This window comes from Giraffa tippelskirchi, chromosome 4, assembly GCF_054371585.1.
Source record: "Giraffa tippelskirchi isolate mGirTip1 chromosome 4, T2T-mGirTip1v1.2.pri, whole genome shotgun sequence".
NCBI lineage: Eukaryota > Metazoa > Chordata > Mammalia > Artiodactyla > Giraffidae > Giraffa > Giraffa tippelskirchi.
In genome coordinates, this window is record NC_137278.1 from 103,891,501 (window position 1) to 104,179,858 (window position 288,358).

At 39.0% G+C, this 288,358-nt stretch overlaps 4 protein-coding genes and 1 non-coding gene across 16 annotated transcripts; 4 read left to right on the forward strand and 1 right to left on the reverse strand.

Annotated features, from left to right (window-relative positions):
* Positions 1 to 40,544: 40,544 nt before the first annotated feature.
* Positions 40,545 to 169,675, forward strand: LGR5 (leucine rich repeat containing G protein-coupled receptor 5). Of its 6 annotated transcripts, XM_081593132.1 has the most exons (18): positions 40,545 to 41,070; positions 100,798 to 100,869; positions 116,189 to 116,260; positions 124,811 to 124,882; positions 141,513 to 141,728; positions 143,469 to 143,540; positions 146,562 to 146,630; positions 148,009 to 148,080; positions 151,143 to 151,214; positions 151,362 to 151,430; positions 151,572 to 151,643; positions 155,123 to 155,188; positions 156,375 to 156,446; positions 161,750 to 161,821; positions 162,735 to 162,860; positions 163,902 to 164,047; positions 165,746 to 165,829; positions 167,060 to 169,675. In XM_081593132.1, exons 1-18 carry the CDS (start codon positions 40,859 to 40,861, stop codon positions 168,139 to 168,141), a joined length of 2,718 nt encoding a protein of 905 aa, XP_081449258.1. In that variant the 5' UTR covers positions 40,545 to 40,858; the 3' UTR covers positions 168,142 to 169,675. The 6 variants fall into 6 exon arrangements, with proteins under 6 accessions (XP_081449258.1, XP_081449261.1, XP_081449260.1 ...); XM_081593135.1 differs by lacking the exon at positions 156,375 to 156,446; XM_081593134.1 differs by lacking the exon at positions 151,572 to 151,643.
* Positions 124,489 to 124,595, forward strand: LOC145504049 (U6 spliceosomal RNA). Its single transcript, XR_014052040.1, has one exon. It is a non-coding gene; the product is annotated as a U6 spliceosomal RNA (small nuclear RNA).
* A 21,697-nt stretch (positions 169,676 to 191,372) lies between the features above and the next one.
* Positions 191,373 to 245,522, reverse strand: ZFC3H1 (zinc finger C3H1-type containing). Of its 2 annotated transcripts, none has more exons than XM_081593139.1 (35): positions 244,705 to 245,522; positions 239,649 to 240,065; positions 230,362 to 230,426; positions 227,698 to 227,893; positions 227,248 to 227,471; positions 225,762 to 225,885; positions 223,845 to 223,942; positions 222,380 to 222,589; positions 222,025 to 222,189; positions 220,796 to 220,933; positions 220,080 to 220,201; positions 219,518 to 219,667; positions 217,973 to 218,147; positions 217,599 to 217,730; positions 216,699 to 217,241; positions 216,504 to 216,613; positions 215,481 to 215,612; positions 215,253 to 215,374; positions 214,028 to 214,129; positions 211,902 to 212,021; positions 210,588 to 210,771; positions 209,106 to 209,292; positions 207,639 to 207,827; positions 206,761 to 206,998; positions 203,720 to 203,825; positions 203,440 to 203,638; positions 202,806 to 202,900; positions 196,861 to 196,971; positions 196,495 to 196,599; positions 196,213 to 196,378; positions 195,007 to 195,107; positions 193,285 to 193,386; positions 192,704 to 192,743; positions 192,382 to 192,444; positions 191,373 to 192,252 (listed from the first exon to the last, which is right to left on the reverse strand). In XM_081593139.1, exons 1-35 carry the CDS (start codon positions 245,297 to 245,299, stop codon positions 192,115 to 192,117), a joined length of 5,964 nt encoding a protein of 1,987 aa, XP_081449265.1. In that variant the 5' UTR covers positions 245,300 to 245,522; the 3' UTR covers positions 191,373 to 192,114. The 2 variants fall into 2 exon arrangements, with proteins under 2 accessions (XP_081449265.1, XP_081449264.1); XM_081593138.1 differs by having other exon boundaries at positions 227,698 to 227,896.
* Positions 245,523 to 245,634: 112 nt separating this feature from the next.
* THAP2 (THAP domain containing 2) lies at positions 245,635 to 258,977 on the forward strand. Of its 5 annotated transcripts, none has more exons than XM_081593144.1 (4): positions 245,635 to 245,749; positions 246,119 to 246,279; positions 253,143 to 253,338; positions 258,462 to 258,977. In XM_081593144.1, the coding sequence occupies exons 2-4, from the start codon at positions 246,209 to 246,211 to the stop codon at positions 258,849 to 258,851; spliced, it is 657 nt and encodes a 218-aa protein (XP_081449270.1). In that variant the 5' UTR covers positions 245,635 to 245,749; positions 246,119 to 246,208; the 3' UTR covers positions 258,852 to 258,977. The 5 variants fall into 5 exon arrangements, with proteins under 5 accessions (XP_081449270.1, XP_081449269.1, XP_081449268.1 ...); XM_081593143.1 differs by having other exon boundaries at positions 245,635 to 245,711; positions 246,099 to 246,279; XM_081593142.1 differs by having other exon boundaries at positions 245,635 to 245,711.
* An 8,146-nt stretch (positions 258,978 to 267,123) lies between these two features.
* TMEM19 (transmembrane protein 19) lies at positions 267,124 to 286,522 on the forward strand. 2 transcript variants are annotated; one of them, XR_014082884.1, is made up of 7 exons: positions 267,124 to 267,788; positions 269,652 to 269,765; positions 280,406 to 280,543; positions 280,938 to 281,192; positions 282,354 to 282,563; positions 283,741 to 283,905; positions 284,482 to 286,522. XR_014082884.1 is itself a non-coding variant. In XM_081593140.1 (6 exons), the coding sequence occupies exons 1-6, from the start codon at positions 267,659 to 267,661 to the stop codon at positions 284,643 to 284,645; spliced, it is 1,011 nt and encodes a 336-aa protein (XP_081449266.1). In that variant the 5' UTR covers positions 267,124 to 267,658; the 3' UTR covers positions 284,646 to 286,522. The 2 variants fall into 2 exon arrangements, 1 of the variants encoding a protein (XP_081449266.1); XM_081593140.1 differs by lacking the exon at positions 283,741 to 283,905.
* The last annotated feature ends 1,836 nt before the right edge of the window (positions 286,523 to 288,358 follow it).

Consider the following 288,358-nt stretch of genomic DNA (forward strand, 5'->3'; position numbering starts at 1 on the left):
CGCTCAGTCGTGTAGGACTCTGCGACCCCATGGACTATACAGTCCATGGAATTCTCCAGGCAAGAACACTGGAGTGGGTAGCCTTTCCCTTCTCCAGGGGATATTCCCAACCCAGGGATTGAACCCAGGTCTCCCACCTTTCAGGCAGATTCTTTACCAGCTGAGCAACAAGGGAAGCCCAAGAATTGGAGTGGGTAGCCTATCCCTTCTCCAGGGGATCTTCCCAACCCAGGAATGGAACTGGGATCTCCTGCATTGCAGGCAGATTCTTTACCAGCTGAGCAACCTGGGAATCCAAAAGGAATGTTTTAATAGTCCTGTTGACACCTTGATTTTAGCCCAGTGGGACTTCTTACAGAACTGTAAGACAATCAGTTCACATTGTTTTAAGCTAGTAAGTTTGTGCTCATTTCTTACAGCACCAGTAGAAAACCAATATACCCACCTACAGTTTATTTTCAATCTAACAGCCAGAGGAATCCTATTAAAACAGAAATCAGATCATACCATTTTCTTAAAACCCTCCAGTCCAGTAGCTGCTTTCCTTCTCATACAGAACAAAAGGCCGAAGACCATATGATCTATCCCTCACAATACCCTCTGTCTCCTCTCTCCCCTTCCTCACTACACACTCACCTTGTACTTACAGCTCCTTCTCCCCTCCAGGCCTATCAGGGCACATTTGTTTAAAACGTCTTTCCCCCAGATTTTCCATGTCTTTCTTTCTCAGCTCTTCAGGTCTTTGCTCAAGTGTCACCTGCTAAGTAAAACTTTTCCTTGCTATCTTATTTAGAACTAGACCCTCCCTCCCCACAGCCACTAGCGCTATCTACTCTCTTTTTCCAGCATTACTTTTCTTCTTTATCATGCTAATCACCTCCAAACATACTATATTTTACTCATTTTGCTCATTGTCTCTCTTCTCCCACAAGATTTAAAGTTCCCTCGGAACCAAATACCACCCTGCATATAGAACTCAAAAAATTATTGTGACATACATGAAGTCAGTATACTATCTTTAGCATTTATGACATGGGACTTCTACAGGAACTTTCTGAGACCCTTGTGGGCAAAAGACAAGTCTTGTATTGCTTATGGAAATATCTCTTCCCCCAGCTCAAGACTAGGTATCAAGTGTGTACTTACAGTGATTTCTATGTTTTTATTGTGATAAAATATATATAACATAAAATACCATCTTAGCCATTTTTAAGTGTACAGTTCCACGGCATTAGTACATCCACATTATTGTGCAACGGTCACCACTGTCCAGGCTCACAATTTTTTATCTCCACCAGCTGAAACTTTGTCCCCATTAAACACTAACTCCTCTTGTTCACCCCAGCAGTTTATGGTAATCATCATTTTACTGTTTACCTCTATGAATTTAACTATTCTAGATGCCTCATATAAGTGGAGCCATACAAAGTCTGTCCTTCTGTAACTAGCCTATTTCACTTAGCATAATGTCCTCGAGTTTCAGCTATGGTGCACATGTATCAGAACTTCCCTCCTTTTTAAGACTGAATAATGTTCCACCTTACGTGTTATGTTTTGTTTCTCCGTTTACCCATCAGGGGACTCGTAGGTTTCTGCCACTTTTTGGCTATTGTGAATAATGCTGCTATGAACATGGGTGTACAAACATTGTTACAGTCCCTGCTTTCATTTGTTTCACGTGTATACCCAGAAGTGGAATTCTAGATAATATAGAAATGTTTAATTTTTTGAGAAACTGCATACTGTTTTCTACAGCAACTGTACCACTTTATATTCCCACCTCTAATGCACAAAGGTTCTAATTTTTCCACAGCCTTGTCAACACTTATTATTTCTGTATGATTGGGGTTTTTTGGGTGATAGTCATCTTAATGTGTGTAAAATAGCATTTCATTGGAGTTTTGATTTGCACTTCCCTACTGATTAGTTGAACATCTTTTCATGTATTTATTGGCCATTTGTATATCTTTCTCGGAGAAATGTCTATATAAGTCTTTTGACCGCTTTTTAATTGGGTTGTTCTATTGTTGAAGTGTAGAAAGATCTTCACAAATTCAAGATATTAACCTCTTATCATATATATGTTTTGCAAATACTTCTCCCATCCAATGGATTACCTTTTCACTTTGTTGATAATTTCTTTGGATGCACAAAAGTTTTTAATTTTGATGAAGTCCAACTTATTACTTTTTATTTTGTTTCCAACGGCTTTGATGTTACATCCAAGAAATCATTGCCAAACCCAAAGTCATGCAAATCCAATAGCAGATGGCTTGTGCTTCCTTCTAAGTGATTAAAGTTTTAGCTCTTAAATTTAGGTCTTTGATCCATTTCAAGTTATTTTTATATATGGTGTAAGGTAAGGGTTCAACTTCATTATTTCCCATGTGAATATCCATTTTTCCCAACATATTTTTGTTGAAAAGACTGTCCTTTTACCTTTGGATAGTCTCAGCATGCTGTTTATGTCATCTCAATTAATCCACTTTATAATAAATTCTACTGTAAGTATTGAATAATAAAACTACAGACTGGTATAATAAATTTATTTTTACTTTTGAATGGATACAAGCAGCAACTTGCATGAACAGAGTCGAAAGTCACTCTACTATGCTGCTTCATGGACTAACTTCTATAGTTATTTGACTTTAAAAAGTGTAGCACATTTTATTACATATCACCTATACCTAATTAATACAGAAAACTTTTGAAGATTATAATAAAATAGAACAAATACTTAAAGAAATGTCCTTAAATTTAATACAGGAGAAATAAAATCTACCTAACATAGGGAGAATAAAAAAGTAATTCAGTCAGTTGTCTGAATTCTTTTATTTCCTCAAAGTCAGCCTGAGAGTTTTCCTGATTTTGTGTTTTCCTTCTTAAATTTCTCTTGTTCTACCACTTACCCCATACTTAACCTTTCCTATCCTCAGAGATCTCATTAAACTTATCAATCATAATTCAATGCATTCGTCACTAAGTTATCTAAAGAGAAGTAGAGGGCCTTATTGTGCTCATAAAAATAAAGCTACAATGATAAACCTAAACCGCTGTTACTTGTAATTTTTCATTTCTGCTCAATATTTATATATGATTTGATCAAAAATACAGATAAAAGTAATGGTGATAATAGAAATACTAGTATTAAGTGTTCACAAAAACTTCAGCAAGTTATTTGGCTGTAGTGTCTCATGTCTGTCGCTCTGTCGTTTCTGACCCTTTGTGACCCCATGGACTGTAGCCCACCAGGTTTCTCTGTCCGTGGAATTCTCCAGGCAAGAATACTGGAGTGGGTAGCCATTCTCTTCTCCAGGGGATCTTCATGACCCAGGGATCAAACCTGGGTCTCCTGCATTGCAGACAGACTCTTTATCATCTGAGCCACGAGGGAAGCCTCAGTACTATAAGTAGAGGAAGCTAACATTCATTGAATGCTTATAATGTGCTAAGAGCTTAATACTAAATGTTATTTAATCCTCAAAATAACTGTATCAGACAATGAATATAGTAAAGTTGCAGGATATAAAATTAACACACAGAAATCCCTTGCATTCCTATACTCCAAGAATGAGAAAACAGAAAGAGAAATTAAGGAAACAATACCATTCACCATTGCAACAAAAAGAATAAAATACTTAGGAATATATCTACCGAAAGAAACAAAAGACTTATATATAGAAAACTATAAAACACTGATGAAAGAAATCAAAGAGGACACAAACAGATGGAGAAATATACCGTGTTCATGGATTGGAAGAATTAATATAGTGAAAATGAGTATACTACCCAAAGCAATCTATAGATTCAATGCAATCCCTATCAAGCTACCAATGGTATTTTTCACAGAACTAGAACAAATCATCTCACAATTTGTATGGAAATATAAGAAACCTCGAATAGCCGAAGCAATCTTGAGGAAGAAGAATGGAACTGGAGGAATCAACCTGCCTGACTTCAGGCTCTACTACAAAGCCACAGTCATCAAGACAGTATGGTACTGGCACAAAGATAGAAATATAGATCAATGGAACAAAATAGAAAGCCCAGAGATAAACCCACTCACATATGGACATCTTATCTTCGACAAAGGAGGCAAGAATATACAATGGAGAAAAGACAATCTCTTTAACAAGTGGTGCTGGGAAAACTGGTCAACCACTTGTAAAAGAATGAAACTAGAACACTTCCTAACACCGTACACAAAAATAAACTCAAAATGGATTAAAGATCTAAACGTAAGACCAGAAACTATAAAACTCCTAGAGGAAAACATAGGCAAAACACTCTCCGACATAAATCACAGCAGGATCCTCCATGACCCACCTCCCAGAATATTGGAAATAAAAGCAAAAATAAACAAATGGGACCTAATTAAAATTAAAAGCTTTTGCACAACAAAGGAAACTATAAGCAAGGTGAAAAGACAGCCTTCAGAATGGGAGAAAATAATAGCAAATGAAGCAACAGACAAACAATTAATCTCAAAAATATACAAGCAACTTCTGCAGCTCAATTCCAGAAAAATAAACGACCCAATCAAAAAATGGGCCAAAGAACTAAACAGACATTTCTCCAAAGAAGACATACAGATGGCTAACAAACACATGAAAAGATGCTCAACATCACTCATTATTAGAGAAATGCAAATCAAAACCTCAATGAGGTATCATTTCACACCAGTCAGAATGGCTGCTATCCAAAAGTCTACAAGCAATAAATGCTGGAGAGGGTGTGGAGAAAAGGGAACCCTCTTACACTGTTGGTGGGAATGCAAACTAGTGCAGCCACTATGGAGAACAGTGTGGAGATTCCTTAAAAAACTGGGAATAGAACTGCCATATGACCCAGCAATCCCACTGCTGGGCATATACACCAAGGAAACCAGAATTGAAAGAGACGCGTGTACCCCAATGTTCATCGCAGCACTGTTTACAATAGCCAGGACATGGAAGCAACCTAGATGTCCATCAGCAGACGAATGGATAAGGAAGCTGTGGTACATATACACAATGGAATATTACTCAGCCATTAAAAAAAATACATTTGAATCGGTTCTACTGAGATGGATGAAACTGGAGCCCATTATACAGAGTGAAGTTAAGCCAGAAAGAAAAACAACAATACAGTGTACTAATGCATATATATGGAATTTGAAAGATGGTAACGATAACCCTATATGCGAGTCAGAATAAGAGACACAGATGCATGGAACAATTTTATGGACTCTGAGGGAGAAGGTGAGGGTGGGACGTTCTGGGAGAATAGCATTGAAACATGTATATTATCGTATGTGAAACAGAACACCATTCCATGTTCGATGCATGAGACAAGGGCTCAGGGCCGGGGCAATGGGATGACCCAGAGGGATGGGATGGGGAGGGAGGTGGGTGGGGGGTCCAGGAAGGGGAACAAATGTAAACCCATGGCTGATTCATGTCAATGTATGGCAAAAACTATTACAATATTGTAAAGTAATTAGCCCCCAACTAAAATAAATAAATTTATTAAAAATAAATAAATAAATAAAAAATTAAAAAAAAAAAAAAACTGTATCAGATAAGTAAAATTATCAACCCATTCTATAGTTGAGGAGACTGAGTTTTAGAGAGAATTTCATGCCCACATACCTTATAGACTAAATAGAAGAGACAGTCTTCAAGTCCAAAGCCTGTGCCCTTACCAATTACATCAATATTTCACAAGCTTTAATCAGTCAGGTATAACTTTCACATGTTTAAAATATGTATGCATTCTGTATTTCTATATTATTATTTACTTATATTTTCATGTAAAAATCAACTCTTTTTTGAAAAAAATTCTCTTTAAAGATTTAAAAAAGAACAAGAAAAAAGTCTTTAATGCTACATAAATACCTGCAAAGCTTAGTATGAGAATTTCTCCCCCTTTTTAAATGAGAGATTCAAAGTGTTAGGTGTTATAAGTATAATTAATGCTAAACTAAGTTTTTCTTTTGAACTAATCAGAAGAATCAAAAGAAAATTCAAAAAGAATGATTTGCTATTGTTTTAAAGTTCTTTAAAGCTTACGATCATATCAAACAGACAGAGGAGTCCTGCAGGAGAACCTCCTGACGGTACCTGCCGCTCACCTCGAGAGACAATTCATTACACTTGGTTGTATCTCGTATGCTGTGATATCAACAGCACATTCACTTGGCTACCAAGCAGCTACATAAGCGAGGTCTCTGCAACAGGAAGCTTCTCCAAACCCCGGTGTCTGCTAGAGACAACAATAGTTAAGGAAAGAGTCTGATGGAGGGAAGAGACAAGCTGACTTCCAAAGTCACGTACTAAGGGGTGGTAAACTAGTCTAATACAAGACCCAAGCCTCTTTAAAAACAAAAGGAATTAAGAATTAAGGTAGAGAATTCCCTGGTGGTTCAGTGAAGAATCCGCCTTGCGATGCAAGGGACAGGGTTTGATCTCTGGACGGGGAACTAAGATCCCACAGGCCACAGGGAAACTAAGTTCACGTGCTGTAACGAAAGACACAGGGAAGACCTGACACAGCCTAAATAAATAAATATTGTTTTTAAAAAAGCATTAAGGTATAATAAGGTCCCACTTAATGCCAGAATTTAGAAGAAAAATTTGTGAACTCTATCGCAATAGGTTCCTACAGATTTCATAAATTATAAATATATTTAAAAATCTATATTTTTATCTTCATAAAAGTTCCAGTTAATAATTTCATAGACACCGTATCTTCAAGTACCCTAGGTATAAAGCTATGCTACAATTTTTTTTTTTTTTTTTTATAAATTTATTTATTTTAGTTGGGGGCCAATCACTTCACAACATTGCAATAGTTTTTGCCATACATTGACATGAATCAGCCATGGGTTTACATGTGTTCCCCCTCCTGGACCCCCCACCTACCTCCCTCCCCATCCCATCCTTCTGGATCATCCCATTGCCCCGGCCCTGAGCCCTTGTCTCATGCATCGAACATGGAATGGTGTTCTGTTTCACATATGATAATATACATGTTTCAATGCTATTCTCCCAGAACGTCCCACCCTCACCTTCTCCCTCAGAGTCCATACACTGGAGCCCATTATACAGAGTGAAGTAAGCCAGAAAGAAAAACAACAATACAGTATACTAATGCATATATATGGAATTTGAAAGATGGTAACGATAACCCTATATGCGAGACAGAATAAGAGACACAGATGCATGGAACAATTTTATGCTACAATTTTTAACAAAAGGAAGGTCTGATTCATTTAAAAACCTGGGTCAGTACTGGCATCAATAGTTGAGAATTTCTTTCCTGCAGGCTGACCTAGCTGCAAGCTTAGAAAAGCATGGCTGTTCTCCATCCTGCCTCCATCCTCACACCAGTACCCACTGAAGAACGTGTGTGCCAAGACACTTCAGGAGTGTCCAACTCTCTGTGACCCTGTGGACTGTAGCCCACCAGGCTCCTCTGTCCATGGGATTCTCCAGGCAAGAATACTGGAGTGGGTTGCCATGCCCTCCTTCAGGTGATCTTCCTGACCCAGGGATTGAACCCATGTCTCCTGCAGCTCCTGCATTGCAGGCAGATTCTTTACCACTGAGCCACCTGGGAAGCCCTGCCCACTGAAGTAACACAGCAAGATTTCTACTGTCACTCTGCCTTTCTCTGCCCTATGACTGTGGCCAGTATATCTAAGAACCTGTCAACTGAATTGACTGTTATCCAGAAAAAAAACTTCATATTTCTTGTTCATAATTTGTCTTGTTGAATTTTAACTATGAATATTAGTCAACTTCATCACTTAGTGGCATTTGTAGCATCCATATGTGTTGAAGACTTTGTTTAAAGACTTTTTAGAAATTGTACTAATTAATATCAATAGGAACAAACCCAGACTTACTCATTAAAAAATAAATAAATAAAACAAGCACTAGCCAATGCTAGGATTTCTTTTCCTAACAGTTAAATTATTATAATTACTCAAGAACAGAGGAATAAGTGAAAACTGTAATTCAATTTAAGTAAATGTAGAACACAGGCAGTTACCTGAAAACAAATGTGCCAGTGGGGAGATGGGTACATTTAGCCTAACTAGAAAGTATAAGCCTCACCTACAGAATAGGTATCTTGGGTGAAAAGGGGCAAGTCCTAAAGTGCCGAGGGAGGCTGTGCTGAGGTCCGGAAGACCACACCGACATGGTGGTGGCCCTGAGGCAAAGATGGGAGCCCAGCGTGGCCTCTAGGAGTTTATGACACAGAACTGGAGCACTGAATGTGAAAGTTGCTCAGTTGTGTCCAACTGTTTGCAACCCCATGGACTGTAGTCCCTGGAATTCTCCAGGCCAGAATACTGGAGTGGGTAGCCGTTCTGTTCTCCAGGGGACCTTCCCAGCCCAGGGATCGAACCCAGGTCTCCCGCATTGCAGGCAGATTCTTTCCCAGCTGAGCCACCAGAACTGGAGCAGTGGCCAAATGTAAAGTGAAAAGTGAAAGTGAAGTCGCTCAGTCGTGTCCCACTCTTTGCAACCCCATGAACTGTAGCCTACCAGGCTCCTCCTCTGTTCATGGGATTTTCCAGTCAAGAGTACTGGAGTGGGTAAAAGGAGCCTCTTTTCTGAGTCCACAAAACATGGAGCTACCTGAAGACTTAATCACAGTGAAGGCAGTTGCTGTCCTAGGAATGCACACAGTCTGCAGAGTGTCCTCTAGCGTCCAAAAGCCATCACTGTATGTCAAACAGAGATCTTTCTCCAGTCACAACAACCAGATCAGCAATCCCTGCCCACAGCCTGATACTTGGTAGTCCACCTGGTGACTAGTTTTCAAGCTTCCACATGGTTTTCCACTCAATCTTGATATCAGTAGACAAATCAAACAATGGAATTGAAAGCATCCCGATTTAGTGACCAAAAGGAGGCAACAGAGCAACCACGAGTATTGTCTGGAGACTGACAGCCTGGGAGGGTAAACCTTGCAGGTAAAGCTTGCTGACTTTGCAATCATGCATGAATGAAATCGCCTTCTTGCTTCTCAGCGGACACATCTACAAAGTAGGGATAAAAACTTTATCACCTTATAGAATAATAATCCTGCATTCATGCTAAGTTGCTTCAGTTGTGTCCAACTCTCTGCTACCCTAGGGACGGCAGCCCACCAGGCTCCTCTGACCATGGGATTCTCCAGGCAAGAATACTGGAGTGGGCTGCCATGCTCTCCTCCAGGGGATCTTCCCTGGAGATCAAACCTGCATCTCTTCTGTCCCCTACATGGACGGATGGCTTCTTTACCACTAGCGCCACTGGGAAACCCATAATAATCCTAGGAAGCAATAAATGTTATTAATCAAACCTGAGCCACTCTACTCTTTTTCTTATATTATTTTTTCTATTCTTAAAGCCACTTTCAGCATGTGCTTGCCACTATTATTTGCAGCCATTTACATCCTTCTGATAACACTATTATCAGTTCAGTTCAGTTCAGTCGCTCAGTCGTGTCCGACTCTTTGTGACCCCATGAATTGCAGCACACCAGGCCTCTCTGTCCATCGCCAACTCCCGGAGTCTACCCAAACCCATGTCCATCGAGTCAGTGATGCCATCCAACCATCTCATCCTCTGTCGTCCCCTTCTCCTCCCGCCCCCAATCCTACCCAGCATTAGGGTCCCTTCCAATGAGTCAACCCTTCGCATGAGGTGGCCAAAGTATTGGAGTTTCAGCTTCAACAACAGTATGAAAAAGCAAAAAGATAGGACACTGAAAGATGAACTCCCCAGGTCAGTAGGTGCCCAATATGCTAATGGAGATAAGTGGAGAAATAACTCCAGAAAGAATGATGGGATGGAGCCAAAGCAAAAACGATACCCAACTGTGGATGTGACTGGTGATAGACGCAAAGTCCGATGCTGTAAAGAGCAATATTGCATAGGAACCTGGAATGTTAGGTCCATGAATCAAGGCAAATTGGAAGTGGTCAAACAGGAGATGGCAAGAGTGAACGTCGACATTCTAGGAATCAGCGAACTAAGATGGACTGGAATGGGTGAATTTAACTCAGATGACCATTATATCTACTACTGTGGGCGAGAATCCCTTGGAAGAAATGGAGTAGCCATCATGGTCAACAAAAGAGTCCAAAATGCAGTACTTGGATGCAATCTCAATAACGACAGAATGATCTCTGTTCGTTTCCAAGGCAAACCATTCAATATCACGGTAATCCAAGTCTATGCCCCGACCAGTAACGCCGAAGAAGCTGAAGTTGAACGGTTCTATGAAGACCTACAAGACCTTCTAGAACTAACACCCAAAAAAGATGTCCTTTTCATTATAGGGGACTGGAATGCAAAAGTAGGAAGTCAAGAAACACGTGGCATAACAGGCAAGTTTGGCCTTGGAGTACAGAATGAAGCAGGGCAAAGGCTAATAGAGTTTTGCCACAAGAACGTACTGTAATAATAGCAAACACCCTATTCCAACAACACAAGAGAAGACTCTACACGTGGACATAACCAGATGGTCAACACCGAAATCAGATTGATTACATTCTTTGCAGCCAAAGATGAAGAAGCTCTATACAGTCAGCAAAAACAAGACCAGGAGCAGACTGTGGCTCAGATCATGAACTGCTTATTGCCAAATTCAGACTTAAATTGAAGAAAGTAGGGAAAACCACTAGTCCATTCAGGTATGACCTAGATCAAATCCCTTATGAGTATACAGTGGAAGTGACAAATAGATTTAAGGGACTAGACCTGATAGACAGAGTGCCTGATGAACTATAGACGGAGGTTCATGACATTGTACAGGAGACAGGGATCAAGAAAATCCCCATGGAAAAGAAATGCAAAAAAACACTATTATAAAGGAGTATTTAAATTATAATCCATAGTCTTCCAATGGGCTAGATTTTAGCATGCTACAGACTGTTCGGTTACATAAATCATCCAACTCACTAGTTATACAAAGGAGAAAATCAAGGCCCAAAGAGATTAAGTGTCTTATCCCAGGTCACATGGCTGGCAGAGCTGGAACTGTCTAAAACTCAATGTGCCTGGCTCCCAGTCCAGTGCCCTTTTTATCACAGAATTCATCTCATTCTTACTCTCCATCCATAAAAGTCAGCACAAATCACAGTCCAAATCAGACAGAGCAGAGATACCAACTATTTCTGCAACACATCTTCCAGATATGACAATAACTAACTACTTTTTTAAAGGCAGATAGTGGATTAACCACAAGGTTACAAAGAAAAGATATTGGAAGAACTACTGTGAAAGCAAAAGGACAGTCAGCTCATGGACAGCTATACAATCCATGGGATTCTCCAGGCAAGAATACTGAAAGGGGTAGCCTTTCCCTTCTCCTGAGGATCTTCCCAACCCAGAGATCAAACCCAAGTCTCCCACATTGCAGGCAGATTCTTTACCAACTGTGCCACAAGGTAAGCCCAAGAATACTGGAGTGAGTAGCCTATCCCTTCTCTGGCGGATCTTCCCAACCCAGGAATCAAACCGGGGTCTCCTGCTTTGCAGGCGGATTCTTTACCAATTGAGCTATCAGGAAAGCCCCAGCTCAATAATGTCCGAAATTCACTGATACACAGAAAAATATAAAATATAAAAATATAAATATAAAATGGAGGAACTATTTTAATGTGCTTACTTACTAACCAGCCCACGATGCTTCCTCTACCTGCTTCCCTGTCCTCAGTCCAGCCGTGTGGTTTAACGCCCTAGCCCTACTAACACTAGTTCTTTCATTAGAACCAGGCTATCATCCTGCCTTCCCTCCAATTTACATCCTACTCTCTCTTCTTCCTGAGTCCAGAGAGTGAGGAATAGAAAGATGATATTTACATATAGTATTGCTCTGGAACTATCTTTACATAGACCTTCAGGTAGAAAATTCATTGTCACTCAAGTCTCAATTGGATGTCACCTCTTCCTCAAATGAGTCTTTTCTCATGATAATCTAAAGCAGCCCATTATCATCTTATCACATTATCTAATTTTATTTTATTCCAGTACTAGTTAGTACCTTCTGGGATCTTTTTCATTAATTTTTGTATTTACTTCTTTCCATTTCCTCCAGCTAAAATGCATACTGTTAGATACCTTGACTGTCAGCATATAAAGGATGTAAAGCAGTGCCTGAGAATAAGTATTCAGTACATGTTAGATGAGCGTTGCCTAAGTTTACATGGTTAATTACAAAGCCAAGATTAAAATTCAGGTGTCTATCCACCAATTCTTTTCACTGCATTATGACTTCTAAATGACTTTATCTTGGAATGTAATAAATTTGAAAATGTGCTACTTACTTTACCTCTTCCTTTAAATTAAAATTATACTTATCTTTTAAGGCTTGTTTTATTTTCACCATGGTGCTTTTTTAAAATCACACAATCAAATTTAATCAATCCTTTCTCAGTAATACGATCACATCTTCATTACATTTCACTTTTGAAACTTAACTTATCTTGTTTTTTATCTGATTCTACTGACTCTTAGCTTCTTTTTTTATCTAGACTATAAATTGTCTGAAGACAGTGATGATGTCTAAGTTTTTTCCATTTCTCCCTATGCCTATCAGACTGCCTTGAATATAGAAAGCGAAAGTGAAAGTCACTCAGTCGTGTCTGACTCTTTGCAACCCCATGGACTACACAATCCATCGTATTCTCCAGGCCAAAATATTGGAATGGGTAGCCTTTCCCTTCTCCAGGGGATCTTCCCAACCCAGGGATCAAACTGGGGTCTCCTACACTGCAGACGGATTCTTTACCAACTGAGCTATCAGGAAAACTATTCAATAAATTCTTGCTGAATTAAATTATTTTTTCTCCATACAAAGATCTTGTTGATTTCCAGAGATATAGAGTGGTCACAAAACCATAAAAATCACTCAAGGAGGCAAAACAACTTGTTTACTGACACTAAATAAATAAACACAAAAAAATTCCCTGATATTTCCAGGGAATATATTGGAACAACTAAGGTCCAAGGCAATATTCCACATATTCTAGAGTGAATTCCATGGAGGAATAAACTGTATCTCACTGACTCAGAACCTATAAATATTTTTCAAGTAATATCTACACAGGATGCTGCATTCCGAACAACTTTTGGAAACCACTAATCATTCACATTCTTCTCCAAATGTCACACAGTGTAAAACTGATGGATCTTTTGTGACCTGATGACATTTGTCTCCATTTCTGAAGGTATTATAATGGAAATGCAGTCTTCTATCATCCTGCTACAGTTGGTATAAATCCACTAGATACTTTTTTAAAGTATTTTGGGAATACACAGTAATGCAAACCAATGTCTGCCTGTCACAGCAGGAGATAGTAAAAGACTTTACAAAGACCAGATGGGATTTAACAGCTTTAGTAAAACACAAAATGCTCCAAGAGTGCTAAGTCACTTCACCAACAACTCAAAATAAATATATTTGATTTCCATTATACATATTTTTCTTCCTTAAGAAATTCTAAAATTTTCCAATAAAAGTTTTATCATAATCCTCTGACATTTAATTTCTCTTAAATTTAAATTAAAATTACTTACCCTTTGTATACTTTGTATACAGATTATTATTTGTGGATATATCAACAACTTTCTAATGTTAGCACAAGTCTAGAACACATGGAGTTCAAAATAAGCATTTTCTTGATTTCAGTATTGAATGCTTGCTTCACCAGAAATCCAACAGTCTAATGTGGCTTTTTATTTTTGTTATATCCAACCTTGTAACTATGCAGGAGTTGATATTTTGACAAATATTTTTAAAAGTAGTAATTGTCAATCATTTAATAAAATATGACCTAGAAAGACATTACTACCTAATTTTATTTTAAAAGATGATTTTCTTGGATTTTCAAGGAATATAAGATTGTGATCATAAAATGGAGTCCATTTTCTATTCACGGCAAGCAGAAGCACAGATAACCCCCCCACTCCAAAAACAGTCACTTATGCAATTGGATTTTATTGTGTGTTTCACTCAAATAACAAGCACCCAGGTTGAGGGTAAGAAGAGACAGGATGTCAACAAATGTTCTCTACTATTGTTTTACTTAGATTAACATTAGAAAATTAATTGCTCTGCCCAACCACCTCTTAGAAATGGTTGCAGTCTGGAAGGAAGCTGAATGTCAACCTGAGATGAAAGTTTAGCTGTATATAATGTAGTGAGTACATAAACCACAAATAAACCATAAGGTAACTCAAGAAAAAAATGTATTCAGGTGGCCTACCCCATGGACCACGCCTCATCCAAGAGCAGAGATGCTGCTTTCCACCCTCTGAACCACCCCACTCATCTCAGATAAGGAAACAATTCAAAGCAACAGGAGGCTATAACAGAAATCAGAGCAGCAGGAGTCAAACACCTGTTAGCTTACTTGATGACAGTTCCCAAACCAAGGAGGTCAAAGATATGAACTTGCTCAAACATGGGGTCAAGAAAGGGGTCTCTGTTCACAGAGAGTATCTTTAATCTTGAAGAGAATGAATGTCACCAAAAAACAAATCTAATTATGTCATTCTCCTACTTAAAACTCTTCACTGGCTACCCTCTGACCTCAGGAGAAAATTCAAACTCTCTAGAATGCCATCCAAAACCCTCCAGGACTTGGGTGAACTTACTTCTCTGGCTAGTCTCTCAACCTTCCCCCTTCCCCTGTCAAGGCTGCTCAACAACAGGCAGTTCCTCATGAACACGCTAACTCTTCAACCTAGCACACCCTTCCCTCACCTTATCCTGACATTTCTGTCCATAACCCAGGGCTCCACTTAGAGGACAGCTCCTCCAGAAGTCCTGCATCCCCGAGTCTTGGGAGAGCAGAAAACCCTCCACCAGCTGCTCCCAGTGCTCTGGTCCACATCCCACGGATCTCACTGTATTTAAATTGTAGGGCAGTCTGTCTGTCATCACTGCTGCCCTGCATTATTTAATCCTTCTGAAAATTAATTAGGTAGGCCTTATGGTGTCATTTTACAGATAAAGAAATCAAGACTCAGAGATAACTTACTCAAGGTCACTTAACTCATGATGGGAGAAGAACTAAAACCCTATGTGAATTGTTACTTGTTCAGTCATGTGCGACTCTTTGCAACCCCATGGACTGTAGCCCACCAGGCTCCTCTGTCCATGGAATTCTCCAGGCAAGAATACTGGAGTGGGTAGCCACTCTCTTCTCCAGGGGATCTTTCCAACCCAGGGATTGAACCCAGGTTTCTTGCATTGCAGGCAGATTCTTTACCATCTGAGCCACCAGGGAAGCCCCAAACACTGTAGCTTTCCTTAACTATCATACTATCCATTCATCCAGAATAGACTGTTAATCTAAACATTATGAATTGTTATTATATTAACTGAGATCATAGAGAGAGAAAATGCTTGGACCTGTGATGCATAGTATTTTCTCAATAAATATTAGCACATCATCATTATTATTAGCTTTAGCATTAGCATTATTACCACTTGGTCAAAGTTCATCTCTTTCAAGGCAAAACTCCAGAAATCCTGCCAAACTCAGAATCTTTCTGAACAATGGAATCAATCATTAAGTGACAGTTTTCTCAAACTACTTCCCCTCCTTTCTTTCCTTAGAAATCTTCAAAACCAACCTGTAAAAAAAGACAAAATGAGGTTGCTCTAAATGAAATCTCTTTTTCACTTCCTTCCACCAGCAATCATTCCTTGGTTATTGAGGGCTACATTAAAAAGTCTTAAAAAGTATGTGTTTCACATCTTCGGTGTCATTGTTCTGTTGTTGTTTTAGTGTGATAGCCATCTTGATCCTTTTGGCTATATGTGAGGCCCAGGTAGAGTGAATTTTTACAAAACTCTTTATTTCTTTAGGGATGTGAAACTGAACCTTGTCCCAGTGGCAGCAGCATCTATTTAAAGACAATCTGATTTTGTAGGAACTTAGAGGGAAAACAATGAAAACAGGAACTGTCGCTATTAAATATGTTTCCTGTAACCCAAGCTCGGTAAATTGAGTTCTCTTGGTGTTGCTGTTGTTCCACTTCTGGGAGTCCTGTTTAAATCAACAGGGTTTTGTGAGTACAGATCAATGGCAGGATTTTCAGTTTCACAGAAAAACAAAGCTTTCCAGGACAAAGAATTGGCCAATACACAGCAAGCACGGTGTCTTAATTGCAAATGCTCTTTAGAGCTCTGAAAACTTGTGTTAGTTCATTGACTCTCGGATTCATTCCTCTGCATTGAAAACTAACTGCACAATTTAACATACTTGGCATTTTCTTTTTGAGGGTGATCCAAACTTTGAAATGTCTCTTGCATTACAGGTCCAAAGAGCCCTCATGAAAAATAAAATAACACCTTTGGTTATCATCTTATTCACAGTAGCAGATTGGAGTTGTAGTTTATAGCTTTCAATTTCCTGAGAGTAAATGTAATGTATTTAGCCATAAAAAATTCCAGTTTATAAATTATCATACAACTTTTTCTATGAGCTCCCATATATTCAAGATTTAGCTTCTTGATTTAGAATTCAGAGTTTTAGCTTAGATTTATGGGTAACACTGAAGAGCTAAACTTTGGCCACATCGCTGAAGACTAGACATTAGACATTGGCCCCAGTGAGAGCTCCTGGGTGTAGCAAGGGTAAATCTTACATGGTGCAAGCAGGGCTGGGAATTGGACAGGAGAAAAGCAAGCAAAGAACTGAGGAAGTAATAGAATGGTAGTTTAAGAAGAGGGTTGAACACAGGAAAAATATTGAGGTAACATCTTCCTCTATTAGTATCTATATAAAGATGAAAAAAGTATCTCATTCCATGTCTAATCTCAACCCTATACTGCAAGTTCTAGAGATGAAGTGGGAACTCCTCAGCCATCAAGGAATGAACCCCAAAGCATTGCTGCTGCTGCTGCTAAGTCGCTTCAGTCGTGTCCGACTCTGTGCGACCCCATAGAAGGCAGCCCACCAGGCTCCCCCGTCCCTGGGATTCTCCAGGCAAGAACACTGGAGTGGGTTGCCATTTCCTTCTCCAATGCATGAAAGTGAAAAGTGAAAGGGAAGTCGCTCAGTCGTGTCCGACTCTTAGCGACCCCATGGACTGCAGCCTACCAGGCTCCTCTGTCCATGGGATTTTCCAGGCAAGAGTACTGGAGTGGGGTGCCATTGCCTTCTCCGTAAACATGGTAGATGGCCCCCAAAAACAAGTTTTATTAATAAGAAGTGCAAATTTTTGTTTCATACTATATTTCAGCCCTTCAATGCCACAAAATATTTGCCATGGTTGAGCACTTTGCCTCTCAAGATAAAGACACAGATTGAAGATTCTGCTGATGTAGATATTGATACAATAATAGCCATCTTGATTGTTTACCCTATACTCTTCCTGCTTTCTAAAGGAGCCCCTGTGTAATGAAGTGCCCATTTCAGGAGCAATCTCTACACCTACAGACCTACTTGTAGTTCCAGTACCAGATTCAAGGAATAATGTAGACTCAACAATAGCCAGTATTTACTGAGAGATCCTGATGTATGTACTGGGCACCCTGCGAAGGATTTTCTTCTCACTTGGTCTCCATAACAATCCCGTTAGACTTCTATTGTTAGTATCCCCATTTCATATGTGAGAGTTAGAAAAGTATTAGTAAATCTTTTCCCAAGATTATGCAATGAGAAAGTGGTAAGACCAAATCTAAACCTTGGAGACTTCCCTGGTGACTCGGCGGTAAAGAACCTGCCCACCAATGCAGGAGACACACGAATTCGATCCCTAATCTGAGAGGATACCACACACAACAGGGCGACCAAGCCCATGTGCCGCAACTATGGAAGCCTGTGAGGCCCATAACCTGCGCTCTGCAGAGAAAGAGCCCACCACAATGAGAAGGCCAAGCCCCACAGCCACAGAGGTGCCCTCACTCGCTGAAACTAGAGAAACGCCGTGCAGCAGCAAAGACACAGCACAACCATACATAAATAAAGTTATATTTCAAAAGAAATCTAAACCCAGATGACCTGACTCCAGAGTTAACACTCTAAACCACGGTGATATGCTTCTCCAGAAGTTTTACAGTAATTTCATTGAGGAAGCTAGCAGTCAAGATGGTACTTGGGTTTTTCATCTTGACCTAATATTTCTGAACTGAGCAAGAACTTTGACATTATCTCACTCATCTTTGCAGGGGGAAAATCTACAGACCCTTCACAGCAGTAACGGAGAAGAAGAAATAGATGGAGCAACAATAAAAAGCAAATGGGGACAATGTAAAAGTACATAAGTACAATAGAAGAGTATGTAACTGATAAAGGGCACTTATTAAACTTTTAAAATCTATCCAAAAGCACATGTATGTGAGAAAGTAAAATGGTACATCCATTTTGGGAAACAATTTGACAATTCCTCAAAATGTTAAACAGATATGACCCAGGATTCTACTCTCAAGTATATAGCCAAGAGAATTGAAAGTACATGTCCACATAAAGATGTGTACACTAATATTTAATGTTCGTAGCAGCACTGTTCATATGCCCAAAAGCAGAAATAACAATCCAAATGTCCATCAAATAATGAATAGGTAAATGAAGTGTGGTATGTCTGTAAAATGGAATACTATTTTCCAATAAAAAGCAATGAAATATTGGTATGTGCCACAATGTGGGTGAACCTCAAAAACACTATGCTAAGTAAAATAATGCCAAAATGGAGAAGCTCTATACAGTCAGCAAAAATAAGACCGGGAGCTGACTGTGGCTCAGATCATGAACTCCTTATTGCCAAATTCAGACTTAAATTGAAGAAAGTAGGGAAAACCACTAAACCATTCAAGTATGACCTAAATCAAATCCCTTATGATTATATAGTGGAAGTGTGAAATAGATTTAAGGGACTAGATCTTATAGACAGAGTGCCTGATGAACTATGGACAAAGGTTCGTGACGTTGTACAGGAGACAGGGATCAAGACCATCCCCATGGAAAAGAAATGCAAAAAAGCAAAATGGCTGTCTGAGGAGGCCTTACAAATAGCTGGGAAAAGAAGAGAAGTGAAAAGCAAAGGAAAAAAGGAAAGATATTCCCATCTGAATGCAGAGTTCCAAAGGATAGCAAGGAGAGATAAGAAAGCCTTCCTCAGTGATCAATGCAAAAAAATAGAGGAAAACAATAGATTGCGAAAGACTAGAGATCTCTTCAAGAAAATTAGAGATACCAAGGGAACATTTCATGCAAAGATGGGCTCAATAAAGGACAGAAATGGTATGGACCTAACAGAAGCAGAAGATATTAAGAAGAGGTGGCAAGAATACACAAAACTGTACAAAAAAGATCTTCATGACCCAGATAATCATGATGGTGTGATCACTCACCTAGAGCCAGACATCCTGGAATGTGAAGTCAAGTGGGCCTTAGAAAGCATCACTACTAACAAAGCTAGTGGAGGTGATGGAATTCCAGTTGAGCTATTTCAAATCCTGAAAGCTGATGCTGTGAAAGTGCTGCACTCAATATGCCAGCAAATCTGGAAAACTCAGCAGTGGCCACAGGACTGGAAAGGGTTAGTTTTCATTCCAATCCCAAAAAAAGGCAATGCCAAAGAATGCTCAAACTACCGCACAATTGCACTCATCTCACACGCTAGTAAAGTAATGCTCAAAATTCTCCAAGCCAGGCTTCAGCAATATGTGAACCGTGAACTTCCAGATGTTCAAGCTGGGTTTAGAAAAGGCAGAAGAACCAGAGATCAAATTAACATCCACTGGATCATCGAAAAAGCAAGAGAGTTCCAGGAAAACGTCTATTTCTGCTTTATTGACTATGCCAAAGCCTTTGACTGTGTGGATCACAACAAACTGTGGAAAATTCTGAAAGAGATGGGAATACCAGACCATCTGACCTGTCTCTTGAGAAACCTGTATGCAGGTCAGGAAGCAACAGTTAGAACTGGACATGGAACAACAGACTGGTTCCAAATAGGCAAACGAATATGTCAAGGCTGTAAATTGTCACCCTGCTTATTTAACTTATATGCAGAGTACATCATGAGAAACGCTGGGCTGGAAGAAACAGAAGCTGGAATCAAGATTGCCAGGAGAAATATCAATAACCTCGGATATGCAGATGACACCACCCTTATGGGAGAAAGTGAAGAACTAAAAAGCCTCTTGATGAAAGTGAAAGAGGAGAGTGAAAAAGTTGGCTTAAAGCTCAACATTCAGAAAACTAAGATCGTGGCATCTGGTCCCATCACTTTATGGGAAATAGATGGGGAAACAGTGTCAGACTTTATTTTTTGGGGCTCCAAAATCACTGCAAATGGTGATTGCAGCCATGAAATTAAAAGACGCTTACTCCTTGGAAGGAAGGTTATGACCAATCTAGATAGCATATTAAAAAGCAGAGACATTACTTTGCCAACAAAGGTCCGTCTAGTCAAGGCTATGGTTTTTCCAGTAGTCATGTATGGATGTGAGAGTTGGACTGTGAAGAAAGCTGAGCGCCGCAGAATTGATGCTTTTGAACTGTGGTGTTGGAGAAGACTCTTGAGCGTCCCTTGGACTGCAAGCAGATCCAACCAGTCCATCCTAACGGAGATCAGTCCTGGGTGTTCATTGGAAGGACTGACGTTGAAGCTGAAAGTCCAATATTTTGGCCACCTCATGCGAAGAGTTGACTCATTGGAAAAGACCCTGATGCTGAGAAGGATTGAGGGCAGGAGAAGGGGACGACAGAGGATGAGATGGTTGGATCGCATCACCGACTCGGTGGACATGGGTTTGGGTGGACTCCGGGAGTTGGTGATGGACAGGGAGGCCTGGTGTGCTGGGATTCATGGGGTCACAAAGAGTCGGACATGACTGAGTGACTGAACTGAAGTGAAATAAGGCAGTCACCAAAGACTACATATTGTATGATCCCATCCATAAAAAAAAATGCCCAAAATTGTTGACAGAGACAGAAAGATTAGTTCGTGGTTGTCGGGTGCTAAAGGCAAGGGAGAGTTGAGTGAGGAATAAGGAATAATAGCTAATGGGCAGAAGTTTTATTTGGAGGCTAATGAAAATGTTCTATAATTAGATTATGGTGATGGGTGTGCAGCTCTGTAAATATACTAAAAACTATTGAACTATACATTTTAAGCAAGTGAACTTTAAGGCATATAAACCTCAACATTTGTGCTTCCTATCTTTACCACGGGGAGTGTAGCGGCCCTGGTAAAGGTATTCCATCCTCAGTTTTCAGCAATACTGCTTGCACTCTCTTACTCTTGTGTGTTAGTCACTCAGTCGTGTCCGACTCTTTGTGACCCCATGGACTGTAGCTCTCCAGGCTCCTCTGTCCATGGGATTTTCCAGGCAAGGATACTGGAGTGGGTAGCCTATCCCTTCTCCAGGGGATCTTCTCGACCCACGGACTGAACCCGAGTTTCCTGCGTTGCAGGCAGATGCTTTACCGTCTGAGCCACTAGGGACTCCTCCCACTGTCTTCTGCTAAAGACACCACTCACCACCAGCAGGGGGAGCTCAAACGATAGATTTACCTAGTCTCTGCTCCCACTCACAAATCACTGTGAGGACAGAATATTTTCAAATTTAGACAAAATAAAAGATAGTTGAGTTTGATCCCTATTTATCCCCACCAAAAGGAGTGAAAAGTTGAACATTCACCTCTTTAAAACAACCCCACATTGATCCTTGTACACATCTCAGCTTTTCAATTACATAGTTTTCTTCATAACACAAGAATATCTAGATTATAATAGGAGAGAATGTGATGTTTGATTCAATACATCTGTTTTCTTTCCCTGTAATTTGCTTTCGAGGCAGTCAATGAAATCCAACAGAAGAACAAAGAGTTAGCATCATATCCATAAAATCTCTTTATCATCATACATTACTTAGATGCACATTTTGTCTTTGTTCCAGACCTGGAGTCTAGTCATCTGTAACATTATCACAGTGCTTAGAGTTTTAGTGCAAATTAGACGTTAGCTATTTTTGTTGTATTCTAGGCTACAAAAGCAGCTTTTGAAAGGGCATTTATTTATTCAAGAAACTTTATTGAATATCTATTATTAGCCAGGCAGTGATGGGGAAAAAGCAGGTATAGAAACTGTCCTCATGGCTTATGTTCAGGTGGGGGTAAAGGTAATATTAAACAAACATATAAGTAATATTTTGCCAACAAAAGTCTGCATAGTCAAAGCTATGGTTTTTCTAGTAGTCAGTGAGAGTTGTACCATAAAGAAGGCTGAGTGCCAAAGAATTGGTGCTTTTGAACTGTGGTGCCGGATAAGACTCTTAAGAGTTCCTTAGACTGCAAGGAGATCAAACCAGTCCTTTAGTATTCTAAAGGAAATCAATCCTGAATATTCATTGGAAGGACTGATGCTAAAGCTGAAGCTCCAGTACTTTGTCCACCTGATGCAAAGAGCAGACTCATTGGAAAAGACCCTGATGCTGGGAAAGATTGAAGGCAGGAGAAGGGACAAGGTGGTTGGATGGCATCACCAACTCAATGAACAGAAGTTTGAGCAAGCTCCAGGAGATGATGAAGGACAGGGAAGCCTGGCGTGCTGCAGTCAATGGAGTCGCAAAGAGTTGGACACAACTGAGCAACTAAATAACAAAAGTAATATTTTGTTTGTTTGTTTTGAAATGGATGATGTTTATTGGAAACAAAAGAATATAACAGTTGCAAGTATTAATCCAAAATTATAATAAGTATTTTGAAGAAAAAGCACAAGGTAATTAGAAAAAATGATACCAGGAGTGTCTAATTTAGATTGGTGGTCAGAGGTCTCTGAGGAGCTAGTACTTCTACTGATGATGAAAGAATGTTCTAGACAGAGGAAATAGTACCATGTTCATCTTGAGTCAGGAAAAGACTTGGAGAAACTTCAAGGAGGCCTGGACTGGAGCCTAATGAGCAAAGGGAACATGGTGCTAGAAGAGGTTTGAGAGAGGACAGGGGCCAGGCCATGTAAGAGGCTGTGGGCTATAGGAAGGAGGTTGTATTTTACTTTAAATATAATGGGAGCCATTGAAGCATTGTAACCACACAAGTGGGTTATCAGAGTTGTATTTTTATTAGACTATTCTGGTCATAAAATACAAACTTGATTAAAGAGTCTCAAAAGTAGAAGCAGGCGATGCATGCTAGTTGAAAGAAGCCACCCATTTTGTTGTGAATGGAATGTGACATTCAGGGCTGGTGGGAAGTTGTAAGAGGCATTCTAGGAAAACAATGGCAGACCCTCAGGCCCATTTCATGGCAAGCTCCAGAACCCATGGCATAATCTCTGTACCCTAGTTCTCTGCCAACACCAATCCTAGCCACACCTTCAGTGAGAATCAGCAACCATAAAAAGCACACCCAAGCAAACAGCAATGCTGCTTTTCCCTCTCTGAAATTGATGTAGAGCCAATCTTAATAAAGGAGAAGAATCGATGTACTCACGTTTCCCAGAGAAAACACGTCTAATTTAAACATGTATACGTGCTTCCTAAAATCGCAAGCCCTTGTTGCACCAGCTGTTAGAATTACAATGGTACATCAAATGAGGGTAATCAATTTTACACAGATGAGGAAAGATATAATATTTCAAGTCAAGCTTTGGAATTAACTAAATTTACATGCATGTTGTAGTGGAAAGAGCATGGAATGTAATTTCAGAGGATGTGGGGTCAATCCTAACTCCACCACTTACAAGTTGTTTCTTTGAGCAATTTACTCAACTTCCCCAAACCTCTGGTTCCCTGAGTATAAAATGTAGATAATAATGATATCCATCTCACAGAGAGGTCATGAACATGAAATGAGCAAATTCAATGCTCAGTTACTTTCCATATCATTACTTTAAGAATATATAAACTGCTAGGTATATGATAAGCTACAAGGAAATATTGTACAGCACAGGGAATATAGTAAATATTTGATAATAACTATAAGCTGAATATAACCTTTAGAATATGAATCACTATATTGTATAACCATAACTTATATAATATTGTATATAGCTATCCTTCAATTTTAAAAAAGAGTGTATTTCCAAATATTTAATCAAGTTCCTCGAAATAAATTTTTGTAGAAAAAATGGGTATCATTCTAGAAAATTAAATTCTCTTCAGTAACATTTTTGGGTTTATTTTATTTTTAATTTTTATGGGAATATAGTTGATTTACAATGTTGTGTGTTTCATATGTACAGTAAAGTAAATCAATTATACATATATCCATTCTTTTATGGACTATTTTCCCATATAGGCTTTCAATAATATTTTAACATGATTGACCATGTCAATCAAATTCAATAAACAGAAATGTTTTGGTTAATTCTCTGCATCAAGAAAAAAAATCAAACAATTATCAAAGCAACTGGTTATAAATTTTCAGTATTGCAGAAGTGCTAGATATTGGAAAAATAAAGACATGAAATAAATGGAATAAACAAAATGAAAAAAAATAGTTTGTAAAGAATGAGGCTATTAATTTCCAGAAGCAATAGATACAACTTAGAAACAAAGTCATTGGTCAGTTTAAGGGCATTATGAAAATACTTCCAACACCTGAGCTCTATAACTTACTTGTTACATGACTTTAGGAAAGTCCCTTAAACCTGGCAAACTTGAATTTCCTCACTCATGAAATGGAAATAATAGCATCTAATTCATAGATTCATTGTGAAAGTCAGATAAAATCATTCCTCCAAAGCACTTTGGCACAGTACCTGGCACAAGTAGGTGCTGAATAAATGTCAGTTGTTATTTTTTGTCTCCATATCTGAAAGCCTGTTTTAGGTCTTTTGCACAAAGAATATTTTTGAGTGTTTTATCTCAGATATTCTTGCATAGATAAGATAACTTCTTTTTCTGCTTCAAATAGGATAAATGAATGCAGCCCAAGTAGACTGTTCCCATTTACTCCATCAAAACTGCTCTTGCTAAAATTTGCAAATGATCTGAGCAATGGCAAACCCAATAGACAAATTCTCCCTCTTCATCTTAAATCTATTAGGAGCATATTCACTGTTGATCACTCATTCCCACTTGAGACATCCTCTTCCTGTGACCTCCAGAACACTGTTTTCCCCTGATTTTTCTCCTCCCATTCTGGCCATTCTTTTTCCTAACCTTTGCTGGTAATGCTTCAGTACCCCAACCTCTATAGCAGAGCTTTTATAAGGTTGTTTCAGAGTATGTTAAGCTCAGTCTTTGGATCTCTTCCCTGTTCTATCTGCACTCACTCCCTTAATGATCTATCTCAAAACATCCTGTGGCTTTTAATGCCTCCTACGGTCTGACAAGTATCAGCTTTAAATGTCCAGTCTAGAATTCTTCTCTGAATGCCAGACATATATATTCAACTACAAACTCAATGTTCATTTAGACATACAATATGCTCTCAAAAGGAACATGTCCAATTCCAACCTTCTTTTCTTTCCCCAGACCTTTTCTTTCCTATAGCATTCCCCACCTCAATTAATGGCAACTTCAATCCTTCCAGTTGTTCAGGTCAAAAACCTTGAATTCACAAACCCCATATCTAATCTATCAGCAGATCCTGTCAGCTCTATTTTCAGAACATCTCCAGCATCCAGCCCCTAATCCAGCCACTTGTCATCACTTCCACTGCTAATATCCTGGCCCAAACCATCAATCAGATTACAGTAGTCTTGCTTCTGCCTCAGGGCACTTGAGCCACGCTGGGCTTCTCTCTGTCCCTCAGACATAGCAGGCCTGCCCCTGCCCACTCGGAGGCCTGGCATATGCTGTTTCTTCTTCCCAGAGAGGTCCTCATTCCCAGAAAGTACCGACGCCTGCATGACCCACTCTCCTAATCCCTTCAGCTCTTCTCCAGACGGCCCCTCTCAATGAGCCCTCCCCTGGCCATTCTACTTAAAACTGCGATTCACCTTCCCTTCCTTTACGCTCCCTACTTCCCTCTTCCTGCCTTATTTTTGAAAATTGCCACCTGACATTCTATATATCTTTTTGCTTCTCTGGTGGCTCAGCTGGTAAAGAATCCGGCCAATGCAGGAGACACAAGAGAAACAGGTTCGACCCCTGGGTCAGGAAAATCCCCTAGAGAAGGAAATAGCAACCCACTCCAGTATTCTTGCCTGGAAAATTCCATGGACAGAGGAGCCTGGAGGGCTACAGCCCATGTGGTCACAAAGAGTCAGACACGACTGAGCATGCATGCACACACAGTCTATATATATTGATTCTCTATATGTCTATTTGCTCATTGTCTGCTTCTCCAGAATGTAAACTCTGGGATGTAAGTTGCAAGACTCTGTGTCTATTTTGTTTGTTTGTTGTGCCTCCAGAACCAAGAACACCATCTTCCCATAGCAAGCACTCAATAACTATTCATTGAATACATGAAAATGATGAAGGGATAGTTTTCCAAGGCCAAGGATAGAATGTACAAATTAGCTTCCTAAATATAATTGAAGTCTTAAGGCTTTTGGCATTTAAGTTGATCGATTTTAAATTTTAAAAGCTTGTTTATGAAACGAAATCTATGATGTAGCACATGTAATAGTTGGCCCCTTAACATCCTCTATTTGTGTATACTCTGTGTATAAATTTATATATATATACATGTATATACATACTCATATATGTATATTCATACATAGATAAATATAATCCACCAGGCAAACACATTCTTTTTACAGCATCTTACTAAGTTCAGTTTACACATCGTACCAGTACTTAAATCTTGGTAATATGCTGCTCTTTTTCTTTTAACAATTTCCGTCCCTGTTTCTCTTTGGCATAACAACATAATATGTGTTTTGCCAAACAGCCCTTGTGGGGAATTATAGTTAATGTACACAAGAATTTACATTAGAAGTCAGAGAGCAGTTCCCCCTTTTCCTAAGAGTTTTTAATAAAATGAAAACAATCCATTTCTTCATCTTAGAATCCAGAACCTAAATGAAATAGCCAACAGAAGAAGAAATCACAGGACGTGTGAAATTCCTTCACAGTTTTTTTGTTAACCACACTATAGGGGTTTTTTTACTGTCTGGTTTGTTTTTTTTTTTACTACCCTTTAGAATGTCAAGAAATCCTGATTCTTATAAAAATTCATCTTAGAGCACTAGCCAGTCAATTGACAAAAGGACTGATGGTCTACCAGTCAGTGACAGTAACTAAATGTTATTACTACAATAAATGTTTTCCTTTACTATTCTAAATTTACCACTTAAAGAACTACTCTTTTTGATACTTTTCCACCATAGACTTCTTATAACTTTTTAAAAATTTCCTTTGTCTTACCCACATTATGTAAAATAAAGAAAAGTTTACATTTTAAATGACTTTTAGTGAAAAAAGTTGCCTATCTTGATAGTTTCTAAGGAAAGACAAGTTAATTTTAGAAATCGTATTATATTTTCCATTTATACCTCAGAATAAGCTAGGTTCTTTTTTTTTCTTTTCAAAATGATCTCTTCTTTTAGTTTTTCTCCATTTCCAAAGTCTATGATATTCACTTTTTCTTTCTTTGTAACTAAGACACCTCTTCCTCTGAAAAAGATTTGCCAGATTTTTACCACATGTTCTGTTCTGGGCTATGAACACAAGCTCAGTGTGAAGGTTGAAAAGCATTTGGAAATAAAATGAAAAGCACATTCTCAAAGGTTTGAGTTTCATGGAAAAGCACAACCTCTTCTGATGTTTCTTATATAGACAAATAAAGAGCACCAGCCAACATTAGAAGTCAACATTAATGTCGATCAACAATTGACTGTCCACGGGGACTTGGCAATGAAGCAGTCACTCAAGACATTTTTTAACACTGTAGAAAATGTTGGTCTTGCTTCTAAAGGACTTCAACTGAAGTCTTCATCAGTAAGTATCTGAGGAAGTTCAGCTACTTAGTATAGCCACCTGTCTCCATGACACACACAGTTTTACAACATTCAAAGCACCCCCGAAATTGAGGTGCTAAAACCCTTATTAATATTATCCCCTCCTCCACTGTTTTTGTTTGTCATTAGCATGAATGAACCTGCAGCCAACAAGCCACCACAATTATACAGCTTTACAAGCAAAGGAAAAATAAAGAGAGATAAAAAATGCCTAAAGGAAAAAGGTGAATGAAAGTAAAACTATCCTCCTAAATGAGAAGGATAATAATGTTATTAACGTTTGGAATAGTGTTTACTTCATCTGTCTATGAAAAGAGAGATTACTAAATAAATTAATAGCATAAAAATCATTCTAGACAAGGTTGCTCATTTTCGCTTGTCATTTTATTTTATTCTCTCATTGGTAAATCCTGTTTCCCAAAAAGATCATTCATGGCTCTCAGGTCAGTTTGTAAACAAATTTTTATTTGTGGTGTGTCTGTGTTTAATCAATGTCTGTCATTCCACTAGACCATAAGCTCCAGGAGGTCAGGGATCTTTTCCACTTTACTCACCATTCTAACCTCAGCACCAAATAGAGTGCCAGACTCAGTAACTTCTCAGTAAATATTTATTCAATAAATAAGTAAATATCCCTTTTATAGCACTCTTGGTGCCTGGCACAGCTTAAATCTGTAATAGTAGTCAATAAATTCTTATTGAATTAGATTAAGAGGATAGCCTTAGGGAAGGTGGTTTTGGAATTGCAAATTTACTCATAAAACCACTGAAATAATAATTATAAGTCATTTGTAACCTTTCTTCAGGCATGTGCTTAATTCAATGCAATTTTGTTAAACCCAGTTCCAGTTGTAGCTTTCTTTTTTGTCCATACTCTAAATTAGCAAACATATTTCTTTTCAACAAAAAGCATATGAGTCATATTTTTCTCTCCTGCAAATGAGTTATTCCCCGAGCTATTCAAAAGTATTAGACAGTGAGGTTATGTCAAATTCCCATTGATAAGTGATTAGCCTTAATGTTGAAAACTAAGTATATGTAAATGTAGACATAGACCATGATTAACCAACCAGGTAGCAATTGCTCAATAACCATATTTCTCCTGAATATTCTTTCTGGCTAAGCCACTGAACCAAACAATGCTTCCAGTCACAGAGATGCAGCCTCAGTGTTTCCCTGACATCTGCTTCATACCCACAATGATGTCAACACATGTGCCTACAGTGTTTGATGCTGTGCTCACCCAGTCTCCTGGTAGCAGCCTCTCTGGGCTTTCTTTCAATGCCCTTTTTTTTCTTCTTTTTTAAGACGTATTTCTTTTTGGACGCCCTGAGTCTTCGTTGCTGTGTGCAGGCTTTCTCCAGTTGCAGCAAATGGAGGCTACTCTCCAGCTGTGGTGTGCGGGCTTCTTGTTGAGACGGCTTCTCTTGTTGCAGAGCACAGGCTCTGGGACATGCGGGCTTCACTAGTTGTGGTGCTTAGTTGCTCCACAACACGTGGAATCTTCCCAGGCCAGGGGTGAAGGAGAGCCTGACTATGTAGGCTTAGGGTCAGCTTGCTAGAGGTCAATCCCAGATCGAACATTCGCCAGCTGTGTGATCTCGAGACCCAGCCTCCCCATCTACACAGGTATATCTTGTTTTATTACACTTTGCAGATACTGCTTTTCTTTTTTTTTTTTTTTTTACAACTGATGGTTTGTGGCAACACTATGTCAAGCCAGTCTATCAGCACTGTTTTTCCTACAGCATTTGCTCACTTCATGTCTCTGTGTCACATTTTGGTAATTCTTGCAATATTTCAAACTTTTTCATTATTGTTCTGTTTGTTATGGTGATCTTTAATTAGAGATCTTTGATGTTACTGTTGTAATTGTTTTGGGTGTATCAACCATGCCCATTTGAGAAGGTGAACTTGATTGTTAAACAACATAGGATTTAGAATATTACATAAATCTAGTTGGCAAAGTAGCAGCAGGATCTGAGAGGATTTATTCCGGTTTTTGAAAGAAGTTTTACTTGTGGGTAAATGCTATAAGCAAACAACAATACATGCTACAGAGAAATTGTTCGTGAAAGGAGGAGACGATGCTTCAAACTTCACTGTTGTCTTATTTTAAGAAATTTCCACAGACACGCCAAACTTCAGCAAAACCATCCTGATCAGTCAGAAGCCATCAACACTGAGACAAGATCCTCCACCAGCAAAAAGATAATGAATCACCGAAGATTCAGATGACGGTTACCATCTTTTAGTAATAAAATATTTTTTAATTAAGGTATGTACATCAGCTTTTTAGACATAATGTCATTGCATACTTCATAGTCTACAGTATGGTATAAACATAATTTTTATATACTGGGAAACCAAAAACTTTGTGTGACTTGCTTTATTGTAGTCATCTGGAACTTAACCCACATCTCCAAGTAATATGAGATATCTACAAAGTGGAGAAGCAAACAGCATCTATCTCAGAGGGTTGTTTTGAGGATTAAATGAGATAAAGCTTGTAAAATGCTTAGAACATTGCCTGATGGATAGTCAGTAAATTTAAGATATTTATCTACCTTTACTTCCTCCACAATTTCACCAATTACCGTACTGACACCCATCACCTCTCAATATCAGTACCAACCATGACCATCCCATCAACTAGAATTCTCAAATATAAGGACATCCAGCCCTCCCCTCTCTGAAGTGCCAACCTGAATACCCAGTTAAGTCCTGGGCCACCCAAACTGAAAAACCACAAATCTGGACTCTTCTTTCCCAAATCTGCTCATTTTTCTAATAGCACCACCTTTCTACCAACTAATCAGCTTGTATACTTTGTCTGTTGTATTCTAGCCGATATACCCAGCATGTAATAGAACCCAGTAAGTATACATTGAATTGGTAGTCTTTCTGCCACCTTCTCCCTTCAATTGGCCCCAGGCCCTGAAGCCAAAGTTAGCTTTCTAAGGCATCCTTAGGCATCCTTTCCTACCCATCCATCTACAAAGGATCTGAACTTCAGTCTTTTTCTAACTTTCAGTTTTATAGCTTTGCACAAAGAACTTTATAAAGCCCAAAAGTAAAACGAATTAATCACAATTTCCCAAATAGGTGCTAAGATTTTCTGCCACCAACCCTTTGTTTATACTGTTCCCTGCTTTAGAATGTCTTTCTCCAATGTCAAATTACTACCCTTGCTCTAAGACCCATCTCAGATGCAGTCTGCTCCATAAAGCCTTCCCTGATTCTATCAATAGCAGGACATATTCCTCCTGCCTCCAAACTCCTATCACCTCTGAACTTCTAACAAACTTCCCATACACTGCATTCTATTATGGTTCTTTGTCTAAACCTTGAATTCTCCTTGCCAAATTGAGAGGTCACAAAGTGTATATAGAACAGGGTCATACTTAGGGAAGTTTTTCAAGTTATTCAAGTATCAATTTCCTCACCTGTGGGACGGAGAGAATTAACTATCATGAAGACAAAAAAAATCTAGTGTTAACAAATAGTATTAATGGAGGATAATATTTTCCCATTATAAGTGGAAAACTACCACCATTTGGTAAAAAGTACATATGCAGTTAGAACATTGAAATGAAATAGATAAAATGTTAACAGCTCTTGTCTTCAGGTGGCAGGTTTTAATTCTGTTCTATAATTGTTTATTTTCAATATTTCTACAACTATTTTGTATTCCTCTTGTAACTGACCCAGCAGAGAAACATTTATAGAATGTCTTGTTCTTGCTCAGTTGCTTCAGTTGTGTCTGACTTTGCAATCTTATGGACTATAGCCCACCAAGCTCCTCTGTCCACAGGATTTTCCCAGCAAGAATACTGGAGTAGGTTGCCATTCTCTCCTCCAGGTGATCCTCCTGACCCAGGGATTGAACCCGTGTCTCCTGTGTCTCCTGCATTGCAGGCAGATTCTCTACCACTGAGCCACCAAGGGAGCCCATAGAATGCTTTAGGATAATACATTACGGCCTGATGATACAAAGAGGATCAAGAAAAATGACAGCTTACGAAAGGAAATTTTTAAAAATTACGTGGATAATATCATTCACAGAAGGGGGAAAAGGCATCTATGTCTTCAAAATGCATCAAATTTCAGCCATAATGCGACTGGGAAAGGTTCAAGTAGAATAGAGAATCTTTGAAATCACTTGGCAAAAATATTTGCCATCACAATTGATTAGGATATTATCACAGCTCCTAAGTCTGGGGTTTTTGAGCCTTACATCTAATCTGTCAATGAAAGAGAGCAACACAAACACAGAGGCATTGCATTAAGCCTGTGGTCAAGAATGGATTTATGTCCGGCTCAAATCAAAGGCTCCACATCAAGAAAGATTTGAAGCTGCAAAACTTCGTTATAGTCAACACCCTTCTGAAAATTTTTCTCAACTACAAACCTGACATGCCCCAAAATTAAATTTACTATCTTCTTTTCAAAACTTGATACTCGTCCAGGGCTTAAAAGTGTAGTTTTAGAGTCCAATAGGCCACAGATACAATGTCAACTTTGTCACCTACTTGCAAAGAGATTTTGGAAAATTATTTAATTTCTCTGAACCTCACTTTCCTTATTTGTTTAAAAGAGGATACTTATATTTACCTTATTAGTTGTTGAAAGGAATAAATTTTATGAGATGCATTGAAGTCACTTAGCACAGCACTTGGCACAAATAAAGACTCAAAACAGTAAAAATATTTTTCGGTAAATAATTATCTTCTATCTAGTCTCCGAGGCTAAAGGCAACAAAGACATTACAAACATTCCATTCTCTCTAGGTACCACAGACACCAAGTTCTGCCAATTCTGCCCCTGAAATATCTCAAGAATCTAACACCTACTACTTTGCCATAGCCAGTGCTACGCTGACTGTGGTGTTTCTCACCTCTTGCTCAAATCTGTATGTACTCAAATGAGTTGTAACTTCTGAATCCTGCTCCCACAGTGCCCTGTGCTGACTTTAAAGTTCCTCTCTTTCCAAAGATAAAATGTGACAGCATCATTCCCCTGCTTAAAGATGCCCTGGTCCCCTGTTGTACCCAGGATCAAAGGTGGCACATCACACCTTTTCCACAATCTCTCTGTCTTAGTGTGTCTTCCCAGCTTCTCTTTCTGCCAGTTTCCCAAGCCTACACATCTTCACCCTAAACTAGAACCAGGCTAATCATCATCTAAGAATTACCTTTTGTCCTCATCAAACTCCCAGGGATGGCCTTTCACTCTTCTTCCTTAACAAACTCCTGCTGAACCTTCAAGAACTTGCTTCAAATATCACCTTTTCTGTGAAAACTTTCTGTGATGCAGAGTTAGTTCCTCCCTCCTTATACCCTAACAACATTTTTTTTATCCCTGTTATTATCCTGCATTTTACTTATCTGTTTTCCAAGTCTGTCTTCTCAACTCAGTGGTGAATTACTTGAAAGCAGGCACCATATGCATTTATCCCCATGTTTCCAGTGCTTGGCATCTATTGAATGTGCAGTAGATGTCTGCAGATAAATACATTCTAATTAAAACTAATAATTTTTCAGTAGTCATGTACTGATGTGGGAGTTGCACCATAAGGAAGGCCAAGTGCTGAAGAATTGATGCTTTCGAACTGTGGTGCTGGAGAAGACTCTTGAGAGTTCCTTGGACTACAAGGAGATCAAACCAGTCAATACTAAAGAAAATTAACCCTGAATATTCATTGGAAGGACTGATACTGAAGCTGAAGCTCCAATACTTTGGCCACGGGATGAGAAGGGCCACCTCATTGGAAAGTACCCTGATTCTGGGAAAGACTGAGGGCAAGAGGAGAAGGGGGCGACAGAGGATGAGATTGTTAGATAGCAACACCAACTCAATGGACATGAGTTTGAGCAAACCGTGGGAGATAGTGAAGGACAGGGAAGCCTGGTGTGCTGCAGTTCATGGGGTCCCAAAGAGTTGGGCACTACTTAGCAACTGAACAACAGCTACAATTAAAACTGGGAACTGAGGATTTATTAAAACTAGAAACTGAGGCCTAATAAATGTAACTCAGACTGTTTCACTAGCAAATGTCCCTAACCAAGGTAATCTCAAAATTTTGTGAAACTGTCTGCTTTCCTGTGAAACCACAGTAAATATTCAAAGTACCATGTCATTAGCAAAAGAAAAAAGTGAAAAGTCTATTTGCCTGTTTCAATCCTCCTAGTTCCATAGAGTTGAAAAAATTTTCTCAAGGAAAACTTCAGGAAAGGAAAGCTCCTTATTATTACCATATATTAAGTGTTTACTGCATGGAAGGCCCTGCAATACCTTAGGTCCCATTTGCTAGCAAGCTCTGCAGACATGGTACAACTGTCCTCATCTTGCAGATGAAGAAACTAGGCCTCCCAGGTGAAGTTACTCCAAATCCCACAACTTGTAGATGACAGAGCAGAGATCTGAACCCTGGAATGTGAGAACTCAAAACCTGTGCTGTGCTGCTATGTCATGCTGCCCTTCTCCTTGGTGACCAAGCCGATGACCTTCACACCATTCCACCCACTCCCACCGATCCTGATGCCAAGTTAGAGAAGATGGGAGTAGGAGAAAACAGAAAGAATGTGAACAAAGGAGAGTGAGGGATGGTAAGAAAAGGACAGGGATCACCTCTTAGAAAATGTATTTAGTATATTAATATATTTTTAAAGCTGCAATGAGATTTTTTTCTGCCAAGTACAATCTAAAATCTATGCAAAAGGAGAAAAATCAATGAGACTTACAATCAAAATCTTAGTCCTTGTTAAAGAAAAATTAAAATAAACAGGCTCTTTTATTAATCCACAAACCTAACAACACTCAACAGAAAGTTTCTGTAAATTTTAATTGCAGCAATCTGGGCAATGTTTTATTATGACTCATTGACTTGAGCCACAAAGTTTGTGCAATATATTTTGCCCTGCTTTATGAGACTGTAACTGCAGTGAAATGCTACTATGTGTACTCAATTAAAATGCACTAGACTTATCAAAATAAAGCATTTGGGGAAATAGCGTGCTCTGTATTTGTTTGCTTTCCCTTATAAATTCTGCACGTCCATGAAATAAAACCCATTAATTTGTTCTTCTAAGTGAGCTGAACAATTCCTTCTTACTTTTACTATTACTATCTGTTCAACACCTCTGGTTTTTCTTTCCCAAAATGTGTTTACCAATCGTTCTTAATTCTCGAATGCTTGAGAGAGAGAGAGCCCCTAATACATAGAATGGTCTCTACTAGCTACTCTGCAGATTGATGTGCACCCAGAGGAAGAGACAGGAATCTGTGCCCTGTACTCTGCAAAGGGGATGTGTCCAGTGACAAGTGCTCACCTACCTGAGCCGACCAGTTCGCTTTGGGTTTTACTTGCAATGGAACTTCCTACCCTTGCCTCATCCAATGCTCCTTTTTTCTGTCTTTCTTCTAAAAATCACTTATGAGATGACTATTGCAAAGTTTATTGATGATTTATAGGTGCATAATCCCTTTGCCAAAAATCTCAAGGTCACAGATGCTGTAAATGCACAATATGGGGTGATTTTAAAATTGAGAATAATAGCCCATACATTGTATAAAATATTTAGAACAATAGCCCCATGTTTTATATAAAACTGCCACTCGAGTCTGAGGAAGCAGCCTGCAATCAACCACATCAACATTTCTGCAGCAAACTGAGCAAATAATAACATGAAACGGGGAAAAAAAAACTATAAACAAATTCCTGTCCGTTCCATTCACACTGTGCTACCAAATTTGTTTCAGAAAACCTTCCCTTTTTCAGAGCTCATTGGGTTTCAGAATTGCAGTTGAGAGACCAGAGATCTGAATATATTCTAGCAAGAGGCCTTGGGAGAGGCATCTCTGCCAATGGGAAACTGCCAGGCTCTCATCATTTGGAAGCAAGGTGTGTGCTCTGTCTGAGCATGTGGACATGACAGATGGTTAAAAATTCTAAAAGTGTAGTTCTAAAGAAATCATAAAAAGAGTCATCACAATGGGTATAAGGAAGAGTTTGTCTGTATAGTAAAGGGATATTCGGCAGAATTTGAAAAGCATAGGAATAAACAAGAAAATCATTTAATTGTGTTTTATTATTTTTTCCTCATTAATCTTATTCTTAGTTTGAAAAGAAAACTTCCTCCTGGTTTACATGTAAGTTTGGACACATGTTCTCAGGAAGGAGGTGGCCCACCAGCAGACTATGTTCACTGTCACACTCGAAATAAAACAAGGAAATCAAAATGAGCTACAGAATTACAATATCATGTACCACTGTCCTTTCTTTGAGTATGTTGTGAACATGTGGATATATTTCAAGGTTTCCTTTATGTTGGATAATATCAAAGACAGATCCAATTGATATTATATAATAGGCTGCTTCAAAGTAATGAATTAGCTGAATGAATGCTTTCTTGCTAAATAAATAATTCTGAAAGAAAATAGATCTTTATTCTTAAATCCCCCTCCTTTCTCAATTAATTAGACTTTGTTGGTAAAAGGAAGTGAAGAAATTCAGCATAGGCCTGATTATATCATGAATGTAAAATGAGCAGGACAAATAATGGGCTCTATACTCTTTCAAACAAGTTAAATAAGTCCATAATAGCCCACCAGTTGTGTAAACACGATTTCACTATACTTGTAAAATAAATATTGACTTACCTGTTAACTTAAATTATCCTGGCATGCTTCAACTAAGCTTACTAGTAATTCATGTGGTGTACACGAATGTTTTTAGTTGTGGACTTTTATCAAAGATTAAAGAATTAGGAAATCATCCGTTTAGCAAGCCCAGAAACACGTACCAGACTGTACTTTACCGGAACTGACTTTAGGAACTTAGTCAAAGAAGTACAACGGGATTACAGTCCTGGCTTGAAATATTCCCATTACACACCAACTCAGTAACAGTCAGATACCTTCCAAAATCATGAATAATACAAACATCTCACCCAGACAAAACACCAAATGGATCTACTTTACCCTAACATTATTACATGTAAGGGGTGGAGTTGTTTTCCTCTGATGTACCACCAGTATGTATGCGTGTAACTGGTTGTTGAGAGAAACTAGAAATATATATACATTTTAAGGCGGAAAAGTTGAATACATACTTGTTCCTACTGTTCACATACATACACACCATTCTCTGCTCCAACTGGTTCCAGTGACAGTCCAAAAAGACTATAGTTGTTTTCTTTACCAAAATATGTGCATTTTTTTCTCAACAAAACAATAATAAGTCTAAGATTCTATGCAGCTTAAGTCTCTGTATGTTTAGCATTTCCAAGGGATTTGGGAAAGGGTACAGGAGCTTCCCAGGTGGAGCTAGTGGTAAAGAATCCACCTGCCACTGCAGGAGATGTAAGAGACACAAGTTTGAGTTTGATCCCTGCGTAGGGAAGAGCCCCTGGAGAAGGGCATGGCATTCCGGTATTCCTGTATTCCATTCCAGTATTCCTGCCCACTACTAGAAACTATGACTCAGAGGCCTTACTTTCTTTTTTCTTTTTAAAAGAACTTTCTTTTTTCTTTGTAGTACACAGGAATCTGCTTTGCTGTATTTTCATTTTATTAGCTAAGGTAAAGTAATTAACATATGTGCATTCAGACAACAAAATTACTATTTAAAGAACTATTCTTGTTTTCAACTCATATGTTTTAAGGTCTGCTAGACCTTGAATTTCATCAGGTCACACTCAAGTATTCATGCTTCCTGGACTTTTACATTTTTACTAAGCATCTCTGATTGCAAGTGATCACAGATAAATCCTTACTCACTACCTTAACCAACAAGACAAAACAAAATTGACTGGTTCACCCAACTAGGAGGTGATGGTGGAGTAACAGCTTTAAAATCAGACATTTAAAAGAGGACCTTAGGATTGTGCTTCTCTCCTCGCTAAAGCTGATGTTCACTTTATGGTGACCTCTCTCCACAAGGCAGAATGACGGCTCCCTTGAGCTCTAGGCTTCCTTGTCCTTAGAACTCATGAAGCCAAAAAAGAGCCTCTCACCTTAGGGTTCGGACAAGCCCTCAGATGGATTCAGACTGCTCTGCTGGGCTCATATACTTACCCCAGGAGCAGGAAACTGGGACACATGATCGACAGTTCTACCGGAGTCACCTAAGGTTTGGGAAGTGTTTCCCGAAGGAAAAGTGTGTCATGTATTAACCAAAAAGAAAGAGGAGAAATGTAGGGTATGTGGAAAAAAAGAAAAAAACGTTCATTACACCTGGCTTCATCCAGCATAGCTGTCTTTCCCCCTTGTAACTGAGTCAGAAATCCCTCTGCTTTACATAAATTTGTTAACACGTTCAATCCCTGAACAGAAAGGGAAAGGCACAAACCACAGGTGGGAAATTTAATCTGCTCTAGGCCGAGTTTCAGACATTTCCATGTTTAGAACTATGTAGGTGAATAACAATTCTTCTTTACAGAGATTTATACAGACTCATTCTGTGCTTCCAGTCATACACCTAAAACTGTCAGAATCTAGATTCAAATCTAGTTCTACCTGATTCATTCGACGACCAAAGTGCTATACTCTTTTTGGAACTCTGAAGTCATAGAAACTATTGACAAAATCCCTTAGTAAGATGGTGGACACGATCATATTTGGATGCCTGTGTTGATAAATCAGTCAGTCAATAAAAATCAGTTAAGTTTCCACTAACGTGAGTCCATTGTAGGAGTCCTCCACGTAAAGACAAGTGGTCTAGTCCCTGTCACCAAAGCTATCACAATAAAGTTGGGAAAGCAAAACACAGATGCGTTCAAGAAAATTTTAGGGCTCAGTTGTGTGATATTTAGAACATACACTTTCAATGAGATTCCTAGAATTTCTGTGCAGAGTCTGTGATCTTCCTTAGACTGCAAGCTCCATGGAAGAGAGGTAACTGGGCCATTGTTGTACCACAACTGTAGCTGTTCTACAAAGATTTGTTGCTTGATGACTAATATAGACTATGGTTACAGAAGGTTTTACAAAAAGAGTAAGACTTGAATTGCTTTCTTACAAAATAAGTAATCTGGGGCTAAGTTTTTTAAAGGGAAAGAAAATGGGTAATTAGTAGGCATTCTATAAAAGTGGAAGGAATGGCTAAGAGAAGCAAGAATAAAAAAAAATTAGCAAAGGCAGAATGGATAAAGATCTATCACAGCATTGTTAATCAGCTATACTCCAATATAAAATAAAAAAATTTAAAAAAATAAGCAGAGGTACAGTAGTGGGCATGATGTGCAAAGAGACAAGTGAAGGACCAGGAAAGAAGTAGGCCCTGCACTGATATCCAGAAACCAGGGTTCACTCACAGTTTTCAGCAGCCACTGTCAAATGTTCCCAAACCTCTGGGCTGCAATATCTTTATTTGCAAAATGAAGAGGATGGGGTATATATAAAGCTTAGCCACTCTCTCCTTCCATCCAATCCAGAGACTCAAGAACTTGCTAATGATGGGATTCATGCTAGAAAAGAGCATGTTCAGAATACTGATTTAGGTCCAGGAATCTATATATTTTTTAAAGTTCCACAGGAGGTCAGCCAGGTTTGCGGACCACTTCTTAAACAAAGGAGAGTAAATACACACAACGAAAAAAATCTTTCCAGCTGTAAAATTCAGAAGTTTATATGGGAAACTCAGCAGGATGGACTAAGTGGAAGAAGGTTGAGAGGCCTTAAAAGCCATAAGCGTTCTCCACCTTCCTGAAACAAGCAGGCATTGTGCCCAGAGTGAAAACTGTACATTTTTGTGAGTTGAAGTGGCAGGCTTGGGCTGTAACTTTTTTCAGCCACTCACTGGGGTCTCCAGACGTCGACCGGCTCTGCACCGAGGCCTTCTCCCAGCAAAGCGCTGCGTCCTTGTCCTCCTTTCTCCTGCAGGTTCACTGCAGGTCGCGTTTGAAGAGTGTGAGAGCTCGCAATTTGCACTGACAATGGTTCTCACACCTGGGTGGGACTGTACTTGCTTAGAAAACCCTAGGACTCTTTTAGGATGAAAAGGCAGCCGAACAAAAGCAAACATCTGTCCCGCATTGCTTCACTAAAGGTGACTTCCAGAGGATCCTAAATCACTTTTTTAAAAAGTCACTTGGACATCTAACCCTATGGGTTAGACAACATTGGAGTGCTTGCTCACGAGCTGTATTTATTTAGCGATTAGTCCAGCGTTTCGATTTTAGGGCAAAAAGCGAGCCAGATCGGGCGGCTTGAGGTAAGGATCAAAAAGGTCATCCATCTTTTGCCTGGGAACGCTTGCCTCCTTACCCTGTTAGTGTGACTATTTTTCTGGATTGGATTTTTTTTTTCTTCTTTTTCCCCCTGAAGTACTCCATGTAGCCCCTCCATTCTGGGAAGTGGGCTCTGGGGAGGCGTGCAGCATCCTTCGGCCCCTAAGTGTCTGTCTGTACCGGTCTGAAGCAGGTCTCTCGGTTCTTGGCTCCGGGCGGCCCGGATGAGGGAGAGAATGGAAGCAGCAGGGGCGGCGGGGAGCGGGGTCCCGTGCCCCTCACGCGGTGCGGAGCGCCGCGATCCGCGCCGGGGAGGCAGAGCCGAAGCGCTGAGAACTCGCCTGCACCTCGCGCCGCCTGCCGCCTCCCGGCAGCGGAGCCGGGGACGGCGGGAGGGGTCGGAGGAGGGACGCGGGGCCGGGCGGGGGCCGCCGGGCGGCCGGGCTGCGCTGACGTCACCGGGCGCGCGATTCGGGCTGGAGCGCTTTAAAACAGGAGCGTGCGAGCGGAGATGCTGCTGCACACCGAGCAGGCCGCCGGCGGTAGCAGCGCTCACGGCCCCTACAGCGGCTGCAGCCAGGGCCGCTCCCGGACCCACCGCGGCGGCAGGGACCCAGTCGGGCCCCGCGCCGCTTCTTCTCGGCGGCCCCGCGCTGCGCGCGCCCGCGGAGCCGGAGAAGCCCGCCGAGCTGCGCCTGGCGCGCCGCTGTCTGCAGCCCGGCCGACCCTCCCCTCTCTCCGCCGCGGTCTCCCTGCCCGGGCACCATGGACACCTCCTCGGTCGGCGTTCTCCTGTCCTTGCTGGTCCTACTGCAGCTGGCAGCCGGGGGCGGCTCGCCCATGCCCGGCACGCTGCTGCGGGGGTGCCCCGCGCACTGTCAGTGCGAGCCGGACGGCAGGATGCTGCTCCGGGTGGACTGCTCCGACCTGGGGCTTTCGGAGCTGCCCTCCAACCTCAGTGTCTTCACCTCCTACCTGTAAGTGCGCCCCGGCTCTGCTTCGGGAAGGGGGCAGAGGGAGGGAGGCAGGCTGGCCCTCTACCCGTCTTGGGGGCGCTTCGGCTCCCGCGCTCTGGAGGAGGCGGACGAGGTTGCCACGGGCGCCTTGGTCAGGTGTGTTTGGGCCCCTGGGAAACGCACGTGTCTTGGGGTAGCGCGCCGACGCTTTCAGGGCCCCGCAGAGAAACGGCGGCTCCAAATGCAACCCCGGGGAAAGCGCTGGTGCGCTGCAGCTTTGCGGTCCATCTCTAGGCAGGTCGCCGCGCGAATTCCTCCGAGTGCAGGCATTTGTCTGCAGTGTGGACATCTGTGCTCCTGAACCTGGAACCCAAGGGCAGGCTGCCCAGTTGGTCCCTGCCCCAACCTCCGCCTCCTTGTCCCGTCACGTTCCGCGAAGAGATGGGCTGGAAGTTTCCCCAAAGGAGAACTCCGACTTGTCCAGCTCTAAAGGAACTTCCTCTTCATCCCTTGCTCGGTCGCGTGATGTAACCTTTTTCTGTTCTGTTCTTTCTCTACCCCCCCTCTTTTTTAATGAAGTGATTAAAATGTGGCAACCATAAACCCCGATTAGGGCTGCCAGAACGTTATCTTTACCTTTGGCTGCCCGAGCCGCCCTTTGAAGGGCCCGCGGCCACTGTGTAATCTTTAACCATCTCCTCCTCCCAGGGAGGAAAGGGAAGTGGGCTTAAGGCGGCGGAGCGGGTAAACAGCGGCGCCGACACCCAAGTGGAGACTTGAAGCTCTCTGTCATCCCAACACCCCGTCTTCCCCCATCACAGCCTCCAAAGCCCCAGTTGCGGACACGAGGCAGCGGCTCGGTTCTTAATTTTGTCTCCGGAAAATCCAGGCCTGGAGGGTAACAGGTGGTTGGGTGGATGAGGTGACCCAAGGGGAACCCGATTCTTGGGAACTGAGGCGACAACTGTCTTCCCATCTGAGGCTCGCTTCCTTCGGGCAGAGAGACCAGGGGTCGGGACCACTCGGGAAAGGAGGCACTCGTGACTGCAAAGTTACACGTCTGGGTTTTAACTTCAGGCACGCCGGTGAACCCACCCCAAACCCTGGAAGTCCCAGTTTCGGCTTCTCTGATGTGCCTTGGCAGGAGTAAACTGAAATGTTTGTAAACTCAGTCTTTCCTCTGTTTAGTTGTTTTCTGGAGGGAAGAAACATGAAGAGGCTTGCACAACGCTTTACACTAGATAGTGATTCTTTTTCTAGAGACAGAGTGAGGAAGAAAAAAAAATCTTTACTTGCTTTGATTTTGTGTTGAAAGGGAGGGATTATCCTGCTAGATTTTAGTATTAGTAGATGGCAGTTCCCCTACTCACCTACCATAAAACTATTTTGGCTGCTTTCCTTATCTGAAAAGATTGTAGAATTAATCTGTTTCCCCACAAGGTTTCCCTTCAGTGGCACTTATTGCATGATGCAGTGATATTTTTACAGCAATGGAAATCCACTCCAAGTGATCATTCTCTTAAGAACTCACATTTCCTCCTCCTAAACAGCTCTCTGTACCAAAGCTGTCTGTACTACTTACCTCCAGTCTCTGGATTTAACTGCTAAGTTTAGTGTTTCAGGAATCATGTATTCTTCTGCATGGTGAATTTCTGCTAGTGGTTGGCAATTGCATTCAAGAGCCTAGAACCGCTCTTGCCCATCACCCTGAAGAAACTGGTTTTATACAAGGGAGGTGTGCAGTCCCCCCAAACACTTAACTATTAAAATCATACAGTTGTTAGAAAACTCTTGAAGCATACAGAAAATAAACATCAGGATTTTTTTTCCTCTCACTCATTTGTTCGGCTTCTGTTACTAAAAGTTGGCATAAAGTACTGCTTCCAGTCATTTCCCACATACCTCAAATGCATTTACCTGCTTCCTCCGTGTGCTGGGGTGATCTGACTGCCACTGTTTCCTATCTGGCTATCATTATAGATAACCCCTCAGAGTTAAGGTACCATTAGGAAGTTAATTCGGAGAAGGCAATGGCACCCCACTCCAGTACTCTTGCCTGGAAAATCCCATGGACGGAGGAGCATGGTAGGCTGCAGTCCACGGGGTCGCACAGAGTCGGCCACGACTGAAGCAGCAGCAGCAGGAAGTTAATTGTCAGCTTTTTCTTGTGCTGTTTGATGACAGCCTATACCTGGCCTAAAGTGAAATTTCTCAGTGTTCTATATAATATTAAATCCCAGTGTGTCTGCGAAAAGTGTCACAGTGAATGTCAAATACTTGCATCTAATGGTTAACTTTTCAGGGAATGTGAGTGCTAAATGTAGAAATCAGTCCTGAAGTAAATAACCAGACTGATGTTGTCCATAATGAGCAATTTTAGAATCTGGTCTCCTTATCTAATACAAAATGCCAGAAGCCCCTGGATGCTCTGCCTTAGTAGCTAGAGGAGTCTGAGGTTGGGGGCTGTTTTGACAGCTTCGGGGGCTCTGCAGGCGTTAAGAGCAGACGGCGCCCTCTTTTGGTCACACCTGGAATCAAGTGACCGCTTCTCCTGCGCTTGTGCACTCACACCCTGAAAGAGAAATCTTCATTTATTCATATCCGAATAAATAAGCTTGTGTTTTACTGGTTATATTATTTTAAGAGATAACTTCTTTTTACTCTTGAAAAGGAACATGAAGTTATAGCCCGGCTCCACGGGGGGCCCAGTGGTAATTAAGCTTTGATGAGAAAGTTGCTGTGTGCAAAGACTAATGTGACTGAGAGGCCATACTATCTTTTACTGTTTGTACTAAGTTATCATCATTTCTTTGAGTCAAAATGTTATCTCTTAATCTTCCTCCCCTCCCGGGAAGAGAACAAGCATTCCATTTTCTTCAAACAGCTTGATGATGGCAAGTTGCAGCTGTACACATTTGGCAAATAGATTTGCCACAATTTGATAACTGGCTAGTCCAACTCGTAGGTAAGGAAAGTTTCCTAAACCTCTTCATAGGAGGTTAGAGTTATTTTTGTACAGTTTTATAATCTTTCTTCCCCAGAAAAGCTAAACGTTAAGCCAGTCCAAACATTAATATTAACTCTCTTTTCTTACTGAACTGCATTCTCCAGTGGATCTGTAATTGGACCACTGAACATGCGTGGTAGAAGCACTGGAAATTTTCAACCTTAACTTCTCTCTCTTATTCTCTCTTCCACTAATTATGTTCACCCAGCAGAAAATAAAGAACACACCAAGATTAAGACATAAAAACAGACAATGACTGTCTCCAGTGTTTAATACATCTCAACCTACCAGTAGTGATCTGTCAGAAATGAAGTAGTTCTAGCATCTAATCTTATAGATAAGTTGTTTTAGTGCGTCAAATTGGACATTTTTGTTAAGGGTCTTAGAAGTAAGCTCTGTGTACTACTTTGATGTATCTTTCATCCAGTTAGTGTAGTATCCAAACAGAAAATTAACTCCTAATGAATATCCTAATATAGTAAATATACTTTTCTTTATTCATCTAAAATGGTTGTTTTATTTTTAAATGAAAACTGAGTTTTTTCCTGCAATTGCTTAAAAACATGAACATTTCAGCCACAGGCAAATTCATGTCACATGAAACAAAGTTATCAGGAGAAAGAATTTTTTTTTAATTTTATCAATTTGGTTACTTATCTATATGTAACTTTCTAACAAAATTTAATTTTACACACAATTGGTAAAACTAGTTTTAATAAAAACCAATCAAAAACCTCAGTTATAACTAGTTAGTGGTGGCCCTGGTGTCATACATGTATTCAAAGCATTTAAGATACACTTTCAAATTTAAAGAACCTTTTCAGAATTGTCCCTGAAAATTGTTTAATATGTTTTTACTTCCCTTCAAGCAAAGAAAACTATTTTAAATGAAGGAAAATTTTGTACTTTAGAGATGGTTACAAAAGCCTTAATTGTTACAACAGTCTTAAAATTTAGGTCAGTTGCAAACTATAGTTTGCTCTACAACCTACTTGCAAAATTCATTTAAAATATAATGATATCAGTGACTTTTCTGCATTTTAATGTTCTTTCTTTTTCTCCAGGATGTCTGAGTTTTCCTAGTAGTGTTTTTGTTATGGGAGATAATTATTGAAACTAATTGACTGAGTTAGTCTGAATGATTTTTTTTTTTTAAGATAGTGTTTCTAATTCAAGCAATCTTAATGGTTTTACAAAAAATATTTTACTGAATATGTTCAACACATACATGGCAAAGTTTGTGTGACAATAATGAATTTTTACATATAATTAGCATAATCTTCAATCAGATCTTCAATCGTTTGTCTCTTTACATGTTTTCTTCAAAGTAAAGGTGGAGTTCTGATCAGCAACAAAAGTGGCAATCACAAATGAGTTATTAATGGAAGACTGGAATCAAAAACTAACCTTTGTAATTAAATAAAAGTATATTTTAATAATGAAACTGTTCCTACTTGGATGTGTTTGAAAAAGCTTATAAACACAAAACTAGTTTGTAATTTCTTAAAGTCAAATTTTGAACTGAACTGCTTAATAGTTTTTAATTTCCAAAGCATGTAACTGTCAAAGGTATAGACATAATATCCAAGTAAACAATTAACTGTCATAAATTAAAGACATTGCAGAATATTTGCAGTTTTACAACTGGCACTTAATATTTACTTACTTTAATAAAACATTTTTATATTTCTTCTGTTGAATTTATACATGTAAGTCATTTTAGCTGTAAATCTAAGTATGTTTCCCATTAAATCAAATCATATACCATAAGTTAGAAATGAAAAACAGTAGTGAGCACTGCATTGAGCAATTTTGTGAAGTAATTCTTTTGGTTTTATTCACTTATTTATATAAATTTAGAATAATGCTAAATGGAACATTTCCTTGTGAACACCCCGCAAGTGGATATTTCTGGTAAATTGAGTTCTTCATGAGAAGGCAAATTCCTTCCTGTGAGATTCAACCTCCTCACTCCTGTTGCAATGTTTCCCTTTATACAGTCTCATTTTGTAGTAGAAAGATGAATCAGACTGGCATTAGAGTCACTGCTGATAGATTACTTATCAAAAATAACAAGCTGGTAATTTAGTCCTATTGCTATTTTTTATGTATCTTAGAATTTCATTTGTTAAACTACCCATGAATTCCAACCTACTACAACTCTTTGATTCCTAGATTCTATCAGCTTCAGTCCACAGTTTTATTCAGTCATAGACACCAACTACATGTCAGTTTCACCCATGGAATCCCTTAGCTATGGGAAAAGGAGACACTGTCTTCATAATACAAAATTATTTTGTTTCTCCATAGATGACATAGTAGGAAGCAGGTTCATTCTTGAAATCTCTGGCATTTTTTCCCACTTCTTCAAGTTAATTTTTTTTTTTTTTTGCACTGAGTCCAGTGGAAATGTCTTATTTGAAAGTAGTAGGTAGAAGAATGTTAATCATTTGATTTCAAAAAAATGGAATAATGTTATCTAGTAGTAATACTAAAAGATGTTTAACAGGGTGTTTGAATTAGAAGGTTAAATTTTTTAATTAAAAATCTTTAATTTTAATTGAGATATAATTGATCTATAACATTAGTGTCAGGTGTACAACATAATGATTCAATATTTGTATCAAATCATGATATGATAGCCATAATAAGTCTAGCTGCTGCTGCTGCTAAGTCGCTTCAGACCTGTCCAACTCTGTGCGACCCCATAGACAGCAGCCCACCAGGCTCCGCCATCCCTGGGATTCTCCAGGCAAGAAGACTGGAGTGGGTTGCCATTTCCTTCTCCAATGCATGAAAGTGAAAGTGAAGTCGCTCAGTCGTGTCTGACTCTTCGCGACCCCATGGACTGCAGCCTACCAGGCTCCTCCGTCCATGGGATTTTCCAGGCAAGAGTACTGGAGTGGGTTGCCATTGCCTTCTCCAAGTAAATCTAGCTAGCATCCATTAACCACACACTGGGTTAACTAAATATTTTTAAGATGCTTTGGAAGCAGGAGTCCTTTCTCATATCCTCATTCTCAATATTTAAGATGAATTGACACATCATTTATTTGATAAGATGAATTGACACATCCTTTATTTGATTCAGAATAGAGAATTATTTCAAGGTTTTATCTATTCAATATTTAAATCTCAATATTTAGTATGGGTCAGGGAAACTGGAATTTACTTTGAATGTATGCAAAAGAGCCATCCATTGTCTATGAAACCATCTGCCTTAAAATCAAATGGACTAATTCTCCAGGAGGTAATGATGGGCTCTCTTTCCTTCAGGGTTTATCTTCCTCCCTAGACTGTGAGCTCCTCCAGGCTAGGAAGTTTTTCACTTTATTTCCCAAGTGCTCAGACCAGTGCCTGGCAATTAAGGGATGTTCAGTAAATACTTGTAATGTTGAATTGAATAGAATTGGCTGAACCAGCTGCTGAAATCCTATGGCTAAAAGGGCTCAGAGAAAGATAACACTTGTCTGCAAGTAACAGAACAACACAAATCTGCTGGTATCCCACAATTATAGCTCAGCCTCGGTGGAAATATAGCTAAATCGTACTTATCTTAAATGATGCTACAAGCTGTTTAACAGACAGACCAGAATTTACATGTCTAAATTACTTTATTACTGTAATAACAATAATTATAACAGCTGGCATTTATATTATTCTTTCCGAGTGCCTGGCATTATGCTGCTACTTTACTCAATCCTATGCCCCACAACAACCTTATGACATACGTACTATTCTCATACCTGTCTCGAGGGGCCTGTTAGCTTATTGCAAGAATATTTCCAAGGCTCAAAATGTTTTGGGGCCTCTTTGAAATTTTCTTTCGGGCTAGTTTACCAAAACAAGGAAACCAGCCTTCTAATGTTTAGTTATGCCTCACAGTAATTATAATTAGTGCTGAAATACTCCAGCACATTTTTCTTCTTAGGAACATAACTTATGAAGCCCTCATATGAGAAATATTTCTTCAAGGAATCCTAGGAAATGTAGTCTTTTGTTTTTGATAAGATGAGAATAATATTATATAGCTTAGGGCCAATATAGTTTAGTAGCTATCTTTTCCTATATCCACAGAAACTATTTCTCTGGTCTCCAAGTCAAAGATAAATTGTGGTGGTGCCCAAGTATTATAAAGAGTGATCAACTGACTAATAACTTCCAAGCTGAAAATGAAACTCTTTTTTCCTGTGACTAGATCTATGCATCAAATAAAGTAGCTAACTTCTTTGAAACTATGTCTCAATTCTGAGAGATATGAGAGAGGTGTATCCATATAGCTGATTCACTTTGCTGTACAGTAGCAACTAACACAATATTGCAAAGCAACTGTACTCCAAAAAAAATTAATTTTTAAAAAAGAGACATGAGCTTTTTTAATAGGCCAATTTTATTTAAGTTTGTGTTTACCTTTAAAACTGGTGAGATAAGATGAATTGACACATCGTTTATTTGATTCAGAATAGAGAATTATTTCAAGGTTTTATCTATCACTTATCGATCACTATGTAAGCTCTGCATGGTTTAACAATTAAGCCAGTGAGACAGACTTCTGTGTAAATTAGAAATCTGGATAAGACAGAGAAAAGTCCCTTCCTTCAAACAAAGAAAAACTGAACTATCCATTTAGTTTCTTCAGTCCTTCAATTCATTTGCTGCTATAAACCTATGTGTTAATCATTTATTATATTACAAAGTTGACATGAAAAACCAATAGTTGACCAATTAATTGTAAAGCATATTCAGCATAAAGAACACCTCCTCAAGTAAGAACTGATGTTTGGAAAATTTAGGTTACATTGGGATACAGTCTCTAAAATCTCTTACAACAGTATGTGCAACTTCAGTTTTCTATGAACATTAATAATTTTAAAACTATAGCAGATACAAACTACTATATATAAGACAGGTAAGCAACAAGGTCCTACTGTATAGCATGGGAGCTATATTCAGTATCTTGTAATAAACCATAATGGAAAAGAATATGAAAAAGAATGTATATGTAAAAATTTACTCAGCAATCTCTAATTGTCAAGTTTTAACATATGCACATTTTTCCCATGTTCATTTTGTCCTTCTTTGCTACAGGAATTTGACTTCATCTTCTAACAGAGACTGTGATGGTCAAGGAGAAAGAAAGCCATCTCACGTGCATGTTACACACACACACACACACACACGCACACACACACAGCAACACTCAATAAGAAACAGTTTCCTTTGTGCCACTTGCTCGGTGGAATGGGTGGAAATGATACACATTGACATGGCACGGCAGTAGAGGGCCAGCCCTTTTCAAGGGAGAGGATGAGGGGCTGCCTGTGAAGGCACCTTCAGTTTGCTTCAGAAGCTGAAATGCAGAAGACAATTGTCCTGGCAATGGGAGCCCAGCTCCTGCTGAGGACGCGTGCACCGAGCTGACCTTGCTCATCAGCCTGCCAGCTGAGATTAAGCTTTCCTCAAGTGGCCCCTTGCTAGTCCAGCCTTTTCCCCAGTGTTGCTCATCTTTCACTACTGGAAGCCAAGTGTTTCAAACTGTTACTCAATTTTGCAGCCAAATTCCTTTATTTTCTCCTCCACCTCCTCTTCTGCCTTCTCTCTGTCTGTCTCTCTCTCTCTCACACATACACACCAAATCATGACTAACCTTACATGCATGCTTTCCTTTCCAAAGTCCACATTAAGAAGAGAATCTAAGAATTTTTATGTTTCACTAAAAAAAAAACTAGTAAATATTCTTGTGCTCCTTTTTTTTTTTGAAACCTTGATTAAGTAGAACAGGGACCTCTACAAAAGATGTCTCTTTGCAAAAATAACCTTCCTTTGATCAAAAAAGCCACAAAAGTGTACTTCTCAGGAAAGTACAAAACCACACATGACCTCAAGTGGAAAAAATATAAAGAATTTGCTGAATTTTTAACCTTAGCACATAACAAAGATATTATTTTAAAGTTGGTTGGTTAATGTGGGCTGTGTTAGAACTTTCATTGTGTTGTGTTTGGGTTTACTCAATGTTATTTTAATGAGTTTATTGGTTCGACACACAAAACCCCACATGGCGCTTAAAGGTTTTAGGTTATAAATTTTCTTCTGAGGCACTTACTTGAAGGAACTCTGTTACATAATCCATTGGTCTTTAAATCTATCAGCATAAAAGTAACCTTTCACTTTTTACATACATAAAAGATTATTTAGCTATAAAAACCAAATAAAAATTTCCATGGAAGGAGCTATATTCCTTAATCATCTGTTATGTGTATAAATTAAGGTTTTCACAATAAGCATTTATTTCTCTCTGAGTGTTGAATGACTCTACAGAATGAGTTTGGAGTCTTCTAGTAAAGACTGAAAGAAGAAATCTCCATCTGTATTTTCTCTTCTTATTTCCTGTCCTGAAGGAACCCTTAGACATGCCTGCATTTGGCCATAGATGTACTCTATAATTAGTGGTGTTAACTTCCCAATAGAGTAAAACCTAGAAAAAAAAATAGCAAGAGAGATGGAAAGAATAAGTGGGGCAATCAGCCACTCAAAGACATAACACAGAACAGAGAGAGACAGCAAGACCTAGATAGCTATTCAGCCTCGGGTGGTGCCCTTCTCTTGTGTTCTCCTGATGCTTCTCCATCCCTCTCTATCAGACAGTACCAGAGGAGGACTAAAGGACACATCTCCTGTAACGCAGACCCTCTCCCCGGCCAGGACTGCAATCTACAAGATGAAGGGAAGTTTAGAAAGAGGAATCTTGGGGATTCAAGTTATCAACCCTAAGCACACCAAAATTGGGGTCTTTGATTTTAAATTGAGGAAGCCACATTACTATCCCTTTGGTGGGAGACCTGAACTCACTAAAGCCCCCATTCCCCAGCAGCTGTTGTTCTCTGGGGCTCTGTGCAGTGGAGTCCAGGAAGAAGTTCAAGATCTTTTTTTCATTGAGTCTTCAAGCTCAAGTAGCAAAAGGAAATCCCAGTTAAACCAGATTCTCCCAGGGTGTAAGCCAATCTCATTTGAAGATCTCAGAAGTTTTAGCAACATGATTAACTGACAGTGAGGATCCACCTTCCACCTTATAGCTACTGGCCTTGAGCATAAAGTCCACTGCCCCAGGGTCTTGTAACAGTGAGAAGTGTTCAATGGATACAGTCTGGTCCCAAATAACTATTATGTAGTAATTTGAAGCCCCCTTTGCCTTAGCAGTAGGAACGCCTCAGAACACAGTTAATTGTATAGAGGGAAAAGAAAGGCTGATTTTGGTAGATTTATGTTAAGTACAGTAAAATTAATTCAGAAGTTGAGCGAATAGCTAACTACATTTAGAGTAAGTTCTACTGTAGAGAACTAAAAGGATTAATCTTTTATCCACAAATTACCAGAATTACTAAGCTGTATACCTAAGGTCACATTACATAGTGCAAAATTGAAATTTAATCATGATTGCTAGAGCATTACCCTAATTGCCCAAATAAACAGAATTAAAATCACTTAGATGGATTGCAGAGGTTTTTGAGGAGTCAAAAGCTATGTCTAACCATAGGCTTTAGAATAGAAAAGACCTTAGAGTTGCCCTAATCCAACACCTTTATTTTCACAGATGATGACATTCATGTTCATAAGAGGTAAACAACATGCCCCAAATCACATAGCTGGTAAAGATGGAATTGGAACCCAAGTCTCCCCAAAACTCCAGTTGAATGATTCTTTTTTTCACATTTTTGCTCCAACGCCAGATACCCAGGTGAATTCTAAATACTCCATTACTTCTCTAGATGTTACCAAGTATCCTGTTGTTTATGCATGATATATGTTCATTTCTAGATGTGTGCTTGAATCTTAACCCAATAAGATTTTGTTCCATTGCAGATAGATAAAGTTGCCGCTCTCTCACCTAAAACTCTGTATAGTAGAGAGAAACAATCAGGTTTAGTTTGAGGAATAAATAATGTCCCAAGTTTCAGTTCATGGTCGGTAAACATGTCTTTATTGTAATTTAAATTTCACTTAGGATTTTAATTTGACCAAATTCAGGTTGCCTTCATATCTGTTGTGCCTGTTCCCTTTTGCTTCTAGCCCTGAAATTCAGGTTCTCCTCATTTTTTGTGTGGATAACTGTTGCAGTCTCCTGTCTTGGTTTGCATAGAGCCCCACAACACACAGGCACTCTCTGCCACCCATGAGTTTGTCCAGGAGGCAAGTCTGTTCATGTCCCCCTTACATGCAGTCCTTTGGTTTCCTGTGACTTTCACAGTAAAGTTTAACTCCTTAGTTTAGCCCACAGAATCACCTTGCCGTGCCTCATCCCCCACTGACAGATTCTGTTGCCAGTCCCCCCCTCCTCAGCCCCCGTGTTCTCCGGTCTCCAGCCATATCCAACTACATCCTGTGGTTTCCATGTCTCAGGCCTCCATGTTCTCACATGCATTCATCTCTGCTTGGAATGCCTTTCTTCTTTTTCATCTTTACAGCTTCTGTGAGTCTTCCCATATTCAGTTCAAGCAGCACCTCCTCCAGAAGTTTTCTGTGACCCACCAGTCTCTGGTGCTTCTGCATCATGCTGAGCCTAGCTCTGCCCCAGTGTATCACTCGTGATCACCGTGCTCCATCTGCTTGTCTGTTCTCACTCCTGGACTCCGTATACCCCTTGAATTGTAGATTCTCTTAGAACAAAGAAGAGTCTCCCTGGATTAGAACACAGAATCTCTGTGTACCAACCATGGTTTTCATTTTCTGTATTTTATGATGCTTTGTTATCTTGGGTTCTTGCATACCCAGGAGGGACCAAAGGGCTATCTAATCCTGGAGATAGCAGCAGCAATTCCTCAGTAAGTGTGCCTTTCATGTGCAAGCCCACACCCCACACCTTCTTTATCAGGCTCTTGCAGGGATTTTACCCTCTAGGTCAATATTTCCCGCCCGAATCCCCCCTGGGCCAGGTACCAGATAACTCAACAACAGCTACACCTTGAGCCTGACAATATTATTCAAACTAGATTTCAAGTCTGCTTATCCTGCTCATTCTTCCCATGGGAACCACACCAAAGGCTCTAGCCCCTGCTTTCTTCCCTCTCCTTCTATCACCCGTGTGGTCCTGCGTGACCAGATATGTCCGCCTGCTCTTGGCAAGGTGCATGCTAAGTTGCTTCCGTCGTGTCTGACTCTTTACGATGCTATGGACTGTAGCCTGCCAGGCTCCTCTGTCTATGGGATTCTCCAGGCAAGAGTACTGGAGTGGGTTGCCATGTCCTCCTCCAGGGAATCTTCCTGACCCAGGGATCGAACACACATCTCCTGTGTCTCCTACACTGCAGGCAGATTCTTTGCCTCTGAGCCACGGTGGGAAGCCTGGCAACCGTGAATGACAAGCTGTCATTTTGCTAGCAGTCATCTTGAGTTCTATTGGCAACACCATACCTAAATAACATGAAAACCTGCATCTTCAACCCCCTCTGCCCCTGCACGCCTGTGCCTGGTCAGCTTCAGAAGCAGCTGCAGCTGCAGCTGGGGCGCACTTGAGGGAGAGTCAGCCCCGTTTTCTCTCTGTAGGGGACCCGCCCTATTCTCTTAAACACTACATAAGGCTGGCCTGTCATCCACGCCTAAGATGTAAGGTGCTGCCAAATGTGTAACAGGGAGATGAGCTGATAGAATCTCCAGTATAATCTTATAATGTGGTGACTAAGAAATCCTTCCTCTAAACTTGGCAGACTGCATTGTTTGTAAATTCCCAAGACACACACACAAAAAAATCAGAACGTGCTCTTTAGGGGAGACTTCCCTGGTGACCCAGTGGCTGGGACTCCAAGTTCCCAAGACAGGGAGCCTGGATTTGATCCCTGGTCAGGGAACTGGATCCCACATGTCTCAGCTAAAGAGTCTGCATGCCACAGTGAGGATGGAGGATCTCAAGTGCTGCAACTAAGACCTGGCACAGCCAAATAAATAAAATATTTTTTATAGTGCTTTTTAACACTCTTACCTCCAATGTTTTCATATGAGTCTCATAAAAGTTATGAATATCCCTATTTTAGAAATGAGAACATCTTTTGACAAAGCTCACAGCCTCATCTTGAATAACTTTAGCAGCTTACTCCAGATCTCAGTTTTCTCATCTGTAAAATAGCAACAATAATGACATTTACCTCACTGGATTGTTGTGACAGCTGGTAAACTAACGCATGTAAAAAATTTTGCATATACCTCACATGTTGCGCATGCATAAAATATTAAGTGCTGTTGGTTTTGTTGGTCATGGTGGTACAGTTGTTATAACACTAAACCCATGTTTTTCAAATATGCAGTATCTCTTATTGTTATCCACCCCCAAAAAATAGCTGTCCATGGGCCTAAAATGTTACAAGTGTAACTTCAATTTTCATTAAACAATATTTTTTAATGTTAAAAACAAAGAGAAGAACAAGGTGCCTACTAGGTACAAGAGTAGGGGAAGCTTGAAATGAGTAAGACATCACCCACTAGCTATTCAGGTAAAAAGATTTCTATGTATGCATGTATTTATGTATTTTGGCTATGCCAAGTCTTAGTTGCAGTATTTGGGATCTTTAGTTGGCAGCATGTGAGATCTAGTTCCCCGACCATGGATTGAACCCAGCCCCGGCATTGAGAGCTTTGAGTCTTAGCCACTGGACCACCAGGACAGTCCCCAAGTAAAAAGATATTAACTTTCAGCTCTGATTTTTTGTATCAAATAGATAAAAGAGTCCGTGTATTGAATGGCATTCTGTATTTTCATGTGTGTGTATAGTGTTGTAGACACTGCACAAACCTCCAGGTTGGCCATTGACTCACTGCAGGCTCCGTCACAGATTGAGAGCAGGTGACCCAGTGTTAGGAGCGCACTCCTCCAACACGATTTCGTGGATGGCCCACAATTTGTGGTCCTGGGTGTGAGTTGCTTTTATCCTCTCTTTCTTCTTGTCACCCATCCTCACAATTTTCCCTGAGTATGTGGGGAAAATTGAGTTTGATAACTTCTTGGACATTTAGAAGCTCACATCCCAGCAGTGGTCTTGCTGTGGCAGAAGGGGAGAGATGATGGATGCAGGAGACTTGGAGGGGAGAGGGAACCCAGCCTTTCCTCAGAGCCAAAGACGCACTTAGGGAAAAAACACATTGTCAACACAACAAACATGGAGGTTTTTAATATTAACAACTGAAAAAATAATTCTACTCTAAGGAGATAAAAGCTGATTTAAAGAATATGCTTATATCTGCCTGAAATTATCTTCAAAGAGTTGAACTTTCATGAGGAATTTCTGTATCTGTCTTTGCTGAAGAAGCAATTGGTTCAGTGCAATTACTTGCAAAGAAGGATCTTTGCAGTCAGTGATGACAATGAGACTTAAAATTATTTCCTGGGGAATCTTGGATACCAGTGACATGAATCTGGGAGTGGGGGAGGGACTCAAGGTTAAATAGGGGGTCAGAGCACCACCAAGCTTGTATTTAAGCAGGAAGCCTCTGGAATTAGGCCCAGTGATCCCTAGCAGAGAGGGGAGATGGGCGATGGGTGGGAGGTTACTGGACCAGAGAGTCTTTTAACTCTGCTGGATGAGCCCATGTCACCATCTCTCCAGATGCTCGGCACCCCTCTGCAGAAGGAGCAAGCTGCTTTACCCCTGACCAGTGAAATCAAGAGAGCAGGTCTGAAAAAAAAAAAGGGAAATCTCCCCTGTAGGAATACTTTTCTCTCTTACAATATGTGAAAAGATGATTCTGGAATTCTCAAGTGTGTACTGAATCACTGAAGTAAGAAACTGATGTATTTTGCAGCCCCAAAGCCAAAACAAGAGGAAATTTCAGACAGACATTATGTGTTATCCAGCAGCACAGATTGAAGAAGTGGGATCCATCAGCCCAGCTTCATTAAGCAGTTTAAATAATCACTAAACCAAGGGGGATTAGAAGGCAGCAAAAGTCAAACAATTTGAAATGAAATGTCAGAAGGGTCTATCTCTTAGGTAAGGCAAAGTTCTTTAGGTGGAGGGGGAATAAGAAGAAAGTGACAGTCTAGAGGAAACTGTGGCAAATAAGAGTTTTTAAAGTGGTGAGGTTCCCAAGTGGTTCAGCAGTAAAGAATCTGCCTGCCAATGCAGGAGCCACAAGAGACACAGGTTTGATCCCTGGGTCAGGAAGATCCCCTGGAGAAGGAAATGGCAACCCACTCCAGTATTCTTGCCAGGAAAATCTCATGGACAAAGCAGCCTGGTGGGCTACAGTCCATGGGGTCACAAAGAGTCAGACACAACTGAACTCCTGAACATGCACATGCAAGAGAGACTCAAAGGTGAGGTGAATTGCAGGATCAGAAGGAGAGTGAGACCAGAGGACAAGCTGCACAATGTTGCAGAGACCCTGGCTACTGTCTCTGCTGTGAGGTTGACTCAGCCACAGGGTAGCATTCAGTCCTTCAAGGGTCTACACACACACAGATACACAGGCATATCTCATGGGCATTTACAAATGGACACTCATTTTGAAAACAACCTCCAAATCTCAAAATACATGCATCTACTCTGTCTATAAGGCAACTGACACACTGCTAGGAGCTAGGAAATCATTAACATCACAGTGCAGCAAAACCAAAGAAAGCCAACCATAATTGGAGAAGACGCGTGACCCCAGTGTTCATTGCAGCACTATTTAAAATAGCTAGGACATGGAAGCAGCCCAGATAGCCATCAACACATGAGTGGATAAAGAGGCCATGGTACACATATACAGAGGAATATTACTCAGCCATAAAGAGGAACTCATTGGAGTCTGCTAATGAGGTAGATGAACCTAAAGCCTATTATATGGAGTGAAGTAAGTCAGAAACAGGAAAACAAATATCACATTTTAATGCATACAGATGGACTCTAGAAAGATGGCACTGATGAACCTATTTGCAGGGCAGCAGTGACGACACAGACAGGGAACCGACTTACGGACATGGGGTGGGGAGGAGAGGGTAGGACGAATGGAGAGAGTAGCATAGAAACATACACACTAATATATGTAAAATAGATAGCCAATGGGAATTTGCTATATGACTCAGGGAACTCAAACCGGGCTCTGTGACAACCTAGAGGGGTGGGATGGATTGGGAGGTGGGAGGGAGGCTCTAGAGGGAGGGGAAATATGTACATCTATGGCTTATCCATGATGACATATGGCAGAAACCAACACAATATTGTTATTATCCTTTAATTAAAAATAAATTAAGGAAAAAAAACCTGAAACATGCAGAGGAGCAGTGCTCTAGATTAGAAGTCTAGATCCATGGTTCTCAAGCTTGTCAACAGCTCAGCTTCACATGAGACCTCATGGGAACTATCTCCAGGCCCAGATCACACACCAAGCTAAACTAAATCAGAATCTCTGAGGGAAGAAGCTTGGCATCGGAATGATTTTTCACTCCCCAAGGCAAATGGGAGGTTTCTACACACCCACAGTCAAAGCCATTTTGTGCAGCAAATCTGCGCTTCCCTCATAGCTCAGTCTGTAAAGAATCTGCCTGCAATGCAGGAGACTAGGTTAGGGTTCGATTCCTGGGTCGGGAAGATCCCCTGGAGAAGGAAATGGCAACCCACTCCAGTATTCTTGCCTGGAGAATTCCAGGGACAGGGGAGCCTGTACAGTTCAGTCCATGTACAGTACAGTCCATGAGGTTGGTCGAAAGAGTTGGACACAGCTGAGTTACTTTCACTCACTCAAGGCAAATGCAAAGGGCAGTCAATTTTGAGGACCCCTGGTCTAGGTCTAGCTACCCCACTCATGAGCCATCGAATCTCCATAAGAGGCAGAAGCTCCCTGCCTTAGTTTTCTCATCTGTAAAGTAAGAGAAATGCACACATGCTCGGAGCTTGCTCCTAGTTCAATCATTCTATGAATCCATCAGCTTGACATGTGAGGGTATTGTCCTAGGGCAGGTGTACCAGTCTTGTAGAAAATGGGAGGTTTCTACACACCCACAGTCAAGCCCATTTTGTGCAGCAAATCTGGGAACATTGTTTACTCTCCCGCAGTGAGCGTTACTTAAAATGACTTTATTTGTTTTACAGTTTAGAGGGCCTCTGTAGGTAGCCTCAGGAGCCTATTCATTTCATTAACATTAAATCAACAAGCAGACCTTCTTTCTGCCTCTCTCAAGCAGGATTAATGGATTTTGGCATGATTTGTGCATCTAGCAGCAAAACCTCGTGCTGAGAGAGCTAGCAGGCTTGACTAATTCCCAGCAGTGCTAACTTCATAAACTTACTTTAAGCTTTTAACTTTGACTGAAGATTAAAGGTAATGACTTCACACTGTTACATGTGAATGCATGATATTCAGGATGCATAGAAAAACTATACAAAATGACAAACTACTTGATGAACTAACATTACATGTGTTTGCATGCATATGTATGTGTATAGCTATATGCTTTATATGCTTATGAAAATACTGAATTCTGTGATGTAAAAAAAGATCTTCTAAAACATTGAGGTTCACCTAATCATTACACTAAACAGGGTATTGATAGATGCACATGTACAGTGTGAGTATGAGAACCTGTAATCAGAATATCATAGAATCTCACTAATAGAAGGCCCAGTGTTGTGAGAAGCTGTAACATGATGGACTGTGGACTATGAATAATTTTCTAAGAAGCAAAATGATTCTACTCTCTGAGACCAGTTATCACCTATAAAGAATCCTCCATACAACCACGCTTATCCTTTTTTTCTTCCAGACAGTCTTAAATTCAAAATTCAGAGAGGTCTGCATGAAGAAAAGAGAGAAAAGGGAAAAATACAATATTTCCAGCCCATCTGACAAGACTACATAAAAAGCTTTTGATCAAAGAGTCTTAAGTACACTATACTGGTGTGACAAACAACATTTTTATCCCTTTATTAGATTTATTTTCTTCTGAAAACTGCAGTGACCAGGGTATGGTTTGTGAAAGAAAGCTGGCAGGGTTGTGTTCTTTGATTCCTAATTAACACCTTCAGTCTCAAAGGAGAACCAACAGAAATACCATAAAATGTTGCAGCTGCATTGTGATTCCGCTTGGTTGGTTTGCTAAAAGTCGGCTGGGCATTGGCAGCTGCAATAAAGAGAAAGCTCAATGGATGTTTTGTATTGTGCCCACTGAAGTGAAAGAAGGCAACCATTTTAATTTTCAAATGGGCAGCTGCTGAGGGAGGTTTAAATGGAGCTAAATACAAGATTAACTGTTAATGTATAGTAAATAAACAAAGAATAAAATCCAACTTTCAAGTTTTTATGATCATATAGGAATTTTAGTGAGAAATTACAAAGGATGATAATCTTGGCGCTTTTTAGCTACTGACTGGAGGAATTTGGCAACAAGGAATCACATTCATTATGAAAAATCAAAATCGGTTTTTGGAAAGAGCCAAACTTTTAGAAATTGACATCTCCACTTTGAGAGGTAAAAGTTTCCCTTTCCTGTCTTTGGTCATGTAACTCCTTCATCCTACTTCATGGAAACCCTAAAATTGATTCACATCAGAATTGAGTAAGATTCCCTATGCACACACCCCCACCTCACTTTTCTTTAAGAGTGTGGAGTTGAATTTTGGCTTGAGTAGGAAGGGGAATAAAGGAGGCATTTAACTCTGGTCAGATAAATCTCACTCACATTCAAAACTGCAATTAAGGAAATATGTAAATCTAGATGTTTCATCAAATGCTAGCTAAGGGGTGACTAGTTCTTTTCAAACACAATGACTGAACTAAAGAACTTTAGTGTCTGTGTAAGAACCATTGTCCAAGCTGCAGTCCCTGTTGGTAACAGAGTCCGGCCTGGCCGTGGGAAATACCTACATATTTGACACAGGCCCTATTTCTGAGAGAAAGGGGATGGAAGAGAAAGTATGGCGATTTTACTGTTGCATTCTAATCAGCCATGATCTGCCTAATTTGCTTTGACCAGGAAGATAAACTAATTTTTCTATGGGCTGGATAAAAGTAATTAGCAAGCCAAAGCTTTCATGTTATTTCAAAAGAGCTAAAGTAAAGAGGATCAGAAATTGTAATGGTGGGAGCTAAATACATCTTTTCGGTTCATCTGAGAGCATTGTTAGTTCAAAATAGAATACTGACACAGAAGAGGAACTCGGGCTAAAGACAGTTTCATGGACTGCACAGCCATTGTAAATCCTGGGGCCTACAGTGCTACGTGACTAAACAGAATTACAAAGGGTGATTTACAATTGGTATCTGTCATATAGCCCTGTCCTTAGGTGAAGAGACTTTACCTTCATGTGAAAAGGTAGGATTATTGCCTCATCCTGAAAACACTGTTGATTTTTTCCAAAAGCTCTGTATTGAAGTTGTTTAAGTGGTTGGAGTAGTTGGATGTATTTATTTGAACTGTAAAACTCTGCTCCTCTAAAGCATGCAGATACAACCTACTTGGGATCCTACAATCCTGGATATACTAGAGTGAGATCTGAGATCAAACTGAAAAAGCTGCTCGGGAACCTGACTCCCCAGATGCTTAAATTTCACAGGCTGGTTCACTGGTTTTTGTGCCAGTTACCAGCTTCAGTAATGCCGCGTCCTCCTCTCCTGTTTTTTTTTCTAAACACCCAAACACGTGTAGTTATTAGATGAGAAGGAAAGATTTTGGAATATAGGATTTAGTTTCTTTTTAAAAATCCACTATTCAGTGTTACTTTTTCTCTTGTTGATGTGACCTTTGCGTTACTTCCTTTTCCAAGCTGTTGTACTAGATACGGTATCAGTAACCTTATTGTAAACGTAATTGCTTTTTTGGTTACTAATCTTCTTTGCTAGGGTTCTTAGATACCACAGTATGCATTTCATGTCAGGCTCACTGTGTCTTATAAAATAAGTAGATCTTTTTCAAAGGATCTCTAGGCAAGGTTGGAGCTCACGGAGTTTCAAAGTTACATAGAAACGATTGTTACAGAACAATTCCAAAGGAGACTAGAAAACAATAGCACACTATTCTAAATTACTCAAAAGCATCTGATTTACTTTTTCATGTCTTCCCCTTAGTTTGGACAGCTACAGTCAACAAACATTTTAATTCTTTATCACTGTCATAAAAGTTCTTAATAATAGCATTGTTTAAAAATGCAAACAAGTCTGTTTTTACTTTGTGACTAAATATCATAAGATCTAGAAAAGAGGGATTGTTAGGACTAAGAAGTCAATCTGTGGTGTGGAGGAGATCTTAATAGTGTCAGTCTCATGTTCCCTCCATGGAGCTTCTCAGGTGGCGCTAGTGGTAAAGAACCAGCTCCCAGGGCAGGAAGATCCCCTGGAGGAGAGGGTGGCAGCCCACTCTGGTATTCTTGCCTGGAGAACCCCATGGACAGGGGCGCCAGGCGGGCTGCGGTCCATCAGGCTGCAAAGAGCTGGACTCGACTTAAGCAATTTAGCATGCACACATGTTCCTCCATATTCACTCATTCACTCACAAAATAATGTTTATCAATTGCTTATTCTGTGCTAAAATGAGTATCACAGTGCCCAAGATGAACACAATCTCTGCCTTTACAGAAGAGACAGACATTAGGAAAATGCTTATTTAAATGTATCTTATTAAGATTATGAAAGTGCTCTGGTAGAGTGCATGAAATGAAGACCTTCTAGAACTAACATTCTAGAAATAAAGCACAGGCCAGAGTCAAGATTGCCAGGAGAAATGTCAATAACCTCGGATATGCAGATGATACCACCCTAATGACAGAAAGCGAAGAGGAACTTAGCCTCTTGATGAAGATGAAAGAGGAGAGTGAAGAAGCTGGCTTAAAACTCAACATTCAAAAAATGAAGATCATGGCATCTGGCCCCATCACTTCATGGCAAATAGATGAAAAACAATAGAAACAGTGGCTGACTTTATTTTCTTGGGCCCCAGAATCACTGCGGATGGTGACTGCAGCCATGAAATTAAAAGATGCTTGCTCCTTAGAAGGAAAGCTATGATAAAACTAGGCAAGGTATTAAAAAGCAGAGACATCATTTTGCTGACAAAGGTCCATATAGTCAAAGCTATGGTTTTTTCAGTAGTCATGTATAATTGTGAGAGTTGGACCATAAAAAAGGTTGAGCACTGAAGAATTGATGCTTTTGAACTGTGGTGTTGGAGAAGACTCTTGAGAGTCCCTTGGACTGCAAGGAGATCAAACCAGTTAGTCCTAAAGGAAATCAACCCTGAATGTTCATTGGAAGGACTGATGCTGAAGCTGAAGCTCTAATACTTTGGCCACCTGATGTGAAGAGCCAACTCACTGGAAAAATCCCTGAGGCTGAGAAAGATTGAGGGCAGGAGGAGAAGAGGAAAACATTGGATGGCATCATTGATGCAATGGACATGAGTTTCAGCAAACTCCAGGAGATAGTGAAGAACAGGGAAGCCTGGTGTGCTGTATTCCTGGGGTCAAAAAGAGTCGGACACGACTGAGCAACCGAACGACAACAAATGAGAGAATCCATTCAATGTCCATTTTGGTGCAGATATCATCCTGGGTTAACTTCATGTACAGCACGGAATGCTTGACTTGCAAATTAATGCCCAACCATGGTCAATGCTTAGGCATTGAAGGTGCACAAACCTGTGGAAAAGTAGAAGTGGAATTAGATGGGGGGGAGGCGGGGGGGCACTTTCTCCATATCAGCTTCTTTTCTGAGGAGTCATCTGGCTGCACATCCTCCTCCTCTCTTACATAGTGGATTTGGTGCCAATCTGCCTTAGACTCCACTTCCATTTTCAGTTGTTAAACAGGGATAATTTTCTTCTCCACATTTTTTCCCACTCTCCAAAATAAGAATAAATGAATGAATGGTTTCTCAATGGTACTCCCAACTCTGCTGTGTCTTGAAACTTAACCCCACCCTCTTCTGAGTCCACTGTTGGCTCTGCTGAAAACAGGATGATGACAGTCTGCCGCCAGGAGCTGCTCCTTATCAGTTCTCATTTGGGGGCCATAATCACAACCCATACACCTTTTGTGGCCATGAACGCTGCCACTGCAATCCACAGTTTAGCTTTATCTAGACCTCCAGACTTCTGGTGACCTATGAGTCCCCCACTCCACCTCCCCCTCCTTCAGGTCTCAGAAGGGATATGTCCTGCCTCTCTTCCAAAGCTACCCCCATCTTGGATTTCCCTCTTATCTCCTGGAACCCATGCATGGGTTGTTTATCGAGCAGGCATTTATTGAGAGTGTGCCATGCAAGGTGCTTTGGAAGAACACAAAGATAAAGACAATATCAGGTCATTTTCTTCTGGAAGTTTGAAATCAAAAAGGTTGGTTTTCTTCCATACTATATTAAATTTGGTAACCGGGCACGTTACCTGATGAAAGGATTTCCACTTAAAGGTAGTTGTTATGAGAATATCCTCAATTTCTCCCTATTCAGTCTGTTTATCGTCATGTTCCCTGCCACCTAGCACAGTACCTGGCACCTATACATGTTTTATAATATGTATTTTCTATGGGTGGAATGAGGGGTTCCTCCCTTTGTTCTGCTATTTCCTCAAACTGTTTTTGCTTCTTTCTGCTTCCTCTCACTGCCAGAATTCTTGCATGAGGAGGCTATATTCACTGCCACCATTTCATTACCAGCCACTCACTCTTTGATTCCTTTTGAAATCAGCCTGCCACTCCCACCGTTCAACTGAAATCACCTTCTGAGACACCACCACAGACCTCCTCCTGCCAAATCCAGCTGATCTTCCCTCAGCCCTCAGTCTTCCTGTCTGCTCTGCTGGAGTGGACTCTGTCAGCCACCCCCCAGCAGGGTAAGTGCTCCACAGTTCCAACCTCCAAATGCATGCATCTTGGAATCTGCCAGGCCTGGGCTTGGCCACAGTCCAAAGCTCAGTTTCCTTATCTGTAAAATGGGGCTAATAAACCCTATTATCTCTGTCTGGCCTACACACAGACAGCTTCCTAATTGTTCTCCTTACTTTCCTCTCATCTCACACATGAGCTACTGCCAAATTTGTCTTCCTAAACTTCCCTGTTCAGAAAGCTCCAGCAACATCCAGAGACTGGAAAGCTCTGATTCCATCACCTTGCACACGATGTCTCCACAGGCAGCTCGATCAGGCCCATTTGTGCTCCAACAACGGCAGGAACCCACAGGAACCCTTCAGGACCAAACAGAGGGAGATGGTCCCCTGGGTTCAGACTGGCCTCCTTCTAGCTATCATTTAATATCTTTTTATCTCTAATGTCTTCATTAGCAAACTGACAGATTAATGTAAAGCTGAAGCTCCTCTTAGTTCTAAATTCTCTGATTTTACCTTTAATAAGTGTGGCTTTATTTTTCCATACTTCCCCGTTGTTTCTTGTTCCTCAGACAAGCTGGACCGGACCCCATTTTTTGCTACTTGCTCCTTGTTTTCCTGCCTCCATACCTCTGCTCTCACCAGTCTTTCTGGCTGGATTGGCTGTTTTTTCATCTCCACTATGAAAACCCTTCCTCCAGGCCCTTAAGTGCCATCTCCAATTCCACGGCCAGGAGTAATTGTCCCACGTGACAGATGCCAGTCATTCTCTTTTATGATACATTTTTAACACATTCAGGCTTCCCTCATAGCTCAGCTGGTAAAGAATCTGCCTGCAGTGCAGGAGATCCAGTTCAGTTCAATTCCTGGGTCAGAAAGATCCCCTGGAGGAGGGATAGGCTACCCACTCCAGTATTCATGGGCTTCCCTGGTGGCTCACACGGTAAAGAATCTGCCTGCAATGCAGGAGACCTGGGTTCAATTCCTGGATTGGGAAGATCCCCTGGAGGGGGGCATGGCAACCCACTCCAATATTCTTGCTCTGACACTGGGGTAGGAGGCCCTTCAGAAGTGTCCCTTCATACCTCACACCAACCAGTTATTAGATGTAGGTTTCTTCCTTCCAACCCTTCCTCATCCCCTGGACTGTGACCTTGGGCAAGGAGGGTCACTTTAATTGTTCAGCACGGTGACTCACTGGGAGCTCTAGCTGTCTGGAGGAGCAACTCAGTCCAGAAGGGGGGCATCTGAGCTGCACACCATAATATCCCCTACAACTGGTCAAGAAGGATTTAGTCTGGAAGAGGAAGGGAATAGGTCAGGCTGCCATGTTTCTTAGCAAAGTAATCAGAGTTGACTTACCACAATGAGGCAGTGCTACTCTGAGAACGGCCAGCCCTCAATAGGATCTTGGAAATTATTTTAGGCTTTAATTCTCCTTCTCTTCCATCTTTATTTTCTTTCTCTTCTCTTGCATTGACTCCTTTAACTTTCTAGACAGTTTCTTTCCTGTCTCAATCACACATATATATATATCACTTATATATATATGCTTCCCTCATAGCTCAGTTGGTAAACAATCCACCTGCAGTGCAGGAGACCCTGGTTTGATCCCTGGGTTGGGAAGATCCCCTGGAGAAGGGAAAGGCTACCCACTCCAGTATTCTGGCCTGGAGAATTCCATGGACTAAGTCCATGGGGTTGCAAAGAGTCGGACACAACTGAGCGACTTTCACTTTATATATATGCAGGGTCTCCAATTCTTTACCAGCTGAGCTACACAGGAAGCCCATATATGTATGTGTGTGTGTGTGTGTGTGTGTGTGTGTGTACACACATTTCTACTGTGTGTGTGTGTGTGTGTGTGTGTGTGTATACACACATTTCTACTGTCCCAAATAATGATTATGCTCTTTGGCTTTTCTCTGTCTTTTAAACAAAACTCTGTCTCCTAGGATTCCTCAGAGAGTTTTATATATATTTGTGTTGTATGTTAGTCACTCAGTTGTGTCTGACTCTCTGCAACCCAATGGTCTGTAGCTCGCCAGGCTTCTCTGTCCATGGATTTCTCCAGGCAAGAATACTGGAGTGTGTAGCCATTCCCTTCTCCAGGGGATCTTCCTGATCCAGGGATTTAACCCGCCTCTCCTGCACTGGCAGGCAGATTTTTTACCATCTGAGCCACCAGGGAAGCCCAAGAATACTGGAGTGGGTAACCTATCGTTTCTCCAGTGGAACTTCCTGACCCAGGAATCAAACAACAGTCTCCTGCATTGCAGGCAGATTGTTTACCAGCCGAGCTAGCCGGGAAGCCTATATATATATGCATTTCTATGGTCCCAAATAATGTTTATACTCTCTGGCTTTTCTCTGTCTTTTAAACAAAACTCTGTCTCCTAGGATTCCTCAGACAGTTACAAAAGAGCCTCAAAATAAGAAGACTAGCCCAGCTTCATCTCCCAACCAGCTTCATAAACTTCCTCTCTTCCTACATTTATATTCTCCTGGTCTACTGGGTAAGCCTCCTGCCAGTTAACACTAAGCAAAAGTATGTTTCTCAGTTCCTCCATTAGAAACTTACCTCAGAACCCTCTTTTCAGGTAATATAAACTGATTAACTGAAAATGAGAAAACAAGCAATCTCTGTAATCCACGGTATAAAGTGAAAGTGAAGTTGCTCAGTCGTGTCCGACTCTTTGCAGCCCCATGGACTGCAGTCCACCAGGCTCCTCCGCCCATGGGCTTTTCCAGGCAAGAATACTGGAGTGGGTTGCTATTGCCTTCTCCAGGAGATCTTCCCGACCCAGGGATTGAACCCGGGTCTCCCACATTGTAGGCAGATGCTTTACCGTCTGAGCCTCCAGGGAAGTAATCCACAGTATAGAGGTTATCAAATGGCAACTTCTTAACCACTCAGAAAAAAATCTAAAAATAATTCAGTGAAACACCATCAGCAAAGACGTTTTGTTGGTCTTCAACTATGAACCCTTGAAAGGCAATAATTGCACCTGTTCTGGGCTCCTTCCCATGGCACAATGTCTAGCACACTGTTAGAACTCAATAGAATGAGATAATCTTTTATCCAGCACTGCACCTGGGAAGACTGGCAGGCTGCCACCAACTAGATGGCCAGTGTACGCGAGTGATGCCTGTGACTTTATGCAGAAGTAGGAAGTCATGGACAGACTGCTATGAGGATTATCGGTTGAATAGAACCATTTTTTGTTTGTATTTTTTAATGAAGACAAAATATACTGGTATAATCCTTTATGAATCAAAGGGACAGAATTGAAGGAGCAAGGAGGATTATGAATTCATGTTACTTCTGTATCATCAACTCCGAAAGGGCTTAACATTCCTTCATTTCATTCTAGCAATGTTTTTCTTTTATTAAATGGAATTTTTTAAATTGTAGGTGTTCTTACTAAGCTTGCAGTAATTCAGGACATCTTGCTTGGTAAAATATTAGGTGGTGTGGAACTGAGGGTATCATGCAGAGAAAAATCATTTTGTGTTGACACCTTTAAAAGGGAAGACAATGAAGAAATGGAAAGTAAATGTAGCAGATTAAGCTTTTAAATCATTTGTTTGGTTTTGGGGATAAAAATGAAGTAATACAAAGGATGTTCTGCATCTATGATTCTTCACAATGATACTATTTTTGCATTTGGGTTACCTGCCAAAAAAAAAAAGGAATAGATTCTACATGTGATTAACAGTTTCCTCTGTCTGCCCTGGCCTTTTGTGGGTAGTATGTAAGGAAGATCTGGGAAGTTATAAGGAATTGAAAAGTTAAAAGACTTTCTTGGTTATCTAAGGTCTGGTTGTCATTTTCTGATTTTCCAAATTTAAGCTATAACTAAGGTTCTTTGGGGAGCTATTATTTAGTGAAGCTAGAAATATTTCCTACTTGGAAATACAGAGAATACAACTAATTTTAACATTGCAGTGAATCTTGAGTGATAATAAGAGTTACCAAAATAGTTATTTGAGGCAGGGTCTGAATCAAATCAGGGTTGGAGGATGAGGAAAGCATAAAGAAAAATAATGTAGACCAGATTTTTTTTTAACAAAAATAGTCACCATTTATGATGTGCCAGACTGCCCATATGTTATCTTATTTACTCCTAATATTAAGCCAGGGAGCTTTGCTATTTCTATTCCATAAGTAAATGAATCAAAATAGTCAAAGAATTTTCTGAAGTCACAAGCCTAATAAATAGTGGAGAGAGAAATTGAAAATAGGCCTGATTCCAAAGCCTATGCTTTCCCCAGGACTCCAAGAATTTTCAAATATGAATTTTGTCTTAATGATATCAGCTGTGATGACAATCTTCAGTTGCTTTCAGAAGGCTAAAGTTTTAGTTAACAAAAAAATTACTGTAAAAGGTGGTGAAGGTAACTATATTTGAGAGAGGATTGTTCAAGATCTCACTGGTGTGGCTTGTCTTTGGAGTGAATTTGCCTGAAGAAGTGGGGGCACCATACATCCCAGGGGACTCAGTACCAAAGGTACTGTACATTTCCCACTTGCCGTCAGCTCAACATCTGCATTAGGAATGGCTGGTTGTCATCTCAATTGTGGCTCTGATTATCATGATATTTCCTGGGGTAATCAAAGTGGTTTTGTTTGTTTGACAGTTAATGGTGCTGCTTCCTAAGTAGAGTGTTATCTGCAAGTGACGTCAGTATAATAAGTAACATCAAAATTTATGTGGAATGATGATAGAAATCAAAGCTGATATTTTCCACTGGACCTGAAAAAATAGAATAACTGACACCAGTTTGGCAGGTTACGTGAAAATGATGTGCACATAAATTTTAGTCGCCATACTTCTGAATACTTGTGCCTATAAACTATTCTGTTCATGTCATTTTCATGACAATACTGTAAGTTCTAGAGATGAACCTCAAGTGAAATCCCTAATTAGGTGTACTTTGCATGCTAAGTCGCTTCAGTTGTAGCTGACTCTTTGCAACCCTATGGACTCTAGCCTGCCAGGCTCCTCTGTCCATGAGATGTCCCGAGCAAGAATACAGGAGTGGGCTGCCATCACTCCTCTAGGGGATCTTCTCGACCCAGGGATCGAACCTGCATCTCTTTCATCTTCTGCATTGGCAGAAAGGTTCTCTAACAGTAGTGCCACCTGGGAAGCCCCAGGTGTACTTTAACCTCATAAAAATCCAATGAAGTATTTTTTTCAAACGTGTATAGCACCACTGCATCCAAAGATCTCACAGAGCCTTATCTGAATTCTTCTTAATTCTCACTGTATTTCTTTAAAATTGAGATACTTTTTAAAATATTATATAAACCAAGGAACATTATGTAATAGTAATATGTGGTAAGCAGATTATTTTTTACTAGGTGTTATTCATTTTTAAAAATGATAATCAAATATCGTTCATGCTTTAGCCTTCATTTATTTTGTTTCTATGTTTGCCCGCCGGAAGCTGTGCTGTAAATGATGAACTGGTAAGTGAGGCAGTACCCAAGACAGGTACACACAATTTCAGCAAGACCACCAGTGCACATGGAAAAAGAATTGTCTGTTTTAAATAGTAACCGTTGTAAAGTTGTCAATCTAAGGCTCCTATTTGAACTGATTGCACTAGATAAAAAAATAACATGCTGTGACAAATAGAAAGGCAAAATTTCAGTATTCACTAAAGAATGTCTCTACTCAAAGCTTTGTGGCAAAAAGTGTCTTGTTTGGAGCACAATTGCAGAGTTGAAATAACAGCGCATGAATACCCTGGAGAAATGACTATGTACCCAAGGTGAATGCTGAAGCCTCCTGTCTTGAATGAGCCTTTTAATCAAGGCATTATGTAGGCTCTGAAAAAGTTTTCAGTGCTCCTACCTAAGATTAAGGGGAAAACCCAAAACTGAGTTGGCCTATTTGCAGAAACAATTTTAAAGATTTACTGATGGTTGACAAACGCCATTTAAGCTTTCAAAGTCAGCCATATGCTTTTGGAAAGGATTTAAAGGAAATCCTCCCATTATAGGAGGATCTCTTTGGTAGCCTCTGGTTTTTAGGTGTGTGGATGTGTTGAGTTTTCTCTTTCCTGCCTTTTTTCCCCCACATCTTTGCTGAATTGCTACAACATGTGGCCCAGAAAAAGAAGACGTAAGCCTTCTGCTAACATATTCCTCTGTCAGTAAGTACCTATATTTCTTTTGTCAGTGAGAATTAGACAAACTCTTACCAGGCAGTTGTGCACATAGAGTATCTTTCTCAGTTACCTTTTTATTAATATAGGGCTGTGCATAGCACCCTAGTAGTGAAAGTTTAATGCAACATTGCCCATATACACAATTAAAGGTTTTGAAAGATGTTTAGATTTTTTTTTCGTTTTTATGTTAATACATAGATTGTTTTCGACTTCTGAAATGTCACAGACACATACACGTTATCAATCAGACTTTCATGAATAGGCTTATCATTGTTTTTCCACATTCATTTTTCTATGCTTCTTGCCATTGTATTCAGCCTGAAAAGTTACACATTTCCAAAAGGATTATATTCAAAATGTTCCCCTAACAGGGTAAAAATCTGCATACAATTTTAAAATATTGCCCAGTCAGGGTGTGGATGAGAAGTGTCCCCACTTTGTACTCACTTCAGTGAGGTCCGAGGGCAGTTGCACAGTCCTCTTGTCTTGCCCATGGATCCCCAGTGATACGAATGAGGCGCTCCGTGCTGGCCGCGCCTGGCGGGCCCGGTGCCCTGTCCTGCCCCGGGCACCCGAGGGTTAGAGGCAGCATTCTCTGGTCTTGTTTGCCCATTTCCCCGAGTCGCTGACAGTGATCTGACAGAAAGCGACACTGACACAAAGAAATCGAAAGGGACAGGAGATGGGGGTGAGGTCCAGGAAGGGGAACACATGTAAACCCATGGCTGATTCATGTCAATGTATGGCAAAAACTATTACAATATTGTAAAGTAATTAGCCCCCAACTAAAATAAATAAATTTATAAAAAAATAAAAAAAAAAAAAAAGCAGAGAAACTGAGAAAACCCAGGGAAGCGGAAGCTGGAAGGATAAACACACGAGGCTTAGGGCTGGCTTCCGGCTCCCTTCAGTGGGCCACACCCACCTCCCGAGCCCAGGAGGAAATGCTGCTACCTGACCACCTGGGCAACAGGTAAAGCCCAGGGCCCTGAAGGACGAGTTCGGACACATGAGCCTCCGGTTCCTCCCTGTGATAGCTCCAAAGTCTAGCCATTGACTTCCTGATATTTCTTTTAAGAGTTAGAACCTAATAAAGATCTGGCCTTCCCTGGTGGCTCAGCAGTAAAGAATCTGCCTGCCAATGCAGGAGGTGCGAGTTTGATCCCTGGGTCAGGAAGATCCCCTGGAGAAGGAAATGGCAACCCATTCCAGTGTTCTTGCCTGGGAAATCTCATGCATAGAGGAACCTGGTGGGCTACAGTCCCTGCAGTCAAAAAGAGTCGGACACAGCTTAGTGACTAAACAACAACAATAACAATAACGACCCTCCAAACGAGAGTAGCATCACGGGACACACATACCAGCAAAAACGGCCCGCTTTCATCCCTCTTGTCTTGCCTGGACTTTGAGCTGACCATCTTCCAATTCATTCTGCCGGCCACCACCAGGGTGATCTTTCTAGAAATGTCATCTTAATACCATACGTGTTTCTGCCAAAAATCCTTCAGTGACTTCCCAGGATATCCACACCACCAGCAGTGGTACTTGGTCACAGAGTCTAAAACATCTCACCATATAGTGAGAAAGTTACACCCTTTTCATTTCCTTTCAACCTTTCTGGCCTCATCATCAAACAAGCCTCAATGAGAGCTAATGAGGGCTAGTTTTTCTTCAATGCTTCTCTTACACCCTCTAAACCCACTTCTTATCAAAGGGAGGACAGGCTTCAGGCTGTTTGACTTGGCAAACCTAAGAGGGGCTTCCCAAGTGGTGCTAGTGGTAAAGAATCCCCCTGCCAATGCAGGAGACTTAAGAAACGGATTCCATCTCCAGGGTCGGGAAGATCCCCTAGAGGAGGGCATGGCAACCCGCTCCAGTATTTTTGCTTGGAAACTCCCATGGACAGAGGAGCCTGGGGTTGCAAAGAGTCAGACATGACTGAAGTGACTTAGCACGCCCGCACACATGCTCTAAAAATGTTCTTTTATTTCTGACAGGTGATAGATTTTCAACTTCCAGACAATAATAGAAATTTTTCATTTTTATTAAATTTACTTAGGTAATTTGAGTCAATATATATCTATACATCTATAGGTATATCTGCATTTATATATATACATATATATATACAATATAAATATTTAGTTCAGTTCAGTTCAGTCACACAGCCAAGTCCGACTATTTGTGACCCCATGGACTGCAGCACGCCAGGCCTCCCTGTCCATCACTAACTCCTGGAGTTTACTCAAACTCAAGTCCATTGAGTCAGTGATGCAATCCAACCACCTCATCCTCTGTTAACCCCTTCTCCTCCTGCCTTCAATCTTTCCCAGCATCAGGGTCTTTTCCAATGAGTCAGCTCTTCGCATCAGGTGGTCAAAGTATTGGAGTTTCAGCTTCAGCATCAATCCTTCCAGTGAATGTTCAGAACTGATTTCCTTTAGGATGGACTGGTTGGATCTCCTTGCACTCCAAGGGACTCTCAAGAGTCTTCTCCAACACCACAGTTCAAAAGCATCACTTCTTCAGTGCTCAGCTTTCTTTGTAGACCAACTCTCACATCCATACATGACTGCTGGAAAAACCATAGCCTTGACTAGATGGACTTTTGTTTGCAAAGTAATGTCTCTGCTTTTTAATATGCTGTCTAGGTTGGTCATAACCTTCCTTCCAAGGAGTAAGCATCTTTTAATTTCATGGCTGCAATCACCATCTTCAGTGATTTTCGAGTCCAAAAAAATAAAGTCAGGCACTGTTTCCACTGTTTCCCCATCTATCTGCCATGAAGTGATGGGACCGGATGCCATGATCTTTGTTTTCTGAATGTTGAGTTTTAAGCCAACTTTTTCACTCTCCTCTTTCACTTTCATCAAGAGGCTCTTTAGTTCCTCTTCACTTTCTGCCATTAAGGTGGTGTCATCTGCATATCTGAGGTTATTGATATTTCTCCTGGCAATCTTGATTCCAGCTTGTGCTTCATCCAGCCCAGCGTTTCTGCATATAAGTTAAACAAGCAGAGTGACAATATAAAGCCTTGACATACTCCTTTCCCAATTTGAAACCAGTCTGTTGTTCCATGTCCAGTTCTAACTGTTGCTTCTTGACCTGTATACAGATTTCTCAGGAGGCAGGTCAGGTGGTCTGGTATCCCCATCTCTTTAAGAATTTTCCACAGTTTCTTGTGATCCACACAGTCAAAGGCTTTGGCATAGTCAATAAAGTGGATGCTTTCCTGGAACTCTCTTGCTTTTTTGATGATCCAACAGATGCTGGCAATTTGATCTCTGGTTCCTCTGCCATTTCTAAATCCAGCTTGAACATCTGGAAGTTCATGGTTCATGTACTGTTGAAACCTGGCTGAGAGGATTTTGAGCATTACTTTGCTAGTGTGTGAGATGAGTGCAATTGTGCGGTAGTTTGAGCATTCTTTGACATTGCCTTTCTTTGGGATTGGAATGAAAATGGCCCTTTTCCAGTTAATTAATAATATACATAAAATATAATAATAATATACATAAAATGTATATTTATGCAGATTATAAAAGAATGTTACAAAAATAAAATATTAGTTCAGTTACTGCCCTTATATGGCAAAATAGTGCATGAGTACTTTGGGAAACTATGGTTGGATGGCATCACCGACTCGATGGACATGAATTTGAGCAAGCTCGGGGAGTTGGTAATGGACAGGGAAGATTCATGTGCTTCAGTCTGTGGGGCTGCAAAGAGCTGGACACGACTGAGGAGCTGAACTGAACCGAACTTTGGGAAACACATGGCTACAATATAAAGCTCCAAATCCTTTTATGGCCTGTAAGTCCCAGAATAATCTTACTGTTAATGTCCATCAACAGATGGATGGATAAATACAACATGGTATATCCACACAATGGAACATTATTCAGCAATAAACAGGAATGAAGTAGTGATAGATGATACAGCATGAGTAAACCTTGTGTATGATTCCATTTGTATGAAATGTCCAGAATAGGCAGGCCTATAGAGACAGAAAATAGAATGGTTAGTGACTGCTAATGGGTATAGAATCTATTTTCTGGGTGAGGAAAATGTTCTAAAGTTAGATTTTGTTGATGATTGAACAATTCTAGATACACTAAAACTGAATTGTGTATTTTAGATGGGAGAATTGTATGGTATGTGAATTATGTCTCAACAAAGTCATGTGTTTGTTTTTTTTCAAGTGAGGATTCTCACTCAGATTGCCTAGCTTTGGGTCCTCTATAATTTATCAGCTCTTGATCATGGGCAAGGTATTTAAATTTCCCTGTGGCTCAGTCTCTCTTCTGTCAACAGAAGTTATAACAGTTCCCACCTCTAAAGAACACTGTGAAGACTGTATATGCCTACCCAGTGCCTACAATTTAGTAACAGTCAATAAATATTAGTTAGCATTATTGCTAAAGGATTTCATAGTGGGCTCTGAATCAGCAGGGGAAATATTTTAACATACTTATAATATTAGTTCTCTTAGTTCTTTCAGAAATGGTTATATCCTTATAATGTATATAATATTCTTGGTTAATAAACCATCCTGTATATATTATGGATAATTCATAATAAAATGCATGCATATACACACATTATGTTGCAGTTTAATTCATAGAACAACCCTGTGAAATAACTATTATTATACCCATTTTATAGACAATGAAAGAGATACACAGAGAGGGTCACTTGCTGGGTTTTTTTGAATTTTTATTGGAGCATAGTTGATTTACAATGTTGTGTTAGTTTCAGGTGTACAGAAAAGTGAATCAGTTACACATATACATATACTCACTCTTTTTTCAGATTCTTTTCCTATTTGGGCCATTACAGAGTATTGAGTAGAGTTCCCTGTGCTATACAGTAGGTCCTTATTAGTTATCTCTTTTATATATAGTAGTATGTATTTGTCAATACCAAGCTTCCAATTTATCCCTCCCCACCTTACCCCCGAGTAACCATAGTTTGTTTTTTACAGCTGTAACTCTATTTCTGTTTTGTAGACAAGTTCATTTGTACCCTTTTTTTAGATTCCATATATAAGTGCTATCATATGATATTTATCTTTCTCTGACTTACTTCACTCAGTATGACAATCTCTAGGTCCTTCCATATTGCTGCAGTGACATTATTTCATTCTTTTTTATGGCTGAGGGTAACTTGCTTGTAAGGGGCAGAGTGGAAGGCATCTGACCTCCAGGTCACCAGGCTCTCCCATGTACAAGTGTGCCCACATATAGATACATCACAAGTAGGGTAATTGTCTACAGACAGAACTGCCTGAATGGATATGACGGGTTCCACAATGCTTTCCTTATTTAAACACATCTCCCACATTAAACTGCCACAACAAGCCTTCCTGTCTTGTCTGAGATTTTACAATAAGAAATATTCTTTTGAAATGGTAAATAGGCAGAGCTTTTGTCTCAAGAATGCTGCTAAACAAATATAACCTGAGAAAGGATAGGCCTGGGGGGTCTGTACCACACAGGCGAGACGCTTGTCTCTCAACACTAGCATTATGACACTATTAAGAATACTGGCTAAACCGGTGCTTATAACATCTGATTTCAATCATCGTAGTCAGTAGCAAAAAAAGTGTTACACATGGCATATGCATACCACAGCATGAACTGATTGTATGAAGCACATCCTATGATCAAAAAGGATGATGCAAAACTAATCCTAAGTGGATCGCAGAATTCACTTGGAACATCTGGGCGCAAACTTTATGACTTCAGGTCAAATTCCCTCTCTTGTTGAGTATTCAGTGAATCCATTGGTCGAGACTTCAGATGAAGTATACTATATTCTAAATAATTCATACGTGAGCATTTTAGCTTTCTCACTGAATCTCTGCTTTCAAAGAGATTAACAATCTAGGCAGAAAGATTTTAACAGTGTCTATGTCTTAATGCATTCCCACACTTTTCATGGGCCTGGCATATAAAAGGTTCTCAATAAATGTTGGTTGAGTCAATAAATGAATGCATGAGTGAATGAATTATAACTTGGGGAGAAATTATACCAAAGTGTTTATAAAATAACATTTATTCAATACTTTTTAAAACGTTCATTATCAATTTGTTGATTGATATATGAATGAAGTTTGAATGAATTAATGTGACAAGCTCAGTTTTTAGAAAGAGCCTGAAAAGTCAGTAAGTTTGCCTCTAATTTCCACTGTTTTTATTTTAAGAAATATTTAAAATTCATTTTAAGCTGTTTTTAAGATTTTATTTAAAAAGAAGAGTAAATCGGGGATGATAATGGAAGTCACCCTTGACTTTCAAAGTATAATTACTCAGTTTTTCAAATTACTGGTGTTACTGTGTGAAACAAAGTATAAAATAGTCATGTAACTTCAGACCCTGAAATGATGCAGTTTGTGTTCATCGCTAAGAGTCAGTGTCACACCAACTTGATGAATAAGGTCCCACTTCAGCCACTTATAACAGAGCCAAGAAATGTAATATGACTCTTGAGTGTCAAATGTTACTGTACAAATCCCATACACTAAAGCCTCTTTTAAAAAGGCGCCTTTGACTCTCTTTCATATCCTATTTGTTGTTTGTACATATAAACTTGATAAGCTTGATTATTTAGCTTCTGAATCCATGTTAAGTATAAATTGCAATTATGTAAAAGCTAAACACCAAGATGTCTTTCGCTTTTCATTGGTAACTACAAGATTTATCAACTGATAGTCCAATCAATATCAGCAAGTAGACTCCCAAATTAGACCCCCAGGGACTTCCCTGGCAGTCCAGTGGTTAAGACATTTCCTTCCAATCAGGTACAAACCCTGGTTGGGGAGCTAAATTCCCACATGCCTCAAGGCCAAAAAGTGAAAACATAAAACAGAAGCAATATTGTAACAAATTCAATAAAGACTTTAAAATGCAACCCCCCACCCACACACACAAACTTTAAAAACTATTAGATCCCCTAAATAAAGCAAATCTATCTTCTATCATTTGGTGTACAGACAAGGAATCCTACAGACATCACTCAATAGTCAAAAGATATTCCAGCACAAGGACTGCCATTATGATGGCAACCATAAATATCAAGAAAAAATTTAATTCTTCTTAAGAATGCTTTATAGAATTTTTAAAAATTTAAGATTTATACCTGAAATTTCAACATTTTAAAAAGCTAGGCAATTCAAAGGATGAGATTCAATTTATGTGGGAAACCCATATCTAAAGAGAATATATATTCTAAAATGGATCCAAACTGGGGAGAAATTGCTCATTTTTCATTTAAGGATTGTAAATGAGTGGTTTCCTTCCAAGATCTTTTAAAACAGTGGATTAATAAAAATACTACAAAGCAACATATGTTAATGCACTCTAGATTATGTCCTTGCCTATGTTCAGTTCCACGTGACAATGTGTGGAAAAATCAATTTACTTAACTTTAAACTTTCAAATTTCTCTTTAGATGATGTTTAAACTGGAAACAATGTGGCAACTGAGCATCTACAAGAATGAGGCTGATAAAAAGTGAATTATATAATGCTTGAATTTGAAAAAGGAGGAAAAATACATCATAGCATAGAGTTACTTTAAAGCTTTAATGTTGGCCGAGGGAGATTAAATTGTCTTTGGGGTGTACAGATGCAGAAGGTTCCGTTGGTGTGATTTTCAAAGCAAAGACAGATGATATTAGGAAATAAAGCATGAGGACTTCTGCTTTAATCTATCTACATTAATGTTTTAATCTATGACTAATTGGAATTGCAAGTAAGTTCAGGAAGATTCTTACAGCCTGTCTGAAGCTAGGAGACATGTAAGGCTTTTAAAAATGCATCTAGAAAGATTGCTTGACCACAAAAGCAAGAACGTGTTGTGAAGAATTGTTCTAATGAAGCTTGTTAGTGTGTCTAATTTGAAATTAATATGAAATATGCACCAAAAAATAACACAATAATGTGCGCTATCAAGAAATAGAGAAAATAAACTAAAATATACTACACGATCTCCAAAAACAAAACATCACTCCCTTTTAAAGTCTTTAAATAAAGGAAAAAGAAATACCACCCAAGAGAATTACTAAATCCAAAGATGATGTCATTTCTCTGCTTAAAATCCTGCAGTGGCTCTCAGAGCCTCCAGAATACTCTGAGCCTCTCCACATGACATATGAGGCTGGCTTGGTCTGGTCCTGGCCCTTGAAGCTTTATAGGTCTTGTGTTGGGTCGTGTTGCAGTCAAGCACTCCACTCCACTATGCCAGCCTATTTGTAGTTTCTGGAGAGCAGCGTGCTCTCTTGTGCCCAGATGCTTTTGTGCATGCTGTCCTCCCCTAGAAAGTTCTTCACCCCTCCATTCATCTCAGCCAACACATCTCCCTAAGACTCAGTTTAAACATTGGATGCCTCTGAGAACTGTGATAATAAAAACATGATTAACTGTTCAATGGAAGTAACAAGAAAGTTCTTACAGAGTTTGGTGAAAGAAGAGATTAATTCCCAACCAGCTAAGGTCTGGGAGAGATTTTATGGGGAGATTTATATTGCTTATGTTAGATTCATAGGCCTATGAAGCTTTTAACATTTTAATTTTACTTAAAAAACAAAAGCTTTTATTCTGTATATCTCACGTCCTCCTTGGTCATGTTATTCCTACCTTGGGACCTTGAGAGTTAGCTTGGAAGTGCTAATAGGATGGAAAAATCACCAATATGTCAATGATTAAAACATAAGATTGCTCCATGTAGGAAGGTTGTTCTCTTTGAGCAGATGGTCAGATGGGGCTCACTTATTAATGAGAGAAGAATAGGACACTGTCCAGCCACCCAGATCAGTGGGTAGACAATGGAGATACACAAACCCACCTGTTGGAACTCCAGCCACTCCCTCTGAATGCCCACTTTACCTTACTATCTTTCTTTTGACACTAAAAAAAAGCTACTGAAACCTCATCTTCCTCAAGAAGCCCTCCCAACTAATTGAAAATGTGTTGACAGCTTTATGGACATGTAAAAATAAAAGACTTGTTCTTTGGAGGCATACAGACTTGTAAGTAAGATCACTCTGGGTAAGTTACTTAACTTGCACCCAAGGGATTCAAGCATAACTGAGGAAGAGCTTATTTACAGGGAGGACCCAAGACCCTTGAAGGATGAACGTAAAAGGAATTGTGCCCACCTGCACAAGTTTGGGTCAAGAGCAGTGGCACTGTCAATGGTGGTGGCATGAGTGACAGTGGTACCAATAGAGCCCTGGATCCTTCTTAGTCTCAGGTGGAAAATATCTGGGTTGAGCATCGAGGGCACAGTTGAGTGATCACTGATACCATTTTCACATATCACCATGGCAAGTCAGGGCAGAAGAAGGGGTAAACAATAGAGACCACACTATGGTCAAAAGAACTAGTTCCTGGCATACAGAGGAGTGATCCCAGCCAAGGCTGGAACTTCTAGAATGACTTGGGAAGACAATCTGTTGGGGACCAAAGTCCCTTCTTATGACTAGGAGAAGAGTCATGAAAATAATACATCAGGACTGTTTTTAAAATCAGGCTGTTATGGATTGTAAGAGTGAAACATTATACCTGAAACAAGTAATATTTGAATAATTGGTATGTGGCTTTAGCTTAAGGAAAAAAACAATATCAAAAACACAAAGCGGATTAAATCCATGTTTATTTCAAGTGGCAGACAAGTAATTTAAAAAGCATAAACCTACAAAAATAAAGAGAACAGGAGAGAAAATTATAATGGGAAGGATATGTTAACAAATGTGTGAAGTAAATTAAAAGAGAAATGGCATGGACTAAGTCAAGAAGCAAGTCAATTCTTGTGTAAAATCCTAGAAAAGGTTTTTTTTTGTTTTTTTGGCTGCGCTGGGTCTTTGTTGCTATGAGCTGGAGCTGCTCTCCGCCTGTGGTGCATGGGCTTTTCGAAGTGGTGCTTCTCTTGTTGCAGAGCACAGGCCCTAGACGCGTGGGCTTCCTAGTTGCAGCATATGCACTCAGTACTCGCAGCTCACCCCTTCGTCACTCCACAGCATGGGGCATCTTCCTGGGTGAGGGAGTGAACCTGTGTCCCCTGCATTGGCAGGTGGATTTTTAACCACTGGACCCTAGAAGAGGGCTCCTTTTAAGGTCCAGGATTATTGAAAATAGGGAGATTCGCTGAAAATTTTAATAATAAGCTGTTCAACGTCTTCTTAGCTCAGACAGTCGGACAACTGCAACATCACCATGCAAACTCCCGCCACAAGGAGGAAGTCTGGTAGAAGACTGGAAAGCTGCAGTTTGAAGAGAGTGACTCTTGAGAGACTCTAGACTCTGAGGTGCAAATGGTTGCTTCTGAGAAATGGTAATCAGAAACAGAAAGGGCCATAGGGGCCTAAGGTCTTAAGTTTTGTGTTTGTATTTGTTTTTTTCTTTATAAGGCTTGTAGTTGTTTCATATATGTGTGTCTGTGTGTATATATACATATATATATAGGCACAAACATATATATGTGTGTGTAATCATTTTGATTTAAAATAATATTTAAATGTAATTATAATTCAAAGTAAAATAAGAATAAGAAGTTTAATATTCATGAGCACACATTTAAAACTACACACTATTGTATTAATTAATAAAATCCTTCTCGTGTTACTGATGGTAACTGGGTAAGTGGTGCTGGGGATTTTTCTTTTTAATAACGGCCTCCTTTCATAACAATGAACTTCCAGGGACCTAGTAAGTAGGCCTGCCATCCACAGTCACATAGACTGCATATGCCCCAACTCCAGGGCAACTGACATTGGCAGTGTGACAACTAATGGTAAGTTTCCATGAGTATCAAAGCTCTACTTCTCACTGTTTCATTTGCAGTAAGATTTGTAAATTCCATTGCTCGCAGTTGGTACAATTTCTTACCTGTGTTGCTCTTTCAGCTTCATCACCAATGTGCGCTCACCGTGTTCCCATATCTGACTCAGTTCCCTTCACAAGATGTATTGTAAAGATACAAGCATGAATTTACCTTTTTAAGATTTCCCCATTCTTTTCTCTTCCATTTTTTCAGTTAATAATTGTACATTTGATAGGGCTTACATTAACATTTTGAATTTCTGATTGTATATGTAGTCAGACTTGATCTAAAAGACTCTGTTACACTTATTTTTACATTTTCCCAAGCTTTGCAACTTATTAACCAATAACAATGAATGATTACAGCTTTGGTTGTTTTTAAAAGTTCATCAGTGACTTATTGGCTCTTGAGACGCTTGGAAGCATATCAATGAATGTTCTGTAGCAGTTGTTAAGGAAAGGCAGACAATTGCTTTTATGACAGCAATACTTTAGAAAGTAAATGGATAAGCCAAGTTATTGGTAGGTAAAATTAGGTCTTATGTATTTCTCAGGTTAATTCAGTCCTTGGTCTTTTCCCTGTTGAATGAATGTCTGAGTTTTAAGTCTCTCTTCTCTAATTGTTGACTTTGCTCCCTCTACTGGAATCTTGCTTAAACTGAATGGAAAAAGTTTATCTGAAATTGAATAGTTTCTCTTTAGAGTTGGTGTATCAGCCTCAGATTGAAATGAAGACTAGGAAATTATTCCCAAAGCATAATTGAAAAGTGCCACTGTGACATGGAGAAATTTTTGTCTCTCATCTTTCAAATGCAAGCCAGTGTTTAGGATTATTTTGGTTTAAAGAAAAGGAATGTTTAAATCAAACTCTTGGGTAGTTTAATTCAGTTCAAACCTTGCAGCATTCTGGCTTTTTGGAGAATTACATTTCTGTTTTTACTACTTTGTCATGAGTTTTAAATGCTTTAAAGCATTGCAAAAATGACAGGAGTTGATTAAGTATACGGTAGGCACTTCAAAGGATCTCAGAATACATTTTATAAACATTGCATTCTCATTCTCCATATAGCTGAGGTAAGAACAGTAAAGATTGTTTCATTTAATGGAATAAAAACTTCAATTTAGAGAGAAGGGGATGTGTCTATGCAGGCTCACAGACTATTCAATAGCAAAATAGTAGAATGTATGACAAATTCAGACTTAAACTGAAGAAAGTAGGGAAAACCATTAGACCATTCAAGTATGACCTAAATCAAATCCCTTACGATTATACAGTGGAAGGGGGAAATAGATTTAAGGGACTAGATCTGATAGACAGAGTGCCTGATGAACTATGGACAAAGGTTTGTGACATTGTATGGGAGATGGAGATCAAGACCATCCCCCAGAAAAAGAAATGCAAAAGGGAAAAATGGCTGTCTGAGGAGGCCTTACAAATAGCTGTGAAAAGAAGAGAAGCGAAAAGCAAAGGAAAAAAGGAAAGATATACCCATTTGAATGCAGAGTTCCAAAGAATAGCAAGGAGAGATAAGAAAGCCTTTCTCAGCAATTAATGCAAAGAAACAGAGGGAAACGATAGAAAGGGAAAGACTAGAGATCTCTTCAAGAAAATTAGAGATACCAAGGGGACATTTCATGCAAAGATGGGCTCAATAAAGGACAGAAACAGCATGGACCTAACAGAAGCAGAAGATATTAAGAAGAGGTGGCATGCTCCAGCTGGTCCAGGGGTTCTCTCAGGAAGGACGGTGTCGGCGATGCGAAATGAGAAGACACAGCGAATCTTGGCATTTCCAAGTGTCTCCCGACTTTATTGTTTTTAAGACAGCTTTTATATTTTAGTGGTACATAGGAACAAATGTAAAGTATAGAGTCATACCAAATCAGTTTAATGGGTCAGCAATTTTGACCTTTATCGAAACCAGGATACTATTTGCATATCTTAATTACCAAAGTTTTAAGTTATCTACATCATCTTCTGGCCTGGAGGCCTGCTAACATCTTGTGACTCTTTATTGATAAGGATTGATCAGCCAGAACACTTTTGTATCAGGCACAGCAGGAAAGAATTCATCAACAGAAAGTTTCAAGGTAAAACCTGTTTTCGGTAATCTATCCTATGCCTTGAGCTTAACAGAAAAGAATGTGGTTCCATAAAGTCATAGAACAGCAAGCTGAAGGTCAGCTCTAGGTAATAATCATCAGTTAAATCAACAATTGTCTTATTATTTGTATTAAAGCTAAACTTTTATTTATATAAATTTTTAACTATTATGCTTTCATTATATAGGCTAAATACGTTAAGAGTAAAAACATAGTGAGTAAATACAGACTAAGTAACAGTTTCATAAAGCAATATTTTTTATATTTCCTAACAAGCCTTTTTTCCTGCAAAGGGTTTTGTGCCCATAGGGGCTTTCTGTGCGGAGGCTCTCAATGCTGTTTTATTATTAAGGAGCAGTCATGCACATTAGCTCCAAAGGCACAGGCTTATTTATTAAACAAACTAATATGCTAGCAAGAGGAGTTTAGATTAAAATACCTATATCCTAGACAATCTTATAGGGTGCCACCGTCTGAGGGCCCTGTCGATTGAGTTTTCAGATTGATCTATTTTAGAAGAGAATCAAGAAAAGCCTTTTGTCTAAGTCACAGAAAATAAGAAGAGGTTTATTGTAGCAAACATCAGAAAGAAAGATATCATCTTTAAGGTGAGTGCTGAGGCCAGCCTTCCGAGAATCCCTGAGGCCTGAGAAGCCGTGCTTGATCAGTCCTTCTCCTCGTGACCTTGCCATGGGTGGGATCTCGTGAGCTGGCTCCCGGCAGTGGCAAGAATACACAGAAGAACTATACAAAAAAGATCTTCATGACCCAGTTAATCATAATGGTGTGATCACTCACCTAGAGACAGACATCCTGGAATGTGAAGTCAAGTGGGCCTTAGAAAGCATCACTACGAACAAAGCTAGTGGAGGTGATGGAATTCCAGTTGAGCTATTTCAAATCCTCAAAGATGATGCTGTGAAAGTGCTGCACCCAATATGCCAGCAAATCTGGAAAACTCATCAGTGGCCACAGGACTGGAAAAGGTCAGTTTTCATCCCAATCCCAAAGAAAGGCAATGCCAAAGAAGCTGAAACTACCACACAATTGCACTCACTTCACATGCTAGTAAAGTAATGCTCAAAATTCTCCAAGCTAGGCTTCAGCAATGCATGAACCATGAACTTCCAGATGTTCAAGCTGGATTTAGAAAAGGAAGGGGAACCAGAGATCGAATTGCCAACATCCATTGGATCACTGAAAAAGCAAGAGAGTTCCAGAAACACATCTATTTCTGCTTTATTGACTATACCAAAGCCTTTGACTGTGTGGATCACAAGAAACTGTGGAAAATTCTAAAAGAGATGGGAATACCAGACCACCTGACCTGCCCCTTCAGAAACCTGTATGCAGGTCAGGAAGCAACAGTTAGAACTGGACATGGAACAACAGGTGGTTCCAAATCGGGAAAGGAGTACGTCAAGGCTGTATATTGTCACCCTGCTTATTTAACTTCTATGCAGAGTACATCATGAGAAATTCTGGGCTGTAAGATACACAAGCTGGAATCAAGATTGCCGGGAGAAATATCAATAACCTCAGACATGCAGATGACACCAGCCTTATGGCAGAAAGTGAAGAAGAACTAAAGAGCCTCTTGATGAAAGTGAAAGAGGAGAGTGCAAAAGTTGGCTTAAAGCTCAACATTCAGAAAACAAAGATCATGGCATCCAGTCCCTTCAGTTCATGGCAAATAGATGGGGAAACAGTGGAAACAGTGAGAGACTTTATTTTGGGGGCTCCAAAATCACTGCAGATGGTGACTGCAGCCATGAAATTAAAAGATGCTTACTCCTTGGAAGGAAAATTATGACCAACCTAGACAGCATATTTAAAAGCAGAGACATTACTTTGCCAACAAAAGTCCGTCTAGTCAAGGCTATGGTTTTTCCAGTGGTCGTGTATGAATTAGAGAGTTGGACTATGAAGAAAGCTGAGCGCCAAAGAATTGATGCTTTTGAACTGTGGTGTTGGAGAAGACTCTTGAGAGTCCCTTGGACTGCAAGGAAATCCAACCAGTCCATCCTAAAGGAGATCAGTCCTGAATATTCATTGGCAGAACTGATGTTGAAGCTGAAACTCCAATACTTTGGCCACCTGATGCGAAGAGCTGACTCACTGCAAAAGACCCTGATGCTGGGAAAGATTGAAGGCGGGAGGAGAAGGGGACAACAGAGGATGAGATGGGTGGATGGCGTCACTGACTTAATGAACATGAGTCCGAGTAAGCTCCAAGAGTTGATGATGGACAGGGAGGCCTAGCGTGTTGCAGTCCATGGCATCACAAAGAATCCGACATGACTGAGCAACTGAACTAAACTGATGCCCTCTTTATTTGATTCTGAAATACAATCATGTTTCTACATCTTCCATATTTAACCAGAAATTAACTCAAAAATTAGATTTTTTTTCTTTTTTTTAAGAAGGGTCCCTTTTTCTTTTTTTTTTTTAATCCACTGTTTATCAATACCTTTTAAATAAACAGATTAGCATTTATAGTAGAACTGCTTTTTGAGGTACATTTTAGCCAACCTGTTTAAAAGAAATACAAGATAGACACAGTATTCTTTAACCTGTTTGCTATGGTTACTGAGACCTACAAAAACAACCTTAGTAAAAATAATCTTCCTAGAAATAAGAAAGGAAGGGAATAACTCCAGAGATTGAGACACTCATTTAGCTCATCAGTCACTCAACAAAAGTGTTTATTGATTGTCAGCCGTGTGTCAGACACTGTGTGCAAGCTGGAGATTTAGCAGCCCCTGCCCCCATGGCATTCAAGAAAGGAGGAGAGGGAAATAAAGGCATGACCGCAAACTATTCTTCAGTGAGAAGAATTGTTGTGGGAGGTGGCCCAGGGGCCAGTGGTTCTGGAGGGAGGGGAGTAGAAGGAGGCAGGAAAAAGAACAAGCAGAGACAGGAAAGGACCAATTCTAGATTGGAAGTTCAAGAAGACTTATCTGAAGTGATGCTTCAAAATGAAGAGGAGCAGCCTTTGGAAGGGAGGGTGAGGTGCAAATGAGTGTCATGGGCCTGAACACACGGAAAAGACGTGTGTAGGGGGAGTACTTGGGGTCTAGGAGGAGCCGCCCCGTGACAGGCATAAGCTAGGTGGGTGAATGAGGTGAGTCAGGATGAGCATGGATGGGGAGGCAGGAGCAGTCACCCGGGACCTTTCAGCCAGGCTAAGGGGTTTGGGTTTAACTAAGAGCAAACTGGAATCCACTGGGGAAACGGCAGACTGCCCCAGGGAATTATCTATTTCTGTTTTGAAAAGCTCCATTTTGCCACTGTGTGGAGTGTCTATAGCGGGGCTGGGAGTAGAAGCAGGAAGTGGAGGAGCAGTTAGGAGCAAAGGATGAGTAGGATACGGGCAGGCCCACGTGGCTCAGAGCAGGTGATGGCAGCTCCCTCTGGACAGGGCCTTGTGCCCAGCGCTTGACTTGCAGTTTCTTTGGTCTTCATGACTCCTGCAAAGCCTGGGCATAGGGAATCACAGGACAAGTTTCCTCCAAATCCCTTCCGTTGAACAGAAAGTTCACTGGAGATATATCTTGTGTCAATCTAGAGAGCAAAACTTCAGCATCTTGGGAGAATAAAAGGCAATCTGGTGTGACTGGAATATAGACTGTTTGAAGGATTTAGAGGGACTCTGCAGCCCCATGTACTGTAGCCCGCCAGCCCACTGTCCATGAAATTTTCCAGGCAAAAATACTGGAATGGGTTGCCATTTCCTCCTCCAGGGGGTCTTCCTAACTTAGGATCGAACCTCAGTCTCCTGCATCTCTTGCATTGGCAGGCAGATTCCTTACCCCTTTGCCACCTTGGAAGCCCCTACACAGCACACAAACCTAATCCAGTGGGTCAGGACTGAACCACGGAGACTGAAGCTGCGACAGCCAAGAACGGAAACTAAAACTTGGATTCTGGTGCCCACAGTAGCTGCACAGGGCTGATCCCACATGCTTTGCAGTCAGGCAGACCAGGTTCAGTTCCCAGCTCTGCCACTTACCGCCAGTGTTAGAAAAGTGGGAAAACAGTGGGGAAAAGCTTGGGAAAGCTAAAGATAAGAAAATACAATGGGAAAAGCTAGTTTGGGAAAAAGAGAAAACAAGGAGTCAATACGTTGAGTTTTAGGTGACTGACCAATTAACCACATGGAGAAGTTCAAATATAAACCTGTTAGAAGCAAAGATCTGTAGTGCAGGTACAACGTCAAGACTAGAATCGTTCACAGAGAATAGAGAGAAGTAGAAGAGATAGAACTTCATGTATTCCTAGATTCTTAAACTTTTCTGATAATTTTGTACCATCCTTTAGAACATATAAATCTCTTCACTAGCTTAAGGGGAAAATTTGGTTCCAAATTGGTTGAAAGCTTTTGGAATATCTAGAACTATTACATTAAATGAACAAAGATCAATGTGATTGATGATGATGATAATGATGATGTAATTTTAGCTCTTAAATCTGCTTTTCCATATCATTGCCAGCCTCATAGAGTCTGCTTCCCCCAGGTAATTTGCTACTATGGATTTCAAAATCAAACCGAACCAACAAACAAAAACCAAGACTGTCCAAATAAAGAACATTTTCTTTCTGATTGGTACCTTTTCCTTTGAGAAAAGTATATAAACATTCACTGGCTATGTGGGCTTCTGATTCTGATTGTTAAAAAGGTTTGATTTGCTGTTGGCAATTTTTTCTTTGTTCATTTGTTTTTATTTTGTTCTGTGTTTGTTTAGTTCTCTATTTGGAGGCATGTTCTGAGTTCATGAGGTTTTTAGGTAAGTGATCTACCCAAAAAACTGTATCTCTTCTCTTACTATTGACAGAGCTCTGAGGCTCCATCTTTTCAAAGTTTCTATTACAAATTAGTGCTAATAAAGCAAAGAGACCAGTAGAATATAAGCTTACTGTCTCTAAACAGTAACTTTAAAGAGATTTTTTTTCAAGATAATCATAAATACCAATAAGCTAACATTTCTCAACTCATAATACATCTGGATAGGTAAGAGTTTTCATCTGTAAAAACATAAAAGGGATTCTATGTTATAATAATAGCAAATATGTAGTGCTTGTAGCATGTCAGGTATTGTTCTAAGTACTTTACACATATTAGCTAAATGATTTCTCACAGAAATTCCATAAAGCAGATACTTTTATTAGGTCCACTTCACAGATTAGGTAACTGAGGCACAGAGATATTAGATAACTTGCTCAGGGTTACTCAGTTCAAAAACAACAAAGCCAGATCTAAGGCAGAATAGCTCCAAAATAGATACTCCTGAAATAGATGCTCCATCAACTATCTCAAAGAATGACTTTGAGACCTCAGAAGAATAATACTATTAGCAGAGGAGTAAGGATATTATTAGCTTTTTTCCTTACGTATCAATGCATAGTTTCACTTGTTACAACAGGTAAGTTTTAATTTTAGTTTGAATGTCATCAAAAAAGATATTTTTCTGGTACTTCACAAAAAAAGAGTATCTTGATGGTCAGGAGTCACAGGAAAAGATACTCAACTCTCTTAAACATGAAGGAAATGATAATTAAAACCACAATGAAATATCATCGTATATACATTTAGCCAAAATGACTAAGATTTAAAGCAAAATAATACCAATTTTGGCAATAACAAATGGAAACAATTGGATATGAAACAACTGGAATTCTCATATACTACTGGAGGAGTATGAATCAAGATAGCCAATTTAGGAAACAATTTGGCAGGATTTATTAAAGCTGAACATACATATACACCAAGACCCACATATTCCACTCCTAGATATATACTGAACAGATACTCACTTGCATATATGTTCAACTAAAGGCATATTTAAGAATTCTTATAGCAACATCATTCATAATAGCCACAAGCTGAAAAGAGCCCAAGTGTTTGTCAATAGTTCAGCAGATAAATTGTAGTATAACAATAAAATGAGACACGATATTGCATTGAGAAGGAGTTTACTATTGCTACATGCAACACATGAATAAATTTCATAAGTGAGTAAAAGATGCTAGGAAAAAAAATGCAAAAAAACTATGTTCTGTAAAACTTAGTGAAAAGAAGCCAATCTGAAAAGGCTACATACCCATGACTATGACATTCTGGAAAATGCAAACCTTATTAAGACAGTAAGAAGATCTGTAGTTGTTGGAGCATGGAGGGATGAAAAGACAGAGCACATAGGATTTTTAGGACAGTGAAAACACTCTGCATGATATTATAATGGTGGCTACGTGTCCAAACCCATAGAATGTAAAGCACCGAGAGTGAGCCCTAATGTAAACTACAGACTTTGGGTGATTGTGGTGTATCACTAGGTCCATCAGTTGTAACAAATGTACCACTTTGGTGGGGGATATTGATGATGGTGGAGGCTATGCATCTGTCGGCAGAAGAGGGTATACAGGGAATCCCTATACTTTCAATTGTGCTGTGAACCTAAAAATGCTGTAAAACATGAAGTATTTAAAAAAATTCCATGCACTCTGTGATTCCATTTGTAGAAACATAAAAATCAAAAAAAGCAATATAAAGTGTTAGAAGTTAGCAGATTGGTTACTTTGGGGGGGGAGTAGTGAGTGGAAGGAAACATGAGCCTCTGAGGTGGTGGCAGTGTATTAGTTCTTGATTTGTGCTGGTTTATAAGGGTGTGTTCACATTGTGAAAATTCAGTGGGCTGGACAATTAGGATTTATTCCTTTCCTCATGGAAAATCCCATGGACGGAGGAGACTGGTAGGCTGCAGTCCATGGGGTCACGAAGAGTCAGACATGACTGAGCGACTTCACTTTCACTTTTCACTTTCATGCATTGGAGAAGGAAATGGCAACCCACTCCAGTATTCTTGCCTGGAGAATCCCAGGGACGGGGGAGCCTGGTGGGCTGCCATCTATGGGGTCGCACAGAGTCGGACACAACTGAAGTGACTTAGCAGCAGCAACAGAAGCATATATGTTAAAATTCAGTAAAAAGTATTTTTTGAAGATACATTGTTCTCAAGTTAAGGATAATAATATGAGAAAAGTATCTGGACATAACATTACTCATACCATCATAAAATGCCACTCAAGCCTGTGCCTTTCTCTTTGAGGTTCACAGGAGGGCTTATCTCTAGAAACCTATTTAAAAAGTGATCAATTAAAAAATGCCAAAATGGTTCCAGCCTGGATCCTTCGTTCACAAAGGTGTCTGTCAAAAAGCTAAATGTTATTTGATCTCCCAAAACAAATTTAATATGATTGTCATTAGAAGAAATTGGTTCTGTGTGGTTCTGCTAAAGAAGAAAAGATTTGTCTTCAAGTGTGGCAGAGATTAAAGAACCATGTGTTGTAATTTTCTTCTTTGTTTAATAGTCACACTATAAGGAATGACCTCTCTGTTCACTGGTTCATGTATCAGGTCTCAAATAGAGACAGTATGGCTGGATTTTAAGATGGTGGACTAGGTACCTGCTGCAGTAATGCATCCCACAATGAATTCATAGAAATAATAAGAAAGATATTTTTCAGGAGAAAAGGAAAAGTTGAAGGAAGAAGAAGAGGGGAAGAGGAAGGAAGAGGAAAGAAAATGTGGAGGGGCCAGGTAGAAGGATAGAAGGAGAGAAAGAGGAGGGGAAGAGAGGCATCAGCATAAAGGTACGTGAGCGTGAGAGTAGAAGGGGATCTTCAGTGGGTGAGCATCTCTGAGGAATGCCTAGCACAGAAAACAAAGAGGATCAACTGAAAAGAGAAACCATAACCCTAATTATGAGCAAAAATCATTGTGGAAGATGGGCACAACACAAAGTGGGTTTTGTTTCCAAAAGTGTTTTATACCAGAAGGATTACATAGCTCACACTTAGGAGATCTGTAGTCATTTGATGAGAAACTTGATTTTAATAGATAGGGAAGATCATCTGCTCACTCATAGGATAGATGCACTAGAAGAGGGTTCAATTCAACATTCACTGAGTGCTTTCTACATGGAAAGACTGGGCTAGACATTAGAAGTACTGTAATAAAAATAATGGCCGCTGATCATGAGGAATACAGCCTACTGCAGAAGATCGACACGTAATCATAGCATTTCACTATGATGTCGTGAAATGTGTGAGGATGATCTAGGAGGACAGAGAGCAGATCACTTATACTAATCTCAGAGCTGAGGTAGATCTGCTGGAGGATATGACATCTACTCAACCTGGGTCTTGAAGGATAAATTATAATCAATATGTCCAAGTAACAAAGGGTAGATGGGCTACAAAAGTGGATATCATTTGGAAGGTGAGAGGGGAATTGAAAAGTTTTAAGAAGGGTGGCTAATTCTGCATTCTTGGAGAGCTCACTCTAGTTATCATTTGGAGGATGGGTCTCAAGGGATAAGAAATAGGAATCTTCTAGAAGCAGGCTCCCATGGAGTTAGGAGACAGTTTCAGATGACTGGGTCTGAGATACTGAGGGCAGAGTTAGAAGAGAGAAAAAGGAATAGGCAGAGAAGATTAAGAAAATGGCAAGGCTTGAATAGTATCTAATGTTTGGACTTTTTGTCAGGAATATGGTGATGGTATTAACTAGAAACTGGCCCCACAGGGGGAAAAATGAGTTTGGAATAGAAAATAGTTATTTCCATTTTAGACATGGTGCATTCCTGCAAGATTGCTAAATGGACATATCCAGAAGGAAATTAGATATATGCTTCTGAAGAAGAGAGATGAAGAGGAAGAATATGGCTTTGGAGGGTTGTGGGCATATAAGTAATACTTAAACTCATGAAAGTAAGTTCAGTTCAGTTCAGTCGCTCAGTCGTGTCTGACTCTTTGCAACCCCATGGAATGCAGCACGCCAGGCTTCCCTGTCCATCACCAACTCCCAGAGTTTACCCAAACTCATGTCCATTGAGTCGGTGATGCCATCCAACCATCTCATCCTCTGTCTTCCCCTTCTCCTCCCACCTTCAATCATTCCCGGCATCAGGGTCTTTTCAAATGAGTCAGCTCTTTGCATCAGGTGGCCAAAGTATTGGAGTTTCAGCTTCAGCATCAGTCCTTCCAATGAATATTCAGGACTGATGAGAGTAAATATCAGTCACCAAGAAGAAAGGGTAGGGATTGTAGAAAACTAGGCCAAGTGTAGAGCTCCAGGGAACCCTGCCACTTAAGGGGTAAATAGAAGACAATCTCACAAAGAGTCTATGAAGCAGGAAGCTGGGAAAGTATGGAAAGAATCCTGAGAGAAGGATGCCTTGGAAGCTATAGAGTATAGAGCTTCCAGAAAGAGAGTCTGGTGCAGGGGAGAGGTCCAGGCAGTCATGCGCTCATTAGATTTGACAACATGGAGGTCGTTGTTTCTATGGTGGGAGCAGTTTCACTGGAGTGCAAGGATGGAAGCCTGTGTGTGGTGAGTTGGAAAGGGAATAGGAGGCAGAGGCTACAATTAGAGACAAGAAACAGCCCTAAAGAAATGAGAAAGATTGAGTAGCAGGTAGAGGAAGACAGGAGAGCCAAAGATCTGGATTTGCTTGTTTGTTTTAGTCATAGAAAGGACTTGATTATGTTTATACATTGAAAGGGAAGAGAAAGAAGCTGAAAATGCAGGAAATAGAAAGAACTGTTCATGAAATAATGTGCTGTAGCGTTCTGAGGGTGGAAGGTGGCATCCATGAGTGAGAGAAAGGTGTGGCTGTCATAAGCAGGGGACACAAGAGAACAAAAAATTTTCATGTTGGGTCTAAAGAATCCCAGTTATTTCCACAAAGTCAGAGGGACAGTGCCCGTGATGGGAGAGGCTGTTGATTAAGAGGTTTGAGGCCAGCGGGGAAGGCTGGCAGCAGTCCCCACAGGAATAAATTGAGCCATAACAAGTAGCAGGATTGTGCAGCAGAGTTGAGAGCCCACAAAGACCATGAATTTATAGTAACTAATCTGCACGTTTGTGAGTTTTCCTCTTCTAGTAGCACTCAGTGCACTGAGATAGTAGCAGAGAGGATGAATTATGGTGTTCTCCCAGAGCTGGAGTTTTGCCAGCAGCGTGAAACAAAAGACAGTGGAGAGTGATGGTGAGATAGTGATCCAGGAGATCGATGTGTGATCTTAGGCTAAGACAAGGCTTTGATCTTGGAAGTATCAAAGGACTAGAGGTTGAAGTAGAGAACAACTAAGCTGGAAAGAGAAGAGGTTATGTCTAAAACCAGGTGTCTGTTAAGACAAGAGTAGTTATTTGGAAATAGAATAATGCATTTGAAGGAAAGAGAATCACATGTGTAAAGACAGAGGCAAAGAGGAACAGAAAGAATTTCAGTATAACTGGAACACATGTTACATAAAGTAGCATGAGATCAAGGTAGAAATGCACTTTAGGCCTAAGAACGTTGGGACACCAGCTCCTCTAAGAAGCCTGGAGTCAGTCCAAGTTCTCAGACAGGGCTGTCTAAGCTGGCTGTGGTTGTGCAGGTCATGCCCAGCACAGGGACTGTCCAAGGGAGGCTACACTCCAAGCCAAGCTCTCTTTGCCAAGCCACCCAGCCTGCTCTGTGGCTGCTGAAGCAGGAGGGAAATGATCTTTTCTTTACTTTACCACCCTCCCCTCCTGGAGGGGAAACACTTCTCCAAATCATCCCAGGGGATGCCTTTCTCATTGGCTAGCAGTGGCTGAATGGAGTGACATGATCGGATGGACTTTTCAGGCTGACCTCTCTGGCCCTGGTGTAGATGACCTAGAATAAGGAGATACAGGACACAGGAGAACAGAACAGTTATCACCAGAACAGAGACCTGACCAAATATAGAGCTGAGAAAGAAGTGAGGCTAGATCCAGAAGCAAGCTTCACAGCAGAATTAACATTGAGTACCTTAGATATCTTACCTCAGATATGCAGATGATACCATTTTAATGGCAGAGAGTGAAGAAGAACTAAAAAGCCCCTTGATGAAGGTGAAAGAGGAGAGTGAAAAAAACTGGCTTAAAACACAACATTCAGAAAACGAAGATCATGGCATCTGGTCCCAACACTTCATGGCAAATAGATGGGGAAAAAGTGGAAACAGTGACAGATTTTTTCTTGGGCTCCAAAATCACTGTGGATGGTGACTGCAGCCATGAAATTAAAAGACATTTGCTCCTTGGAAGAAAAGATGTGATAAACCTAGATAGCGTATTAAAAAGCAGAAACATCATTTTATCAAGAAAGGTCCATATAGTCAAAGCTATGGTTTTTCCAGTGGTCATATACGGATGTGAAAGTTGGACCATAAAGAAGACTGAGTGCTGAAGAATTGATGCTTTTGAATTGTGGTATTGGAGAAGACTCTTGAGAGTCCCTTAGACTGCGAGGAGATCAAACCAGTCCATCCTAAAGGAAATCAACCATGAATATTCATTGGAAGGACTGAAGCTGAAGCTCTAATACTTTGGTCACCTGATGCAAAGAGCCTACTCACTGGAAAAGACCCTGATGCTGGGTGAGGGCAAGTGAAGGGGATGACAGAGGATAAGATGGCTGGATGGCATTACTGACTCAGTGGAAATGAGTTTGCGCAAACTCAGGGAGAGAGTGAAGGACAAGAAAGCCTGGCATGCTGCAGTTCATGGGGTCACAGAGAGTTGGACACAATCTGGCTACTGAACAACAACAAACTTAGAGATAGCAGAAAAGGGGAAAGACTCGAATTTATTCTCCACTGTGTTCCTAGACCTGACCACAATGAATGCTCAATTGTGTGTGCATGCTTAGTCACTCAGTCGTGTCTGACTCTTTGCGACCCCATGGACTGTAGCCCACCAGGTTCCTCTGTCCATGGAATTTTCAAGGCAAGAATACTGGAGTAGATTGCCATTTCCTACTCCAGGGGGTCTTCTTGACCCAGGGATCAAATCTGTCTCTTGCATCTCCTGCATCAGCAGGCAAATTCTTTACCACTGTGCTACCTGGGAAGCCCCAATGCTCAATTAATATTTTGTCAAATGAAGGAAAAACAATAAAGTTGCAAGCAACAAGGACATTTTCAAGAGAAAGATACTATCTGCTTAGGTGAAACTCTCTACCCAGAGGAAACATTACCTTCAGTAAGCCTACTAAATTTTGAGTAAGTTGTAGAACTGAGAACACCCATCTAGAAATTTAGAAAGAGTTACTCCTAAGCAATGTTCACAGCCTTGACTGAATATTCAAATAACCTGAGAAGCTTTTTAAAATCCCAATGCCCATACTGGACCAGCTGACTCAGAAACTCAGGGTATGGGATCCAGGCATCCATATTTTTTTAAGCTCCTGTGATGATTCCAATATATAGTCAGCTACCTTGTGGCTCAGAAGGTAACTGCTGCTGCTGCTAAGTCGCTTCAGTCGTGTCCGACTCTGTGCGACCCCACAGACACCAGCCCACCAGGCTCCGCCATCCCTGGGATTCTCCAGGCAAGAACACTGGAGTGGGTTGCCATTGCCTTCTCCAATGCATGAGAGTGAAAAGTGAAAGTGAAGTCGCTCAGTCGTGTCCGACTCTTAGCGACCCCATGGACTGCAGCCTACCAGGCTTCTCCATCCATGGGATTGTCCAGGTGAGAGTACTGGAGTGGGGTGCCATTGCCTTCTCTCAGATGGTAAAGCATCTGCCTATAATGCGGGAGACCCGGGTTCGATCCCTGGGTCGGGAAGATCCTCTGGAGAAGGAAATGGCAACCCACTCCAGTACTCTTGCCTGGAAAATCGCATGGACAGAGGAGCCCGGTAGGCTGCAGTCTATGTAGAAGTTGATTTAATGATGAGGCACCATTTCCATGTTCACAAGACAGCGAGAGATGTGATACCCTTTTCTTTAATGAGATGATTAATAATTTTCCCTGTTTCTGTCTCTGTTAAGCCCAATTAACAAATAGTTATTCCATGTAGAATAATGAAGAAGGGAAACTGTACATTTATAATTATTAATTGGGATGAATTTTATTCAATGAAGCTCTTGACACCAATTTGCATATGGCAAGAATGTTTTTATATTTCACTTTTAGTCTTTGTCATTTTACGTAATATAAATTACATGGTGTAGCAAAAGCACCTTTTATAGTGCTTTATAGGTGTGAAAAGTCCTGACAGTGGCAGGAAGAAAAAGATTTTACTTCAAGCAGTCCATTTCTTTAGATCTCCATGATAGCACTATATGTTATATATGTTTGATTCCCTCAATTATGAAACTTGCAATATATCCTGAGTTAAACTTTGAACTAAAACAAACATATAAATGTATCCAGTTATATTCATATTCATTTAGTCCAGTTTCTAATTTCCCACATTTAACAAAGCAAGCAGTGCTAAAATATGCATGTCTTGAGTACTATAATTTGCATTTGAATCTCTGCAGAAGTCCATGGGGTCGCAAAGAGTTGGACACGACTGAGCGACTTCACTTCACTTCTTCATTTTCATGGAACTCTGCAAATCCTGTTCTGGATTTCTAGATATGGTCATTAACACAGCATAGACAAGACCTGGGTCAGAGACAGGGCAGAATAGTTTAACATATTTGACCATCTTGTGGCAATGAATCCTCCATTTCTGATGAAATCTTTTTGCCTAGTGATCAGTTCTTCAAAATTCATTCCAACATCTTGGCAAAAAGATGAAAAGACGAAACTAAACTGTGGGCCAAATGTGCTATAAAATAGGGGCTTTTTTAATGATAGTTTTAAAAAGGAGACAGATATGGACACAGATATAAACTTTTTTAAGAACTCTTCATTCTGCTACGGTTGTATGTATTTCATGTGAGTCAGAAAAACTAAATACTATAGAAAAATAAAAGGAAGAGTTTGAAAATAATTTAAGAGTAAGAGAGAGGATACTTCTGAATAGAGTGGAAAGTTTGTAGGAAGAAAGGAAAACCAAAAATCCTAGGGCAAGTATCAATCTAATCTTCAACCCAAGGGCTTTCCCACTGAATTTAGCACTGTGACTTGGAGACCTGTCACCTCTGTGAACTTCATTTTCTTCCCTTACAAACAGGTGTCCACGCCCTGGTGAGTGCCAGCCCTCTCTAGCAGCCAAACATTCTCATTCTATTATGTTTTACTCTAACTTGAACAGGCTAAAAGTCATTTAAGCCTTGCCCTTCTTGACATGAGGGAAAGCACAGCATTGTTCACCAAAAGGAGAGGTCTAAGAACCTAACCCAGAACAGGGTTATTTTTTACCAATCCGCAACAGATAAGGATTTGAGAGTAGAGGTTAGAAATGTTCACAGTAATTGAATAATCTCTGTCAAGTCACATAACAAAATATTGAGGCTTGTATTTTGTGTATCTTTGTGTTTTTATTTGACTTCTCTGGTAATTAATTTTATAATATTTTCTAAAGATATAAGTCCACAGTAAACTAGAATTTTTTTAAGTTGGTCTTTTACCATGAATAGCTTGGGAAGCACTCAGTTAGACCAGTATTACATTTAAACATCAAGGCAAAAGGTACACACAGAAAAGGTGAATGCTGACAAGTTCCTTTTTACCCTACCTACTTTGAATGTATATTTTAAAGATCTATTTCATTTTACTCTGAATCGTTATTATTAAGTTATTTTTTCTACTGTAGGTTTATCTGCATTGTTAGCGGCTCTTTAAAAGAAAACAACCTGTATTGGAAAACACGCGGTAAAGAGTTGTTTTAGCAATACAGTGGTTGCTTAGTATGCACAGAGGCATGGTCCTAGGAGCCCCTGCAGATACCAAAATCTGAGGATGCTTGAGTCTCTTAAAGGGTTTGGTCCAATGAAAACTGTCAGCCCTCCGAATTTGCCCCTGTGAAACCCACAGATATGGAGGGCCAACTGTTATGAGCTCATTTTCTGAACCACAATGTCAGGTAACAGGGAGAAGTGATTAGCTCCTGTTGGGACGGCGGGGGCGGGGGGGGTACCCGCCTTTCCAAAAAGCAAATTAAGTCACTCTCCCTCCTGACTGGAAACAGCTACCCTTGGGTATGAAACCATTAATGTAGGGATGTGAATGCGTGCTCACTCGTGTCTGTCTCTTTTACGACTTCATGGACCTCAGCCCGCCAGGCTCCTCTTGTCTGTGGAATTTTCCAGGCAAGAAAACTGGAGTGGGTTTCCATTCCTCTTTCAGGGGATCGAACCCACATCTCCTGCATTGGCAGGGGTATTCTTTACCACTGAGACACCTGGGAAGCAATGTCGGGGCACCCTGGTTTAAATACAAGGAAGCCTACTCAGGGAGGTTCATTTCCTCAAGACCATGCAGCTAATGCACAGGGAAGGCAGGATGCAAACCCGAGACACTGTACTGTAACTACGCCTGCACTCTGCCGCTCCACCATAAAAAATGCTCCGGGAGGAACTCTGAGAATGAACACTGATATAAGTTTCACTTTCAGGCACCTGAAATAGGGTAATAAATAGTAAAATAATATGGAGTGCTTATGAATCTCCTTAATGTGTTAATTTCCTTGTTCTAGTTAGAGCTTTCTGCACATAGACAAGCTCGACGTTTGTCCCTAACCGATTTGCACATCACACAAGGAAATACGAAAGGAGAGGAATGTCACTGCCATCCACACCAGCTTCTGGAGACTGGTTGGATCTAAGTTACTAATAAACATGCTCGGAAAGCAAATCACCCAACCCTTTTAGGAAATAAGTGGGATGTCAGTTAAAAGTAAGTGAATATCCCTGAGAACTAGCAAGTCTTTGCAGAGATTATAGAGTCATTGTAAGGAATTCAGAAACTGTATTGGTTAGGTTAGTACATGCCTGTTCAGTGAACTCAACAACCTTGCTACTTCAGAGAAATATCTGCACTGGGAACTAAAATTGCTAATCAGTTATTTGCCTCTCTTATCTAAACAATGTCAGGAAAAATATTCAGATTCTGAATATAGGGGCAACATAAATTTTTAGTCTATATTTTTAGCGTTGTTCAGTTTTGCTTGAGAGTATACCATCTTACTCGGCTACTGCATTGTTATTAACATATTAAAATTAATAATTCTGGGGGTTTTGCCATATTCTGAAGCATTTAGCAAAATATTTTCTATTCCCCTTACATGCTCATGATTTTTTAAAGGCACAGAGTGAATGATCCTTTAATTCTTGACATCCCTGATTAAAAGTTAATATTTGATAAAGTCATCAAGCTATCAATACTGAAACCTGCTGGTTAGGTACAGTGGGTGTGGTCTCTTCGATAACAAAAATAATTCAGATTTTTTTAAAAGGTCCTGGGTGAAATTGGCATAGGTGGTCAAAAGATACAAATTTCCTGTTATGAGAGAAATAAGTCCTGGGGATAGAATGTACAGCATAGTGGCTGCAGTTATAATACTTGCATAACAAATATACTTGTATATTTGAAAGTTGCTAAGAGAATAAATCTGAAAAATTCTCACCACAAGAAAAAAATTTTTGTAACTGTGGTGATGAATGTCCACAAACTTATGGTGGTAATCATTTCACAATATATGCATATATCATGATGTTGTGTACTAAAATGAATACAATGTTATATGTCAATTAAACAATTTTTAAAATAATAAAAAGAAGCTCTTTATTTTATCTCAAGATAAACTTTATGTCTGTAGACCTGCTCTGAGACAATAACGACGCTAGTTCTGAGTCTTCAGGTTTGAATGAGTCATTTTCTTTTTTTTTTTTTTAACTTTAATAACATATTTTATTAAATTTTCTTAAATTAAATTTATTTATTTATTTTTAATTGGAGGATAATCACTCTACCATATTGTGATGGTTTTTGCCATTCATCAATATGAATTGGCCGTAGGTATATATGTGTCCCCTCCATCCTGAATGCCCCCCATCTCTCTCCCCACCCCATCCCCCAGGTTGTCATAGAGCACCAGCTTTGGGTACCCTGCCTCCTCCATCAAACTCCCACTGGCTATCTATTTTATATATGGTAATGTATATGTTTCAACGATACTCTCTCAAATCATCCCACCCTCACCTTCTCTCACTGAGTCCAAACGTCTGTTCTTTAGAGCAAGTCATTGTTTAAGTCCACCTTCAGCTGGCTGTTTTGTGGTCTTAGCTGGTCTTGAGTAGACTCTGTCTAGCAGTTGATCTTTTGGCCTCTGAGATGCAGATGGCATATGCCAGCGATGCTATAGGATTATGTGAAAGATAGTAAAGAAATAGAAAAGTAAAAATGGAATAAAATCTAATTACACGGAGTTTCACTTAAAACAAAAATTGATTGAGTTCTGCCCAAAGTGGCTTCTTGTTTCCTGTGCCAGGAACTACTGTGCAGACCCAGCAGGAAGTGTGCTACAGAGCAGGATCACATTACACCCTTGTTTTATGGTTCATTTCACTTATTTAATGCAATCCGAGAACCTGCAAAAGGAACATGTTCGAAGGAGGGAATAGGCTTTTTGTCTTGTTTTGTTTTGTTTTAAGTTTCTTTAAATCAAAACATTTGTTTTTAAAAGGTGCTTATAGTCCCAGAGAAACAGGACTTTCAGAGTTGCATGGTGAAGACGTTTTTCTTTGTCACAAAATTTAAAGCAGGACCCGACATTGAGTTACATCTAGGGTTGAGTTATGTCTGTTCCCTATTCTGTGCTCCTCAGGTCATTTTAAATGTGAAGAATTACAACCATGCCCACGAATGGTCTAAATCATGTTGAATTCCATACAAGCTCCTCCTAGGGTCGCTCTGATTTGAGGGCCCATGGTGTTGAGGGGATGTGGGAGGAAAGGAATATATTTAAGATGCAAAAGAGCAATTCATTTGTCAAGCAGAAGAATGAGTTCCTTTGGCTGTCTTGCTTGAAAATGTGTGAATTGAACAGCTGGATTTCCTTGTGGTGGCAAATGCCACTCCTCACATGCTGCCTCTTTTCCCCTCAGGGACCTCAGTATGAACAACATCAGTCAGCTGCCCCTGAGTCCTCTCCACAGTCTCCGCTTTCTGGAGGAGTTGTAAGTATCACTAGAGTCATGGTGCATCCAGTCAATGCTGGACACATTCTCATATTTGTCTCTCATATTTACTCTGGGAACCAGATAAAACAAAGCAAGAAAGCTGTCAGCACCAACGATTTTGGCCCATGAGGAAACACTTAGTTGGGAGGGGAAAAGAAAGAATCGCTTAGGATTCTGGAAATCAACTTATAAAAGAGTTTACCATAAGGCTACAACTTTCTAAGGTGAGACTGAGCCAAACAAATTAAAATTTTAAAACAAAGGCTGTTTAAAAGAGCTGGATGGCTCTTTGGAAATAGTTAAGCAGCAGGATATTAAAAGTTTGAATACTGGTTCATGTTTATTAAAATAGCAAGTGAAGCTATAATCAAAACCAAAAACTGCCTCTTGGTTCAGCTTATGACAGGGAGAATTGAGTCCTCATCTCATAGCACTAAAACTTCTTGTTCTAATCACTTTTAATTACTATTTTCTACTTTTAAATTTAGCTTCCCTGAAGGCTTGAACAGAAAAACATGAAATTCACAGAGGACTTAAAAGTGGTCTTTCCCAAACTCTTTGTAAAAAAAAAAAAAATTCTTTCTTTTAAAAAAAAAAAAGACGAGAAAGCTAAAATTAGCTAATGATACACAGAAGAATCTTGATTAAGTCTGGCAATCACTTTACAGAAGATGAAAAAGAACTCTGTAAATCAAAATCTGCATTTAAAAATTCTTTTGATCGTCTTACCCTTTTGAGGGGCGGGAACTAGGGGGGAAGTACCATTGCAGTCTTCATGAAGAAAGTTTGGCACCATCAGCTAAATAAATCCTCTGACTGTTGATTAAAGGAATTGTTTAGGCAATGACCTCTTTTGAAAATACTTCCTTTATAATCCTAGTCAGGGTCCACTTTGAGGAGTAATTTAAATTGTTGATGCACCACACCATCCACTTTGGGAGGTTGAAGAACCATCCATCACAACTAGATTACAGTACATCGATCATATTTTTCCAAGAGGATAGTATTCTCAGATTGCTCCCCTTTAGAGCTAGATATATATTTATTTTTGATGGCATTACCTTTTTCACAAATGCTATTGTTTTACTAATGAAATCAGCTGAGTGTGCCCTGATCGTTATCGAGGGGTATGTGGGGAAGCTTAGATTATTATACGAAAGTTTTCATTATTCAGAAAATGGATTTTCACTATGGGTTGTCCAAGCTCTTCTTTTTCCTCTTCTATTTTCTCTCTGGCCATTTCCTCTCTTTCTGTTACTAAAAAATTAACCCTCATCAGGACTGGGACCATATCTGTCCTACTCTTTGTTTGCTGGTATGTAACGAATAATCCATACATTTTTGATGAATGAATGAACTAACAAGAAAGCAAAACATATAAAAGGAGCTGCTTGTTCACCACCTTAGGAAAAAGTAACAGATTTAGTTGACATTAGCCAATATTTTTAGATATTTTTAGTAAATTTCAAACATCAGCGTTTTTTTCTTATTTACATTCTTTTCATCTGCTCTCCATCACCATAATTTACATGCAATACTTAGTCTTGTTTATCCCCATATTTCTAAAATATGCATTCCCAGTGCTTTTCTCTTTAATTTCCTTATAATATGCAATGGCAAAAGGCTTCAATTCTCCCTCAACACACACCTCAACTTTAGACCACAAGCCAAATCAGTAAATAATCCACTTCCCCGAGGATTTAATAGAGTTCTTCCCTTGATGCCCCAACTCATTCAGAATAACTCCTCTTTCTTCATGCATGCTGCATTCTCAGTTGCTTCTGTTATGTCTGACTCTTTGCGACCCTATGGACTTAGCCCGCAAGGCTCCTCTGTCCATGGGATTCTCCAGGCAAGAATACTGGAGTGGGTTGCCGTGTCCTCCTCCAGGGGGTCTTCCTGACTTGGGGATCCAATCCACGTCTCCTGCATTGCAGGCAGATTCTTTACTGCTGAGCCACCAGGGAAGCCCCCTTTCTTAATGTAGTAAATGTTATTTCTCGTCTAAGACCAGTTCTTCAAAAGATAGTTGAGAAAAAAAATGAGGGGGTGTGGTAAAAGGGAGAAGGAACTACAATTTGAAAAGGCTGTTTTTCTGAATTGTCTTTTTTTATGTCTCTGGAAACTCCATCAAATATCTTGATTATGGAATCATAGAATTTCAGAAGTAGAGGAGCTCCTTCAAAGACTATTCATTCCATTTTCTCCTGTTCTGAAATTCCCTTTGCTGAGCGGGCCAACTTGCTGAATTTAAAAGCAAGATCAGTTTCCCATATATAATTCCATGCTCCAGTTAAATGGTGTTTTGAAGATATCATTATTCATTTAGTAGCAAAAGGGAATAATCTTTACAGAACCTGGAAAAATGATCAACTCTGCTTGGTTTATTCCTTTCTTCCCAAGGCTAAATTGAGGGTGCTGTGCGTTTACACACACACACACACACACACACACACACACACCCATGGAGCAGAGCATTTTGATTATGCTTTTGTATTATGCTGATTGTTTCTATTAGACTTAGCTGTGGTTAAGTCTGTATTCTCTTGTGGCGTGTAAAATCTTTTATATAATAATATAATGACAACAATAATAGCTTACTCTGTGACAGGCACTGATCAAAATGTTTTACACATGTCATCCCACTGAGTCCTTTTAACAACCCTGTAAAAGTAGATATCATTATTGTTCTCAGTTCAAGATTTTTTTTAAAAGTACAGAGAAAACAGGAACTTACCCAAGATAATGGAGTACGTAAGTATCAGAACTAAGATTCAAACTCACTTTCAAACCCATACTAGGAAAGCAGAAGGAGGCTTTGGAATTGTGTGTGATTCATCTGTGTGTTTCTTTTTCCTGATTAGTACTTAGTACAGTGGTTTAAATAGCTGAATACTTTAAACTGTTGTTAAACTGAGTTTCATAATGATAGGTGTGTTTATCTGTTTGTGTCTGGGTATATGTGAGGGAATGAAAAAGAAAGAATGAGACAGAAAGCAAGTAAGATCTGTCTTTCCAGCAGGAAGAGATTGGATATTCAGGTTATTCATTCAATATCCTCAAATACTGGCTTTGAAAAAAGTATTTCAGGAGCAGAATTTCACCAATTTCATATTACTCAACAGGAACAAAACCTTAGTTATTGTTTTTACATATGCATACATATATTTAAGCAGCATGTTTTATATAGTATTCTGCTTGAACTAATAAATTACCACCCACACAGCTAGACATAGACATTTAGGTATCTGTCATTGTGGTTGTGTGCGTGTGTATCTTTTCTTGTGACAAACTGTTAAAATGTTAAACTGTTCTTAAAGTACTCTTTCATTCAGTTTACTCAGTTCATCTCTATGCTTTATTCTTTATCCATTCATTTAAAAACTGCTACTGATATTCTAAATTAATAATTGAGAATATTATATTAGTAACATAATGAAAGTGTCAGTCACTCAGCTGTATCTGAGTTTTTGTGACCCCATGGACTGTCACCCACCAGGCTCCTCTGTCCATGGAATTTTCAGGCAAGGAGACTGGAGTGGGTTGCTATTTCCTTCTCCAGGGGATCTTCCCAACCCAGGGATCAAACCCAGGTCTCCTGCATTGCAGGTAGACTCTTTACCATCTGAGCCATCAGGGAAGCCCCAATAATATAATAAATAAATAAAATAATAATATATGAATAAAATTCCCACCACAAAACTCAAATTATTTTAAAAAATCACTATTGATAGCCAAGTTATTACCCTTGCCCTTAGCTCTAACCACCTAATTATTATCTCCCTGATATAATCCATCTAACTATGTTATAAACTGTGTAGACAGTCATGATTTATCTCTCATCTGCCACTGGTGCCATATTTTAAAATCCTCTAAGAATCAATAAAACCCCAGAGGTATCACTAACATATTTTTAAAGTATGGTAACTCTGGAGAAAGTGAGTATGTGGAGCAAATATTTAAGAGGAATTAAAGTCATCACTACTAATGGTCTCCTTCTCTTCCTCCTGACATTCTGGAACACTTACTACCTGTGTCACAGGCTCATGTGTTGGTACATTCAAGTCTTGTTTATTATTCATTATTTATGTTTTATGAATCTGCAAGGTCACTAGACATGCCAGCCCAAACGCCCTGCTATTGCAACATGATAGCACAAGGAAGAGAGAGAGCCTTTTTCTTAAAAAAAAAAAAAAACAACTCTGTATGTGGCTAGCCTATGCTGTGTTGAGAGGAGGATACAGTACGTAGAGGCAGAAGCAAGCCCCGGACTCCTATCCTGACTTTGCCACTTACTAGCTAACAACCCACCTCCCTGGACCTCAGGAGAGGACAGTAAGAGCAGCCTTTGCCTGTATTTTGAGATTCTGAGGAACAAATGAAATGATGATGACGGAACTTTGCTAAACTATAAATTACATATTGAGTTATGCTCCTGAAATGAAAACACTTTTACGAAAATTCTCCCTTCCTTCTTTCAATAGGAAAGAAGCTCATGAAATAGTCATGAGCTTGATTTTGCAGTGATCCCAGGGATTCAGGATTTGTGAAGGAAACGCTTTCTAACTATGAGGTTTAATGGATGTAGGCAATCAAAACAGATAGTTTTTTGCCAAATTTGAACATCCTGAGCAATAATTGCATTTCTCTCCAATGTCTCCTCCCAATTCTATTTCTTCAGTTCTGCTAAGGACTTCATGTTAATGTTTGCTCTTTGGCCAAATAATAGATCCTGCATTTGGTCCATCAGAGTGTGGTTCAGATTTTAGAAACTAACAGATTGTGCCTAATGCTGAACATGAACACGTTCCTTTAAACTTAGGTCCGTAGCTTGATTAAACCAATGAATTGTTACCATTTTAAACAGTCTAAGTTAAAGGCCTTTGTTTCCACGTGCTATTTAAAATCTTCCCAGATTTGAATGCTATTGGAATCAAATACTCAATTTAGGAAAGAAACCTGAGATACTCTAGGGATGTTTGTTTTTAAGTTACTGTTGTTCCTTGGAACTGTTTGCTCGTATTATGGTTGGCCTTGAAGAATCTCCATATAAATAGTAGATATTCATTATTTCAGATAAAGTTAGTAATGAGAAATACCACCAAACTTCCTGAAAGCACAATCTATGCTTGTTATTTCTACTTGTTATCATCACATTGCTGAAAATAGTGAGAGCTGTCCTGCCTGCCTTTTGAGATATTTGTCTGAGGATCAAATGAATGGTTGATGAGAGAATTGGGGTAAACTCTAATTTACCTGTGGAATTGTGTTAGTAAAGTGAAAACACCACCTTGCCCATAAATAATCTTCCTGACCCTTAGCCTTATCACAGTGTTCCATTTCTCCTCTTCATAGAAACTGATTACAAATGCTGCCTTTTTACCTTTATCTTTAACAATTATATTAAAAAATTTTAAGATTTTAAAGTATAACTAATGAAAGAAAAAACAAGTGCTGCTTCTTTCAATCTCTTTTTTTGTCTAGCATTATTTTATTCTCTTCCAAATGTCTATTCATATAGATGGGTATAGACATTTAGATATCTGTCCGTGTGTAAATATATATGTGTGTGTATGTACATAGACCATTGTTATGGCAATTAGGACACTGTTCCTTTCCCATATTAGGGAAATTTTCACGGTAAAGTGTCTGCCTGCAATGCGGGAGGCCCGGATTTGATCCCTGGGTCGGGAAGATCCCTGGAGAAGGAAATGGCAACCCACTCCAGTACTCTTGCCTGGAGAATCCTGTGGACAGAGGAGCCATGGACTTTGCAAGTCCATGGGGTTGCAAAGAGCCAGACACAGCTGAGCGACTTCACTTTCTTTTCCTTTCACCTATAATAATCCCTTCAAATATTTTTTTTTTGGACTCTTTCTGTTCTTCTGGGATCCCTATAATTTGAAGATTAGTGCATCTAATGTTGTCTCAGAGGCCTCTGAGACTGTCCTCGATTCTTTTCATTCTTTTGTTTTTATTCTACTTCTTGGCAGTTATTTCCACCATTCTATCTTCCAGCTCACTCATTTGATCTTCTGCCTCAGTTATTCTGCTATTATTGATTCCTTCTAGTATATTTTTAACTTCAATTATTGTATTGTTCATCACTGTGTGTTCTTTAGTTCTAGGGCACTGTTCTTAAAGTACCCTATCTCTCTGCTTCCTTTTCTTTTTTTCCTTAGCTTTCTTTTCTCCTCCACCCACAATGCCTGTGAAATATAGACATTCCCTAGATTTCTGCACTTATTTTTATTGCCTCCTTTCTCAGTTTTCTTCATTCATTCAACATGTATTTATTGAGCCAATGGGAACCTAAGAATGGATATGATTTGCTACATTTCATGTAGTCAACAAGTCCTCGCCCAGGGGAGCTTACAATCTAGAGGGGGAGATAGATGATAAGCAAGGAAACAAGCACATATGACACTTGCTGATTGTGACAGGAGAGATGAAGAACACAAACGTGGTTAATTAAGCAGAGAATAAATAACAAGGGATGATAAAGAAGGAAAGTGTCTCAAAGAAAGTGACATCTGAACTGAGATCAGGATTCAGGTGAGTTGGTGGTCTGAGGACCTGGGATAGAATGTTTGTAGTAGGAGAATAGCGTGAACAGAGGCTCTGAGGTAGGAAAGACTGTGATGTGTTTGTGGATCTGAAAGATCAGTGTGGCCAGAACAGAATGAGATGGAGGGGAGGTGACAGGGGATGAGGTTGAAAAGGAAGACAGAGCCCAGATCATGCAGGACCAATCAGGCTGTATATAGAATTCAAATAAGAGCAATGGGAAGCCTGTGGAGGATTGTATGCAGATAGGATTTAATATTAATAACAATTAATGACAATTTCTCTGATTTCTGTATGCAAAATACATTGAGGAATTACAGAAACAGAGAAACCTGTTAGAAGGCTGCAAACGCATTTGGAGATAGCTGCAGTTGTCTGAGAAAGAAACCCAAGATTTGGACTACCTCCATTATATAGATGATGCCCAAATCCATGTTTCTAATTTAGATCTCTTTTGTCTTTGAGTGGTTCTCAAAGTGTGGTCCCTATACCAGCAGCACTGGCACCACATGTGAGCCTGTGAGAAATGCAAACCCCAACCTGTGTGCCCCACCCCACCCTAATGAGCCAGAAGCTCTGAACTCAGGACCTTGCCTTTAACACACTCACTGGGTGATTCTGAAGCATGATGAAGTTTAAGGACTGCTGCTCTAGGCCAGGGGTGACATCAGAATTGCCTCCAGTGCTGGTGAGAACACACATTGCTGGGCCCCACCAGAGTTTCTTCAGCAGGCTGAACACAGAAGGGGAAGATGTCAAGAATTTGCATTTATAACAAATTCCCAGGTGATACTGATGCTGTGAATCTAGAGACCACACTTTGAGAATCCTCCATTTCCCAAGTGACACCTCCGCCTACCCCACCAATACCTTAAAACTCAGCAAGTGTAGAACCAGGTTCATTCAGGCACACACACACACCACCCGCCACAACCAGCTTTCTTCTGCCTTTCCTTCTCGCCATCAGCATTCTTACTGTCCAAGTTGTGATCAGTGTGTCTATCGCTGCTTTTGCACCTGTCATTCTTTCTCACCTCCTATATCAGTCAGTTTCCAAGTCCTAAAGCTCACAATTCCATGTTGTCTTTCTCATTTGTTCACTCTGTGTCATCGCCACCTACTTTAGGTTCTTACTGTCTCCCCTGGATTATTGTTCAAATTTGTTAACTAATCACCCCTCCTGGCTCTCCCAATAATTAACAAATGAATCATGTCTCCCAGGATGGAGACCATGAAAGTCTCTAGGTGATCTTATCAATATAAAACTGTGAGGACTATTTCAGGGTTTCTCACCTTGCATAGACATTAGAAACACCCACAGCATTTTTAAAACTACTAATTACCAGGGCATATTCCCAGAGATTAGTGGGTCTCAGTGGAAACACTGACATCATTTTTTTAAAGCTGTCTTGGGAGCTAAGACCCACTGGGATATGCAGAAACTTCACAACAGAGGAAGAGTCAGGCACTCATCACTGACTGGATGTAGGGACTGAAAGGAGGTCTGAAGGTGAGAAATGACTCTGAGTAAGGTTATAACATTAGGTGCTAGGAGACTGGTGAGGCACTGTCAATGGAACAGGGCATTCAAGGGGAACAACTGATATTTTGGAGGCAAGAGGTTGCCTGGGTCTGAGTATATAAGTGCAAGGTACTAGCAGAGCATCCATAGGAAACGTCACTAACGAAGTTAGAGTGTGAGTCTGGAGAATGCTGAGTCTGTTCCAAAGATGACTGGAGAGTTGTTTATAAAGAAGTGATCATGGAAGGTGCTGAGGCAGATGAGGACCTTGAGAGAGAGGGTAGAGGCTTTGTTTCCCAGTGTGGGTCTCCACCCATATTAAAATAACCCGGGCTGCTTCTTAAAATGCAGATTTCTGAGTCATTTTCCTCCAGAAACTCTGATTCGCTAAACCTGAGTTAGGTCCTGGGGATCTGAATATTTGATGACTCCTAAGGCAATGGCAAAGTTTGAGGGCCACCTTTGTTGTTGTTATTCAGTCACTAAGTGGTGTCCAACTCTTTGCAATCCCATGTAATGCAGCAAGAAAAAAGACAAGGTGCAAGGACAGAACTTCTACGTTTGGAGGATGAGCATTAAAAGAGCAGCTAACAGAGAGAAAGACAAATATAATATTGTATCATTTATATATGTTATCTTAAAAAGGTGATACAAATGGACTTATATGCAAAACAGAAATAGACTCATAGACGTAAAAAGCAAATTTATGGTCACCAAAAGGGAAGGAGGGGAGAAAGGGATAAAAATTAGGAATCTGGGATTATAACAGATACATACCATATATAAAATAGATAAACAACAAGGTCTTACTGTATAGCACAGGGAACTATATTCCATATTTTGTAATAATCTATAAGGGAAAAAATCTGAAAAGACTACATATATATACACATATGCATGCGTGCTAAGTTGCTTCAGTCATGTTTGACTCTTTGTGACCCTATGAACCATAGCCTGCCAAGTTCCTCTGTCCATAGGATTCTCCAGGGAAGAATACTAGAGTGGGTTGCCATGTCCTTCTCCAGGGGATCTTCCAGACCCAGAGACTGAACCCAGGTCTCTTATACCTCGTGCATCGGCAGGCAGGTTCTTTACCCTTAGTGCCATCTGGGAAGCCTAAATATACATATATATATATATATATATATATATATATATATATATATATATATATACACACACACACACACACACATTGGAGAAGGAAATGGCAACCCACCTCAATATTCTTGCCTGGAGAATCCCATGGACAGAGGAGCCTGGCGGGCTATAGTCCATGGGGTTGCAAGAGTCGAACACGACTTAGCAACTAAACCACCACAAATATATATATAGATATACACACACATGTATAACTGAATCACTTTGCTGGACACCTGAAATTAACACAACACTGTAAATCAACTATACTTCAATTTAAAAGAAAGAGGGGTTTGCAAGAAGAGAGGGAAACCACCAGCCACAGTCATGAGAGCAGAGAGAGTGTAGATTGGGACCCAGAAGGCAGTGAGAGAACTTTGAATGAGAAACAGTGAGCATCGGTTTTCCACGACCAGTGCCTTAAGTGATGCACCCATTCGTGTCCTTGTGCTTCTCTTGTTTTAGACTGGTTGCTCCTGGTCAACCCAAGCTCCAGACCAACCTAACCAAAGTCATGTTTAAAACCTCAAATGTCAGAGCCAAAATGCAATGATTGAACCAAGTTGTGTGAACTTTTCTATGTAAGAATGAGCAAATAACCTCTCATAGCCTCAGTTGCCTTGTAAAAGGGGAATAATCTTATCACCTGTTTAATGTGATTTTTAATAATTAGCACAATGTATATAACACTCTTTACATTGTGCCTAGAACTCATAAATAGTTTTACAAAAGGCCTGTACTGTTTGTGTGCCCTAAAGGACTGTATGTGGCATATGAAAGTGCTCAAATAAACTGCTGAGTCCAAATTTGATGCATGATGAAGAAGGAATATTCTTCAGCTATTTCTGATCTGGTTATATAATGGCTAGTCATCCATCTTGCAATAGGTATGCCAGACCTGAAGCAACTCTAGCACTGTAGCCAACTGCCTTTGGAAACAAGATCAAATGATCGATTCATCAGTAAATTATTGATTCAGCTCCCTGCTCTGGACAGGCGATAAGATTCTTGACCTTACGAGTCAAGTCAGGTAGACTACATAAATGAATCTTTATAGACAGTGTTGTGCAGAATATAACCTACAGTAAAGTTGACTGAGGTAATTAAGGAATACTTCACAAAGAGTTGAAAATTGAACTTCATTGGACAGAGGAGCCTGGCAGGCTACAGTCCATGGGGTCACGAAGAGTCAGAGCACACACACACACACACACACACACACACACATACACACACACACTCTGGCTGGGGGCTTGCCAGATGGTGCTAGTGGTAAAGTATCTGCCTGCCAATGCAGGAGACACAAAAGATGCAGTTTCAATCCCTGGATTGGGAAGATCCCCTGGAGAAGGAAGTGGCAACCCACTCCAGTATTCTTGCCTGGGGAATTCCATGGACCGAGGAGCCTGGTGGGCTACAGTCCATGGGGTTGCAAAGAGTTGGACACGACTGAGCACACACCATGCTCTGGTTAAAGAAACTGTAGGGCCATATGACTACAAACAGATATCCCGTTGACCTGGAGAGTTCATGCATCAGGCCAGTGGTCTCAGCCCCTATACCTTGACATCTGATTTTTTTTATCTCATGTAATAATGAAAACTGGAGCTTCCCAGGTGGTACAGTGGTAAAGAATCTGCCTGCCATGCACAAGACATAGCAGACACAGGATCGATCCCTGGGTCTAGAAGATCCCCTAGAGGAAAAAATGGAAACCCATTCCAGCATCCTTACCTGGAAAATCCCAAGCAGAAAGGAGCCTGGTGGGCTACAGTCCATAGGGTCACAAAGAGTCAGATGCAACTGAGCACACACACAATAATGAAAACAAAATGGACAGTTCATAAATACATTGTTAACGAAGGGATGATTTGTGCCTGGATTTGACCAATTAGATATGCTTAATTTATTGGAGGAGAGAAGGCTTTTTAAGTGGCGATTTCTTGAGGCATATTAAGATACTTTTTTTTCCAATGGGAAGAAAAACAGTTGGTAGATTGTCATAATCCTTGTATTCAAGGTTGCTGAGTAGGCTTCAGCAAATGTTACCACAGATGAATGCCAGAGTGTTAAATTCTAAGTATCTAGGCCCTTCCAACTAGCACAGGCATCTTATAAAAGAAAACTTACCATGGTGGACTTAGTCACAGTGATGATGCATTTGTGCCAGCAGAGGCAAGATTATGAGATTACACTGGACTGGATTTCATCCTATTTGTGTCTAACTCTTCAGTGACCCAGACTCTTGGCTCCTATATACAGGAACTCAAAATCATTAACTTTGTTTTAGGATATTTTTTTTCAAGTGGGAATATTTTGACACTTCAGAAATTTTATGTGTAAGTGATAGCTGAACTATAATTATTCAGGTAAATTATAACTCAGAAGAGTGAAAAGAAATTCAGAAATAAGAACAGAGCCACTGAAATTCATATTGGAAATCACAAACAAGGAAAATAGTACTAGAAAACTGGAAATAGGCAGATCTTAAGAATGGGGAAGTGGGGGGTGGGGGGCATGGATGGGGAACTGTTACCATTAAGCCTGATGTTAGCCCTCACCAAATTTCTGAAACAGATTAATTTAGCATGTATAGAATGTATGCCTTCTAGATCTCATGTACTTTGTAAAAGTTGGAAAATGAAGCAGTAATTCCTAAAAGCCAAAATGAAATTGCTAAGTAGTCTGAAATGTCTTCTTTTAAATCATAAGGATTGTTATATTCACTTACCTCTGAAAATACTACCCAGCCAAGGGGCCCTGTGTTGGACCGTGGTTCCCTGCACAGTCATTTTCCTGAGCGTTTAGTCAGAGAATGGGGTCAGACAGCCCTTCCCCTCTCGGTGCCCCCTCCATTTTGTACACACACCTCTTTCTTTCCAGACCAGCATCCAGAGAGAAGAAATCACAGCCCACATCTGATTGCATTGCTCTCATCCCACCATTTTACAAAATGAAGCTACCAAAAACAAACAGACTTAGATTCCTTTACAAACTCAAATTGCTATATAGGATCAAAGAAACATACATTCTCAAAACTAGTTTAGTTGGTTGTTAGAGCACCCAAGCATCTGCTTCAAAACATCTACTTTAAATAAACATTTGAAGAGGAATCTGTCTACTGTAATGTATTGATTTTTTTTTTCCTTTTTTATGGCAGTTAAGTCAGTGAAACTAGCAGTGACAGGATAAAGTGAATCTTCTTTATGGAGAAGTATCTTTAAGGACAAAAACATTTTTGTATCATATAGAACAATATAAAGGTTTTTTCCTATTAAGTTGTATCCTATTATAGAAACAGAGATGAAAGAGACATTTCTATGAAATAATTTTAGAAACAGAGGGAAAAATAAAACCTTCCAACCAAATGGTATATGGGTCTCTATGATTGGAACATAGTTGCCCAAAAATACGTCAGTTCAAATCTTCACAGGAAAGATTTGGTGCAGTTCTCTCTATTTGTGTATTCATTTATATTTAAAAAAACTCCTATAGTTTATATATATTTCATTTTTAAATTGCTAAAACCATCCCACATGGTAAAGAAATGGGAGGAAGAATGCAATGATTTCTTAAGTTGTAGTTTTTGACAATGAGATATGTCTCCTACCAGCACAGCAATTAGCTAATAGCCTGTCATAAATTCCTTTGTTTTAAGACAGACTCCCCTGATAACAGAGGTCAGTGGTTCCACAGATTAGTTCAGAATACAGTCTGAGGTTCTGAAAGTCCTTGCCTAGAAAAGAAAAACAATTCATGTGTACTGAGCTATATTTCAGGAAATGTAACAGAAAGGTATTTACCCTAACAATAATTTAAACTAATGAAACACATAAATAGAACAATTTTACTTTCTCCTTTTCATTTCCAAAGTCAAATGACTCAGAAACCATCAAGCTGGGAACTTGGTCACAGAGCAGCAGTGAGAGTTGATAAGCCCCAGCTTCAGGCTCTGTTCCAGAACTCAAAAATGTGCTATTCAAGTCATGACCACGGACAGGATAGTTAAGGACATTTTGGCTGAAATAACAGTTGCTGGCTAGTTTTCGTCTGATCAGTTAAGCCACCTGTGAGCGTCAACCAATCTGAGTCAGTTAATTCAATAAGCAGCTCTTTTACAGCACATGCATGCATGCTTAATAGCTTCAGTCACGTCCAGCTCTTTACAACGCTATGGACTGTAGCCCACCAGGCTCCTCAGTCCACAGGATTCTCCAGGCAAGAATACTGGAGTGGGTTGCCTTGTGGGATTCCCCTCCTCCTAGGGATCTTCCTGACCCAGGAATCAAACCCAAGTCTCAAGTCTCTTGCATTGACTGATGGGTTCTTTACCACAAGAGCCCCCTGGGAAGCTCTGTCTTAGATAAATCATGTCCTTCAGTATTACGTATAGAACTTTGGATAACTAATCAAATGCATGCGCGTTGTATAGAATATAACTATAAATATGAAATATTGGCTACCTACATTTCACCTTGATACTAATGGTTTGTCAGGTGAGTTTTTTCTTGATTTTCTCCACCATATCCACCCACTTACCACCTCCACACCACCTCCGCATGGCTGTATCACACCAGCCGCTCCTGTGTGAACTGCTCTAGTAGCCTCCTCTGTTTCTACTTTTGTCCCCTTGGACAAAGGGGACAAAGTCTATTTCCCCTTGGAAAGGGTCCCATTAGAAGGACCCTTTTAAAACACAAAGCTGATCACATCTATTCCCTGCTCAGAGTCCCTATTGTGGCCTCCAGAGCCCTGCATGGAGGGGCCCTGGACTGCCCTCCGACCTCTCCTGCTGTCTCCCTTCCCTTGGTCGTTCCACTCCAGTCACACCAGTCTTCTTGCAGGTTCTGGACCACACCAGGCACACTCTCCCCTCGGGTGCTCTGTACTCCTGTTCCCTTCACATAGGTCCCTGCATGGCTCAGCCCTCCGCTGAAATGCCCTCTCTGCTGCTGCTGCTGCTGCTAAGTCGGGTCAGTCGTGTCCGACTCTGTGCGACCCCATAGACACCAGCCCACCAGATCCCCCGTCCCTGGGATTCTCCAGGCAAGAACACTGGAGTGGGTTGCCATTTCCTTCTCTAATGCATGAAAGTGAAAAGTGAAAGTGAAGTCACTCAGTCGTGTCCGACTCTTAGTGACCCCACGGACTGCAGCCCACCAGGCTCCTCCATCCATGGGAGTTTCCAGGCGAGAGTACTGGAGTGGGGTGCCATTGCCTTCTCTGGAAATGCCCTCTCAGCAGAGAGGTTTCCCCAACCATTGACTGTCAGACCTGTAATAACAGCCCAACCCCCTCACAACCACTGCCCATGGTTCCCTCTCTATTCCCTTGCCTTGATTTTGTATTAAAAAATTTTTAAGGTGAGTTTTTTTTTCAATTTTCATTTTATTTTGGGGTATAGTTGATTGACAATGTTGTGTAAGTGTCAGGTGTACAGCACAGTGATTAAGTTATGCATATACATATATTTATTCTTCTTCAGATTCTTTTCTCATATAGGTTATTATAGAATAGTGATAGAGTTCCCTGTGGTACACAGTAGATTCTTGTTGATTATTTATTTTATATGTAGTAGTACTAATGTATCCCTCCCCCCCACCTTTACCTTTTGGTAACCATATTTGTTTTCTATGTCTGTGAGCCTGTTTCTGTTTTGAATAGTATGGAAGTTCCTTAAAAAACTAAACATAGAACTACCATATGATCCTGCAATTCCGCTTCTGGGCATATATCCCAAGAAAACCATAATTCAAAAAGGTATGTGCATCCCTGTGTTCACAGCAGCAGTATTTACAATAGCCAAGACATAGAAGCAACCTGAATGTCCATTGACAGATGAATGGATAGAGAGGTTTATATACATAGTATAAGCTATTAGATGATTTATTGTAAAATAGGTCATTTATTATATTTCTTCTTTTGCCTGCTTTTTGATGAGACATTTACATGACAAAACAAGGTTCTCTAGAGTTGCTTTTGGCATTTATGGTCTGAACATAATTGTATTGCATTTTTAACAGCTTAATGAACTCCATAAGAAGAGAGCCATACTTATTCTCTACCCTCTCTCCTTGAAACCCACAGACGTCTTGCTGGAAACGCTTTGACATACATTCCCAAGGGAGCATTTGCTGGCCTTTACAGTCTTAAAGTTCTGTAAGTAAACCGAGTATTGTTTGTTGTAGTTCTGACTTTAGAGTCAAGTGGATGCTAATTAATTTTTAAAGACTGAGTTCCTCTAATAAACCATTTAGAGCCATGGGATAATTTATCTAGTCTGTCTTCATTGGTATCATAGAACCATGCTGTATCTGGCTGGGTTCATGTGTGAAAAAACCTCATCTCTCCTTTTCTTACCTTAATATCAAAAATGTGTTTGCCCCTAAGTAACCAGCATATCAACTCCAACTTGTGAAAGAGTATTTCCCTTTCTTTTTTGTGCTATGAAGTTGGGGAGAGTTTCTTGAGTCATTCTGATTCAAGTGAATAAATTAGTATTATGCTGACATAATGAGATTACAGCCTCAAACCATTTGCAGAATTTGTTTCCTTATAATCGCTGAATAAAGATCAGCTAAAAAAATCAAGTTTATGTTCCACTTGTGAATAGATGTAGAAAAATCTAGTGCATAGTAGTAATGTATAGTAAATGCATAGTAAAAATGAGTAGCTTTTTAATTGAAAAATGTTAATTCATTGAGACTTGTAAGAAATGGGCTTTCTTACTATCTAATGTCCAACTTCCTAATTTTCTATCATAAAACTCTTTATTATTGGTATCTTCTTCTTCTAGTACCCATTATTTAATTTTTCAGTTTATTCTGTGTAGGAAAAATGGGAACATTTTAGAGGAAATAGATAACACAAGTTGAAAGCTCTACCAAGAAAGTTTTATTTCAGAGAAAGTAACCTGATTTTATTTCCTTTCTTTTAGATAAATGTTATGAATGCTAAAAAAGCATTTGATATATTTCTGCTTAATGAAAACTGCATTTCACTGACCTGAGGGATACACAGGCTATTTTAAAAAGCAATGTAGTTTACATTTAATATTTTGTTAAAAGTTAAATTTAAAAGCAGAACTGTTATTTAGTCTTGGTCTACTTAGGTGATTGGGTTTGGTCTCCCTATCCTTGAATTATTTTTACTATTAAGCAGGAAGATTTTTAAGTTGTCATACAGCCAAATCCTAATGTTAACTCATCATATGGTAAAATTTAGGGCTGTAGCACTGATTCTAATGTGCCTATATTTCCATGAATCCACCAAAATATTTGGAATCATTCAAAATGCATTAGATACATCAAGTTTAGATGAAACAACTAAGATGTTTTTCCTGTATTGAGCTAGGTACCACTAAGTATTTTGATGACTTGTTAAATTATATTGGAATCAATTATTTTAATCACTTAACAGAATATATGTTGGATACACTGAACTCGAGTGTGTGTGTGTGTGTACATGCTCACACGCGTATCACTCAAAGTGTCATTGAACAAATTATTGCTGGAAATACAAAGATCAATAAGTATGGCCATGCCCTCAAAGAGCTTATAATCTAGTGGTAGACTGTGGGATCAAGATAGTGTGACCAAGACAGACAAACAGATTGCTCTGATTCTATGGAACTGCGAGGAAAGGACTCTATCTAGTTTGATAGTTCAGATTCGACTTCCTCAAAGAGATGTTCCTCCAAAGAGAAGACCTGGGACCCAGACCTTGAAGCACAACTAAGGACTAACCAACCACATTAGGTGGCTGATTTGGGGGGTAATATGCACAGAGACAGAGGCAGGAGGAACCGAGAACAGACAGCCCTAAGCATGTGGTACTTGAGCATTCAGGAGAAAGTGGAGAGGAAATGAAGAAGAGAAAGGGTCCTGCTCACAGGGATCCTGTATGTCATGTCAGAAAAGCTTGGACAGTTTTATGTTCTGAGCAACAGAAGTCAAAAAAGAGATGTAAGCAAAGGACTGACACTTCACACTTTGCACTACAGCTAGATCACTGTCAATGTGAGGGTGATTCAAAAGGAGCAAGACCCGTACCAGGAATTGTATTCACTCTTCCCTTTATTTTACTAACTTACAGACAACAAGCAAATTAAGTTGTTAAATATTTGGAAAGTATTGGATTGGCCAAAAAGTTCATTTGGATTTTCCCATACGATGTAATGAAGAAACCCAAACAAACATTTTGGCCAACCCAATATTTATTGTTAGAGCAATGGTTCTCAACCATGGTCATCACACCTGCCACAGAATGTTTTCGAAATTTGAGGAGGCATCTTTAGTTTTCCAGATGACTCGCTTGTAGTCAATTGTCCTGTGATGTGCCGCTCAGCCCAGCATGAAGAATCCCTCTGCGTTCCTCTTGACTTCTGACCATCCCTCCACACTTTCATGGGCTTCCTGGTGGCTCAGTGGTAAAGAATCTGCCTGCCAATGGAGGAGACATGGGTTCAATCCCTGATCTGGGAAGATCCCACGTGTGTGGAGCAGCTAAGCCTGTGTGCCAGAACTGTTGAGTCTGTGCCCTACAGCCTGGGAGCTACAACTGCTGAGCCCACATGCAGCAGCCGGAGAGCACCCCCACTCCACAGCTAGAGAAAGGCCCTCGAGGCCGAAATAAATAAATAATAGCGATAGAAAAAACTTTCATATGTAATAATACTGAAAGGTTTTACAAAAAGTTCTGCATAAGTGTAATAATCTGTACTTGAAAAATTAAATGCAATAAATATAGTCTTTCAAAAATCACTGAATAATTAACACAGTTTGTACATTCTGTGATTCCTACCCACATATGTGTTTGAAAATGATATTAGTGCAATAGAATTACCTCAGAAATCACAAAACAAATTAAAGATATATAACTGTGAAGTTGTAAAACATCTTAAAAATATCATTAAATTTGCAGAGAAATGTGAAACACAGGGTTCTCATTGAATTTCATTAACAAAGTTTGCTTTATAAATATTTCACATTATGGCCTTTTAAAATGTTTGGAGCACAAGCATACAAAATGTATGCTTGATGACTATATAATGATTTATTTCAGGGTGGCCTGTTGCATTTTTAATCTTACTCTTCCACTATCCAGGAAGGTCTACCACCCAGCTTCTATGAAGGCAGTATCATGACTGTTTCTTTTTTCCAATTTAGCCTCAATTCCCTGTTGTCTGCGGTGGGATTTGCCCTCCAGGGCCTCTTGAAGTACTAAAGAACAGATACTCCCCTCAGCATGTGATGGAACTTTGAGATATGGTGGATGTTCTTTGTGGTATTTCAATCCTATCTCGTAAAAGAGAGAGGATTATTTTGATATCACTCTTGTCAATAAGCGGAGAAGGCAATGACAACCCACTCCAGTACTCTTGCCTGGAAAATCCCATGGATGGAGGGGCCTGGTAGGCTGCAGTCCATGGGGTGGCAAAGAGTCAGACACAACTAAGCGACTTCACTTTCACTTTTCACTTTCATGCATTGGAGAAGGAAACAGCAACCCACTCCAGTGTTCTTGCCTGGAGAATCCCAGGGATGGTGGAGCCTGGTGGGCTGGTGTCTATGGGGTCGCACAGAGTCGGACACGACTGAAGCGACTTAGCAGCAGCAGCAGCAGCAGCTTGTCAGTAAGAAGCATTCATTTGTGAGAGTCTGCATGCTCATTTGTGAGAATGTAACATGTCTTGGCATGTTATCTTTATTTTAATAAAAGTTATTTCTTTCTTTCCCATAAAATAGAAAGTAAGCATATTCTGTTATGTCTTAACTGTAGATTTTAGTCTAGTATCCATTTAGACCTCTACTCTCATTTCCCTGTTCTTGTATGAAATAACTTCTGATCATGTATTTTTCTCATATCCAACCATCTTCATTAAAAACAGAGGCAAGCATCTGACTCTTTCATAGAAAGACCTCCTAGGCATCTGAGCATCACATATATAATGATACATATATCCCCTTATTATAAATTACTTTTATTTCTCCTTTATAATACAGTTAAAGCAGTACATTATGTTGATTTTTTTCCTTTAAAATGATGTGTGTATATAGCTCTATTTTTATGAACTTTATCTTAACATAACAGATGAAGCATTACAAAATATTTGGTTTTAAAGGGAAAATTGGGTCCAATAAGTTTGAGAACTACGGTGCTAGAGGTAAAATGCTGAACAAAGCAGGCCTGGTCCTACCATTATGGAAACTGACTCAAATGTTTTATAAAGTCCAAAAGTCATTGGAAGAAAGAAATAATTAATTATACTATAGCATGGTGAGAAAGGTAATATACAAGTAATATTCATCTGGGGCCCTGACCAATATAAGGAAGGTGAAAAGAAGGGCAGCTGGTAAAAGGAGGAGAAAGATCATAGTAATCCAGTCCTAGAAGATGGGAAATGAAGACCCCAATAACCCTCCTTGGTGAGAGCTGTTTTATATCAAAAATCTTGTTATTGTGAACTCTGGAAGATCATTAAAATTTAAGATGATTATCCCTGTAAATATAGGCCTTCATAAAAATTAATTATTGGTTTGGTATTGCAAAATACCCAGTCCCATGGAATTCTAAACCAGACTTCCCTCAACAAAGGTTCATTTTGTTGTGTAAGCCATTCAGTCAAGCAATGGCTTGTCCTCTTTTGCCACCAGCACCAGAACCAAAGCCACGTGGAGGGAATGGATAAAACTGACCATAGAAGGGTCACAGTTGGCCAGAATTCTCTCATTACAAGAAAAGAGCCTGGAGACTACTTGACATCTAAACACAGGGCAAGTAGACAGAGAGAATACCTAAGGATCAAGCCAGTGCTGCAAAGCCGCTTTCAACATATAATCTCATCTCCCCACTTCACGGCACCTGTACCCGACCTTACTTAGTGCTGTTGGCAAAAAAAAAAAAAAGATAAACAATTTATTGTTAAAGTAGTTTGGGGATGCTATAATGTAATTGTGAATATTTTAAAACTCCTAGGGGAAAGAAATTAAGAAAATATGAAGTCATCCTTTGTCTCTAGAGAAAGTGTTTCATTTTCTTTTCTTACCCATATGTGAATGATAAAAATGAAGTTGTAAGTACCTAAACCCTTACTCAGTTCATGGTAAATTCTGCTTATATTGACTGCACTGAATAAAGGATTATTTATAAAAGATATCAGCAGCTGTGTTGTGAATGCACTCTGTTTTAATTGCACTCCATAGTGCTATAAACCCTTTGTTTTGTCTCCCTCTGGAATATCTTAAACAAAAACAGAATTTTCTAATTAGCTCACTGGAGACTTGTAAGTCTATAATGGAGATAATTTATTTTTGTTTTGTCATTTGAAAGTAATTAAACAAAAGTTCTTTATTTAGGGAGAGATCAGGACTTAAGTGATTTTTTTTTTAACTGTATTTTTGGTGTTTTACTGATAGATATGGTAAAAAATTAAATTGCAGGGAGGTAGCTCAGGGTAGCTTTAAAAGTCATCATTAGTAAAGTTTGTTTAAGTTCCATTTTCTGAAGTCAAATATATAAAACTACCGAGAAAGTTTTCAACTCTTCAGTGAAGAAAAGCCATTTAAATATCTCTTATCCTCTACTCCAATTTTCCAATATTTTAGAAAGACAACATTATAAAAGTTTCACTTTGGTTAGCAAAGCATAGGAGGACAGTTCAATACATACTTTGAGCCAGGAACATCTTACCTACAAAGCTTAGACATCATTTAATTCCATTATCTGTATCTTATCATTTAAATTTAGCACACAATGACGAATTTAGAAAACATTTTTGTCAAGTTAAAATTATATCATATATTAAAACTGCTTGGAAAGGTATAAAATAACATAGAAATGTAAACTTTTAATATTTAAGTAAATTATGCAAGAATTTGAGCTACAGTTTTCCCAATTCTCTAACCAGTAATTAAAGTGTGAGGTTTCTCTAAATCTTGACCTTGTTCTTAAGGAACCAATATATTTTGAGACTTTTGATTTATGAAATGTTAATTGAATCCAAGATTAAAATGATGAAATTACTTGTTTAAAACTACTGGATTACAAGGGACAGAATTATATTTCTTAGAAAACTGAATCTCTGTCCCAGTGAGACAAGCATAAATTTTATGATCTCCAAGTGGCTCAGATGGTAAAGAATCCACCTGCAATGCAGGAGACCTGGGTTCAATCCCTGGGTCAGGAAGATCCCCTGGAGGAGGGCATGGCAACCCACTCCAGTATTCTTGCCTGGAGAATTCCCACGGACAGAGGAGCCTGGCAGGCTACAGTCCATGGGGTCTCAAAGAATCGGACACGACTGAGCAACTAAGCACAGCAAATGTTTTTCACCTCTTATTCGAAATGAGCTTACATTTGCATATATGAAAAAGTGAGTTTTAGTTGCTCAGTTGTGTCTGACTCTGCGATCTCATGAACTGTAGCCCACCAAGCTCCTCTGTCCATGGAATTTTCCAGGTAAGTTTACTGGAGTGGGTTGCCATTCCCTTCTCCAGGGGATATTCCTGACCCAGGAATCAAACCCGGCTCTCCTGCACTGCAGGCAAATTCTTTACCGTGCAAGCCACGAGGGAAGCCCTAGCATATATGAAAGTATAATAAATGCCTTCATATTTTAACCTTCAAACACCTTATCAATCAGATGATATCATTCTATTCCCATTGTACAGATTAAAAAAAAAAACAACACCATGGGTCAAGAAGGTTAAATGGTTTGTTTGCCAAACTCAGACCTTAGACCTCATCTCCAAGCTCAAGATAGCCTCAAGTTCAGGTGAACATATTCTTAGAAATACTTAGCAGAGTATAGGGTGGTTCTTTGTGTGTGGTGCCTTGCCTCGCAGTTTGTTGGAAATGAAAATTCCCTGGCGCCTACCCAAACCTACTGAACCAGGAACTTTGAGGGTGGGGCCCACCAAACTGTTCTAACAAGTCTTCTGATGAATTCAGATGACCCCTAAATTTGAGAACCACAGGCATAGAAATTTTTTTATTGGTCGATTTTATTTTCTCATTAATTAAAACGTCACATCTAGTACAGCCTCACTATATCATTAGTTTGGAGAAGAGGTTTAACAACTCACAAAAAGCGCCAACCTTTATTGAATGCTTACCAGGCAGCAGGTATTGTTCTATGTACTTTCACTCATTAGGTCATCACAATAAGCCCGGGGGAGTGGGTATTATTACTGATCACTGAGATGTGGAGAAACTGAATGAGTTCCCTGAGGCCATGGAGCTACTGGCAGGGAAGAAGTAGTCAGATCCAACAACCCAGGCTCTTAATCATATAAGGTGTACAACCTGAGAATGTGTACATTTATTCCTCAAGAGAATGCTGCAAGAGGCAGTGGAAAGTATATCAGGCTTTGGAGTCAGAGTGCCTGCAAAATTAGTGTTATAAACATTTATGAATAAGGTAGCAGAGTATGACATCTAATGAAAATTTTTTCCGTACTGTTTCCCACTAGCAATGATATATTTTACTTCATTGTTGCCAGGTGTTTCCATTCTGTAATCTCCATGTTCTGAAAAGAACTATTGCAATAGTTCAGAAGTGTGATAGTTCACAAAAGCATTTAATTTATATCAAAATATGACATGTAAGAAGAGGGAATATCTTTAATAGTCTCCTACTGTTATCCTTCCCTGATAGCTCAGCTGGTAAAGAATCCGCCTGCAATGCAGGAGAACCAGTTTGATTCCTCGGTTGGGAAGTTCCCCTGAAGAAGGGATAGGCTACCCACTCCAGTATTCTTGGGCTTCCCTGGTGACTCAGATGGTAAAGAATCTGCCTGCAATGAGAGAGACCTAAGTTCAATCCCTAGGTTGGGAAGATCCCCTGGAGGAGGGCATAGCAACCCACTCCAGTATTCTTGCCTGGAGTATCCCCATGGACCGAGGAGCCTGGCAGGCTACAGTCCATGTGGTCGCAGTCAGACACGACTGAGCGACAAAGCACACTATTATCCTTACTTCTATCTTGGCTAATCTATTTGTCACCATGGTGACCCATTAAAACCATGAATAAGATCACATCATTTCCGCTGATGTAAACCCTTCAAGGAGAGTTTCTCACCACCTTAAAATAAACCCTGCGAGTCCTTCATGAGATGGCCTTAGGTTGGCCCCCAGTCTCTTGCTCTCCCTTATTCCTCCTGGTCACACTGATCCTTTCTGCTCCTTTAACAAGTCAAGCAAGCTCAGGCCTCAGGGCCTTTGCACTTGCTCTTCTCTCTTCCTCAGTAACTTCCCAGATGTTCAAATGTTTTGCTCCCTGAAACCATTCTGGTACCTCCTGAAAAATCGCCTCCTCAGAGAGATCTTCTTTGCCACCTTTCAAATTAAATTCTCACCCCCTTGTTACCATCTATGCCAAATCCATGGTGCTCGCTTTGGCAGCACATATACTAAAATTGGCCCAATACAGGGAAGATTAGCATGGCCTGTGCACGAGGATGATACCCAAATCCATGTTTTGTTCTCTATGCGTGGTACTTGTCACTTGCCTCAAATTATATACTAGTTTGTTAATTTTTAATTATCTGTCTCTCCACATAGGAATTTAAGCTCCCCACAGGCCAAGGTTTTGTCTGATGCTCTGCTGTTTCCCTGACACCTAGAACAGTACCTGACATTGTTATGCCAGATATTGTTAATTATTGCTAACGATCATTAATGTTTTTCTCCATTTGTTTTGATGTGCAGTATGCTACAGAACAATCACCTAAGACAGGTACCCACAGAGGCACTACAGAACCTGCGAAGCCTTCAGTCCCTGTAAGTATAGTTGAAATTCCAACATGTTCTCTGGATCAGTTTGGGAAGGAGCACTGAAATGTCCAATTGACCATTTTAGTAAATTCCTTGGCTAGGGGCTGTGCTTAAATAAGCTGCAAGTGAGGGTTTCCATTAGAGCAACAGTGAAATTGTTGTTTGCATCCTCATTAAACAATATATACGGAAAACACCCGTGTTGGAGTTTGAGGTTTCAGGGCAGAGACTTAATCAGAAGACCTGGAATGAAAAGCCTCTTGTATATGTTGGTATCAGGGCTTCCCAGGTGTCTCAGTGGTAAAGAATCGCCTGCAAATGCAGGAGACATTGGAGATGCAGGTTTGATCTCTGGGTCAGGAAGACCTCTTAGAGGAAGAAATGTCAACCCACTCCAGTATTCTTGCCTAGAAAACCCCATGGACAGAGGAGCCTGGTGGGCTCAATCCGTAGGATGGCAAAGAGTCAGACACAACTGAGTGACTGAACACACACATATGTTGGTATCACAGGACAAAAATATCCAGGACTATACTCCCTCTATATAATATTTTAGTTTCTGAATTCAAATCAGGAATGATACTTTCTCCTTTTATTTAGAAAAATGAGAGTCAAAATCTAGACCTCTTGGCATCATCGGTTTATTCTGTGTTTAGATTATCAGAGCTGTCCTGTAATGCAGTTTTGCTGAGTCAAATAAAGGCTTAATTTTTTTAAGTTTATTTTTAATTTATTGATTGCTTTACATTGGTTTCATTTCTGTCACACAGCAACATGAATTAACCATAGGTGTACTTTTGTCCCCTCACTCTTGAATCTCCCTCCTTAATTTTTTAAGTTCTGTATGTACATCAGGGGACCTCAATTCAGGAAGCTAAGATCTAATGGTATATCTTAAGGTCATACTGGGCCGGTCTACAAACCAGAGCATCCTCACCACCGCACACAGGGAGACAGACTAGTTCAGAGAGTCCCGCAGATAACCACACACACCCCAGATTCACACACCACACACAGGCACACTAACCCACACCGCAGTGGTGCTGGCATTCCTTACTCTGAATCCACAACTTTTCCCTCAGGAGTTTCCACTCTCCTCTGATTTAAAGCCTCTGAATGAACAAAAATTGGTTATTCCGCACAGATAGAACTTTCTTACCAGCTAGATGTTTTGGAGCTTGAGTTATAAGCAGTTTTTTACAGTGACTGTTTGACAACACTGTACCATGAGTACTTGATCAGTCAGTCTCCATCTCATCAGAATGTATGTGTTTACAACATATTGCATGATTTCCAATAGCCACATGTGTAATATATGCCTTCATCTTACTTACACTGAAGGTCCTCATCTGTCAAACAGAATACTGATTTCTGGTCTAGAAGGATGAGGGAAATAAATGTCTAAAAAAAGACAAATAAATATTGCAGACTTGAGTTGAACATCATAGTAAAGGATCCATCGGTTAATAATTACACATAGTTTGCTTAATGCCTTTTACCAAGGTGACTCAAGAGAAGGAGGAACATGAGATGACACTTTGCTCCTTTGATCTTCTCTTTTTTTTAATGAAAGTAAATCTGTACTGGAGACCATTTTAAGCTTTTGATTTCAGTCGAACAAAATGACTTTCTAGGTTTTCACTAGCCTAGAGATAAACAAGCCCACAAGAGCCCAGGAATGGGTTGGCTGCGTTTGTCAGGAGCTCTGTAATGACATCACTGTATCACTCCCTCTCTTGCACAAGCCTCTTCCTGGAGGAAAGAAGCCACCAGAGCAGCAGAGTGCTGGAGCTGGGTTGTCTGTGTCAGGGCACAGGGTCTAGTGGCTGAATTGAAAAGCGAGATCATAGCAGAGGCCAATAGGAACATTAAACAGCTGTGAGGCAGGCAGAAGATGGAAGGATAAGGGTGTGTAACCAAAAGCCACTCTCAGCTGAAAGAAGATCACAAACAGAACACACACCGAAGTGAACTCTTTGAGAAAGTGAGAACCATGGCTCTTTGTCCCCCGGAGCTGTGCGGTGCCTCTCTGATCAGGGTGTTCAGATCTCATTTCTTACCATCTAGCTGTTTACTGTTCACCAGGTGACTCTTGCACTTGGTGTCCAGTTCACAAAAACAATGGCGTTTGAAACCTTGTAAGTGTGTGTTCCCTGTGAGAAAGCCAAGGGTTAACTTTCAGGTGGGATGCTCTTACATCCAAACTGAGGCATGGAGATGGATGGCTGGTCCCCAGTGCACACTGGATGGTATCGCTGGTTATGTGGTGTTTGTCCCGGGTCCCTTTGCCCAGCACACGACAGACCATGGAAGTGTTGGATGTTGGCAGTGTGTGCCGCTATGACACTTTGTCTCATAGTTCTTGTAATACTTTGATACAAGCATTAAGATTGGACAGAAGAGCATTATAAACTTTAACCACCAGCCACACAGATACAATATTGAACCAACCAAAGGCATCCCTGTGAGCTGTTTTAAAGTTTTACTATTATCCCAGATTCAAGATGTTCGTTAGTTGTTGTTGTTTTTAAAATTTATTTATTTTTTAATTGAAGGATAATTGCTTTACAGAATTTTGTTGGTGTTTTAATAGTATTTCTCCTGCTTCTTTCAAGCAGGAGAAAATAAAACAGTTTTGCATCAAATGGTCATTACAAACATGCATTCCTTATCCATTGGCCATTCATCTACCATGCATACTTCAGCCTCCATGCTACATTCATAGCAATACAAGTAACAAAAGAGGTGACACCTGTCTCATCCAGGACACCTGGCAGGCTTCTGTTCAGCTACCTCTCTAGCTTTTCTTGGTCTACCATCAACCCTTAGACCTCCACTTACACTTTTTAAAAACTACTAATTTATTTGGCCCTGTGAGATCTTTGTTGTGGCAGTTGAACTCTTTGTTGCAGCATGTGGGATCTAGTTCCCTGACCAGAGATTGAACCCAGTGCCTCTGCACTGGAGCGTGGAGTCTTAGCCACTGGACCACCAGGGAAGTCCTACTCACCCTTTTTCTAATAGTTCCTTTTTCCTCTCTCTTGAATTCACTCTATTTTTCTCCACTTTATTATTTTCCTTGTTATTCATTCACTCTCGAAGAAGCACCCTGCACTTCCCAGGGGCTGGGAATGCATCACCCCTGTGCATTCCTGGCTTTGAAACTTCTGAAGTGAATTGTTAATTTTAGTTGCAGTGAAGAATTATCTGGAGAGTCTGAGAGCCTAGGCTGCACCCCAGACCAATTAAAATCAGAAACTCGGTAGGAGGCCCAAACATCAGTGATTTCTAACCGGTTTAATGATATAGTTAAGTGCTTCTTAAATGAATATTGGGGAAAACAAGTGTCCTGAGATGGTTTGCAAATATCCTCCTGAACTCTTTTCAAATCTGAAATAATAACAAAGCCCATATTTTACATTCCAGTAAAGAACCCGCCTGCCAATTCAAGTAGACATAAGAGACATAGGTTCAATCCTTGGGTCGGGAAGATCCCATGGAGGAGAATATGGCAACCCACTCCAGTATTCTTGCCTGGAGAATCTCATGGACAGAGGAGTCTGGCGAGCTGCAGTCCATAGGTTTGCACAGAGTCGGACGTGACTGAAGTGACTCAGCACTCGCACACACACAGTTACACACATAGCACACAGGAACTAATATGGGACTTCCCAGGTGGCGCTAGTGGAAAAGAACCCGCTGGCCAATGCAGGAGACACAGGAGGCTCGGGTTCAATCTTCAGGTCAGGAAGATCCCCTGGAGGAGGGCATGGCAACCCACTTCAGTATTCTTGCCTGGAGAATCCCACAGACAGAGGAGCCTGGAGGGCTACAGTCCATTGGGTCACAAGGAGTCGGACATGACTGAAGTGACTTAGCATGCACGCCCACATGAACTAATGTGAAATGAAAGTTAAGAGCCTTTTATTCACAAAGTTGGCTTGTTTGTGCTTAGTTGAAATAGCTCACATCTGCCTGTTTAGTTCTACTGACAGTCTGGGGTAGATAAAGTGAGGAGGCCACATGTGTTATTATCCTGCTATTCAAATGTATCCATAGAACAGCAGCATCAGCACCTCTCATATAGACTTGGCTTCATTGAATAAACTTAAGAAACTTGATATGCATGGAAACTGGTAACCTTACTGCAAGGAAGAAACAAATTGTACTCATGTTTCAAGGGGTGTGATTTTCACTGATTTCATGAAAACAACAAATAGTTTGCCTTGTTCACAATGAAAACACATAGGTACATTTGTATTCTTTGAACTCTCTCCTGATGCTTACAAACTGTTCAGCTAAAGAATAAGAGGGCAAGTCCATGTACCCGAGCCTAGTAGTCCAGAGCCTGCCTGTGTACAATATGTACCTTGTACACTAGGTTTCTGGCATGGCAGTGACCGCCCAGACACCATTGGACTTCTTTGTAATGTAATCAAATATAACTTAATTTCCTTTCTGTTTTTGGAAAGGAATAGGAAATGTAATCAGAATTCACAATGAACTGGATTTCACCAAGAAATTATAGTTACTGGAGGACTAGGATCAGATTACAGTGATTTGATGGAATCTCAAAACTTAACCCTCCCACATCCTTACATATATTGTTAAGAAATAGATCATTGAAAAAAAATAAAATCATTGCTTCATTGGCTGACAGTCATTAATGATATTCAAGCATCTCACCGTCATTAGTGGAAGTTCAGGGTGATCAAAGAGAATGACATGTCTGTCTGGCTAATATTGAATAATATTAAATACTGTACTATTTAATATATGTTGATTTTCATGCCAACTCTGCAATAGTGAAACTAATTGTGGAAAATACACAATCGTAAAAATCATGAGCTGGTAAATAGAAAATGAAAGGAAAATTAGACATGTCTTTAGCATTGTCTCTACTCTCCAATTAGCTGATAATCATCTTTAGAGTACAGACATTATTTTAAGACCTGACAAGAATATCTAACTCTTGCTGGAATATGAGCTGCCTGAGCATTTCACTGTGACAGCAGCTTAAGGACTATAGACACCCTCCTCAGCCCTGTGAAACGTCAGTAACTTCCCCTTGACTCTTCAGAGTAATAATCCAAAAAGAGAGTCAGCAGGAAGAGGAGGAGGTGAGGAAGAAGAGGCAGGGCTCACAGTGCTGAGCAGAAAGGCAGGCAAGCCTAGAACCAGCAGCAGTTCCCCCATCAACAGCCAGGAGCCTATTGGGTTTCAGCCTGAGGATAAAGGAAGTAAGAGAAGACAGGGAGGTGTAAACAGATGAAAAGAAAGCCAAGGGAGGTAACCAAGAGGATAAGATTAAAAGATCTAAAGAGTTAAAAAAAAAAAAAACGATTTTAGTATTAGTAACATTATTCCTTCCACTAAAATAGTGTCCACAAAGAGAAATTTTAAGCTTACATAATTAAAATCCACCATGGTCTTGGTTTCGTTTTTCACGAAAAGGCCAATACATTAGATCTATCTTGGGATGGAGGAGCACTGAGAAGCTCTAGAGACTAAGACCTTTGTCTGTTGAGCTATTTGGAGATCATTTCACACGCCACATGCAAACCAGCACCCAGTAAATTGTTCTGAGGAGAAAGGGTTTTGCCTTGTCCCCCTCCTCCCATTTAAACATTAGGAGAGGGGACTGCCCTGGTGGTCCAGTGATTAAGACCTCACGCTTTCAAGGCAAGAGTGCAGGTTCAAGCCCTGGTTGGGGGAACTAGGATACCACATGCCACGAGGTCAAGAAAAAAAAACATTAGGAGAAAATTATTTTCAAAAGCAAAGCCTTTTTCCACAGAAAGAGAGAGCTCAAATTGGAGCCTCAGAATAGATGAAATAGGCCTCAGAATCAGATGAAAAACAAAAACAAAATGTGAGTATGTTAAGCAGGATGCGAGGTGTGAAATACTATGATAACTGCTATTACAGGTTATCTACCAGTTCTATAAGTCACAGATTTGATGATCATATCAGATAGGTAAATAACTAAAGGAGAACATAGATGTTATGTAATGAGAAGTAAAATCAGCTCTTTCATCTCATGGGGTAACATAAACTTTAGCTTTGAAAAGTAGGTTGGACTAGCGAGAAGCTAAAAGGATGCTGACTCTGGGAAGGCACGTTGTGAACGGGGCAAAGTGTCCCCCTTTTCTGGAATCATGGGGGCTGGATGAACTGTGAAAAGGCACATAAGGAAGCAATCAAGTTTAGGAACAAGACAAGGATAGAATTAGAAATGCCCAAAAGCCATTCATATTTATCCAAATTCTTACCTGCATCATCTCACTTCATCCTAAAATCAACCTCATGAGGTGGGAGCTGAGGTTACCCTTCCTTAGCGATGAGGGAGGAAAAAGCTCAGAGGTGTTAATGAACCTCCTGAAGGTCATTTATCTTTCAATGGAGTCAGGCTAGAGGGGAGTCTGGCGTAAGGACTCTGGCCTTTCTGGCTCCAAAGTCTTTCTATTTTATCACTGTTCTGTCATGCCTTCCTGAGAGCATCCACTGCAGAGGCAGGCACACGACAAAATGTGCTAACAGGAGGGAAAGGAGCCTGATGGAAACACATAGTTGCTCTAGGCATGTGGTTGTGGAGGTTCAGGACAGAAATCAATAAATTGATGAAGGGAAGAGAGCAATATTGATTTATGTGTGGGCCAGTCAGAACTTTTTTAGTATTTTCCTGTGCATTTGGTTGTCCGTTCCCTCATTACCTGGGAGGTGGAACTTGTCTCCACTTTCCTGATTAAGGAAACCATAGATGAGAAATAGAAATGTGCCCTTACTGCAAAGGGAAAAGTTGATTAGACAAAGACAAGAGGGAAGAACTTTCCAGACAAAGGGACCCACATGTGCAAAACTTTGTAGTGAGGGTGTGCGGAGAGGGGAACTGGTACATTGAGGATCAGAGACAAGATTAGAGACAAATTAGCATGGCTGAAGCTGAAAGAGCAAGGCAGAAGTGCAAGAGGAGCCTGGTGAGGCAGGTGGGGTCCAGACCCCTTGAAAGCACATTGGGACATGTTGTGGACTTTAGACTTTATTACAAAAGCAATGAGAATCCACTGGAAGATTCTGAGCCAGAAAGGGCATGATTGGATCTGTGTTAATGAAATAGTCTAAGAGAGAAAGAGAGAGAACTTTGTCAGGATGGGGGCAGTAAAGAGAAAGGGAAATGGATTTGAGAAATACTTAGATAACATTACCAATATTTGGTAATGAATTGACTATGAGGAATGAAAGAGAAAGAGGTGTGGAAGATGTTTCCTAACTTTCTGATTTCTATAATCATGTGCTTAATGAAGCTTATCACTGAGATAAGAAATGCTAGTAGAGGACTACAGTTGAGGAGATGAGTTTGGTCTTGAACATTTTCAAGACCAGATGTCTTATCTGAAAAGGAACAACTCAGTAGAGATGACACATAGGCAGTTTGAAATCCAGACCTGGATCTCAAAGAAAAGTGAAATTTAAGTTAGGTCTTTCTACCATGCATTTCCTGTTATCTAATGCTTTGTTGTAGTGATTTGATTGACTACTCTTCAGAAAATGTGCTCCGTAAAGATTGTAACATGTCTGCCTGGATTATTGCTAGATCTCCAGCACCACATACTGTACCTGCAAAGGAAGTACCCATGGGATACTTGTTGAACTGAGCCAACACCTCAAACTCTAAGTGATGTTCTAAACAGCTGCTCAGGCTCAGCTCACTGCCCCGCTTTGACTGTGGCCTGCATTCACTGACCCCTGGCTCTCAATCCATATCTCTATACTCTGGTTTTCCTACTGCCCTTCCTGAGCTGTACATCCCAGTGTTTCCTTGAAGCGTTTAGAAGTTGATCTACAAGATTTAGCTCTACAAGATTTAGCTTTCCCATTGTTTTAACCCCACTGCAAGAACTCCCCACTTCAAGAGTAGGGCTCAGAGAAGAATAATAAAATTCAGTCTCAGGTTGGTGAGATTTGGATAGCCTTGTTCCTGAAGTCAAGGCTCAGAAGCACTGTGGGGGCTTCCCTGGTGGCTCAGTGGTGAAGAATCCACCTGCCAAGGCAGGAGACATGAGTTCAGTCCCTGGTCTGGGAAGATCCCACATGCCGCAGAGCAGCTAAGCCCGTGCTCCACACCTACTGAGCCTGTGCTCTTGAGCCCAGTAGCTGCAAGCATTGAGCCCACATGCTGAAACTCCTGAAGCCCACATGCTCTAGAGCCCCTGCTCCACAACAGGAGAGGCACCGCAACTAGAGAGTAGCCCCACCCTCCTCAACCAGAGAGAAGCCCACACAGCGATGAAGACCCAGCACAGCCAAAAATAAATAAGGACGGAACTGAGAAAGGGACTTGAATGGGACACAGAAATAAGAGAAAAGTTGGGCTAGATAAGGTGGATAAACTTTGACTATCAGAATGAGAAACTGGGATTTGAAAGGAATGGCAACGTGGAAGAACTGTGGATCCCTAAAGGGCATGACATAGAGTCCAGTTTTAGGGAGACTCATCTGGCAGCAGCCTTCAGGATTAATTAAAGAGATAAGAGATCAAAGGCAAAAGGACCAGCTAGAGGCTATTGCAGTAATGCAGGTATGAAGAGATAAGACACTTTACTAGGCAGTGGAAGTGGACAATCTTGGAGATGAAGATGAATGGAGAAACCTTGGAGAATGATTGTCTGGAAAGCAATGGGAGATATAAAGATGGCCCCAGATTTCAAACTCTGGTGATGGCTGGGAGACTAACGGTACCCCTGACAAAAAGGAGGTCTTTGTTTTCTATGGAGGAAAATGAAACTAAACAAGTTAATGCTCGTGGTACTTTCGTTCTGGGTCATCTTCCTGTTAAAAAATTCACAGCAGTGGTAACTTCTGAGAAACTGAGCAGCTTCATGTAAATTGACTTTAAAATATGTTTCTCATTGGAATCTGGTACTTCCCAATGATACCAGAGAGACAGAAGTTTGATTCTGTTAGACACTTCATCCGGTGTGAAATCACTTGTCTCATTCACTTTAGAGACAAGTCAGCTGACTAGTCTCTAAATTATTATACCTCCATAAACCTGTACACCTTCTCTCTCCCCAAGTTGCAGAGATGGAAAAAACCTGTTTACCTTTTCAGAGGTAAGTCTAGGGCAATAATTTTTCTTCCTGGTTTACATTAAGTTTATCAGTAAATAAGATGGAGAATAGAAAGATAGAAGCAGAAATTCTCGTGTAAGCAATCATGGTGTTCATATGAGTTCATATGCTTAGTATCTTCCTAGAGGAGGCAATGGCACCCCACTCCAGTACTCTTGCCTGGAAAATCCCATGGATGGAGGAGCCTGGTAGGCTATAGTCCATGGGGTCACAAAGAGTCGGACACAACTGAGCGACTTCACTTTCACTTTTCACTTTCATGCATTGGAGAAGGAAATGGCAACCCACTCCAGTGTTCTTGCCTGGAGAATCCCAGGGACAGGGGAGCCTGGTGGGCTGCCATGTATGGGGTCGCACGGAGTCGGACATGACTGAAGTGACTTAGCAGCAGCAGCAGCACTCTCTTCCTAGGTTATAGATGGTAAATTTCATTAGAAAGTTGAATTCCACATTGTCATCACTTCATAAATATTAAAAGATAATAACAAAAAGTGACTCATTTGATTATGAAGAATTCATATAAATCAACACAATCTATAAGAGTTCATGTGGATAAAATTTTATCTTGATAGTATTATTATCAAAATGATCTGGCAAATTCAATTCCAATGACTGACTTGTTCCAATGCAATAAAATTTCTTTTTTTTTTTAATTAGTTTATTTTTTATTTTTTAACTTTACAATATTGTATTTGTTTTGCCATACATTGACATGAATCCATCATGGGTGTACATGTTTTCCCCTTCCAGAACCCCCCTTCCACCTCCCTCCCCATCCCATCCCTCCGGGTCATCCCGGTGCACCAGCCCTGAGCACCCTGTATCATGCATTGAACCTGGATTGGCGATTCATTTCACATATGATAATTTACATGCTTCCATGCCATTCTCCCATATCATCCTGCCCTCGCCCTCTCCCATAGAGTCCATAATACTGTTCTATTTATCTGTGTCTCCTTTGATGTCTCGCATACAGGGTTATCTTTACTGACTGACTAAATACCATATATATGCGTTAGTATACTGTATTGGTGTTTTTCTTTCTGGCTTACTTCACTCCGTATAATAGGCTCCAGTTTCATTCACCTCATTAGAATTGATTTGAAAGTATTCTTTTTAATGGCTGAGTAATATTCCATTGTGTATATATACCACAGCTTCCTTATCCATTCATCTGCTGATGGGCATCTAGGCTGCTGCAATAAAGTTTCTAAGCAGTAAAATTTCACCATAACAAAGACTTGAGGGACTTAGTCAAATTGTATCATATACAAGCTTAGAACTACATGCTTTTCATTTAGTAGCAAAAGTAAGATAATCATTGAAACTGCTCTCATTTCTTACAATATTATAAATGAACTAAATCACTGTGCTGGTTTGACTCCCAGGAATTGTTCAAAGTGGTCTCCTCACAAAATGTACAAGAGAGTTGATCATTTCTTTAAAAGAAGAGAAGTGCTTGTCCAACTATAAAACAGCTATGTCAAATGCTGTGCTTCATAGGTCCATTTATTGGAAGAGTCCCCATAAGCTGTATTAAACCTGCAGCTGCAACATTCTTCACACCTTTGCCTTTTTTTCCCTCGAGTCATCCATGTTAATAATTGACAATATTACAGTCATTTCAGATGAGAATTAGCCAAGATCAATGGCTTATCTTTTGACTAACGCTTTCTTCCTTGTAGTTAATGGCTTATCAAAGATATTCTCAAACAAAGATATAAGTTTGTGTTATACACTGAACAAGGTAGCATATACAAGATACATGTAAAGATCTATTTTCTAGAGAAACAATAGCTGGAGTGACCTCATCGATTCACTAATCCCTACCATAATGCCATCTATAAAGCAAAAATTCCTTTCAAGAATGTGGAACAGATTAACATAATGTTCCTTTTAAGAGAGAAAAATTGCAAAATTAAGCTTTTTTGTATGGAAACAATAGGGAAGAACTTCAGAGAGAAGGTAAGAAAATAACTTTTTTTTTTTTGCTTTTTCCTGACATTAAAAATTGATCTTTTTTTTTTTTTTTGCCCATTACCTTTCAGTTCTTCCTCACATAGGATACATTGATATTGCAGAAATGTATTCACAATGAACATGCAGATGTGTTTTATCTTTCATTTATATAATACTGGCTAACGTTCATCCCTGCACAGTTCCATCTGCCCAGCTGCCTAAAACACTGAGCCACCATAGCTTCCTTGTCTTCCTTTCTGGTCCCATCTACCAAGTCAGCCTGTTGGGTCAGGTTACTCATTTAATCAATGTCCTTCACCCCAGGCCTTCCTCCACCTTTCCCACTCCTTTCTGGCACGCATCCTTTCTCAGCCCGTTGGCTACAACCACCTTGGTCACTTCCTGTCCCCCAGCCCCTCCTGCTCTCAGCTGTCAGAGTGACCTCCCCCAGCACAGCCATTACTAGGGCGTCTAGTCTGGCAGCACGACATACCCGCCCCAGAGGAATGTTTTTACTCAGATCTTAAAGAATGCTTGGGGGGGGGGGTGTGGGCAAGACATTTCTCACAGGGAAGTAACTCAGAAACTTTCTGGGATCAAGTTATCCAGACTCCAAATGCTTGCCTTGGATATTCAAAGTTATTGAAGCCCATCGGGCTGAAGTGGATGGTCCTGAGCAGGTGCCAGTGATGAGAAGACGTGACCCAGGGCCCTGAGGAACAGCCGCCTCCAGGGCCCAGCAGTTTGTCCAATGACATTCCTTTAGGCAGTTGTGGAGCCCTCGCCCTCCAGTCCTCCCCCCAGGAAGAAGCCGTTTCAACATACACCCAAAAGTCATAACAAATCCGTTTCTCTTTAGGTGTGGTCCTCTAAGTAACACTGCAAAGGCTCATACTTATTAAACATTGTGTTCTTGCATCAGATGATATCTTCTTTTTCCTCAGCCATTTTAGCCTGTGAGGCCTTTTTGGACCTTTGCTAGAGTAACACAAAAGATGTGTGCATCTCCTTTTCTCTGTGAGGGAAGCCTTCCCATAACACCAATCAAAACATGCGCTTTCAGGATGCACAGTGAGTAGAAACTCAGTCGTCCTGCCAGTTCACATGACAAGAGAAGGCAATCTATGATAGAGATATTTGATGTTACAGATGATTAAGGCCTTCAGAAAAAGCATAAAAGAAACTCTGGGAGAGAGGGGAATGACACCACTTCCTAAATGTGAAACTTTTTCTCACATAAAAAGCCTATCATTTGTAAAGTGCTTTGCCACTTACAAAATCCTTTCACATATGTTTTTCTCATTTAATTCCCATAGTAATTTTGTGACCTGTTGTGATCCTGCTTTACAGATATGGAAATTGACCCTCAGAGAAATTAATCAGGATGCTCCCTGATCTTGGAATTAATAAGTGACAATCTTGACTTAAATCTGTGTCTTATTTCTCCAGTGCACATTCCAGTTTCCCATACATTCATTATGTAGATAGTTCCATGTGACATAAGAAGTAGAGTAAAACGTTATTTTATCTATCATTTTCTGTAAGTTATAAGGAACAAATGGCGCGTACAATGAGTGTCATTTCCCATATAGTCATTACTTTTCTTTTTTGTTTATTTATTTTTTAATTGAAGGATAATTGCTTTACAGAATTTTGCTGTTTTCTGTCAAACGTCAACATGAATCAGCAACAGGTATACATATATTCCCTCCCTCTTGAACCTCCTTCCCACCCCCCTCCCCGTTCCACCCCGCTAGGTTGATACAGAGCCCCTGTTTGAGTTTCCTGAGACATACGGCAAATTCCTGTTGGCTATCTATTTACATATGGAAGTGTAAGTTTCCATGTTGCTCTGTCCGTGCATCTCATACTGCATTTCAAGATCATAATTAAGAGGTTTGTTTGTCAGAAAGAAGGTGGGGCCATGTTAAAGTGTTTTATTTTGCAACACCTAACTGCTTGAGGGCTTTATGCTGCTTCTGCCACATTATCAATGGATATTTCAATGCCAAGATCATTGCTAGAAACTTTCTCTGGCAATGTGCCATCTACCACATGTCATCACTTCTGCTTTGCCTTCAGAGTGAAGATGTACTATTCAGTAATGTAACAGGAACAAAACATATTGCCCTTTGTGATACTGATACACACACACACACACACACACGTAATGATAATACTGAAGGCTGAAAAGTAAGGGTGACTTCTGTTAAGTCTGTTTGCAGACACCACTTCATTATTTCTGTTACAAGGGATGAAAGAGTAGTCTGCATGTCTCAGAACTGAAATTTACTGACAGGCGGTGCTCATTTTAACCAATTTTTTTTTTTTTTCATTTTAACCAATTTTTGACTAAGGGAAAATTTACTTCATTTTTTCTGACTGGTTTCTATGTCAAAACACAAAAACACAAACTGTTGACCCACTTCAAGCAATAATAATGTAAAATCATTAAGGGGCTTCATAGTTTACAAAGTCTTGTTGTATTATTTTCTTTAATCACAAAGCCACTATTAGGTAGGGGGTTACCCTCAGTTTATAGATGTGAAAGCTGAGGTCTGTTGACTTCGTCATGGTCATATAGCTGTTATTTGGCTTGGACTCGAAATTTCTCACCCCAAATCTCTTCACTTTTCCACAGATTCTGAGATGACTGAACACACACACACACACATTCCTTGTGACATGCAGGAAATAGGAATGATGACAAAGAAACCCTTAAAAGGTGGAGTTATACGCATAGTTATTTTCGTTGCTCCTGACATTCCTACATGTGTTTCCATGTCCTGTGTAGTGGTGTCTTCCTTAAACTCTAGCACTTCAATATTGCATTTTTCAAGCATGTGAATGGACAATGTCCAGCTGTCCCTAAAGACCAGGGTGACACAGCATGAGCTCTTTGTTTACTCACTGAATAGGCACAGCTTGTGCCCTGCCAGCTGCTTTGTCCACAGTCTTAACCTTGTTCTGTAAGAACCACCTGTGCAAGTGGCTGAAGAATGAATTCCACACTCCAGTTTTTCTTGAGATCTTCTGTTAAGATTAAATCGGACAATACCTCTGAGCATGAATAATATACCACTCTCTGAAATAGATTTGGACCACTGCAGCCAGGTGGACATGGACTTCAAAACACTACAATGAGAAGGAGTATATTTATGGGGAGCTTCTTAGATGAAGTAACTGCTAAGACAGAGAAACATTTAGTCCCGCACTCAGGATGTCAAGTAACGGGTCTGGGTGTGTTAGAATTTGGAATGTGAGCAATTACCTGGTCCTACTCATTTCATTTCAGATAGTTCATAAGCTCTAAGATTATGGGGTAAAAACCCAATTACATCCTTTTTACTGGGGGGAGAAATGATTCATAAAAGACATCTATCCAGAGAAATGGGCTTTTTAACTTCGGGAACTTATGCCAGAATCACTTGAGATCCTGCAGAAACTTTGGTAGTAACTTAAATATCAAAAAAGACAAGCCCGTGACTCAATGCAGAGAGAGCCTTTTCTGTACATGCTCCCCCTTTGCACTGAACTTGAAGATCAGTCCTTTTCAGGACTTAGAAGCCACTTGCAGTTTCACCACATAAGCCACTGGCAATCATCAGACAATATGTCAACAAAAACTCGGAAATTCATAGTATTTAAATAAAGTCTCCTGCTTTAATCAGTGCAGTCATTAAGGAGAGTTTACATATGTGCTTTACTCCTAGTCAAACAAAAACAAGCACCTCCTCATGCCCTGATGAAACTGTACCTTATTTGAACATGAGCCGAGCATGTTGTTGCTGGATTGAGGGAAAGGGACCATGTTGGGTTTGCCTGAACGTTTCCTGTTCTGCTTGTAAACAGAACCTTGAGATATCTGGAAGCTGCAAGTCTGCTGCCTACAGTGATAGTTATTCTCCTGGAAATTTGATTGTGAGTGGACTGTGGCATCGGACTCCTTTGTTCCAAGTGACCTTATCTCAGCATCAAAACTTGACCTAGAGAGGTGGGTGGGGGGAGGGGAGGGAGGCTCAGGAAGGAGGTACTATGGGTATAATTATGGCTGATTTGCATTGTTGTATGGCAGAAACCAACACAACATTGGAAAGCAATTTTCCTCCAATTAAAAACTTAAATTAAATTTAAAAGCTTGGCTCAGTGCCTTGAGGGCATGCCTCCCCATTCAGTCGGGAGAAGCAGGGGCCAGAGCATGACTAGAATGACATGTGTGACCGAAAGTGGGGAAGCCACTTTTCATGGAGATGTGCTCCCTACCACAGAGAATGCTGCTTCTAAGCTGTTTAAATTTGGCCTGCAGGGGATTATTTCGTGATCCTGGAGTGCTTCCTGCATCTGTTTAGTCTTAAATGCTTCCTAAAACATTTTTCAAAATCCACTCGTGATGTTCTAATCCTTCCTAATACATGCACTGCTTAAAATGCAACTCTTCTTTTTTAAATCCTAGCTTTGAAAATTCAAATAAGTGTGTGAGTCTTAAGAACAGATTGAAAAAAAAAAAAAAGAGTGAGGGCTGGTGGATGCTTAACTGAATGTCGAGGGTTCTATGGTTCATGCACCTTACAGAAAATTTCAATTTGTGTCTGTCTGGTCACTTCAATAAGAAAAGTTAAGGCATTGCTGTTACAGCCACTTCTAGGCTGGATTAGAGTAAAATAAATGTATTGCACTCCCTCTACTGGCTCTGAAGCTGCAGCAGCTTATTAACTAGACCTATTTCCCCATTTAAAAAAAAAAAGTGATGTGTAGAAAAAGCAAGCAAAAACTGGGAAAGCTATTAATTTTACTATTCATTTAAAATGTCAAGGAAAGCAAACATCTGCTCAGTGCCATTGGTTAGGATAAACAAGAAAGCCTGCTTGTTTTAGGCTTTTCAGCACAGTACTAAGGGGCGAGGGGCGCCTCCCCCTCATGCATACGAGCTAAGTCACTTCAGTCATACGCGACTCTTTGCGACCTCATGGATTGTATCCCACCAGATTCCTCTGTCCATGGGATTCTCCAGGCAAGAGTACTGGAGTGGGTTGCCATGCCCTCCTCCAGGGAATCTCCCCGACCTTGCCTTGTAAAAATTACTCAGTCCTTTTCAAACGCTGAAATAATCTTTTCCCACAGCTCAATGAACAAAAATAAGTATGTTTTGTGTGTTGAAAACGGTCCAGGAAGGCAACAGCATTTGTCTGACCTGGCTGATGTGGGAAGGAAGAGAGCGGGTGTCTTTCTCCTGGTGTCAGAAAGGAAAGCTAAAAGATCATCAGCTGAAACACTACACCCCAGGGGAGGCCACTTCCTTGCCGGAAAGCATGGTCCGCCCAAGCCTGGAAGAGAGTCACAGCCTTGTGGGATCTCACAGCTGAGGTCCTGCTCACCAGCCGAAGCAGAGGCTACCAGGAGGGCAAAATGCTCCAGATGTCAGTGGTCCTGCGGCCCCACACCCCGTCTCACTCTTGTTAATCGGCATGTTGAGGTTCTCCTGCAGAGCCTGTCTTCTGCCTGGGCTCTGCTCTCTGTTTTCCACTCTTTCTCACTTTCTTCCCCAGGCGTCTGGATGCCAACCGCATCAGCTCCGTGCCCCCTAGCTGTTTCAGCGGTCTGCACTCCCTGAGGCACCTGTGGTTGGACGACAACGCGCTGACTGAGATCCCCGTGGAGGCTTTCAGAAGCTTATCAGCACTGCAGGCCATGACCTTGGCCCTGAACAAGATACACCACATACCAGACTATGCCTTTGGAAACCTCTCCAGCTTGGTGGTTCTGTAAGTTTTATTGATTTTTTCCCTCCTCTCTAACAGTTTCTAAATTCACTAAGACCTTGTAATTCTCTGTAGGACTTTGACCTTAAAATGATAGCCCTTCAGACTTTGAAGAGGGACAATTTAAGGGAGGAAAACCCCCCAAAATGACTCATAAATGTTCTAATCGTGTAAAAGAATTAAACAACATTTATCGAGCACCTGGTAAGTGCTAAGCACTGCTAGGCATTCAGAAATAACAAAATATGACCTCTATCTCAGGGAAACCATTGTACATTACACAGGTAATCACCACACTATATAGTTAGTCCCATGGCCAAAGTTAATAAAAATCCCTATTCCAGATACTAATTTGTAATGCAGGTCAAATTGAAATATGCCCCTCTTATTATTTAATAAGTACCTCTTGAACCCCTTCCAAGGTAACAGAAGCAAGGGACAAACCCTTGACAACAAGTTATGTATTTGTAAGGCTTTTTTCCTTTGAGGTCTAGATTTCATTATTTTAAGTAAACTAAAATGATTCTCAAGTAATAGTTGGAAAAATAAACAGTTCAAGAGTGCAGCAATATGCCCCACATGTAGAATACAGCAGCCAATCAATGCTGACAGAGGACAACAGGAGCTACTTGAAAGGCTGAAGATTAGCTTGGATCAAGGAAAGCACCTTCTGCACTGTTTCTGCCCTTGCTCTGTTCCTGCCCCCCACCCACCATGGGCTTCAGTCATTCCACTTTCCTTGATGATGGGTCCGTCTCTTGCACTGCAGTGTGTACTCCTTTGAGGGCTGGCCAGCATCTCATCCATCGTTTTAGGTTCCCCTCAACCCCCTTTCCTCATGTGTCGCCTGGAAAAGATCCTCAATAAGTGTTGCATAGATCTCACATGATACCAGCATATATTTATTAGAATAGCAATCTTTGTCTGAAAGGATCGTACATGTGGGGTGATATTAACAAATTTCTATACTGAAGTTCATATACAAAGATGATGCTTCTGTTCCACCAGAAGCTGGGTAGGTGCTTTAACTTTTCCCTCCACTAGAGGGAATTCAGCTCTTCTCTTTCCCCCTGACCTCCTTAAGCCCATTTTCCAAAAACCTCTTTGGGACTTGGTCCAGTTTTCAGTTATGCACACAGCTGTTCTCACTGGCCCTGACCTAACCGACTTATCATTGAGCCAAAGATGATAATTAGACACATTTATACTATGACAAGATAACTAATCTCCTTGGGCAGTCAAAAAATCTGATCCCCTTTCTCTGTGGCTGAAAGTGTTGTTTCCTATTAACCTGTGGCCCCACTCTGGCAATGCAGCCACAATAAGCCATCAGCTTTGCTAGAAAATTCGCTGCATACACCTAGGACCTCCTCCTCTCCATCCTCCATTCATCAATGTTGGTCAGAATTTCTGTTTAACATTCTATATCCCAAAGCCATACTGAGCAACGTGAATTTACTTTTACCAGTCTTGTTGATAATCCCACAATTATTATTCATTCCATGATATCTCAAACCCAAAAGGTAAAACTGTGACTGTTAAACTCTGTGGTATAGAGTCATCTCTGGTAAGAGGGAATGGGGCATAAAGCCTTTAAAGCAAGCAAACAAATGTTAAACAAAGCATTTCTTACATATAATTAGTGCATTCTTTAGAGTGTTTTGGATTTCAGCAATCAAAACGTTTTGCCTAAGTTTCCATGTGCAATGTGCCTTCCTGACTGACTGTAATGTTCTCCTGCAGACATCTCCATAACAATAGAATCCACTCCCTGGGAAAGAAATGCTTTGATGGGCTCCACAGCCTAGAGACTTTGTGAGTTGACCTTTTATTTGTTGCCCTTTTTTCAGTGTTTTCATGACTATTTGGAAGGAATCAAAATAGCCTTAAAGTCAAAATTGCTATTTGGTTTGGTTAATTGCCTGAGCTTTAAACAGATATTTACAGTGGCTTTATCTTACGCCCCAGAGCCAAACAATAAACCTGAGATTTTATTTTAATCTAACAAGAGTGATAAATTAGTTGGAATCATTAGAAGCTAAATGAGATGTCCTCTATTGAGCAGGGCTGTTTGCTCAAGAATGTGTACTCTCTGTCAGGGATCAGCTCAGTATTGTCTCTCAGGCTCACCATTCATGAGTTAGGCCCTCCCCACTGAATGGGAGGATGCAGACCAGCAAGGGCCAGACTCTGTCCAATCAGAGAGGAGCAGGTATCTCATCAGCAAAAGGCGGAGGTTCCTGCAGGAGCAACTGAAAAGTCTAAAACGTAATAACAGCTACCCTTTATTGAATGTATCTCTAACCAAATATTGTACCGAGCACTCACCATACATGGTTTCAAATCACTCCTACAACCATCCTATGAGAACAGGTACTATGACCCCTTTTTAGGCTCCAAGACTTCCCTAAGGGTCCAGTGGTTAAGACTCCACACTTCCATTGCTGGGGGGCTCAGGTTCAATCCCTGGTCAGGGAAGTTCCTCATTCTGAGTGGTGCAGCCAAAAAGAGAGAGAGAGAAAACACGATAACCATTTTGAGGCTCCAGTAAAGTTATTTCATCAACATGACATAGTCAGTCAGCAGCAAGACTGAGGCTTGCTTCCTTCTCTAATTTGACTCCAAAATCCATGCTTGGGGCTTCCCAGGTGGCTCAGTGATAAAGAAATTGCCCGCTGATGCAGGAGACGAGAGTTCGATCCCTGGGTTGGGAACATCTCCTGGAGAAGGAAATGGCGACACACTCCAGCATTCTTGCCTGGGAAATCCTATGGGCAGAGGAGGCTGGTGGGCTACAGTCTATAGGGTCACAGAGAGTCAGACATGATTGTAGCAGCTTAGCATGCACACAAAATAAGCCACACAGAATCACTGAATCTCTAACACTGGCTCTCACCTGGACAGCAGAAGGCCATGACCAGAGAACGCCTGTCCTGTGGCCTTGGAGCCCACTGCTCACTTGCATACAGAATTTAGCAGTAGGTACCGGGTCAGTGTGGCGTCTAACCGGCCCTGGGTTCACTCACTTCCTGAGGGACCTAACGGCTGTCCTCCCAGGGTCACTTAAGTTACTCTGTGTTTCCTCTCAGAACGGGGGAAACATTCTCATGTGGAGGTACCGGAGGTGAACGTGTCCAGGCAGGACTTTGAGGTCAACTTAATGGCACAGGCAAGCTGTTCCCATCAGCTGCTTGGAAAAATTAGAAATTCTCCCTTAATTACACAAGGGCTGGGCTGGGGTTCTTAGCAATGGAAAGCACCTTCCAGTCCTTTTCATCTCAATAGGAACAGAAAACAAGATGGGCTTTGATAGGTAATTTCCATAAATAGTCTTTTTTTTTTCCCCCATGTTTGACATGAGGACTCAGGATTGCAAATTCAGGCAATTCATGCATTCAGGGCAAATTCATATAAGTCTCAATGTCCCCTCTTCCCTCACTTTGCCCAGGGCTCCAGAGAATAGGTAAAAAACCAATTTATTCCCTACATCTTCCTTTCCCTCACTAGAAATCTGAGTAATTTATAAGGATCCAATCCTCATTTAATCAAAACAGAGCATCTGGAGAGACTTACAAACAGGAAGAAAATTTATGTCCACAAAAGACACGAGTTTCCTGCCTGCTGTATAGCTTAAGGATGGTATGTGCCAGACAAGTAGGAATCTTGATTCATGTTTAACTCGGTCAAATTATCTCTCTCTTAAAATTAAATAGCAGTTCTTCCCCACAGAGGAAGATCTAACCACATCTGATTGCCTGACCAAAAGGTTTTTCTGCGTCATCTGGGAAATCTGCCATTCCCAGAGATCAGGAGGCAAATTACTTTTTCATATGGAGATGTAGATCAGAGGTGGAGTAAGTCTATAAAGCGCTTGTGAGTAATGGAATTGAAAAGCCATTTGTGTCATAACAGAGAGACAAATGACTTGAGATTGACTGTCTGGTCATTCCCTCTCTGTGCATGACAGATGATAGAGCCTTGCCTCACAGACCAGGAAAACGAATCCTTATTTGTGACCATGTGGAAATTCTAGACCTGATGTCCTTCTTCAGAATACCCTGTACCACATCAGCGTCTGCAGAAGCAGGTCGTCACCCTGGACTTCAGGCGGGGAGAAAGGCTGGAACTGTACCTGAGTCAGGAATAAAGCCTCCTCCTTTCTGAAAAGTGACGGGACCAAGTCAGAGGGTGAAGGTGGGAGCAGGAAAGCACGGTGGTCGAGGAGGGCACAGACTCGTTGGCAGCTTGCTGAGCCAGGCTCAGGTGAAGAAGTGCATCAGCCAGCCACAAACACTGGCCAAGTGTTCTAGACACTTGGACATTCACAATGATTTACGTGTCCTTTAAAAAAAAAGTCTTTATTTTGTATTAGGGCATAGCTAGTTAACAAACAACGTGTGGTAGTTTCAGGTGAACAGAGAAGGGACTCAGCCACACGTGTACATGTTTCCACTCTCCCCTAAACTCTCCCCTCCCATCCAGGCTGCCACATAACATTCAGCAGAGTTCCACGTGCTATACACAGTAGGTCCTTGTTGGTCATCCATTTTAAATAGAGCAGTGTGTACATGTCCATCCCAAACTCCCTCCCTTTTTTTAATGCCCAGTGCCATTGAGCTTTGACTCTTTGAAATTTCTCACAATCAGTCTAATGATCATTTTAATGCAGATACTTGTGGAATAATGGTGGTCAGCAAGCCAACAAGGTCTCCTTAAAGGGAAGGAATTGTTATCAGTGATACTGGTCCATTGGGAGATCATGTTAATGTTCCTTGTAAATGTCGTGTACGTGAATTTTTAAATGAAAACCTGAACATGCTATTTACTTATTTTCAGAGATTTAAATTATAATAATCTTGATGAATTCCCCACTGCAGTCAGGACACTCTACAACCTTAAAGAACTGTAAGTAGGACAAATTTAGTGGGAGAACTATTCTTTGTGAATTTATTTTAAAATGTGTTTGACTGCTGTATATAATATGATTAAGAAGAATTTGAAAGGTCATATAAATAATGGTTAACTACATCCAAAATGTATTTTAATTTGATTCTGTCACCAAAAATAGCAGATAATCTTTTAAAATTTATGATGGATTTCTCTAATATATGTTTATTAGGAAAAAAATATGTATTTCTCTAAGCCATTCTCTTTTCCTAAGTCATATTTTCCAACACTTATATATGCTCTACAGGTATATAGAGAACTCTATTGGGATTCACTACTTTGCTGAGCATATCCAGCAGCAAACTTCTCTAGGTTGCATGAGTCTAGGACTAGATGAATACAGTGTACAGGCTTAGTACAATGTTAGATGCCTTCCTATATATTATTCCATATTCCTTTAATGCTTCATAAATATTATTTAATTTTTAAAAAACCCCACCATTTTACTATGATAAAGCTAACTCTCAGCTATTAGGTTGCATGTATTATCTTTTTATATTTATGATTTAATTACTTTTCTTTATACCTAAACATATGGATAACCTTTGTAATGTTCTAACACTTGGCAAGGGAAACAAACACAGAGCCTCTTCTCTTGGCAGCAGAAATAAGACACACAGCAACAGGAGGCAGACAGCACAGCTCATTTACAAGAAAAAGCCTTTGTGGGGTTCTGCTGCAGGAGACCCATGTGGGGCTTACCCAAGAAGTCATCACTGTCTGGGTCAGGCAGCCTCAAGAATGCCACTCACCTCATTCAGCCACAGACCTGCATAGGCCAAAGACCACTGACTCTGCCCCTCTGCCAGTCAGATAACATTACACCGATAGATGAGAATCAATTTGTTATTACAGACTCACTGAGCTGGGGCACCTTTATTCAGCTCAGGAAATTTTGTCCTCATAAGGAGATTACCTAAATCTCCACTTAACTGCAGCTTAAGTCAATTTTCTCTTCTCCTGGCTGCAAATGGGGTCAGGAGGAGTGGTCATAATCCTTTCTCCAAAGATGGTTTCCTCTGTCTCAAGTCATTAGACCATGATGCTCTATTGGATAGTAATAGGTGGATTTCCTTTTTATGACATTAGGCTATAAGTTTCCATAAAGCAAGGTTATTATTTTCAGATTCTTTATTCCTCATTCAAGATGACAGATTGTGATTTCCTTTTCTCCTGGAGAGTGAGGGCGTGAAAGTTTCAAAATGCGTGGAGGAATTTAACCTTATCCTCTGGTTACTAAAAATGCTGATTATTGCCACAGGTTTGGGAAAGGGACTATGAAATGAGTTTACCCCACAGGTTATTTTCTATAAACTGTCTTTTCCTCTCTTTCTAGAGGATTTCATAGCAACAATATCAAGTCGATACCGGAGAAAGCCTTTGTAGGCAACCCTTCTCTTATTACAATGTAAGTGGTCATAGTTCTTTTTGATTTTTCTATCCTGCAATATAGCATGCATTGCACTTTTAAGCATAATACAATAAATTTTCTATATTTGCCCAAGTTTTGTCTCAGTCACTGTAAAAATCCATACAGAGAAGTATATATGGAGATGTTTTGCTAGATTTTAGCTGAATGCTGAAGTTATATTAAAGATTCTTTTTCTAGGACCTAAAATGTGCATTGCCCTATGTTTGGTATCTTCAAATGCCTCATCTCACTTCACAATCATCTTATGAAATGCTTTTTTGCTTATCTCTATTGTCTAAGTAATAAAACTGATTTTTAAAATGTCAATGTCAAGGTCACCTAGTCATTCAGAACTTAAACCCAAGTATACTAGAAAAATAGATTATCATATTAAATGTTCTCACCAAAAAAGACAAATAAGTGATAAATAACTACCTGGGGGGAATTCATTCACAATGTATGTGTGTATACATGCTCAGTCGTGTCTGACTCTTTGGGACCCTTGGACTGTAGCCCACCAGGCTCCTCTACCCATGGAATTTTCCAGTCAAGAATACTGGAGTGGGTTGCCGTTTCCTACTCCAGGGGGTCTTCCTGAGCCAGGGATTGAACCTGCATCTTCTGCCTTGGCAGGCAGATTCTTTACCACTATGCCACCTGGGAAACCCTCACAATATATACATACATCCAGTCACCACCATGTAAATTTTAAAGATACAATCTTATGTTTCAGTTAGGGCTTCTCAGGTGGCTCAGTGGTAAAAAAAAAAATCCACCTGCCAGTGCAGGAGATGCAGGAGACTTGGGTTCGACCTCTGGGTTGGGAACATCCCCTGGAAAAGGAAGTGGCAACCCACTCCAGCACTCTTGCCTGAAAAATCCCATGGACAGAGGAGCCTGGTGGGCTACAGTCCATGGGGTCGCAAAGAGTAAACCACAACTGAACATGCACAATAATACATGCGTGTGTCAATTATACCTCAATAAGCTAAAATATAAATACATATATATATATATTATTACATACAATAGAGGTCCCTTACTACAAGAAGGAGGGGGAGATGAGGGAACTACTGTTTTATCTAAGTCTCTATACTCATTCATGTTTAAGTCCAAACACTGAGTTACTTTTATACAAACTAGGGTGTAATTCTAGAAAGGTGCCTATGTTCTAGAAATGTGTATATGAGGATTTATATGACATAATGGCATAAGATAGAGTTACAGCTTCAAAGGATGATTAATTTTGTGTTTCATATTTAGCACAAACAAAATTAATCATGTGTAGGTATATATAGGAAGGTGAAAACATGTAAGTATTAGTCTGGCTCTTAATTAAAAGATAACTGGCAGGTTTGGGGCATAGTACTGGCCTGAGGTCATGGGGGAGAGGTCTGAAATATGGAGGAGGGGGAGTAAGGATAACTTCTGAACAGGACTTTAGGGGCATTTCTTGGCAGATAATCGTTGCCCTGTGCCAACTTGATGGAGAGGCTTTCTGGAACCGGGTAGCATTTGTCACACATGAGCTGCAATCCCAATTAGCCCTGACAACTGAGAAAAAAACATACCATTCATCATTTCTGAAATGTTCTGACAGTCTGTTGGCAAACTAAGGGGGTTAAAGTTTATTGCCAATAAACATTAGTTCTCTTTAGAGAGTATTTACATACTGGAAGTTGGCAGATTGTATTGCCTTTCTTTGCCCCTTTGGTTTCTTGAAGCCACGGGACTGATTTTCTTAATCACTCTTTTGATATGGTAATGACCCGTGAAGAGGACTAACAGTCCCCAATATTGATTAGCTCTCCTATCCACTACATGATGGCCTTGAATGTTTTCTCCACGAAACACTTTTCTCCTTGCTTCTGCCTCTGTTTCTAGCCCTTGCCACTGCCACTCCCGCCCACACTCCCCACTCTGACTCGATTTCTTTGTTTTTCTTGTCGCACTGGCTACCCAGGCTAATTTCTACCTCTGTAGACCCCATCCTATCCATAACTTCTTTCCATCCCCTCTGCCACTTCATTTCCCCCCTCTAAATCCTCTAGATTTTGACCAGTCTAAGAGGCAGTCACCTCCCTGCCTCTACCACTAGCAGAGTGACCCCCTGGAAGCACAGCACCCGTGTTGTCATTCTCTTGCTATGAAACACAGTCAGGGTTGTCTGTTTAACTTAGACACCTACTCCTTTCGCTGATATGCTCAGCTTTCCTCATGGCTCAAGCCAACCCTCCTGACCATCCCCCCAAGTTCTCTTCAATTACCCTACAATTACCAAGCAGTTCAAATATCACTACATTGAAAACATCCATAAAACAAAATATTTTTTCAGTTCTAATAATGTGTTACCTTTTAGAGCAATAATTAAATTTTAAAAATCTAATGTTACAAAACCCAGAGTAGCAAATTTCCTCTCAAATATATTTGAAGAATCCTTTGTGTATGTTGTAAGATTTGACCAGAGGATATTGGCCCTCATGTAAATATAGAGAATTTCATCTTTCTTTAGCTAATGATATAACTGCCAGCATCTTGAATAACATTTTGCCACTCGATGGATATTCTAGATGCTGGAGGTAGAGGAAGAGTCTTAAGTGTAACTACAGTCAGTTCAGGCTTCCCAAGTGGCTCATGGTAAGGATTTCACCTGCAATACAGGAGACCTGGGTTCATCCCCTGGGTCAGGAAAATCCCCTTGGAGGAAGCATGGCAACCCACTCCATATTCTTGCCTAGAGAATCCCATGACAGAGGTGACTGGGGGGCTATAGTCCATGGGGTGGCAACAGACTCAGACACGACTTAGTGACTAAAAAACAGCCAGTTCACTTGCTTTTCTCCATAGTAGCTAACATTCATATCTGCCTTGTCAGAAATTTTCAATAGTATGGATTTCCTACCAAAAGCCTCATAACGTGAGTGAAATAGTTTTGAAGTTTACCTGAAGTCAAATAATCAAATTAACATAAATAATGTAATTTTATTCGTTGAAATTTGGAAGGAATGTTCATTTGTCATTCAAGTTTTAATAAGACATTGGTGTTTGGATTTTTTCAGACATTTCTATGACAACCCCATCCAGCTTGTTGGGAGATCTGCTTTTCAACATTTACCTGAACTAAGAACACTGTAAGAATTTATTTCTCTTACCGATTATTTTCCCTTTGCAAGGTGCTGTGAAGACCAAATGAACATTTCAAGTGTTTTGAAATGGCCATAAAAACAACCCCTTCCTAGAATTTTCTCCCAGTAATACTCATGTACTCCTCCTTCTAGGACTTTGAATGGTGCCTCGCAAATAACTGAATTTCCTGATTTAACTGGAACTGCGAGCCTGGAGAGTCTGTAAGTACTTGAGCAGGCTCTTGACTTTGCCCAGAATCTGCACTGCCTTTCAAGTCTGACCAGTCTTAACATCAATGAATCAAAATATGTCCCTGTATGATGTCTGAATACAAGAATGATGTCTGGTTTGTGTTTTAACAGGACTTTAACTGGAGCACAGATCTCATCTCTTCCTCAAACTGTCTGTGATCAGTTACCTAATCTCCAAGTGCTGTGCGTATCAGTAAGGCAATAATGTTATGTAAACAGGGCTGAAATGACAGGCATTATTTCAGTAATCCTTTAAAAGAGGAGAAAGTTCTTTCCTTGCAGGTCTTCAGGAGGTCAGGCCTCCTTTGCCTGCCTTGGTCCAGGGAAGTGGCTCTTGGATATGACCCTAGTAATAATGGCAGTGGAGCGTTCCAGGTGGCTCAGTGGTTAAAAGAAAAAAAGCCAATGCAGGAGACACAGATTCGATCCCTGTGTCAAGAGGATCCCCTGGAGAAGGAAATGGCAACCCACTCCAGTATTCTTGCCTGGGAAATCCCATGGACAGAGGAGTCTGGCGGGCTACAGTCCATGGGGTCGCAAAGTGTCAGATACAACTTAGCAACTAAACAACAACAACAATAATGGCAGTGGACCCCTTGTTTCCAAGTCGCAAACAATCTCCCATTAGAGTTTCAACTGGCACACGTTTCCTTTCAGAAAATGGATATGAACAAGCCAGTGTAACTTCATTCCCACCTCCCTCTAAATCCTCTGCAAAGCAGGAAAAAAAAAATTGTGGATCAGAAACCCAATATGGATGCCAAAATAAAATTATCAGACCCACACAAACCTTGATAAAGGCAACCAAACATTCTTCCAGTATAGTTGTGGGTGCCATGATCTAATGTTTCATCTAACGGGTAAACAACTTGCGTGTGTTATTTCTGTTGCCTTGGGACTTTTGTTCTCTGCCCTCCCCACATTTTAGAAAAAGTAGTGTATAGGAATTGGGAGAGCCTGGTTTTGACCTTCCATTTTTCAGCCTCCTCCTTCCATGCGCTGTCATCACCTCCTCCAGCACTGCTGGGATGTCATGAAAGCACCCTGGGTCCCTCGCAGAGCTCTGTTCTCACAAAGGAAACTTCTGTGGCCGCTGTGATTCTAGCACAAGCTGTGTCCAGTAGCAAATAACAAGCAGCTCTACAATGTTAAGTGGAAGAATGGAAACATTCTTCCAGGGATGGAATAACCGGGAGAAAGCGTCTAGACACCAGTAGGTGGACATCTCAGCAGCCATCTTAGAATTCTGCCCGCCATACCTAAGTCAGGCTAGATACACGCTCATTTTTGAAGAAGCTGGCTGAGTAACAGGACCAGGATTTCACACATTATAACTGATAAGTAGGGAGGCAGTATTTAAATTGCATCTGTCTCCACAATGTCACACAGAATGGTAAAGCACCTGAGTCTAGAGCTGCCTACGCTGAGGCAAGCTGATTAAGAACAAAGGCTCTGGGGTCTATTTTTCTGGTTCAAATCTGGCCTCTCTGTCTGCTATCACAGTATCTTGAGTGAGTTATTTATTCCTTCCAGGGCTCCATTTCCCAATCTATAAAAGAGGGGTGTAGCTACTTCCTTCAGGGGATCATCATGAGGATTCAGTAAGTTATTGGAGAAGGAAATGGCAACCCACTCCAGTATTCTTGCCTGGAGAATACTACAAGAATTACTACAAGTCAAACACTTATACCAGCACCTGGAGCATTGTCAGCTTGCCCATGTGTTAGCACTTAACGTCATCTTTCTCACTTCCTTTACAGCATTATTCTTTCCTAAAGTGGAAACCTTGACAGGCCTGAAAGAATGCAATTGTATGAATGGCGGTATCTTGCTATTTTCTTTTTTGTTTTTTGGGTTGGAGGTTTTTTGTTTGTTTGCTCTTTTCATTTTTTGTTTTTTTGGCCATGTGGCATGTGGGATTTCCTGGCCAAGGATAGAACTCAAGCCCCCTTTATTGGAAGTGTGGAGTCTTAACCACTGAACAACCAAGGAAGTCCCTATCTTACTATTTTCAAAATATGTCAATCTATAGTATTAATTTGTTCTTTATAACAACCCATATCTTCTCATTTAAAGAGAGAATTGAAAAAGACATTAATACTGCATTCAGCACATCAACCAAGTAGAATTAAAGTTGAGAGCACAACCACAGGTCTTGACCTTTACTCCAGTCTGCTTTATGTTCTGGAAGTATAGGTCTGAGTGCTTCCTTCCTGTGGCTGGATCATCCACCGAGTACCTGCTAAATGAGGCAGCGTCGCTGCACACGAGTGATTTTGCCTCCACGTTGCTCTCTTCCATGGGAATGACTTGGCTGTGTGTGGCTTTCCCCACTTACCAGCTGGTGATCTTAGTCAAGTCATATTGCGTTGTATGGGGATCAACACAATGTTTCCCTCATAAGGTGACCACTAGGATTAAACAAAATAATTCAGGTCAAGCTATAAACATGGTGCCTATATATAAGAAGTGCTTGATCAGTGTTTGCCATGAAAATCATTAGGTAGAAGGTAGGTAGGAGGTGACACTGTGTCTTTATGTAGAAGAAGGTTTCATATACCTCTGCTAAGAGCTACACAGGAAGGATTGGTCCCTGTGCGGTCTGTGGAGATGAGCGAACCAAATTATTATCAGCTTTTATGTGTGTCCACTTTATCACATTCACTACTTTTCAAAAATACACACGATATTATTAATCAAGTGTTATTTGTGTATGGATGTGGAGTATTTTTTTCACTAGTTTGGTTTGGTCTTTTAAATCTCTGGTGTAAACTACAAATTTGTGTTTCCACACAGCTTTATCTGAATTATTCATGTGTAGTAAGTTGAACTGTACTTCTATTTAAATTCCATGTATTCAATAAATATAAGATAAAGAAATCAATTACAAGAATAAAATAATTTAAAATACTCTCAGATAACAGTATGGATTTTTTAAGTTGTATAGTGGTGATCTGGTTTTAAGATTTAGAATCAGGCATGAAAATAATTTAGCTGATTAGCAGATAACTTTTAAAACATGAGACAAGATTTTTTTAATATCCATCTGTTACTTTATCTACTAGCTTTCTTTTTTTAAGCTTTCTGCAAATTACCATGGCTTGTTTTAGATTAGCTATATTATACTATAAATATGTCCAGATGTTTTTGTTATTCTGTAATTCGTTGAGTTTTGGCTGAAGACTTTCTTAGATTTTTCCCCCCTTGTAATGATTGATTTCAAAGTTAGTGCTGTGTTTTGAATTGTTGATGGGATTTTTTTTTTTTCCGTTGATTAGAAAAGAACCAACAGTGATTCTCTTAGCTGTAGAGATATAGCAGCTCTTAAAAACAGAGGCACAATTATTTAACTTAATTTGTACTCGTTTCTGTAAGATAATAGCTAGAACATTGTATATCATCACCAACAAAATATAAATAAATTCATTAAGTAAATTATTTAAATCAATTAAAGAAGTATAACAGTTACATTTCGGTTGACATCTGAATCTACTGCTTAATCCAATAATGACTATGACTACCTGCTCCATGTCAGGGCTGGGGAAACATTCAGAGTCTGCCTTTGGGAGCTGGATCATCACGAAGGGAAAGGGAGAGAAAAGACTATTTCCTGATGATTAATATGTAACAGATTTTTCCCTTTTGTACCTTCTGTTTTTCAGAGACCTTTCTTACAACCTGCTAGAAGATTTACCCAGTTTTTCAGCCTGCCAAAAGCTTCAGAAAATGTATGTCTGTAAGAGTCTCTAAGTCACCAAGTGAAAACCAAGAGCCAAAACTCACATTTGCAGGGGTCATTGGTTTGCTTACCCTGTGGTTCACTGGGGAGGCACGTGAAGCTTGCCCTTCTTACACACATGAGCTGTGACTGCATAGGATGGCTGTAAAGTTGGGAAACATAGATAATATTATTTTATCATACATTACACTCTAAGTAAAGCATTTATTATGGTTTCTTCTCCCTAACCTGGTATAGTAATGAACTAGGTTTGTTTAAGCTATGGATTTTTTCTAAACTTATACCTTCAATGAGTGGCATTAATATCTTTTTTTTCCTGAACACAAGTGAAACTCATATGTATGGCATTAATCTTGAAAACTGGGGAACTTGAGTTTATTGGTATGTTTGCTTCACGATAATCACCTTCAGAGGAGATTCCATATTTGTCTTATTTCAGGTGCTACTGATGCTACTTCTGCATAAAATATTTTACAATTCCTCTCTTAAAATTGCCTCCTGCATTACACATCAGCCTTTTTGAGTCATGCTTTGGTTTTAATCAAAACAATATTAACCATCTATCCTTTGCCACTTAATTTTTCTTTGAATGCCTTTGAGCAATTAAGGGAGGGGGAAAATCCATCTTTGGAAGATAAACATTTGACACTCCTGAAGACCCTCAAAGAATATAAGAAAGGCCTGTAAGGCAGAACCTGGAGAGGCATCCTTACAGTGGTTGAATGATGCTGCATTTGGCATGTAGCTCTAGGCTCAGCAGTAAAGAATCCACCTGCAATACAGGACACTCAAGTTTGATCCCTTGGTCTGCAAGATCCCCTGGAGGAGGACATGGCAAGCCACTCTAGTACTCTTGCCTGGAGAATCCCATGGACAGAGGAGCCTGGTGGGCTACAGTCCATAGAGTCTCACAGAGTCAGACACAACTGAAGCAACTGAGCACGCTCACCCAAAGGAATAATAAGTATTTGTTTGAAAGAGAGGCAAACTTATTTAAGTGTATAAATTGTCATGTTCTTTTTAAAACAAAAAGAAATTTTTTTTCAGTGGTCTCTTGGCAGTCATAGTTCATGTGTTCCTTGATTGAGGGAAGGTAATCCCTTGTAAAATTTCTCTGAAGACTTATCTTTGAAACCAATGACTCTGAAGTCAATCTCTGGAACCTGTCATTTCAGAGACCTGCGACATAATGAAATCTATGAAATTCAAGCTGACACTTTCCAGCAGTTGTTCAGCCTCCGATCTCTGTGAGTACTGCCTCTCAGCACTTTCCCCATCATAGAGCAGTTTTTATCTCTTTTGGGTCTTCCTCTAACAGTTTCTTTTCAATGTATGCATGTACATTGTACATGCCTTTGTATGTGTATCTGCCATAAGAAAGCAAATATTTTGCTCATGATCATTTCCAGGAACAAATTCAAAAGTAGTAAATTTTCAGTCTGCTCTTTTCCGGTCAACAGACATGAGACTTAGATAAAGACAAAGGAGGCCAAACTATTAAATAGCCTGCAAAATGTGATTCTATTCTCATCCAGGAATTGGCAGAGATCGTTTGGCATGCAAAAACGGGGTGACCACACAGTTCTTCCTGCCTGTTTTTCTTTCCTGGTCAAACAGTTTTTCAATGCACGTCTGAGTACATAAGAATCACCTGGAGGTGACTGTAACAAAATTCAGAATCCAGGTTCTCACCTGCCTCATGAGTTAGACCCTCTGGAGTGGTGCCTGGGAATCTACATTTTTACAAGTACACAAAGGTTTGATCACAACTGTCCTAGAAAGTGCTTCTGTTGCTCAGATGACTAAGATTTGTAAATATTAAATTCCATTCTATAATTGAAAATACCACATATTAACTATAGGTTAAAAAAAAAAAAAACAGTAATAGATTTTTTATGTGTGTGAGACAGTTTAAAAAAGTTTAAACTTTTCCATCCAGAAACTGGATTTCAATGTCATTTTGATGAATGATGGCAGTATGTAATGTTTAAACTGCAGGACATAAACCTTTTCATTCCTAAAGTTTTTCTTAACATTTAAGAGACCATCTAGGTGATCACTTACCTAGAGCCAGACATCTGGGAATGGAAAGTCAAGTGGGCCTTAGGAAGCATCACTACAAACAAAGCTAGTGGAGGTGATTGAATTTCAGTTTAGCTATTTTCAAATCCTAAAAGATGATGCTGTGAAAGTGCTGCACCCAATATGTCAGCAAATTTGGAAAACTCAGCAGTGGCCACAGGATTGGAAAAGGTCTGTTTTCATTCCAATCCCAAAGAAAGGCAATGCCAAAGAATGTTCAAACTACCGCACAATTGCACTCATCTCACATACTAGCAAAGTAATGCTCAAAATTCTCCAAGCCATGCTTCAACAGTATGGGAACTGTGAACTTCCATATGTTCAAGCTGGATTTAGAAAAGACAGAGGAACCAGAGATCAAATTGCCAACATCCACTGGATCATCGAAAAAGCAAGAGAGTTCCAGAAAAACATCTACTTCTGCTTTATTGAATATGCCAAAGCCTTTGACTGTGTGAATCACAGCAAATTGTGGAAAATTCTTCAAGAGATGGGAGTACCAGACCCCCTAACCTGTCTCCTGAGAAATCTGTATGCAGGTCAAGAAGCAACAGTTACAACTGGACATGGAACAACAGACTGGTTCCAAACTGGGAAAGGAGTACATCAAGGCTATACATTGTCACCCTGCTTATTTAACTTATATGCAGAGTACACCATGAGAAATGCTGGGCTGGATGAAGCACAAGCTGGAATCAAGATTGCTGGGAGAAATATCAATAACCTCAGATACGCAGATGACACCACCCTTATTGTAGAAAGCGAAAAAGAACTAAAGAGCCTCTTGATGAAAGTGAAAGGGGAGAATGGAGAAGTTGGCTTAAAACTCAGCATTCAAAAACTAAGATAATGGCATCTGGTCCCATGACTTCATGGCAAATAGATGGAGAAACAATGGAAACAGTGGCCTACTTTATTTTTGGGGGCTCCAAAATCACTGCAGATAGTGACTGCAACCATGAAATTAAAAGACACTTGCTCCTTGGAAGAAAAGTTATGACCAACCTAGACAGCATATTAAAAAGCAGAGACATTACTTTGCCAATAAAGGTCCTTCTAGTCAAAGCTATGGTTTTTCCAGTAGTCATGTATGGATGTAAGAGTTGGACTATGAAGAAAGCTGAGTGCCAAAGAATTGATGTTTTTGAACTGTGGTGTTGGAGAAGACTCCTGAGTCCCTTGGACTGCAAGGAGATCCAACCAGTCCATCCTAAAGGAGCTCAGTCCTGAATATTCCTTGAAGGACTGATGCTGAAGCTGAAACTCCAGTACTTTGGCCACCTGATGCATAGAACTGACTCATTAGAAAAGACCCTGATGCTGGGCAAGATTGAAGGCTGGAGGAGAAGGGGACAACAGAGGATGAGATGGTTGGATGGCATCACCGACTCTATGGACATGAGTTTGAGTAAACTCTGGGAGTTAGTGATGGACAGGGAGGCCTGGTGTGCTATGGTTCATGGAGTCTCAAAAAGTCAGACACGACTGAGTGACTGAACTGAACTGAGCATATAAATGCTTCCATGCAGTCAAATAACTATGGAACCCCAGCGCAGAATTTGATCTACATTCCTGATACTCTGCTCTGTGAAGCACATCAGGGCACTCATGTTGTACCCAGAGTTGCCAAGGAGGCTGACAGATGGCAGGGCTTGCATCCCTTCACTGGGTACATGCTTGATGAGCAGCTGAATAGAAGGCACTCTCCTACTCAAATCCTATTTGTCGCTTTCCCACTCCTTCCATGCCATTCCTTCCCCTCGTTAGGCTGGAATTTTCTTTTATTTTTCGATAAATGTCAGGAACAAACTAAAGAATGGCCATCATCCAAAAATCTACAAACAATAAATGCTGGAGAGGTTGTGGCGAAAAGGGAAACCTCTTGCACAGTTGGTGGGAATGCAAAATGATACAGCCTCTATGGAGAACAGTATGGGGATTCCTTTAAAAACTAGGAATAAAACTAACATATGACCCAACAATGCCACTACTAGGCATGTATCCTGAAGAAACCACAACTGAAAAAGACACATGTACCCCAGTGTTCATTGCAGCACTATTTACAATAGCTAGGACATGAAAGCAACCTAGATGTCCATGAGTAGATGAATGGATAAAGAAGTTATGGTACATATATACAATGGAATATTACTCAGCCATAAAAAGGAATGCATTTGAGTCCGTTCTCATGAGGTGGAAATCGGGAAAGGAGTACGTCAAGGCTGTATGTTGTCATCCTGCTTATTTAACTTATATGCAGAGTACATCATGCAAAATGTCGGGCTGGATGAAGTACAAGCTGGAATCAAGATTTCCAGGAGAAATAGCAATAACCTCAGATACGCAGATGACAACACCCTTATGGCAGAAAGCAAAGAAGAACTAAAGAGCCTCTTGATGAAAGTGAAAGGGGAGAGTGAAAAAGTTGGCTTAAAACTCAACATTCAAAAACTAAGATCATGGCATCCAGTCCCATCACTTCATGGCAAATAGATGGGGAAACAATGCAAACAGTGAGAGACTTTATTTTGGGGGCTCCAAAATCACTGCAGATGGTGACTGCAGCCATGAAATTAAAAAATGTTTGCTCCTTGGAAGAAAAGCTATGACCCACCTAGATAGCATTTTAAAAAGCAGAGACATTACTTGGCCAATAAAGGTCTGTCTAGTCAAAGCTATGGTTTTTCCAGTGGTCATGTATGGATGTGAGAATTGGACTATAAAGAAAGCTGAGAATAGAAGAATTGATGCTTTTGAACTGTGGTGTTGGAGAAGACTCTTGAAAGTCCCTTGGACTGCAAGGAGATCCAACCTGTGCATCCTAAAGGAAATCAGTCCTGAATATTCATTGGAAGGACTGAAGCTGAAGTTGAAGCTCTGATACTTTGGCCACCTGGTTCGAAGAGCTGACTCATTGCAAAAGACCCTGATGCTGGGAAAGATTGAAGGTGGGAGGAGAAGGGGACAACAGAGGATGAGATGGTTGGATGGCATCACCGACTCGATGGACATCAGTTTGAGCAAGGTCAGAGAGTTGGTGATGGACAGGGAAGCTTGGCGTGCTGCAGTCCATGGGGTCACAAAGAGTCAGACACGACTGAGCAACTGAACTGAACTGAATGAGGTGGATGAACCTGGAGCCTATTATGTGGAGTGAAGTAAGTCAGAAAGAAAAGCAAATATTGTATATTGATTCACATATATGGACTCTAGAAAGACGGGTCTGATGTACCTCTCTGCAAGGCAGCAATGGAGATGCAGACATAGAGGACAGACTTATGGACACAGTGGGGGAAGAAGATGAGGGACAATTTGAAAGAGTAACATTGAAACATATACATTACCATATGTAAAATAGATAGCCAGTGGGATTTACTGTATGATGTAGGGAGTGTAAACCAGGGCTCTGTGACACCCTAGAGGTGTGGGATAGGGTGGGACTGGGGAGGAGGGTTCAAGAGAAAGGGAACATATGTTTACCTGTGGCTGATTCATGTTGGTGTATGGCAGAAGCTAACACAATATTGTAAACCAATTATCCTCCAATTAAAAAAAAAAGTTTTCCAGTTTCCCCCAGCTTTGGGGGGACTTTCAAACAAGAAGGTAAATGTTCTGTGAATACCATTTATCCTAGGTAACTTAGGGGCCCAACACCATGAATAAATTACTTGCATTAGAGAAAAGTTGACAGTTGTCATTTTCAGTTTCCTCAAATGTCTATGCTTTAGCTCCCCTTTTGAGTCATGAATTTTAAAAATACAAATTTTAAGACCCTTGCTCTTTTTTAAAAATGTGGACATTCTTTTTCTTGTAAATTACCTACATGTCCTTACACATAGGTCTGTGGAGGAGAGGGGCCAGTGAATTTCTCAATAAATTATAGACTTTGTTATCAAAGAATTTTACTTCTTACATATACTAGCCCTTTTTTCTTCATTTCCCAGTTAAGAATTTAAATGTCCATTCTCTTTACTGGGAATGTTTTTGAAAGTATCTCTGTGTTTCTCTTAAGGTCTGACATGCATGGACAATATACACAAATTATTTTGGGGTTTCATTACGTATCTGGGGACATTTTATAACTTAAAATTTACTTGCCCATCAGAAGAAGAGCTTTAGAAGTTTCTGTCTCTCCTAACTCCCCAAGCCCTACTCATCTTAGAAATGCCTTAATAAAATTTTACAACCATGTTAAAGTCAACTTTTTAGCAAGAAGAGAATAAAAACTAAAATATCTACCTGAGTGATTTTCCTGGATTGATTTAATAAACAAGATTGCTTTAAAATTCTCTCTTTAATCATTTTGTACTATCCATACCTGCATCTTAAGGATGATTTGATAAAGTTAATTGTCCATGTCCTGAATGGAAGTTAAATTTTGTTAAAAGAATGAATATATATGGTAAAACTTTACAAGGTCTTCTTTTATATAATCTTCTCACTTGCCTTTTTTTTTTTTTTTTAATAGGAATTTAGCTTGGAACAAAATTGCCATTATTCACCCCAATGCATTTTCCACTTTGCCATCTCTAAGAAAGCTGTGAGTATTTTATGACTTGTTTATGGCATGTCTTTTAATAACTGGGCACTATCTGATTAATCAAAAATGAATGTTGGTTTTGCTGAAAAAGCCTGGGCACAGAATGCTGAGTCCTCAGGGTCCTCCACACTAGAGTTGGACCAAACCAGAAAGGAGCAACCTTGCCTCCTGTCCCTCCAAGGCCATGTGGATCTGTATAATTGAAGATCTGAGTGACAGATTCTGGTTATTGAGGTGAAATTTTCCATTTTTGCAAGCTATCAGGTGCAATGGAATAACACATCAGTTCATTTCTAAATGGCTTTCATTTTACCGTTTGTCGTATTGACTAAAAGAAAATCTTCCTGTCCATTTTTATCCTCCCTTTCCATCCCTGCTTCTTCCTCTCCTCCACTCTCCTGTCTCAGAGAGAAAGAAGGAATTGGGTCAGACAGAAGTTAAAGAGAGAAGGAAGAAAATAAAATCCGAACAATGTTTTGAAATTAGATGTAGCACCTTCCACTGGATTTTAGATGTCCCCCCTCGACCCCCCAGCAAAATTGAGGCATGGCAACCCACTCCAGTATTCTTGCCTGGAGAATCCCATGGACAGAGGAGCCTGGCGGGCTGCAGTCCATAGCATCGCAAAAGTGTCGGACATGACTTAGCACACAGCACATCGCATCTGGCAAAATCAAGCTGAATGTAGAAATTACAATTGGATATGATTAAAACATTTTTCTTTCTGCAATTCTGATTGCAAATAGAAAATTTGTCAGGAGCTAAAACCAAAATGGTTCCTTTTACCATTAAGAGTAAGGACCCTGCTTAGAGGTTTTCATGGAGCAGTTTAATAATCTTGAGATTGCTTTTCTAATGTAATCGTTTAATGCTAACACAGACTAAAAGCCAATTGTTGTTTGATGTTTTGCAGGGACCTCTCGTCCAACCGCCTGTCATCTATTCCTGTAACTGGGTTATATGGTTTAACTCACTTAAAATTAACAGGAAATCATGCTTTACAGAGCTTGATATCATCTGAAAACTTTCCAGAACTCAAGTGAGTTTGTCATTAAAGCTAATAAGATACATTTGTGGTCATGTGAAATAATAGACGTGTTATAGTGGTTTTCAAAATTTATGGGACTCTTGAATTGCATTTCATGCCTTCATGTCCCCCACCCCTGGGGCATTGTTAGGACAAACCCTGGAGTAGGAGAATGTGTCTTCCTGACCACATTTCCTTTGTTTCTCAAAGATGCCTCCTGGAACATAGTGTTCATAGAAAGAGTTTGAAAACCACTGATCCATGAGATAGAAACTAGAACATGTAATTAAATAACATTATAACATAATTGTACTCCTGTTGACATTTTAAAATTCATCTTGCTTATGTATATGTTCTCATAAAATGTATTAAATTAATATTTGTTTGAGGAAGTAATGCTCTTTAAAACCTGTCACACTTATTATCAATAAAGAAGTCCCTTGAAAAATTTTATATTCTTTACCACTGAGCCACCAAGGGAACATATATAATATATATATAATATATATGTATATTTTATATATATTGAACCACAGTACTTTTCATATAATTTTAAAACCCCAAAAGAGAGCTTAGAAAATAAAAGAAAGGAAAAAGGTCTATAAATACCTCTAAAAACATTTTGCTATTTCCTTCCAGATCTGGTTTCCAATGTATTTTTAATTGTTAGACCACAGTACGTATACAAACTTATATCACATTTTTGTCACTTAACACTATATGATACTATGAATACTACTTAACAGTGCTACAATTTCCCCAGCAATCCTTTTTTTTAAATGTTTTTATTATGGAAATTTTCAAGCACAAAAGTAGAGAAAATAATATATCCATTGAACCTCAGTAACTATCAACATTTCATGACAATAATTTCTAACTCCATTGTTATTATGAATAGCACTGTAACCAACATCTTTATGCACATAGTTAATAATTTAGATTATTTATTAAGGCTAAAATCCACAGGCAGAAGTACTAAGTGAAAGAAGAACAGTATACTTAGCAATCTGTTTCCTTAAGTGTGTGTTTTTGTTTGATTTTGTTCATTCAAAGGGTTATAGAAATGCCTTATGCATATCAGTGCTGTGCATTTGGAGTGTGTGAGAATGTCTATAAAATTTCTAATCAGTGGAATAAAGGTGACAACAGCAGTGCAGAAGACCTTCATAAAAAAGATGCTGGAATATTTCAAGTTCAAGGTAAGATCTGCTATGTCACTGACAAAACTGTGTCAGAAAGGGGCTTGCAAAGTCATCAAACAGATCATCTGAACTCTAGACAAGCCTCTGTATAACCACCCCAGCAAGCTGAGAATCAATCCTACTTTTTTAAAGAGTCTCAGAGAAAGAGAAAATTCCTTTAGGACTCAGTCTGAAATGTCATCTTTTCTGTAAGTGAATTCTTCTTACTTATCATTAGATACCTTTTAGCATATAGTGTCCTCTGGGGTAAATATTAACACTGATTATCAGTACTTTCATAAACTTTTAAGACGGTCTAATCCCTGTGGATACCTTTTTCAAACATGCTTCTGAGCTTTTTACTCCAGAAGATAAAAGCTATTTTTATTCTTAAACTCGAGTGGAGTGGAGGATATAGACATTTTAGGTGCCTCCATATTTCATCAGAAGAGCTTAAGAATCCAACTTCTTACCCAATTAATCCTAAAACATTCTGCCCTCCTACCCCCCACAGGGCTATCTGTCAGGAAAGTGAAATGAGATAATGTCTGTAAAGCACTTGGCTTTCCTTGAAGTAAGACCTGACTTAAATAGACAGCAATGCACCTCAAACCACACCTGTGGTAACAAACGGGTGCTTTCCTTTTCTTGCCAACCTTGCAAGTTTGCACAGAGTCTAAACAGACTGGCTTTTCTTCCTCTGGGTGTTAATGATTTGTTGATTCCCAAGCAAGTATGCTTTGTTCTGTCTGCACATTTTGTTGACTTGGTTTCCTGCACACGTATCCGATTAAGGAGCAGGTATTACAGCCCTTGGCTTTTTTGTTTCAGGCTATAGCATGTGTCTTGTTCTTGTTCTTGCTTTCATTTTTGCTTTTCCTGCCTCGTTCACCCTAATTTCTAGTATATTTATTCACCAACTCCTCCTCCCCCTCAAAAAAAACCCAAACAATTAGAATGTCTAAAATGTGCCTGGCACTGTTCTAGGTCCTAGAGGCACACAATGAACAAGAAAGAGGAAGTTCTTCATGGAGTTTATTTTCAGAGACTGTGATTCCCAATCCTGGGCTGTCTGTTGGAATCACACAAAAGTTTTTTAAAAACACTGATGCCCAAACCCCACACCAGACCAATTAAATCAGTGTCTTGGGGAAAGCGTGTTAGATTAAAAAAACTCCTGTTTCATGGGTAGCTAACCCAAGCACCCAGCAGTTATGTGATTTGTCCTCTGTTTAGCAGAATACCCCAGAAAGATGGAAACTTACTAATTCTTCCTCTTGTGTTCAGAGAACACAGTCCAGAACATCTGCACTATAGCCATCTAAGCGTTAGAAAATTGGATAAAGTGGTTCTTCCACTGGATGGAGAGACCCACGCTCTCTAATTTAGGTCAGAGCAATTTGGGGCCGTAGTGAGCTCCAGGGAATAAGAACAGAATGAGAGAGCGTCAATATTATAACAAGGAACCCAGGGTTGGTTACCACCCCTCGTCCCCAGTTCTACCGGGATAGTTGTCAAACAGTAGCTTGAGTGGAACATCCCAAAGCAACTACATAATAGACTTGAGAGAAAGCCCAGGGAGAAGTGGGATGTTTGCCCTTCAGTTTCCTGTGTGACATTTCATGTCTCCAGGGCAATCCAGGACTCTCCTCCCTGGGAGTTGGTCCCTCTAAAGAGAGACAGAACTAATCGTTCCAGAATTTCTCATTCCTGCAGATGAGCGTGATCTTGAAGATTTCCTACTTGACTTTGAGGAAGACCTGAAAGCCCTTCATCCAGTGCAATGCTCACCTTCCCCAGGTGAGAAAGGCATCACAGCTGCCTCAGGAGTGGTACCCACCCTTAACTCTGAAGCCGTCAGTGACATTCAGCTACACTTCAAGACAAAATCTGTGCCATCTTAGCAGCTCATCAATATCCCACCCAATGCAGACATTTAAAATATAAACGTTCATTCCCTGGAGTTGGTCTCCAATCATAAACAGGATTTTTATAGGAGACTTTTGATTCAGATTAATGGAAATTAAAGAACCAATCATGTAGTTAGAGGTATATGTAATTTTTAAAATAGTATTAGCGCTTTAGCCTGAACTGGTATGCAACAGTCTTGCTTCATGTAGTCACTGATTTTTGACAGTGATTTCTTTGGTTGTCTGTAAAGAGAATCTATTTGGTTAAAGCAAATAATAGTTTTAGAGATAATTAAAAATATATATGTATGTTAATTACTTAATTGTTAGTCCCTTTCTCTGAAATAGGATAGTCCAGTACCGGGGAGAGGGAAGACAGTGGGAGAGGGTTGATATTTTACTTTCAACAGTTTGACGGTTCCTTGCTCCTGAACAGCAAATGTCAACCTAAACCTAAGATGACATTCTCTTGAAATGCATACGACTCACACTTCCTCTTCTAACATCACAGAGTATTTCCCTAGGATACTGCTTCCCTGTTTACAGAACTTTTTTGAAGCATTCTGGAAAGATATATTAATAATAAAAAGTCCAGGAGATCTGGCTTGTTACCTGGCCCCTACACCGCTATATTTGTGGAGCCAGCATCCAGTAATGTAAAAACTCTCTGGCTCCATTTCTCTGGGTATAGCTTGAAAACCTGGGCACCTGGTATACTCATCTTTACATTAAATAGTGGTTTAATGAAGGGGATTCCCTGGTGGCTCAGAAGGTAAAGAATCTGCCTGCAATGCAGGAGACCCTGGTTCCATCCCTGGGTCGGAAAGATCCCCTGGAAGGGAATGACTACCCAGTCCAGTATTCTTGCCTGAAGAATTCCAGACAGGAGCCTAGTCGGCTACAGTCTATGGGGTCAGACTCAACTCAGCCACTAACACTTTCACTTTTTTTTTTTTTTTCACTTAATAAAGTGGAGTGTGCCACAAGAGAACAGTGTGTTCCCAGGGCTGTTACTGGCCTCTATCTTTTGTTGTCGCAATAAGAGAAACAAAAAGGGGAATGTGGCAAAAGCTGTGAACCCTCATTTGATACCCAGTCTTTTTCTTCTTTGGACTTCTAGGTCCTTTCAAACTCTGTGAATACCTGTTCGGTAGCTGGCTGATCCGAATTGGAGTGTGGACCATAGCGGTTTTGGCACTAACGTGTAACGCCTTGGTGACCTTCACAGTGTTCAGAGCCACAGTGTACATATCCTCCATAAAACTGTTAATCGGGTTAATAGCCGCAGTCAACATGCTCATGGGGGTGTCCAGTGCAGTGCTGGCTGGCGTGGACGCCTTCACTTTCGGCAGCTTTGCGCAACACGGTGCCTGGTGGGAGCAGGCGGTCGGCTGCCAGGTCGTCGGCTTTCTGTCCATTTTTGCTTCGGAATCTTCCGTTTTCCTGCTCACCCTGGCAGCCCTGGAGCGTGGGTGGTCGGTGAAATGCTCAGCGAAATTCGAAACGCAAACTCCCTTCCCCAGTCTGAGAGTGACCCTCGCGCTGTGCGCGCTGCTGGCGGGGACCGTGGCCGCGGTGCCCCTGCTGGGGGGCAGCGAGTACAGCGCCTCCCCGCTCTGCCTGCCGCTGCCCTTCGGGGAGCCCCATGCTACTGGCTACATGGTGGCCCTCGTCTTGCTGAATTCACTCTGCTTCCTCGTGATGACCGTCGCCTACACCAGGCTCTACTGTCGCTTGGAGAAGGGAGACCTGGAGAGCATGTGGGACTGCTCCATGGTGAAACACGTGGCTCTGCTGCTCTTCACCAACTGCATCCTCCACTGTCCCCTGGCTTTCTTGTCCTTCTCCTCTTTACTGAACCTCGCCTTCATCAGCCCAGAAGTCATTAAGTTTATCCTCCTGGTGATCGTCCCCCTTCCTGCCTGCCTCAATCCCCTTCTCTACATCCTCTTCAATCCCCATTTTAAGGAGGATCTGGGGAGCCTGGGAAAGCAAACCCACTTCTGGACAAGATCAAAACACCCAAGCCTGATGTCTATTAACTCGGACGATGTAGAGAAACAGTCCTGTGATTCAACCCAAGCCTTGGTGACCTTCACCAGCAGAGCCTACGACCTGCCTTCAGGTTCCGGGTCACCACCAGCTTATCCGATGACCGAAAGCTGTCATCTTTCATCTGTGGCTTTTGTCCCATGTCTCTAATTAATATGTGAGAGAAAACGTTGTCAAAAATTGAAAACCCAAAAATATGAGGTTGAGTACATCAGAGCAGGAACCAAAAAGAACTGGGTTGAAATTCAATTTTTTAAACAATCTGTGTCAAAAAGCTGATAATTGTTGATACTAGAGAGTGAAAAATGAGTATAAATGCTGCTTATATAATTTGTTCAGCTATGGTAGATTGTCATACTTTTCTGGTAAGCCTAAAATACGTACATATTTAAAAAGCAGATTGAAATGTCCAAAAAATTCTCCATGATTTCAATTGAATTCTTTTTCAACTCGCTGGCTTACAAAAGAGGTTTTAAACCAGAAAATCCCTTAAAATATGCTTAGAGATATTAGGAAAATAAGAATTTTGAATAGCCTACATTACTAAGTAATGGTTGTGACCAATAGGATTTCATCTTAATGACCACGTGGAGATGTTTTAGAACTGCTTCACTTTTCCCAGAAAGGATCCTTCCAGGTCACTGATTCCCCCATGAATGGATAACGTAAGGTACTACTCATTCATTCATGTTCACATCATTTTTAGAGATGCTAGATTTTATGAATCAGCACTAGATGATTCTACCCTCAGTGGAATAAAATTGCTTACAAATATTTTGCAAGGAAAATGAACTTAAATTCTTAAATTGCCATGAAAGCAATCAGGTACAGACAAGGTTTGATTTCTGTAATTCATTTTAACTCCTTGGTGCCCAGAGATGAGAAGAAAAGTCCATTGCCGACAATGGATATATTTAGAAAAGATGGAAAGCAACCTGGGATTTTTTTACCTTGGTTGAGTGCACATTTTTCACAGGAAGTTTTATCACTTGATTCAAACTGATGTGTATCATAAGGTAGTAATCAAATGCAGACACAACATAAATTTAATCCACTGACATAGCTTCTCACATGTATCTCTAGTAGCTTTGGCAACAGTGTCTAAAACCAGTTTTGACTCACCAGAAACTTGGTAACATACTCTCCTGTTTATTTAACTTGGTTTTAGCTATGTTGTCTTTGGATCAACCCACTTGATGTCAAGAACATGACTTCTCTGCTTATTCCATGTTTAATATGTGTTAGGTATTATAAGAGGCAAAATTATTAAATACTAAAGGTCAAAGGATTAATTCATAACTTCTGTTATACTACATTAGTTCAATAAATCCAAACCAAAAGACTATTAGGTAGATTTATTTTTATATAAGCATGTTTATTTTGATCAGATGTTTTAACTTGGAATTGAAAAAAAATACATTTATGAGATGTTTTATAAGATGTGTAAATATAGAACTGTATTTATTACTACAATAAAGATTCAGTAACACTAAGGACCACGATAGTACACCATGTACAGTGGCATATTCTTCTATATATATTGTGTTTCTCTGTGCATTTTTCTTTAAATTCATTAACTGTATGTAATATATGTAAATGTATATAGTTCTTGTAAATAGATTTCAAGCTTGCTTTTCTATTGGGTACAAAATAAATTTGTAATAAAAAGTGTGACTATAAAACAGAATATTTTCAAGTGTTTTATTGAGTCCATACATGGACTCCTAAATACATGATCTCCTAAATGTTTTTGACTTTTGATGTGTAAGAATACATTTGCTATCTGAGTATTTTAAGTATTTTGGACTTGTTTTAAGAAGTAAATCTTTCACAAGAACAAGTCAAAATATCTTTACCAACTCCTGGATTGCTTTAACTGTGACTAATAAGCTGTTTTGTCATGACAAATGACTTGGTGAATTTCATTGTCCCCAGTGATAGTTTGGACTTTATAGCCAGAATCTACTTCTTTTGCAATGTAAAAACAAAAACAAAAACACAATTAGAAAGAAATGTATATAAAACAAATCAATCCTAAAATCGTTCAACATGAACATGACTTTTCTATAAATTCTTCCCTTAAAGAAAACGTATTTTATGACCATGTCAAGGCTAAAAGAAAACATGTGGTTCTCAGGGCACAAAGAAATACAATATTCCCCTTTTGTTCCTATCCCCCAAAACATAAGAAATGAAATTATTTTTCTAAACGCCTAGTACCAGACCCTCCAGCTTCAATGATAAGTCCTGCTCTGCTTGTACAAGTTGCAAAATGAAACCATCAAGTAGTAGCTGGAGCCTCAGCAGTATCGCTGAGTCCATATCAATAAATTATGTGTGAAAGTGTTTAAAAAAAGAAAATGAGCCCATATCGACTGAGCACCTCCAGCGTACCTGGCACTGAGTTTCCCACCCATCTGTCAGACATGGGTGACAGATGCTTCAACCTAACCTTACGGTCTACACTTAATTTCTCTTCAACTGAGTGTAGTAGTGTTAGTTGCTCAGTCATGTTTGACTCTGCAACTCTATGGACTTTAGCCTGCAGGTTCCTCTGTCCATGGAACTCTCCAGGCAAAAGAAGACTGGGGTCGGTTGCCATTTCTTTCTCCAGGGGATTTTCCCGACCCAGGGTCTCCTGTATTGCATGCAGATTCTTTACCATCTGAGCCACCAGGGAAGCCCAGTTGAAACAAGGGCCATAACATAATCTCACTCCTCCTAGTCCAGGCAGCAGATACCAAAGTCTAGAGCAATGGATCACAGTCTATCTTCTCAACATAACTTTTGGGTGCCCAGGGTTAGAAGCATCCTGGAAGTCCACCCCTTTCTCTTTCACTCAGAAAACACAAGTCAGTAGTGTGGTTTATTTTAAAGGGGAAAAAAACCCCACTCTGATTTATTTCTTCAAAAATCCAAGAGCTCTATTATTTTATTAGCAAAACCTAGTTATAATACGGAGAAGACAATGGCACCCCACTCCAGTACTCTTGCCTGGAAAATCCCATGGATGGAGGAGCCTGGTAGGCTACAGTCCATGGGGTCGCTAAGAGTCGGACACGACTGAGCAACTTCACTTTCACTTTTCCCTTTCATGCACTGGAGAAGGAAATGGCAACCCACTCCAGTATTCTTGCCTGGAGAATCCCAGGGATGGCGGAGCCTGGTGGGCTGCCGTCTATGGGGTCGCACAGAGTCGGACATGACTGAAGCGACTTAGCAGCAGCAGTTATAATACACCTCACACCAAACACTGCTCTGTTAAGTGTCTGAAACATGCTCTCCACTACAATCCAGTAAATCAGAACGACTGGAATCACATCCACAAATAAATAAGTCTACTTCCCTGTTGGTTCAGACGGTAAAGAAGCTGCGTACAATACTGGAGACGCGGGTTTGGTCACTTGGTCAGTAAGATCCCCAGGAGAAGGGAATCCAGCCCACTCCAGTATTCTTGCCTGGAGAATCCCATGGACAGAGGAGTCTGGCTGGCTACAGTCCATGGGGCTGCAAAAAAGAGTTGGACATGACTGATCAACTAACACTACAGTGAGGAGAAAACATATAATAAACTATTGACAGACTGAATAACAATAAAAACAGAAGAACACAAATTGGTGGGCTAGCCTAGAGTAAGTGGTTAACATTTTTATGTTTTCGAAATGGATTCATTCATTCAACAAGTATCATGTGCTTACTATGTGCAGTGTTCTAGGCACAGAGGTAATAAAACATGGTCTAGAGTTTGTATTTCAGTGGAGGAGAGATAGGAAATAAGCAAATATAAACAAGGAAATATATGATAGGAATATGAATGAAAGGAATGAAGCTAAATAGCATGACTAGAGTGGCAAGTTACTCTAGATGCGGAGCTCAAGGAAAATCTCTTCGGAAAGGCATATTTTAACTAAAATCTTGGAACTTCCCTGGGGGCCCAGCAGTTAAGACTGTATGCTTCCCACTGCAGGGGATAAGGGTTCAATAGCTGGTCTGGGACCACACGCAGTGCAGTGTAGCCAAAAAAAAAAAAAATTAAGCCAAGATCTTAGAGAGAAGTTACTTTTGCTTTAGTGTTCCACCACTTATGTCAATAAAGCTTATTCAGTTCCTCTATTCTTATATCACTTCTTACAAACTGTTTTGAATGACATTTTAATATAAAAATATATTAGGTGGCTGTTATTGCACATAATTTTTTCTCACAGCTGTTACTGGAGAAAATCATTCTTACATAAAATAGGAAACATCTTTTTGTTTTGGCCAAAAGAGAAAAGGCCAGGTAGTAAAAGGTAATAAAATTCATTACCCCTTGTTCATTTAGAACCACAAAATCTCTAACATCTGAAAAAATACAATTTCTTTCTGTTGTTGTTTCATTACATTTAGCTCAGGGGCCCACTGACCGACAAGAGAGTAAGCCCTAGATCACTAAGGGGGCTCCTTGTGACGACACAAACTCCACTCTTGCGCTTCAGCGTTTGGAAATCTTATTTTACAGTTTAACTATGTAGGTACATTATCAGCACCTAAGGGTTCCCTTTTGTCCACATCCTCCCCAACACTTATTTCTTGTTTATTGTAAAGATATGAGGTGCGGGACTTACTTGGTGGTCCAACAGCTTAGACTCTGAGCTCCCAAAGCAGGGGCCCCGGTCCGACCCCTGGTCAGGGAACTAGATCTTACATGCCACAGTGAAAGCACCCACATGCCACGGCTAAGAACTGGCACAGCCAAATAAATAAATAATTGTTTTTAAAAGGTGTGAGGGGATATCTTATTGTGGTCTTAATTTGTATCTCCCTGACGATTGGTGATGTTGAGCATCTTTTTATGTGCCTGTGGGCCACCTGTGTGCCTTCTTTGTAAACTGTCTATTCAGAGCCTCTATCCATTTTAAAAAATCAGATTTCTTGTGGGGGGGGGTTGTTGTTGTTTTTGCTATTAGTAGTATATTTTGGATATTAACACCTTAGCGGATATGTACTTTGCAAATATTTTCTCCCATTCAGTAGGTTGCCTTTTCATTTTATTGATAATTTTCTTTGCTGTCTAGAAGCATCTTAGATATCATCCCGACTGTTTATTTTTGCTTTTATTGCTTTTGCTTTTGGAGTCAGGCCCAAAACCTCATCGCCAAGATTGATGTCAAGGAGTTCACCACCTGTGTTTTCCTCTAGGAATTTTATGGTTTCAGGTAATATATTCAAGTGTTTAATCCACTTTGAGTTAATTTTTGTATAATAGTGTAAGATAGTCTAGTTTCTTTTTTCTAAATTTATTTTTAATTGACGGATAATTGCTTTACAGTATTCTGTTCATTTCTGCTAAACATTTGCACATGGATGTCCCAACATCACTTACTGAAGAGATGGCTCTTTCCCCACTGTTTACTCTTGGCTCCTTTATCATAAATTAGCTGTTTATATATGCAGGGTTTTATTTCTGGGCTCTCTGTTATTTTGTCTATGTGTCTATTTCCATGCTAATATCACACTCTTTTGATTACAATAGCCGTGTAATACAGTGTGAAACCAGGGAGTGTAATGCTTCCAGCTTTGTTCTTCATTTTCAAGATTGCTTTGGTTATTTTGGGGCCTTTTGTGGTTTTCTATAAATTTTAGGATTATGTTCTATTTTAGTGAAAAATGCTATTGAAACTCTGATATGGTATGATAATATGTACATTTTAACAATATTAATTTTTCCAATTTGTAAGCATGGACTATCTTTCCATTATCTGTGTGTTCTTCAATTTCTCTCATTAGTGTCTCACAGTTTTCAGTATGCGGGTCTTTCATCTCCCTGGTTAAATTTATTTCTAGGTATTTTATTATTTTTGATGTCACTGTAAGTAGGCTTGTTATTAGTTTTTCTTTGTGATAATTCATTGTAGAGTGTATAGAAATGCAACAGATTTTGTATATTGGTTTTGTACTCTGCAACTTTACCAAAATCAATTATTAGTTCTAACAGGTTTTTTTGTTTGGTTGGTTGATTTTTTTGGCGAAGTCTTTAGAATTTTCTATATATGAAACCATGTCCTCCACAAATAATGACTTCTTCCCTTACAATTTGGATGTCTTTTCTTTCTTTTTGTTGTCTAATTGCTCTGGCTAGGACTTCTACTGCTATGTTAAAGTGGTGAATGCAGATGTCTTTGTTCCTAATCCTAGAGGAAAAGCTTTCAGGCTTTCACTGCTAAGTGAGATATATATGTATATAATGTACAATATAATTGTTTTACCTACAATTTGAGACTACATTTTTAACTCCCTTTTTCTCTCAAATAGGAAATTTGTGCAAAGAGAATGGCAGGGTTCTAGGTCAGACTGTCCTACGCTTGAGTGCCAGTGCCACCATCTACCAGCTGGGTTAGCATATTACTTAATTCTGGGTGGGTGTATTTTTAATGCAGCACAGGCATATCACTGAGTTCCTTTAAACAGACATTTGCTCATCTATAAAATGAATAAAATAATGGCATCCATTTCATAACTTACCCTGAGAAATTATTAATGTGTAACTGAGGGGTTTTAGTGTGCAAAGTGCTTAATACTTCATAAGTGCTCAATAAGTGTTTAACTATTGTTTGGGAAAGCCCAGTAAATAGAATCTCCTTTCCTAGCCTTCATTCTGAATTTGTTGAAAAACCGGGATGAACAGTAAGGCAGCTGGAAGTCAAACATCCCCCTTATTACTGAGAAGCTGATAAAAGACAACAGAACATTCATCTGCAGGCAAGTAAGCTTCCTAATGTTTAACCGGAGAATTAAGCACACTCATTCACTGAGTCACAGAGAACACTGAACTACCATGGAGCACCACATGCAGGAGTGTGTTTCTGTGAAATAACAGCACAGCAGAACAGAACTAGATGTTTCTTAAGGGCACTACCAGAGGGAAGAAAGAGACTGAGCTCTTCTACATTCTAATAAACAACATCACCTTATTCTCCCTACAGGCCAAGTCAGTGATAGAGTGCAACACTGCCAGGACTGTGACTCTAGAGAGCTCCTTCCACATGGAAGGGTGCATCAGGAAGGGACTATAACACCCCTCAACCTCACTGTGCTGTATTCTTTTAACTTAATCTGCTAGGCTTAACCAGTAGGGCTGTGGTCACTTGGAAGGGTTGCTGTCCCTTTAGAGGAGGCTCTCAGCTGTGTCGTTGGGCAATTTTAATCCCACCTTCACAAAGTTACTCCCCTAAAGCATCAACAGCTCCTAGAGGTATCTTTCTGGATTCACTTGGGGCAAGAGATTTGATCTCCAAAAGGATCTCTGATGCCATATTCTTCGAAGACCCAGTCTTTTCTCAGCTTTCAAACGCCCCAGACTTGATTAAGACCAGTGCGGAGTGAGTAAAAACATACGCTCATCTGTGGATACAAACCTCTGTCAACCTTAGTAATCTGCCAAAGTCAAAATACTACATAGCTGAAAGCTCTACCTCATATTGGATTTGAAATATTTCAATAAATAGCATCCTTTCTCTCGGCCTGAGTTCTAAAGTAGTGACAAGAAAAAAATAAGGTAGATACGGATCAATCTGTCACATTTTCTAATAATAAACTCAATGGTGCATAATGTAGCTTGAATATCTTGGCAAATGAGTTTTCCAAAATTAGCTATATTTTCTTTCCCAGACAAGGGCTACATTGGATGACCGCAGTCTTTCCACATGAAGGCCAGGCTTTCTATAGTTACCCTGTGGAGTAGTAGAACTGATGGTTTCCGTGGACAGCCTAGGTCCAAATTTTAAAAAAGAATGTATGGCAAAAACTATTACAATATTGTAAAGTAATTAGCCCCCAACTAAAATAAATAAATTTATTAAAAAAATAAAAATAAAAAATAAATAAATAAAATAAAAAATAAAAAAGAGAGGAAGAGGGGTCACTCAAACAGACCAGATGTCTCTACCAAACTCATCAATAGTCTCTATCACCCTTACTCCCCTGGGAGAAGTGAGTGAGTGGGCAGAGAAGCCAGAATAGCAACAGTAATGGAGCTCTCTCTGCTGAGAAGAAAGTATGAAGACTGATGAATATGTTTGTATTGCTAATAGCTATTACTCTGCTGTTAAATACATTAAGTGGTTGCATGTCTGGAAAAGCCAGCTCATAATAATAACCTTTATTGGAGGCTTGATCATGCCTGGCAGTATTAGGTGCTTTTCTGTTCAATACTTGATTTAATTAGGAGACAAGTTTATGAGGTCGATCCTCTTATCATCTCTGTTTTGTATATGAGGAAGCTGTAGGTTTGACCACTTGCCTGATGAATAGTGAAGCTGGGTCTCAGGGACATTTCTTTGTAATTTTCAAAGTGTGGTCCCTAGGAACTTGTGTGTGTGTGCTCAGTCATGTCCGACTCTTTGTGACCCTTTGGACTGTAGCCTGCCAGGCTCTTCTGTCCATGGGAATTTTCAGATAAGTATACTGGAGTAGGCTACCGTTTCCTTCTCCAGGGGATCTTCCCATCCCAGCGATCAAACCCACCTCTCTGGTGTTCTTGCATTGCAGGCGGATTCTTTACTGACTGCGTCAGACCTCCTTTCAGATCTACTGAATGAGAAACTGGGGTGTCACCCAGCAACGTGTTTTAACTGGCCTTGCAGGTGACTCTTTTGCAGGCTCAAGCTTAGAACAAGTGCACTGTACTGTCCATTGGAGCTAGGTCTTAAGGGGGAATTGAGCTGTCACTCCTAGAGCAAAGGACACCAGGAAACAGCAGATAAAGTAGCTATCCTGATTGTAAAGAAAAGAGGAGTTGTGGAGGAGAATATTTATTTCAAACTAAAGAAAAACAAATTTCATTTTCCAATTAAATGTAAAAATCAAGAGTAAAGGGGCATGGAGGTATACGAGTTACAGGAAAGGTTTTATTTTTGTTGGAGGGATTTGCAGTTCATGTATAACTGATACTTATATGACTAGCTCCTCAAATTTTAAATCTTCATTCCACAGTAGAAAAAAAACATCTTACTTGACATTTTGTTCAAAATTTGCTGACCACTGAGAGGTTTAGACGGAGAAGGCAATGGCACCCCACTCCAGTACTCTTGCCTAGAAAATCCCATGGACAGAGGAGCCTGGTAGGCTACACAGTCCATGGGGTCGCTAAGAGTCATCCCTTGGACTGCAAGAAGATCCAACCAGTCTATCCTAAAGGAGATCAGTCCTGGGTGTTCATTGGAAGGACTAATGTTGAAGCTGAAACTCCAATACTCTGGCCAATGAGTTGACTCATTGGAAAAGACCCTAATGCTGGGAAGGATTGGGGGCAGGAGGAGAAGGGGCTGACAGAGGATGAGATGGTTGGATGGCATCACCGACTCGATGGACATGGGTTTGGGTAAACTCTGGGAGTTGGTGATGGATAGGGAGGCCTGGCGTGCTGCGATTCATGGGGTCGCAAAGAGTCGGACATGACTGAGTGACTGAACTGAACCGAGAGGTTTATTGGAAACAATGACAGAAAACTGGTCTGAAAGAAGTAAAAGAAAAAAAAAAAAACCCTTATACTTTCTACCCAAGTCTTTTGTCTTAACAGCAGATTCGGCCCTCTGGGGTATAGAGGAATCTTTGATCAAAAGTAGACTAAATGTCATTGTTTCTGATTAACATAACTTTATTTTCAAATGCAAAAATGAGAATTCTTGATATGTTACTTTGTTGCAGAAATTAGAAAAAGATTGTGTAGTTGACTCTGCCAGCTGCAATCTCTGGAATATTCAGAGGTTTTCCTCTGAATACATTTGTAATGAGGAAGAAATTAAAAAAACTTGACACTGCATGGCATGTAGGATCTTAGATCCCCGGATGAACCCATGGCCCCTGTTGTGAAACCTCTGACACTTAACCGCTGGACCACAAGGGAAGTCCCTAACTATTTGTTATGTATGAACTGGAGGTATCTGTCCCAGTCAAAATTCCATGTAGATGGACAACAATAAAACTTCTATACATTTTTTTTTCAATTTTAATAGTTTATATAGACAACAGGATGTAAAATGGGTTGGATTCATCATATGCCTGGTTCAGAGCTAGAGATTGTATAAAGATGCATAGAGCTGAAGCACATGGTGTCACATGAAAGAGAAGGATGAAGTCTCATTTCAAAGGGAAGTGGTACCAAAGTGACAGAAGCTTTTTTCACTATCTGAAGGTCTGTTTATAAGCGGAGTTGCAAAATGTCCCCAACATTTGGTTGTATTCATCATTCATTGTGGCCAACCTTTGATGAAGGAAGGTTAGTAGACTGGCAAGTATGGCCTATTTAAAGGAGTCAGTTGACTATTTTCAAGTAAAACACCCTTCCCTACTTTTTTAAAAATTTTTTATTTTTCTATTGAAGGATAATTGCTTTACAGAATTTTGCTGTTTTCTGTCAAACCTCAACATGGATCAGCCATAGGTATACATATATCCCCTCCCTTTTGAACCTCGCTCCCGTCTCCCTCCCCATCCCACCCCGCTAAGTTGATACAGAGCCCCTGTTTGAGTTTCCTGAGACATACAGCAATTCCCGTTGGCTATCTATTTTACATGTGGTAATGTAAGTTTCCATGTTACTCTCTCCATACATCTCACCCTCTCCTCCCATCTCCACATGTCCATAAGTCTATTCTCTGTCTGTTTCTCCCTTGCTGCCCTGTAAATAAGTTCTTCAGTACCATTCGTCTAGATTACATTTATGTGTGTTAGAATACAATATTTATCTTTCTCTTTCTGACTCACTTCACTCTGTGTAATAGGTTCTAGGTTCATCCACCTCATCAGAACTGACTCAAATGTGTTCCTTTTTATGGCTGAGTAATATTCCGTTGTGTATATGTACCAAACTTCTTTATCCATTCATCTGTTGATGGACATCTAGGTTGCTTCCATGTTCTAGCTATTGTAAATAGTGCTGCAATGAACAATGGGATACATGTGTCTCTTTAAATTTTGGTTTCCTCAGGATATATGCCTAGGAGTGGGATTGCTGGGTCATATGGTGGTCTTATTCCTAATTTTTTAAGGAAATCTTCATACCATCTTCCATAGTGGCTGTATCAGTTTACTTTCCCACCAGCAGTGCAAGAGGGTTCCCTTTTCTCCACACCCTCTCCAGCAGTTATTGTTTGTAGACTTTTTGATGAGGGCCATTCTGACCAGTGTGAGGTGATATCTCATTGTAGTTTTGGTTTGCATTTCTCTAATAATGAGCGATGTTGAGCATCTTATCATGTGTTTGTTAGCCATCTGTATGCCTTCTTTGGAGAAATGTCTGTTTAGGGCTTTTTTCCACTTTTTGATTGGGTTGTTTGTTTTTCTGGTATTGAGTTGTATGAGCTGCTTGTATATTTTGGAAATTAATCCTTTGTCATTTGTTTCATTTGCTATTATTTTCTCCCATTCTGAGGGTTGTCTTTTCACCTTTCTTATAGTTTCATTTGCTGTGCAAAAGCTTTTAAGTTTAATCAGGTCCCACTTCTTTACTTTTGCTTTTATTTCCATTATTCTAGGAGGTGGGTCATAGAGCATCTTGCTTTGATTTATGTCATCGAGTGTTCTGCCTGTTTTCCTCTAAGAGTTTTACAGTTTCTGGTTTTACATTTAGGTCTTTAATCCATTTTGAGTTTATCTTTGTGTATGGTGTTAGGAAGTGTTCTAATTTCATTCTTTTACATGTACCTGTCCAGTTTTCCAAGCACCATTTATTGAAGAGGCTGTCTTTGCCCCATTGTATATTCTTGCCTCCTTTGTCAAAAATAAGGTTACCATAGGTACATGGGTTTATTTCTGGGCTTTCTATCTTGTTCCATTGGTCTGTATTTCTGTTTTTGTGCCAGTACCATACTGTCTTAATGACTGTAGCTTTGTAGTATAATCTGAAGTCAGGAAGGTTGATTCCTCCAGCTCCATTCTCCTTTCTCAAGACTGCTTTGACTATTCAGGGTCTTTTGTGTTTCCATGTGAATTGTGAAATTTTTTGTTCTAGTTCTGTGAAAAATGCCATTGGTAATTTGATAGGGATCACAATGAATCTGTAGATTGCATTTGGTAGTAGTCATTTTCACAATATTGATTCTTCCTACCCAGGAACATGGTATCTCTCTCCATCTGTATATGTCATCTTTGATTTCTTTCATTAGTGTCTTATAATTTTCTGTGTACAGTTCTTTTGTCTCTTTAGATAAGTTTATTCCTAGATATTTAATTCTTTTTGTTGCAGTGGTGAAATGTGTTGATTCCTTAATTTCTCTTTCTGATTTTTCATTGTTGGTATATAGAAATGCCAGCGATTTTTTGTGTATTGATTTTGTATCCTGCAACTTTGCTAAATTCACTGATTAGCTCTAGTAATTTTCTGATACTATCATTCGGGTTTTCTATGTACAGTATCATGTCATCTGCAAACAGTGAAAGTTTTACTTCTTTTCGGATCTGGATTCCTTTTATTTCTTTTTCTTCTCTGATTGCTGCAGCTAGGACTTCTAAAACTATGTTGAATAATTGCAGTGAAAGTGGACACTCTTATTCCTGATGTCTTGTTCCTGATCTTAGGGGGAATGCTTTCAGTTTTTCACCATTGAGAATAATGTTTGCTGTAGGCTTACCATATATGGTCTCTGCTATGTTGAAGTAGGTTCCTTCTATGCTCATTTTTTGAAGAGTTTTAATCATAAATAGGTGCTGAATTTTGTCAAAGGCTTTTCCTGCATCTATTGAGATGATCATATGATTTTTATCTTTCAATTTGTGAATATGGTGTATCACATTGATTGATTTGCATATATTGAAGAATCCTTGCATCCCTGGAATAAACCCAACTTGATCATGGTGTATGAGCTTTTTGATGTGTTGCTGAATTCTGTTTGCTAAAATTTTGTTGAGGATTTTTGCATCTATGTTCATCAGTGATATTGGCCTGCAGTTTTCTTTTTGTGTGTTGCCTTTGTCTGGTTTTCATATCAGGGTGATGGTGGCCTCGTAGAATGAGTTTGAAAGTGTTCCTTCCTCTGCACTTTTTTGAAAGAGTTTTAGAAGGATAGGCATTAGCTCTTCTCTCAACGTTTGATAGCATTCTCCTGTGAAGCCATTTGGTCCTGAGCTTTTGTTTTTTGGGAGATTTTTGATCACAGCTTCAATTTCAGTGCTTGTAATTGGGTTGTTCATAATTTCTATTTCTTCTTGGTTCAGTCTTGGAAGATTGAACTTTTCTAAGGATCTGTCCATTTCTTCCAGGTTATCCATTTTATTGCCACATAGTTGTTCATAATAGTCTATTATAAGCTTTTGTATTTCTGCATTGTCTGTTGTAACCTCTCCTTTGTCATTTTTGTTGATTTGGTTCTTCTGTTTTTCTTGATGAATCTGGTTAAGGGTTTGTAAGTTTTGTTCTTTTTTTCTTTCTTCCCTACTTTTGATGCAGTTATAAATTAAAGAATGGCTGAGAGTGTTCTGCATCCAATTTTTTGGAATATAAAGGCAATTCAACTGGATGGACTTTCCAGGTGGTGCTAGTGGTAAAGAACTCACCTGCCAATGCAGGAAAAATAAGAGACCTGGGTCAGGAAAATCTCCTGGAGAAAGGCATGGCAACCCATTCCAGTTTTCTTGCCTGGAGAATCCCATGGGCAGAAGATCCTGGTGGGCTATGGTCCACAGGATCACAAAGAGTCAGACAGGACTGGGCAACTACACATGCACACGCATGAGATCTGCAAGTCATTGGTTGTTTCAGTTCCCTTCTTGCTACAGAGACCAAAGACACTCCCAGCTCTACAAGATACACCAGAGTAGCCAGGCTCTAAGATGGTCTATCAGTGATCTCCACCTGCTGATAGTCACACCCTTGTGTCATATTGTATCAAGGTTGGTCTGTGTGACCAACATAAGGCAGAAGTGATGGTATGTCATTTCTATTGTTAGGTTATAAAAGACTGCAACTTCCATCGTTAGTGCTCCCTCTCTGTCTCTTTCCCCCTCTCATTCACTCTGGTAAAGCCAACTGCCACTCCATGAAGCCACTCATGCAGTCCATGGTGAGAAACTGAGGCCTGCAAACAACTATGTGAGCAAGCTTGAATGTAGACTCTTCAGTCCTAATTAAGCCTCAGATGACTGACTGCAGCCCCAGTCAATAGCTTGATACTGGGACTTCCCTGGTGGTCCAGTGGTTAAGAATCCACCTTCCAATGCAGGGGACTTGGGTTCCATCCCTACTCTGGGAACTAAGATCCCATGTGCCATGAGGGCAACTGAGCTCACATGCTCTGCAGCTCATGAGCACCACAGCTAGAGAGACATTCACGTGCCAGTGAGAGACCTCACATGCCTCAGCTAAGACCCTAAGTAGCCAAAAAATAAAAATAAACAAATAATATATTTTTTAAAATTTAGCTTGATACAATCTCATAAGACATTTTGAAAATACCTAGTTAAGCCACTCCTGGATTCCTGACCCACAGAGACTGTGATAGAATAGCTTGTGGCTTTAGGTTGCTTAGTTTGGGGGTAATGTGTTATACAACAATACATAACTAACCCAATTCGCCTGTGAATAAACAAGGAGTTAGCACTTAAATTTCACAACCACTTGAAGATTTAAAACTTGGAGAGCCAGACTCCTTAGCATCAGTTGTAGTGCAAAGAACACTGATGAGGATATAGATCAATGGTTAGTGCTACATTTCTGAAACCTGGTAGGCATAAACCTCATCATGAGACAGAACCTGGAGAAAACTATGTGGCATGTAGCACTGTATTCCCAACGTTTAAATAGATGTTCCAGTGATTTGGGACCACATTCTTGCACTCTTTTGTATTTCAGACAATGAGATCCATGCATTTTTCTCTAGCCTTAAGACTACTGCTTTCCAAATGTTAATGTGCATAAAATAATTCAGGGATCTGATTAAAACGCAGATTCCAGTTCAGTAGGTCTGAAGTGGGGCCTGAGAATCTGAGGGTCTAAGAAGCTTCCAGATGTTCCTGATGTGGTAGATCTAGAGTCACACTGAGGAGAAAGGCCTAGGTCACCATAGTCTCTTTAGTATGTTCCCCACAGTAGGGAATTTCCAGCTTTTTAAAAAGCCATAGTTTCCTTTCATCTCTTTGCAAGTGCTATTCTCATCCATCAGCACCGTTTCCAAACCTTCACTGGAATTTTATTTTGCCAAATAAACATAGGTCTAAACTAGCTTGATATATATATCGTAACTAACTTACTTGATTACTCCACTCTTTGTCCCAACTTGTTCTTCGGGTGTTATTTACTCTTGGGAATTTTATCAAGTAATTAGAACCCCCCACCACAGCAACCACAGGCCTTCTCTTGTTACACTGAAATGCTGCCCTAACCCACATTTCTGTGGCTTCTTCCCTCAAACTGCTTCTATAATCTCACGTCTGCTGTAGGCGGCTAATGTTATTGAGTATTTAGTGTTTCCGGAGAAAGCAATGGCACCCCACTCCAGTACTCTTGCCTGGAAAATCCCATGGACGGAGGGGCCTGGTGGGCTGCAGTCCAGGGGGTCACTAAGAGTCGGACACAATTGAGCAACTTCACTTTCACTTTTCACTTTCATGCATTGGAGAAGGAAATGGCAACCCACTCCAGTGTTCTTGCCTGCAGAATCCCAGGGATGGGGGAGCCTGGTGGGCTGCCGTCTATGGGATCACACAGAGTCTGACACAACTGAAGCGACTTAGCAGCAGCAGCAGCAGCAGCAGCAGCATTTAGTGTTCCAGGCACTGGTCTAGGCCCTTAAACTGTATGACAATATTAGCCTCACAACCCCAAGCAAGATAAATAAATGCTAGTTTTAATCTCCTCTTACGAAAGAAATGTTGACTTAGAGGAGTGAACTTTCCCAAGGTTATGTAACCAGATCTTGAAGTCAAATTAGAGGCGTTATTGCTATGGTTGTCTCTGAAGTTTGTCTTTTTTCAGCTCCCCCACCCACCCCACCCCACCACCACATATCTAAATGTGCAACTCTCTCTCCGTCCTTTCTCCTATACCTCTCAAGTTCAACATAAAGTTACTACTTAAGTCTTTCAATTAGGTAGTTCCAAGGACCTACTCCATTTTCAGTCTTTAGTGTCTTAATCAGTGTTGCAATTTATGTTCTTCAGGCATAGATCCACAAGTGTTTAACTGAATGTGGTTAACCTATTGTGCTGTCAGAAGACAACTCTACTGAATCTCAGAAGCTCGAATTAAAAAAAAAAAAAGTGTATGGGGCAGGTAGAGGTAGTTTATGAGAATAAAAAATTTTAAATACCCGAAAAATCCAGGGATTTCAGACACAGTGAATTGTACGAGCACCAGGACGCATCTCTTTCCCCATCTGAGCTCCGATCTCCTCCTGGGCCTCACTCCCAGCAGGCTTTCACAGCACTGTGGTGAGGTAGTTCCAGGCTTACATTCTACTAGTTTAGTGACAACAGCAATAAAGCGCCTCCTTCTCAACAATTCCCTCAAAGGCCCCAGGATTGCCTCTGGGCAAACCAACTCAAGTCACTTTAAAGGTTCTAGGTTTCCAATTAAGGGCATCACTCAGAAGTCAACTTCTGGGTTTGTCATTTACTACCTTTGTGTCTCAGTAGTTACTTAACCTCTTGTGACTCAGTTTATCATCTATAAAATGGGAATTTTAACAATATCTCATAGGGCTGATGTAAGAATTTAATAAACCTCAAGTACTGAGAACAGTGTCTGATACAGACTAGACCTGGGAAATGTGCTTTCTGTTTTCCTATTTCCAACTAAAGATTTATAGAGTAGGATTATAAAACTGGAAGGGCTTTCAGTGGTTCACCATTAAAGAGTTTTAGAGATCAGAACTAAGTTAAAGCCACAAAACTTATCCTAGTCTGTTTACTTTATTTGGTTGTGGTGTGGCAGAGATGTTTAGCTGTCCCCAAATATGTATTGTCCTTCATCCTTGAATTTTTGCTATCCACATAGCCACCTAAATAAAGACTACACACCCTAGCCTCCCTTACAGTGGCCTAATGTCTGAAGAATGGAACAAAAGCAGATATGGTTTTATTTAGCTTCTAGGAAGTACTCTTGAGAGAGCAGGTTTCGGGGGAAGGAGAGTGGGATGAATAAAGCAGGATCGACATAAATACACTACCATGTGTAGAACAGATAGCTTGTGAAAAGCTGTTATATAACACAGGGAGCCCAGCCTGGTGCTCTGTGATGACCTATGGGGTGGGGGTGGGGGAGGCTCAGGAGGGAGGCAATACATATATAATTATATCTGAGTTACACTGTTGTATGGCAGAAACTAACAACATTGTAAAGCAACTTTCCTCCAATTAAAAAATAATTTTTTTTAAAGAGAGGAAATTTGTCTTTCTCCTTGTTCTTTCCTGCTAATTTGAATGTGAACAGAAGACCTGGGACTGGAAAAGCCATCTTGAATCAACAGGACCACCACACTGTGTGCGATTCAGAGAAAGGCCCCTTCTCCCTACAGAACTAGGGGTCCAAGGGGTCCTTGTGTGTGAATTAGAAAAAGGCCCTTCTTCCTCCAGACCAACTCAACCAGTGCCCTAGGATGCTCGATAAGCTAGCTGATCATTGGCTTAATTTCAGCCCCTATTTCAGGCTTTCCACCAGGTACAGGACATGACCAGCAGAACCACATGTGGCAACTCTCTTGGGGATGGAGATAACAGAGGACAAAGTAACAAGACATGGAGTGCCACATCGGTCAGCCCCAATCCACCTACCAGGGTCTTTACTTAAGAAACTTCTAAAAACAAAAAGAAAAAAAAAAAAAGAAACTTCTATCTTGTTTAAGCCACTGCTATTTTCTTTCTTCTCCTTTTTAAAATTTATAGCCAATTTTTAACTTTTTAAAATTTATGTAATTTTTTAATAGTTGATATACAATGTTATATTAGTTTCAGGTGTATAGCAATGATTCAATTAAATATGTACACATAAACATTCTTTTTCAGATTCTTTTAAGTTACTACAAAATATTTAGTTCTCTAAGCTATACAGTAGGTCCTTGTTAGTCACCTAAGCCAATCATATTTTCATCTGCCAGCTCTATCATAGGCATCTCGTTTACAACACACTGCAAGTCCTGGATTTTATTCTTGGCTAGTTGTACTCAGACTCCTTCCTCTGCCCCACAATAGATCACATTGCTTTTATTCACTGCTGCATCAATCACCAAAAGTGAATGTTACCAATTACCTCCTGTCTGTGCTGTGATTTTTATCTTTCCACCACTGAGACCTGAGCTCCCACCAGATTTGGCCTCATTACAGTAAAAAGTAAAATAATAGTTAAAAAGAAAACAAGGCAATTCTCTTAAAAGCATGTTCCTGGAGTGTTGTCTTCAGGTTGGGGATCATGAAAACTTTAGGCAAGTTCTCTTGCCTGATTAGGTCATTTTACTACTCCTGCCTGGAAGCACAAATTGGTCAATATTGCCACACCCTTCATAAGCCATTCCAATAAAAGTGTGGAAAGTGGTTTGGATTACTGACTACTCTTTGCACTGAAAAACTAGCAATGATTGTTCGGTCTAGACACATCAAGTGAACAAGTACTAAGTTAAGGAGTGGTCTTTATCCTCGATTACATCAAAGAACAAACCCACCCAATGTGCTGAGAATCCTCAGAATTGAAAACAGAATCTTCATGTTTACCCCTCTGACTTATTTGCTCATGGGTTCTTATCTGTTATTTTAGGCCATAATGAGCCACTTAATTTAGATGGCAATGATCTCTTGTGCTTTTCAATTAAAGTCAACGATTAACTCGTTAGGGTCATGCACTTCAACTGATGGTAGTAAAATTCTGTCCAAAAAAACCAAACTCTTATAGCATCCCTTTGCCCTCAAAATTTTAGAAAATATTTTTTTAAGATAATTTCTATTATATGATCTCTCAACACCTGTGAGGTAAGTACGCGTATTTCCGTATGTTGTGTATGTAGGAATGTGTAGGAACAGACAAGGAGCAGTGAAATGGCCTGTCCTGACTGCATAGCTACTTAGTGGTGGAGCTAAATCTAATATCCAGATCTTTTAGATATGTCCTTTTTTTCATTACATTGGTTCACACTCCTCTATTTCCTAAAACTATCTTTCTGTAGCTCCATTTCAATCAGCATAAAGTGCCAAATACATCCACAGGCAGTCTCCTAATTTGGACTGTATGATGTGCCAAGCTGAGTGTTTGTTTTGGCCTTGGCTGTGGATGTCCTGATTATCTCCATTAATGCAGACAGCTCACCAACTCTTCTATCACCCTTCCTAATTGGTTCAGCTCCCTTAGGCTATTGGCTATCATTCCATTTCATAAGGCTTACATCACTAGGTAAGAACATTTGCAAGATTTAATTTGCTTGGTAGACCAAACAATATTGTAAACCCACCTTTGATTTTGGCTGAAATGATAATCAATCTTGAAGCTTTCAAATTACCAAGTAAAGGGCAAATGCAGTACGTTCTCTTTTAGAACAGCTGTGCAAAAAGCCTTCATGTTTGGATTTAGCCTTTTACTTTATTGAAGACGGCCTTTAAGGGTCATATTTGTTTCTACCTTTGGGTGGGCTCCAAAATTTACTAAAGAGCCTCACATAGAAGCACAATACTCATTATTCTACATGGTATTTGTGATACAGTTGACTCACATTAACATTCTATTCCGTCTCCTGTGCATAAGCTGTGTGTTTAACTGGAGGAAAGCACAGAGACCCACCAGCACTCACTGTAGTCACATCACTCAGGACCAGTTGAACTGGCTTCAAAGATTTCATATCTTCTTTCTTGTTGAAACCAAGAAGCACCTATTCCTTTTAAGATCACGCAAAATTTTCTGCTCCCCAACTATATTAATTTTCTCCTGGCATTACTGAGTTCCTATCAATTGAATTATTTCTGGTATTGGGTTAAAGTATGTCATTTAGAAAAACCGGTTTAAAGCATTGAAGGCTGGGCCATCTCCAGGTAGTTTCTCTATACAAATGATTCACAGCAGAGTCACAAAATATATCTTATAGCCTTGAGTAGGAATGAAACAGGGCTCTACAAGTTGTAATACTAATAAATGTTCAATGTAGCATTTTTTTTTTCATGCATTACCCAAAATTAGGGGAAAAAAAAACTAGCAGAAGCAGCTGCAATGCCAATCTATGTCAAGGCCGTTTCAATTGAGCTTGATAAGGCTGACTCCCACTCAATCTTGCTCATATGGATTTAGCAGCACAGTACGTCTCAAGAGGTCTCTCTTCTAGATCGACATGGCTGTTAAGGAGTTTCACGTCTTACCTGCCGTCGTGTCTAACAAATTGTCAGCTGTGCATGAAATCAGCACAAAGCCAGAGAGGTTTTTTAGGAAGTTTTAAAAACAGCTTTCTAAACACTGCAAATTGTCTTATAGTACTCAGATAAAAGTAGTATATACTTTTTGAAAATATTATTACTAGCCTCAACTTTTCCTCCTCCTGTTTTGTGACTTAGCCAATAATCCACTTCCATCTGGGAAGACTTTCCCAATCTCCTTCCCCAGATTTGGAGGCTTTTTGGAAATGCTTTCTTGGCATACACTCTTCTGCTAAGACTCAGGGACCGTTTTATCTCTCCTTGTATTACAAGTGTCTAGTACAGTGCTGAAACTGATTGTGGAATGAAACAATGCCCGACTCTTCTTCACTGTGGGTCCTCTGAAACTATGCTGTTGGGCCCCTCTTGTGAAGATCACTGAAGGAGAAGTGGAGACAAATTCAGTAGCCACTGTACCATCTACGAAAGACAGACACCGCTATTATCTACCTCAAATATGTCAGAGAAAAAAATGAAAAACTCTTTTCACATTTATTGCATGTATCTCAATCAAGCAGTACTCAAGAAGTATCACATTACTGTGTTACTGAGGAAGGCTATGTGAGTGTTGGTAGAAGACAGGAATGAAAAATAGAATGGGGCCACACATCCTTAGATGGCTGTTCACTGGCCCCTGAAATAGCGAACACACATTTGAAGAATACCTCAGAAAGCGAAGGGATTTTTTTTGGTGGTATATGGAATACAGTCCTAAAATTTTTTCAAAAATTAACAAGTCCTCCCTTTTCAGCTCAGCTATACCACCTGCATTAAGAAGTACCACAGTTTGGAAAGACAGAGACCCAATTGTTAAACTGTGAAGGACAAAAAAGAATACAAAAAATGTCCCTTAGAAGTCTACCTTCTCTTGAAAAGCTCTTGTTCCAAAATGCTCTGTATAATTACTGTTAATTTGTACTAAGGGGCAATGATATATTGGCAGGCAATATCCTCCAATTGCAAGGTCACTTAAATTGTATTTTCCCATTCTTCCCTCACACTAATGTTAACAGAGATATGAAAGCAAGTGACTTAAGGAAATTATGACTTATCTGTGAATACATGACAGCTTTAAGCAAGAATACTGGCCCGTTTTGTATTACAGCCACATGTTCCTACTTTTTCAACAACCTTGAAAAATAAATATTTGAACTACACTCTTCAATAAAGTCCCTCTACATTTGTTGTCAGTCTTAATCACCTTCTGCTTGTCTGCTTAGGGCCTTTAGCTCTCAGATGTTGCACCTGGAGATTCCTGCCTGCTTTATGATGTAGGTTTATATGCCCTTTAATTGAAAGCAAACCGCCTTAGATAATCCAGTGACAACAATGTTACAAGGTCCACTTTCCGTTAAAAGGTAAATAGAAATATTAGGCTGTTCTCTAAAATGAAGAAAAACACATAAAAATACACCGCAATCTGCCACACCACTTCCTTTATCAGAGATAAAACCCCGCAGCCTAAAAAATCGCTCTTTTGTGTTTTTCCGCCATGACAGGAGTGGGAGAGTGTAAGGAACTGCAGTTCTCAATGACTAATCTCTTCACCCTGTATAACATTCTTTGTCCAAAAAAAGACTTCAGTCATACAGTATGTTAAATATTATATTCGTGTTACTACAATAACTCTATCAACTTTAACCCTAAGTTTTGTCTAATATTCTAATTATTACTTGTTGAAAACACTTCATCAAACAACAAATGAATACGGAAGGATGACAGGAACATACACTACACTCGTAAGCAATGTTTACTATTTTTTTGGGAAGGTTAAAGTGAGTTTATAAAACGGTAGGGAAAAAACGTGGTATTATCTTTAAGGTAGTATAATTTCTATAAAATAGCTTCATGATTTTAAGTAGCCATATGACAACTGATCAACAATTAAACAGCTGCTTAACATATGCTAAGACCTCATGCTAAGTCACAGCCTGCATGACTGTGAACATGTGAACTGGGACCTCTGGAGTTGGTACAATGTACAGTCTGCATGGCTGGATGTTACAGTTGGACACACCAATGCCAAGTATTCTTTTTTAAGAAAAAAAAAAAAAGAGGTAAAAGTCATTGCCGATGGAATTGTTAATGTTGTTAATGCAACAAAAGCACGGTCTCTAAAAACTATTGAGATATTCAATTAATACCAAAAATATTACACTATGCGGGAACAAACCAATATTTTTCCAAGCACCTAACAGTGCTTTTCAAATAATCAGAGCAGGAAAAACTTTCAAGGTTAAACAGTTAAGTGCATACATTGGAGGAACACCTGTCAGAGATACTATCTTCCACTCAAGTTTTTTTATTTTTAGATGAAAACTATATAGCCTCTTTTTGGTTTAATGAAACATACTGGCCAAATGGCTTCTGTTCCTGACCTCACCAAACAGCACTTACTAGTGAAATCTGCACATTAGTAGAGCCTCAAACATGGCTTTAGCTAAGCATTATAAAAATGTACAGATGTATAAATTTCCCTAGTATTTCATGGGGCTGCTGCTCTGCCTTCAATAATTAGATTGCACTTGTAGCTGTAAGACCACATTTGTGGCAGTGTGTGTGTCATTAACAATTTTTCAAAAATCCACTATAGACCGATAACAAAACAAAAAGTCTCCTTTGCATGGAATCATATTGATATTCAACATAAGATAGCAGTCATTAAGTAATTCATTCACACTATAGTTGGGAAAACTTTCTAAATACTATGGGCTTAAGAACAAGGAATGTAACAGCAGTGCAAGCCAGTATGTTCACTGTCCTCAAAACAGAAAAGGACCCACCCTTCTCATGAATTTGAAAAGACACTGGAATGTCTTTATGGGAAAGCATGCTCAGGATAAGAAAGTACTGATAAAGTCACGGTGAATATCCGTATCTCCTACTTCAACCCTTTCCCACCAGAATGTGAAAAGTGAATAAAGACAGCAACATTTTTCAAAAAGTTAACTTATATTAAAAATATTTTATAAACAATTTTAATACTACAAAGTAGTATTGCCATACAAAGCAGTTCAAATATTAACTGTTCTTTAAACTGTTAAACTTTATTATAAATTAAAATTTCTTTACAAAAAAATTGCACATAATATTTGACCACTCTTAGGTTCTGATGCACTGGCATTTGCAATAGTTTCTTTAATCTTCAAGTTAAACAGTCTCGGCAAGGAGTCCAGGACGTAGAAAGGGCAATAAACAACCCTGTTAGAGCATTCAAGTGCAACTAGCAGACTTGTGGCCATGGCAGTTACACTTTCCTTAAGATGGACTGCTTAAGTTTTAAATCCTGAAATGAAGAATCTCAAAAGGTTTAAAGAGGAAAAACTAAAAGGGACTGCCAGCTTTTTACTGTAAACACAGCCCTGGAAATTAAATCCCAAACAAGAATCTCTCAGGCATCAGAGAGTGTCAAGTGAATCAGGAATAGCACAACATAAAGGAAGGGGGAAAAGTAAAAAATAAAAACAAAAACAAAGCAAAATGAAAATAAATGTCAGTCACTTTGAGGAACTATACTTACGTACATGATGTTATGAGAATCTGGCAGGGCCTAGAAGCAGGCCAAACAGGAAGTTCATTTATCCAACCGAAGAGGGTCATGTTCATTGCTTCCGGTTTTGAGGACAGGATATTGTAGGGGATTTGATATGATCAGTAATGCTTGTCTGCCTTACACAGACCTTAGCCAGGGATCAGCCTAATCTTGAAGGATCATTCAAAAAATTTTGGCAATTATTATAAGGACTTAGAACTGACTGCACCCAGTGTTCAGTGATTCTTGCTTTCTGTTTTGTAACTGTTTAAATTTAAGAGCTCATTTAGGCTGACTCCAATCTCTTGGCACTTGGAAACTAGTTTTCTCAGGTTATCAGTTTTACCTCCTTCTGAAGCTTCAAACAAGAGTTGCTGTAAAAGACAGGGAAGCATAGAAGTAAGACTTAGCTAGATTTTGAGCATTACCACATCAATGGATATGGCACATGCAGAAAATTTATAGGAAAACTTCAAGATGAAATAAAAGATAAAAAGCATTACATCTTTCCACAGTGATGCACAAAGAGGTAACTTCTGTAAGGCTCTCTGATATAAACGGTGGACCTATAAGATAGATATATATACAATTGCATCAGGAAATGTGGTGAAAAGCCCCTTCATAATCCTAACCATCTGAATGGTACTTCATAATATAATAACATTCAAGACAAAATGGTTATATTGGGTTTTGGAGTTTCCAAACATGTAGAGTTCTTAGGATATTAACCTCTATACTTTAGTCCTTTAAAGTTGAGAAGTCAACAAAAAGGGAAGAGTAACTACTTAAAAAAAAAAAGCAACCCATCTGATAATCATGGCTTACCTCTCTTTGTCCCTTTAGAACAATCTCAGCAGCAATGGCTCTAAGAAAAAAAAAAGGGATATAGAAAAAGGAAAAAAAAAATTATATATATTTGAACAAAATGAAATACTACCACTCGTAGAATACTGACTGTGGGAATCTGAGAACAAAACTTCCTGAAAGTAACAGGCTAAACTTCCAAGGAGGGTAACCTATAGTGAAAAGAAAAATTCAACAATTTTTATCAACTTTACAATAACAAAGCAGACCAGTGTTCTGAACATAAATTAAGGTTCATGAAAAATACTCATAATTGCTAGTAAAAAACAAATACTTAGCACTAACAGCTATAAAAGAAAGAAGACATCAGATTGTAACAGGGGGAAAACCCTGCATTTCAAAAGAGACACTCTTAAAATGTGTATAACAGATCTGTTTGATAACAGTATTGTTATCCACATGTTCTCCTTCAAGGAAAATTAATTTAAATTAGAGATCTCTCTGGGTGCAGAAACAGATGTCATTTCAGATTTACCTGTCTGGAGCAAACCTTATAAATAAAAGCAATTTCTATAAGAACATGTACAAGATTGTTGCATTACATTTTCCAGGTGGCCAGGCATGTTGGGATATTATATGTAAACATCTTGGCTTGAAGTTTCAGAATCTGAACATTGCTTTCTTCCCATTCATGTTGAAGTAGTCTGTAAAATACATTCAGGGAAATGAACAAAAGCAATGCAAGTATGAGGAACCTCAAATGTGCTCTATGAGCAGAATGTTTGATTAGTTATAATTTTTGATCCATTAATTCCATCAAGGCTATTCAGCAAGTATTTGTAGAAAGCCTCTTATTAAAATTACCCTGGGAAAGAAACATGCAAACCAGCAAAAGGTCCAGTCAAGGTCCATACCATCTTCAACAAACTAATACATATTCCTACAGGATACCAAAGCACCTCTTCAAATTAACACTCCATATGCCCCTCCTTTAAGGCCCAAGTCTTCTAAAATAATGAATTGATATATTAATACGATTTCTTGATATTTTTCTTTCTTTACTAAACAGGGTATACTTAATTTTCTTGAGCTAAAATGTAATAAGTACACTGACTAATTATTAAGTTCTCTATTCTGGAAAAAAAAAACAGGAATGACTATAAGGAAATAAGAATGATCAAAAGTGGAGCTTTACCAACAAAACCAACAATTAAACTACCTATATTCCAAAATACCCACCATTACAGAAACTAGTCAAATACCACTACATTTTCTATTTCACGTTTTACCAAAAATGATGATTTATAATACAAATTTCTGTAATTAACTTTGGTAGATTAGCATGCTTACTGAAGATTTTTATTACAAAACACTGCAGTGTTATTTTGTTATTTTTGTCATAGTCTTAGGCTTTTGAATTTTTTTGTCTCTTATACCATTTTCCCACATACATGCTAAGTGGAATGTAAACATAAAGGAATATTTGATAACTACTTTAGGCACCTTGTGTGAGTGAGTGTTCAGTCGCTAAGTCGTGCCCAACTCTTTGTGACCCTGTGGACTGCACCCCTGCCAGGCTCCTCTATCTGCGGGATTTTCCAGGCAAGAATACTGGAGTGAGTTGCCATTTCCTCCTCCAGGGGATCTTCCCAACCCAGGGACAGAACCCGCTTCTCCAGAGTCTCCTGCATCGGCAGACAGATTCCTTACCACTGAGCCACCTGAGAAGTCCTTAGGCACCTTATGATTCGTAAAACAAGCTTAGAAGTGTAAGACACAACTAATGCAGTGGAAATGAGGGCACAAACAGAGGCCAGAGCAGTGGTACGCAGGGTACCTTTCTGAATCAAAAAGCACAATTCTTCACGGTTAAAATGGATTTTATTCTATCAGAGCTGAAAAACTACAAACAAATGCTCAAAAAAAAAAAATCTAACTGAATGTAAGAAATTCCTGGATGAGTGTTTCTCCAATGTCATTAGAGGGCTCTAACTCAGGAAACTGCATTTTAAATGAGTATCCCAGGAGATTCTGATGCATGCTAATATTTGAGAATGACTGACCTAAATGAAGTCATAGTAACTAAAATGTATATGGATGGCTGCTTTTCTCCTTCACACTTGTCTCCTTATAATCTGCAGTTTTCTGAACTGACCAGATTTTTACAATCACTTTTACGTGAATAACTACATATTGCTTAACAGCTCTGAAATTAAAGTGGAATGAGGAAATAGTGAAAGAACAGACTATTCTTAGGAAGTTCTCAAGAATCATGTTATATGAAGAGCTGATACAACTGAACTGGGAATTTTATTTTTCCTTACCTCAGTGCCAGTCCAGAATTAGTTGGCATAATTGAGCAAAACCGTTCCAACATTTTGGAATGCTGGGTCTTCGGAACACAGCTCAAGTAAAAGAAAATAACCTGTAAAGGTTGAGGGGGGAAAGGAAGGCAACAAAATGTGAAATCCAATTACCTATGTGTTTTAATGAGAAAACTAAAATAGTCTTTAAGACATGAATGTATAAATTATAATAATGTATGATGCTGTGAGTTATAGTTCCTATCATTAATTATATTAGTGACTTTCCAAGTATGAATTAGGAAATATGATCTAGTGATGACAGCCATGGACTGAGAACACTGACAAGAAACCAGGAGTCCGGGTTTTTATTCCTGAGTCCACTTTTACTTGCTGTATAGCTGGGCAAGTCATAGGGCTAATAATACCTGCCGCACCTTGCTCATGGAATGCCCGTGTATAAAAATGACTTAATGTCCATAAAGTGGTTTGAGATCCTGGGATAAAGAATGGTACAGAAGTACAAAGCATAGTAATTGGTTACCCTGATTAGCAACAAAACCAACCCACCAAAAAAATAAATAAAACACAGAGATGTTTTAGTCTACACTGAGCTTTAGGTGGGAGCTTTTAGCTTACATTGCACTGAATGATAGGGGTCTCTGAAAATAAAACAATTTTAAAAGAACACTTTGCTTCACTGCCTATAAAAATATACCAATACTCAGACTCTATTTTTAAAATTCCAAATGTCATCTGATTTCAGCTTTCTTATGTCTCATGTATGCATGCCTATATTTGCTTGACAAAATACTGATAAAAAGGGCAGCTACAACATGTAAGGACATTATTATTTATTTTAAAGTTATGGAATTTTTCATTCAGTAAAATTTCCAATTACTCACGAAAAACATTACTGATATTATTACTTCTTTTGATCTCTCTTCTTTAATATGTATTACATCTTAATATCGCTTCACTTGTGCTTCAGTGTTAAATTTGCTTAAGTAGAACATAATTAATATGCACATTTATCTTAACTGAACTTTAAAGGGCTCTGTTTTGAGACTTTGAAGAGACAAATAGAAAACAAGGTCAAGAATAATAGTAAATGCTAGCAAAGTGGTCCTAAGAAAAGCTCTCCTGATATTAAACAGGAATTTTGCTATCATTTAAGTTCCCTTCTTTTGTACAAATATCTAAAGAAAAAAAGTTTTAAGCTCTTACCCTATTATGAAATTCATAGTTGGACCAGTAATCAGCACTGCTAAAAGGAATAGGGTATCGGGCAGGGACTGTAACCAAACATCTATTCACTAAATCAGTAAAAAATTTGAATTCTTGGACTTTGTTTCTGGATCCAGCAGCTCTATTATTGGCAAAGACAAGATAACTGCCAAAAGAAAAATATTATAATTTAGAATAATTAAGCTAGTAATTCTCTAACAAGAAACCCAACCAATTTCCCTTATTTCAAATCCCATTCTTATTAAGAGGAACTAAACTTACTCCATCCAAATCTTCTGCACTATATCAGATCTCATGGCCACCCCTAATGCTGCCTCATATGCCTCCACTGTCTCTTTAATACTTGATTGAAGAGGATGACAAAGGCTGTTTAAAAAATGAAGGAAAACATTGTATGTCTACAACTCAATTCAATCAGATAAAGGAATGACAAAGTATAAACACTACAGATATTATTACAATGGAATCCTTCTTTTGATCTTCTTTAATAATGAATAAACCTTAGCATCCCTTCAATTCTGCTTCAATGACTTTAACAATAGGTTAATTTTAATATAGTGTAATTCAGTAGTAAATAACAAATGCAAGCCTAGTATGCAACATTTCTCTCCACAGTAGATGTCTCACCAGTATATCAGCCACAAATAAGGAACTTGGTGGTTAAACATTTCATCATCAAAATTCCCTTTACATAAACAGGCTGGAATGTCAAGAGGTCCTGGGATATTCAGGAGATACCTGAGGGAAAAATATCATACTCATTAAAATTATGCCTATGTACATATAGGTTATTAATACTTTAAAAAAAGTTCTCAGTTTCAACTAAAATTTCCTTGAAATATTTTTATAAGGTAATGAGACTTTATTTTGGTGTGTATACCATATCATTTTGGTCACATCCCTAGCATCATATATTTATTACCTTCTACCTACTTAAATGGGATTCCCTTGTAGCTCACTCAGTAAAGAATCTCCTTGCAATGCAGGAGATCCAAGTTCAATTCCTGGGTCAGGAAGAAGCTCTCTGGAGAAGGAAATGGCAACCCGCTCTAGTATTCTTGCCTGGGAAATCCCATGGACAGAGGAGTCTGGTGGGCTACAGTCCATGGGGTCGTAAGAGTCGGACACGACTCAGCGACTAAACCACCACCACCACCACCACCTACTTAAATAACTCTTCTAAAACAAATTTTTAAAATTTTTTAGCTCAAATTAAACAAACCACCATAATCATCTAATGAAATCTAATTAAAAACAGAGAACAAATGAGACTACCAAGTATCTACAATTTTCCCACAAAATCTGTACATTCTTGTAAAGAAAACACTCACTGAGTTACAAAACTTGATATCTGAAAACTGTTTCTCCCTCACATATAACATACATACAGACAAATACAGCTATACTTAACTTTAGACATATCAAAGTATATTCTATAACATATTGGCCCATAAGGCACTTGTCAAAAAGAGGTCTATGATCAATAAGACTGAGAAATACTGCAAAGTAAAGTCTGCTCTTAAAAAGCCATAATACTAAAGGATACTAAAAACTATATTTTTGACTTTGCTAATTCAGGTTTCCCCCAATATATTTGAATCTGTGTGTATAACACTACCAGCATCTTCAGGAACAATGTTTTTAAAGAAACTACACTGATTTCAACAAGGACAACCAACTGGATTTAAAAAATTATTCCAAGGGACTACATTTTAATGTATTAGGTTGTATGGGGTCTGTGGTGGGGAAGATTGAGTGGGGAGCAATAAGACAGGGAAGAAATAGTAAATCTAGAAGTTATCATCCCAGCTTGGCCATTACTAGCTGTATCACCATAAGCTAATCACCTAACTTCTAAGAGTATTAGTTCAGTTCAGTCACTCAGTCGTGTGCGACTCTTTGCGACCCCATGAATCACAGCACGCCAGTCCTCCCTGTCCATCACCAACTCCCAGAGTTTACCCAAACCCATGTCCATCGAGTCAATGATGCCATCCAACCATCTCATCCTCTGTCGTACCTTTCTCCTCCTGCCCCCAATCCTACCCAGCATTAGGGTCTTTTCCAATGAGTCAACTCTTCGCATGAGGTGGCTAAAGTATTGGAGTTTCAGCTTCAACATCAGTCCTTCCAATGAACACCCAGGACTGATCTCCTTTAGGATGGATTGATTGGATCTCCTTGCTGTCCAAGGGATTTTCAAGAGTGTTCTCCAACACCACAGTTCAAAAGCATCAATTCTGCGGTGCTCAGCTTTCTTCATCGTCCAACTCTCACATCCATACATGACCACTGGAAAAACCATAGCCTTGACTAGACGGACTTTTGTTGGCAAAGTAATGTCTCTGCTTTTAAATATGCTATCTAGGTTGGCCATAACTTTCCTTCCAAGGAGTAAGTGTCTTTTAATTTCATGGCTGCAATCACCATCAGCAGTGATTTTGGAGCCCAAAAAAATAAAGTCTGACACTGTTTCCACTGTTTCCCCATCTATTTCCCATGAAGTGATGGGATCAGATGCCATGATCTTAGTTTTCTGAACGTTGAGCTTTAAGCCAACTTTTTCACTCTCCTCTTTCACTTTCATCAAGAGGCTCTTTAGTTCTTCTTCACTTTCTGCCATAAGGGTGGTGTCATCTGCATATCTGAGGTTATTGATATTTCTCCTGGCAATCTTGATTCCAGCTTGTGTTTCTTCCAGCCCAGCGTTTCTCATGATGTACTCTGCATAGACGTTAAATAAGCAGGGTGACAATATACAGCCTTGACGTACTCCTTTTCCTATTTGGAACCAGTCTGTTGTTCCATGTCCAATTCGAACTGTTGCTTCCTGACCTGCATACAGGTTTCTCAAGAGACAGGTCAGATGGTCTGGTATTCCCATCTCTTTCAGAATTTTCCACAGTTTATTGTGATCCACACAGTCAAAGGCTTTGGCATAGTCAATAAAGCAGAAATAGATGTTTTTCTGGAACTCTCTTGCTTTTTCGATGATCCAGTGGATATTGGCAATTTGATCTCTGGTTCCTCTGCCTTTTCTGAAACCAGCTTGAACATTTGGAAGTTCACGGTTCACGTATTGCTGAAGCCTGGCTTGGAGAATTTTGAGCATTACTTTACTAGTGTGTGAGATGAGTGCAATTGTGCGGTAGTTTCTAAGAGTATCAGCTTTCCTCAATTAAAAACTGAGGTAAGTAAGAGGAGATAACTTCAATCTCATTTATGGAAGATTATCCCTACTAACTTCAGTAAGGTGAATGTTTCATTCAAGTTAATTTTTATGGTTATCTACTAATCTTCAAATTGATTTGAAACACATGAAAATTACTCCTTCTAGCTCTGCTTTTATACTAAATTTGACACACAAAATTCTACAGTATAAAATTTATACTAAATGTTACATAGAAAGAGAAATGAGAGTCCAATTCTGAGTACTTTACAATTTCTACTCATGAAATAAAAATATTTTGAACCTATTAAATTGAGCACTGACAACTATTAATGAGCTTTGGCTCTTTTATAAATTAAAAATATTTGTATCAGGGACTACCCTGGTGGTCCAGTGGTTAAGACTCTGAGCTTCCAATGCAGAGAGCATCGGTTCAATCCCTGGGGCAGGGACTAAGTTCCCACATACCGAGTGGTGTGCCCAGGAAAATTTTTTCTATCAATACTAGTAAGTATGGCAATACTGAACACTCTCTAACTTACTGCCATTCTCTTAATATTTGACTCAAAAACGATTTCCTCAGTTAACAGAAATGCATTCTGTAAAGAAGGACTTCAAATTGTCTACATAAACTAAGCACAGGATATTTTTCCTTATAATTCTTGGTGAACTGTGAATTATGCCTTTACAGTAACAAATTAAGCAAAATAACTAAGTAAACAATGAGAAGATTATCTGGAGGTAGCCCACTTTCAAATTTTTATTGACCCAGAATAAATTTCTGTTTTATTAAGCTGACATCAAGAAGATCTCAAGATTTTTGACCATGGCACAAACTGGCAGCATTTTCTTCAAAGCTAAAATAACCTTCATGCCAAAAGGAAAATCAGAATTGTCAAGTTTTAAAAAGTCTTGTTCAGCCTTGAATTTAACCTGTGCTCTGAGATGTTAAAGCAAGCTAATTTAAATAGAGAAAAAGTCAGCATGGGGAAGCCAAACAATCTCTAAATTTCTCATAGAATAGTTTAATTTTTCTCTTTAACTTGCATTTCAAATTATTCTTTTGTAATTAATTGTAAGATGTTAGTCTAGGTGTAGCAAAGCAGAAAGACTTTTAGGAAGAGTACTAAAATCACGATGTCAATAAGCTGGCAACCATCAGAGGACAGAAGAAAAGACTCAAATCTGGTAAAGAATCGTGACCCCAAACTTTGCCAAATTTAAAAATCTACAGCAGATAAACCACTGACTTAACAAAATGTGAGTTATTTTTGAAAATATATTTTTATATAACATTACGATATTGAGACTGTGTAGATCACAATAAACTGTGGAAAATTCTTGAAGAGATGGGAATACCAGACCACCTGACCTGCCTCCTAAGAAATCTGTATGCAGGTTAGGAAGCAACAGTCAGAACTGGACATGGAACAACAGACTGGTTCCAAATAGGAAAAGGAGTACGTCATGGCTGTATGTTGTCACCCTGCTTATTTAACTTCTATGCAGAGTACATCATGAGAAATGCTGGACCGAGGAAGCACAAGCTGGAATCAAGATTGCCGGGAGAAATATCAATAACCTCAGATATGCAGGTGACACCACACTTGTGGCAGGAAGTGAAGAAGAACTAAAAAGCCTCTTGATGAAAGTGAGAGGAGAGTGAAAAAGTTGGCTTAAAGCTCAACATTCAGAAAACTAAGATCATGGCATCCAGTCCCATCACTTCATGGGAAATAGATGGGGAAACAGTGGCTGACTTTATTTTTTTGGGCTCCAAAATCACTGCTGATGGTGATTGCAGCCATGAAATTAAAAGACGCTTTCTCCTTGGAAGGAAAGTTATGACCAACCTAGACAGCACATTAAAAAGTAGAGACATTACTTTGTTAACAAAGGTCCGTCTAGTCAAGGCTATGGTTTTTCCAGTGGTCATGTATGGATGTGAGAGTTGGACGGTGAAGAAAGCTGAGCACCGAAGAATTGGTGCTTTTGAACTTTGGTGTTTGAGAAGACTCTTGAGAGTCCCTTGGACTGCAAGGAGATCCAACCAGTCCATCCTAAAGGAGATCAGTCCTGGGTGTTCATTGGTAAGACTGATGTTGAAGCTGAAACTACAATACTTTGGCCACCTGATGCGAAGAGCTGACTCACTGGAAAAGACCCTGATGCTGGGAAAGATTGAGGGCAGGAGGAGAAGGGGACGACAGAAGATAAGATGGTTGGATGGCATCACCGACTCAATGGACATGGGTTTGAGTGGACTCAGGGAGTTGGTGATGGACAGAGAGGCCTGGCGTGCTGCAGTTCATGGGGTCGCGAAGAGTCAGACACAACTGAGCAGCTGAACTGAAAAACTGAAACGATACTGAGTGTGTAGGGGGTACCTAAAAAAAGAAAACTGCATGCAAGCATTAGACTTGCACATATAAATCCAAGATTTTACCTTTGCTCACTATTTTCTATAAGAATACTTTTTAGGAGATATTCAGCTTAGACCTTCCTTCTCTCAGCTCTTCCTAACGTAAAATAATAAAGTTGTATCATGATAAATATTTTCCTTTCAATGCTATTTTACTTAGGATCAGCAAACTACATCCATTTTCATAAATAAACTTTTACTGGAACATAGCCATGCCCATTCATTTATATACTGTCTATGGCTGCTTTCCTGTTATAAAAGCAAGGTTGACTAGTAGCGACAGGCCATATGGCTTGCAAATCTAAAATATTTACTATCTGGCCCTTAAGGAAAAAAGTCTGCTGATCCCTACCGAGAGATGAGGAGGAAGAATAAAAGGGAACTTTTTAAATGCCTCCAAAAAACCCACACATGATGTGCTGTGGCCTCTTATTGTTGTTAGAACAAGAACTCACAGGGAAGCAAATAAAGGCAGTAAATACAGAATTCTCGATAAGCTACTGAGAGAGTGATGGTTGAAAAGAAAATTCGCTAAAGGTTCTGACTCAACAACCCTTCAGAAATTAAAGTAGTTCTCTTCAGAATTTTTTTTTCAAAAAGGCATATTATTTAGATTCACTTTAAGTCACCAATCCAATAATTTGAAATTTATTTTTCCATAAATCACTGAGATTATCTCAGGATAGTTTGTTGATATAGTATTAAGTGCTAAAGTTAACAATGACAATATTTAAAAGCAGAATGGATCACCATAGTGTTAATACAAAACTTCCTTTATAAGTGTTCTTAATATAGAGTATAAAGCATTTTACATTTTGTGTCCATTTTTACTAAATTTTACTGCTCTTGTAACAGATCTGTAAGAGGGTATTCAAGTATCTTAAAAAAAAAAAAAATCAAGTCTAAAATATAATCAATCCACCAAAAAACTGGCAGTCTTTCCACCAAGCTACACCATTTCTCAGTCTTCTACAAACTTACCGAAACAGATCCAAGTTACTATACTTCTCAAACCCAGGTTTAAAGAAGGATGCAATAAACTTCCGCAAAAATGGAAGAAGATTATCTCCTCGATTCTATTTTTAAAAGAGGGAGGAGAGATATACATTAGGCTTACAATGTCTACTTAAAATCTTTCAAGCGAGGAAAAGTCCCACCATCAACATTACCCCCAAAATAATAAGTAGATTAGGTTTTTTGAGTAGATGGAGGTAGAGATGACTTTTGTATTTTGATCTCCAAACTGAACTAACCAACAAACAGCTTAACATCCAATATACCACAAGCAAATTTCATTCACCAATTTCACCAATTAGCCATTAAGCTCTATTACATGTTTGGCTCTGTGCTAGGTGAGGAGTAGGGGAGTTCCCTTCCCTCTAGGAGTTCTTAGTATAGTATATAAAGTAGCCATAAGCAAATTTACAATGTGATACAATGGCTGAACTATGGATGGGATATTGTGGCAGAAAGAGAAGGAATACCTAACACAGTTGCAAAGGGCAGACATCCTGGAGAGACTGATGCCTGAAACATCTTAAAGGACGAATGAATGTGAAACAAAAAAATCATATTTAAGAATTATGAAAAACAAAAAATTTCTTTTTTTTTTTACCTGTAAGATGAAGAATTTGCATGTATGATAAAAAACCTCTGCATTCTGAGGATTTTTTTCAAATGCAGTAAGCCACAGTGCCCTGGCTTTGTCATGCTGATTCGTTTTCAAATATAAAGCAGCAAGGGACTCCAACAACTGGCAGTTCATGGGACATGACTCCAATAAACATTTACAAAGTTCCACTGCAGCCTCATACCTTCACAAGAAAAACACACATCTTAACACATGAAAAACTGATTTTTAATACGAGGTTAACTGCTTGTCAACTAAGTTTTACCTCTCAAGAAGCTGGTGCAGAACAATCATGTTTGTGTAAAGTGGGACACAGGTCTCTACTCTTTCCTCAACAGTAAGGCTCTCATCTGTGCAAGCTTTCACCGCATCTACCCAAAAACATCACAAAAACATGAATCAAATACAAAATGAATTTTTCTTCTTTTGTTTGACCATGTCTTATTCACCTTTATTAAGCTCCTGGCTTTCACCTAAAGGAGATATTTCAGATTATCTCCAAACTCCTAAAACTGATCTCTTATCCTCACTTTCCTGTTAAGAATAAAACATCCATTATGAGCTCTTGCATCTACATATATATCTTTGCATTTATACTAGATTCCTCAAAAATTATACCAAGAAAATTAAAGAATGAATTACCTTTTCATCTTTCTCTCACCTGCTTCAAGAGGTCTTGCTCTGCTAATCTACAGTCATTTAAATATATCCCCCTAAACTTCATTTTTTTTTTTTCCCAGTTTTCTGTCATGGTTAACACTTTCTCTGTTTTTTTTAACTGTTTTTATTTTTTTTAATTATGAAAATATGATAACACACTTACAGGACAATTGGAAAATACAGAACAGAGTTACATACAGTTCTATACATTACAATTTTTTAAATAGATTAAGATTTTTAGTAGGAGCTTCAATATCAAACTCTCAAAAATTAATAGAATGAATATAAAGGCAAATAGAAGGATACAGTAGACCTGTAAAGCACTATGAACCAATTCAGCATAATTAAGATTTATACAATTCTTCTTTACTCTTTCAGAACACTTTTCCCTTTACTTGATCTGCTTCTTAGAGAATAGTCCTCTATTGTTTCACTTTGCACCACTGTCACTATTTCCTTCTTGCCCAACAATGATATGACTTCTCAGATTTGCTAAGTTAAACTTAGCAGATTTGCCAAGCTAAACTTCTCAGATTTGCTAACTGAAAGCCACTGTGAAATAGCACTTGTGAAGTCAGCTTTTAAGTACCCTATCTATAAACAAATCTATCTTTAATTAGCATTTGATAATGTTATTCTTCTTAATTTCTGCTTGCTTCTGCTTCCAAGAGATTATTTGTATTTTCTCTTGGTCTCATTCAGTGACTTAATTCTCTCTTTTACCCCTTACTGCTACATTTTTAAATCTCCATTTCCTTGAAGAAAGTATCTCATAGCTTTAACTATTGAATAACTTATTGTGGGAGCACATTAAAAATTGCAAAATACTATTGTATTATGTAATACAATAATTTCTATGTTGATAACTTTCAACTCCATTTCTCGCCATAACTGTCCATTTAAGGTACACTTCTTTGTCTCCTTCTGTCAACAAGCATTTCCACTTGGGTGATCAATTATCATTCACACTCTTACTAGCAGTCTTTCCAATTTACCAGTTTTCTATTAGCATACTTTCCTTTTCCTGGTCTCAAAACCCTGAAATCATCTTTGACTATTTTTTCTCATCTTCCCTGATATTTAATCTGTCTCTTAGATATCTCCAATAAATACTCTTTCCCAGGTTACTTTCTTTAATGTCTCAGTTATGGTCGTTGGCTTCTGGTTGGTTATCCTACCTTTGGAGAGAAATGATTCTCTCCAGCACATTCTTTCTTTCTTAAAGAAACCTATCACATCAAACCTACCACACAAAGTTCTTGAAAATCTAATATCATTCCACTTATCTAGTTTAATTCCTACTATTCTTTATCACAAAAGTCTCCCTTTGATTGGAAAAGGAAATGGCAAGCCACTCCAGTATTCTTGCCTGGGAAATACCATGGACAGAGGGACCTTGGCAGGCTGATGTCCATGGGACTGCAAGAGTCAGACAGGACTTAGCAACTAAACATCACAACTCATTTTGATAAGGACTCTTCCTTCTTCTAATTTCCCTTTAAATACATTGCACCAATTCTTATCTACTTGTTGCATTTTGTTTACTTACTTCCCCTAATAGGAATGTCCTTCTTTTACATTTTTCTTCCCTAGTTTAGTCAATGAACTAAAGCACTCAGTATGCTGCCAGACATTACAGGCCCTTGAGAAACAGAAATAAAGAGTCCCAGCTTTGAGAATCAGGTTCACTATGTCAGTCACATCATAATCAAGCTTCAAAGTGCAGCTCCAAGTCCTAAGTGTTCTACAAAGACATACTTGATCATGCCAACCTGCAATAACCTCTTCCCTTTAGGTTTATGGCCTGTACCATATAATTCTCTAAATCACAGATCCCAGTCTCTTCTCTAAGCACAGAATTTAGACTATATGCTAAGACAGTTATACTTCTCATATGTTTATTGATGTTGTATGTATAGATTTTATCTTCTAACTAGGCTATATACTTTTTATTAGAAGGGAACAGGCTTTATATCTTATTATTTCAAAGCAGATACCTTGGCTAGTACAGAGAGGAATCAAACTGAACTGATTGAGGGAGAAAATACTAACTACTTGAAAAAATAAGGTATTATCTTATAACTTTCACATTGATAGACTGCTTTATAAACTTTACCTGGTTCTGTGACTCAATCAACTCATTAAACCTATGTAAACATGCTGTATTATTTACATGCTTAGCTGAAACCCTTTGCCGTAATCAGAAAACCTATGTAATGTAGTACGGTTCCTGGTTTTCACACATGACAGTGCCCACCTTATCTGATTTCATCTTTAAAGCATTTATATAACAAAACTACAGGGGCTTCCCTGGTGGTCCAGTGGTTAAGAATCTGCCTTGCAATGCAAGGGACACCAGTTTGATCCCTGGTTCAGGAAGATCCCACATGTAGCAGGAGCAACTAAGCCCATGAGCCACAACTACTGTGTCCAGACACCTCAAGAAAGAACAGCCCCACTCACTGCAGAGAACAGCCTGCATGCAGCAACAAAGACCCCCCACAGCCAAAAACAAACAGAAATAAATCTTTTAAAAAATAAATGAAACTACAATTTGCAACACATAGATCTGCTTCACTTTATTATGAAGAATCATAATAAGCAATAAGCTGATGTTCTAAATAATTTATAAACGCTTATACTTACCTTCAAATACTGCTAACAACATGTCAGGATTAGTCTTTACATCTTGAACTGCTTGCCATGGCATTACAAATGGTTCTATGTTAACAATTCTTGAAGGATTGGCATTAGATGGATCATAAAATTTTGAAGGGAGAACGTTGAATTCAATAAGATGTATGTAGGCTAGCCATGCCAAACATCGATCGCTTGTTTTAAGGTATTCAGCTACTATTCCATCATTAGCCAATTTCAATGCATTCTAGGTAAAATGGAAAAATAATCTGAAGGTGTTTTTAAAAATATTCCTAATAAGATTCAACTGTAAAGGCAAAGAAGATTAGAAGTGTTTTATTTCTTTGGCATGATTCTTTAACAGCTAAGTCCAACTTCTGATAGTCACCAATTTTTTAAGTGAAAAAACTCTTTGGAGAGATCAGTAACAGATTAACATAATTTTCACTATACTAAGGTTTATGACATAATTAATGAAAAGGTTAAATTTATTTGTATATTTAAAGTGTATTAATATTGAAAATCTAGTAAGAATAAAAATGACAAACAAAAACCCCCATCACACCCATACAGAAAATTTTCACTATGGACCAATCCCCTTAATGGTGTGAATCCCCAGAATATTGAAGTTTATTCTGGTGGGTACTCAACAAGTATTATTTTCATTTAAACCTCATAAACATTCTAAAGAGTGTTCTAAAGATTTTATCCCTACTAAATAGGCAAAGGAGGAAACAGTCATAAACTTGCCCAAATTCACACAACTTACTAGAAAGTGGCAAAGATTCAAATCTAAAGCCTTATCATTAAGCAATGCTAGCTCTACTGTTTTAAACCTTTAAAAAATTCTCTACAGAATGTCATTAAATGCTATAATAAATGCTTACCTGTAAAATTGCAAGTGCACTTTGGCATCTTCCAGTAAATATGTGCAGCTGAACTCTAAACAAAAGAGCCTCTAAAAGTTGAAAGGACAGAGTATCTGATGTTTCCCTCTTGGCTGCTCCCATGAGAAACTCCACCATTCTCTCACATACATAATCTTTTTCTTCAAAGGTGCTTTCCAGGTGCAGAAACTGTCCAAAGGGATTTCATGATTACTCCTGCTTCACAAGAATAATCTAATACTACAAATTTTTCACATTTCACTAAGAAATTGTCATATATTAAAAATTAAATTTCTGCAAAAAGGATAGTTACAAATACGTATAAACCCATCTTTCAGTACTAAGTTGGAAAGTGGAATCAGATGACAACTAAAACAACAGAGATATACTGTTAGAATCATCATTGAAGCCATTTCACCTTTGATTGAATCAACAGATAAATGGCAGCAAGACCACAATGGATCTTCAAAAGCTCATGTGTTTATGACCACATACAATTTGCACTGCTCAGGTGTGTGACTGTATAAAAATTTTGAGAATAACATTCATATAAGAAATATGTGACAAAATAACTGCAAGAATTAAGAAGTCCTTTAAAGACCAAACAACTTCAGGAAAAACATTACACACTATAACTTGAGTTAATCAACAGCATTAATTTTGATATAAAGCTTCAGGTTAAAAATCAAGCATTTTTCACTGTCTAAATCTATTCAGTGAGTTAGGAGAATAAGAAAGTGGCATGTTCATTCATTAAGGGATATCATGTTATCCAAATTTATCTGTTCTGAATTTCAGTTAGCAAGTAAATGATAGATCTGACAGCAGTAGGTTTATATGAAAGTTTATCTGAATCTAATAATTCCTGAGTTCAGCTAGTAAAACTTAACATATCAATGAATACTTAGAAGTGGATTAATTATAATTTTAAGCATAGGTAGGCAACATCCCATTTTCACAGAGAGTGAGGAAAAATTTTTTCACCAAATCTTTTTAATTTGGTAAGGTTCAATATTAGTATGATTTACAGATTATTTTCATAAGTAATGAGAACATAATAAAAATACCAAAATGTTTTCTGGCCTTCATGAAAATGTTACATAAGCATAGAAAGGTTTTTTTAATTATTTTCAGGTACTTACCAAAAATTCACTTAATTTGCCCAAAATAAAATTGCTTATGAATAGGTAAGTGTGCAATGCTTTAAAATGTTTATGTTTTTTCATTACCAATAAAGTCAACAACAACAAAACACCTCCTCACTAAATACTGTCTTCTTTTTTAGTTTAAATTAATCTAGACCCAGAGAAGTGGTTTTAAGGTTACTGGACAGTGAAAGTAAGCTTATTATTACATCTGTATGCAGACAAAACATATAATCTATGAAGCTACACATCAGTATTTAAGATGGCCTGAAGAATTATTCAATAATGCACACACACACACAACTTTATTGTTTCTACTCACAGTCCAAAAACTTTGATAATCAGGAGCATATTCAACAGCTGTTTCACACATTTCCTGCACCTCCTCCTTGGTTCCTCTTTTTGAGAACAATCTGAGATAATGACACCAAATTTCTGGATTGTCTTTATTGTTTTCCAAAGCTCGAGCCAGAACATTTAAAGCAGAATCCAAGGACTCTGAACACAGCCTACATATTTGAAAGAAAAAGCAGGAGCATTTTAATGCTTGAAAATACTTTTTAAAATCAGTCTAGTCTAATAAGTCAACTTTTAAATTCCATTTTCTTTTAGAACCTACCAAGAAGCTAGAATCACCTTTGATAAAGAGAAGTAGATTAAAATTTCACATCACATTTGTCCAAAAAATGTCCTAATTTTCCCATAAACCCAACAATTCCTTTTTAAGTGCATGTTCAATGTGCATTTACCAGATAAAAATATGGTGGTGTAAAACCACTAGATCATCAACTTCAAATGTGCTTTGTGTCCATATTCAGCATTATCTCATGATTTACAGTGGTCTGGGAATGGGAAAAGTTAAACAGTTCTCAAGGCCAGCTACTTCCGGCACAAAATCATCAAGGCTTTCAACATAATAGTTCTTTTCAAAAGTCAAGCGCTTGCTGTCTCTTGGAGAAGAAAATTGTCTCTCATGATCCTATTCATAAAATACTGTACAGTTTTAGGGCCTTCATTCAGTAAATGAGTCCGAAAAAAAAACACTTCAACTTATCCCATTAACATGAAAATGACACACAAAGCAAGTTAAAAAGCACCATATTCAGGTATGTGTGATGTACTAGCATTTTGTAGTGTTACCTTAAAAAAGTTTTTATACCAAGTTTTTAGATAAAGCAGCCTTTAAAAAAAAAACATAATTCCAAAATTATAGCAATAAATATTACTCCTGGTCATAAAAGATTATTTCTGCAATCCTATCAGTAGGAGTCAGAAAACATAATTATGTAATAGGAGTTGTCATTTTTGAGATAAATTAATATTTATCTTATGTGAATATACATAATGTAACACTAACACAGAAAAGTCAGTCCACCAGAATTTAGAGGTTCTTAGACAATCTTTAAATCTCTAAATGAAAATTAACATAAAATTTAACCTGTTATGCTGTGACTTTATTAAAATTTTATCAAGAGACCATGACTGCCTGACATTAAAAAATGCAATGATTAATTCTTTGACCACTCAGAATTTACTGTTTTAACTGATACTACTTTGAAGTAGCATACTTAAGTTAAAGATTGTAGCTAAATTATTACCCATACACTGAGCCATGCACATAACTCAAGATGTAATCTTAAATTTTTTCTAACAGCTTTTGAACAATTAAGTACTTTTCGCTTTGTCAAAAAACAAAGGCTCCATTGATACTAGGAGGGAAACCTGATTACCAGAGATGAAATAAACCTCAAACATAAAAACATAAATGTGCAACAGCTTACACAAACATTAGAAGGAGACCTACCCCTCATTTTGGTTCAAGTACTTGTATGCAAGCTTGAGCCAAAGTTGTACATGAGAAGGATTTTCAAGCACACTTGCTTCTAAATTAGCAATGTCATCAGTCTCATTTGTAAAGTATCTGACATCATCCGGAGTAACAACTGTATCCAGAGCTGGAACATTTATTCGGTTCTCTGGCTGGAAGGCTATAAGGAAAAGTAGTTAGCCTCACAATTTCTCTAATCCACAGACCTAAGGAAAAAAACTAGCCTCATCTCTCAAATAATCTTACCAATAAAAATCAAAAGCTTATAGCTTTAAACCAGACCAGTCATACAGTTTATTGTCCAAATCAGGACACTTCTAAGAGTAAAAAGGGGTGTTATTGTAAAAATGACACCAGGACAACAGGTATAAAGTAGGACTATGCTAGGCAAACCAGAAGTATGACCTCCCTACTCTAAGGGTAAATGATACCAACTGATAATTCACATTCAGTAAGTTTTAAGAGAAAGTTATAATTTATGAAGATGATATATTCCACTACATTTCAATTAGAGAAAAAGTGTTAATGTAAGTAAGTACATGAGAGTACATCTTCTAATCCATAAATAGGAAATAATTATGAAAACCTGAGATTGTAATGTAAGATGTAATTGATAGTAAAGTACTCATTCATACATTACTTTGTTCACTCATTTAATTAATTCATTCTGTGAGCCTACTGTATGTCAGAAAACACAGACTCAAAGACTAAATAAAACAGAATGCCTGTTCTCAAGAAGGACATAGGCCAGGCAGTAGTTCTCAAATGGGAGCAGTCTCCCCACTCAAATAGGTTTAGCAATATTTAAAGCCTTCACATTTACCAAAGGGTGATCCTTGCATTTACTGAACATAGGTCATGGAAAAACATTCCTGCAATATAAGGGGTAGTCTTGCATAAGGAAGAACTAATTGCCTTAAACAGCAAGCAGCATCACTGCTTTTTAAAACTGAAAAATTTTAAAAGGCTAGTAGATTATACCAAGGGGTTTCCCAGGTGGAGCTAGTGGTAAAGAACCCGCCTGCCAATGCAGGAGATGCAGGAAACACAGGTTCGATTCCTGGGTCAGAAAGATCCCCTGGAGGAGGAAATGGCATCCCACTCCAGGATTCTTGCCTGCAGAATTCCATGGACAGAAGAGCTTCACAAGCTATAGTCCATGGGGTCGCAAAGAGCCAGACACAACTGAATAATTGAGCGTGCATCCACAGATTATATCAAAAGATTAGCAAAATGTTAGACAAAGAAATGACACAATTTAATGATTCTGGATCTTAAATTACTTCTTACCATACTTAATTGGTCCTGTAGACTGTTCCTCATCACTACTGAAATTGTTCTCTGAAATAGGTTTTCTCCAAAACTTTGGCTTCCACTTTCTTTTGTCTTTGTAGGTTGTGAATGGAGGTGCTAAAGTAGATAAGAGAAGACTGTTAGTTAACAGAACTAGTCTTTTACAGTTCTGAAAGATAACTAAACAGTGCTCAAAAAGAGCTAAATTTATTCTATCATGTTACTCAGAAATGATAAATATATTTTTTATATAATGCCAAAAATTTGTTCTCATAAACTATAAGGATCTTTGTGTGAGAGAAAGATATATATACATCAGTTCAGTTCAGTTCAGTTGCTCAGTTGTATCCGACTCTTTGCGACCCGATGAATCGCAGCACACCAGGCCTCCCTGTCCATCACCAAATCCCTGAGTCCACCCAAACCCATGTCCATTGAGTCGATGATGCAATCCGATGCATCCTCTGTCGTCCCCTTCTCCTCCTGCCCTCAATCTTCCCTAGCAACAGAGTCCTTTCAAATGAGCCAGCTCTTCGCATCAGGTGGCCGAAGTATTGGAGTTTCAGCTTCAACATCAGTCCTACCAATGAACACCAAGGACTGATCTCCTCTAGGATGGACCGGTTGAATCTCTTTGCGGTCCAAGGGACTCTCAAGTCTTCTCCAACACCACAGCTCAAAAGCATCAATTCTTCGGCGCTCAGCTTTCTTTACAGTCCAACTCTCACATCCATACATGACCACTGGAAAAACCATAGCCTTGACTAGCGGACCTTTTGTTAACAAAGTAATGTCTCTGCTTTTCAATATGCTGTCTAGATTGGTCGTAACTTTCCTTCCAAGGAGCAAGCATCTTTTAATTTCATTGCTGCAATCACCATCTGCAGTGATTTTGGAGCCCCCAAAAATAAAGTCAGCCACTGTTTCCACTGTTTCCCCATCTATTTGCCATGAAGTGATGGGACCGGATGCCATGATCTTAGTTTTCTGAATGTTGAGCTTTAAGCCAACTTTTTCACTCTCCTCTTTTACTTTCATCAAGAGGCTCTTTAGTTCTTCTTCACTTTCTGCCATAAGGGTGGTGTCATCTGCATATCTGAGGTTATTGATATTTCTCTTGGCAATCTTGATTCCAGCTTGTGCTTCATCCAGCCCAGCATTTCTCATGATGTACTCTGCATGTAAGTTAAATAAGCATGGTGACAATATACAGCCTTGAAGTACTCCTTTTCCTATTTGGAACCAGTCTGTTGTTCCATGTTCAGTTCTAACTGTTGCTTCCTGACCTGCATACAGGTTTCTCAAGAGGCAGGACAGGTGGTCTGGTATTTCCACCTCTTTCAGAATTTTCCACAGTTTAGTGTGGGTGCCCAATATGCTACTGGAGATCAGTGGAGAAATAAATCCAGACAGAATGAAGGGATGAAGCCAAAGCAAAAACAACACCCAGTTGTGGATGGGACTGGTGATAGAAGCAAGGTTCGATGCTGTAAAGAGCAATATTGCATAGGCACATGGAATGTTAGGTCCATGAATCAAGGCAAATTGGAAGTGGCCAAACAGGAACATGAACATTCTAGGAATCAGCGAACTAAGATGGACTGGAGTGGGTGAATTTAACTCAGATGACCATTATATCTACTACTGTGGGCAAGAATCCCTTAGAAGAAATGGAGTAGCCATCATAGTCAACAAAAGAGTCCAAAATGCAGTACTTGGACGCAATCTCAAAAATGACAGAATGACCTCTGTTTGTTTCCAAGGCAAACCATTCAATACCACAGTAATCCAAGCCTATGCCCCAACCAGTAACACTGAAGAAGGTGAAGTTGAACAGTTCTGTGAAGACCTACAAGACCTTCTAGAACTAACACCCAAAAAAAGATGTCCTTTTCATTATAGGGGACTGGAATGCAAAACGAGGAAGTCAAGAAACACCTGGAGCAACAGGCAAATTTGGCCTTGGAGTACAAAACGAAGCAGGGCAAAGGCTAATAGAGTTCTGCCAAGAGAACGCACTGGTCATAGCCAACAACCTCTTCCAACAACACAAGAGAAGAGTCTACACATGTACATCACCAGATGGTCAACACCGAAATCAGACTGATTATATATATACTTACTATGGCCTTTACTTTCATTGATATTGCTCACAAGGAGAACAGCCATCTGGTCCATTGACATTCGATCTTTGTTTACTCCAAAAAGTTTCTCAACGTATTTTTCTGAAATTAGAGCAATGTTATCTTCATGAAAAGTATAAAAAACACAGATTACAGAGATGAGGCTAATTAAAGAGTATGAAGAAAAGAATAGTTTAAAAATTAAAGGTACTAGTCAAAAACATCTATTGGTTCTAAAGGGCAAGGCCTACATTATCTCAACTAATACAGCAAACTCTACCATATCACGCACCCAAATAGATTGTTTTGTTACAATCACTAAGAATTGTGATTATACTGAATTTGCTGCTGCCGCTGCTAAGTAGCTTCAGTCGTGTCCAACTCTGTGCAACCCCATAGACAGCAGCCCACCAGGCTCCTCTGTCCCTGGGACTCTCCAGGCAAGAACACTGGAGTGGGTTGCCATTTCCTTCTCCAATGCATGAGAGTGAAAAGTGAAAGTCAAGTCGCTCAGTCATGTCCGACTCTTCGCGACCCCATGGACTACAGCCTACCAGACTTCTCCGTCCATGGGAGTTTCCAGGCACAGGTACTGGAGTGGGTTGCCATTGCCTTCTCTGATACTGAATTTAACGAACATTAATTTCCTTACTTCCAAAAGACTTGTAGTTTAAGGTTTAATATTTGGCACTAACTGTGGGGAAAAGCTTAACAACATTTACACACCGTGTCTGACAGTAATCTATGCTTTCTACAATGTCAAACTGTATAAAGTTCTTTTATATTTCATTGTAGAATTTGAACCTACAGTTATCTCAACTTCCAATCTCTATTTCTAAAAAGAATAAAAAGAGTCTATTTTTAAATCATCAGTAAAAGTTCTAACAACCACGTTAACATATTCTTTTTAAACTGAAATGGTTAGATGAGCTCTGTGAAGAATTTCCTTCACTAACGGAAACATGCCACATCTGCACTGTCTTACTGGTAAGCTACTGACCACGACTGAGCTCTAGAGTGGCTGCTAAGCAACTGAAATGTGGCTAGAGTACCTGAGGAAGTTTTACTTTAGTGACTACTGTACTGGACAGAGCAGATCTAGATAAGGTGTCATAGATAACTGTGTTGAATTTTTATAGCTATTTAAAGATACCAACAACTGAATATAAAACGTATAAATTGCCTAAATTCAATTTTCACTTGGGAAACAAGAGGTCTTTAAAACCTGCTGCAGCAGCAATTTCTTCATCAGCGCTTCCTTCTGAACAACCAATCAAAGACAGATTATATGACAGAACGTCCTGGAATAGCTGTTTTCGGCTAAGTGTATAGTCTTGTGTATGCTGCCTAAAATAAAATAACAACACAGAAAAGATAATCACGTATATATCAAAGCTAAATGACCAAGACTGGCTTTCAAATTATAAAATATTCACAAATAAAAACTACTCACCACTGACAATCATCATCATTACATGTTCCTGTTAAATCAAAACGGCAGAAACACTGATCCGGTTCGATCATATTACTGTATGATACTGAGCTTAGGGGAAGTTTTTCCTTGGTTCGATAGTATGGACTAAATCTAAGAAGAGAGGCACATAATGATGCTCCATAAACAGTCCTGAGAAAATTTTAAATTTTTTCATTTTTTTTTTCTCAATTAAAGTGTCTATACTTTGAGTTTACTATTTATCTAATTACTTAATACTAAAATTAACTCTAGAAAACAATCAGAATATCAAGTCATAAGGACAAACTACTTCTACACTCAGGACATAAAATACCTGAAATAGAAAACAAAGAACAAAAATATCCTAGGGTTTTTAAAGTAGTGTTTTCTTACCACATAATAAAATGCTATATAACATTGGTATTTCTTCTACATATTACCAGCCACCCAAAAAACCAAAGAAAAAGTCTATACTACCTGGTAGGTGCTTCACAATTTTATGATTAAATCATACCAATTTAACAGTTTCACAGATTCTAATAAAATCATACCAATTTAACAGTTACACAGCTTCTAAAGAGTCTCAAAAAAAAAAAAACAACCTGACGAAGTTAATCATCTGAAAATGTCAAATCAATTTTATGAAAGCTAGCTAATGTATTCTTTAAAGCAACAGTATAATTAAAAAGCAAAATTAAAAATTCACATAAGAATCTCTCTCAGTTACTTTTCCTAAAATCCTTAACAGATATTAATTCAGAATTCTCCACAATTCCATCAGTAGCCAGAAATTAGTATTTGATAAGAATTAATAAACCCAAGTGTGAATTAACTCTCAGTTCCTGTTTGGTTCAAGTCCTACAACAAAGCACCTAAATCTCTGTATCTCCTAAAATGACAAGCTTGTTTTTTGAGTGATCTTTATTCAACTTTTTTCACTGTCATCAAACATTAAAGATTAAGACATTATTAAGAACAAGGAGCAGTCCTGAAACTCAAGCTTACTGAATCTTTCTTCAATACCTGTAAGACTTAAAAACTAGAAGGGGACTATGGTAGGGTCTGAACGGACATGGCTTCACTTCTGTTGTTTTACTCTGTGCTGTCACAAAATCCACATCCACAGAAATCTCCTGCAAAAGAAAACAGCAATTTCAAAAAGCAAATAAGGGTAGGGTGAATTCTAGATTTCATAAAGAATATGAAATGTTCGGTTACCTGACCATGCAAAACCTTGTCTGAAATGCCTGTGGTGGTTTTTAAAATCAGTTGTTTTAAGCTGTCAGCTTTTGAATATAATTTCTGCAATTCACCAATTTTTAACCCTAGAAAAAGTTCTGGTTTTTCTACTGTATTCTTAGCAGGTTTGTTTATACATTCTTTGTTAGGTGTATCAGTGTGCTTAAGGTTAGGTTTAGTAAAAGAATTGGATTCTAAGAAAGATCTTCTTCTTTCTCTGTTTGAACCAGACAGAATCTCATCATCAACATCATTTTCTTCAGTGTCCAGACTTAATTTATCTTGAGTCAGATCATGAAGTGAGGGTTGAGGTAAAGAAAATTCAGCTTCTTCTTCCACAAGTGGAGCAATATTTTGTTGTTCCTTTGCTTTTAGGGCCCTGGCTTCTTTTAGTTTCTGAATTTTCAGGGCATATTCATATTCTAGCTTTTGTAACCGTCTTTTTTCCATAGCAATTAGTTCTGCTGAATGCCTTCTTGGACTTGATATTGGAGAATTGTCCAGTCTCATCATTTTGTTTGGCTAGGGGGAAAATGATATCAATATTTTACATTGCTATGATTTTATAAACAATTTTTGTTAAGATAATTGTGCTATCCCAACAATGCCGACATTATAAAACTAAGTCAATAACAAGAATAAAACAGCTTAACAAAAGCCTCCAACAGATTTGCTAATTTATGATGCATAAAAAACAAAAAATAAAAATAAAAAAATAAGCTTCCAAAAGTGTGGATGTCATTTAAAAACAAAGCTTTAATCTTTTCCTCTTTGAATATGCAGGGAAAAACCTTGAATTTTTCATGCATCTCTTACCCCCAAAAGAATTATTAAAACCTTCTCCTTTTCAAACATAAAATATTTCTACAAACAACTTACTCCAAGGCGATCTTGTTCCAGTTTACGTTTTCCTATTTCTTTACTAGCCACTGCCTTTGCCCGAGCAAGTTCTTCTCCATACTTCAGAGTCAAAGCTTTCTTAATTGTAACACGTTGTTCAACTCTGTGAATCTGAAATAAAGGGTAATTCTGAAAATGTAAATCTTAGGAGAGGCAATACCTTCATAAACATAATAGCTTTAGGGTATTCAACTGAAAATTAGAAATGTGCTAACATTATGTCTCAATGAAGAACAATATATAGGTTATATATTTTGATAGCTTTGGTTTATGGTTTTATTAAAAATTTGGCCCATAAAAATGTGTAGTAAACATGAGACTACAATATTTGAATTAAAAAAGAAGAACACTACCTGTTCCTGAAGCTTCTTCAAAAACATTCTGTTGACACTGAGAATTTTCTCTGTTGCCTGAAGCTGCTCTGTAAGTTTTGTAATTTTTGTTTCAGCATTTCGAACAGATTCTTTCTTCTTAGCTTCTTGCTGTACTAGATTCTTTAAAACAGATTCATCTTTCATCAAGAGAATCCTAATTGGGAAATAACAAAATTATTAATGTTTTTCTAAACTAGTGGACTAACATCATCAGAATAAAAAACTTATACAAAGTAATAGCTCATTTTAAAAATTATGTTCATGATACAGAGAGGTAAATATTTAAAAGGATAAATATCTTCATATTCATCAATCACACAAGTATTCAGATACACACTGTTAAATTTTATGAAAGCAACTAATGGTTAATCTTTTCCTGGCTCCACCATTTGGTTTGTGGGATCTTAGCTCCACATCCACAGCCAGGTGTTGAACCTGGGCCCTCAGGAATAAAGCACAGAGTTCTAACCACTGGACCACCAGGGAATTTACAAGTCTGAGTAATGTGAATTATAGCTGAAAAGCTATCAACAGTAAATTTCAACATAGCCCTAAATAACTCCTGAAAAACCAGGACTTAAGACAGAAAATTCTTATGTTGGTTTCATTTATAATGCTCCTAATAAAAACACAAATAAACATCTAATAAACATAAACAAGCACATTTAATTAACTTACAAGTGTGAACTTAAGAAGTAAACATCAGGACAGAAAGAAAAATTTATGGATACAGATTTCCATCTTTTCAACTAGTGAATATTATGGCTAAAAAACAAGCATCTTTCCCAGAAAGATACCACATTTTAAACAGTCACAACAACTGACATCTAGAATGAATCATAAAAACAGAGGATATGTGATAAATATGTGATAAAAAGGATGGGGAACAGAAAGACAATTTTTAAAAATCTTTTCATTTGTTATGAAAGTTATTAAAGAAACAGAATCTAAATGAATTTATTTTAGTTTTCTTTAAAATATACATACCATACCATTTCCTTAGAGATTTATGGTCACCACAGTAGTTCATCTATGAGCCTTAATACATCTTAGTGTTACTGCATATAACATTGTGGATACATCATAAGGTTATTGCATATCATAGTTTTTATAATAACACAATATTTGACCATATGTCTTACTGAACACACTAAGTAATGACTTATTCCAAACAATTAAGTCTACTTTTAACAATAAAAATATGCTTCCAATAAAGGTATTTTTAAAAACGTGCCAGAGGTTTTAAAGAAAATTCCAAAACAAAGAGTTTCATTTTAGCAATGAATAGGCCATACATAAATCTAAAGAAAACTCTTTTGAAGTCTTGGTATTTTTGTTTAAATATAATACTATTACTTTATGTACTGTAAATGGACAATTCCACAAAATGATAGCCTCTCTAGGTCAACCAAGTATGAAGTAGTAATCATACAGTGTACTTATTATTGACACACAGCACAAAAATACATCCTTCTAATATAGAACATTTTGATACATGCAGTATAATCAGATAATGAGACTCACCTATGTTTTTTAAGCTTTGCTTCTGCATCTGTAACCTGCTTAGTAACCAATGCTATCCTGCCAATCCCATCAATTTCTACATCAGAGTTTGCTGGGGATGATGAGCTTGTCTTCAGTTGATCTGACTTAATCAAACGCTGTTTCTCACGACTAAAATAATCAATAAAGATTGAAAATTATTCCCCCAAAAAATGAAATTATTTTTTAAAGATGTATTCTTTTTCATAAAATAAAGTAAAAGTATTAAGCGACTAACACTGACTAATAACAATGATGACCAATATGCATGACCCAAGTTGGCATCCAACGCTGATGGTGTAGTTCTCCTTATAACAGCATTTATTTATTTCTAGGCTGTCTGTATTTCAGTGCATTACTGACTGCATTCAAGTTTATAGATGATCATCTGGCTCCCCCTCCTGTGCAACTTATAAAAACATTAACTCTTCTTCATCTTGGATAAAAGCATCATCTTCATTTCCCAATGCCAATAAACTCTATTCAAATTAAGTGTTGCAAACAGCACACACCTTTAAAGCAAACTACATAAAATGCTACTTACTTGGCAATCTCTTCCTTTAACAATCTATACTCAATCTTCTTTTCTTCAGGCAGAGCTTCAGGTGTTCGCATGGGATCATTCTCTTTTTCAGATTTTGGAGGTACTTTCGGTTTTGAAGCTTGCTAGAAAACATTTGAAGTCAACCAGATTAAAAACTTTCAGAACCCCAACTCAGATATATATTTCACATTATCTAGTACACATCTATATATTTAGAAATAAATATCTTCATCATTATTTTCTATTCCTTTAAAAAAAAAACAACGCTGGCCTTTAACCACCAATTAACTGTACAATCCACTAAGCAGTCAAGACCTACGGTTTAAAAATAACTGAACTATTTCATATCTAAACAAATGCTGCAGTTACAAATAGGGACAGAAGTTGCACTTAGATCACACACTTCAGTAAAACTATTTTTTGGTAATATAACACAATTGCAAACCAATAAATTTCCTTAGTACAGAGGACAATTATCCACACTATTTTACTATTTTGAAAGGATTAGTCTGGAGACAAAACGGCTTTTTAAATAGTTAAATCTATCTAAATTTATACACACTTCATTATATAAACTCAATAATACAAGTACATAAAAATATTTCCATAATTCAATATATTAAAAAATCTAAACCTCCAAGGTCTAGTTTTTAGGAAAAACAAGCAAATTTTACTATCAATAAATCTTTCCATCTTTCATTACTGCACTTAATTACCTCAGCAGTTCGTCTTGCTTCTTTAATCATAGACTCCAATCCACCAAAAACACTATTAGTTGACTTGGACGCCTCTCCATCAGATTCACTATCATCTGAATCATTTAGTGTTACAACCACTGATTTATGCTTTGGAAGCTGCAAAGCCAATATATTTGTTATTCTTGACAACAAATGTATCATTATCCTTTTCTTAGCTCTACCACAATTAGCTTCACGACAGTGAACAAGTCACTTGATCTGTATGAATTTAAATTCATAAAAATAACAGGTTCCAAGCAGACAGTCTATGGTTTATATTGCATTAATTGACCGACTTTGTCCCACTCCAGATACACAAAAATATAAAAGATTCTATATTTTACTGATACACCAAAACTTAAAATATTCTATATTCTATACACTAAAATGAAATATTCTAGATACTACTATCATCTTCCTTCATTAAGTTTTATTTTAACCAACTTTCTATAAAGAAACATAATGTAATCTAGACTAACCTTTTAAAGTCAGAGATAAAATAGTAATTCCACATTATTACTAATAAAACTTAATGGCTTTCATGTGTACGTAAAGGATATACAGAGGATATGTTTACCTAACAGAGGCAAGATTTCAACTTGGCTTTGGTTCATTTATTTTATGCATGCATGCATGCATGGTAAGTCGCTTCAGTCATGTCTGACTCTGTGCAACCCTATGGACAGCAGCCCACCAGGCTCCTCTGTCCATGGGATTCTCTAGGCAAGAATACTGGAGTGGGTTGCCATTTCCTCCTCCACATTTATTTCAAAGTCATTAGAAAACAAAGTAGAAAGAAACTGTCATTTCAATTCTTTAACAAAAACTGAAAAACATTATAAATTCTTCCATTATAGTATAGTCATTAACTGAAAAAATATGAGCAATGATAGGAAAAACTATAATTTGCTAAAACTGACTCTAGAATAGATGAAAAGTCTAAAAGGACCAATTTATATAAAACAAAAGTTGAGGAAACGGCAGGGGAAAGAATACGTCTCAGATGAAAATAATGCTTTCCCAAAAATATTATAATTAAACTCTACCAGTTTTCAAGTGAAAAAGCTGCTCCCATTTCACTACTAATAAATAAAAATAAGTATGTTTGTATATAATAAACTAGAGGCAGGGAACAGGACAGCAAAACTGCATACAAATTTCTCACAAGATATTAAAGTAAGAGTAGGGACTAATTATTTTGTTTTTACCGAGATCACAGTTCGTGGAAGACGAGGTCCTCTGTGAAACTTTGGGTTTTGTATCCTAGGCTGAGACACTGTATTAATACTGACTATGGATAGATTGCTTCTTGGCATAGGCTGTGAATTGTTCAGAACTGGAGGTGAAGGTGGGTCACTATTACTGGATGTTTCCTAAAGAAGGAAGAGACAGATATGAAGCAATTTTAAATGAAATTTCTGTCATCTTTAAAGGTGTTAAGGAAGTTAGTTAACAAACTTATCCCTACTTTACTGAAAAGCCCAATAAATCCCAAACTAGCTGAGTAGTCCTACCTAAAACTAGCTCAACAGCACCACCTAGAGGTTCAGGTACCTAAATTACCTCTGGCTTGAAAGCTCTTTTATTCGCTAGAGATTTAAGTAGCTCTTCTCGAAGCAGCATTTCCTCCTCTTCTTCCTCATCTGCAAAAGGTGGTTTTGGAGGTTGTTCTGGATCTTCAGGTGGAAGAGGTGGTAAAGGTGGTAGAGGAGGTAGAGGTTCAAGAGAAACACACAAGCCTTCCACGTAAGGCTGGCTCAAAGGTGGTACAGACTAGTTAATTTAAAAAAAAAAAAGAAGAAATAATAATTACCATGCAAATTTTACTCATTCCAAGCGTTTATCTCTACAGCAATGTCAAATTAGAAAAAGGTAAACATCAGGTTATTACTTTACTGTAAGAATAAGTGAACTAAGTATACTGGAAATCTCAAAACTAACCCAAATTCAATATTCAGCCAAGAAAAAGCCTAATTTTTACAAAAAGTTAAAATCAGCTGTAATTTAATTTATGAACTTCATGACAGAGATATCAAATTTTACAGATCTCTCTCTCTAGATGACTACCTGAAAACAAACAGATATTTAAGTAAAAATTAAAAATTAGGAACCAAAGGGATTCTAGATGGGAACAGTCTAGAGTATATCAAGCATTAAATATGAGAAATCACCACCACTACCCTCATAAAATCCTTGTGAAATGGCTTCTTAGAGGTCATCTATAAAGGTAGTTAATTTTACCCAAATTCCTGAATTTGCACACATTTTTGCTTCAAAGACCTTCCAATATTTCTCTTGGCATTTAAAACAATTTAAGGAAGAAAGAAAAAATGTTTCCCTCTCACTCTCTACTCTAATATTCCCCTCATCTTAAACTTCCCAGGAGGACACCAGGTGTCTGCCTAGGAACTGTGAAATAGCAAAGTTCCTACTAACCCATTAAGAGAGAATCAGTGTGAGCTCCAGGTTCTCTCAGTCTAGAGAAAACTTACAAATGACTTTGTGATTCCCCCACTTCCTTTTTTTTTTCTTTCTTTTTTTAACAGGGGACTGGCAGTTCTTTCAAAAGTAGGTTGAAAAGAAATTAACTTTTCTTTAACTAGTCAATGCTTTTCCTTTACTGAATTTTCAAATTAAAAACAACTATATAATCAAAAGACGAGAAAGGAAAAAGTTTCTAGAAGCACTTTAAATGCACTTAAATCCCAATTACCCTCTAAAAAAATCCAAAATAATAGATGATTCTTATTCTGTTTAAGAATACATTTTCTGAGGAGCAAAAAGAAAGAAGGAAACATGCTAAGTATTGAAAGAAAGTCCAACATGAGACTAAAATTAGCTATGAAAAAATCTACCAGATCGATACCCTGCCAATAACTAATATACCATAGATTTCATGGCTATTAATTCTGGCAAGCAGACTTTATGCTCTCAAACCTAACTATTAATTACATGCCAGCTTTTCAAAACAAAACAAAAGACACAAGGCAACAAAACTTTCTGAGAAATCATACCAATCCTCACTTACAGAAACCTGAGGTGGTGGAGGCAAAGAAATAGATGGTGCTGGAGAAAAATACCCCAATGAACATTCAGAGAAGAATGGTGGTTGCACTGGTGAAGGAGCTGTTAAAAAAATTTTTTATAGGAGTTTAATAACATATATTCAACAGGAATAAATTTATAATATTTTTGAAGACATACAACTGCATCTAAGCAAAGTACAAGTGAGACTGTACTAATCTCCAATAAAATACTTAACCTCCATGAGACTACCTCTGCCTATTTATAATTGTTCTTATGTCACTATAAAGTTAGCCATCCACTTAAGCTGATATTTAGTCCCTTGAAAACTTTTCTATTTTGTTCTACTTTTCACCTACTGGTGGTAAACTGGAATAAAGCAGGAAAGGCTTTTATTGCTTTTTGGAAAAAAACATACCTTTTTAAGAAATAATAAAACAAAAAATTCCCCTGAATCTGCCAAAGTATCATAAGCAAAGAAAAACAGTGATGTGGTGACTCCATTCCTCCCTTAATGTGAAGAAAAGTGAAGAAATGGACTATTTAAATTGGAGAGAAAGCAAACAGGACTAGGAATGAAAAGAATTACCTATTGCATTTAATCATTAAAGTATACATTTTTTTTCAAATTCAGTAATTCTGAAATAGTTACTGATGCATCTCAGTTAAATTGTTAGCATTTTTTTCCTTGGTAGCAGATTAAAATAACTGCTTATTTTACCCTCAGTGGTTTCTTAAGACTCATTGAAATCTTACAGATTTGAGGATTATTCTTGCTACCCTTAAACCATATAACCTTAGGGAAACTTAACATTTCTTCTTTGTCCCAGTGGTCTTTCAAGTCAATATGAGTATTAACCACATGACTTACATGGAGCTGATTTGTGACCCAAATGATGACATTTGATTAATTTTTTTATATTATTTTTTTACAAAATTCTTCTAAAGGGTAAATCATAAAATTATTAGAGTAATAATAATGTCAATTTTTGAGAACTACAATGAATCATTTCCAAGAACTTAGAAATAAGTAAAGGCTGACCAAAGAGAATTATGACATGAAAATACAAGATTATTAAATATGAACCTAAACATTATAACGTGAAAATGAGCTTTTGCTAAACATTACCAAATCATATAGATTTTGCCTTCTCTCTAGACACACTAAAGTGGAATTCTAGTTTCATTTGGTCTCACAATACAACCACTGGAAGAAACACACTGATCATATGACTTTGCAAGTAAGTATTCTAGTTTCCAGAACACTAATGGCATTTTGTTGTCTGCCTCATTCTTGTGTGTTTTAATTAGTAAGAGGATAGCTTTAATTAGTAAGAGGATAGGTCTTTCACAGTCCATTACTCCTGAAAATCAACTAAAGCAAGTCTCTAACTCTCAAGGATGGCCACATTCTAAAATGTGCACTCTAACCGAGGTATAGCCCTAACAGTTATAACCAGCTGATCCTAAGGCACCACTAGTATCACTTTCCATCTCTCTATTCCTGCAAAGAATCAGCAGCAGCTGGAGAAAAGAAGCCTGAACAAAAGAAAGATCTCTTTTTTTGACTAAAATGAAGAATGCCTTAGACATAAAGATACTTAAGAATAAAGAAAGATTTCTTTGTTCGTTTGTTTTTTAAAGCAGTGTTCTCACCTTTCCCACAATATTCACTTCTTAGATCAAACAGTTAACAGCAGAGTACTGCCTATTTATTAGAATACTATATAGGAAGAAATACTAGAAAATAAAGGTTAATACTACAGTTTGAGGTTTGTTTTTGAAGTATTTATACACCAAATAATGTCTACCAGCAAATTTTACTTTCATTACACATTTCTTTCAATGTTTCGGGTACCTTCTTGACCATTTTCTACTTAATAATTGTGAATGTACAAATGTTTTAAGTTTTAGCTCATACCTGGAGAACTGGTTTCACTATCTGTATCCATAGCAACTTCTTCATAGTTATCATATTGATAAATGCCTCCTCCACTATCAGTAGCTTGCTTATCTAAGGATCGTCTCAGGTCAGGATCTGAAGACTAATTATACAAGATTTATTTTTAGTTTCACAACATTTTCTGTCTTAGTCTATTCTTAGGCTCAAAATTATAAAACAATTAATAGTTATCTTTTACATAGAACAGTATCAAAAATATGATGATCCAGTTAGAACTATCATGTCTGATCTGGGAAACTCAATATACATGATAGGTACATTGTGGCTGACATTTTATAACTGTCAGACAGAAAATGAAGCTAGGAAGTACTATATGTACAGATGAAATCCCTCAGTGAGCTGAGCCACTAAATAATCAGCTATTCCTCTAGAAAGTAAGATGACACCAAGATCAGAAATACTAATGGCCTCTCTCTGAAAATTAAGAAATCAGATAAATGAATTCAAGTATTATGTAATCAGGCTTTATTTAGAATATTGCCTGAATACACCATTAACATTCCAATTATGAATAAATTAATGAAAACTAAAAACTCTTGGTCATATACTTGTATGGTGTTTTCTTTTTTTTCACTTCTTGCAATCTCCACTCAGAGACAGTTTATAAGAAATTAAAAATCAGCAAAACCTATCCAAATGGATACAAATAATGTACAATACTTTTCTGTAAAAAGATTCCATCAAAGTACTTTTTGGAAGCTCAAAGTATGAACACTTATAAATTCCTTACTTAAACAAATCTAACCCTTGACTCCCTACAGTTAAAGAGCTCTTACTCTTTAATATCCCTCTATTCTTTAATATCAGTAACACACATGCTAACACACATGCAAGTGTAGTCTCAAAGCTCAGAATTCTGAAATTTGTCGCTGCTAATAGCACCAGATCAATATTAAATCTCCAGTTTACTTCCTGACACCAGCCATAAAAGGCAATGACTCATCCAGTCATTATCAATGACTTATACATAATAAAGGTTCACAAATGCTTGATAACTAAAGTAGCCACATGCACTAAGGCTATTATGATATGATGATTTAACTTTCTTAAAAATAGTCCATATCAACTAATTATGATACATTTCTAATTCTGTATTACTAAACAATGGAAAACTAAAAGGGAATAGTAATTTTAAGAATAAATTCTCATTTCAACTCAGGAATGCTTCTTTCTTCTAAATAGAAAAGGACACAAAAGCCAAAGGGAGGCTTTTCTAATCATAATTTTAGTCTACTTCTTCTATTTCTAGCATCTATAACTATAAAAACAATTCATTCTCAATTATAACCTACCTTCCCTTCTTCCCAAAGGAATTATTTATATACAACAAGCTCTATCAAACAAAAGAACTTAATACTTTTTCCTAGTTGACTGAATTTATGAGCTAATACAAGGACACTCAAATTTGAGTAATACTTTGATTTTGTATTTTTGAACTCCGTACTTTACTTCTTGATCTCCTCTTTCCACCAACCAATTTCATAAATCGATTGTACTGTTCCTCCTGATTTGAGAGATCTCGAATTTTTCTGATTTCTTCTTCTCTTTTCCTTCTCTCTTCTTCTTCAGCTTGCTTACGCTGATCTTCTTCTTTCTGTCTTTCCTGTTCTTTTTGCTGTTGTAGTTTCTTCCACGCCTTTGTTTGCTGCTTCCTCAATGCTTGTTTAGCTTTAAAAAATATAGAAACATCATCATCTATTAGAGTTAGAATTTTCAAGAAGATAGAGAAAACAAAGCTTTAACAATTATTTAATTATTATTAAGTTCTGTTTATCCAGGACTGTCCTTTATTCAGGGCCCTACATAATTCCCCAACTGAAAACTTTCTGAATTAAAATCTAGAAACTACACTGATATAGGAAATCAATTAAAAGAGTTTAATAGAAATGATCACCTGTAGTGCTAACTTTTTTGGCCGAATGTGTTTTTGTACTGGTTTTAACTTTTTGCTGTACAGTTTTCGTCTTAGTCAACTTTTCTTTACTTTCTTTCATCACCTGCTGTTCTTTCTGTTGCCATTTTTTACTGGCTGACTGAAGAGCCAAAAGACGAAGTTGCAGTTCAGATAACTCCTCTTCATCTTCACCAAGCTTCTTTAACAAAAGAAACAGTTGCCATTTTAAAATTCTATTATTTGACTTTAGACATACTACCAAGTCAAAGCTGCTATAAGATCAGAATTTAAAGTTAGTTTTAAGACAAATACTTAAACGGTAAATACAAATAAAATAAGGAAACTGAATAAGTTACCGGAGCCCTATACTTTAATTCAGTCCCTATAATACAAACTGAAGATCAATCTGTAGAGAGTATATGTATACATGAGAAGGGCTAGAGGGGGAAGGTACAACTGATGAAAAAAAAGTTTGAGATTGGCATTTAACTGCTTCCCAAACAAGAGTAGAAATCTGATGGCAGCGAATGCAAGAAGAAATCAACGCAGGGGAGGTAATGACCCAAGAACAAAGTGGTTCCATAAATCATGGATGTCTACTAGCCTTACAAGTACTACACAGAACAGGCACAGTGAAATGTCAAGATTCAAATTTGCAAACTTTTAAAAATATATTTTATAATTCTTCAAATCAGTTTTGAAGGAAAAAATATGTGAAGATTTGCTTATATTTGAGCACTCTATGTTTTAAAGGTACAGACATTTATCTGGTATCGACAATATTTTTAACACCCAAGACTTCTTCAGAGAAGCTAAAACAGGGAAACAGGTTAGGAATAAACGTTTGAGAACTTTTTTCCAATTGAAATAACCTTCATTTTTTCTTTATTTTTTCACTCTCTTTTTTTTTGAGTTAATTTCAAAAATTACCTATTCTGTACATTTTAGCTAAAATGTAACAGAAAATCTTGGGCAATCTAAGCAAAAGTATTAGATTGAAGACCACGAGACTTTGGTGGGAGAGCATTAAGGGGGTCCTTTGGCATCCCCACTCCTTGAAGTTCAACACAAAGCTATGCGTGTTTTTCCCTTATGTGTATAAACAGAAAAGGAGGGGAAACTAAAAAGAGGCTAAGACTCAAAAAAGTTAAGGCTCACTTAACTAGTAAGTGAATTGTAATTATACTTTAAAAATCAAATTAAATTATTTAATTCTTAAACATAAAGAAAACAGTAGAGTCTATCTAGTGGTTTAACCTTCTAGAGACTATTATAAATCCCTAACTGAACTACCATCACATATTTCGGTAATTCAGTTTACCCAAACCAGGATATAGTTACTCTTTGCTTTCTTGGGAAATATATGTAAAAAATGAGTTGAAAAATTATCATGAGTCTTTTTTTACTCTAAGTCATTTAAATATCAAATTCTACTGCTTGGTACTGAAGATCTAGAGTCATGCTATCCAAAAAATGGAACCAGTAAGTCATGTGTGTCTATTTAACTAAAATTCAATGAAAACTTTAGTTTCTCAGACACATTAGTCACATTCCAAATGATTAATAGGCACATGTGGTTAATAGCTACCATACTGGAGTGTAGATATAGAATATTTCCATTATTATAGAAAATTCTATTGGACAGTGCTGATCCAGAGTTTAACTAAAATAAAGCTGTCATCACTGTTCCACTGAGACTTAAGTCTTTGATTATCTTTTGCTACTTGTCCTTTTGGAATGAAAGAGACCACTGATACTGTCACTCAAAGCAGCTACTTAATCAGTAAGAAGAGTACTGAGCCTCACTTAAACTCCTTGCTCTGATATCTAATTCTTATAAAACTTTAAGCAAGTCAGTTAATATACACATCGGAACCTTAGTTTTTCTGTAAGAGACAATGTCAACTTATCTTATAGAGTTATTGTTAGGATATTCAAAACCATACATACATATATGCATGCATGCCTGTGGGTATATCTGTTATTTTATCAACCTTAAATTCAAGACCGTCTCTTACCTAAAATTTCTAAGCTGTTCTCATCATTTCAATTTACTCATAGAAAGAAATTGAGATCTTAACAGAAGAAACTGAAGATATTTCAGATATCTAATTCAACAAACAAAAGGCTTGGCCCAGTGAGTACCTATTAAATGTCAAACACAGTGCTTGATGCTCTTGCACTTTACCCTGCTGAACCTCACAACAATCCAGAGAACAGATGACATTAAACTCATTTTGTAGAAAAGAAAACAGAGGCAAGCAAAGCCTAAGCAGCTAACACAAGATCACCCAGCTATTAAGAGGAACTAGAATTGGACACCAGGTCAAGGTGTAACTTCAAAGCTTTCTCACACAGCATAATCCTCCAAAATAAAGAAATGAAAATGTCTGGAAGAAAATTAAAAGTTTCAAAAAACAAGCAGAAAGTTATCTACAGATACATATAGCATTTCAATTAAATATGTTAATTGAATCCAGTGGAGATATTGATATTCCAAGCTCTCCAGATTTTATCTTTAAGGATTATATCCAAATGGAGGTACAGCAATGATGAAAAAAAAAAGTGAAAAACAAGACAGAACTTTCCATTCAAAAGGATGGAGTAAAGCAGAACAAGAATCAGTCCTACAGAGATATCCAATCCCACAAAGCATTATCTTACCTTTTCAGATAGAATATCCGAGGCACTAATTCTTCTGGTTAAATTTTGTTCCTTATCTTCTAATCCTTTAAAATAAAACAGCATACTTTGAATGCTTTAAAAGATTGCTACAATCAATTTAAAACAAAATGCTACATGACATTTATACTAGTAATTATTTTTAAAAGTCTCAATAAAGGGTTTCCTTTTCTCAATCTCTCAACCAAAAGGAAAGAATGTTGCCAGAATGAAAATCCGAAAAAACTTGCCACATCAGCCTCATTTCTAAAAGTTATAAGACAAAGATAATTCAAAATATTAAAATATAAATTAAAACTGCACTATGATAAAAATGACTTCTGAATTAAAAATAATTATTTCAAATAAGAACAGAATTTAGAGTAGACAGGCAAAAAACAAAGCTTCCTTACTAAATAGGTAATACAGAAAAAAGAATATATGACGATTAATTCAGACCTTTGAAGCTGAAATGAATTCAAACATTTAGAGACAGTATTGGATTTATTTATTAAAGAAATGTCCTCAGGACTTCCCTGGTTGCCACAATGTACTAAAAAAAAAAAAAAGAAGAAGAAGAAGAAGAAACGTCCTCTACTTATCCAGAAAAGTATTTGCAGAAGTAGATTAAATGACAACAAAATTAAGTCCATCTACACATTTTCCAGAATTCTAGCCTTGGATCCATGTTTCTGATTAATTATTACAAAATCTTACTTATGTATTATCTAATCTGGGCTTCCCTGGTGGCTCAGTGGTAAAGAATCCACCTGCCAATGCAAGAGATGCGGATTCGACTTCCCAGGGCTTGGGAAGATCCCCTGGAGAAGGAAATGGCAACCCACTCCAGTATTCTTACTTGGGAAAACCCAGAAAGAGGAGCCTGGCAGGCTACAGTCTATGGGGTTGCAGAAGAGTCAGACACAACTTAGCAACTAAACAACGATATTATCTCATCTATGACAGCTCTACAAATCATGCAATAAAGTTATAGTACCTATGTAATGGTACTGAGACTCTTTCATAGCTAAAGCAGATTAAGTTAAAAACTAAGAAAATCTCTCAAGATGAACAAGTGGATTTGCAAAGCTAGGATTCAAATTAAGTCTAAGCTCCAAGCCTAGGTTTTTTTCCGTTAATACCACTGCCGGTATTCCAAATATCTTAACTTGATTGCTCAAGATCTACTGGTAAAAGAATAGGCAACTTATTCAATACATAGAACTAACCAACTACCCTATAAAAGTAAATGGAAGGCAACCACCAAACTTTGAGTTAGGTCAGTTCTGCCATAATGCTTGTTTTGGAAATACGAATTTGTTGCAACATGATTGACATACTAGAAAATAATTTGAGGACAATACAAATTTCACATTTGCTTACATACAATTTGTGTCCAAGAAACACTATGAGAATGCAGAAAGCTGCACCCAGGTGATCCTAGTAGGAGCCATGTAGGAATATACAAACCCCACAAACTCTGAGCAATCTGCCAGCTTTTCAGTTCACTGTACATATGTACATATGTGATGAGTCACACCCATCCCCATCTGGTGTTACAATTTACTGTCCAATTTCAAATAACCTCCCTTGCTCCACTCACAGTAACTTGTAAGTAGAGCTGCTTCCACAGCATATTTTAGGTCTTTTTCAAGGTAAAGTGACATTATAGTATTTCAGGCATTTTTACCCATTTAATGTGTAAACTTGCACTACCACTTTTATTAGATTCCAATCTTTTTTTTTATGTGCCACTGACAAGGTTTTTGAGTGTTTTTTCCCCTGACATGATTTGCCCATAAACCCTGTGGTTTTTATTGTGTAATTCCACAGTGTAGTGATTTTCAGGAATGCATGTCACCTTATAGCAAAACTGACCATACTTCAAAGAATACCAGAATAGTAATAACTATTACATAAAAATTAACAAGGAAAAAAAAAAAGACAGACTTTCCATCATAAATGTAAAAAGAACTGAACTTTCCTCCTACATGAGAGAAAATCATTAAGTTGGGCGAAGTCTATTAGTTGACGAGGCTCTCTATATAAAGGTGGCAGCACCTCCCTGTAAGGGAAGTAAAAGGAACTATCCACTAAGCTGGCAGATACCTAATGAGCACAATGTCACCTGAAAAACAAGCACAAACCATAAATTTCAGACCATAAACTCAGCTTCACACAAAGATTAATAAAAGCAGGTTATGGTTTAATTGACGAAATATGTGGTTTGGTCCTTTTGTCCTACCACTGTCATAGGTCTTTACAATATTATTATATCAATTCCTACTCAATACTTCCAAAATGAAAATGGGTCTTGTGCAGCCGGGTAGTATTTTTTAAATTATTACCTATAATTCCAAACTGAGCAAGAGATAGTCAGGATTTGGGGGTAGTTGAAACCATAATAACTGGACTTTCCTGGTGGTTCAGTGGTTACAAATCCATCTGCCAATGCAGAGGACACGAGTTTGATCTCTGGTCCCAGAAGATTCCTCATGCCAGGGAGCAACTAAACACATGCATCACAACTACTGAGCTGTGTTCTAGAGCCTGTGAGCCACAACTGCTGAAGCCCACGTGCCCTAGAGCCCATGCTCTGCAACAAGAGAAGCCACCACAATGAGAAGCCCACACACTCCAAGTGGAAACAAGCCCCACTCACCACAACTAGAGAAAGCCTGCACAGCCAAAAACAAATACATAAAAAAAAAACTGTAACAAATGAGAACAACCAAGGAGAATAGATCACCAAAGATATCAACAGATAAGAAGTTATAAAGGAAAAGCATTATAAAAAAACAAACAGGAAAATCAGAAGAAAGTTGTAAGGAATTGCTGATGTGTATAGTATCATTGACACCCTGAAATTTCAAGATTAATGAGAAAAGTATCACTGAATGTAACAGATGTTTCTACTTCCTATACAATATTCTCAAAGCTGCAGCCAGGGTGAGCCTTTGAGAATACAAAACAAATTATGCTAATCTTTTGCTCAAAATCCTGTAACACCTCCTGTTTCACACAGAATAAAAACTAAAGTTCTTGTAAGATACTGTATGATCTGTCCCACCCATTATTTCTGACCTCTTCTCTCCCACTATTCATCCCCCTCACTGCCTCTTCTTTAGTGGCACTGGCTTCCCTGTTATTCCTCAAATGTGCCAGTACCCCTCTGCCTAAAGGTCATTACTCTAACTCAATGAGTCTCAAAGTTTAGCAGGTACCAGAATCAACAGGAGGGTTTGTTAAATACACATTGCTGGGCCCCATTTCCAGAGTTTCCTCTTTAGTAGATCTAGGGTTGCTGTGGTTCAGTCGCTCAGTTGTGTCCAACTCTTTGCGACCCCATGGACTGCAGCACATCAGGCTTCTCTGTCCTTCACTATCTCCCAGAGTTTGCTCAAACTCATGCCCAATGAGTTGATGATGCCATCCAACCATCTCATCCTTTGTCGTCCCCTTCTCCTCCTTCCAGTCTTTCCCAGCATCAGGGTCTTTTCCAATGAGATCTGGGGTAGGGCCTGAGAATTAGCATTTCTATTAAGTTCCCAAGTAAAGAAGGTCTAAGGACCACAGTTAAAAAACCAATACTCTAAACTATCTATTCTCTTTGCTTGGAAACCTCTTTCCCACAGATATACATTTGGCTATTCCCCCATCATCTTCAAAGCCTTTGTTTAAATCTCACCTTCAAATACAGGCCTCTCCTGATCACTCATTAATACTGCAGCCTGTACCCACTGCCTCCATTCTAACTTACTTACTGCTATGCTTTTCCTCTCTCTACAACTGTTATTTAGTCATCATAATTACTGTTTCCTCTTCTTAAAATGCAAGCCCATGAAGGAATAAATGATTGCCTATTTTGTTCACTGATGTATTCCCAAGAGCCTGGAACAAAGTGCTCAACTAACTTTTGAATAAATGGAAGAATGAAATAAAAAATGAAAGAAAATGAACAGTAAAATCTGCAACTAGGTTAAAGTGATCTTGCCCTGAGTAGTTTCAGTACTCTGGTAGGGGCAGAAAAGCAAACTGCATTGAATTAAGAAGGAATGAGAGGTAAAGTGAAAAAAGTCAGCACAAATTGGCCTTTCTGGTAGTCTGGTTGAAAAGACAGAAGTTAAGGGACAGGTAGAATGGGGAGGAGGGATTGTTCAGATTTAGGGATGGAAAACACCAGTGTGTTTATAGTAAGTACTCCTTAAGAGAAAAGTGGTTAAAGAGGAAACGGAATAAAAAACCTTTGGAATAAGATCCCAGAGAAAGTGGGAGAAATTAGAGCCAGGAATCAGGTTAAAGCAAAGTGGTCATAAACAAAAAGAGGGTCACCACTTCCTCAGAGTAGAGAACTGAAATGAAAACTGATATGCATATAAGCTTACAATTAGGAAGTGAAAAGTTAGAAGTCGAGTGAGATCACCTGAAATAGGAGGCAAGCTCACAAGGCTGACAATAGGGATAAAGGCTGAATAAATGGCCTGAAAAAAAGAGAAATAGGGGGCGGAGGGGAAGCTGACCCATAACAATCGAAAGGTTTAATGGCAGAGCAGCGAGTTATGTTGAAGACTGGGGAAGGGGTGCATGTGTTTTAACACTAATCAATATAATTTCTTGATTCAGATAAATTTTAGCTTTTTTGGTTTCTTCCAATCCCTCTTTTACACTGCTGCCTGTTACTTTTCTAAAGCAGACATCTGATAACATCATTTTTCTGTTTAAAAATATCTGATGGCTCACCTGAGGTTTAAAGAAAATCTAAATCCCTTAAGCAAGATATTCAGTGCCCTTTGCATTCCAATCTAAATCTGTACTTTTATAAATTTATATCCAACCACTCAACAAACATACATGTATTTCACATTGCACCTGTATTAGATCAATCTCAATATCCTTTAAAAGTTCTTTATGCTTTCAATTGCTCATTTGGTTCCTTCTGATGGGAATTCCCAAGTGGAAAAGATACATCTTCCAAGACATTACCATCAAACATTACTATCACAATGAAAACTTTCTAAATCCAAATGAAGGTATTTGATCCTTCCTTTGCATGACTGCAGGCTTTCATACATAACTCATTATATTCCATATTTGTCTATGTGTCTTCTCTATCCCACTGGGGTATAATCTTCGAAACTGCCTGTCTGGAATCATGATGCTAAACTGAGGAGGAATAAACATGTCCCTAAGAATGCATAACCAGAATCAGTCACCACTCAGGTTTGCAATCAAATTTACATCACATGAGTTGCCTGAAGATGTCAATATAACAGTGTCAAATCAAAAGTCTACTTAGCTCCTTGGCAGCAGCAAAAGCAAATCCTCTCTAGGAAATTCACCTTTGTACAGGCCACCAAAAATCCCCACCAAAATAATTCAGAGGAAAATGAACACCTTACTTTAAAAAAAAACAAACAAAAAACACTAAACATGCAAGAAAAGAAGGTACCAAAAAATGAGAACCAGCAGGGATAGCAAAAATTAGAAATTAGACCCAGATACCAGAAACTAGCAGGCAGAGGAAAATCAAAACAAGCCCATAATTAAAATGTTTGAAGAAATAAAGATAAATTTGAAAAAAAAGAAGAAAAACTTTTAAAAATGACCAAAGAACAAAATAAAAATGAAACACTAAAACAAAAACTGTAACTGAAATTTAAAACTCAATAAGTGGGCATAAGGCCAATGAGACAAGAGATAAAATTCCCAGAATGTATCACACAGTTACAGATAGAAATTTAAGATAAATAAAAGGTAAAGTGAGATGATTTAATAAAACATACTGATACAATACAGAGTTCAAAAGAAAAGAATGGGACAATATAAGAGATTCTGACAATTTTCAGAATCAATGAAAACTAGGAGCAAAACAAGTCCCAAGCTGAATAAAAATAAAAAATACAATTAACACATCACAGTTAAACTGTAGAGTATTAAGACAAAAACAGGGTCTTTAAAGCAACTAGAGAAAAATGATAGATTACCTTCAAATGAGAAACTGTTAAGATGGACAGCTGACTTTTCAAAATTAACAATGGAAGCCAGAAAATATCTTCAACATATTGATAATATAATTAACTAATCTAGAATTCTAAACCTGGGAAAACTGTTTTTAAAGGGGTGTAAACAGAAATAACTTTTTCATATGGTAGACACAACTACTACATGGAAATCCTTCAAAACGTATTTTAAGTATAAGTGACCCTAGACATAGAAGAGTCAAGAAAGAGTTAAATACATGGCCAAAGATAGGCAAAAACTGTCCTTGTGTATCAGGGAGAGGGTAAATAACTTGATTAACTTTAAACACTGGTAAGAATTCATGTTACAATTTTTAAAGGAATCAAAATGAGACCAAAAACTTAATATCTAACTTTCAAACCAGTAAAAGAAAAAGAAAAAAATTAAAAAACAAACAAAAAAAACCTGAAAGAGGCAAGAAAGAAAAAAAGGAAATACAAAGATCAGTAATCATGAAAAAGTGTGAACAAATTACATGGTCTTGTTAAAAGACAAAGATTATCAGGTTAAATGAAATTAGCTCCATATAATGTGCAAATAACATCTGGAACTAGAAGATACAGAAAGACTAAAAGGACAGGCAATGACATACAAAAACATACACTTCTGAAGAGAAAGATGGTGTGGCTGGCTATTAATATGAGACAAAATTATCTTTTAGGCAAAACTACTACTAGACATAGAGGTCACTACATAGTAATAAGAATAATTCCCTCGCCTCAATGTATTTAAAATAAAAACTGAAAACCAGAAATTCACCACCCTACTGGCAGATTTTAGCAAGCCTCTCAGTAACTGACAGATCAAGCAGGTCAAAAAACTGTTTACATCTTCCTTCTAAGATGTGAACATAAAAGCCTGATCTAACAACCCAAACATTCCTTTCAAACACACAAAGAAGTTACAAAACTTAATCACATGCTAGACAATAATGCAAGTCTCTACAAATATTTCAAAAGATTGGTACCACATAGATCTCTGACAATGTGACTGACTTACAAGTTGATAACAAAAAAACAGCTAAAAAACCTACATGCTTGGAAGTAAAGAAATACTTCTAAATAGCCTACAGGCCAAAGAACAAAATTAGAAAATACTTAGAACCGAATGAAAAAAATTTACATATCAGAAGCTGAGATGCAACTAAAATAGAAACTTTACAGCCCAAGTGAAAGTTGCTCAGTCGTGTCCGATTCTTTGCAATCCATGGACTGTACAGTTAATGAAATTCTCCAGGCCAGAATACTGGAGTGGGTAGCAGTTCCCTTCTCCAGGAGATATTCCCAACCCAGGGATCGAACCCAGGTCCTCCCACATTGCAGGCAGATTCCTTATCAGCTGAGCCACAAGGGAAGCCCAAGAATACTGGAGCGGGTAGCCTATCTCTTGTCCAGAGGATCCTCCCAACCAGGAATGGAAGCGGGGTCTCCTGCGTTACAGGTGGATTCTTTACCAACTGAGCTATCAGGGAAGTAAAATTTATAGCCCAAAATGAGGTTAATAGAATTTTGTATCACAAAATGATGTCACTAGTAGAGAGGCTAAGAATTAATGAGTTAAGAAGCAGGGAACTTATTTCTGAGAAAATTTTAAAAGGTATGGGGAGATAAAATTTATAAATGCTACAGATATAAAGGTAAGAGAATAACTTAGCATAAACTGTTCAACTACGGGAAATGAGCACATTACTAGAAAAATGTTTACCTAAACTGCTTTACCCAGAAATAGAAAACATGAACAGTCAGTAGTTTAAAACCTCCCCAGAAAAACTCCATCCTGCCCCAGATAATTTTACCTGCAAGATCTACCAAATATCCCAGGAATGAGTACAACCTTAAACCTATTTGAAAGAGGAAAAAAACCACTCCTCAACTCATTATGAGCATCATAATTTTATACTAGGCTCCCCCTCCCCCCACCCAGTACAGAATCAGCCTGCAATGCAGGAGATAAATGAGGGGCAGGTTCAATCCCCGGGTTGGGAAGATTCCCAGGAGGAAAAAATGGCAACCCACTCCAGTATTCTTGCCTGAAAAATCCCACCGACAGAGGAGCCTGGCGGGTTACAATTCATAGAGTCACAAAGAGTTGGACACACTACCAACCTTATACTAAAACTTGTAAGGAAAAACAAGGATCAAAGTTACAGGCTATGAACATACATGAAAATTTCTGAACAAATATTAGCAAATCTTTATTTATGAAGATTTTATAACTGCCCCAAACTGAAAGAACCAAATGTCCCTCAAGTGGGAAATGGATAAAAAAACTGTAGCAAAGCCATACAATGGGACATTCAGCAGTAAAACAGAATGAACTACTGATACATGAAACCACATGGATCAATTTCAAACACACTAATCAAAGAAGCTAGGATTAAAAAACAATGTTCTACATGACTCTATTTATATGACATTCTGGAAATGGCAAAAGTATAGGGTCATAAAAACAGACCACCAAGTAGGGCTGGTGGCACGAGGGAACTGGCAGGAGTTAATGGAACTATTCTATATCTGAATAGTGATGGCTGGCAATGATTACCCAACTGCTTGCATCTGTCAAAACTCAAAGAACTACACAGTTAAATGGATAAATTTTTACTGTATATACACTCACATAAAAGAAGAAAAGGGAAAATTAACAAACCAAATCCATGATGTACAAAAATAATGTATCATGAACTAGCTGGATTTATCCCAATCATACAAGAGTGGTTTATCTCTATAAAAATCAATTAATATAATCCATTATACTAATAAACAAGAAAAATTAAATGTTCTTCTCCATAATGAAGAAAAAATATCTGATAAACTTCAACATCCTTTCATGCTGAAAATTTCAAACAAGGAATGGGGGTGAGGTCTGAATTCCTACAATAAACTTAACCAACACTATGTTTAAAAGTAAACAGCAAAGAAGGGATATATGTATATGTATGGTTGATTCACTTTGCTGTACAGCAGAAATGCAACATTGTAAAGCAACTAAACTTAATTCAAAAAAAAAAGTAAATGGCAAAAGTGTTTCCTGTAAGTTAGGGAACAAAAGTGCCCATTACCACTTACGTTAAAATTGTATTATTAGCCCTGATCAGCACTAAGGCCAAAATGAAAAAGTATTTGTCATCATCCAACAATATGACTGTGTAGACAGTGCAAAAAGAATTCAGACAAAATATTAGAATCATTTCAATGAAGTACACTACCAAAATAACCAGTTACCCCTTCAAAGGAAATCTCATCACTAACTGAAATTTTAAATTCCATTACCTGGACTAGATTCAGTAGTGTCAGATTTCAGGGAAAGCTGTTTTGTTCCATCTTTAACTTTTTTCAATCGGTTCTTATCTCCTGGTAAAGTCAATTTTTGCCTGAGTGGTTTTAATTCGAATGCCTGAAAAGTTTTGACTTGTGTTTTCTCCTCAGGAGCTACTTCTTTACTTGAGTCTTTTATAATACTGACATTATCAGTGCTTGTTTGGTCCTCAAAGTTCAACGTTTTAGGATCTTCTTGCACATTCTCCTCTTTGCTACTCAAAGCCAGTTTTTCATCCTTATTGATGCACTCTAGTTCCAACTGTATTTGCTTATACTTCAAAAGTAAATCTTCAAAAGTTTCTTCCCCACAGTTTTCACTTTTTGATGAATAATTCTGTTTTCTTGATGGAGATCTTCCAAAACTTTTGGCTGAACAGCGTATTAAGGAAACCAGTTTCCAAAAATTTTCCAGTTAATTTAACAAAAACACATTAAGTTAAAGATGAATTGTCACCCTTTTTTGTTTTTCAAAGATGAATTGATAATTTAAAATTACTAAATTCCACTTAACACATGTGCTGTTATGTGTTAAGCACTTTCATTATGTGCCCCTATTTCAAATTTAACAAGTATTCACATAAACAGTGCACTTACAAGATCACTATTGTCACTTATTACCCGCAGTATCCACAGGTACAGCACCTAGTTTATAGCATCCTTCTGCAGGTATCAAGAAAGCCCATAATAAGCTGGTTGTTAAAGATCTCTTTCTGAAGGAAGAGGGGAGAAACTGAATGGTTTGTCACAGATGTTGATAATTTACACTTCAAATAATCAGAAGACATTTCTTTTTAATTAATTTCTTCTTGTGATTAAAAAATGAACACTGATAATTAATAGTTAAGACTAAGTTATGAATAAGAAACACTGTATTAAAAACCTAACACATAGCAATCTTTGAACTCATCAAGTATACTAACATCCAAAGTAGGTACAACTAAGACAATGAAACCAGTCTAAAAAAAAAAAAACACCTTAAGTTGTATTCAAGATGTATCTTCTAAACTAATTTTTCCCTGAAGATAAGAATATCTAAAACTTGTTCTTTTTGGTCTTTCTTTTAACATAGTGATACATAAAACATAACTTCATGGTTGGAAATGGCTACAAAGTTCCAAACTACAATTTTTATTCAAAATAATTCACACATGTAAGAACTGTTCCACCTCACTTCTCCAGTCTAGAAATGAATAAAAGGCAAGTATTTTATTTGGTTTTAACATAATCAGGCATTAATAGATCATTAAATTGGCTAGGATATAACATTACATTTCCCTAAATATGGTTTCGTCTGTGTAACAACTTACTGGACAAACAACCTGCAAAGATTTTTAAGTTTCTCTAATGACCAATTTAAGAATGGGAATTACCACCAAGTATTTTAGAAACTAAATGATCATTACAACGGAAAATTTTTAGAAGTTCTGCAGCAAAACTGTTCTAGCAAGTCTTTGGTTTTCTGATCTCCTTTTTAGAGCTAGATTTCTTGAAATAATACTAGTTTCTCATTACCTGTCTTTCTCCTCAACCAAATGGAATCTGGCTTCTGCTGGCTGAGTTTATCCATCATGTTTTCAAACCTTATTCTATCTGATTTCTCTGCAACATTAACACTGTAAATACTTCTCTCTCTTGGCTTCTGTTAACTCCACTCTTTTTTGTTTTTCTAGGTTTTTTGGGGGGATTTTTTTTTTTGGTCTTTAATGACACCTTTCTCTCCCAGCTGCTGCAACAATAGTGCTCTCCAGTCAGTCCTACTTAGTCTCTCTCTTTTCATTCTGAGCATTCTAATGCACTCCCATAGCCTTGCCTGGTGATAGGTATTTGGGGTTCTATCTCGCACAAGCCATCTTCCATCCTATTGTTAACCTTTTTAGAACACAAATCAGATCTTATCCCTTGTTTTAATCTCACTAAGAATAGAGTCCAAAATCCTTACAATGGCATATGCTTTCATGATTCCCTTCCAGTCTCACCTCTTCCAGGTTTATCACAATTTATGCATAGCTTTGTGTCTAAGTTTTTCTGTTCTTCAAATTTACCTCAATTCAAAGGCCCCCGCTACGTGAAGCCAGATAATTACTTGCTCCCCCACCCCACCATTACATACTCTTAGTACATAAACTTGGTTAATTATCTACATTTAAATCTCACTTTTTCAATGGAGTCACAGCAACTTAAAAAAATAAGACTAGAGTCCTTGGAAACATTCAGAAAGAGAAAAGATTCAATACACTAACAAAAAATAAAATAACTAAAGGACAGAAAAAAAAGGGAAATCAATTGAGCTATGACTAATTAATCTCCTTCAAAGCTAAATGAAGTCTCCTACTGCTACCTATACAGAACAGTTAGGATGAAACCAACACTTAAATGATTTAATATGAAATTGGTCAACATGGAATTTCTAACTGAAACCCAGTTTATGTTAGCTATGACCAGATTTGAAAGTTTAAGCAGCAGCCATGCAAAGGAGACATATGCCAGGACAGACTGACAAAGTGTCTATCAGTAAGGAAAATTAAAAATGAATGAGAATGAAAATAACTACCTCCAACAGAATCTGGTTTATTCTATTTCCTTAAAGCTGCATCTAGCATATTTTAATTATTACTGAAAAAGTTTTAAAAAAATACCCACCTGTACTCATGCTACTTCACGTCTACATTATGGAAATAAGTCACAGAATAACTCTTATTCATTCTTAATGCAATACTTGTAACATAAAAATATCACTATTACAACCACACAGTGGGAATAAAAAATTAAACTTAGTACAATCATGGTATTAAAGGAATTTAAAGTAACAAAATCTTTTATTACAAAGTTTATTTGCTCACATTACATAAAAGAGGCTGGGAACTATCTTTCTCTTCACAAATTCTTATAAAGAATTCCACCTCTAGGATGGATTAATGATACTTCATGAGGAAAACAATGAGCAGAGGATCAAAACAATCATCCTTGTGCAGGATGTGTGAAAAGAAAAACAGCAAGACAGCTCATTTCTGATAAGCTACTATAGAAATCAGACTGGATACTTTCCATACTTGTTTCACAACAACATATGCCTGTTCATTAATAAAAACATCTAAGGTTAACAATTAATGAAGGTATATGGCAGAGGCCAAATTGGTATCGAATGCAAGGACAGAAAGAAGGAAAAAGCGGGAAGTAGGCAAGTCCATGCATCATCTCCTTCTCTAACATAAAGTAAACTAAGAAAAAACTTTAAGCTCCCATAGTACTTTCTACATACCTCAATTTGAACTTTTTACACTGAATATAATTAACATCTGTCTCTTCAACACACAAGTTTCATTTTTGTATTCTTTATGTTTTTTTTTTATGTTTTTATTGAAGGATAATTGCTTTACAGAATTTTGTTTTCTGTCAAACCTCAATCATTTTTGTATTCTTAAATAATTTACGTGTCTGTAATTAAACAGCCCTTCTGTTCTTAGGCTCAAAACTGACAACTAACAAATCCTTGGTTAAAAAAAATATCTTGGGCTAAGGTTTTCTATCTTTATTCAAAGAACATTTTCTTTTTAAAAGTTAAATACCTATGTGATTTTTTCCTGAAACAATCCTGGAGTGTTCCTAACCCAACTTGTGGTAGTATAAGTTTTTTCAGAGCACTAGCATCAGAAGCTCCTCCTCCTTATCTAAACTACATTTCTGGTCCTCCTTCTATCCTGACATCTGGCAAAGACCATTTGGTCTTAAGTATTCTGTAAAAATAACGTTGAGTGTCTCCCCAACAAATGTCATTACATGTAACTTTCATATATAATGAATATATTAAAAAAAATCATTACAACATGGAAATTACAATCAGCAATAAGTATTCTCAATAAACTATTTTTATGCAGTTATCATGGAATATGTGAAGACACAGTTCTACAAATAATCTGAAAGAAAATATTAATATAATTACTATAATATATACATCGATGGGCTGCCGTCTATGGGGTCACACAGAGTCGGACACGACTGAAGCGACTTAGCAGCAGCAGCATACATCTCTGCATCACTTTGCTGTATCTTGAAACACATACCTATAACTTCACTTAAAAAAAATTTTTTTAAAGGATAGTTCTACAAACACATCTTAAAATAGCAAATCCTCAGATGAATAAACTCAGGAATGTTTAAGATAACTAAGGATAAGATTAGAGGGGAAAAGAATCAGATATTTGCTATTTTCCTCCTTAACCTCTCCATTAGCTCCACCTCCCCATAAACCCCATGGTTTCCAGTGTATTAAAATAAAAATGCTGGTTAGTTTCATTCTCTCTCTAGTCCACAACTGTCAGCACTAAGAGTTATAAAATGCCCAAAATATGAACATAAGAAACAAGAGAAGTTAAGGAGGTAAAGCCTCTGCCAAAGATACATGAATTTTAAACCTCTGAATTAATAGTTGGTGACACCAGGACTTTTTTCCCCCCAACTTTAAAACGCAGCAATGTATAAGCATAAATCAAGAAAGGTTAAAAAAAAAAAAAAAAACACACCAGAATCACAAATAAAAACAGTAGGATTCGGTGTAACGAAACTTCATAATCTTCAATGTGACAGTGCAAACGATATAAGCAACAGCATTCCTCAAACTCTGTATGGCTAATACTTTTTTCTTCCTCTAACAATCTAAAGCAACTTCACATAACAAAGTTTACTAACAAAAAGAAAGGCTAATGAAACCTGGGTTTGTGATGTAGTATTTCAAATCTGATTTTACACTGTCTTAGATTCCACTAGTTTGGCCTCCATCCAAATCAAGTTACTGTTAAAAAGCAATATACCCAATAAAGCAATTTTAAGAAATAACGCAACAGTTTGACACACGAGGTTTACCAAGGAACCACCTACATTAAGTATATTGACACAATGTCAAATAAGCGGTTCTGACGGTTCAGAAAAGTTACTCATCTCACAGACCCAGTAATGACGCTAAAGGGAACTTCAGTGACACACCCAGGGCAAACCGCCACGTTAAGGATACAACTCTTCCGAGGTGGAGAGGGCTCTCGCCAGCTCTGACTGCTGCCGAATCCGGATCCCGCTCCTCCTCCCAGAGGTCTGCCCCCCGGCTTGCCTCCTCGCTCACCCCCTCCTCGTCCCCGACTCCAGCGACTCCCACCCCGGTAAGGCCTGCCTCGAAAACGGAAACGGTCCAAGGCGATGTGGCTCCGTTCCCAAAACGACGGCCGGGGGCTGCTTTCGGACAGTGAGCTGGAAGGCATCCTCACGGAGGGCGGGTGAGACCGGAACGGCTCTTTGGGTCGGTAGCTGCTGTGTCCCCTGAGGTGGCCCCGCTCTGACGCGTGCCGCGAGCGTGAGAAATTCCTCAGCTGCAGCTGAGAAGAGGACGACGACGAGGAGGAGCCACCGCCTCCGCCGGATCCACCGCCTCGGGCCGGGTGAGGAGGCCTTCGCCGCGGGTACGGTAACAGCCCGCCGCCACTGCTGCTGCTGCTGCTCCGGCTCCGTATCTGACTGTTATTATCGTCGTCGCTGATCTCCCCATCTTCAAGCTCCCCTTCTTCCTTAGGCGAGAGGCCACTGGAAGCCAGGGCCGGAGTATCTGCGGTCGCCATCCCGGGAGCAGCGCTTTCCACACAACCTTAGCCCTCTATCCGGGGATCCGCCCGACTACTGCCTTCCTTTTCGGTTTCCTTCTTTCCTAACGGACCCGGTCGGTGCGGCCTTATCCTGTTTGGAGACCAAGCGGGCTCTGCTCCCCAACTTCCCCGCACCCCAGCTCTTTCTCGCCGGACCGTCGCAACCCACTTCCCTACCCTAGCGCCCCCTTGCTCCTCCGCGATCGGAGCTCTTCCGCCTCGCGAGAAAGTGGCTCTGGAAGTGGCTCTGTTCGGCCGTCACTTCCTGCGGCACGCCGGAAACAAGACTCCCAGTTCACGCGATAATAATTAGGACAGCGCGATGCTCCCTGGGAGTTGTAGTCTTTTTTAATTGCCGCTCCCTTTGAGGTTATCCTTCCAGTCTAAGGCTCGTACCTATTCCTGACCGGCCTTTGGGGTTTTTGGGTGGGTGGCGGGGTAGGCGGGCCTGTTTTCAATCTTGGCCTCGAGAGAGTTTCATAGTAATAGGGGGGCTAGGGGGACACACCTCCTCTAATTGCTTGGTGGCCCGCAGCTAAAGAGACGCTGTAGTCCCACTTCCTTTCGGGAGCCAGGGAGAGGGTGGGTTGCGTCCGCCATGTTGGTGAAGGCAAACGAGGGCGACTGGAGCTCCAGGGCCGTCGGCTTTGCTGGCTCAAGTCCGCCATATTAATAAAGAGAAAGGGCCGGTTGACCCCTCCCGCTCCCCCCGCCCCCCCCACACGCACGCACACACACACATACATATACACACACATACCCTCTGGCAACTCAGCTCGGTGGGCCCTTCCCCAGCCTCTTTTGCCTAGGGTCCGCCCGAAGGAAGCGTAGCATCCTGCGCCTCAAATCAGGCTTAAGGCAGCGCCGAATGAGGTGGAAAGGGAAATGCCGACCAATTGCGCCGCGGCGGGCTGTGCTACTACCTACAACAAGCACATTAACATCAGCTTCCACAGGTAACCTGGGCAGGGAGTGGGGCTGACGGAAACGGGAGTTCCTAGACTGGGTATCACTTGTGTGAAAAGAACAAGAGGATTCTACTAATTCTAACTTAGCTATTGAGTAGCAGGGACGCATCATTTTTGCCTTTTGTGTTTCTAAACTCTGTCCAGTTTTTCTCTCCCTTCGGGGAAGGTTTACTCAAGTTCTGTACAGTGATTAGTCCTTCTCTAGAAAGTGACAAGAGGGTACCTTAATTTTCTGCTCTTTTATTTCCTATGTATTCGACCAGGTCTTGATGTTAATGACACCATAAGAGGAAGCGAGATCTTCCTTTTCAAGTCAGCAATCACCTAAAAAGCCGACTGCGTTCCCGTTATAATTAGTCAGTTCTCATTAGCTATATTGACATGGGAAGCGTTTAAGATTTCTGATAGTCACATACAGTAACTGCCGAGGAATTGTCATTAATAACAGTAGAATTAAGCTATGTGAATGAAAATGGAAAAGATAAGCTTTCTATTCTTACTAGAACAGAGTAGTATACAAAGAACCCAGGTTACGTTCTTCGTTTGCTGAAAAGCAGTCAAAATTCTGTAGTTCTGTCAAATCAGAACTCTGGAAAGCACATTGAATACTGCATGAAATAATGACTCGGTAAACGTTTGCCTTCTCTGCAAGTGCCTGCCATATGTTTGAAGAAAAGAAGCATTCAAAAAGTTAAGTGCAAACAGTTCTGCATTTATGTACTTTGCAACTTAATAAGATATTAGAATTCAGAAAATGATATCCTTGACCTTTCTTCCACCTCATTATGACTAAATGTACCCCCTATTAAAAGTTACCACTTAAACAAAATCCTTATGGTGTTTGTTTTTCATGTATGTCATGCAAAGTGTAGTGCTTTATTCGTTGATCATCTAATGTATTAAAAAGCAGAGATATTACTTTGCCAACAAAAGTCCCTATAGTCAAAGCTATGGTTTTTCCAGTAGTCATGTATGGGTGTGAGAGTTGGACTATAAAGAAAGCTGAGCGCTGAAGAATTGATGCTTTGGAACTGTTGGAGCATCAGTGCATTGGAGAAGACTCTTGAGAGTTCCTTGGACTGCAAGATCAAACCAGTCAATCCTAAAGGAAGTCAGTTCTGAATATTCATTGGAAGGGCTGATGCCGAAGTTGAAGCTCCAATACTTTGGTCACCTGATGTGAAGCACAGATTCACTGAAAAAGACCCTGATGCTGGGAAAGACGGAAGGCAGGAGGAGAAGGGGAGGACAGAGAATGAGATGGTTGGATGGCATCACCAACTCCATGGACATGAGTTTGGGCAAGCTTGGGGAGTTGGTGATGGAAAGGGAAGCCTGGCATGCTGCAGTCTGTGGTGGCACCATGGGATTGCAAAGAGTTGGACACAACTGAGTGACTGAACTGAACTGACTGTGTGCCAAGCTCTTAGCACCTGAGATGGTGCTAAGGATCCAGAAAATTCTTAACCTTCCTGGACTTAAAATGAGAAAGACCAACATAAGTAATTATGGTTAAATGCTACAGAAGAGACTTTCAGAGAGTCCTAATTTAGCCTTGGAAAGTCAAATAACACTACTCAAAGGATGTGAAATTTCAGATGAGACCAAAAGATGACATAAATCGGGTCTTGTACAATACTTTTAAGGATTTTCTGGTTTTTCCAGTGAGTTTTTGAGTAGCTATGAAAGGCTTACAAAGAATGGAGTCATTAGATTTCCATATTAAAAAGCCCTCAGGCTGCAGTGTGGAGAATTACAGTGTTACCTAAAGTGCTGGTTAAGCATCATCATGAGATGAATTTGACAAGAAAGGAGCTTATTACAGAATGTTATCATACCTACTATTTCACAGGGAAATCCTGATGCAGCTCAGTGGAACTAAACAATGTACTTCTGATGCTGACAAGATCAGCACTAGATTGATAGATAAAAAAGTTAGGACCCTGTAATAAAATAAGGGAGACTCCACCCGGTGGCCTAGACTAGAGTAGTACTGATAGTAGGGACAGGAAGAAGTGGACAAATTTGAGAAATGTTTGAGGAGAAACTACTGTATATGGTAATTTGATTTGGAAGATGAGGAAGAGGGTGGAGTCAAGGCACCAACAATGAATGTTTAGGAGATGCGTGGTGGTACACTAACATACATACCTCCTTTCCATGTTTGACCGTTTGCTTGCTATGCAATTAACATATTCATGTGTAACCTCAGAAGTTTAGGCCTTAAAATAGCATTATTCATAATAAAATTAATTCTTATTTCATAATTAACATTTAATTCACTCCTTTCCTAGGACATTGGTAGACTTCTTTATCCCCATATACAACTTACATTGCCTAAACCTATTGTCCCCATTTTTCTTCTCTCTTCCTCAGCCCATTCCAGCCTGAGTCTCCCCAGTAATCTTTTGAAACTGTTCTTGCTAACATGAATTGTCACTCCTACATCTTTTTTCATGGCATGTGATCATTTCCTCCCTGAAATACTCTCTACTTTGAATTATTTGACACTAATTTTGTGATTTTCATCTTACTTCTTGGCCTAACTTCAGTCTCCTCCACCACTCTACCACCTAGCCCATTCTCATCAAAAGGATTGCAGCTGTTCCTGTGGTCTTGGTTAACATTTATTTGTTGATGCCTCCTAAATCAGTACTTCCAGTCCAAATCGCCAATGAGTTTTAGACCTATAGGTGAAGTGTCTTGATTATTTTCCCCAGTCTCTTCAGTTGCTCACATTCAGCATACTAAAACTGTACTCTTGAAATTGTCCTTCCCCCAAAACCACATTTCCCATATTCCCTTTCTCATAAAGGGAAACACCATCCACCCAGAAGCTGGGAGGTTATCCTCCTTTGACTTCTCACCATTCCCTCACGACTGAAGTATTAAAACAACTTCTTAACAGGTTCACTGCTTCCATTCATGTCCTTCTAACTGCTCTTTTATAGTAAATGGTGTGTTGCTAAATGTTTAACAACAGGATCTCTGGGGAAGGGCGAAAGCCCTGATTTGTCGTGTTTGTCCAGTTTGCAGGATATAAATACTCCCAACCATAACTGGTTTTAAGCTACCACCATGACATCACTGATCATGGAGTTGGGAAGAAATGTACAGTACTACCCTATTCTGTATCATTTATTTCATACAGGTTTCATACATGTAAGTAACCTTAAGAGTGTAGATAATAGTAAAATAACTAGGTGGTGGGTTTTTAATATGCATTACCTTTGTTTCTAATCTATTTAAATGCAGACTTACATAATTTTTAATCATAGCTGTGTTTAACGACCAGTTAAAACATTTTCTGTTAACAGTCACTTGTAAATTAGGCTCTTGATGACTTACCAATGCCATTTTGGATAAAGTTCAAAATCACTCTTTACCTTAGCAGGCCCTCCATCATCGTGTCATGTCATAACACTTCCCTGTACCCAAGACACTCTTTAACATTCTTCACTACTACCATTTCCCTAGCTAATTCCCATACTCTCTTAAGGCCACTTGACGGGATTAGCTCTTCCTATTACGGTTCCATGCAATCCTGTACTTACCCTTTTATAAGTTCATATAATTACACTTGTAATTACGTTTGTTATATTGGGTTGGCCCAAAAAGTTCATTCAGGTTTTTCCGTAAGATGCTATGGAAAAGCCCAAACGAACTTTTTGGGCCAACCCAATAATAAAAACAGTATTTTTTTAAATATTTTTAAAAAAAGTATTTTTAAAAACAGTATTTATTTAGTATTTACCATATGCTATATGCATTGGGCTGGGCTTCCCTGTTGGCCCAGATGGTAAAGAGAATGCCTTCAGTGCAAGAGGCTTGAGTTCGATCCCTGGGTTGGGAAGATCCCCTGGAGAAGGGAATGGCAACCCACTCTGGTATTCTTGCCTGGAGAATTCCATGGACAGAGGAGCCTGGAAAGCTGTAGTCCATGAGGTTGCAGAGTCGGGCAGGACTGAGCGACTAACACACACACACATGCACTGAGCTAAGCATTTACTCACATTGTCTCATTTAATTTCTAGAACCACACTAGGTACCATTATTACTCAACTTTATGGGTGATAAAACTGAGGCCTAAAAAGGTTAAACAACATCCTTAAAGTCACCCAGCTATTACGTGAAGGATCCAGGATCTCTGGTTTGATTCCAGAGAAACTATTCTCAGCCACTCTTTTCTGCTACATCAAGCTGTTTGATTCTCTACTTTCCTCATTACAGTATACCCTCAAAAAAGGGGGCTATCATAAAGGTAGGTCAGTTTTATTTACCACCATGTCTTCAGTGCCTAGGACGGTGCTTGGACTGTTAGAGGCATTTGGTTATTTATAAAGACCCAAGCAAAGTAGCACTGTTTAAATACTAAGTGATTTTCCAAAACATCTCATGCTTCTGAAAGCTTGGTTCTATTTTTGTGTAGGCAAGAATATATCCATCTATTAACACTACTTATTTAAAACTAATATTTACAGGATTTATTATTACTTAAATTCAGCTTACAGGCTGCTTCACTCACCCTTGGGATTTGCTGGGAAAAATCCAAACATGTGAAAAACATAATTAAGGTTAATCTTTATAAAACATTATCCAAAATCACATATAAAATTGTTGATTATTCTTATTTTATTTCAACACAGATAATCTAAAGATTATTTAGTAATGCCAAACTAACTCCACTAGTTTGTATATTCATTGATTCACTCAGAAAAGTTCATTGAATGCTTATTTAACAGGATAAAGTAGTGAAATAAACAACTTCTAACCAGGAGAAACCTGTGATCTAGCGGTGGAGATAGAAAAGCAAACAATTAGAATACAGTTATATTCATGCTGTATGATACAGGAACATCTAACCGAGTCTTCTGATCATGAAAAACTTGTTAGGAAAATGGGATTCCTAAACTGAGTCTTAAAAGAAGTAGAATTTGATGAAGTTAAGGTCCAGTTGGAGGCACTGATGTCATTATTTAAAAAAGAGCTAAAGGGGGGGGTGTGAAAAATAATATCTGACAGTCTTCATATATCTGAAGAGTCTTATACAAATGCTAATACAATCGTACTGATAGTACTTATTAATTCTGAGCCTTTATTTATTGAGGTCCCAACAAGAAGTGTGCTTATGAATTAATAGCTTAATTTTTAGTTCAGTCCTCAGGAGAATTTTCAAATCTTTAAATATTGGAACAGAGCTTTGAAGTGAGAATACATTATTGTTAAGAAGTGAGAGCTAGCAGAGTAGATTAATTCTCCATCAGCAGTGTCTAGTGAAATAGAAAACATAGGAACTGTGGAGTGACATACAAATGTTGTCTACAGATCAGGGTGTATTTGAGGCTGTGGGGAATGGGGACATGAGATGGCAGGGTGTATAAGGAAACCTGGGCTTTCATCTCTGTGCCCCTCCCTGCTGGTAATTTGAACAACCCTAGTATATCAAACATAGCCAAAGCTGTTCCTAGTGATTCTTCACCTGGGGGCTTCGGAGCCACAGGATCTTCTAACATAAATTTAATGGTCCTTTTTAGGCACTAGTGAGTTCATAATTAATACTTAGAGGATAAGGTAGTCAAACTAAAGAGTTCAGTTCAAACTTACAGTGTGTGAATGTTGATTCTTCTATTTCCAAGTCAGTCAACACAGGGGCTTCCCTGATAGCTCAGCTGGTAAGGAATCTGCCTGCTCTGCAGAAGACCCTGGTTCGATTCCTGGATCAGGAAGATCTGCTGGAAAAGGGATAGGCCACCCACTCCAGTATTCTTGGGCTTCCCTGGTGGCTCAGCTGGTAAAGAATCCACCTGCAGTGCCGGAGACCTGGGTTCAATCCCTGGGTTGGGAAGATCCCCTGGAGAAGGGAACAGCTACCCATTCCAATATTCTGGGCTGCAGAATTCCATGGACTCTATAGTCAATGGGGTTGCAAAGAGTGAAACACAACCAAGCAACTTTCACTTCACAGCACAGCTACCATCAGAATTTTTAGAAGTCCCTTATATTTTTCTCTTCCTTAATGGCTGTACACTGGGTGATATCACTGTATTTTATATTTGAAATAAATATAAAAGGAAAAACATTCCAACTGGCTTGTCATCTGCGTTTTACTTCTTGTAGTAATTATGCTTTCAACTATACTACATGGCTTAAGAGTTCATTTTTCAAAAATGTATGTAGTTTAACTTCATGGAAGTAGTATAGAATAGTATTAATTTATATATTATGTATTTATAGTAACTAAGCACATTTTTGTTGAGTCTCAACTATTTGCAAGGCAATACCTAAGTGGTAAAGATAGATAAAAACATACAATGATCCACGTCCTCAAGAAACTTATCATCTTCTTTGATTTCACTGCAAATTTTTTAAAATGAAAAATTACAAAGCATGTGGTAAGTATAATGAACACAGAGGAAGGAATACCAGAATCTGTCTTGATAAAATTTAATCTGGGGATTATCTGAGTTGTCTTGACCATGTATATCAACAGCAGATCAAATCATTGTGAAATTATTCCTGCTTACAATGGTCCCACATAAATTTGATATAGATCAATTTAGTTTTACTTATTTTTTCTCCCTTGTTAAGGACTAGTTTGGGAAGAAATGTCTCTTTTTAAAACCCTGAAAAACTGATCCACTTAAGTTAGTTTTTTATTGATTTTTAAGAACTTATAAAAATGAACATGAATTGGTTTCTGTTCCAGTATTTGGATATTAGAAATTTTTAATTTGTTATATAAATGGAAGACATTTTAAATTGTCACTTTTCAAAATTTCTTTTGACTATTTAGTGCAACCAGAAGTGTGATAGTTGGAATTTGAGTTGCCCTTTTTTTTTTTTTTTTAAAGGTTTCCTTTGGATCCTAAAAGAAGAAAAGAATGGGTTCGCCTGGTTAGGCGCAAAAATTTTGTGCCAGGAAAACATACTTTTCTTTGTTCAAAGCACTTTGAAGCTTCCTGTTTTGACTTAACAGGACAAACTAGACGACTTAAAATGGATGCAGTTCCAACCATTTTTGATTTTTGTACCCATATAAAGTCCATGGTAGGTAATGCTACTTTTCTTTAACTCCGTTTTTACCATTTTTAAAATCCATCCCTTTTTGTTCATAAAATGGAATGATTCAGAATATATTGAATTTCTTATATAATACTGTACCTCAAGGAAGTTGGAAAATTACAGTAAAGATGCAGGCTAGAATTAGTGCTCAGATCTCCTGAATCTATTATTCTTTCCCAATCCAAACTGTTTTATCATATTGGAATTCTACATTATTGTTAATTATTATCAATAACTGACCCATTGGTTAAACTGAAAAATCTTAATGAAACCTCTAGCATCATTCTCGGAGAAGGCAATGGCAACCCATTCCAGTACTCTTGCCTGGAAAATCCCATGGACGGAGGAACCTGGTAGGCTGCAGTCCATGAGATCGCTAAGAGTCGGACATGACTGAGCGTCTTCACTTTCACTTTTCACTTTCATGCATTGGAGAAGGAAATGGCAACCCACACCAGTGTTCTTACCTGGAGAATCCCAGGGACGGGGGAGCCTGGTGGGTTGCCGTCTGTGAGGTCGCACAGAGTCAGGACATGACTGAAGCGACTTGGCAGCAGTAGCAGCAGCATCATTCTGCCCTGGTTTTAGGATGACATACAAATAATGTGTGATAAGTGCTTTCACAGCAGCACACCCAAAGAATACCAGAGTTAGACCAAAGAATATAAGGTCAGAGGGAGGTGTAACAGAAACTTTCATAGAACTCCTGCATTTAGGCTGGATTTGAGCTTGGAGTTTGGAACTCAGGAGAGAGTTCTTGACCTTGCACAGGGCAGCTGCAATAGTACAATGAGAACAAAAACTAATGAGTTGAGGGATGAGTGGAAAATAAAATAAGTATTAGCAAGTGATATTTAAAAGGAAGAGAAATTTAAGGTATAGTATGAATGTATTGGAGAAGGCAATGGCACCCCACTCCAGTACTCTTGCCTGGAAAATCCCATGGACAGAGGAGCCTGGTAGGCTGCAGTCCATGGGGTCACTAGGAGTCGGACACGACTGAGCGACTTCACTTTACTTTTCACTTTCATACATTGGAGAAGGAAATGGCAACCCACTCCAGTGTTCCTGCCTGGAGAATCCCAGGGTCGGGGGAGCCTGATGGGCTGCCGTCTATGGGGTCGCACAGAGTGGGACACGACTGAAGCGACTTAGCAGCAGCAGCATGAATGTATTAAAGCAATGTTTTATCTACTCAAGGAAGGTCTGATCAGTAAGGGAAAAGCTAGCTGCGAAAGACAGGGTCACTGAAATGTTAAGGGGTAGAATGAACAAAAAAAATATAAAAAATTTAGCATTGAAAAAGAGGACAGCTCTCTTTTCCTCTGAGAGAGGAAAAAAAAAAACACACTGCTTTTCTTGAGTTATTTTTCATGGGTACATTTGTAAATCTACATGGTTAATATCTTAATGGGAGAGAAGAGAGAGGAGACTGTGGTAAACTAATTATTAGTATTAACATCACAGATATCAGCAAAGCTCCAGGATGACAAGCATTTCACTTCTGAATCCTCAGAACCTCAAATAATGCCTGGGACATAGTACACATTCAGATGTTTCTTGAATTGGAAGCATACCTTGGTTTTGACACTTTGATCACTTATTGTTTCAACAAATATTTACTAAGCTTTACATATGCTGAAATCCAAGTTAGATGCTGGCAATATAAAGATCAAAAAGGAGCCCCTGCCAATTCCTCTAGGCAGAAAGAATGCCAGTTTTAGGTTTCGTGAGGACAGGAACCATATTCATCTTACTTGTTCACTGTTGTGTTGTTTCAATAAATGTTTGTTGAATGAATAAAAGACACAAAGTTATGAAATTAATGAGATAATCTGAGAACTAAAACTGTCTTAATATTTTTGGAATGAAAATTAAGATCGTGAATGGCAGAATGGGGTGAGATCCTAAATGGTATAGTATGCCATGTAAGCATTTTTTTGTTCTTTAGAAAATAGGCAAAGAAGAATGTTCAGTTCAGTTCAGTCGCTCATTCGTGTCCGACTCTTTGCGACCCCATGAACCGCAGCATGCCAGGCCTCCCTGTCCATCACCAACTCTGGAAGTTCACCCAAACTCATGTCCATTGAGTTGATGATGCCATCCAACCACCTCATCCTCTGTCATCCCCTTCTCTTCCCACCTTCAGTCTTTCCCAGCATCAGGATCTTTTCAAATGAGCCAGCTCTTCGCATCAGGTGGCCGAAGTATTGGAGTTTTGGCTTCAACATCAGTCCTTCCAATGAACACTCAGGACTGATCTCTCTTAGAATGGGCTGGTGGGATCTCCTTGCAGTCCAAGGGACTCTCAAGAGTTTTTCTCCAACACCACAGTTCAAAAGCATCAATTCTTTCGGTGCTCAGCTTTCTTTATAGTCCAACTCTCACATCCATACTTGATTACTGGAAAAACCATAGCCTTGACTAGACGGACCTTTGTTGGCAAAGTAATGTGTCTGCTTTTTAACATGATGTTTAGGTTGGTCATAACTTTCCTTCGAAGGAGTAAGCATCTTTTAATTTCATGGCTGCAGTCACCATCTGCAGTGATTTGGAACCCCCAAAAAATAAAGTCAGCCACTGTTTCCCCATCTATTTGCCATGAAGTGATGGGACTGGATGCCATGATCTTAGTTTCCTGAACGTTGAGCTTTAAGCCACCTTTTTCATTCTCTTCTTTCACTTTCATCAAGAGGCTCTTTAGTTCTTCTTCACTTTCTGCCATAAGGGTGGTGTCATCTGCATATCTGAGGTTATTGATATTTCTCCCGGCAATCTTGATTCCAACTTGTGCTTCTTCCAACCCAGTGCTTCTCATGATGTACTCTGCATATAAGTTAATTAAGCAGGGTGACAATATACAGCCTTGACGTACTCCTTTTCCTATTTGGAACCAGTCTTGTTCCATGTCCAGTTCTAACTGTTGTTTCTTGACCTGCATACAGGTTTCTCAAAAGGGAGGTCGGGTGGTCTGGTATTCTTGTCTCTTGAAGAATTTTCCACAGTTTATTGTGATCCACACAAAGGCTGTGGCATAGTCAATAAAGCAGAAATAGATGTTTTTCTGGAACTCTTGCTTTTTCGATGATCCAGCAGATGTTGGCAATTTGATCTCTGGTTCCTCTGCCTTTTCTAAATCCAGCTTGAACATCTGGAACTTCTCAGTTCACATACTGTTGAAGCCTGGCTTGAAGAATTTTTAGTATTACTTTGCTAGCATTTGAGATATGTGCAATTGTGTGGTAATTTGAACATTCTTTGGCATTGCCTTTCTTTGGGATTGGAATGAAAACTGACATTTTCCAGTCCTGTGGCCCCTGCTGAGTTTTCCAAATTTGCTGGCATGTTGAGTGCAGCACTTTCACAGCATCATCTTTTAGGACTTGAAATAGCTCAACTGGAATTCCATCACCTCCACTAGCTTTGTTCGTAGTGATGCTTCCTAAGCCCCACTTGACTTCACATTCCAGGATGTCTGGCTCTGGGTGAGTGATCCCACCATTGTGATTATCTGGGTCGTGAAGATCTTTTTTGTACAGTTCTGCTGTGTATTCTTGCCACCTCTTCTTAATATCTTCTGCTTCTGTTAGGTCCATACCATTTCTGTCCTTTATTGAGCCCATCTTTGTATGAAATATTCTCTTGTATCTCTAATTTTCTTGAAGAGATCTCTAGTCTTTCCCATTCTGTTGTTTTCCTCCATTTCTTTGCATTGGTCACTGAGGAAGGCTTTCTTATCTCTCCTTGCTATTCTTTGGAACTCTGCATTCAAATGGGAATATCTTTCCTTTTCTCCTTTGCTTTTCGCTTCTCTTGTTTTCACAGCTATTTGTAAGGCCTCCTCAGACAACCATTTTGCTTTATTACATTTCTTTTTCTTGGGGATGGTCTTGATCCCTGTCTCCTATACAATGTCACAAACCTCCGTCCATAGTTCATCAGGCACTCTATGAGATCTAGTCCCTTAAATCTATTTCTCACTCCCACTGTATAATCATAAGGGATTTGATTTAGGTCATACCTGAATGGTCTAGTGGTTTTCCCCACTTTCTTCAATTTCAGTCTGAATTTGACAATAAGGAGTTCATGATCTGAGCCACAGTCAGCTCCCGGTCTTGTTTTTGCTGACTGTGTAGAGCTTCTCCATCTTTGGCTGCAAAGAATATAAGCAATCTGATTTCTGTGCTGCCCATCTGGTGATGTCCATGTGTAGAGTCTTCTCTTGTGTTGTTGGAAGAGAGTGTTTGCTATGACCAGTGCGTTCTCTTGGCAAAACTATTAACCTTTGCCCTGCTTCATTCTGTACTCCAAGGCCAAATTTGCCTGTTACTCCAGGTGTTTCTTGACTTCCTACTTTTGCATTCCAGTCCCCTATAATGAAAAGGACACCTTTTTTGGGTGTTAGTTCTAGAAGATCTTGTAGGTCTTCATGGAACCGTTCAACTTCAGCTTCTTCAGTGTTACTGGTCAGGGAAATAGATTAGTGAGGATCAAAATGACCCCAGAGATCAATAAAGTTTTTAATATATTCAAGCTAGACATGAATGATATGGGCCTGATGTGGGTAGTAGCATTAATAATGATGGGGAGTTCCTAAACATCCTGATAGAGATGTTTAGGAGGTAGAATTAATAGGGCTTGATGTCTACCTGAATGAAAGAAATTAAAGGGAAAAAAGGGTCCTCAGGTTTCTTATCTGGACAGAAATTTTCTAGCCAGATCATAAATCCTTGATTGTAAGATATAACTGTGCATAATTAGTAGGTAAACCTATTCAGGAGCTTGATTCTTGGGAATGTTTTTATTAACTAGGGTCACAGGTCTGAAATATTAATCAAAGTGAGGGAATAGTATTTACTTTAAAAAGAGATCAAATCAGTATCACAAATAAATGTCTAAATGCATTCTATATTGGTCTTGGTGAGAATATTGCAAATAAAATTTTTAAGTCTATAGAATCATATTCAGTAATTTGAAAGAAACCTGAGAAGTGCATTGTCTGGTTCCAAAAAGAGCAGTTTAGGTACTGTTATCTAAAATTGGACAGAATTTGCTTATTTGTGATATTCTATAATTTATGTTCAACCCTCTAATTTTATTCACCTCAGAAACTCAAGTCAAGGAATCTTTTGAAGAAAAACAACAGTTGTACATCAACCAGACCATCTAATTTAAAATCAAGCATTAGTAGTCAGCAAGTACTACTTGAACACAGTTATGCCTTCAGGAATCCTATGGAAGCAAAAAAGAGGATAATTAAACTGGAAAAGGAGATAGCAAGCTTAAGAAGGAAAATGAAAACTTGCCTACAGAAAGAACGCAGAGCAACTCGAAGATGGATTAAAGCCGTGTGCTTGGTGAAGAATCTGGAAACAAATAACGTATTACCTAAGGGAACATCAGAACACATTTTACCAGCAGCCTTAAACAGTCTTCCTTTGGAAGATTTCAAGATTCTTGAACAAGATCAACAAGGTAAAACATTATCAGTTCTCTAAATCTGAAACAGACCAAGAGTACGTTCATTTAGGATTTGTTACTCAAACTTCATTCTATTCACAGGTAAAGATATTTAAAGAAATTATTCCAAAATTGAGTAGTTAATAAAGTTTTACTTGAAGTAACATTACTGTATAATTTATGAAGACTTGATTACAAAAAAATGGAGAACTTTCTATGAAACATTTGAATGAGAATAGAAGTGCCTTATTGTGAGAATTACGTACTTAAAATTTTTGCTAGAAGATTGAATATTTGTAAAGTGTTTTGTGTTTTTGTTTTTTTAACCTCTTTAAAGAACAGTCTATTACAAGTAATGTTTTTAATTTATATTATAAAAAATTTTTTTCCTGTACCAAAGTTGGGATATTACATTCTAAGTAATTTGCCTAGTAGGGATTAACTGACATATAACTGTAAAACTGCTCAGTTTTTTATTAATTAAATTATTATTATTATTGGCACTGTGATTGGGAAAAATTATAGGAAAAAAACCCCTGAAATACAGGCCAAATTATTTTATTTAAACTTTCTGTATCTTTTTATCTGTAAAATAAGCTAATCATGGCCTCCATCATAATAAAATTAGCTTTTGCAATAGCTTGTAAAATATTTTGAAAATAGGATTTTCAAATGTGAAGTACCTTTGAGTTATCCAAGTACCTCAGACTACTAAAAACTGGTAGCTGGTTATATTCACTTTCTGAGAAAATATGCTATGAAATAACACAGAGATTGAGATCTAGCTTTTACTTTAATTGAACACAAAGATAAATGTATACCACATTTTTCTCATAATAAAAATACTACATTTTCAGTTTCAAAGTTGATGCATTAATAGGCAAACGTGCTACAAAGTTTCATGTTAGAAATACTCCCTCTGTCTCCACATGTATTGATACCAAAACTCTTAAGCTTTTTTTCCATAAACTCATAATAGATTTGAATTATGGAAAAGTACCAGATTGTATCTCCACAGCTTATAACCTAAAATGGAATCAATTTATCTTACATATCAGTTTGCTTTTCATCTCTTTTAGTAAGAGTAAAGTAGAGTAACCATACTGCATAAGGGAAATGAAGTGTAGAGCTCTATAAAAATACATGTGTCTGTGATAAAGCTATGCAGGTGCTAATTATTTTACAAAAGAGAATATCAGAACTCTTCTTATAGTTTCCACTTGAACAATTAAAGGGTTTGCCTTATTTTACCAGATAAATGTTTAGTAAGAACGCTTCAAACAGCTTTCGTCAAATCATATAAAAATTTATTAATGTACAATCAGGTTAACCAGGCCTAACTTGAGTTTCTGACAACACCATATGAAAGTACCATATATATAATCACATATTACTGTAAATCTTTCCCATAAGGTAATGGCTCCTTGATGATAAAAATAATTTTTATAACATTTGCTTAAATCCTAGCAAGTCTTTTTACATTATTTGCACCCTTTTCTTTTAATAAGGAATGCCTCCCAAGCAACTAGAGTTACAAAAGCAATGGTAGGAAAGATCTCTTTTAGTTTTCATCAGGCACTTAGAGTAAATATTTAAGAAAATCCTTTTGTGTATAGTGTAAACCTTATTAGTCATGTTATCTTTAATACTGGATGTCACTTCTTCGAATTGTCATTTCATGTTTTCAACTGTCTTTATATGGTTTCAAACATAATCATCAACATTTACTGACCATTTCTATACTTCAAAATAAGTTGGGCAAATAATCATTTAAACATAAACTATGTTTTCCAAATATAAACTCTCATGTGGTTCACCACCCCTCCCCAATACAAAACAAAACACTAATGCAGGCTGATTCCCAGGTACAATAAATACCTTGATACCTTAATATAACATTTTTTAAATCACAAAAACAAACCATTATAAAATACAACAAACTTTTGGAAAATTAACTTGATTTCATTATTATTTGAGAGCACTGAATAAACTACCACACTCAGTAAATTTTTTGCTGTTTTTTTTTCCCCATGTCATTTTCATGTTACTGTTCTGATAACATGCTACAAACTGTCTGCATCAAATTATTTTAACATATATCTGTCTACCTTAAAACTACTTTCATTCATAGAGAAAATTAAAGGAATTTAGTTTTACTTTAAAAACTAAAGGAATCTTTTAAAATCCTGTTTTCAGTTTGTTGATAAACTCATCAAAAATATAGTAGCTCTTTGTCCTCTGCTGTACACATATATCCTGTTTTACCTCCATCATTCATGCTGTGTCTGGTAGGCACTAACCTTTACAGAGAACCAGCCAAAGGCTAGGAATTTGATATAAAGATGAACATGACATGATTTTTCTGCCCTTAAGTTGCTCTAAGTCTTTTGAGAGAAACAAATATTATTTATAATACAATATGATAAATGCTATGAAAGAGGTATGTGTGAAGTGCTTTGGTAAATGCCATTAAATTGGAATTTAATGAGAACATGTAACTTTAGACCTTTTTATAATAGTTTTCTTTTGAAATAAATGGATTTCTTCTTATAATGACTTACCAAAGGAGATTTTGTAGGACATGGGTGTTAAGGTGAGTTACATAGTGTTTATTTAATGAATTGTAAGCCTTTTCTCCCTTTAAAATGAACACTGAACAAATTTGTTATGATATCTTGTTAAAAGGAAAACATAACTAAGTAAAATATTATATCAAAGCCAAGATTGGAGTTTATTTGACATTTGATATTTTTACTAAACAACAAGCCCTACTATCACAAAATTTTTTAAAAATAGTTTTAACTCAGAGTCTTAAAGTTAACAATGCACTATAGCAACAATTAGTTCTCTTACTTGTTCTTAACAAATATTCTGTGTGGTAGGTGGTGTTATCTCCAGTTTATAGATGAAGAAATCTTTGTTAATGTAATTATTCAGACATTTATCATGTATCTGGCACAAAGGGTAGAAATGCAATAATCAAGAAAGTTCTAGGTTGAACACTGGTCTTCAGCCTCCAAATCCTATTCTCTGACCTCTACATTATAACCCTCTGTTAAATACATCATTAAAATAGGGCAGGTCATGTGTCTTAAAAAACTAAAAAAATATTGTGTGTATAAATATAGATAGATACATAGATATACAGTAAAGACAGTCTATGAAGTCATCGTTGATCTCTTCTAGGTAGACTTTATAATGTTGGGGTATTTTTTTAATCTCACTTCTCAATGTTAGAATACAAGTAAATTGTAATTTTGGTATAATATAGAAAATGGTTCCTCTTTATGTCAGATTATAGGATTCTTTTGGTATTTAGACAGTTGAAAAGTTTATAAAATTGAGGAATTTATAATATATTAAACAGTTGCATATTGTTTTCACAAAAAATGTATTCTGAGTATGTTGATACTAAAAGCTTTTCTAAGGAAATTACTGTCATGCCTATTATTTCTAAAATATGTACATAAACATTTCTGTGGAAATCCTTACCTTAAATTGAACCCTTAAAATACTTTAATAGAAGTCCCTCTCCTTAAATTGAAGCAAACTGTAAGCAAAATAAAGATATGTAAAGCCTAGAAGAGGAATTATCATTTCATTTTATGGCTCAAATTATATCTAAACATATGTTATAGTTTATTTGCACTGTTTTAAATACTGGTTATATAATCTACACCAAAATATGAAGGGCTATAAAAATTTACGTCTCTCCTAACAATAATTTGAGGCTCACACGTAGATTGTAGATATACTTGAAGGTGAAAGTCGCTCATTCGTGTCCGACTCTTTGTGACCCTGTGGACTGGAGCTTGCCAGGCTCTTCTGTCCGTGGAATTCTCCAGGCAAGAATACTGAAGTGGGTAGCCATTCCCTTCTCCAGGGGATCTTCACAACCCAGGAATTGAACCCAAGTCTCCTGCACTGCAGGCAGATTCTTTACCGTTGGACCGACCAGGGAAGCCCATAGATATGCTTACTACAGCATTATTTGAATAACAAGGAAATAAGATATTATTTTATTTATATTTTCTGATTATTAAATATTATTTAGTACTTTAATTTTAAAAACACTATCATAAACATTCACTAAAAGACATTAAGCAAAGGATAATGAACCAGACAGACATGATTCCTGTCCTCAACTCTGTAGGGAAAAGAATATTCCATTTGTTTATTCCTCCCCTACAGTCTCCCTATTGCCCTTTTACAATAAGTTGAATCTAAAACAACATATCAGTCTTTAAGTAGCTGCCTAGGCTTTTAAAATTTGTGCTCCACAAGTTTAAAAAAAAAAACTTTGGGTTCAACTTCAAGAAAGCAGATATGTGCCTGTCTTTTTCTGTTTAGTTATTTAAGTATTTTAGTTCAGTTCTGTTGCTCAGTCATTTCCGACTCTTTGCAACCCCATGAACTGCAGCACGCCAGGCCTCCCTGTCTATCACCACCTCCCGGAGTTTACTCAGACTCATGTCCATTGAGTCGGTGATGCCATCCAACCATCTCATCCTCTGTCGTCCTCTTCTCCCACTTTCAATCTTTCTCAGCATAAGGGTCTTTTCAAATGAGTCAGTTCTTCGCATCAGGTGGCCAAAGTATTGGAGTTTCAGCTTCAACATCAGTCCTTCCAATGAACACTCAGGACTGATCTCCCTTAGAATGGACTGGTTGGATCTCCTTGCAGTCCAAGGGACTGTCAAGAGTCTTCTCCAACACCACAGTTCAAAAGCATCAATTCTTCGGCACTCAGCTTTCTTTATAGTCCAACTCTCACATCCATACATGACTACTGGAAAAACCATACCTTTGACTAGACGGACCTTTGTTGGCAAAGTAATGTCTCTGCTTTTTAATATGCTGTCTAGGTTGGTCATAACTTTCCTTCCAAGGAGTAAGCGTCTTTTAATTTCATGGCTGTAGTCACCATCTGCAGTGATTTTGGAGCCCCAAAAAGTAAAGTGTGTCACTGTTTCTGCTGTTTCCCCATCTATTTCCCATGAAGTGATGGGACCAGATGCCATGATCTTAGTTTTCTGAATGTTGAGCTTTAAGCCAACTTTTTCACTCTCCTCTTTCGCTTTCATCAAGAGGCTCTTTAGTTAAGTATTTCAGACCTTGTTATCTCAAAATCCTCCATTCTTATGAATGTCTATTTTCATGCTCTTAACCACCAAATCTTTATATATTGCCTGTACTTTAGCTTTGTCATTTAGCAAACTCCCTATAATCTTTCTAAGTATTGGCTCTGATGCTCCCACTCTCTGACACTTTCCTGTAACATATCAAAGTGACATAAACGCTTCTCTCCTTAAGTCCTGTTTTATGCATAACTTGGAAAAAGTCATCAACTCATTATTATTGTCTACACATCTATTCTCATTTTCTGTGTTTCTTCAAGGCTCTGTGTGTGTTTTGTTTTAGGCCTCAGGGTCTGACATGTATATGTGAAAGTGAAAGTGTTAGTTGCTCAATCCTGTCGAACTCTTTGCGACCTCATGGGCTATCTCGCCAGGCTCCTGTGTCCGTGGAATTCTTCAGGCAAGAATACTGGAGTGGGTAGCCGTTCCTCCACCAGGGGATCATCCAGACCCAGGGATCGAACCCAGGTCTCCTGCACTCCAGCCAATTGTGTGTGTGTGTTTTGGTTTGGGCCTTAGGGGTCTGACATGTATATATTAAGCATTAGCACATTTAGATTTCACAAAATCTAAAACACTCCTTTGGCTTAGATTCTAAGTGATTGTACACAGAACACACTGATATTTTCCTAGCATCAGTTAAGTGGTTTTTGCCAGCAGGATGATTTTTACAATTAGTTTAGTTGCTAAGTCCATGGGATTTCCCAGGCAAGAATACTAGAGTACTATGTATCAAATGTTTACCCCAGAAAATGTTTATGTCAAAAACTATGTAAGTAGGTATTTATATTGTGAAATTTAAAGATTATTAGTCCAACAATGAACTTTCAGGCTGTTGCTCTGATTATAATAATTATCAAACTGTGAAGTTTTATGAGGGAACAAACTCTGTGGTAAAACAACTCTGTTGGAAAGATTTAAACAAAAGTGTTCAGTTTCTTAACTTCTCAGAGCCTTTACTGCACTCTCCCAGTCTTTTGAGGAAACAAACCTCATATCTGAACCTTAAATTTTATCAGAGGTGTTTTGGAGGGCTTTCCTCCTGGCTCAGACAGTAAAGAATCTGCCTGCAGTGCAGGAGACCAGTTCGATCCCTGGGTCAAGAAGATCCCTCAGAGAAGGGAAAGACTATCCACTCGAGTATTCTTGCCTGGAGAATTCCATGGACAGAGAAGCCTGGTGGGCTACAGTCCATGGGGTCCCACAAAGAGTCAGACACAACTGAGCAACTAACACTAGCTAACACTATTTTGGAGGGAAGGTGGTGGGGGAGGGTAGCATACGTACTTATATCTTGAGCATAGTTTAGAAAATGCTTACCCAGAAATTGTGCTAGAGATGGCTTTTAAAGCAAATAGAAAAAGACTTTGTTGAAATATTTTCAGATTATCAAAGTCTATAAACATTATCAGATTGTAAAATCATGTTTCTTTTTAAAGGATATTTTAACTATGTTAATTCCCCCAAATTGTTTCAGCTTTAAGAGAGAATAACTTATTTTATGAAGAACAACAGCAATAACTGGACATCCAGAATAAATGGAAGAGCACTATTCATTTGAAGAGCCAATCACCGATACTGTTATTATTTAATATTCAAATTTAGCTACATATTCATGAGAGAGAAAATCATCCGTGAGGTTCAGGAACTAGCCTGACACAGCTAGACTTGAGTATTGTTAGAAGATGGCTGGACACAGGTTTCCTATTGGACACAAAAATCTCATAGAACAGGATCAGGCAAGAACACCCTGCGACCATACTGATGTGAAGGGGAAAAATAAACAATACCAGTTTATAACTTTGTCTAAGCAAAGACAAAAACAAGGTCACTTATTAATAATAACTCTACCCAGTAGTCTGGTATCACTACGATTGGCCAATATGCTTGCTGAAGTAATCCAATTGTTTATCTGTGCTGAACAGACCCAGACTAAAGTGGGCACATAATCTCTGCATAAAGACTATATATGCATGTAGTGAAAGAAGTCCATTACTATTTAGTCCTACTTCACAAATGTGGTTCTCAGGTAATTAATCAAATGCTTCCCTTGTGGCTCAGCTGGCAAATAATCCGCCTACAATTCAGGAGACAGTTTGGATTCCTGGGTCAGGAACATCCGCTGGAGAAGGGATAGGCTACCCACTCTAATACTCTTGGGTTTCCCTGATGGCTCAGCTGGTCAAGAAAGAATCCTCTTGCAATGCGGGAGACCTGGGTTGGGAAGATCCCTTGGAGAAGGGAAGGGTTACCCACTCCAGTATTCTGACCTGGAGAATTCGATGGACTGTATAGTCCATGGGGTCGCAAGAGACGGAGACGACTGAGCAACTTTCGCTTACTTACCAAAGGAAAGCGTTTTAAATAGTCTTTGCATATAACACTGTGTTTTCAAAAAGTAATTACTCTTAACAGGTTAAAACACATTTGGGTACTGCGTCTGAAAACGAGTTGCTGCTGCTGCTTACACTGTCAGCAATTAGCGGGATAAGTTCAGAATATAATGTAATTATCAGTTACTGATAACTCAGCAAACAAAAATTAATTTCAAATAAAATGTGAAGTCACAAGATTCAGATTTTTAATGGTGACAAGCTGTTCTGCTTTCTAAGTGAACTGACTGAATTCACAGACTTCAAATAGGAGACGTGTGGGAACAGATTTCCCACAGTTCCACATAGTAACTATTTGAAAGTTCCATAACAGAAGCTATGTTGAGCTATCGGTACATCTCCAGTGGCCAACAGTGTCCAGCGCCTTACAGAACGACGATGTTTTTAAACGACGTTCTCAGTCAAAATTCCCTTTCTACAGCCCAATAAATCCCTTTCCCCCTAAAAAGTCCGTTAATATTATATGGCATGAACAATTCATAGATGAAGCGCATCCGAATTTGGTGCTTGACATGGACTTAACTGGATCTCAATTCACTTGACTTCATTCTTCTTAACTCTCACGGTGGTGGTTTCACTTTCCGGCGCTAGGGTATGACCTCAAACGCAAGACCCTTATAGGGTGTTGCAATTTCCTAGATTCTAAGAAGCACTGCAAACGCACAGGACACTAACGACGGCACTCGCTAGCTGGATTCTCCAGGCCTGCCTGCCCTTGGAGCCTTCCTGTAAACGCTCCTGCGAGCAAGGCCACGCCCACGGGGCCGCGGAGCATGCGCGCAGCAGGCGCGTCTTGGGCGCAGACCGGAGGACAGACTCGGGCGGAGCTCCGGGGCCCTGTGCCCGGCCGGCTGGACCGGGCCTTTGGAGCTGCGCGGGCGGCCGTGCGGAGTGACCGCGCGCGGTTGGGCGGGACTCGCCGCCGGGACACCCCACGTTCCAGTCCCGCATCCCGCCCCTTCGCGCCGCGGCCCCGCGGCCTCGGCGCACGGGCGGGCGGGGAAGGCGGAGCTCGCCGCCCCAGGCCTCTGGTTGGCTGCCTCCGCTTCCCTTTCCCGTTCGCGGCGGTGAAGTTCAGGTGTGAAATGACCGAGCTCCGCAAGCAGGCGCTCATCAGGACACCCTAAGCTCCCGCGGCAGTGCTCAGCCCAGTATCTAGAAACAATTTCGGTTTATATTGTTTTCTCGACTGGTGGCAAATGTTAGCATTTATGTTCGCCTCTATACGAATGTTTTGCTGGCCACTTATCTGACTTTATTTTTCTCCGAAACGCGAGATAGTTTCTTCCCCAGGTGTTTATATCCTTATTTTTCATGCGAGATCTTGACGACAATACGTACAAAAAATATATAAAGATGATAACTAATATAGTTATATTGAGCCTGATCATTTGCATTTCTTCAGCTTTCTGGATTATGTCTATGACTGCAAGCACCTATTATGGTGAGTATGAATGTTCTAATTTGTCTTTAATCGGTGAAATTTAGAATGTCCCATTTTGAAGGCCAAAACTCATATCCTCTTGAAGGGTTATAAACTGTTGTGTTTATTTAACTTCTGTGGCCTGACTTGGATTTACTAACATGGAAATATACAGTGCCTTGAACGTTTTAAAGCTTTTAGTAAACATTGCTTGTCATACTAGTTATACCTGTTCCAAAATATGTTGTATATTTTTTGTAATTGTTGCATCTATCTTGGTGAAAAGCAAGTGAAGTGAAACATAATTTTGCAAAGCAGTTGCAGTGATACTTTTAATAAGAATATTCATAAAGTTAATTAGTTTCTTGTGTCCTGTAAAAAAAATGAAAATAAATGACACAGTGTTCACATTTGGAGATTTGGAAGATTTGCCTGCTGTTTGGTCACTGCCGAAGAGCAAAATTGTTTTAAAGCCTGAAGCCAATTTGCATAAATATGAGGTACTCTGAACTCAAAACTTGAAGGTTTTGAAGCTGCTGTAGAGCACAAGTATACTTTTGTACAGATTCCTTGATACCCCTTTATAAAAACAGATACTGTTCAGTTGAAAGGAAAAGTGAAAAATAGAGTGAGAGAGTAAACTCTTATAAATGGTTGTAAGTGATTGTTATTTTAGACCTTAGTAGTTTTGCAAAGAAATGTGTGAATAATCTAGTGAGTATTTTCCAAGCTACAGATTTCTAGCTGTTCATTCATGGTTCCCAGTAGGGGATGAGGGCTTGGGGAGGGAGGTAAGTAAGAACACTGCCCCCAGTGTTAACAATGACTTGAACTAAATAGAGTAAGCCAGGATTTGTAAATTGAAGTGACCCCTTGGGCCCAGGCACCTAATGCAGGTAAGTGAAGCTGTCCAAGGCTTTTCTTTGCATGTTAAGTACATGAGAACAGTTTGCACTTCTAGAAATAGGATTTTCCCAGTTTTTTTTTTAATATTTCACCCTTTATGTCTTGCATTTTCCATTTTTTTTTCATTTTTTAAAATTTTTATTGTTTTAGTTGATGTACAATATTATATGTTACAGGTGTACAATAAAGTGAGTCATAATTTTTAAAAGTTATGCTCCATTTATAGTTATTGTAAAATATTGACTATAACATTTTCCAATTTTTGGTAGAAATGTGGGCATAAGCAATCGTTCACTTTTTTCTTGACTATAATCACTTTATATTAAAGGGGGAACTTTAAATGGTAATGCCATGAATGGTCTAAAGGAGGTGGTTTCTCTTCCCCGGTAGTCAATTTTGCCATGTGAGCCTGAACATCCAGGTTTTAAAACAGGAAACAAGAGTCTGGATTTTTTATACTAAATTTCCTAATCTTTATTGACTCAATTATCTGAAAAAAATTATACTAGCTGAAACAAAACAAAGGATGCAACCTTTGGAAAAATCAATTGCTAACCTTTGAATCCTGAGGTGTATATGTAGCCTGTGGGAATGTTACCTTTTTAAGAAATCTCCGTGAAAGGCAGAGAGAGGAATAATTGGATCCTGTTTGTTCTGTGCAGTTCTTGAGGTTGAATACGTGCCTCCTTTCCAAAAAAAGAACCAGAAATGCATTTCACTTCTTTAAATATGTATCAAATACCCATTATTATAAATAGTTATAAATGGATCTCAAAACTTAGACAGGACTTATTTTGTCATTCACCAGTAGGATTGTCTGTCTTAAGTTTCAACGTAAATATTTTACTTTGGTGGCTTCATCTCAGTTTCTTTACTTACAACAGTATTTTAATCCAGAATACAGTTATCAAAGCTTGCACTCAAGACCAGCCTGTGTAGGCTTGACACAATTTACGCTCTACTTCTATAATTTTTCAGGTAACTTTCAGCCTATTTCTCCTTGGCGTTGGCTGTTTTCTGTTATTGTTCCTGTTTTGATTGTCTCTCGTGGCTTTAAGAAGAAAAGTCTAGATCACAGTGGGGCTTTAGGAGGTATGTTTTTCTTTTGAACGTTTGGCATATAATTGCTTGCTTATGTAATTTAAACGTGTGTTTTCTAAATTCTGAACATATGCGACTATAAATCACAATATTACTTAGTGTAGACAATGATAAAGTTATGCATTGCTCAGCATTCCTATTCTGCCAGAATTTCGGATACTAACATATCCTTTCAGTGTGACATACAAATTGAACTTTGTAGTTGATAACAAGTAAATTAGTGGGATAGACTTTTGAGGACCATGATTATTCAGCTCCTGAGTTGGATTAAATTTTCTGCAGGCAGAAACATTGGAGCATTTTACCTCAAGGTAAAATGGAGGAGCCATTGGGAAGAATGTGATCAGTTGTGTCCAGCTCTTTGCGACCCCAGGGACTGTAGCCTGCCAGGCTCCTTTGTCCATGGGATTCTCCAGGCAAGAGTACTAGAGCCGGTTGCCATTTCCTACTCCAGTGGATCTTCCCTATGCAGGGATTGAACCCACATCTCTTGCATCTCCTGCACTGCAGGCAGATTATTTTCCACTGAGCCACCTGAGAAGCCCATTTTGGAAGAATAGCACTTGGAAATTACTATTAGTAGCCTCAAGTGGAGTAGTCCCAACTGAGTATTCTCAAATCTTCAGAATTGCGATGAGGACAGGCCATTTATTTATTCTTCTGGCAGATATTTATTAAGCATTTACTGTATGCCACTCTTCTAGAAACTGGGGGTATAGCTGTGACCCAGGGCAAGGTTTCAGATTTTATGGAACTTCTGTTCCATAATCTACAGATAGATAATAAAATACATAAACCTTTTCATATAATGATAAAGTTTATGATGAAGATTAAAGATAATAAAGTGTGAATATTGGGGAATGTGGGACATTTTTCTGTGAATAGGGTCAGGATTAACCTTTGTGTTAAAGAGGTGGTTTTGAACTGGGACCTGGAAAAGTCAGAAATGAGAAGAACTGCAAGAAGCATGTTCCAAGCTTGACAAAACAAGCAGAAAGGCCCTGACATGTTCAAGCCTGGTTTGTTTGGGAGTGAGAATAAGACTCATCCAACTGGAAAAGTCATGAGAGAGAAACATTGAAGAAAGATGCAATGGCCAGATAATACAGGGCTGCGGTGCACAATAAAGATTTTATCCCAAGCTAGAATCCCCCTGTCTCGAACCAGAGGAGTGATGGGATCTGATATGACTTTGGGATTTTCATATCCTGCCAATGGTATAAGCCCCAAGACATGAGGATTCCCCTCAAATACTTCCTATAGGCTGGGATCACTCCAGGATGCTGATTATTTAGAACTGGCAGGTCTCGAAGCCGCCTACCCAGCCTTCAAGAGGCTGCTGATCATTGGCCCTCATGTATTGTGAACGTGCTCTCTCTCCTCTGTGTTCACACACAGCAGAGATTTTATAAAGTTCTGTGAACTAGAGTGGGCCTTCACAGAGACAAAGTAGTCTGATAGGTAAAAGAACAACCACTGGAATCAGGCAAGATGAGTCTGAATAATGGCTAGGAAAGTCGTGGGACTTTGAGAAAGTCACTTAACCTCCTTATACCTCAGTTTTCTTTTCAGAGAAGAGGGTTTTTAACATCTAACCTAGAAATTAACATCCCATTGTAAATCAACTATACTTCAACTTTATAAGAATTCAGAAGATGAATAAATGCTTCTTGTGCATTAAAAATATCCAACCTAGAGAAGGACAACATCATGAAAGTAACAGCTTAAACTCCATGGCACCTCATTTGTAGTATTACCTTTCAAAGTCCTAGGAAGGGCCCTAGCAGTGTGCTCTCATGGTCCTCTTGTTTTGTAAATTTTTCAGAGGTAAAAGATTTAAAAAAAAAAAGCGGGCTCTTGGCTTGTAAGCTTCAGTTCAGTTCAGTTCAGTCTCTCAGTCGTGTTCGACTCTTTGCGACCCCATGAACTGCAGCACGCCAGGCCTCCCTGTCCATCACCAACCTCCGGAATCCACCCAAACCCATGTCCATCGAGTTGGTGATGACATCCAATCATCTCATTCTCTGTCGTCCCCTTCTCCTCCTGCCCCCAATCCTACACAGCATTAGGGTCTTTTCCAATGAGTCAACTCTTCTCATGAGGTGGCCAAAGTATTGGAGTTTCAGCTTCAACATCAGTCCTTCCAATGAACACCCAGGACTGATCTCCTTTAGGATGGATTGATTGGATCTCCTTGCAGTCCAAGGGACTCTCAAGAGTCTTCTCCAACACCACAGTTCAAAAGCGTCAATTCTGCGGCGCTCAGCTTTCTTCACCGTCCAACTCTCACATACATGACCACTGGAAAAACCATAGCCTTGACTATGTAAGCTTCAAGACCCACAAAATCTTGATCTACCCCTCATTTCATTCTTAGAGTTGCAGCAAGAATGAAATAATTTCTATGAAGTTTTTAGCTCAGTGCCTAGACACATAGCCAGCAGGTATAGGGTGATTGCCATTATTAGGCACAGGTCCTCGGGGAATCATGCTCATTCTCTTGCTTCAAAACTGAGACACACTCTTGAGTTCTGTTGAGAAATTGAGAAATCTATTGTTAGCACTTTGAAAGTACTAACTCATCTATAACAAATAATTAGAGCAATCTCTGATTGAATATAATGATAGAGAGTTATGCTTTGCTACAAATGTTTTTTCTTGCACAGCCTTGCCTGGTTTTCATCGTTCTTGACCTGTAGGAAGAAACGTCAAGTTCTTGAAGTGCTGTCTTCCTTTGACTCCATGCTGTTTATTACCCTGTTTTCTCCTCTTACTTTTCTGATCTCCACTTTCGTTTCTTTTCTGCTACCATTTCCTTTTCTTCCTTCTAGCCCTTGGGCCTCTATTCCTCTCCTACTTGGCTTGATTTAGAATTAGAAGATAAACATTTGAATCCTCGCATCGCCACCTCTCTCTCTGTGAACTTGGCCACGCACCTGTCTCCTCTGAGCCTCACTTTCTTCTGAAATAGGTCCTTATGGGCTTCTTGGTCAGGCTCAAACAAGAAAATGTGTGGGACACCATGTCTTTTTAATCTTTGAAATCTTATACGATAAACTCTCCATAGACAGACTGTGTCATAAGCTTCTGTGTCCCATGCTTTTTTGAATAGTGCTACACACTGTTGTAACAGTGCTTAGGAAATATATGTAGATGGATTTTAAAACCTCTACTCTTTACCTAATCATTCATTCTATGGAAAGTTGGTATCTTTTTTGTTTGGAGCTTCTTTTCTCCTTAAGGATAAAAAACTACTGTTGATTCAAAGTATATCATAGTACTTGGGAAATCTGGCCTAACGTATGATTGCAAGTCACCTAAACTTCATCTTAATGACTATTCCCACCTGTAAAATGAGAAGGAATAATAATGTCTATAGCATTGACTCATCGTGAAGAGTCATACATATAAAATGGTTAGCGTAGGACCTGGCACTTAAAATATGTATTTTATAAATGTTAGTATTGTTTTCCTGCCACAATTACTATTACAGTCATAGGGATTTTACTAAGTTTTGCCATAGCATGTCTTTAGTGTGCTTGGAATTGAGAAGAGTTTCAGAACATCCTCAGGATCTGGGTATTTGGAGTGCTCTCATCCCCTCGAGAGAAAGAATACTTCTAGACTAAGGAGAAGATCACATGAGGGCTTATGTGAGAATGTGCTTGTAAACTGTAAAGCACTGTGCAAGTGATTTGCTCCAAGGAAGTGTTGTCCAGTCTAGTTATTCAGTGTGTTCCTTTGAACATGTCTGTGTAGACAATTTGTCATCAATCTCTTGACAAGTTTAAATTTAATTTCACTTGTCAAGACTCTCGGATTTAGTGATTTTTGCTTTTTTTAATTCATTCCTGCAACAAATATTTAGTTTGCCAGATACCGTTTTGGGCACTGAAGACTAAGTAGTAAACAAAATAGTAAAAATTCCACTGTCAAAGAGCTTGCATTTCTAGTCAGGGGAAGCAGATGAGAAATAGGAAGTGTTTGAGGCATTTAATCCCAGGAAGAAGGTGCTGTAAGGGTGACGGGAGTGCACAGCCAGTGAGGTGTTGTCAGAAAAGGCCAGTGGTTGCACTTCATGTGGTCTCACAAAGGTGGCCTTACCTCATTGGTTATCATAGTTCAGGTACTGTTTTCAGTCTTTCCAAACAGAAATCTCATTCTGTCAGGTACCCAGAATTTATCAGAGCCAAGGAAAACTGGTTTGTGTTGCCCACTGCCACAAGGGACTGATATATGAGCCAGAGTGCTACTTTATTGTTGTGGTCCTTTAATGGCCCAGAACTTGGGGGTACAGAGTCAACCGATAAGAAAGTGAAAGAAGGAAGAAAAGAGGCTGATATTTCCTGGTTTACACAGTATGCCAATATAACTCTAGGACAAAGAGCTAGCACCGTCTACGTAGGCTCAGGGCGCCCTCTCGAAGAGGTCTTGAAAGCCCAGGCAAGTAAGTAGACACGGCAGACACTGTGCTCTGTGGAAGCAGCCTGAAAGGGAGAGGGGTGGGGAGAGAGAGAGAGAGAGCGTGCGAACGAAATGACGAAAGACACAGGGACCAGTGTTCTGATGGAACAAAGGCGTTTATTCAACATATTGTGGGCATATATATATACACTCTTACAAGATAGCCGTTTTTACCAGAGACAGGGATAAAAAAAATCTTACAAGTTATTCAGGAAGCTTGAGGCTAGAATCATTTTCAAGGGCTGCTGCTGCTGCTGCTAAGCCACTTCAGTCGTGTCCGACTCTGTGCGACCCCATAGACAGAAGCCCACCAGGCTCCCCCATCCCTGGGATTCTCCAGGCAAGAGTACTGGAGTGGGGTGCCATTGCCTTCTCCGATTTTCAAGGGAGGGGATTGTAAAAGTTACTTTCCATATCAGAAGGGAAAAGAGTTGTAAGTGGCTGCTTTTCACCATATGGAGAAGCTACTTTCCATACGAACGAGATGCATAAATTCCTATTATTCCGGGAACTGCATGCGGTTCCTCTAGCACCTGCATTCAGGTGCTAATGAGGAACAAAGGATTTATGCAAGACTGAAAACAGCATACAGAAAGCCTTCTGTTAAATGCTACCTTACACTTTATTAATCTGATTAAAGGTAGAACTACTGGGCTAACTGGGTGCAGACATCACTGTTCAGGTCAGGCCAGTTGAGAAGTCAGCTTGTATTTAGAAGTTTGCTTTTCAGATGGCTCAGTGGTAAAGAATCTGCCTGCCAGTGGAGGAGAATCAGGAGACATGGGTTCAGTCCCTGGATGAGGAAGATCCCCTGGAGGAGGAAATGGCAACCCACTCCAATATTCTTGTCAGGAAAAATGCCATGGACAGAGGAGCCTGGCAAGCTATGGTCCATGGGGTCGCAGAGTCAGACACAGCAGCGCAGACGCACCTTACTGAGAAACAGTCAGTAATGCAAATGCATAGTTCAGAGAGTCCTGACCGTGGTATAGTGTTCACGGCTGCCAGCCTCTGGTTCTCTTGGCCTTCATATTCTATATTTTGGGCTAACCAACCTTCTTTTTGATTCTCACAGTCTTTCTCTAGGCAGTAGTATGTATGATATAATTGATTAGATTTGACTTTATTAGATTAAAAAATTCCAATCATACCTTTCCCTTTTCTGCCTCCCAGAGATTATTCCCAGACCTCTTTGGTTGCAATTTCAGGTAACTTTCAGCCTAGAGATCTCTTCAAGAAAATTAGAGATACCAAGGGAACTTTTCATGCAAAGGCAGGCACAGTGAAGGACAGAAATGGTATGGACCTAACAGAAGCAGAAGATACTAAGAAGAGGTGGCAAGAATACACAGAAGAACTATACAAAAAAGATCTTCATGACCCAGATAATCACGATGGTGTGATCACTCACCTGGAGCCAGACATCCTGGAATGCAAAGTCAAATGGGCCTTAGGAAGCATCACTAAAAACAAAGCTGGTGGAGGTGATGACATTCCAGTTGAGTTACTTCAGATCCTAAAAGATGATGCTGTGAAAGTGCTGCACTCAATATGCCAGCAAATTTGGAAAACTCAACAGTGGCCACGGGACTGGAAAAGTCAGTTTCATTCTAATCCCAAAGAAAGGCAATGCCAAAGAATGCTCAAACAACCACACAGTTGCACTCATCTCACACACTAGCAAAGTAATGCTCAAAATTCTCCCAAGCCACGCTTTAGCAGTACGTGAACCGTGAACTTCCAGATGTTCAAGCTGGATTTAGAAAAGGCAGAGGTAGATGTCCATCCACAGACAAATGGATAAGAAAGTTGTGGTACATATACACAATGGAATATTACTCAGCTATTAAAAAGAATGCATTTGAATCAGTTATAATGAGGTGAATGAAACTGGAGCCTACTATATAGAGTGAAGCAAGTCAGAAAGAAAAACACCAATATAGTATATTAATGCATATATGTGGAATTTAGAAAGATGGTAACGATGACCCTATATGCAAGACAGCAAAAGAGACACAGCTTTAAAAACAGACTATTGGACTCTGTGGGAGAAGGCGCGGGTGGGATGACTTGAGAGAATAGCATTGAAACATGTATATTGCCATATGTGAAATAGATTGCCAGTCCAGGTTCGATGCAGGAGGCAGGGTGCTCAGGGCTGGTGCACTGGGATGACCCCGAGGGATGGGATGGGGAGGGAGGTGGGAAGGCGGTTCAGGATAGGGGACACATGTACACCCATGGCTGATTCATATGAATGTATGGCAAAAACCACCACAGTATTGTAAAGTAATTAGCCTCCAAATAAAAAATAAATAAATAAAAAATAAATAGAAACGGCAGAGGAACCAGAGATCAAATTGCCAACATCCACTGGATCATCAAAAAAGCAAGAGAGTTCCAGAAAAACGTCTGCTTTATTGACTATGCCAAAGCCTTTGTGTGGATCACAACAAACTGTGGAAAATTCTTAAAGAGATTTGAATACCAGACCACCTGACCTGCCTTCTGAAATATCTGTATGCAGGTCAAGAAGCATCAGTTAGAACTGGACGTGGAACAACAGACTGGTTCCAAATCGGGAAAGGGGTACATGAAGGCTGTCTATGGTTACCCTGCTTATTTAACTTATATGCAGAGTACATCATTTGAAATGCTGGGCTGGATGAAGCACAAGCTAGGATCTAGATTGCCTGGAGAAATATCAATAACCTCAGATATGCAGATGACACCACCCTTATGGCAGAAAGTGAAGAAGAACTAAAGAGCCTCTTGATGAAAGTGAAAGAGGAGAGTGAAAAAGTTGGCTTAAATCTCAACATTCGGAAAACTAAGATCATGGCATCCAGTCCCATCACTTCATGGCAAATAAATGGGGAAACAGTGGAAACAGTGGCTGACTATTTTTCTGGGCTCCAAAATCACTGCAGATGGTGACTGCAGCAATGAAATTAAAAGACACTTACTCCTTGGAAGGAAAGTTATGACCAACCTAGACAGCATATTAAAAAGCAGAGACATTACTTTGCCAACAAAGGTCTGTCTAGTCAATTCTATGGTTTTTCCAGTAGTCGTGTATGGATGTGAGAGCTGGACCGTAAAGAAAGCTGAGTGCAGAAGAATTGATGCTTTTCAACTGTGGTGTTGGAGAAGACTCTTGAGAGTCCCTTGGACAGCCAGGAGATCCAACCAGTCCATCCTAAAGGAAATCAGTCCTGAATATTCATTGGAAGGACTGATGCGGAAGCTGAAACTCTAATACTTTGGCCACCTGATGCAAAGAGCTGACTCACTGGAAAAGACCCTGATGCTGAGAAAAATTCAAGGCAGGAGGAGAAAGGGATGATAGAGGATGAGATGGTTGGATGGCATTACTGACTCAATGGACATGAGTTTGAATAAATTCCAGGAGTTGGTGATGGACAGGGAGCCCTGGCGTGCTGCAGTCCATAGGGTTGCAAAGAGTCGGACACAACTGAGCGACTGAACTGAACTGACTGATTCCCACTATCAGAGCTATTTATAGACAGTGTTGTCTCACTTCCCCAGATGGCATCTTCCAGTTACAGAATTAACATGTTTTAAACTCAGAATGCAGCCATAATCCTTGAGTCTTCACATTGTTTGAAAGCTTCCCATTGTTATCCATATCAAGTCCTTGGCACTGAGTAACCATTAGAGATGTCAGAGGTGGGTTGACGAGGTGGAAAAGACATGGACTGGAGACAGCAGTTACTAATCTAAAAGTTCAGACATAACTGGGAGATACAAAAAACTCTTAAGGTGTTTTTAGACTACATCAAAGAAATCATTCCTTTGAAGCATGTTGCCTTCAATTTATTTCCTCATTCTGAACCTATCATCAACTTGAACACTGATTGCTTCATGTGGTATTTTGCAGTGGTTGAAGTAAAGGGCAGCCCCTTGGAGAAGGGCAGGGCATGGTGGTGGTGAGGAGAAAGACACTTTGACTTTCACTTCATATACTTCCATATGGTTTGCCTTTCCTCTCCGGTGCTTGTGTACTGTGTGCATGTGTGCTCATTTGCTCAGCTGTGCCCAACTCTTTGCGACCCCGTGGACTATAGCCTGCCAGGCTCCTCTGTCAGTGGGACTTTCCAGGCAAGAATACTGGAGTCAGTTATCATTTCCTTCAGGGGAGGGGCTTCCTTGATAGCTCAATTGGTAAAGAATCCACCTGCAATGCGGAAGACCTGGGTTCAATCCCTGGGTTGGGGAGATCCCCTGGAGAAGGGAAACGCTACCCACTCCAGTATTCTAGCCTGGAGAATGCCATGGAGTGGGTAGCCTGAGTCGGACATGACTGAGCTACTTTCACTTTTCTCCAGGGGATCTTCCCGACTCAGGGATCAAACCCATGTTTCCTGCATTGGCAGGTGGATTCTTTATCACTGAGCCACCAGGGAAGCCCACTTGTGTACTACTTGTGTAATATATTAAAAAAACAATTGAAAAGACTTAAAGGTTGGATAACAATATTCATCATTATTATTATTACAATAATAATCATAATTGCAACAATAGTAATCATAATTGCAACACTAATGTGATTGTTGAGGTTTTGCCACTGTAACTGCTATGTAATATTATTGCCAATGATACTAGTTAACATTTATTAAGGACCTCCTATGTGCTGGTTTATATAATAAGCATATTATTAAAATTATCTCATTTAACTTTTCACAATAAGCCAATGAGGTAGGAATTATTATTATTATTAATACACTAATGAAAAACTGAAGCTTAAAGTTAGGTAACATCTAGTTATTCAGTCGTAAGTGCAGCAGTTGAGGTTTTAACTTCAGAATGTTCAGCTCCAGAGGTGAAGCACTTTATTACTTTATTAGTACTTTATACAGCATTATCCTGTTTCTTACACTCTCAGTTAAAATGTACTGAACTTAAGTAAAATGCCAATAATCAAGTAATTCAGTGACTGATGAATCAGTCTAGATTGAGCTAACCAATGGAAGGAATTACTTCGGAAATAGGAATCTGGGCCCTTGTTCTGTTATTTAATACTTAAATTATTAAATACATAGTAACATACTTAATTGTTTAATATCTATTGTTACTTAGTAGTGTTTTGTTTGTTGTGTTATTTAATAAAAATCTTCATATAGCAAAACTGAATATATTTATCTTAAGAGTTACAGGGAGCAGATTTTTTCCACCATGCAGTTAGGGGTGGAAGAGGTTGTAGTTAGTAATATTATACTAGCAGGTAGCCTGGATAGGGCCATAAAAGATAGCTATGCCTGAATGTGCTCATCACATTCTGGGAAAATGCAAGGCTGGAAGTACTCATGTATATGCATGAATATATATGCATGAGTGTATATTTGTATGTGTGTATTCACTTGCTTTGTCCACAAAAAGCAAATATATCTCAGTAGACATGGACAGACCATGAGCCTAGATTTTGACCTCTAATATCCATTCCCCACTGTAATGAACCAGAGCTCCTCAGAGAATTGGCTGCTTTCAGGGCTGGGCAAAGTAGATTTAAAATGAGCCTCAAGCATTCTGTTATACCGGCAAGAAAAGAAATGCTTAAAAATACATATAGAGAGATCATGTCACATGAACACAGTTTTGAGCTTGTCTATTTTATGTGTTTTGTCTGATATTAGTATAGCCACCCCTGCTCTCTTTTGGTTACTTATTTGCATGGATTATCTTTTTCAGTTCTTTTGCTTTCAACCCATTGTGTTTTTAGATTTAAAGCAAGTCTCTTGTAGTCAGCATATAGTTGGACCAGTATTTTTATCCATTTTGCAGTCTCTCTTTTTTTGATTGGATCACTTAACCCATTTACATTTAAAATAATTACTAAGGAGAGACTTACTTCTGTCATGTTGGGATTTGTTTTCTATATGCCTCTTTCTCCCAGATTCACTCTTGGATGGTCTATTTACTGAATTTTTTGTAAAGTGGAAAAAAAATCCCAGGTATGGAGGGAAAATGTAAAAAATAGAAACTTGAAAGACTATACTGTTTGGTAATGTCTTAGTAAAGATGTAAATGTATTAGAAATGAACATTTCCAGTTTTAATATGAAAATAACTGAAAAAATTTATTCTTTTTTTTTCCACAGTATTAGTGTATGGACTAAGTGTAATTTTGTATATATGTGTTTCTTTTAGGGCTCGTGGTTGGATTTATCCTAACCATTGCAAATTTCAGCTTTTTCACCTCTTTGCTGATGTTTTTTCTTTCTTCCTCAAAACTTACTAAATGGAAGGGAGAAGCAAAGAAACGTCTAGATTCAGAATACAAGGAAGGTAAAATGAATTATATCTAATGTCACTTAAATTAGTAACTTTTATTTCATCTTAACATATCATAAGCTTTTAATCAGAACCTGTTTAGACTCATGAAACATAAATTTTATATGCGAATTACTTAAAGTAGTAGCCTGATATAGTTTATTATTACTTAACTGTGATCGCAAGAACAGCAGAATTTTAGAAGTACCGAAGTCTATCATTAACTGTTCTGCAACAATACAGAATGTGGGCAGCGTTACCATCCCACTTTTAGTCATTTTAAAAATTTTAGTCACTTTTCTTTTCTTAAATTTTACAATGTAAATTAGGAACAGTTATAGGTAACTGCATGATTTTCCTCCTGAGGAGGATACATTTTTGTCCTCTTCATTTTCTTGTCGGATCATAGGTGGGCAGAGAAGTTGGATTCAAGTGTTCTGTAATGGAGCTGTGCCCACAGAGCTGGCCCTGCTGTACATGATAGAAAGTGGCCCGGGGGAAATCCCCATAGATTTCTCCAAACAGCACACTGCTTCCTGGATGTGTTTGTCTCTCTTGGCTGCGCTGGCCTGCTCTGCTGGGGACACGTGGGCTTCGGAAGTTGGCCCTGTTCTGAGTAAAAGTGCACCAAGGCTGATAACAACCTGGGAGAAAGTTCCAGTTGGTGAGTCTTTATTTAAGTTTCTTTTTAAAAAAAATAAAGTGAACAGGGACTTCTCTGGCGATTGAGTAGTTAAGACTCTGAGGTTCCACTGCAGGGGATTCGGGTTCCATCCGTGATCAGGGAACTAAGATCCCTCGTGACACACGGTGTAGCCAAAAAAAAAAAAAAAAAGCCTCTTGATTTATTGTGTTTCTTATTGAAAAGCCTTTTAAGAATTTCAGTTTGGGGTCTCCCCTAGTGGTCCAGTGGTAAGACTCCCTGCTCCCAGTGCAGGAAGCCTGAGTTCAGTTCCTGGTCAGGGAACTAGATCCTGAGCGTGCCACAGGGAGAGTGCGGACCCCACATGCCAGAACTGAAACCCAGCACAGCCAAATCAGTAAATGACTTTTGAAAAAGAGAGACTTTCAATGTTCCCCCTTAATTGGAAAATGACTATAGGCTCTTAAACTGGTGATACTAAGTAACATTTGCAGGAAGTGTTAGTAACTGCTAGATAAATTGTATGGAAACATAGAGATTGACCTGCAGGCTTATCAGTAGGAGGGAAAAGGAAAGAAATGATAGAGTATCTCTTGGGAGCCTCGTATGTGGTTAGTGCTTCCATGTGTATCTCATTTCCCCATTATTGTTATCAACTACTGCTACTGCTGTTAATAGTACTACTACTAGTGCTTTATCATCATCTCCTCCTCTCTTTCTTCTCCTTTTTCCTTCCTTTTGTCCCCTTCATTATCAGCAGCAGCAGCAACATAACAATTAATATATTTGAGTACCTGCTGTGTGCAAAGCAGTGTTCTAACTGCTCTCCATTATTACTATTTACTCTTAATAATCATGTGAATTGGTCCTTTGTTTATATCTCACAAACAAGTAAGCTAAGGCATAGAAAAGTTACATAACTTCATCACAGTCACCAAGCTTGGAAATGGCAGAACTGAGATTTAAACCAGGCAGCCTGGCTCTCCTAAACTCACTGCTGAAAATGTCAGGAATTGTTGAGGAGAAGAGCCTCTTTTCTAAGTAGGATGGTCTTTGGATTGCATCAGAGTGAACCCTTTCTTTAAGTTGGTTTTGATTAGACAGGTACCAGATATTTTGCTTTTTTTGACTTCATGTGTTTGCCGATTGTTCACCAGATGATTTTATCATGTTCTTCTTTAGGGACCAATGGAGGAGTGACGATGGTGGGACTTGCCTCCAGTCTTCTTGGTGGGACCTTTGTGGGCATCACTTACTTCCTCACGCAGTTGGTGTTTGTTAACGATTTAGACATTTCTGCTCCACAGTGGCCAATTATTGCATTTGGGGGTCTGGCTGGATTACTAGGATCAATTGTGGATTCATATTTAGGAGCTACCATGCAATTTAGTGGTAAGAACATAACCTTATGATTGTAACTTATCACTATATTAAAGAAATGAAGACTTAGCCACACACAGTAGTGGCAGTGCCTAGCCGCTTCAGAGAAGATATGTTTTAGACATATCTTAGATATGTCATGTTTATGGACAGAAAATTCTAGGACTGCATTTTTGACTAATTGTAAACAAGTTATTTTAGTTTCTTTTCTGTGGAAAGTGGAAAGCATTACAACAGAGATATTTAATGTAGGATTGTTTTTTTTTCACCCACGCTGCTTGTTGATTGCTAAAGGTAGTAGTAGTAGTAGTCTGATCATGACCCTGAATAAATGTGTCCTTAAAACCAAAAGAAGAGACAGGGGCTTCCTTGGTGGTGCAGTGGATAGGAGTCTGCCCACCAGTGCAGGAGACACAGGTTCGATCCCTGATAGGCAGATCCCACATGCTGCAGAGCAGCTGGGCCTGTGTGCTGCTGTGCTGAGACCCGCTGTGCTAGAGCTGGGGCTCTGCAGCGAGTAGCCAGCGCAGTGAGAAGCCTGCACGCAGAAACGAAGAGACGAAGAGACGCTCCCACTCCCCGCAGCTAGAGAGAGCCCATGCAAAACCATGAGACCCAGCGCAGCCAAAAACAAGATAAATGTGTTAAAAAAAGAGAGAAAGAAATGGGGAAGAGGTATGGAAAAGGAAAAAAGAGAGATAGGATAATAAAAATAATCCCAAAGACACAGGTTGTTGAAGGAGTCAGAATAATAGGGCAAAGTCTCTAATACAGTTTTGAATTTCTTATTCTTTTGTGATAAACTGAAAGAGAATTACTCCTGCAGAGCAATGAGTAGAAGCTATACAGGGAATGATCATGCAGGAGACAGATGCATTTGCTTATGGGATTTTAATCCCAGGGAAGCAGAATTTGGGAGTCCGATCACTCTTATGCCCCTCTTTCCATTTGTTTTCCAAATCCATTTGAGAAATAATTATTCTGCTAACCTGACGATACACAGATGATGTACTTTGCTACCATGACGTCATGTCTGCTAGTCCTGCATCAAGATACATAAGCGTTTTCTCCAGCACTTTCTGTGCTTTGCACCTAAGGCTCTCCTGTCATATCAGTGTTCCGACTTGTTCTGTTTGGTGTGTCTGCTCCAGCCTCTGACTAACCATGTCTTCTCCTTTGATTCATACAGTGAAGAGGCTGGAAGTCTCCAGACGGTTCCCCAAACACAGTGCTCCCAGTTCTCTTCATGCCCTGGTATAATCTGGTTCTACCAACAAGACATCTGCTCTCCCAGCTTCATTAGTCTTATCTAGATGCTGGGAGGAAGCAGTCGGATTTTAATTTATATCAAAGGGTCAGTAACCATACACACAACACATTACACCGTTTATTTTAAAGAGCCTAGGTTTTATTCTAAACTGAGTTCCTACTCGGAAATTTCTGATCATATTGAGTGGGTTGGGAAAAAAATGTGGGCTGAGGGGCAGATTGGATTCATCTTTGTGTGCCTCCTTTGTGTAAGCACCTTGCTGGGCCTTAGGGTCTATTGTAGAGGTTGCAAAGGTGATCCTTGCTTTCAGGAGCCTTCCATGTGGTCTTGGAGGGGAGCTCCTGGGAAGGCAAGCCCAATCTGCCAGTTTCATGCCGTCTCTGCTTTTCAAGGCCTCCCTTCTCCTTCTGAAAGAACTCCAGCATTGTTGAGAGACCAGTATTGAGGTGGACTGAGACCCACTTCTTCAAGGAGGCCTTTTGTAACCATGGGTTCTGTGTCACTCACCATGTAGGTTATCCACTAAAGTCATTCTTTGAATGGTCGAGAATCTTTGCAAGATTATCTTCTTTAGAGGAGAAAGCTAATTTGTTTTTTGCTGTTGTTTTTTAAATCGAGTCATTTGGATTTTCCACTTCATTCTCTTCGTTTTCACTCCAGGTTTGGATGAAAGTACTGGCATGGTGGTCAACAGCCCAAGGAAGGACGTGAAGTACGTAGCAGGGAGACCCATTCTCGACAACAATGCCGTGAATCTGTTTTCTTCTGTCCTCATAGCCCTCTTGCTCCCAACAGCTGCTTGGGGGTTTTGGCCTAAACAGTGAATTTTATTTCATTTAACAAAGTTAAAACTATGATGAGTTTAACTAAATTTGCAATTCCAAGTTTTATCCCAAGAAGAATAACTGTAATGACAAAGCAGAAGTGCCAGTTCCTCTAGTCCATTATGATGGCATTCCACAGTTTTCCTCTCTGTAATGCGTTTCTAATAGCTAATATCTTCCTGGTGAAAGACAAGACTCAATTTAGCTATTTTTCTTCTGCTGAAAAGGAGGAACTTAAACAGTGAAGTTATAATGTCCCAATATATTGAACTGAAAGTTCCTGCATGGTAGATAACAAAATTTTTTTTGTTTATTTAAATCAGCAAAGGGACTAAAAGTGATAAAAATTTTAAATGGTTCAGTTGTGATGGAGAAATGCCAGTTACCCAGATGTTGTATCCATTTTAAGTATTTAAACGAATGTGTGTGGAAGCCTGCATAAGTGTAGTATCCTGGACTTCTCCCATTACCTGCCATTTATTACTGTAAAAAGTGTGGAGCTTGGTTTCTGGTGAGCTGCAAGGTCTTCTCCATGTTTGTTCTTCCTTCCTCAGAGTTAGTGATGGAAAAAAAGGAAATATCTTTTTCATGTGACCATTAGAATGCACAAAAAAAGATTAAGTAAAAGCAAAAGAGATATCTGAGATCTAAAAAATGTGCACCTTACTATATATTTCAGTTGGTCTCTGAGCAGAAGTTATCTTAAATTTAATAGCTTTCAGGTACTTTGTAGCTTTCTTTGAAATTTGTTTATTGAATGTGGTTTACATTGGCATCTTGACCAGTGAGAGTCACTGGAAAATTAGTGCAATTATTGTTTCATTTGCTGTCCTAGAAGATGCTGTGATTTCCTATTATGTACCTTCTAAGGTGTGTTCTCCTCTACTATAGCCTCAACCAGAGTGAATTCTACTTTTCAGTTACGTTCTTCACTTTGATGTATGTGCTAAAGGAGTTTAATACAGTATGGATTATTGTGCTAAAAGTATTTTGAAATATCTCTCGTGATTTCAATATCTTTCTTCCCCTGCCCCTTGTGCATTCATAGAAAAACTGAGGAGAGATTCATGAATAAGCCACTGTCAGAGTGGAGAAAGCTTAGAATTCTTTATTGTTGATTGCTTCAGTGATTATCTAGAAATGACTCGGTTCAGGAAGAATCTTTTAAAAAACAGTTGACACACTTAAGCCTTAAGCCAAGCAACTCAGTGGGTCTCAACCTATCTGCTTTGTGTATACATTGACATCACCTGAGCATCTTTTTAAAGAAATACTTATATCTGCGCTTCTTCCAAAAATTCTGATTTATGTGGTCTGGGACACAGACGCAGTATTGGGACTTTTTAAAGCTCTGGCTGCACCTTAGAATTGTGTAGGGAGTTTTTAAAAACACTGTTGTCAAGGCTGCTCTTTAGACCAAGTAAATCAGAATGTCTGAAAGTGAGATCCATGCATGGGTTATTTTTAGAAAACTCCCTAGGAGAGTCCAGGGTTTAAACAGTTTGACAACTATGAAATAAGAACATGCTGTCCTCAGTCACTCAGTCATGCTGGACTCTTCACAGCCCTATGGATGGACTGTAACCTGCCAGCCTCCTCTGTCCATTGGATTTTTCCAGGCAAGAATATTGGAGTGGGTTGCCATTTCCTCCTCCAGAGGATCTTCCCAACGCAGGGATCAAACCCGCTTCTCCTGTGTCTCCTGCATTGGCAGGCAGGTTCTTTACCACTGAGCCACCAGGGAAGCCCCAAATTAAGAATATCTTTATACAAATGTCAAATCATTATGTTGTACACCTGAAACTAATGTTATATGTCAATTATAGTTCAATAAAAATAAAGAGAAAAAGAATACCCCATACGTAAAAGTCTCAAAAGAGTGGGGCTTTTCATTTTTATGCAGACAGCGGATGCAACAGTGCTGGGTGCTGTCTTTATGGATGGATGGATGGCTTCTGGTAATACGGAGTCTTAAGTGACTTCCCAGATCATTTCTCTGTCAGTTTTTCCTACAGCTGTTCTAACATTCTCCTTTTCTCTTTTCCTGGAGATTTAGCCTCATGGCATTCTTTGGGGCAGACATACTCATTGGAACCATTTTGGGGTTTGGTGGAATCACCACATCAGTAACAGTTTGGGGACATATGCTTTACAACTCTTTATTTGAAAACCAAGGGCTAGTTGTGTTTTGGAAAAAAAATTTTTCAGATTTTAGAAAACTGATAGGGTAAATATAAAATATTTTACTTAAAAAAATATTTTACTTTAAACTGTGCAAAGAGTCTAGAAGGGCACCCATTACCAAATACACTGATATTTCTGTGGTGAATAAATGAATACCACCAATAAACATGATAACTAAAGATTCCGAGAGCTTCAGATCAGGTCAGATCAGTTTTTGTCACAGAATTTAGGAAGAAATTCTCTGTTTGCAGAGTATGTTTGGATATGATAATTGTAGACTTTTAAAAAATGTGCTTTAAAAAAAATTTTTTTCCATGTATTAGATATTTTACTGTAACAATAAACAGTTTATGTAAAAAATGTTTTTCATGGAAAGAGCTCCATGGAGCCATTTACTAAAGTAATACGTGTACTATTGCCTACCTAGGCAGCCTAAAGGCATACATTCTGTTTCTTCCCATACTCTCACACAGTAGAAAAGAGCAAGGTATATGTGGCTCAGGGCTGCTCCTAAAGAAGATCTGAAGACTTCAAGGAGTGTTATTTGGAGACTCATCAAAGGGAGCCATCAGGAGAACAGTGAACTGATAAGACAAGTCATTCCATTCTTAGCTTTTCTCATCACTTAAGTAATCTATGCCTTGGCCTAGGTGCGTATGGTGGTGGTTTAGTCACTAAGTCATGTCCAACTCTTGCGACCCCATGGACTGTAACCTGCCAGGTTCCTCTGTCCATGGGATTCTCCAGGCAAGAATACTGGAGTGGGTTGCCATTTCCTTCTCCAGGGAATCTTCCCGACCCAGGAATCGGTATCTCTTTCTTTTTTTTAGCTGCTTTACCTGTAGGATGCTGGCTCCAGAAATGCCAACCTCATCCCAGTTAGGCATAGACTTAGTATAAGGAAAAATCATGTGAGGTGACATGTTGTAAACTTTGCCACATGCCTGCAGCGCAAACAGCTGCTGCTGGTCTGCACCGTGGATATCCTGGAGCCCCACCCTCTGGTGTTCTGACACCACAGACAGTGAGAGGAGACTGTGCTCGGCCAGCAGATCCCAGGCGACTTGCAAGAGCTTTCAGCGTGAATGCACAAATGTGCAACTGAACTATGGAGTACTGTTGCTATAGCCTCAAATGATTCTGAACATTTAAAAAATAAGTGTTCAGTGTATGTTAATTAAGTTGTTAGAGCCTAATCAGTTTTCCCGTTTAAGAGTCACTTAAAGTTGATGATCAGGAACGTATTTCTGGAGGAAAATTAAAAAACCAGTTGGGTTACCTGAACTTTAGAGGACTGCCATGATGCCAGTGTTTCTCAATCATGTGACACAGTTTTAATGGCTTTGTAACTAATGAATCAGGAGGTGATTGTAGAAGGGGTAGGGTTGAGGCGGGTTAAAATGGCAAAGCTCCTGAATTTATTTTTTCTGACAATACATGTTAATTCCCTTTCATTTATCATAACCACATCCTTCAAAACTTATTTTACACATGTGGCAACTCTTTTTTTATGTTTGGACTTTTTTTAA

Coding starts and splice junctions, on each gene's coding strand:
- ZFC3H1 (XM_081593138.1), bottom strand. CDS start 245,299: ATGGCGACCGCAGATACTCCGGCCCTGGCTTCCAGTGGCCTCTCGCCT. Junction 215,613..216,503: donor CTAGTTTTTAAGTCTTACAG/GTATTGAAGAAA, acceptor CTCTCTTCTTAG/ATTTAGTCCATACTATCGAA. Junction 214,130..215,252: donor AGAAATTGCTGCTGCAGCAG/GTTTTAAAGACC, acceptor CTCTAATTTCAG/AAAAATACGTTGAGAAACTT.
- THAP2 (XM_081593141.1), top strand. CDS start 246,209: ATGCCGACCAATTGCGCCGCGGCGGGCTGTGCTACTACCTACAACAAG. Junction 246,280..253,142: donor ATTAACATCAGCTTCCACAG/GTAACCTGGGCA, acceptor TTTTTTTTAAAG/GTTTCCTTTGGATCCTAAAA. Junction 253,339..258,461: donor GTACCCATATAAAGTCCATG/GTAGGTAATGCT, acceptor TATTCACCTCAG/AAACTCAAGTCAAGGAATCT.
- TMEM19 (XM_081593140.1), top strand. CDS start 267,659: ATGCGAGATCTTGACGACAATACGTACAAAAAATATATAAAGATGATA. Junction 281,193..282,353: donor CTGGGAGAAAGTTCCAGTTG/GTGAGTCTTTAT, acceptor GTTCTTCTTTAG/GGACCAATGGAGGAGTGACG. Junction 282,564..284,481: donor AGCTACCATGCAATTTAGTG/GTAAGAACATAA, acceptor TTTTCACTCCAG/GTTTGGATGAAAGTACTGGC.
- LGR5 (XM_081593132.1), top strand. CDS start 40,859: ATGGACACCTCCTCGGTCGGCGTTCTCCTGTCCTTGCTGGTCCTACTG. Junction 151,431..151,571: donor ACTGCGAGCCTGGAGAGTCT/GTAAGTACTTGA, acceptor GTGTTTTAACAG/GACTTTAACTGGAGCACAGA. Junction 162,861..163,901: donor GAAAACTTTCCAGAACTCAA/GTGAGTTTGTCA, acceptor GTTCATTCAAAG/GGTTATAGAAATGCCTTATG.